The 281,141-nt window shown below is 41.9% G+C and overlaps 23 protein-coding genes and 1 non-coding gene across 29 annotated transcripts in view; 10 read left to right on the top strand and 14 right to left on the bottom strand.

Annotated features, from left to right (window-relative positions):
* Positions 1-4,856, bottom strand: part of LOC121613037 (proteasomal ubiquitin receptor ADRM1-like) — a 7,218-nt gene extending 2,362 nt beyond the window's left edge. The window contains exons 1-7 of the mRNA XM_041946286.1: positions 4,813-4,856; positions 4,034-4,261; positions 3,834-3,950; positions 2,789-2,912; positions 2,595-2,681; positions 2,356-2,452; positions 946-1,187 (exon numbers count right to left, since the gene is read on the bottom strand). Coding sequence (XP_041802220.1) covers positions 946-1,187; positions 2,356-2,452; positions 2,595-2,681; positions 2,789-2,912; positions 3,834-3,950; positions 4,034-4,243 — 877 coding nt within the window. The 5' untranslated portion in view covers positions 4,244-4,261; positions 4,813-4,856. The remainder of the gene's footprint in view (positions 1-945; positions 1,188-2,355; positions 2,453-2,594; positions 2,682-2,788; positions 2,913-3,833; positions 3,951-4,033; positions 4,262-4,812) is intronic.
* Positions 4,857-6,276: 1,420 nt separating this feature from the next.
* On the bottom strand, positions 6,277-14,065 carry LOC121612558 (oxysterol-binding protein-related protein 2-like). Its single transcript, XM_041945518.1, has 14 exons — positions 13,973-14,065; positions 13,530-13,673; positions 13,330-13,441; positions 12,897-12,972; positions 12,211-12,345; positions 11,655-11,752; positions 11,352-11,534; positions 11,128-11,235; positions 10,943-11,032; positions 10,726-10,852; positions 10,125-10,244; positions 9,050-9,173; positions 8,810-8,900; positions 6,277-8,521 (listed from the first exon to the last, which is right to left on the bottom strand). Exons 2-14 carry the CDS (start codon positions 13,564-13,566, stop codon positions 8,419-8,421), a joined length of 1,404 nt encoding a protein of 467 aa, XP_041801452.1. The 5' UTR covers positions 13,567-13,673; positions 13,973-14,065; the 3' UTR covers positions 6,277-8,418.
* Positions 14,066-15,633: 1,568 nt separating this feature from the next.
* LOC121612206 (protein SOGA1-like) lies at positions 15,634-26,893 on the top strand. Its single transcript, XM_041944916.1, has 9 exons — positions 15,634-16,255; positions 18,102-18,326; positions 19,638-19,796; positions 21,563-21,634; positions 21,747-22,928; positions 23,013-23,132; positions 24,462-24,511; positions 24,590-25,796; positions 26,450-26,893. Exons 1-9 carry the CDS (start codon positions 16,184-16,186, stop codon positions 26,600-26,602), a joined length of 3,240 nt encoding a protein of 1,079 aa, XP_041800850.1. The 5' UTR covers positions 15,634-16,183; the 3' UTR covers positions 26,603-26,893.
* A 5,411-nt stretch (positions 26,894-32,304) lies between these two features.
* dnmt3ba (DNA (cytosine-5-)-methyltransferase 3 beta, duplicate a) lies at positions 32,305-60,021 on the bottom strand. 2 transcript variants are annotated; one of them, XM_041946691.1, is made up of 27 exons: positions 59,649-60,021; positions 59,222-59,321; positions 50,187-50,321; positions 49,201-49,343; positions 47,191-47,356; positions 45,352-47,072; positions 45,105-45,258; positions 44,926-44,961; positions 44,624-44,658; positions 44,001-44,147; positions 43,139-43,207; positions 42,896-43,045; positions 42,705-42,812; positions 41,500-41,629; positions 41,166-41,282; positions 41,005-41,049; positions 40,823-40,902; positions 40,558-40,670; positions 38,188-38,371; positions 37,289-37,373; positions 36,672-36,817; positions 36,451-36,541; positions 36,132-36,280; positions 35,932-36,017; positions 35,744-35,813; positions 35,052-35,170; positions 32,305-34,501 (listed from the first exon to the last, which is right to left on the bottom strand). In XM_041946691.1, exons 1-27 carry the CDS (start codon positions 59,952-59,954, stop codon positions 34,360-34,362), a joined length of 4,827 nt encoding a protein of 1,608 aa, XP_041802625.1. In that variant the 5' UTR covers positions 59,955-60,021; the 3' UTR covers positions 32,305-34,359. The 2 variants fall into 2 exon arrangements, with proteins under 2 accessions (XP_041802625.1, XP_041802626.1); XM_041946692.1 differs by lacking the exons at positions 59,222-59,321; positions 59,649-60,021 and adding an exon at positions 52,186-52,255.
* Positions 60,022-67,616: 7,595 nt separating this feature from the next.
* On the top strand, positions 67,617-87,479 carry nol4la (nucleolar protein 4-like a). Its single transcript, XM_041946237.1, has 11 exons — positions 67,617-67,958; positions 77,083-77,238; positions 79,310-79,421; positions 81,130-81,239; positions 84,091-84,232; positions 85,038-85,330; positions 85,427-85,612; positions 86,154-86,342; positions 86,450-86,569; positions 86,714-86,903; positions 87,262-87,479. The coding sequence occupies exons 1-11, from the start codon at positions 67,617-67,619 to the stop codon at positions 87,477-87,479; spliced, it is 2,058 nt and encodes a 685-aa protein (XP_041802171.1).
* A 9,840-nt stretch (positions 87,480-97,319) lies between these two features.
* Positions 97,320-99,551, bottom strand: LOC121613096 (pancreatic progenitor cell differentiation and proliferation factor B-like). The gene is made up of 5 exons (XM_041946374.1): positions 99,417-99,551; positions 98,196-98,298; positions 98,004-98,081; positions 97,799-97,892; positions 97,320-97,691 (listed from the first exon to the last, which is right to left on the bottom strand). Exons 2-5 carry the CDS (start codon positions 98,248-98,250, stop codon positions 97,574-97,576), a joined length of 345 nt encoding a protein of 114 aa, XP_041802308.1. The 5' UTR covers positions 98,251-98,298; positions 99,417-99,551; the 3' UTR covers positions 97,320-97,573.
* Positions 99,552-100,156: 605 nt separating this feature from the next.
* trnae-cuc lies at positions 100,157-100,228 on the top strand. The gene has a single exon. It is a non-coding gene; the product is annotated as a tRNA-Glu (tRNA).
* Positions 100,229-101,071: 843 nt separating this feature from the next.
* Positions 101,072-105,682, bottom strand: LOC121613141 (tumor protein D54-like). The gene is made up of 9 exons (XM_041946427.1): positions 105,622-105,682; positions 104,786-104,901; positions 104,505-104,653; positions 104,193-104,240; positions 103,674-103,775; positions 102,344-102,370; positions 101,734-101,769; positions 101,561-101,609; positions 101,072-101,468 (listed from the first exon to the last, which is right to left on the bottom strand). The coding sequence occupies exons 1-9, from the start codon at positions 105,632-105,634 to the stop codon at positions 101,376-101,378; spliced, it is 633 nt and encodes a 210-aa protein (XP_041802361.1). The 5' UTR covers positions 105,635-105,682; the 3' UTR covers positions 101,072-101,375.
* Positions 105,683-110,828: 5,146 nt separating this feature from the next.
* On the bottom strand, positions 110,829-111,783 carry dnajc5aa (DnaJ (Hsp40) homolog, subfamily C, member 5aa). Its single transcript, XM_041946462.1, has 4 exons — positions 111,674-111,783; positions 111,356-111,569; positions 111,056-111,227; positions 110,829-110,955 (listed from the first exon to the last, which is right to left on the bottom strand). Exons 1-4 carry the CDS (start codon positions 111,781-111,783, stop codon positions 110,852-110,854), a joined length of 600 nt encoding a protein of 199 aa, XP_041802396.1. The 3' UTR covers positions 110,829-110,851.
* A 4,331-nt stretch (positions 111,784-116,114) lies between these two features.
* Positions 116,115-119,812, top strand: LOC121613012 (glucose-induced degradation protein 8-B homolog). Its single transcript, XM_041946247.1, has 5 exons — positions 116,115-116,283; positions 116,619-116,746; positions 116,874-117,070; positions 117,487-117,684; positions 118,243-119,812. Exons 2-5 carry the CDS (start codon positions 116,626-116,628, stop codon positions 118,414-118,416), a joined length of 690 nt encoding a protein of 229 aa, XP_041802181.1. The 5' UTR covers positions 116,115-116,283; positions 116,619-116,625; the 3' UTR covers positions 118,417-119,812.
* Positions 119,813-120,159: 347 nt separating this feature from the next.
* On the top strand, positions 120,160-127,529 carry LOC121612935 (solute carrier family 17 member 9-like). The gene is made up of 13 exons (XM_041946120.1): positions 120,160-120,332; positions 121,215-121,412; positions 121,535-121,674; positions 122,239-122,338; positions 122,449-122,573; positions 123,574-123,670; positions 123,776-123,872; positions 124,042-124,129; positions 124,215-124,249; positions 124,642-124,757; positions 125,912-125,967; positions 126,062-126,091; positions 126,246-127,529. Exons 1-13 carry the CDS (start codon positions 120,208-120,210, stop codon positions 126,413-126,415), a joined length of 1,377 nt encoding a protein of 458 aa, XP_041802054.1. The 5' UTR covers positions 120,160-120,207; the 3' UTR covers positions 126,416-127,529.
* A 4,937-nt stretch (positions 127,530-132,466) lies between these two features.
* Positions 132,467-139,317, bottom strand: ythdf1 (YTH N(6)-methyladenosine RNA binding protein 1). 2 transcript variants are annotated; one of them, XM_041945747.1, is made up of 6 exons: positions 138,972-139,317; positions 138,548-138,575; positions 137,887-137,981; positions 136,149-137,798; positions 134,671-134,715; positions 132,467-133,976 (listed from the first exon to the last, which is right to left on the bottom strand). In XM_041945747.1, exons 1-6 carry the CDS (start codon positions 138,999-139,001, stop codon positions 133,962-133,964), a joined length of 1,863 nt encoding a protein of 620 aa, XP_041801681.1. In that variant the 5' UTR covers positions 139,002-139,317; the 3' UTR covers positions 132,467-133,961. The 2 variants fall into 2 exon arrangements, with proteins under 2 accessions (XP_041801681.1, XP_041801682.1); XM_041945748.1 differs by having other exon boundaries at positions 136,248-137,798.
* A 515-nt stretch (positions 139,318-139,832) lies between these two features.
* On the bottom strand, positions 139,833-145,418 carry nkain5 (sodium/potassium transporting ATPase interacting 5). Its single transcript, XM_041946420.1, has 7 exons — positions 145,365-145,418; positions 144,030-144,167; positions 142,727-142,807; positions 141,818-142,015; positions 140,411-140,471; positions 140,128-140,198; positions 139,833-140,019 (listed from the first exon to the last, which is right to left on the bottom strand). Exons 1-6 carry the CDS (start codon positions 145,416-145,418, stop codon positions 140,143-140,145), a joined length of 588 nt encoding a protein of 195 aa, XP_041802354.1. The 3' UTR covers positions 139,833-140,019; positions 140,128-140,142.
* Positions 145,419-148,157: 2,739 nt separating this feature from the next.
* On the top strand, positions 148,158-163,898 carry si:dkey-70p6.1 (uncharacterized protein LOC570575 homolog). The gene is made up of 7 exons (XM_041946421.1): positions 148,158-148,393; positions 154,858-155,083; positions 156,087-156,144; positions 156,316-156,394; positions 157,458-157,921; positions 160,072-160,209; positions 161,579-163,898. The coding sequence occupies exons 2-7, from the start codon at positions 154,950-154,952 to the stop codon at positions 162,116-162,118; spliced, it is 1,413 nt and encodes a 470-aa protein (XP_041802355.1). The 5' UTR covers positions 148,158-148,393; positions 154,858-154,949; the 3' UTR covers positions 162,119-163,898.
* A 1,389-nt stretch (positions 163,899-165,287) lies between these two features.
* On the bottom strand, positions 165,288-180,417 carry uckl1a (uridine-cytidine kinase 1-like 1a). Of its 2 annotated transcripts, XM_041945367.1 has the most exons (16): positions 180,311-180,417; positions 175,832-176,019; positions 175,507-175,613; positions 173,936-174,106; positions 173,563-173,634; positions 173,228-173,417; positions 173,060-173,121; positions 171,002-171,018; positions 170,711-170,809; positions 170,543-170,636; positions 169,100-169,162; positions 168,877-168,999; positions 168,549-168,656; positions 168,151-168,307; positions 167,425-167,515; positions 165,288-167,337 (listed from the first exon to the last, which is right to left on the bottom strand). In XM_041945367.1, the coding sequence occupies exons 1-15, from the start codon at positions 180,397-180,399 to the stop codon at positions 167,436-167,438; spliced, it is 1,620 nt and encodes a 539-aa protein (XP_041801301.1). In that variant the 5' UTR covers positions 180,400-180,417; the 3' UTR covers positions 165,288-167,337; positions 167,425-167,435. The 2 variants fall into 2 exon arrangements, with proteins under 2 accessions (XP_041801301.1, XP_041801300.1); XM_041945366.1 differs by having other exon boundaries at positions 165,288-167,515.
* Positions 180,418-180,544: 127 nt separating this feature from the next.
* Positions 180,545-188,856, bottom strand: samd10a (sterile alpha motif domain containing 10a). Of its 3 annotated transcripts, XM_041946125.1 has the most exons (6): positions 188,559-188,856; positions 186,603-186,784; positions 181,833-182,001; positions 181,606-181,746; positions 181,393-181,473; positions 180,545-180,927 (listed from the first exon to the last, which is right to left on the bottom strand). In XM_041946125.1, the coding sequence occupies exons 1-6, from the start codon at positions 188,569-188,571 to the stop codon at positions 180,905-180,907; spliced, it is 609 nt and encodes a 202-aa protein (XP_041802059.1). In that variant the 5' UTR covers positions 188,572-188,856; the 3' UTR covers positions 180,545-180,904. The 3 variants fall into 3 exon arrangements, with proteins under 3 accessions (XP_041802059.1, XP_041802060.1, XP_041802061.1); XM_041946126.1 differs by lacking the exon at positions 181,393-181,473 and having other exon boundaries at positions 181,600-181,746; XM_041946127.1 differs by lacking the exon at positions 181,393-181,473.
* An 11,541-nt stretch (positions 188,857-200,397) lies between these two features.
* Positions 200,398-204,189, top strand: emilin3a (elastin microfibril interfacer 3a). Its single transcript, XM_041946670.1, has 4 exons — positions 200,398-200,549; positions 200,689-200,808; positions 200,952-201,466; positions 202,250-204,189. Exons 1-4 carry the CDS (start codon positions 200,398-200,400, stop codon positions 204,187-204,189), a joined length of 2,727 nt encoding a protein of 908 aa, XP_041802604.1.
* A 14,409-nt stretch (positions 204,190-218,598) lies between these two features.
* On the top strand, positions 218,599-220,779 carry opn7d (opsin 7, group member d). Its single transcript, XM_041946558.1, has 5 exons — positions 218,599-218,689; positions 218,814-218,976; positions 219,417-219,544; positions 219,665-219,999; positions 220,297-220,779. The coding sequence occupies exons 1-5, from the start codon at positions 218,599-218,601 to the stop codon at positions 220,777-220,779; spliced, it is 1,200 nt and encodes a 399-aa protein (XP_041802492.1).
* Positions 220,780-226,750: 5,971 nt separating this feature from the next.
* rad21l1 (RAD21 cohesin complex component like 1) lies at positions 226,751-233,436 on the top strand. Its single transcript, XM_041946651.1, has 13 exons — positions 226,751-226,897; positions 226,987-227,116; positions 228,007-228,106; positions 228,342-228,445; positions 229,420-229,527; positions 230,524-230,625; positions 230,777-230,875; positions 231,140-231,369; positions 231,490-231,568; positions 231,715-231,860; positions 231,975-232,085; positions 232,338-232,412; positions 233,260-233,436. Exons 1-13 carry the CDS (start codon positions 226,751-226,753, stop codon positions 233,434-233,436), a joined length of 1,608 nt encoding a protein of 535 aa, XP_041802585.1.
* A 1,464-nt stretch (positions 233,437-234,900) lies between these two features.
* LOC121613194 (syntaphilin) lies at positions 234,901-240,876 on the top strand. Its single transcript, XM_041946498.1, has 5 exons — positions 234,901-234,964; positions 236,878-236,993; positions 237,082-237,213; positions 237,705-237,854; positions 238,065-240,876. Exons 2-5 carry the CDS (start codon positions 236,950-236,952, stop codon positions 239,311-239,313), a joined length of 1,575 nt encoding a protein of 524 aa, XP_041802432.1. The 5' UTR covers positions 234,901-234,964; positions 236,878-236,949; the 3' UTR covers positions 239,314-240,876.
* A 1,030-nt stretch (positions 240,877-241,906) lies between these two features.
* On the bottom strand, positions 241,907-244,064 carry LOC121612531 (peptidyl-prolyl cis-trans isomerase FKBP1A-like). The gene is made up of 5 exons (XM_041945474.1): positions 243,951-244,064; positions 243,811-243,858; positions 243,139-243,251; positions 242,796-242,970; positions 241,907-242,553 (listed from the first exon to the last, which is right to left on the bottom strand). The coding sequence occupies exons 1-4, from the start codon at positions 243,985-243,987 to the stop codon at positions 242,839-242,841; spliced, it is 330 nt and encodes a 109-aa protein (XP_041801408.1). The 5' UTR covers positions 243,988-244,064; the 3' UTR covers positions 241,907-242,553; positions 242,796-242,838.
* Positions 244,065-247,030: 2,966 nt separating this feature from the next.
* mfsd2al2 (major facilitator superfamily domain containing 2a-like 2) lies at positions 247,031-255,664 on the bottom strand. Its single transcript, XM_041944915.1, has 15 exons — positions 255,635-255,664; positions 255,498-255,541; positions 254,007-254,115; positions 253,794-253,918; positions 253,556-253,688; positions 251,687-251,765; positions 251,435-251,592; positions 250,614-250,704; positions 250,346-250,467; positions 250,073-250,156; positions 249,840-249,923; positions 249,629-249,741; positions 249,244-249,387; positions 248,989-249,165; positions 247,031-247,409 (listed from the first exon to the last, which is right to left on the bottom strand). The coding sequence occupies exons 1-15, from the start codon at positions 255,662-255,664 to the stop codon at positions 247,031-247,033; spliced, it is 1,872 nt and encodes a 623-aa protein (XP_041800849.1).
* fam110a (family with sequence similarity 110 member A) lies at positions 253,975-258,739 on the bottom strand. The gene is made up of 2 exons (XM_041945473.1): positions 258,651-258,739; positions 253,975-257,420 (listed from the first exon to the last, which is right to left on the bottom strand). The coding sequence occupies exon 2, from the start codon at positions 257,229-257,231 to the stop codon at positions 255,966-255,968; it is 1,266 nt and encodes a 421-aa protein (XP_041801407.1). The 5' UTR covers positions 257,232-257,420; positions 258,651-258,739; the 3' UTR covers positions 253,975-255,965.
* Positions 258,740-259,033: 294 nt separating this feature from the next.
* On the bottom strand, positions 259,034-280,492 carry prickle3 (prickle homolog 3). Its single transcript, XM_041945711.1, has 11 exons — positions 280,323-280,492; positions 273,642-273,724; positions 266,206-266,389; positions 265,849-265,962; positions 264,915-265,052; positions 264,399-264,602; positions 263,151-263,337; positions 261,511-261,849; positions 260,992-261,303; positions 260,515-260,904; positions 259,034-260,409 (listed from the first exon to the last, which is right to left on the bottom strand). Exons 1-11 carry the CDS (start codon positions 280,362-280,364, stop codon positions 259,949-259,951), a joined length of 2,454 nt encoding a protein of 817 aa, XP_041801645.1. The 5' UTR covers positions 280,365-280,492; the 3' UTR covers positions 259,034-259,948.
* Between the last annotated feature and the right edge of the window lie 649 nt (positions 280,493-281,141).

The raw sequence follows: 281,141 nt of genomic DNA, 5'->3' as shown, positions 1-281,141 counted from the left end.
GCAAAAAGTTCACAAAAGCATGCACATCCAAACGCTATGAATACTAAACACTGGACAGAAGTACATGTAAAAAAAAAAAAAAAAAAAGGAAAAATAGAGTCTGCACACAGCAGGAAGCTCTCATGAAAATCAATTAGTATACCTTCATGTGACGCTTCGAGGAAGAGCCTTCAGACATGTCTGAAAACGTCACATGGTGGTATATTAATGTTTTCATGGGAGCAGTAACTAGTGCGTGGACTGTTTTTACACTTTACACTTTAAATGTGTTGATGTTTTTCTGTTCACTGATCACTGCCACTGATGCATTCAATTGCAGTAGGAAATGTCCAGAACAATGAACTAGTTTTAGGAATCCAGAAAACATGTATCATAATGTTGCTGTGTCCACACGCACACACACACGCACACGCACACACACACACACACTAAGCCTGAACAACTAATTATTACTTACATTATCATTATTGATCATAATCAACTTCATTCAAAGCAGCTACAAAGCACTAAACTTATTAAACTAAACTTCATTTCTCGTTTCTTTCATCCTCTGATTCTTTCTGCTCTTCCTTCTCCTCCGTCTTCTAGTTTTAATGTGAGTCTGTGTACCGGGTGATAAACCGTATCCATGAAGCAGGAAGGACAGTTGTGCCTAATGTACTGTAGCGCAGTAAAACTGAACCAAAACAGCGACAGATTGCAGTATTTGCAGGGGGTTCCTGCTTCTGCAACAAACTGAATTTATTATGTTAAAATTACACAGTATTACACTCTGCTGCTTTCACAACTCTAATTATTTCCTGCATAATTAGGTAAAAGTGTACTAATTAGGCCTAATTTTGTATCTTCCCTCTGGACCTTAGTTCAGTTTTTGTCTTATCTGAGTTTTATGGGGCGTAGCTTTCAGTCAGCCTGAAGCCACGTTCTCCTCTGTGGGATCCTCACCTCCCTGACCGCTGGCGGGCACGTTCATGGTGGCCAGGATGCTCTGCAGGTCTCGCAGCTGGATGGGCTGCGTGGGGTTGGCCGCCCCCGCCGCCAGAGAGGACACAGCAGGGGTGGAGGGGGTGGTGGCCGTGGGGGAGGCTGCTGAGGTGGCGGAGGGAGTGATGGGGGTGGTGGGCACCTGGGAGGAGCCGAGCCGACTGGCAGCAGAGGTAGAGGTGGGGGTGACGGCTGTGGACGGACTGAGAGAAGACAGATAAGGACTTTCTATCAACATGAGGTACGAATACACAACCAGTGGCGCTCAGTTACCTGTGATCTAAAGAGTACTGATTTTTTGGTAACACATCATATTAAGCTACACACCTTCTTCATTAACTAGTTGCTCATTAGCATACATATTAGTAGCATATTGGCTTTTATTAGACATTATAAAACACCTTGTGTTTTAGTTAATCAATTAATGAAAAAATAATCAGCAGATTCATCGATTGTGGAAATAATTGTTAGTTGTGTGAAGAAACTATAAACTGTATAATAACTAGATGGAGCCCCAAACCTGCATTCTTTCTCATGGCCAGCAGGGGGCAACTCAATGAGCCTACTTCTCACCTGCATCATTACCTCAGTGTCGAAATCACTAGTTTCAAGTCTTCTTCAACACAGCAAGATGCTTATTTTGTAAATGATGGTCCCATTTAGAATAAAATAGACGATAAGGCAGGGTATGTTTTAGGGCGTGGCTACCTTGTGATTGACAAGTCGCTACCACAGCGTGTCCTCTGGTACTCAGTCAGGTCCAATCAAGATAGATAGGTGTAGCAATGTGTATCCTTCCCTAGCTCCACCTTTTCATACAAATATGGTCATTTCTGGCTCCAGAAAAACAAGATGGCGACAGCCATGATGCCAAACTTAAGTCTTAAACACAGTAGTCCACAAACCAATGGGTGGCGCCACTGTGGCTCTGTCCACTACTTATTATACAGTCTATAGCAGGAACTTTCAGCTCTTGGCTGAAAGCTCCAGAAAACATGGACCTTTCGCGAATATATATATATTTTTTTGTCAACTGCTATTTTCAAAATATATAATGAATCTTGAAGCTTGGGATTTTTTCCAAAGTTGCTGTTGATCATTGGTACAAAACCCTGAGTCTATACAGACGCCTTTGATCTTTGATATATTGTACTGACACTAAAATGTTGTTCACCGCTCCTCTCTCAGACAGCTGATTCTGTTGTGCTCTTCTACTTCCTGTCTGTCATTGCTGCCCCTCATATTTCTTATCAACATCACATCAATTCTGTTTGGCAATTTACAAAAACTGCAGAAACACCCAAATAGACCAAAAATATGACCTGAAAAAGCAACAGACAGAAAGTGTTTAAAAAGGCAGATACTACTTACCTTGTGGAGGAGTTACTGGCTGCAGGAACGCTGCTGCTGCTGCTGCTGCTGCCCAGGAGGTTGGCCAATCCTGGACCAGCCAGTGCCCCAAGACCACCTGAGATTTAGAAAAAAACACATCCACCATCATCCCCCTGAAAGCATAAAACTGCATTCACAAATTCTCCTCTTTTATCTGATAATCATGTTCTCACACTGTCACATCTGCAGCTTGGGGATTTGGTTAAGAAGGTACGTACCGATCCCACCCAGCCCGGTTGGGCCAATGAGCTGCATGAGCTGGTTGTGGCTCATGTTACCCAGAAGGCTCTGCAGACCGCCTTCCCCTTTACACGGGAAAAGAACAGGTGACATCAGAATGAAATTCAGTTTCTGGCAGCACATTTCAGGTTCCTGCACAGGAAAACAAACGGAGGATGTGAGCTTCTGTTACCTCCCAGAGCAGACAGGTCATGTCCTCCACTGCCGCCACTACCGAGAGCGCCAGGCATGGGCGGGTTGTTGAGATACTCGTTCACTTTACGACAGTTCTCCTCATCCTTGTCAGTCTTTGGCTCCTGAAATCAGAAAAGCAAAACTGAGAGGTCTCATCTGGCTCATGGTTACAGACTCACTGGTGATGAGTACATGTGTGTTAAAGCAGCGATATCATTTTGTGTTAAGAATAAGTGGTCCTCTCACTGCAGTGATCATCACTCCTGTGTTGATTTGAATTCAAAGTAAACTGAAAAGATGCAGTAAGAGTTAGATGGTCAGATATTTAAAGGATAAAAATGCCATTGTTTTGTATTTTTCTTACTATCAATACATTCCTTCCTCCCAACAACTCAAACACCTTTAAAGTCTCTATGTTATTATGTTTGTTATTATGTTGTTTATTTATGGTTTTTATTATGTATGCCTTAGTTTGAATTTATGGGGGACTATTTTCAGTTGCGGATTAATACACATTTGGTGGTCTCGTGAATGTTTACAGCAGCAGGACGGTTTATGTGGGACTGAATCAAAATACATGTAATCAAGTACAACAGCGTGGCTCACTGTGATCTTTGGCACAGAGGAATAAAATCTTTGGTTCTTATTAGTACCATAAAGTCATTGCTGACTTTGGTCTTTACATGGAATTGTTGACATTAAGAAAATCATGTCTTGCCTTAGAATTTAATTTCTGATACAAAGCATGCATGTCTGCAACAATACAATTTGCTTTTTTTTTTTTTGCATCAGAATTGCTGATAACAGCCCAAAATGACTCTTCCGTATGTCTCCTAGATACCCACGAGTGGTTTTATTAATATTTTATTATAAAAAAATAAAATCTATGTTTAAATAAAAGCCTAAATGTGCTAGGAAATAATTGAATTGCAGTATATGTACCAGTGTTGTTACCTGCATAATAAAGGTTTATCTCTTGTAAATGTATGTTCATGTATGAATGGAGGCAGCCCTGTGTGGAGCAGACCAGTTTAGCTGCATACCTGCATCCAGAAGAAGAGTCTTTTGGAGCCAGCTTTAAACTTCAACACATAAACTCGTCCAGTGGTGCACTGGTTCACCCGTTTGAACTCACAGTCGTCAGGGAAGATGATCAGGTCCTGATTCAGAGCATGAGGGGGGTCAGTATTAAAAAGTCAAACACAGGTCAAGCCAGTATTAATATGCAAACTGTGTCACCTACATCATCCACGTTCCCAGTGGTCCGATCCTTCCAGCAGAAGTGGATGAGGGAGTCGTCGGTCTGCTGGATGTAGACCTGACCTTTGCGCTTGTCGGGGGTCACTGTGCTGCCCTTCATGGTCATCTTACCGGCCCGAAACTCCACCAGGTACTTGCTGGAGGAGCCACGGGACCCAGACACCATGCTGGGGAACAAAGCTCCAGAAGCCATGATGAGGAGGACAGACTGCTGCAGGGACGGAGAGGAGGGAGGCCTCAGTTATACACAGACACAGACTGTGGGGGGACAATAAAAGCAGCTTTGGTCCCAGATATTACACTGCTGGAGATACGAGGTTGTCTTCTTCCTGCTGTGTCACCTCACTCTGCTAATGACCATATTATCCAGCAGTATATAATTAATGCATATTTTAATTGGAAGTTCTGGTTTGCACATTCATTCTGTACAGGTTTCCAGCACACTATCCTAATTAATGTACGGCTATTACTTGTTATTACATTCCAGGAAGAATAAGGCTCTGCTAGACTGAGACGAAAATAACAGAGAACATGACAAAGAAGCAGATTTGACTGATCCCAGTGCTCCCATTATGAAGCGGCTACTGGAGCAGCCACAGTAGCCACAGATGACTCTGCATCCTGAGGGGAGCAGCGTGTTTTCAGCTCCGTGTGGTCACGACTGAGCTCCAGTTTCACGGTTCATACAAGTGGACTAAAAACACACCTGGTTTCTACGTTACGAATTCAAAACGTATTCAAAAATAAGATGTTTGTACTTACATTTACTCACTGAAGGATCGTTCTGCCGGAGAGCAGTCAAACACATTAAAGATGATTGTGATTGGCTGGTTGCCGCCGGTACTTCGCTATGATTGGCTGAGCCGTGTGTCAATAATGGGGGCTTTAAATTTAGTGCGCATGTTCGGTAGAGACAGCACAACAAAATAGCCTGTGTGTGGTACTGAACGTACATTTTTAGTACTTTTTTATATAAATATGGATCAGACATATTTGGTACTATTCATTGCAATTCTTAATATTATACTACAAATCAATTTTTACAAAGGCTTTAATTTAGTTTAGTAACTTATGACTTCTTTAAAGGGTAATAAATCAAGTATGTTATAGATGTTGAGGATATTATCATCATACTAAGCGTTTATTGAGAGACTACTAACATTTCCAGCATTATTAACAAATACATAACGAACCACTTCATATATAGCAATATATTACATTCCCCCTTCACATTTGTATTTGTCATTGTTGCTTTTTGTATGTATTTATACATAAAGTACACCTATTTTTCCACCTACTTGTATGTAAATAATGGTTATGCCTCTTTGTTCAGCTTTGTTGTCCATGTTTTTAGCTGTATGTCTGTAAGCCAAATACCAGTACTAATACTGATTTGCTATGTTTACGTACACATGAAAATGCCAACGTGTTAATGTGCACCAGATTATGTGTCTCACCATTTAGTTTAGTGCCCTGTGCTCATGCACTGCTGTACTTTTATTAAATGGTTGTATTTTATTGGATTTTATGCATTCTAGTTTTAACTTTATCTTATTACCAATATTCAGTGGTTCTATTTTCCGTCTTAATGTATGCATCGTCTTTATTTTCATCTTTATTCTTATTTTTACTATTATTACCAAGTAAGTTTTATTCTTCATCTTATGTCACATTAATTTTCTTACCCTGTTTTTATGTTCATTCTGCCTTTTTATGTGAGGCACTAAGCATGTGATTTATTTGGTGCAAAGTCCTATGAGCTGCATTTCTTGCTTGCAAGGTGCTTTAAAAATAGTTTACCTTTATTATTATTATAATTATTATTATTAGTGTTAGCAAGCTAACGTTCAGTAATTAGCCCTAAATACAAAAAACAGCTCAGTATCAGTAGTTTCAAAGGTATTCGTCATAGAAATAGATCTCTCAAGAATATGTGTCATGTACAACCTTGACTGCTCAGTTTTAGGCTGAATTACATTTGATTTTACAGTAATTTGATTTAGATTTCTTTTGAATAATGTTATAGACACAAACGGATAAGGGGCTACATGTTTTTACAACAAGCAAAAATTAAAAGTCAGAAAAATACATTATGTTGTGATGCAGAAACGTGTGTTGTTTTCTTTCTTATCATATAAATCCACTGGTCTAAATAACACACTGCTGTCATAAGATGCTGATACAGGCTGAAACAGATTCACTGAAAGCAAAATCTGACAGGACTGGTAGTTTCAATAGTCCATAATTTATTTCTCCAATAAGTCATGTATGCACATGGTTGTGTGTGGCTAGTATGAAGAGAAAAAAACACAATGAATGAACATACAATGTAAACATTCTCAAATAGATGCTAGACAGAATGAGAGGGTGAAGAGTATGAGATCAGGGAGAATCATCAGACCGAACCTGCACCTCTGAGTGTCTGCAGGCCTCACAAAGTGCTTTGAAATCAGAGTAAAGTCGAGAGCAGCTGGGAGAAGACATGATGGGGAGGACATTTCACTATACAATATGTGCAATGGACTGTGAGCATTCAAATGTGCAGTTTCCGCAAGGTTAGTGCTCGCAAACAAAAAATATCTCTACACGGGAACAACCGCGCTGCTGTATGTATGTAAGCGTTATATTATGAGCACACAACATTCATTAACTGCTGCCTCTGTAGTGTCTGAAGCACACATTGGCTACTAGCTAAAGAGGAGTTAAGTGTTTAATTTCTATTCTTCACATTTCAGGAGGGCAGACTGGATAGATCAGTTTGCATAGGTTTATGATGGCTACAGTGTCCTGTATTATTCGCTGCTGCTGTGTCTGAAGACAGCTTTTCCTTGAAAAATGAAAAAATGACACGGGGCATCGAAGTGGAAACTCTGAGAGCATTCAGAGTTGTGAAGAAAATGTCTATAATCAGGAGTCAGTGTGACACAGCTTTCTCTTTAAACCAGAGGTGTTCGAGCTGTGAGGTGCTGGGACAGACGTAAGCCGCCTCAAAACTCCTGCTCCATATTCAACACATACGTTTGGATTCAGTGTGACTTACACATCCTGGAAATATCTTTATCTCACAAATGAAAATCCTAAAGTCTGCTTAGAAATCATACACTAAAGACACTCTTTATAACTCCAGAGCTTGCCTGAGAAACATCACATTGTTAACTTTTCTTCGATATCAAAATAATCCAGTGATAGTTGTCTGTACATCAAAGGGATGGAAACAGGAGCCGCTAATAGCCAATTTGATATACTTTTAATGGTGCCAATTTGTCAATGTGTAAACAAAAACAGGCTAAAAAACGGGGTTCAAGTTGTAGCCCACAGCTTAATAGCTAACTGACTCCACGGCAACATTATACTTCCTGTTTACAGCCCCCAAATTATGGGATCTGTAGTTCCAAAACTTAGAGAATGATTACGCCCCAAATCAAAGTAATACAAATAATAATAGGATTATCACTGTTTTGACTAAGGCTCAGAAATCCCCATCAACATGGTTCTTATAGAGTCAGAAACCTCCTGCTTATAACATTATGCTCTGTATCCCTTTGCTTTAACGTTTCATATGAATGCATTTACACTATTATACTTAGTGCAGAAAAGGTTTTTATGGCTTTAACTTGTGTAAATAACCATCTTGGTGACCATGCATGCACCACTTATTATACACATCATCTATGTTACAGTGGACAATAATATAATGTACCAACAATGTGTTTACTGTGCCAGTAAACATGGATATAAGCAGCTTTCATCTCTACTGTAAGTCTGTATTCACAGAAAATGACCACACCGGTGACATTTTAGGGATGTTTACAGCTAACTAAAATAGATATCTAATCTGATATTCAAATAGGTTATATATAAAAGTAACAGATGTGTTTAAATAACCCCTGATATTTGAATGCAACTGGACAGAAGTGTGTGGTATGTCTACAGGTAAGATTAATAAAATTGAATATACCCTCTAGAGGTCAGAGCTTTGTGTCCTGCAGCAGCATGGTCTCACACACACACACACACACACACACACAGGTGACTGGTTTAAAACCCTCGACAGGTGAGTAACATACAGGTGGACTATTATTGTCAGAATCATGATTAGGGCATATAAAGATGAAGATGTTTGACGTCAACATTTACAGTTAAGTAAACTCTAAAATTCTCCTCATTATAACATTTCGCCTGTGGACAAGGTTCACAGTCATAATCTGATAAACCGCCTGATAACATTTTGATATCAGCTTTTCATTGATTCGCACAAAGACGCAGTACCAGTGAGCGCCTGGACGTCACAAAGACACAACTCTTAGATGCTGAGAAATAAAGTGAATCCTATCAGAGAGGAGATCTTCACACTGAGCACCTCCTGTGTCAATAAATGTTGGGACAGTCAGTGTAATTCCTGTCAAAGTATCCACCTGTGTACAGCCAATCTTCTGCTCCTGTGTGAGGGTTTGTTCCCAGCTGAAACCATCTGAGGAGACATAAAACATGCAGGGCCTGTTCTTAATTACAGGGTTAAAAGAATATTACATAACACGAGTGATAAACAGTCCTCGGAAGATGCTAACATGATGATCTGACGAAGCTTTTCTGCGTTCAGCGGGGAAAAGTGTGAGAAACAGCCGTGGCACCATGATAAGACACATTCGTTTAAAAGTGGTTCAGGTTTACTCTACCATGAGATTAACATGTTAAGATTTACATTTATGTAATGAGGTGCATGTCTGAGAGGGGCTTCATTTCAATACTTGACACACACCTGGTTGACCACTCCTCTTCATCCTTGGAGCGTTCCCTGCGTGAGGCCCTTTGTTTCTCCTCTAACCGCTCTTTCTCTGCACTTGCTGCGTCTATAAAAACACAAAAAATGAATGGAGAAGCCATTACAGACTCACATGGGGGTCCTATGAAAGCAGTCATAGGTGTCAGAGAACAGTTTTAGTTTCTTTCAGCATGTATAAAAGCCAAAACCTTCATGCTTATGTCAGGTCGCTGTTACCTGTGTCTCCATTTTCCATGGCTCTGATGTCGGGCCTCAGCCGACAGTCTGTTGGTGCCAGTAGTCTCTCCATGCCGGGCTCCAGTTCGTTTAGTGTCATGGCAAAGCTGGTGAAGTTATACATCTAGACAGGAGGAAGAGGTTAGGGAGAACAAAATAGAAAAATATTGGTTATAAAATCAAATGAGCTAATCAAATGAATCATAATCTGGTTTGCTACTCTTGTAAGATGATGCAGTCAAAACTAGAATTACAGCCGTGTGGTTGTTTGCCTCTACCAACTAGTCAAGTTGCAGTTTGCATCCATGTCTGTCCAAAACTTATATAATACATGTGGTAAGGACTTGAATGAAATTAATAAAAATGCATTAAATGTATTTTCTGGTGAAATGGAAGTTATCTCTATATTGACATGTATGATCCCAGTGAATAATGTCCAGTGAGAAATACGCTGTCTTCACTTAGAGACTATTTACAGAAGAGTACAGAGGACTGATAGAGAGCGTCATCACATGGTGCAACAACAGTCATCCTTGAGTCAAAGTGAACGTTTGTGCTGAATTAAAAGAAATTCCTTCAAAGCGTTCTTGAGATGTCATGTTCACCAGAACTGGACGAGCAGACAACCCAAAACCCGTCTGCCTCTGCCTCCACTCCGACAGAGTGAAGGAAGATTAGAAAGATTTACGTTTTAATAAATATACAACAACGCAATGTCTCTCCAGAACCCGTCTTACTCTGCTGGAAAGTGGATAAACCAGTTTTCAGAGAAACCATTTCCTTGCGAGAGAGAAGTAGTTCCAACAAAAACTGCTGACTGAGGTCTGCCAAAGGCTGAATATTAAAATGAATTCCATGTATGCTGGATGTAAAAATTTAGCTTTATGAGGAAGGAAATGCAGTTAACATTGTCAGGCCTCACGAACGTTAAACACAAACAGGAACTTTGTTCACAAGAAAAGTCTACAGGGCAGCTTCAACTGTGTAGCATATCTTCTCTGTGTGTGTGTGTGTGTGTGTGTGTGTGTGTGTGTGTGTGTGTGTGTGTGACTGCGTGCGTGTGAGCAATACTGACCTGTGCTGAGTGAGCAGGCCGCGGCGTTATCCTCCACAGTAAGGCACTTCCTGGTATCACAGTCACAGTCTCTTGAACTTCTGGCATCTCATCTGCTTCCTCACCTTCACAGCTATGTTCCTACACACACACACACACAGATAAATAAAATTATCAGACATGGACTAACCAAGCTAGAGCTTACAGTACGTACAGTACATGTGCAAACAGGTGATTCACAGAACTACAGTTGCCACAAATTCAACACGTCTCTCAAGCAACAATGCATGTCATTGCAAGACATTATGGATTAGTGCTGGCAATGATCTAATCATACACTACACTTTGAACATAACTTGAACTAGACAACAGCAGTAGCACACTACAGATATCAAATACACTTTTACCTTACCTTCTACTAATGCCACTGCATGTTATTGTGAAAGGAAAAGATACCATTTGAGAAACAAATTTAGAGCGGTGGGTAAAAATTCAGATTACTTCACGATGTTAGACAGATAAAACATGTCAGAGACAAACGTGAGAACAGCAGCATTTCATCTCAGTGGAAGATCAGATGTCTGTCGAAGCAGAATCAACAGAAAATCTGAGCATCGCTCACCGGTTTCAGCTTTTTAGAGTCTCCCGCTGTCTTCTTGTCGGACTTCTTGTTGGCTTCGTAAACCTTGGGGTCCACGCTGTACATGCACTCTGTCCACTTTCCATAAATCACTCGCCGCTTCTTCTTACTGGTTTCACAGCAAGACAACAAATTCAGTTCAGAAGAAATTAGGCACAGCCGCTGACTATGAACAGTGCCGCTCTGGTCATGCTCTTACCTTTTGTCTTGGATATGACCTTCTACTTTGTGCAGCTCTTTTCCAAACATGCCGCACGGTTTGAAGTTCAACACGCACTTATCTCCCGTGCTGATGAATTAAACACAAGATCAACATGTCAATCGATAAAAACTGCTTCAACCAGTTTATTTCTTAAAGTTAAGTAATCGTCAGTGTCACTATACCTGTGGTTGACTATCTCCACGGTTCCATATTGCTCAATCCAGAGTTTCCCCAGGATGATGTTGTGCACACAACACATTGGGTTTGTCCATGTGTACGCTTCTTTATGTCTGTAAGAAATCCACCGAATCTTAAAGGAACAGTTCAACGTTTGGGGGTATACCCACATTTGCTTTCTTACTAAGAGGCAGATGAGAAGACTGAGTTTGCCCTCACAAATACTTACTTCAGTAGCTCCAGCGTCATGGTGCCTTTGGGCTCGGCCTCCACACTTTTGCCCCAGAACTTGAGTTTTGGGTAGATGGTACCATGAAACTCGAACTCTTGCTTCAGAGACTGAGCGTGGAAGGCACTGACAGGCGGGTGGTGGCTCACCTGCTCCGAGATCAATCTGTAGCCCTCATCCTCTCTGTAAATACAGTCGAAAACTCACCACATAACTGAATAAAACCATTTTGGTCGATTTATGTCCAACACCAAGAAAAAAAATGTTTTATGCAATTTAAACTTCTATAGGCTTCTCCAATACCTTATGAGCTCATATGTCTCCCCCAGTAAAGGATTAAATGGCTTTCCAGTCCTTTCCCATTGAGATGCTACAGCCGAAACCGCAAACGCAGCAACCACCTGTCACAGAGACATGAAGCGACTCAGAGCAGAGCTGCAATGAAGTTAATCAACTGACAGATGGGGCTGTCACAGGCTTACTGGCAGAAAAATAAATTGTTTGGCAAAAATATTTACAATTCCCTTGTTCGAGCTTCTGAAATGTGATGATTTGTATATTTCCTATGTAATAATAAAAATTAATATCGTTGGGTTTTGAACTGTTTGTTGGACTTTATAGGACATTTTATGCAGCATTTTTCAATGACATTTTAAGGACGAAATGATCAACTAATTGGTAGATTCACTGATAAAGAATTGTTTGTTGCAGCTTTAAATCAGAGTACAATCTGGTACATTTATCTGTCCAGGTGTGTTTAGAACAATGCTCACATGGAAGAAATTCATTTCAAAGAGAAATAAAAATAACCCAAAAAATCTAACAAAAACATAACTTCAGAGTCCTCTGTTATCTCTACCTGCATGCGGTCTATCGAGTCAGACAAACTGCAGGCTTTGTGGATGAGGTGAGTGTGCTCCATATACTCCGAGATTCTCTGGAGGAAGCTCAGTGGCTCGTTAAACACAACTGGCATCGCTATTTTGGACAGCTCCTGTCAGAGCACATGAAAACATCAAAGAACAGTGAAGATGAATGAGCAGGAACACACAGAGGAGAACTTTACAGCAGACCAGATTCAAAGTGTGACGCTGAATACAGAACCTTACTCAAACAACTCGTTTCATAATCACCAAACCTTTATGCAACATCAATGCTCTGCCTTTATAATCTAGGAGTGACAAAACATGTGTTTTCAATTCATTATGCTGATTTTCAGTTAAACTATTTTGGTTCTTTCAGATAGCTGCAAAAAAAACAAAAAACAAACGCAATTTCCAAACCAAATATAACCGGCAGAGCAGAGAAAAGAGCGAAGAGTTCAGTCATGACTAATCTTGCAGCAGTGCGGTGAAAGCCGAAACACTGAAGTATTGGAGTATTGAAAAATAAATATATATTACACGAGACACAGAATCTGACCACAGCTCATTTGTAACAAATTTCATGTTAGATATTGAGATTAAATTTTCTTAATAGCCGCATAGAATATTAGCTTTGCATAACTTCCAGTTCTAGTTTGGTAAGGAAGCAGTTAGGACTCACCATGCCGATGCATTTCTTCAGTATACTCCAAACACTGAAATTGTTTCTCGAGATCATTTCAGCAGGCAGGGTTTTCCTGGTGCACATTTGGACCAAGTTAGATTAAAAAGAAGTGAAATAAGAAAAAACAGTGTATCTGTAACAGCTGGCTCCTATACACAGCATACCACCACAGAACACAATGTACTACATCAAAATCCAGATGTTTTCAAGTTGCAAATTGTTGGTTTTGATTAGCTACACGACCAGTGCTCCACAGAGGAGGTGCTCACTAGCTAACAGCATAAAAATGTGGTCGCACTGGTCGTCTTTGCTTCCACGCGTGCGTGCATGGCATGCGAGATGAAACGCCGAAACCCCTCACAAGACAAATGTGGTCGTGTGGTGACATGCACACCGACATGCATACATACCACACTTCTGCACGACTCACCTGCGCTCCCACACTCCATTCTCGTGTGTGGCGTTGCCATCAGTCACCTGCTTACTGTCAAACACCAGGGCATCTTTAAAACTGACCTCACAGGAATCATCTGACTCCAGCCCTGGTGGAGACAAGAGGAGGGTGAGGGAGGAAAGGGCACCAGAAGCAAACATGTTTCACTAAGTGTGACCTCCGTCAGCCTGCCTCACCTGTCTCAGCGTCGTAAAACTCTTCTTCGCTGTTCATACTGAGCACAGAAAGTAACTTTGCGTTACTCAGAAGTCATGTTTCCACCACCGGCCTGTCCCTGCAGCCCAGCCTCTCTCCAAGCATCACAGATAGCCAAACACAACCTGCAACAGCACGGACTGGTTACACCGAGCAGGGTAGCTTGCTCTGCTCGTTAAAACCAAACATTATTTAGTGCATGCCATGAATAAAAATAACAACTTTCTACTGTAGCTCGCTGTCAGTAGCTCTGTTCCCCAAAGAGCTTTTACTTAGCCGTTAGTTAGCTAGCTAGCCGGCTAACTAGCCGTTAGCATCGCTGCTGCTGTCAAAACGTCGGTTGTAGGGTGGGCAGCAGAGATTAACTACCGTTGTCAACACATACACTGATACGAAGGCTTAAACACAATTTAAATAAATATACCTGTGAATTAAGGTCAAATTAATGCTCTAGTAACGTAAACAATCGAAGAGTACACTGCCTCTGACATAGGGCGGAAGTAGGCGGCAAGGACACCGTGACGGACAGGTCCGACAGCCAATAACATGGCAACCACGAGCGGGCTAGAAATAGAAGTCAAAGAGCAGAACTTTAGCCCAGAAGCTATTTTCAGCACAATAATGAGACATTAAAAAGTCCGCATATGACTTTAATTTAAGATTAGATTGACTCGACTCCGTCAATATTATACTTTTTATACTGTACTTGACTACTATACTTACACCCCCTTAAAACTGACCAAAAAACCACAAAGATCATCCCTGAATTTTCCTGAGACATTTTTGACACCGACTTTCTAATAACCGCACTGTGTACAAATAATAGCAAATAAGTTGTAGCTAATGTTAAAATTTAATGATGAATAATCCCTTTGATTTGTGTTTTTGCATTTGGTAACTATGCAGTAATACATGATCATAACCCATCAATAGATACATGGGTTTCTTACTTCCTAATAAGGCAAACAGTGTTCAAATGTACAATGATGTTTGAATTTTGTGAAAGGGACATTTTTGTTGTCTGATTTTCTCACCCGGTGTGTGTTGTTTAGTTTTTTTCTATGATGGATATCTTGGTGGGAACACAGTGAGCGTTAACAAGTTCCTGTGTTTCCAGTGAGCAGGTGGTGACGAGAAAGAGCCTGAAATAAACAAATAATTTGTCCACAAAATTTATTGTAGCTGCAGAAAACAACGTGATTGTTTAATTAATGAATTACAGTGCTCAAGTCATCCACAAGGTGGCATCTTAGGCCTACCCGATCAGTTACCCCTAAAATTAACTTAGAGATTCACTTGAAAATTAAATTTGAAATCTAATCATCTAAAATCCAACAAGAATCCCATTGGCAGTGATAAATGTGAATATTGAACATATTGAAGTGCAGAGAGCCTACACTTGTGGACTGTTTTGATACGAGCCAAGTAGACTGTTGATATAACCAAACTGCTGGTTGTGTAAATAAATGGTTGAATCCTCAGAGGCTTAAATGGCAAGTTGGCAGATAAATTGATTGTTTGATTTCCGAAGGAGAAAGTGGAAACTGTGAGCAGCAACATGAACATAAGATCAAGTCACCCAGAGTCATGGTAAGACCGGAAACAAGGAGGATTTTTAGAATAAAAGCTTTATTGTCTACTCACCTCGATGAGATGTAATGTGAAAAAGATTGTTGCATAACATATTATAAAGGGAAGTTTTCCAACCGTGTGTTCCACTTATTGATTAAGAAGTTTCTTTATCAAAGCAAAGACGTTTTAGCTGCAGGAGAAAACGTGCGTATAAGAAGAAAATGCAACGCATTTTTGTCAAGGGCCAGTATTTTATTTTGAAATGAACACCGGAAATTACGAACGAGCTGCATTCAGTCACTCTTCGTACTGTCTGTCCTCTTTCTCTGCCTGGACATTGGCAAAGTTTCAGTCTTGAGGATGCGGAGCGGCCAGTCGGATCTCTCCTGTGAGCTGTGAGCTGCGGACTTTACGACTTTTCATTGTACTTATGTAAACGTGATTATCTTGAACGAAAAAAAAAGCTGCACAGTCTACTTATTTTTCCCCTGAAAGAGTCGGGATGAACCGAGACGGAGACAAGAGCGCAAAGACCGCGGTCCGAAGCCAGAAGCAACCAAGGACGCAGCAGCAGGTTTGTGTGCACAAGAAGAAGAAAGATCCGCAGAGTGGCTCCTTCTCTAAAGACTCACAGTCAGGTCAGTGCGACCCTGGGAAGGAGGTGAAATCGGCGGGACAGCAGGGAAAACGACCGGGGAAAGTGTCATCTGGTGCCACCGTGGAGGCTCAAAGGAGCCCCGGCGCGCAGAGGAAGCTGTCCGATGCCAGCAACGCCTCAGAGGACCTGAGCAAAGACTCCGGCTGCCTGTCTGGGAAACTCTCCTCTTCAGACAGCAGCTCGGAAATATCCGATTGCCCCTCGGAGGGCAACAAGCACGACTCTCCGAGCTGCGACAATGATTTAAGCTGGATAGACGGGGCAGCTTATGTGAGTCCAGACAGCGGGGGGGAAGGCGACGGCAAACCGTGCGTAAAGGCAGCGAGAGGGACCTGCGCTCCGCTGCCTGATGCTGCTGGAGGGGGCCTCAGCTTGTTTCACTCCTCGGGCTCGTTTCTGGATCTCATGATGGGAGAAACAACCGAAGATCTTGTCAGGGAGGTGGATGATTTGCGATCAGAGAACGAGTACTTGAAAGTGAGTTTATTTCACTTTTACTTGAATTCAGATCTAATCTAGTTTAGTTTAATTGGTGTAATTTAGTTTGCATGCTATCCGCGTGGCTTTCATTTAAATTTCCACATGTTTGCACGGCGTTTTGTGCGTTGCTTCTTCGTGAGGTCTTTAAGAAGCCCTCAGGCTCTGAACACCAGAGCCGATTTTCTGTAAATGCTCCTGTCAGTCTTCATTAGAGAGAAGTGAGAGGAAGCTCTCAGTCAAGAATCAAAAACCAAGAGCCACTACTGACATCAAGTGTCTGTGGCATCAGCAGCAGCATTTTGCATGTTTTACTGAAATAAAACTGCTAAATGAAAGCAGGTTTGAATAATGAGCACAGTACTGTTGTGAAGGTAATGCCGTCCTTTTTATTGCAATTCAAAAGTAGAAAATGACTCTAAAACTTAAAGCAGTGAGTTGAACATTTCCGTGTTTGTTGCCATTTATTTAATTTGCTATATGTACTGGGAGCCAATGGTGCCTTAAGACTTGCCTTATAAATAGGCCCTGCTATTCACTGGCATTAAAGCATTAAGTTGCATTTTTACTGAGAAGTTTAAAAAGTGCAGACTAAACCAATCAGAGGGCCCAGAGGGAGGGTTTATTCTGTTTTGTAGCATTTAAAGGGAAATCCAGCCATTTAGTGTTGCACTTTCAGAAAGTTGTGGGACTTACAAGAGAGAGATTTTTTTTAAATTCAAAACTGAAGTCATGCTTCTTTCACACGCTGCACCTCCACCATGAACAGCCTTTTTTCTTTCAAAGTTTTTCAATCTCAAACCCAAAATCAGATTACTCAGATGACATCACACTGACATCATCAGGGTGCTTATCTCAGATGCTATAAAGCGCCCTCCAGAGACGCAGAGGACCCCTTTAAGCTTTTGTTTATTTTGTCGAGACACAGTCAACAATAAAATGAAAACTAGCAAAATCCTTCACATTCACAGCAGGTTCTTAGTCAAGATTGAAATAGTAAAAAAAAAAAAGTCACATGGGGAACTCTCACCTTCCAATGTACCTAATCCATCGTTTTAACATTTATGGACAGTTTAAAAAAGGATCAAAACTTACTGCCTACATTACCCACGATGTATACAGTTTGGTTGGACATGTGGGTGTATTTTACTCATAGTGGCCAATGTGACCTCGAGCCTCCAGCAGAGGTGATGAGCGTGCTGCGCGCCGCCACAATTTTAACATTTTAACATCTTGTGGTCTTCAGACCCACTGACGCAGACTCAAGCAACTCAAACATCACTTGGTGTAATTTACCAAACTACATGCAGCTTCCTCTGGAGGCCACAAGAGGCTTTATACGTTTTCACATATGCGTTAGTCCTCACCAACATCTGTAAACAGAATCTGTAAAATCAGTGGAATTCTTCTTCTTCTCACAGGATGCTATCGCTACCTTTACATTTACCCTGTTTTCAATGCCTTTAAGTAACTGGAAGCTGTAATTGCATCCACCATGATTAGAAATGCATATTTTGATGTATCTGGTATTTGAGATCTGTCCCTAATGAACATAAAAAAAAGGAATCAAAGGGATTCTTGAGCCAAACCAGAATCGTTTTAATTAAGGGACCTTCCTATAATAGACAATCTAAGTGTAAAAGTTATGGACTTTTAATGTTACTGTAAAGTGAGCTTGAGGTGCAATAATAATTGTATTTACTTTTCTTATTACTCACAAAATAATGTTTATACCATAAATTGTCATTACATATATATAATATATATAATCAAACATATAATTTGAAGCAGATTAAAGAAATATTCTTCTTCCTGAACAGTTGTACTTCTGTGCTGTTTGTCCCAGGATGAGGTGGAGGAGCTCCGCTGCGAGATGCTGGAAATGCGTGACATGTTCCAGGAGGAGGAGGTGTACCAGCTGCAGGAGCTGCGCCTGCAGCTGGAGCAGGCAAACAAGACCTGTCGCATCCTGCAGTACCGCCTCCGCAAGGCCGAGCGCCGCAGCATCCGGGTGGCTCAGACGGGGCAGGTGGACGGGGAGCTGGTCCGGAGCTTGGAGCACGACATCAAGGTCAGGAGGTCTCTCCCTTTTCATTACACTCACTCTTCCTCCTCCCTCTGCGTGTGTGTGAGATCATGCGGTCTTGTTAAAACTCACTCGCCACCAACACACAGTAAAAGCTCCTTCTCTGGAATTTCGCCTGAATCACCGCTGTTGCAGTTGGTGACATCAAAGTAAGCGTTTTCTGTTAGTCCCGCGATGTTGTTCCTCAGCTCAGCACACTAGCAGCGTTCATGATGTTCATACACACTGAAGGATTGGAATCACATGACAGCAGCCTGAGTCAGGACTGTAAAATACTCCCTGCTGTTTAAAATGTCTTCATCATGCATCCTGTTTATATTTTTGTCATACCAAGATGTAATTATGTGGTGAGTTGTTCTCTATGAGCAGGGAACATAAAAGCACAGTAATCTTTATCAGAATCCTGGCCGCTCAATTGTTAAACGAGACTCTGTGGTGGCAGCCAGACTCTGTTTCTTTGAGCTAGGGTGTGTGTGGCGGTGTTGGATTCCCAACAGCCTCGCTTCAGCCCCTCACCCCCTCACCCGCTCTTATGGCGAATTCCTGTCACAAACATTTCCTTGTAAAATCTCTCAGCTTTACCCAAACCAACTGCTGCAGAGAACAGGCTGCGGTTACAAAATGTTTCATGAGTATAACCAGAGCCAGAAAATTTCCTTTACAGTGTTTTGCCCGATTGGAGCAACATGTAGATTACTGAACTAATGCGAACAGGGTCAGGGTCAGGGAGGCACCTGTGCAAGAGTCTCTGTTTGACGTGACTGTTAAGATTCAAAACAACCACAGAGAGATGCAGAATGACCACAGAGAGATAAAAAGTGACCACAAAGAGACGCAAACCAACCAAAGAGATGAGAAACAACCACAAAGAAACACACAACAACCGCTAAGAGAAGAAACGTGACCACAAGGAGACAAAAACAACCATAGAGAGATGCAGAACGACTACAAAGATACAGAAAGACCACAATGAGACAACTGCAACAGATGAAAAATGATCACAAATAGATGAAAAACAACCACAAATAGATGAAAAAATGACCACAAAGAGATGGGAATTGATCACAGTATACACAAAACAACCAGAAAGAGACACAGAAAGGCCACAAATCGATGCGAAATGGCCACAAAGAGACAGAGAATGACAACAAATGACACAGCCTCATTTATTTGAAGTCATTTTGTGTCTATATAGGAGGGGTGGGGGGCTTTTACATGTCTATGCTCAGGGGCCCATTGTCCCATAATCCATCCATGATTGGAGCCACAATAACCTGCTGCTTGCTCTGCTTACAGGTTGCAAAGAGCGTGTCCCTGCGGCTGTACAACGAGCTGGAGGTGGTGCAGAAGAAGAATTCCCAGTTGGAGTGGGAAAATGAGGCGCTGCGGGAGAAGACACAGGAACTGGAAGTGGCCAGGCAGGTCTTACAGGCCGAGGTGGAGAAAGCCAGAGAGGTGCGACATTAAAGGGGCACATTTTACATTAAACCCCACATTTCAGTCAACGGATTCACCATGTCAGACACAGGAGAGTATTTTTATATGTCTTAAAACATGTTGGAGGGGGTGTTTCATCAATCTTTGTATTGGGTCAAGATATTGAGCTTAAATCTTGACAGAAACATAAGACGTTCATCCCTCCTCTCCATTTCTGTGGCTACACAGCTGCACCCATCCCAGCCAGCTGTCCCCCTCATCCCTCTGTCACCCTGATGTCAGGTGACACATGGCCCTGCTGCAGATCAATGATATGGGTTGGGGGGCTTGGCCAGCAGCTGCCCGGTGCCTGGGAAGGGTGAAGCAGCCTGGTATGCTGAGGCCTGAACTCCAGGCGCAGCTGATATCCTCAGCTGAGCAGAAAAGGGAGAGAGAGATTACAAAAATAGACTCTCTCTCCCGCTTTCTCTCTTTCTGCTTCTATTAAGCTAGGCTAAATCTGGATCAGTGTGTATTATGGCATTCAAAAACTCGGGTGTTTGTGCGCTGACATACTGACCTACAACCATCGCCGCGCACGCTTTTATCACACGGTGGGTACCACACCCTGCGGTGATTGAATTTCCAGTCCACCTTTTATTCTCGCAGCCCCTCCTGCCTCAATGGCTCCCGCGATAACGATCCTGCACTTCAGTGACACGTGTTCGGTTTAATCCAGGATTCGGTGCTTTGGCATGAGCTCAGTCTGGTCCACTCATCGGAGACAGCTGCTAGTCCCTTTGATCCCAACAGGGAAATCCACTTAGATTACCTAATCTAGGAGCACAAAACACAGTCTAGATGGATGTGAAGGAGGGTGAACATTTCAGAGACTCAAACAACAACTGGACGGTCTGTGACCCTGTTTGTGCTGTCAGGTCACAAGGTACCAGCTGCACATACCCGAACAACAACGAAACACACTTTTATTCTGAAATGCAGAACAATTTCTAGCAATTTTCCAGGTAAAAAAACGGCAAAGTTCATCCCTATTATGCATATTACTTCCTTCACATTTATCACAGTAACTCTGTGGTGACCTTGAATTAAAAAGACTGTAGCCCCCTCTTTATGTTTGCCACTTCTAGCCTGTAGAAGATGACTATTATTAACACAGTGACATCCTGTCTAGTGTCAAGGAGCGAGACAATGGTCCCAGACAGAAGCTTACATTCCTCTCATGCTCAGACTTACAACTAAACCCAGTCATGAAGAGCAGGGAAGGACTCTGACCTGAGAAAAGGTTTGGATCGAATCACACTCTGGACGCTTCTGAAAGTAGCACAAGGATGTGATGGACACTTTAAATGATAGTTATGTAAAGGAGCAGTTTGCAATTTTGGGAAATACACTCATTCGCTTTCTTGCCGAAAGTTAGATGAGAAGATTGATACCACTCTCATATCTGTCGGCTAAATATGAAGCTACAGCCAGCAGCCAGTTAGCTTAGCATAAAGACTGGAAACTGAGGGAAACGTGTAGCCTGGCTCTGTCAGTCCACCTGCCATCACCTCTAAAGCTCACTAAAAAGCTCATTATTTGTTGTTTGTTTGAACCATACAAAAAAACAGTTTGTGGTCAATAAGACTCCAGGAAGTCACTCGACCCGACCAACAAATAGCCTGGCACATAACCTGGTACAACCACAAAATGATGGTTTAAACAAACAAAATGTCGCAGGCAGATTCAAATATTGTTTGTATTGCACTCGTGATGAACCTCTTTGCCATGTGTTTCTTCCTCAGAGTACTCTGAAGAAGAAGAGCATCCGATCAACATCCAGCAAGGCTGAGAAGAGGCTCTCTCAACAGATTGAGGTTTGATATGTTTGTAATTCACCTGATTTCAAATGTGGCTTCACTGTTGGTGCTGTCTACTTACTTATCATCCTAGTGAGAATGATAACCATTGTTGCTTGTTTGCCAAAAGGATGACAGTGCCGATCTCAGGTGCCAACTCCACTTTGCCAAAGAGGAATTAGCTCTCATGTGCAAGAAGCTCACCAAGTTGGTATCAGAGAGTGAGGCCATGCGCGAGGAATTGGCCAAATACCGCTCAGCCTACGGTGACTTAGACGTCACCCAATCGCCTGGAGGCAAACAAAACTCCGCCCGCGCCAGGGAGGCAGAGGTCAAAGTTCACCTGAAACTGGTGGAAGAGGAGGCCACGCTCCTGAGCCGGCGCATCGTTGAGCTGGAGGTGGAGAACCGTGGACTGCGAGCGGAAATGAGCGACCTGAGAGAGAAAATGGGAAGAGGGGGAGCGGAAGAGGAGGAGGAAGAGAATCGGGAAGTGTTGGAGGAAAATGCGTCAGCTTCCTCACCGGTGAAGGACAAAGAGGGAGGTTTGAAAAGGGGATGCAAGTACGAGCAGGTACAGGACAAGGAAGCAGAAAAAAAAAGTGAAGTTGAGGCATCTTTGCTTTGCAGCCAATCACAGACTGAGGGGTCGATTGCTGCTTGTCATATAACTCGAGAAGGCCCTGTGGGTGGCGAGTGGGACCCTTCAGACAGTCCTGAGAGTGATAACAACACAAATGCTCACAGAGGTCTCAAAGGAATGATGTCGAAGGACTATGAAACCCTTCTAGCTCTCAGAGATCACTCCTGCATTTTGAGTTCAGCCATCCAACTCCTGACGATGCCACCAAAGAACGGCCACTCCTCGTCTCCTTCGTGTGCTTTGACCTCTCCTACAGAGGTGGACTCGAATGGCAAAGCACAGAAGATAGCCCTACCAGGGCCTTTGAATGAGGCTTTGGAGCTCCTACAAGCCATGCTGCTGGCTTTCATCGGGAGGGTGGAGACGCTTCTAACAGGAGAAGATTTCGGCAAATTCTCCAGTCACAAGGACGGACACGTTTGGGATTCCAGCACTTTCTTGTTTCTCTCTGGAGATGGTGATGTGGATGCTCTAAATAAGCAGGAGTGTGTGGAAGACCTCCGCACCACAGAGGTTAAGGAGAGAGAAAAACAGATGAGAAAAGCAGCTTCCTTCCAATGCGACCTCATCCACAGCTGCAGGGACCCAAAAATGCAACTTTGCCTGCAGATTCTTCAGATCCTCCATCAGTGGTGTGAAGTGAAAGGACCTGACCTGGAGGGAAAAGAGGTAAAATTAAAGCAAATTGCATGTATTTTTTATGGCGACAGTACAATTCTTGGATTTCTAAACGATTCTGCTTTTTTTCTTCAGGGTAAAGACAAAACCATGTCTCTGCTGCGGGGGTTGTTGCAGGACCTCGGCGCAGAGCTTCGGGATGAGAGGATTGAATTCGACAGGGAAGCCAAGTCCACGCAGGGAAAGGCAGCTGAGGTAAGGACGGTGTTTACCCTTCAGGCATGTGCCCCCCCCCGCTGTGTGTGAGGCTGTGTGATACAGCGGGAAGTCCTGCCGATGATCTGTCTCCCTGGCCACACGTCCTCCTGACAGTTCAACGGGCATCATGAAAAGACTCATGCCAGAGTATTTAGGCTAATCTCTTGTAGCGGCTGCAGCCAAACGGGACAGGCATGGTGAAATCTGCTGCATGAAAACACTCGACTGTCCAAATCTGGTGCATGAGTGTAAATTCTTCAAACCTACAGCCCCTGAACTCCACCTGCCTGACCAAATGCAAAAAGGAAAGCCCTGTTTAATGCTAGTAAGTGTAATCTAACATTTGAGTTGTTGCCACTGAAATGCTGGTGTGCCCTTTGCACAGCATGACCCAAGATCTGCTTTGAAGAGCCGGATTTATTTCTTTAATGGTTGTTTTTCCTCCTTATTCCACTGACTAGACTGTAATCCCTCCTCTCCTCAGAGGCACATTTTGCTTGACATGAAAAAACAAGACTAAGAGTCTGCAGCCATGCTAGTAGCTTTGTGAGGCTGTACTAACACAGAGAGCCATGCTTTGAGCTACATGCTAACATACTCACCATGACAGTGCTAGCATACTGATGCCACATATCAGGGTTTCATCCAAATTTATTTCTGATTTTCTAGCTAGCTTTCAGGTCAACAACCAAGGTCCGATACATCCGAGCTGGCCCTTAAAAACATGGATGCGCCACATAAGCGGAAGCTTGTTGTTCAATCCGATTAAAGCCAGATTTAGTGGTTATGGTGTTTTCATATCAATGCACAGTATTTTAACGTTGACACAACTCTGTAAGTTGCACATTGCAAACATAGGAATCATCCCTATTTCTATCATCCATCCCATATGACATGAACATGCACATGCATGTTAGTTTAGGATGTTAGCATGCAAAATACAAAGTACAGCTGAGATTGATGGAAATGTCATTAGCTTAGCAGTTACTTGGTCACAAACCAAAGTGCTGGATACATTGAAAGTGTGACCTGTTAAAAAAATCTGATTATTACAACCCATCCTGAGGGGAACATGAATATCACGGTAATATATCCAATAGTTGTTGAGATATTTTACTCAAAAAAAGACAAATGTTCGACCCATGGTGGCACTATGTAAAAAGTCAGGGGATCATCAAAATATGTTAGGGTGCATTATCCATGAGTACGTGGCAGTCCATCCAATAGTTATTTCAGTCTGGACCACAGTGGATCTACAGGCCGACGCTGAAGGAACATGCAGTTCAGTAACTATTGTTTGGCTAATTGTTTTCTCTCTTTGCTCAGTGTGCCGTCAGTCGTATCTTTCATGATGAGCGACACTCTGAAGCTGACAGGTTGGTGTTTTCTGCCTTCACATCTTGTCCATCGTGTTCCTGAGGTCAAAACTCATGTGTCGCCTGCTGTTTTCACAGGATGTGCAGCTCAAGAAGGGAAAGACTTAAGCGACAGTTTCCTCCGCACGCCTGCACGAGGAAGAACTGGTGCTATCTGAGCCAGGAGGCTGCCCAGCTGGACCAAGAGGACCCCGTTAAGACGTGGGACCATCTAATCATGCCGCTTAGCTTCCCTGATCTTGACTTTGAGCAGATGTCCCTGGAGCGAAGCCACACTGCCCCGGAGAAGTCAGCCTTCCGCATCTACTACAGCCCCCCTTCGGCTCGCAGAGTCCAGCTGGCTCAGCGGAAGCAAAGCCCCGTTGCAGACAGAGAATCTATCGACACAACCTCTCCCTGGTGCACGCCGCCGACCTCCTTCTCCACGCTCTGTCTGGGCTCATCTGCTAACCTGAGCGATGACATGAAGGAGATGACAGCCGGCTGGAGGCAAACGGTTCACACCAGTTCACAGGACAGGAGAGGAAGATCACAGGGGCGGTGGGTGGATGTGGCCTGCTCGGGTACTCAGACCCACCTGAAGCCACAGATGGTGAGTGTTGGTCTGCAGACAGATGGGACACACGGGTCAGTTGGTATGAGAGGCAGTCCCTCCCGAGTCCTGAGCACCTCCCTGGTCTCCGCCCGCTCTCACCACATCTCCACCTCACTAGACAGGGTGCCAGGCAGAGTCGAGAGGTCCAGAGCCTCCACCTCCTCGCCTAAACTGTACCGAAGACACTCTACATCCGGTGCATCCTCTCTCCCTTCATCCACCAGTGTGAGCTCCTCCTCCTCCTCCTCCTCATCTGCATCCGCGTCTAGAGATCGAGCACTGTGGAACCTGAACCACCAAAGCCACACTGGCCTCTCATGGACCCGACAAACCAGCCACAGAGCAGGTGCAGGACAGACCCACAGCTCTCTGAGCAGCACCAAGCCTCCCAGCAAATCTGCAGGCGCCAACCGTTACGGCATGGTCACGGAGTTCCTGCGCAGGGTCAGCGGGCGGGCAGAGAAACCGGTACCGGGGTCGGGGCAGAAGACGAAGAGCGGACTGAAGAACCTGGAACGCGTTCCAGCGAGGCCTCCTGCCGCTCCGCTGCACAGGAACGACAGCGTGACAAGGATCGTCAACCAGAGGTTCATGAAGCAGAGAGAGGAGGCCATTCGGGCCCAGAGAGAGGAGAAGGGGGGCAGCCTGAACCACAGCGTCCGACACAGCCTGAGTCCCGTCAGCACAGAGGTGAGTGTAACCAACAACATGACGTCTACAGCATGTACACTCTGATCTTTATGAAGCTCCGACATCTGTAGAATAACCTGCTGCTGCTTAAAGAGTACGCCATTGATTTAGCATTGCACTCCTAACATCATCACACTCATGAACACTCTGAACAAAAAGGATCAAAACCGATGCAACAGACAATATCGTCTGTTTTATACAATGCATTCTTTTTCCTTCTTAAAACCTGGTGCCTACATTACCCACAATGCAACTCTGCCACAGAAAGAGCAGTGGGAGATTTGGGTGTACTACTAGCATCTATTGAAGCCTCGAGGCCTGACCGCCAAATTGAATCATTTAAAACTGAACTTGAGCACTACTGCCGCAATGACAAGCCAGTTAATGAATTGATAAATTCGTCAATCAACAAAAAATTTATTGACAACAATTTTGAGTTTTTCATGAAGCATATATACTAAATGTTTGTACATTCTGAAATGTGATTGTTTGCTGTTTTCTCTGTTTTGTATCACTGTAAATGAAATATTTTGGGGTACTGGACTGTTGATTGTACAAAACAAACTATTTGAAGACGTCACGTCATGATTTTCTGGACTAAAGAATTACTCAGTTACTCTAAAGTCCTTTATCTGTTCTCACTCTCTGACCAGGATGGAAACTACGACTGCAGCTCCAGCAGCACCTTGACCTTCTGCTTCGCCCGCTCAACTCGCTCCACCCAGAGACAAACGACAAACCAGAGCAAAGTCCAGCGACACCGAGACTCGGCTGCAGTCAACGCGGCTGCAGACTCAGAACTGTGAGCAAACGGGAGGAGAAACAGCAGCCATCCTGATACCTCTGACAGCAGAGAGCAGCCAGAGCCATAGGGAAGGATTTAACATGTAATGGGAGAACTGGGAGAACTGGTAGACTGTGTGTGGGATGTTTAGGAGAGCTTTATAACTCATTGTTTTCTTTTGGTGCAATTCAACGCTCATCTCCTTTTACAGATGATGCTCAGTCTTGATTTCATTTCTACAAACGTCACCATTGCAAATGTTTAATTCATATTTACAATAAAACTTTATGTAATAAGTGATTCTGCTCTTAAATTGTGAACTGCAAATTAATTTTATATTATCTTTATCTTGTTTTGTAGAGAATAACTTCACATTTCATTGAATAAACGTCTAAGATCTGCCCAGCTGTGTTGTGATCTCATATATTTTCATACCTGTCTTTGTTTTACAGTCCCACCCTGAAATCTGTAGATTGTTTTAAGCTGCAGAAACGTGTTTAATCTTCATGAGGGGGCTGCTGGCTGTTACGTCACATGCTCAAAAAAGAAAAAGTAATCGCTAAGTAGTTAATAAGATAAGATTTCCTCGGCTGTTAGGAGCCTGATGCCCTTCCTCTCTCTCTGATTTGTGTGGCTCTTGACTTTCACTGAAAACTGCGGCCAGCACATCAAGGTGTGCCACTCAGCTTTGTAACTTTGTGCCACACCTGGATATTAACTGTTGATTCACAGAGTGAAATGGAAGCTCAGATTTTCTTGGAGCAGGAATACTTTGTCTGCAGTCGGCGGCAGCCGGCCGGCTGTGGTCAAGGACAGAGCGACCGGAGGACTCACACAATGACACGGTGTCATGTTTCTGCTCAGCACATGTGTTCATCCTCTACTGTTACACACAACATACACAAACAATGTGGGTTACGTCCCACAGGAGTGCCTTCAATTCACCATAACCCAGTTTCACATCAGTGAATAAAGAGGCTGGTGCAGTAAAGTTACCTGACAAAGGTGACGAATAATCCCTCTTCATTCACATATCTTTGAACAACAATATCTATCTACAACAAATGGGCAACATCATGATTCCACATCAGCAAGACTTTGTCATTAAAAAAAAACCTTTTTTCTGCTGTGCACGTGTGAGAACATATAGTAAATCTGCAGTTATACTGAAAATGGGTTTGAATCAATGCTTCATTACCTTACCGGGCCCCAGACCACCGGGGCCTCAAATGTCCTGGATACATTGTCAATTGCTTTTAGGTAATTTGATTATTCCCTTTTTTTTCAAAAAAATTTCACCACTAAATACATGAATATACTTAAGGATATTTTTCTTGTTTGGAGCGCTCATTAAAGTCAAATCAGTGTCATATACAGCACATTGCATACATTAGACAGCAGATTAGTAAATACCACTAACTGAAATTCAAGCAAAATATTTCTTATCTTTTTAGTTCAAAATTTATTTTTTATCGTTTGCAGTTGATAAAACTTCATTCACGATCGACTATAGAAGCAATAATACAGTAATAGGAATAGGAATTGCGGAGTAAATATCACAATATTTGCCACTGAATTGTAGTGGAGTAGAAGTACACAGCCGCATAAAGTGGAAAACGCAAGTACTTGTAATGCGTATTTCAGTGCAGTATTTAATAAATCTAAATGTACCTACGCAGTATATGAAGAACCTTGTGAGACGTTGCAGTACTGGATCTCACCTGAGGGGGCGCTAAGCGGCAGCTCTGCTCTCTCGGTTAGCTCTGTTCCTTCTTTACCAACATTTGTTGATGCCAATAACAAACGATGCCGGAACTGCCGCCCTGCTCGCCGGTCTCTGCTCTTTGTCCGCCGGTGAAATTAACGTGAAATCAGAGTTCAGATGGAGTCTGTTTTCTCGAGGTTTGACTCTTATGACTTCGAGGCCGATCAGCGGTTTCAGGACGGACTGAAGAGTTTACACGCGAGCAGCAGCAGCAGGGACGAGACCAAACTGCTGGACGCGAAGCTGTTCTTTTACAACAGGTAAGTGGCACCTGTGCACCGGTGTCTCTCATTTATTAATAGCATATTCATCTGTGAACTGTGAGTAACTGGAAATGAACTTTACACATAGTACCCACAAGTGTTAGAAATGTCTACAAATCCCACAATGATTCCTCTTCTGTTAAATGTTTCAATGTTGTTTAAGTTAGATGTTTGATGATCTGTTAAAATGAAGCAATCTGTGACCCCTCCTCACCTGCTGATGGGAGCTGTGAGCAAGAACAAAGGAAAATTGGGGGACAAGTTAAAAATAAACATAAATTTTCAAACAATTGTGACCTGGATGAATGAGAATATTCACAGGCATCTTCAAACAATTGTCTTTCCTTTTATTCTCTCTTATGCCTTTAATCATCTTATGAGGCCCCAGATTTATCATTTGTGCTAATAGAATGACTGCAGCATACTGAAATAAATGTAGACAGCTGTAGCATGTGCACTGTACTACAAATCTTGTATACAATACAAATAAAAAGATAGGGGAGTGTTGAATTTTATGTGTGTATGCAGACATGAATATGTGCAAACACACATGAAGATTTGTGACCTTTTGCTCTAATTATAAAAGTAGAAAAAGCTTCACAGGTTGTTTTTGCTGTTGTCACAATCAGAGCTGCAACGATTAGTCGATTAACTGAATTGTCGATGAAAAGAAAAGTAATCAGCAACTATCTTCATAATCACTTAATTGTTTCAGTGATTTTCAACGTCTTAAATGAAAGGATTTGCTGTGTTTCTTTGTCATTTGTAATTGGAAATGAACCAATAGATGTCAACATTGTTGAAGTTGTGATGAGCGTTTTTCACAATTTTTTTTTTACATTTTACAGACAAATTGATGAATCATAAAAATAATCAGTAAATTAATAAAGAAAGCACATATTAGTTGCAGCCCCAGTCACAGCTGAATGTAGCTTTATGTGGCAGCGTCCCATTTTTATATATGCATATACACTGGTGGAAATAAGGTAGATTTACTCAAGTTCTGATTTTAAATACAGTTTTGAGGAAAATACTGTCCTTTCTACTCCACTGCATTTAACAGCTCAGTAGTTACTATTACTTTTGCAGATTAAGATCGTACATGCAATATATCAACCACATGATGCATTGCTGCAGATTAATCTAATAGCATATATAGCTCAGACCACGAGCTACAACATTAAAATGCTGCTTATATGTTAATGCATCAACTTTAAGTTTGTTTTGCTCTAATACGTCTGCATTTTAACTTAAGTAATATTTTGAATGAGGAAATTGTACATGAAGTATTTTTACACTCAAGTATTACTGTTTTTACTTAATTAAATGATACAAATACATGTTTAACTGCTTAGTATAAAGAAGCACATTCATGACTCTGTCTCGGTTTGTATGATAATTATGATAATTTCTCCATCATGACTTTTTTTTTTAATATTCTTTTAACCTAATGACATCACAGAAAATATATCCTTGTCTGTCTGTCCACTTAAAGCCACAACTTTATTAAAACTGCCATCATTCCTCCCGTCTGTCGTCACCAGGTTTGTGGAGCCCATAGACCGGAGCAGCTACAAACAGTGGAGCTCTGCTTCTCCTCACACGACGCAGATGGACCAGAGAACACTTTCAGATGCAGATATCAGTACCAGCCAGACAGCAGAAACCTCTACAGAGACAGAGGCCACGCAGCTCTCCTTTGCGGAGGTGATGCGACTGGTTCAGGAGGGTAAGGAGGTGCCCGGGGTGACAAAACTGGACATAAAACCGAGCAACCAAAGTCCCACTCCTCCTCAGATGGAAAGGATGCTGAAACCCTGGGAAATATCATCTGTTTCCAAGTGACCTTTCACTCTTTATAGCACTGAACTTGAAAATAATTTTTTATTAAAGAAAGATTTCAAATATGTGACATGTTGTTATATTATAACTGGGAATGAAGTTTGAAAGGCAAAGCAGGAACAAGAGCTGAAACCTGTTCAGGCAGGTTAGAAACAAAGGTCCGGTCTCTGAAATGCTCAGTATCAATATCAGCCTGCACTATTTTAGCGACGCCGTGTGGAATCACCTCGACAGATCTTCATGGAAACAACTGTTTGATATGTAGTTTTATTTTTTGCTTTTATGTACCCAGAACTCCTCTGAAAGCTGCACCGATGTTGGGTGGATTAGAGTTAGAGTACCCTTTATTTATCCTAAAGCTATTGTTCAAGCCATCCATCACTAACAGCTACAGCTGTGACAGGATGTAGGTCCAAAGGAGCCTGATGGGCTCAACATTAAGCCAGATTCTCTCCCAGCGTGTCTCAAATGATTTTAAAGAGCAATGTTGACATCTTGTGGTGGAATAGAGCTGCTTTCAGGTGTCACCGGCTCCAGGTGTGCTGTGTCATAATTTCTTATGTACATCAAGTTGGAGTAAACTATATGAACACGATTTCTTTTAAAAAGGGTCCTGGGAACTGTTTTTAATTTTTGAGTGCTTTATTAGTCATGGCAGAGCAATAAAACAAGTCAAAAGTAGAAGCTTCGGCTCAGGAAATGGCATTTTTTTAGCTAAATAAGTCAGGACCAGGACAGAGGATGAAAAAATGCCTTCTTCTTCCTCTGTGTGTCCTGACAAGCCATTTGTTGTCTTCAAATAAGAAAAAGGGCTACACATCACACTAATATTTTTCTACATAGTTTTATCTTTCCATTAAAAACAACACAGTTAACCAGTCAATACACAGCAAACACAGGCTACAAGAAAAATAAATTTTTAGCTGGTGCCAATTTAGGCCAGCAGTAAAAAAAACAAACAAAAAGCAAAGTTAGCACCATTAGCGTAGCACCACCAGTAATCAAAAGTCCCAAACAATCAGTCAATGAGGTAAAAGTGTCGATCACTTCAGGACAGTCTGACTTCACTGTACTCCTGTCCATCATGCACCACATTAAATCTAACTGATCCAAACTGAAGGCAGCACCATTATCTTAATGTCGTCTGTCTGAACAATAAAAACACAGGTGTGCATAAAATGGGGACACCTGAACAGTACTGAGGATGTTTCAAGACAAAACCATTTAGAAGAAGCACCGATGATAACAGATGTTACACTCGAGCAAACTGATCGTCGTGTCTCACTGAGATTTAAAGGACCATGTACACTATAGGCTGCATATACATGAAGGCATTACTGCTGACCATTTTTAACAAATGTTGCAAATAATGATCCCTGTCATTACTGATTAATGTGCTCATTATTTTCTTGATTAATCGATGAACTGTTTGGATCAGAAAAGAGTGAAAAATGTCCATCAGAATGTTTCTGGAGCACACGGCAATATCGTTTTGTTCAACCAATAATAAATTAATTGTTTGGTTCATGAAATGTTAAAAAAAACACTGAAAATTGCCAATCACAACCAGACCACTGCTTTCAGTTCAAGAACTTAAAGCAGGTGGTCCTGACACGCTGCTGGGCTGCTGGAAAAGTTCAAGGCTCACTGCTTTGTTTAGGTAAGAAGTTTAAAAGTGTTGATCACCGCAGCAACATGATAAGAAAATGGTGATCAGGATTTTAACTACAGTCATTAAGGTCAGGGCTTTTCATCTGCCTGATTGCTTGAGACAAACAAACCACAACAAAAAAAATCCACGTGTACAGTACATGTATGTTTTAATTAGCATCTTGTTTTTATAGTATTCACCTGTGTGTGTGTGTGTGTGTGTGTGTGTGTGTGTGTGTGTGTGTGTGTGTTTTATTGTTTGTTTTTAAAAAAGGAAAGTTAAGGCTTTTTCACACTTAAACCAAGCAGCGTGCCTCGGCTTTCCCAAGTTCCAGCTCACATATGTTGTAAATATGGTCGGCTTTTTTGTTTTATGGTGTACAAACTTTGTTATTAAGATGCGCAAAACCATTGTTGTGATCCTACGTTAGAAGACACAGCACATTATGTTTCAGTCAGACCTCTGCAGTATCGTTTTTACTGCAGTAATATTGAAAACACTCCAGTTGAAATATTAATGACACCCATGACAGTTTGTTCTTGATGAGTAGACACATCATTTTTTTGGTCTTGCATAAATAGTTTTCCTTAAAATAGATAAAATGTGCAAATCCAGTGAGGTAATTTTGGACAAAATCACTGGCGCACCACAGTGAGATGAATGTAGTTTGGATAAAAAATGTTAAAAGACTGGATCAAAAAATTGGCCAGTTGATTCACTTAAACAAATTAATCACAGCTAATGATTAACATGATCATCAGACATCAGACATAGAATTCATTGTAAGATTATGCAATAAAAAATTATAAAATCCAGATCACAAAGAAAGAATGTAAAAAAAAAAATTATACACATAAATTAAATACAGGAGAAAGAAAACTAACATCAGATGTTTAACCAATAAGTCAGTGTTGAGGTAGAGACCTGGGGCCTGCACCACGAAGCAAGTTCAACAGCTGTCTTTGGGTCACTGAGTCTAACACTGGTGAGTGCAGATATTACAATAAGGCATTTTCAACATGTTCAGTAGTCTACAATGGTGACACGCTGGTGTTTTTGTCTAATGATGAAGATTTTTGGCCACTTGGGGGCAGCAAAAACAAGGTATAAACATTGTTGGTAAACAATGCTTATTTACACAGATATGAAACACATTCAGCATTGTGTTTCTAGTCACCTGATGAATAAAAGGCCAATATTTAATTACTTTTTAGCTCTGGTTTGGTCTCTACTCCTGAGGTAAATATCTGGCTTTTAGCTGCTCTATGCTCTGCTATGTTCACCAGCTAGTCGCTAACTGTGCTGTCTGTTGTCTGGTGATAAGCAGGTAGCACACGGAGGGGTATTAGAGCCTTTCCGCTGAAAACAGCTGCCAGCTGAAGCAGAAATCGACGCTATGAGCGGTAAGAGCGAACCAAACCAACTCCAATGGAGTTGTGAGTCAACAAAACAAAACAATGAGCTGAAAGATGCTAAAACGCTCTGAACTGCGGAGTCGGGTGATGACACCACGGTCTGATCCACTGTTTATGTAAAATCATTGATTATAGCTGATTAAGGTCCACCTGACAAAATGTCCATTCACATTATACTGAGCTAATTAAAAAGAGTGTTTGCATCTAAAATCGCCATTCATTAAGATGATAGTGTGGTAACTATCTCGCTGTTAATTAAAAGTCCTGTCTTAATCTCGCAAAAATTATTCTTCTCTCCCCGACATGATTATCACGGTAGACGATTCTCCTGCTGTGTAAAAATGTATCTGTTGTAACTTTATCACAGTGTTTCCTGTCAGGATCATGCAGGAGAGACGACTCCATCCTTCCACTGAGCTGACCGGTCAGTAATAGAACTGTTCTGGATTAGGCAGGTTAGGTTACCATGGTGATTTATTAAACGTGAACCAGCTTAATGATCCTGGAAAACCTGAGTTAAGCCCAAACATAGCTGGTTAATCTGGCTTCGTGATTCAGGCCCATGTTCTGAGCAACATTATTGTTTGATCACATCGCCATCATTGATCATTGATCAAAGGGAACCTGAAAATAGAACAAACTGAAAAGTGTCTGTGCCTGCTGGTGATAGTGGATGACCGACAACTCACAGGATTCGCTTCTAAAAGTCAAAATCTTAAATACTAAATTGAGTCTGTTAGGGGCAGAAAGGGAGTTTGAACTACCTGGTAACGCAGGGCAGGATAAGGCAGTAGGTTTACCGCTGCTGCTCTGATTCGAGAACGAAGAGTCGGTTCACAGTCGTTATTCACATTCAAAATAATCCTTCAGCGGAGCGAAGAGGTGACGGATGACAGGGACACTCCAGGAGCGACCCAGGACTTTCTGCCTCTGCATACGGCCCATGTTGTTCACATCCGTGTAGTGTTTGGGAAAGCCAAAGATCCTTAAAGAGTCAACCACATGGATGAGATTTAAATAAATAAATAATGTAAATTATGTTTCAAGACCACGACCCAGAAGTGGTCTGCTTTGACCACGTATCGTGGACTCAGTTGTGTCCATAGAGTGTCAGTATCTAGCTCAACCTGTCTTTTATTTCTGGCCTTTATTAGATTGTGACAGTGTATGAAAACAGACAGTTAAGCACAGAGGAAGTGAAAGAGGGGTATGACATTCAAGAAAAGTCAAACTAAATATCTTTGATGGTGCTGGAAGAAATAACCTCAGCTTTACTATGAGCCAAAAACCACCAGCACTACTACGACTACAACTAGTTTATTTCTATCAGTTACAAAGAAGAGGTGACTGAAGTGCTCAGAAATGACCTTAACTAACTTAGTCATTACATAAACATACACAGTACATGTTTACTTTAACCTTAAAGTGCAGGATTGGCCCAACTCTGATCACCTGTTCTGTACCACTGCTACTCAGGAATAAATTTTATTTTTCAGAAGTGTTTAGAAAAATACATTATTGTTAGAAATGCTTACTGTTCTAATTCGGTGCACCACAGGTAGTCCTCCTTGCCGTTCATGTTGACAGGCAGTGGTCCCATCTTGCCCTGCCGTATAGAGTTAGACTTTGTCGTGATGGTGCGGACTTTGTCAAACTGAAGGGAGACACAGGATGTCATAATCAGGGCGATGAACCATTTTAAGAAAGATTTCTTGAACTGGGTTTCTGCAGTGTTCACAGAGTTAAACTTGAGACTTTTTAAGACCCTTTTAATATCACATACAATGCAATTTAATACCTGTTTCACAATCATACTGGCCAAAGCATGAACGTACGATGGAAAACCAGCACAGACAGACACAGATATGGCCCAGAATTACTTATTAAATATCATATAATAATAATTATTATATAAATAATAATTATAATTATTATTATTAATCAAATAATGTGTCAGACTAACTAATGTAAAATGATTCATTTAACTTCACTGAAGTATTTTCTTTTTCTAAAATTGACCTTTGCCCAGTTTATAGGTGTGCTAAGTTCTCCCAACAGCCTGTAATCAGATGTAAAAATGATTTATAACTAACATTACTGCCAACAGCAGGCAAAATAAAATATCTCAGATATTTCAGCCTCTTCTAAATGTTATTTAGACTTTTTAACACCTTCTAGACAGAGTGTCGACACTTCAGGTCACACAGAGCAAACTAAATGCTTCTACCTTTGCCATCCGTCCAACTTCCAAACAATCCTGTAGGGCCACTTTGTCATCTAGAGCTGTAGCGAGAGGTCTAAAAAGAAAAGCAGACGGGAATGTGTGCTCAACATTTTTTAAGTAATGAATTTTTATGTCTTCCACTGTGAAAATACCCGTGAATAAAGGAATATGATTGTGTATTAATAATGTACCTGTTCATGCCAGGGAGGTTTCCCCAAAAGTAGCGCGCTCTGTGAGCAGGACTGACTCTTACTGCATCGATAAGAATTGGATTACACTGGGAAAAAAAAGAAAAGAAAAGTGAGAAGACAAATAATGAGCAATAAAATGCAACGCAGGCTGTTCCACACCGTCAGGCGGTAGTCAAATACCAGTAATCACATGTCATCACCTCAAGGAATCTGCAGATATCTGACTTGTCGTTGGCACTCATGAAAACCACGTTCTCAAACAACCAGAAGAATGGACGGTCGTCACCCTCCTTCGGCTTCAGCATGGTCAATATGCGGTAGAACTCGAAAAAGAGCCTTCCAGTGCCCTCTGCAGGACAAACAGTGAGATAAAGAGACAGCGTTATCAAAGAAGAAGAGTTTATGTGTGCAGAGGATGCTGAAACATGCTGGAACATTATTTTCTCAGTGACTACTTGTTTATTGTTTAGCATGCACAGCTGCAAAAAGGCCTTCAGCAGAAGTTTGGAAGCTGTGTACCAAATAATCCTTTTCGAAGAGGGTTGACCATGGACAGGTCATTACACGGACTGCCTCCAATCAGAAGATCAAATGGGCCCCATTCAGCCAGCTGCAACACACAACGTCAGAGCTTGAGTTCAGTTTTGTTGTCACACAAACCCACAGAAATGAGAAACGACTACAGAGTTAAAGGTGATTTGTTTCACATACGAAGATAAGCGACTCCAGCTTGTACTCACATGTTTCCTTGTGATGGTGCGAACATCATTGACATATTCGATCTTTCCCTCGTGCTTGATCATCCCCACGGCGATCGAATCCTCACAAATCTCAGATGCAAGGTAGCGCTCAATCTTGAGGCCCAGGTCTTTGAGCACCAGGTATCCTGTCAAGATGCCACAGTAGTTAAAAGCAGGTTAATGATAGAGGAATACATATTTAATATGTAAGTGTACATGACGTGACATCACGTACAGTACACGTCTATTTCAGGTAAATGAAGCTTCCAAATGCTTTTTTCAGTCTTCTTCTTTTGGTTGCTTCCCCATTGGGGGTCACCACAGTGGATCATCTGCTCGCTGGCAGACTGGGTCCAACATATTTCATTTGGCATAAGCTTTTTATGCTAGATGCCCTTCCTAAAGGCTGTGGCTGGGGAGCAACTCAAGGTTCAGTGTCTTGCCTGAGGACACTTCGATACGTGAACAGGAAGAGGAGGGTGGAGATCAAACCACCAAACCTCCGATCGATAGACGACCCGCTCTACCTCCTTAACCACAGCCGCTGGCTTCTCGCATTAACAAAAGCTCACAGAGACTGAATGTGAATTTACAAGATTGTCGCATGATGAACCAACCTGTTGCAATGCCGTCAAAAAGCGAGAGCACCTTCATTGGTCTGCGCTGATCAGCAGGGATGGAGGGGTAAACTCTGTGAGGCTCCTGAGATAAAAAGGTAAAGAGATGACTTTCAGCACCAGTTATATAAGAGACAGTTGCTATGTACCTGCAAGCTGTTGAACCAGCTGTTTTGTTGTAAAAGTGTTAAGAGTTGAAGACTGGTAACTTTCACATTAAACTGTATCTTCATGTATTTGCTATGTGAACACATAAAATAAATCTCAACTAGCAGGATATATGAGGACCAAGTCACTAGATGCATCAGTGTAATGGCTGAAACGATTAGTCCATCAACATAAAATTAACTGGTGATGAGTTTGATAATTTGATAAATCATTCTCTGGTTTCAGAGAATACATATACTGCACATAGATATTTTATAAAACAACAAACCATGTTTTATATCACTGTGAACTAAATATTTCTGGATTTTGGAAACTTGGTTAGACAAAAAATGTGTTTCCACAGTTGTCTGACATATTTCAGACCAAACAATTATTCTAGAAAATAATTAGCAGATTAATCAATAATCAGTAACAAGTAATTGTTTGCAGCAGCCCCAATCATTGTCCCTTGCCTAATCTGTTTGTAGCATCACCTGAAACAAAGATGAAGATTAATTTGCAGCTTCCCTCACATACCAGCTATAACTAAACACATTAGTGGCTGGATCATGTATACTGTTAGCATAAAATCGTAGTGGAAACAGGTAGTTCACCATCAAATTAACAAACGACTTGTCACATCTTTCAATAACAATAACACAGTCCTGCAAAGTACAGCCTCCAAAATGACCACAGAGCGGCATGAGCACCTCTCAACACGCAGTGAATATGATGAGCTTGGCAGTACGTACAAACTCCATGGCGCTGTTGTTGGCAAAGAAGTCTTGAACCCTCACACTCCAGTCCGGTCTGAGTTTGAGGTTTCCGCCACACTGTGAAGGCTTGCAAATGTAGCAGCTCCAGGGATCAACATCTTTCAGCGTGTCAAAGGTTCCCGGGCCCACCAGGATATCCAGGCAGTCCTTACAAAAACACCTGGGACACACAGAGAACATACATGTGAATGAGAAAATGATGCCTGTGCAAACACAAAAAAGTGTGCGTGAGTGGTTAGCATGAGCATGAGCTTGTCATTGGCCATCGCTGCTAATTCTTGTTCACTAGTACAGACATAGCTCTCATCAAAGTTTTCAATGATCTCAGATTAAATGCTGATAGTGGAAATATATGTGTCTTCATTCTCCTTGACTGTAGTGCTGCCTTCAACACTATTGATGCCCATCTTTTTCTAATCCATCTTGGGAAATGGGCTGGCCCCTCTGGTACAGTTCTAAGATGGCTTAAATCATGTATTACTGGAAGGAAATTCATGTAAGAATTGAGGAACACATGACAGAAACAGTAAAAATTGATCACGGTGTTGCCCGAGGCAGTGTCTTAGGACCTGTGCTGTTCTCAATCTACATGCTACCACTGCGATCCATAACCTGTCAGCATAGCGTGAATTTCCACAGCTATACTGACCCACATGACCCAAATACGACTGACTGACTGACAGCCATTGATAAGAGGATGAGCGAGAATCTTCTAAAGCTAAATGGAGACTGAGATCCCCCTACTTGGCTCGAAAAAGTAAGAGAGATCCTGTTCTTGCTACACTGGGACATCTGGCCTCGCAGACATGACCACAAGTAAGAAATCTCTGTCATTTTAGATTTTGATCACAATTTTACAGCCCATTTCAACCTGTTGACCAAAACTGCCTTTTGGCATTTGCACAATTTAGAGTTGTCTTTACTACTGTAACGTTGTACATGCTGGCCTACCAAAGGCAGCCATTGCAAAACTACAAACTATTCAGAATGCTGCTGCCAGGGTTTTGACCAAAACCAAAATGAGAGTTCATAAAACAGTGTTACATGCAGCCCACACTGGCTCCCTGTTTTAAACTCTTTGTTTTTAAAGGGCTGAATGGCGTCGCCCCCTTGTTTATCACAGACTCCCAGTCATTTAATGATCCTCCATGAACCCCAAGATCCTCCACTGCTGCTCTTTCAACTATTCCCAAGCTCGCCACAGAAACCTTTGGGGATGATACTTTTAGCCACAACGCCCCCAAAATATGGAGCACTCTGCTAAATATCAGACCTGCAGAACGGTTTTAAACAACAACTCAAAATGGATCTTATTAATATAGTTTATAACTAGCAGCTGTCTGCTATTTTATAAATAGCAACACTCATTTTCTCCTTTCTGGGCTAGACTATGGACAGAAAATACACATCAGGACAACCAGGAGAATTGTTTAGGTGAGGACAACAACAAATCATCAATATCAGCTCAGTTAAGATACTTTAAAACTCCTAGTGTTCAATTACTGCTACTTGCATAAAAAATCTTACTCCTTCTCAGTCCGTAAAAATCACCAAATATAATCTGAACACATCGGCATGATGCACTGTATTTTTATATATTCCAGGTTACTTTCCGGGGTTATCATTATCTCTCATGTCTGTCATTAACAAACATCCACAAAACCACTTAGAAATCATATAAAAATTCTCCTTTTAACTGCAGAACTTGTCTTAAAAGTTTTCTTCCGCATCAAATAAATCCAGTGACAGTCACAAAATGCTCGTGGCTAATTCAGCATACTATTAATCAGAATCAGAATACTTTATTGATCCCTGAAGGGAAACTGGGTCAGTTGCTACCATTGTAGAACAAGTAAATGAAATAGAAACAGGAAATAAGAAATATATTAGAAAATATGTAAAAATATGTAAAAAGTACACTAAACTACAATATAGATCAAGCATTAAATAATGAACACAACACTACTACATTTACATATGCAAATGTAAATATATAAACTATGTGTATTATGCTACAATAAATAGGATCCATCTATATAGAAATATATCTGTTGTGCAACATTCTACATTAAGACACAAGACTAAAAGAATACTAGAATACTACTAGTGCTAATACTAATACTACAATAATAACAACAACAATAATAATACAGTAATAATAATATACAGTACTATTGTAATATCATAACAACAACAACAACAATAATAATAATAATAATAATAATAATAATAATAATAATAATAATAATAATAATAATAATAATTTGAAAATCCCAAATACGGTTACTGTAATAAACACTGATGTAGTGGCCTGCCTGTGAGATAAAACACCTGAGCAGTAGTTACCTGCAGCAGCTGGCGTTGCCACACAGAATGACCTCTTGGCCGGCACAGCACACGGTGCAATACGACTGGTAGCCATCTTCATCGTAGCGATACAGCGTCTCTGTGAAGTTCTCCTGCAAACAGTGACAAGGTCGTTTTGCGGCATTTGGGATGTTAGAGGCAGCTGCGTTTCAGATGGAGGTTAGACATTCACACACTTGGCTGGGATGGAGGAAAGCAGACCACATAAAGTAGACAGAGATAGATCATCGGGTTATTAGATTACCTTGCATTTTAGACAAAGACCACCTTCAAACAAAGGGTGCTGCACTTCGATCTCAGACGATCCACAAGACAAGCAAAAATCTGAAATAGCAGACCATTACTTCCTTAAGATTAATAATTTTATGTTCATATCAAAGAAGATTTTAAACACAAGCTTCTTCAGTACTATCACACAAAACTTACTTTCAATTGTTTTGCCTTTCCCTTTGACATTTTCTGGAATTGATTCTGTAATGAAAAACATCAAAACAAGTCACAAACAGGGAAAATAATGATGATGATGATAACATTAAGTCTAGTTTTGTTATGTTTGTGGGCTATATGTGGACAAAAATAGTACGTACGTCTGCTACAAATGATGGCTGATGCATGTGCCTTATTTTTAAAAACATATTTCCTTTTTGCCGGCGGCTGGTAGTCAGACATCGAAGAGTCAGAAGACTCGTTATGTAGAGCAGCATCTTGAGGACCAGGAAAAGATGGAAACAAGATAAATTTCATGAAAAAAAAACATGTTTTTATGAAGCATCTTTTGATAATGAAACTAGAAAAAGACGTTAAGTTTTTGATAGAGCCACACAGACACAAACTGACACTGCCTGAACTAGTTGACTCAGTGAGGCTTTGTATGGAACTAATCATTAGTAAATCAGTAAATGGTTATAAACATTCATCTACCCGGAGGGGAAAATCCTTCAGGTCCCGTAGGCAGAAATCCTTCAAAAGCCCAGTCCAGCATCAGCTTCAGCTCTTTGTCTTTATTTCCTCCCGCCTCAGCAAAAGACTTGACACATCGCTCACCTGCCAACTGCAGAGAACAAACATTTCCTAGACTGAGCACATTCTCCAAGAGTGTCTGGAGTGGTCACCTTCACATAATGATGCATGAAACATCTCTTAAATGGTCACTCAGCTGTTTGAACGGTAATCAGTGTCTGCAAACAATTTATGTGTCACAACTATATTTCTATTAATTGTGAAATACATTTTCATGGCTTGTTCACAGTTTGGTCCTAATCAGCAAACTGATTTTCATCTCGTATAAAGACAAAAACAGGCAATAACTGCTGTAGCCAAACTTTCCACAAAAAATACACTAAAAGAGAGATGAGAATGAAAAATATTACGAATGTGCATTTAAATCAGGCTGCTACAGCTCCGCTGTCGAAGGGACAGATACAGGAAATCTTTCCTGCCACATGCCATTACACTGTACAATAACAGCTGAAAATAATAATAATAATACAATACTTCTTACCACTACTGTTTAGTTTTGATATTTTATTATTATGTATATAATTTTTTACTGCTTGTTATTTCGATATTTTATTATATATAGTTTGTTCTTACAGTCACGGTACACTTTATTTTCACTGCCATTTGCTTTTGATATTCTTATTTTGATATTCATTTGCATTTGATATTTCTTTCGTGCAATACTTTTACTACTGTTTACTATTTGGCTATTTTATTATTATTGTTATGTATATAATCTTTTTACTGCTCGCTACTTTTATATTTTTATTATGTATAGTTTGTTCTTTATAGTCTTATTTTCACTTATTTCACTGTGTGTAATGCTGCTGCTGCACTGCAATTTCCCAGCTTGGGATAAATAAAGTATATCTATCTATCTATCTATCTAAATAGATGGAAACTGGTGGAATAATGGAAAAAGTGGTTGATCATATTTTAAATGTTTAAATACCCTGATGTATCATGATAGCAAACAACTGAAGGACTGAAGGAATCTGGACCTTTGTCACCACAATCATGAAGAAAAATGGTGCAGATGACGGCTACTGAGTTAGGATGTCAGTATTGAAGAGACGAGAACTGACTTGACCCTATGAGCCTCCAAATCTCTTTGTCAAATCTCTTACCTCGATGATCTGGAAGATGGCTTCCTTATAGATGGGCAAGCTGGCAAAAGAATTTTTGCAGAAGCACTTGGTGAAGGCACTAAATGGCATCAGACCCTCTGTATAAATCTGCAACAGAAACCGATGTGAAAATCCAATTCAACACATTAGGTGTGTTTCTGCTGCTCGAGCACACGTACTGCACCTCTAACCTCTGAGAACATCCCGTCGCCGAACCACTCCACCCTCCGCATACCCGGGGGAGCTGACTTGGTTTTCCAAGGGATCACCAGCCCGGGCCACCAGGAGAAGCCCTTCACTTTCCCCCACACAAGTTCTCCGGACAAAAACCCTTTCCCATCCTGCACACATCAAAAAACAAGCTCAAAACACAGAACACAGATATTTTCTGTGATGTTGGTTTTGTCCTGTAACAGCTGTAACAGTTATATTACCTGGTAGGCATGTTTCCGTCGTCCTTTTGGTGTAGATTTAGTGGGTGGTGATGTCTCTGCCTGTTCTGCCTGAAAGTCAATTTAAAACAGAGAGACGTCAAAGGTAAAAAGTAAGTTAGGAAAGCCTGTGTATTTCTTATATAAATAACTTTACTATAGTTAATGCAGCAAATTCCTCAATTTACCACCAATCACTTGCACCATCACTGTTTTTGAGATTTAATTTAAGGTGAAATGGAGGAGAGAATTTGCTAAAAGCAAGGAGCAAGCGAGCCCTTCACCATTAAAATTTGAACATTCACTTTGTTCAAAACAGCATTGTGTGCTGAAATTCAACTAATCAAACAATCCATTAACCAACAAGGAAACCTGGTTTCAAACTAAACAAATCTGAACATGGGAGCCAGCATAATGCTTGGGAGGATGTGTTATCTCACTTTTGCCTTATTTGAATTTGACTTGGTACCACGTGAACAAAGCGAATGATGTATCTGAAATGACGGTGTGTTTGAGGTAGGATTGGATCCTGATCGCTGGGTTTTCCCTTTTTTTTCCCTTTGCTATGCTCAGAGGAGTCTAAAGGACGATGTACACAGAAAGTGTTTTTGATGTCCGTCACTCAGACATCTCACAGAGCAGATGTGCTTCCATTTCATGTTAAATGTAACATGAAATGTAGCTGGTGTAACAATGACTTAATTTAGGCTAATCTAAAGGCTCCCTGTGGAGTTTTAGACATTTAGTTAGCTAGTAAGCTCCAACCCTTGTTGTAAGTAGCGTTTTTGTTCTAGCAGCATTTCAGTGGGCAGAGAGGCTTGTCGTGGCCCAGGGGCATTCTGGTAGTATACTTGAGTATACCTACCACCTCTTGGGACTCCAGACCCTTTTTGCTGTCCTTATCAAGATTTACAGGTTTGGACCAGTTGCTAGCACCAGCCTGAAACACTGTACGGGCCTGTGGCGTCTGGCGCAAGCTGCTCTCCCAGCCAAAACTTCCCCTACTGGTCCCCTGAGAGACAACACACTCCCATTATGCATTCAAACAGCATGCACATGCAATGAATATCAAAACACACACACACCGAAACTTACACTCATTTCCTGGAGAATTAACCTAACCCCAACCACTACCTGTCTAGCCCTCACACACACACACACACACACACACACACACACACACACAAACACACACAAACACACACACACACACACACACAGGTAAACTGCACCTCATCACTCCAGTGACCACCATAAAGATGAAAAGACGTAAAGGCACAAGACTGTTAGTAGTTGTAAAGTATTTTTCTGGGTTCTGCTATCAAATGTAGCTGACATTATTTACAGTCAAATAACAGACATGACAGTTGCACTTAAATTCAGCTCAACCTTATGTTATATAATAACTTTTTTTTAATCAAGTTGCTTCTGTTCCATATAGATGGAGTGGATAAATAAAACAGGACAAACACAGATGAAAGCGTTTACCTGTTGGCACAGATCAAAATTTTCACGCCTCAGCTCTATGGAACGAAGGGAAAGAGCGAGATCAGAGATAATGATAACTGCACTGTGACATGTTAGAACTGGAAATCTGGAAACCTGACGCTCATTACAAAATATTTCATTAGTAGATTAAAAAGTACTTGTATAATGTTTCACTTTTCTCAGCTAAAAAGTTGCAGACAGGTGTGCTTCATTTCATAAAATACATTTACAATAGTGTAATTACACTTTTCTTAAAATAGAATAAATTGTGCAAATAAAAAGTAAAGAATTGTTTTTCTTACGCTTTATCTTTGTAAGGCGGACTTCACACGGCTTCACTGTCAAATAAACGCCATTCAGTTGTAAATAACATGCGGGATCCAATGCATAACATGTGCATCACACAAATCATCATCCAATAAAAGGTGGTTTATTTATCATATTGTTAAGTTAAGATGCAAATTTAACTTCTTTGATTTACCAATTGGAGTATCCTTCTTTTTACATTCATTGTGAATCAGGGACTGGTTCCTGCTGGTGTTGTCAGAGAGAGCGCTGTCGGATGTGATATCTGACTCGCTTTCTGTTAAGGCTTCACTCTCGGAGAACAGAGTATCGTCATCATTCTCCAGGGCCTGAGAAAGGAAGAGCACAAAATTAATTAAACACGCGGGAACTAAACACAAACACAGACAAAATTTGTTGCCGCAGCTCCTCTCTTTACATACCTGAGTAAAAACCTGCTGAGATTCCAGTGGAGGACAGGGGAGAGACAACAGGGTCAAAACAAGCTTCCGGAAGACTGAGGTCGGCTTGGTGTCCTTCAGGACGCTGGCCCAGTGTGTCTCCAGTGAAACCACTGCTGAGTTGTCCTTCTCTCCCTCGTTGCTCTCTCCTTCCTCAACCAGCTGATACTCAAGGAACTCAGTCGTGAGCTGCTTGGCCTCCCCGGGGGAGCTGCAGATTCCCAGTTTGGTCCCAAGCTCCCCTACCGCCTTCCCTGTCACTTTCAGCCTGCTCTGGGGGTTCAGCAGTTGGGCTGCGCTCCTTAGCACTCCCTCACTTAAAGGCAGCTGCTCCATAATGCAACCTGTGAGTGCGATGTAGAAAGACAACACCTCCTCTTTTAGTAGCGGCAGTGCCTCCGCAGCCTCAGACTCATTCAGGAAGTCCTCCACGGATTTCCCACCCAGACTGAGCTCAGGGCTCAACAGGTGGAATTTCTTGTTCTTAAGAATTTGGGCATCATGCTCTTTGAGGAAGCGAACAGCAGCTTGAGGATGAAGGAAGTAGGAGGTGTAGGTGCTGAGCAGGCTACTGGCTTCTTCCAGGATGAGCAGAATATCAGCACGGGCAGCTCTCTCGTCTGTCTGCAGATGTCTTTGGAAGCTGTGCAGAGGATTCAGGGCCTGCTCCAGGAACATAAACGTCGCCCTGACTTTGGGATCCTGCAGCTGAGAGCAGATTAACTTGGCTTTTATGTCGTCCTTGTCGCAAGACTTAAAGTACGATATGAGATCCGTCCATATTTCCAGGATTTTTGTGACAGACTTAAGGCAGCTGGTGTTTAGATGAAATGATGAACTGTACACATTGACTTCTGAGCCAAAAAGAGCCTCGAGGTTGCTGTTCTTGGTGGAGCAGGAGGAGTAGTGGGCATGGATATCTACCATCAACTCTTGAGCCTGATTGGAGAGCTCCTTAACCCCTGCATTGCAAGCAGCATCAGCAATGGTGTACAGCCTTCCTAAGGCTACTATGTTCGGGTTGAGATCCCTGAGCTGCGAGCAGATCTGCTCTGAGGCCGCGTCATTACCGTTAGAATAAACAGCGACAAGATTATGTGTCGGTAACTCGAATTTCTTCAAGGTCTCCATCACTGCTGTTTGATCTCCTGCACCACCCACTGACTGAAGAGCATCCAGAAATCGGATGCAGTGCCTGGAGGCTTCAACATCAAAAAACCCAACAAGGACCACAGAGACAGTGTCATCCTTTCCCAGTGTTACCCCTCCATAAATGTAAACACAGTAAGGAGTGTGCTGGCAAACAGATGTGATATCTTTGGGGTACTGCAACCCCAGCTTACGGCGTGCAAAGCGTCTAGACACCTTATCACCTTTAGCAGAGCCGGTGTAACAGTGTTTGTAGATAAACCGAATGGCTGCGTCGCTACAGGGCAGTGGCTCGGAGAGTTGGTTTTGTAGGCTCTCGGAAATCTGACTCCTTTTCTTGTGTTTGGATGTTTCCACATGTCGCCTGAGTTCATTAAGGCCTTTATGAAATGTGCTCAGGTTCCTGTCACACGTGCGACAGTAGGTATAGTGCTCTCCAAGAGTACTACGGTCAGCCCAATCAAAAATATCCTTCCATGTTTCAGTGTAAGAGTTAGATGCTTTGGTCATTTCAGTGCCGTTCTCTTCCCTGCCTGATTCCATTTTAAAATTCCCTGACAGAGTAGAAGAGAAGAAAAAATTATTCCTGCACGATCATTGTAAATGTGACCAAATGTGAATCAAAACACTGCCAGATTTAATCATCACAGTGAAAGTGAAAGCTGTATTTACATGATTGGGGAGATGCCACAATGGGGATGATATCATGGCTGTGCCGAGCTTTCACGGGGTCGTATTCTTCACTCTTCACATTTTCCGTGTAGAAAGTTTTGAACCACTTCAGGGTCTCAAAGTTGCTTTTAAAATCCCCTTTTATGAGCTCTTCCACTGGAATGGTCTAAATCGAGACAGAGAAGACATATTGAACAAGGACACTGAATGCAAGAAAATAAATATCTACCCATCATTTTATCCATCAATTGAAAAAAATACACCTAAACTTGAGTACGGACGGCATCTGAAGTCAGTGATTCAAAGTAGACTTCCCTGTGACAGGTTTGGATTTTTTAGTGTCAATAATGTGTGTGCATGTGTTTAGCTAAGCATAAAGACTAGAAACAACTAGCCTGACTCTGTACAAAAGGTACAAAAATGGCACACAAGGAAAGAAATCACAATTTGTGGTCTTACAGGAGTTACGTGCTGGAATTTTATGTGTTGAAATTACCTTTCGGCCAGGAGCAGGAACTTATTGTCTAGTGTTAGTCGTTACTGTGTGGTTGCCAGAAAACCAGTGAGGACTCAAGTAAATCACTGCTCCTGGCACTACAATATGTCGATGATAACTAATAGACAATTTGATTTTACAAGGCAATGGAAATGTAGTGTCAATCTGAGGACTAGAAGACAAGACTGTGCCACTCTGTCCTGTGTGTACACTGCTCTGCTCTGTGCTCAGAGGCATGGGGGAGACAGGCACATGAAGAGGATCTCTGTAAATGTAATCTACTGGAGTCAACTTACTCTTAACTCTGTATACTTAAGAAATCATATCTCTGTTTGCTTAGTGAAATCTCTGTTTGCTTAGTGACTCATATGTCTGTTTATTTAGTGAGTCATTTTACTATCTCTGTTTTGAAAAAATCCCCAAAAGCAATACACCAATAGAATTAGAGTAAAGTGTAAAAAGATAAAGGAGGTGTGGCCAAACCATATGGCCAAGCCCCTTGACAATAGTGTAAAAGGTGATGTTCAGAGCAGAATTTTGGTATTGTTCAGCAGGACTTGCCTGGGCTTTTTGATCTGTAAAGAGAATAAAGCTCCCTGGACTCAACTCTTCTGGACTCTTTTTCCAGACTCTTCTGGGACTTAGACTTTCTTTATGATTAAAGTGATGCAGTTAAGACCTAAGAATTAGGCAAAGAATCATAATTTGACCCCGATCCAGTCAGAATCTGGTCCTTGGCGAGGCAGAAGAAGATCCCCGTCAAAGTTGGCGCGCCAGCCAGGAGGTTGAAGTATTAACTGCAGTCTCTACCGGAACAGATTGACCTGCATTTCACAGGCCTCCAAAACTAAGATAAGCAGAGCCTTTTTTAATATCTGCTAATTTTCGGGAGTCTGATTGCTGGTGCTATCTCACCTGGGAAGACCTGACTTCACCTCCAAAAGAACCTAGTATGTATTAAATAATAAAAAACCTAATATCACTTGTTGATATAGATAAAAAGTGATTTATACCCTGAAAGTAACAAAAAACGGAGTCCAGTCCAGTTGCATGCTGCTAATCTGTGTTATGTTTTTCATTTTTTGTCTCTTTGTTTTCGTCTAAGCTGTGTCCTTTAATGTTGCTCTCGTATCTGTCAGCTACCACGCTGGGATGTGTGAATGTAAGAAATGAGTGAGCTTCTGCTAAATGTTGCCATTGTTTGTTGGTTAACTGTGTGTGTAACATTTCTTGGCAGCCTGATTTGGCTGGCAGTGCAATAATAGTACAGCCTGTGTAGTGGCCAGATTTTTTTTATGATTAAAGTGATACTTTTAAGACTTAGGCAAAGAATCATAATTTGACCCTGATCCAGTCAGAATCTGGTCCTTGGCGAGGCAGAAGGAGATCCCCGTCAGAAAAACATTGGTATGCTCCTTGTAAGTAAGATTTTCTTCCTTCATAATGGATAGTTTGTGGAAACTAACTCATTAAAGAAATTTAACAGAGGAGTAAAAAGAAAAAACAGTACATACCCTTGTGATCCCGTTCTTGCTGAAGGCCTCATGAAGGAGACTGAAGTTGTGCTTACAGTCCTCACCTTGTGCATCAAACTTCACCTTGGTGAGGTCAACAGAGCCAGGAATAACGCAGTCCATGATCTGACAGTGGCATGCACCTGTAGGATCATACACATACAGACAGTTGAGAAAGGGCTGTTTCAGCAAAATAACACTGTTTAGCTGGTTTTCAGTGGCAGTGGGGATGAACTGAACTGTGAGAAATCACAACCATTTAAACTGTGCTGGAATGGACCAAACATGCACAACATGGCTCTTCATCTAACAGCTCACTGTGGCTGTTTCTGCTTGTACTATTCTTTCCAGCAATACCAAAGACTGGTCCCCTACTGTTGTTTTGACATTTTTTGGTTGAAGAACAACTCAGCTAATAAAGTTAAGATCATTCAGTGACAAATACGTTGCATTTCATAAGGCTGCGTCACAATAAAAGCCTATTTTGATATGAAGCAGCAGCAGGAAATTAGCAACCAACTAACTAAACACAGCATAACAATAACACTGATTCCAAAAAAGTTTGGAAGCTGTGTAAAACAAATAAAATAAAATGTGAGAATTTGCTCACCTTTTTAAATATACTCAATTTAAAACTGTACAAAGACAATATATTTAATGTTTGAGCTCATCAACTTCATTACTTTTTGTACTTATAAACATACTGTATTTGATGCAACAACATGCTTCTAACAAGTTGGGACAGGGGCAACAAACGACTGGGAAACTTGTGAAGTGCTCCAAAAACACCCGTTTAAAACACAGTGCTTTCTTTCTTGTCCCCACGAAAGCCTTATGGGGCCGTGGTGTGGGTCGGCACAGTTACACACCGCTGTGCCGTGATGAAAACATGTGGATTCAAGGCTTGTTGCTGCTCAGCATGTTTAAGCGGGCTAAATCAGGTTCATTGAAAAACTGCATTAGTTCTGCTCATACTGATGAACCACCTGAACCCATCTGCCGCACATCTTTGAAGCTTGTCTTCAGCAGGTTGTTGACCCAGGTCACCAAGTAAAAGCGGCTGGATTTATCATGGGCTGAGTCTGGAATCACAACTGCTGTACTTGCCATCTTACAGCTCTCTAAGAAAGAAAACAACAAGAATGACATTTTCAGAATATTATACACTGGACGGACGGACGGACGGACGGACGGACGGACGGACGGACAGACAGACAGACAGACAGACAGACAGACAGACAGACAGACAGACAGATATCCATGTTTGCATATATACTTAACAGAAAATCTAATTTTATAGATTTTGACTGTTGCACAGGAGGTACAGCAGGTCGCCCACTAATGCCAGTGTTGGTGATTGCTCCTGTCCACATGTCAAAGAGTCCTTGGACAAGACACTGCTCCCCAATTTGCAATAGATGGTTAGGCCAGCACCCTCTAAGGTAGGCTGCTGCCATTGGTATGTGTTTTTTTTGTTGTTGTTGTTTTGTGTATGTGTCTGAAAATTAGAGATGAATGATCAGGCTCTTTGGATAAAAAGTGCTACATCAATGTGGTCCTATTTCCTTCATTATCTAGATATGTTGCTATTGTTAAATCACAAGTCTCCAGGTTTGGGTTTTCCTTAAACCACCACACCCAACTCCCAGCTCTTCCAGCTACACCTTAATAGACCCTCCCAGAAAGTTAAAAGAACTTCACCCTTTAGGGCTTTTAGTCCCTTTACCACCCAGACATGCTTAATCAGATCTGAGGACTGCCTAAATGCAAAGATTGTGGCTGCATTTAGAGAGAAAAAGGACCTCATTTACTTTATTAGTTCAACGCTTTGTTTTTCTGCCAATGTTCTTACATAAGCATTATATTTATTAGCTGAATCTTGTGTTTAAATGTGCACCCCCATACCAGATGTTCTGTGGGCCATTGCCACCCGCATCACTGTAATTTCTTCAACTATATTATTCTTACAATTCTGTAATACATGCTTTGATCTACATCTTGGTTGAAAGCGTATTTTTTCAAAAAGGAGTGTTCACATTGCTATTCATTAGAAAAACATGGCTGTCACTATTGTCAAAGCCAGTGCTTACCCCTACCCTTTGACTGACTTGTAGGGGTGGGGGTGGTGGGTGAGACTGGGCCAGTGGGTGGGTTTTAATCCCCTATTGTCTGACTGTGGCTGATACAGGCTGAGGACTACCTGTCCAATAACCTGCACATCTGCGCTTTTTTGCTTGATTTCCTTCTCATGTGTACATTCAGACATTGTAGCTGAGCACTAACAGGCCACTTGAACCACGCTGCCGCCATGTCTCCTCCCCTTTCTCCTCAGTGTATAGAAAGCATACGTGAAATCTCGCGTTGTCCTCTTTTGCCGCGAACGTCCACAGTGCACAACTTTCACTGGCAAAGAAACTTGCACTTGAGCATAATATCCTGACACTTGCAGGAAAAACAAACACAACGCACTACAAGTGGCACATTACCCGCACGCCGACCGGCATGCTCGTTTCTATAGTAAGGGTTTGTCCAGCATTTCACGTTACGTGCATGGCGCGGCGGCTCCAGTCTGGTTTCACATGATGGCACTGATCTTTATGTTTTAACGGTACATTGAAGTAAATGTAAGTGATGCATTTCAACTACGGTTAGAGAAAATGTAATCACAGCTGATTTTACGCGCATATGCATGTCACCACAGCAACCGGCAGAAAGAAACTAATTGAAGTCAATTGCAATCATTATTAGGAAGTCAAAACTCCCCGGCTCACGACCCCATCGGCTGATTTCGCCGTGGGTTCGTATGAGCCGGTCTTTGTGTTGTGAGCCTGCAAGAGGTTTGATTTACAATAAAGAAGAACAATAAAAACTGCCACAACATGACCCTGTGCGTATCATCAGGAAGCCGCCGTTATAGGCGGAAGTGACAAAGGAGTATAAGCGGCTGGTTTTGTATAAAACGTCAGATAACACTTAATGACTTACCGCGGCGGATCCCCCTTCAGACGATCCTCCTGACTCTTCGCTCCGTCCTGAAGCACATTCTCGGATAGGCAGACCGGCCCTTGTGACGTGCGCGCTATCTGGGCGCCATTGGACGACGACCACTACTGGAGGCTGTCCCATAGTAGAATTACTAGCTATTAAACTGCTGAACAGGCTTACGAAACCCTCACCCGTCTCAAAATGGAAACAGGTCGACCATAAATTATTATAATGCTAGCGCCGCATCAGTCGCAAAATATACATGCCGCTGATTTTCTGTCGGCCGACAAGTAACGATATGGCTGCTACATCACTAACCCAGGCAACTCTTCCGTTTATTTCTGAAAAGCGAAAACTGTATGTACATCAACCATAACATCGATTAACATTTACCCACCCACTCAAAATTAGCAAAGGCTCAATGCTAGGGCTGCGTCGCAGTTAAATAACAAACATCACCCATTTTCAGTTGGTGGACAGATAAAGCTAGTTGAAGCTAGCTATATTTAACTTACTTTAGAGTTCGCACTTTCTTCCTGAAACCGTACCGACATACTCTAACCGCTGAACAGGCCGCCATAACTTTCACCATGGTGTCCAACATTTCTATCTTATGGGTTAACATTAAAAAGTACACTATAATGATTAAAAAAAGAGCCTGTCCTCGTTTGGTTTAGGACAGGAGTCGAGTGTGATCGGGGACGTTTATACTGCCACACAAACGTCAAAATGTTTTGGCCTAAACATCCCGTGAACTTCTTTTCTGTTATACTCGTTAGCTAAGTTAATTGTCAAAATTGTATCTCTTTATACAATGAAAATTAAACTTGTGATCATATGATTATCGCACACTGTAACTGTTACACGAGATACCGTGTTTATAAACGCAGTAATGGCGGCTGTGTCGCGGCAACTTAAGCCGTTTGGTTATCACGCCTGTTTCCTACAGCGTTTCCGCATTCTGCTACGTTGTAACAGTGTAATTGCCTTATGTGCGACAATGGCGCCATGACAGGCCCACAGCTGGGAGGAGTGTTAACGCATTGAACGATCCACCAGACTTTTTTATGGTGAAATTTTAAAGGTGGTTTTGGCCCCGCGACCGAAATGGATAGCGTCGTCTAACAACCCAAAGAAACGAAAAACAAGGAAGGTACCTCGCGCAGTCAAAATGGCGCCGATATTTCCTATTTTCTGAAAACATCATGTAAAGAGTAGAGAACCATTACACTACCTGCACCACTTAAAAAAATGGAGGCCCGTCTTATTTCAAATAACTCAATTTGACAATCTATGTCTATCCATGCTTCTCAAAAACAGGATAAGGGTTCTGTAGCAGTTGCTGCTTACTGACATTGAACTGTTTAGCAGCTATGTTACCAACAAACTCTGGCGGACTTCTTTAATTTACCACTACTGTTGGAGCTCTATCTGTATTCATTTTTTTGACGGCTGCTTTGTGATTTGTTAACTTTGCTTTTTTTCTACTACTTTATTGCTAACCAAGGTAGCCATTAGACAAGGTGTCTGAGGCTAATGTATTGCTAATACAACATTCTTAATAATAGTTGGTTTGTTGTTGGGCTACCTGTTATGTTAATTTAAACACAATATACTTGTGCTCAAAAAGAGGATTCATTCTCAGTGAAGAACCTTGGACCCCTTATCTGCCTCTATACATGCCAAAGAGCAGTGATTCCTAACACGTCTCTGGGGGTCATCAGGTGGATACCTCCCTTCAACAGTGTTTCGCCTTAGTCCCACTACACCTCCAGGAGGCTAGGCGGTGAACTCCGGCGTCCCAGAGTCACCCCCCCTAGTGCCAGTTCACACTGCTCCTACACAATCCAAACAGCACTGCCACGTTCAACTGACCCAGGCCTGTTAAGAAGATGCTCCAGGTAGTGGCTAGTACCGATGCTACCATTTAGCTAATGCCAATGCTAACCGCTAAGAAGAACAGAAGAAGACAATACAGTTCCGATGCTACCATTTAGCTAATGCTAAATGCTAACCGCTACCTGCTAAGAGGAACAGAAGAAGACAATAAAGCTAGATTCACCTATACTGTTAATGTTAACTATTCTATGTTTACTTTTTACATTAGTTTCCTTGTTACAGTGTTAATATTTCAAATATTTTTCTTTCTTTCTTTTTTACAGTTGCAAAATTACTTCCAGTGAATTTTTAGCTATAACAATGACAAAACCTTCCCTTTTTACTTTTTTATTATATACATGCATTATATATACATATATATTAAGAGTAAGCACTGATTAACTTCAACACTATGAATTTAATTAATGACCAACAATGATTCATTGCTTGTTGCTTCATTGCTACAGGGGTTATAGTAACACGGTGGTGTCTAGTAGAGTGAGATATTTTATTATTCAAATTAGTGCCTAAGTAAAATGTTGCTGTACAACCAGTCAAGGCCCAAGTAACACTTTGTGCCATGGACCCACCGCTTGCATGACTGACTTTAAACATGTGTTATAGAGAGAATGGTACTGGGAGTCACTGAGAAGGTCCAGTGTTTAATGTGTGTGTCTGAATTTATGTCCAAGCTTAGCTCGCAGAATAAATGTTCACAAATGGTTAGAGACCGGACCACATATGCTGAACCCTGATGGCTGTGTGTCCACTGGGAAGCTGACATCATGGACTGAGGTGTACAACCCTTAATGCGAAAATGCTCTCATGGTGTGAAATATTGCTTTAATACCAAAAACAACACATTTTCCCTGAATGTCTTTTCATGATGTCATTATGAAGATAACTCTGGGCCTTTTTGACACCATCTGTGGTGAGTGTAGATGCACTCTAGTGGTTGCCTACAGCAGGGTCGTAGGGTCAGGGTAGGCTTTGTTTGTCTCACCACCTCTCCAGCAGCCCATCCTCCCAAAGGGCAGGGTCATCAAAGTGGAGACGGAGAAAGCAAGGCATTGGATGTTCACTTTTTCTTCACGTGGGGGATGTTTACTGCTGGTTTCATGGTGGAGAATGTGTGAATATATGTGTGGCGAAACATCTCTAAAAAGCAAATGAATATTTGGATTTCTCTTTATAGTTTCATCATGTGGTGGTTTAAGAGGTCAGACAAAAGGAATCCAGGATTCTCAATTGTAACCATGCATACAAAAGGAGAAAAAAAAACACCATAAATTCCACTGGTCAAAAGCTTGAATGACTGGTCCAACAAAGTCTAATCTGCAGAGGAAGCACTCGTTTAAGAGGGGTAAATGGTGAGAACGCTTAATTTGCTAGCCTGTGCTGTTTCTGTGAATGTTGACAACATATAACCTCAGTCTCAAAACGTTATAGAGCTCTCATTTTGGTTTCATTTTTTCCATTTGATCTCATATGAACGACTGTTATGATTCACTGCTAATTTACTTTGACCATCGATGTGTAAGATGTTACTGCCGCTCCTTCCTCACGATGAAAATTGGATGGAAAACTGAAATAGCAACACAGCAACAAATCTCATGTAATATCGAGATGTATGAAGGAAAGTCACAACCACTTTCACGAGCGTCATGCGGTTAGGGCAAAGAAGTAAGAATAACACAGTCAAAACACAACAACGTCTGAGAACAAGGGAGAAAAGCCTGAAAAAGAGAAGAAAACATGAAGGTCCTTGGGAGTATTCAGGGCAAGAGGCTGCTTGGCTGAAACTTTTATGAATGAGTATCATTTTGCTCTGAGAGCTGCTGAAGCTGTGGCTTTTCAGAGCAATTTAGGTATTTCAGCCATCCATCCATATGGTCTGCAGCACATATGGTCAAAATGCAATAAAAAGACCAAAACGTATAATAACTGGTCCTACTAACAATTAATGTCTATGTATCCAGCGCACGCTTATCTTAATCCTCTGTGCCGTCTCCATTGTGATCAGTGAACCACATTGTTGCTCTGGGTGACATATTCCTTGAGTACTATGATCACTATGAACACGGGCACTGTAGTTTATTGTGAGTCAACTGCTAATGTGTATGAGGTTGCATTCAGACAGACAATAGCACAGCATGGAAAAAAATGCAGCCCCTCATTCATCTGAATGGAATCAGTGCATTGACATGGCAGGGGTGCAAACAGAGGAACCTGGAACCAGAGGAACTACCTTTATTATTCTTCCTTATTCTTTTTGTTATGTATTTTCATATTGATATTTTAAGCCTGTTCAGCACTTTGGTCATCTGTGGTTGTAAATGTTCCATACAAATAAACTTTGATTTGACTTGATAATATTATAAAGTGCAGTGTTTTGGAACTCAAACTCATGCTAACCAACATAGCCCTTTTCGACAGGAACGCTCGCTAAATCCACTGCTGAAAATAGTCCCAACTAATACAACATTGATTCTTGTTTGTGTCGTGCATTAATCTACAGTATCCAGCTGTGTTAGGAAGTTGTTTTATGAAAATTAAACTATATATTTGTTACATATTTTAAACCTGCAATAACTGAATTATGTGGCCACATGGGGGCAACAGAGGCAAGCTGTAAACACAACACTGACATATCATCTGCCTTTAAGTTGATGTGGTGAACTTGAGAGCACAGAGTTAAGTATTTACACAGCCAGCAACATTGGAGCGACATTATAGTACATTTGGAGACGTGTCTCTGGCCAACTGAATGTAAGTCTAAGTATGTAAGTCTGTTAGGGGAAAGCTCAGGGGAAACCCTGGCACAACATGAAAACTCCCACATGCCAAGAACCACCAGCAACAACGAATTTGCGGCCGTTTAAAGTTTTATTTATAATCTGTTGCACACAGAAGCGCACTTGGTGGCAGTCTGGCTGGAAGTGGCCTGCAGGAGCTGGGAGAATCAAGCCTTTTAAACTGTAAGCTTGGAGGCTGGAACCAATCAGCTCCCTGGAACAACCTACACAAACACACACATAGTCAATCATTCACTCAGTCAACAAGCCAGAAATGAAGCCCATCACACACACACACACCCACACACAGCCGAGAGAGAGATCTGCAGCACATGCACACAGGATATGATAGCACATACACATATACATGTTGTCCATGTTCCATTATTCACTCTCCTTTAGCTTCTTTTGGTTTCAACAAGTCCCAGAGAGAAATATGTGGCATTTTAGCTTCTAAGTGTGCCACTATGTTCACTATGTTTGTTTCTCTGTGGTTTATCAGAGATTTTTGAATGAAAACTGCTGCCTGCTGCAACCGAAAGCACTGAGGAAGGAACAGAAACTGAGTGGGTTTTGGTCATTAATGGGATTTGTTGATTGTAAGAAAAGTAAAGAACAACACCTGCCTTATGCTTTAACTTGTGCATTAACGAAGATAATTCAAGAGTTGGATTTAAAAGGAAAAAAAACAGAAAGAGAAGCTTAAGTTAGTGAAGTTTGACTTTTTCTGACTCCTGAAATGTTAGCAGAATGCATGAACTGTAACATCCAATTAACAATAATTACAATATAAATCGCTTAATGTCAACATATGTGAGGCTCTGAGACTAAAAAGATCTTTAACTCAACTGCTTTTGCAGGGGGGATAACATGTGGTGTGAGAACAGGGAAGAGAAGTCTGAAAAGGGGAAGAAGACAGCAACAAAGGTCAGCGTCATTTAGGGGTTAAGGCTTAGAGGACAGAGCCTGACAGGTGCAATCAGATGTGTCACGCAGCCATGGTAAAGTGGATGTCAGTTCAGCCGCAGGGGGCCACTATAAGCATGTCACAGCCAATCAGGAGAGTAGAATAAGAGCTGGAGAGTGCTAGGGCAGCAGGGAATGTTTGTGCCTCTCCTCAGTGAGCCCATTACACCTGTCGTGAACGACCAGCACCGGTGTGGTTGAGGCCACAAACACAGGTGACGCTGACAGGTCAGGACTTGATCAAGTAGCTACATGCAAATCAGCTATTTGTGAATGGACAGATGAGGTCACATTTGCTGACTGGCTGGCTGGCCATCTGACAACTTGTTTGTGACTCGACTAGCAGAATTTGTTGCCACTTAACTCGCACACACCTGGCAGTTTAATAAGCAGATGTTGTGTCAAAGATAAAGCTTTAGTTATGAGCAGTGGTTAGGTCACCGGGGTCACATATATAATCTGCCTTTGTGTAGAGGTAGCAGGCTTCCTCTGGGCCCCTCGACGCCCCTCAGACCGCAGAGGGTTGGGCTGACAGACATGCAACTTCTCTAAAGTAGTCGTGCAGGAAAATGCTGAGGTTCTTTACATGCATTAACTTTTACTTCACTCTATTTATCCCATTTAATTAAAAATTGAGATAAAATAAGATTAAGATAAAGATAATTTGCCCTTAAAATACAGCATGTTGTACCACATCCTGCTCTGTACTCATTTTAGTAGCTTGTATTTTAAAATGCAGATTTTCATCTTTCTAATGATTGACATGATTACATGTCTGTGAAACATATGGTAAAAGGACAGTTATTTATTTTTTTGTCTTTAAATCATGTCATGAGGTTTATATATATATACAGTATATATATTTTATATGATACCTTCTAAGAAGTGAGTGGCCAGTGGTTTTGGTTAATGTCAGTATGGTATAAAAAAACAACTTGCAGAGCCTTGAATTTTGCTTGAGGCACCCCAGGACATCCATCAGAGCGAGCGTTAAGTCACCTTTATCATTTGTCAGGTACTTTGTTGAGAGCTGTTTCTGTTTCTTGTTGATACATTCAAACTATGACAACTGACATGTGATAGTTGGCTGCTTGAAAGCTTTTTAACAGAAACCTGAGAGGAAGCATTAGCAAACATGGATACAGGGAAAAAGATAACTGCTGGTGCTATTCCCCTCTGAGCCCGTGGTGGCATGTTATCAACATCCGGCGTCTCTAGGCAACTACCTCTGACGTGGATGATGTCATTTCCGAAGCAGCCAGCCACAACACGGCTAACTCTGCGGCGGTCGGCTAGTTTAGCTGTAGTTTGCGACTGTTATTTCTTACAAAATGGGTGAATATTTTTCCAACTCTGAGGTGGTGGACGATGACTTTGTTTCAAATGGACGTCCTTACCATTTTGAGCCAGAGTACACGGACGAGGAGCTCGTTGAAAGGAGGATGCGGAGCCAGAGAAGTCTGGTTCAGGAAAATGTACGTCACCACTGGCACTTTCCTAAAAAATAAAATAAGTATGTTACACAGGATCATGAAAACGTTTTAATTGAATGCACTGTTGATAAGGATTCTATTTGTAGCCTACATGTAGGTACGGGTGCGTGTCTATTTTCCCATTTGAAATTGCTATTTTATGATCTACAGGTTGTTCATTTTATTCTTTGTGTTGTTGTTGTCACTACGCGTAATGCTGCTGTTGCACTGTAATTTCCAAGCTTTGGATTTAGGAAGTCTATTTATCTATTTATCTATATTACACCGATCCATGTGCACAGGTTATAGCCTAATAAAAACACTACCCAAAACTGCATTTGAAATGCATTACCTCCGTTGTGTCTGTTGTGCCTTCTGCAGCCATCGGGATAGCATTCTTCCTGAGGTTGAGACGCTGAATTTTCTGGCCTTCTATCATTGGCTTTGGAGGAAAAAAGTCATCCGGCGTGAAGTGAGCACTGCAAACCCGATGATCCGCACATCTCAATGCTTCCACTTCAGTATTCGGGTCCATTTTCAGCGCAGCTAGCCAGAGCTTCAGTAATGCCAGGTTGCGGAGAGGAAGCCTGTGGAAGCTGAGCTTCGTCCAATTGGTCATTTTGTTCGGACAATTTGGAAACACGCAATAACGAACCATAGCTGTGCCAAACTACAGCTAAACTAGCCGACCGCCGCAGAGTTAGCCGTGTTGTGGCCGGCTGCTCGCAGCGCGCGGCGTTCGGAAATGACATCATCCACGTCAGAGGTAGTTGCCTAGAGACACCGGATGTTGATAACATGCCACCACGGGTTCGGAGGGGAATAGCACCGGCATATCAAAACAAAATATTGGAAAATGAACGAGTTTCGCCGCAGAGTATGCGTTATATAGAGGCTGCGCATGGGTGCCCCGAGTACTCGCATTATACGGATATACGCGCCGCTCCAATGGGGCTAATTTCTTCAAAACGACTCCAAATGCCACCAAAGTTGTCTTGGTGACTAAATGGTCGTATTTAATGCTAGAAATAAGGTCCAGGTTGTAAAAAACGAAAGTTATCCTTTAAGTTTTCAAAGTAGCAGTCAAGGGATTATCATAATTATCACTGGCAAGCTTCATGTCTCTGCCAGTTGACTGTCAAGCTATATTGGCACAAGCTAAAATTGATGGCTGCCTAGGAGGTATAGAAATATCTATAAGTATTGATTATTTGTATTTAATAGTCTAAACATGCACAGCTAATGCTATGAACCTGCAATGACTGCTTTCGGCCACTTGGGGAAACAAGACACAAAATTGATGTATTATCCTTTTTTTTTAAAATTAATTTAAAATGAAGAACTTGTTCGCAGACAGTTCCTTATTCAATATTTACTCCCTTTTAGCTCTGTTTTTGTCTCTACCAACTCCTAAATTGGCTCATTAGCAGCTAAAAGCCCTGCTATGTTCATCAGCTGGTTGCTAACTGTCAGTCTGATGCCGAGCAGGTAGTGCACAATAGGGTTTTAGAGCTTTTTCTCTGAAAAAGATGCTGTGAGAGCAGCTCAATTGTTTAATTATACAATTAAACAGTGAACTGAAACTCACCACTGCATGTTCGAATGCCACGAATGACCCCTTTCCTCACATTATCACATTGTGGCTTGATACATTGTTATTGCCAAAATATTGATCAAGGCCACTTTAATATCAACACTCACACGCACCCTCACACACACACACACAAGAGCTCAGTTTAATGGCTGCACTCCAGGTCGTTCCTCTACTCCTGGTAGCGTGTGCTCATTTACACCCCCTCATGGATTTACAAAGAAAATGATGGTGGAAGAAGGGTGGAGGCTGCCTCTCCAGCTCACACTGCCGCTAATCCAGTGTCAATGCAGTGCACGTGTGGAGGCAATGAGCTGCTCACACTTTGGAGGAGAGGGGTCTGCCTTGAGCCAGAACTGTGGCCCTTATCTCCCTATCATTGTCCCTCCCTTCCCCTCTCTCTGCTACCCCCTCTCCTCATGATTAACCAGACTCATCGCCCTCTATGGTCCGTCGTTTCCTGTTACTTAGTTACCAGTTGCCATGATTTGCCTGGGCCGCTTGTGTTTCCATGGCGACTGTGCCCATTCTGTCGTCTCCTGGCTGCCTCTTGGCTGCGCTGTCCCGATGGCCTGTAGCCACCCTGGGCCCTGACCCACAGCTCCCTGCCTCCCTGCCTCATGGTCCCACAAGGCTGTCAGTGTGTGTTCACGTCGCACTGCAGCCCCTCACCATGCCAGACTGGTAAATGCAACTTCTGGCTGGTCTGCGTTGTGGCTGACTGAGCAGACAAAGAGAGAGACAGTTGATATAACAGACACTAAATATGCAGTCAGCATGCTCCCTGTCTCCTTTACACAGCTACATCTCATCATGCATCAAACACAACATCAGGATGAAGAGAACAAAATGCTGTACTGAACTGTAAGTTCACCCAAATCCCAGAAAAAGAACAAAACAAAAACATTTTCTTCAAATCGAAAGTCCTAAAGGGGTTTCAACTTTTCCAATAGAATCATTTAAGCTTCTTATAAATCCTATAAATAAGACTTTCTATCCCTGTTTATAAGAAAAGTGTTAAGCTTTTTTGGATTAAAAAAAATGTGATCTAAATGTGTGTTTCATCTACTATTATTCCTTATTGAAAATCTAACTTGAAATTGGAGGTCTCACTCTGCCACATGTAGCTCATGTACTTTTTTTGACCTGTTCAAACTTTCAACCCCTTGTACCTCACATCATGCAATCAAGGGTTTAGTATAAAAGATACGGACAGATTTGCTTGATAATTATTAGAATTTGATGTACTTTAATAAAAACTACAAAACATTTGTCAGAGCCAGATTGAATAATAAAAATGCCAAATTTAGAGATAAAGTCCTTCAAAATTTCCATGTGACCTGCAGAAGCAGAAGACTTGATAATCACATTTAGAAAAATATTTGTCATTTGCTAACTAAAATGTATGAATGCATTGTTACATTTACTGTGTATATGTTGGATATATTTGTGGATCTCACAGCCTTACATGAGCAGCAAATAAGTGAGAAATTCTCACTTTCTGAGCCAGAAAGAAAGTTCCATCACATTACGATGTGAATTTTATTTTTTCAATGTATTTTTATCCATTCTATTGGTTTGTATTTGTATTTATGTGTCTATATTGTGTTACTGTTTACATCTTTTACTTCCTTGTTCGCAAATTATCTCATGTATAAATACATTTTAAATGGCACTAACCTGTACGAAAGGTGGTGCGCAAATCCAGGCTGACTAAGTGAAAGATTACAATGGATGTGAATGGAAAAGAGAAACCATATCTTGGTAATGGAGCAAAATACACCGATCTTATTGTGAAAAATAATATAAAAAATTCTCCCTGAAAACTATTGAGATTTGTGTATGTAAAAAGGGCAGTGGAAGGAGAGATGTTGCTGTGTAGTCTTCAAAATGAAATTTTTCAATGCTAAAAGTACCAAAATAATATAAATAAAACATTAATAATTCCATTCACTTTCATTGTTGTGAGAATCTTATAGGCTGATATTTCAAAATCCCAGAAAATAGTGATAGTAGTGATTAGTGAAAATAATGATGTGATTTAGGTGAACTGGCCCTTTAATCCACAAACAGGCTTATTATAATATTCATATGTGTCAGAATATTTCAACTCAAAATACAAACATTACAACACACAAACAAAGCGTGCAATTCACTGGAACAAAGGTGTATTATTGATGCGCAGTCCTGTGTAGGACAGGTCCGGTTCAGGAGCTGGGGGGTGGGGGGACACACACAAAGGAGGTGCAGTTTTCAGCTCCACCATCAGGAGGCAGTAGAAAATCAAATTGTCACTCAGACTTTATCAGGAGATCAACGCGGGGCGAGCAGGGTAAACTTGTCAGCCTAACTGAGGCTGATTCACCGTCACTCCCCCTCACAGTGTGTCTGCCTCTCATACTCTTATTGAGTCTAACACTCACAGCGCTGTGTCACTGTCTGTCGCTCTGTTTACTGTCTGTGTCCCCCCTAAAGCTGTGTGGAGGTTGTTGAACCCTCCTGAAAGACAGATTTTGTTTGTTTACACTACAAGTACAAGAAAATTCTCTTTACGGCGAGATCTGCAGACATCCTCTTTGTTAGCAGCGTAAATACCCCCGAGGAAAAACTCAGCGTGTGTCTGGCTCAGTGATATCATCAAGAATTAAAGTACATTTACTCAAGTATTGTGCTTAAGTAAAGTTTTGTTGCACTTTATCCAAGTATTTACATGCTTTACGCTTCTACTCCATTGCAATTTAGGGGAAAATATTGTACTTTTTACTCTACTACACTGCAAAATATAATTCCTTATTTGCAATTTAACCAACCAAAAGTCGCAAAATGCGGTTTACATGTTAATAGATCCACATAATGCATTTTATCGTATACCATTTTATACTACAATTAGGCCATATAAACAAACAGAAACAACATTAAAATAAAAGTATAAAATAAAATCTTCTATAGTTAGTGACATATTAGTAAAAATACTTCCTACTTTGCATTCAAAATACACTGCAAATACATATATATAATAGATCTGGAGTTAATGAGAGCATCTTTGATAAAAGGATCTCCATAACAATACAGTAATTTCATATACTGTATATATAACGATTTGACACTCTCCAACAGTTGATTTTGCATAATGAGTACTTTTACTTTTAAAAGTAGATTCTTAATGCAGGACTTTTACACGTGACAATATTTTTGCAGTGTTGTATCACTGCTTCTGTTCAAAGGAGCACTGCAGCAGTTTTGTGTTATTTATATTGTATATAAGTTGTGGGACTTGCAAGAGACACTTTACAAACACAGAATGAAAATTTAAAAAAAGCAGAGGCTGAGATATGCTGACTTTAGTCCCTAAGGGTCAAAACCATGAACATTTCCTACATTTCCCACAGTGCAACTCACTAAGATCTTTCAATAGACTTCAGGTCAGGGTGTAAACAGAAGGCTGTGAAGCTGCTGTCATCAGGCCTGAGTTTTTAAGTGAGGACTTTTATTTCTGAATGTGGGTTATCTTAGTGCGAGACAGCCCTCGCCATGGGCCTCCAGGACAGCAGTCGTCCACCTCCTGGTGAAAAGAAGGCGCTCGGTGGGGGATTGTGAGCGTAATTACAGCAGTTTTGCATCATTAGGAGTGAGGAGGCGTGACCCTGCCTACAGGTCTGACAGCTGAACCACACGGATGGCAGCGCTGAGAGATGATCTCTGCTCAGAGGACGAGAGGATCCGTGAATTACAGGAGAGAAATCTGAGTCCTGTTACATGTGTGCATGTTCGTCCAGTGGCGAGGGAAGCATTCAGATCATTTACTTGAGCAAAGTGGCGATACCATGAAGTAAAAACAAGGCCTACATTCAAAATGTACACTGAAGTATTACAAGCTGAATGTAAAGCCTCAAAAGTTAAAGTATTTGGCAGAAAATAGCCCCTGTGAGTGCTGTATGATTATATAATATTACTGGATTATTATTACAGATGCATTAATGTGTAAAGAACATTTTAAAGCTGTAGCTCAGTGGTTTCCAAACCAGGGGTCTAGACCTCTTAAGGGGTTTAAGGAGAAATGTGATAGTTAACCAGATGATTGCATGAAAAAAATGAAATTTGTTAATATTTTGTTGCTTTTCTCTCATGCATACTTATTTCTTGTGAAATACTGGATACTTTCACCTCTTCAGGCCTCTAAAAGTCCTTCAAATGTGACAAAGCCAAAAGAGATAAGTCGCTGGGTTTGAGTCTTTTTAGCACTAATAGGATTCTGGGTTAACTTCACCCAGTGGTTGTGTTGACCCAGTGTTAGTTCACTCTTTATATTGAACTAAAATATGATTATTTTGATCCGGTGTTAAACACAATGAGCACAAGTTTTACCTTAACAAATTTATTCTGAATTTTATAAAATAGCGTGCATGTGAGTTTCAAACCTGCAAAGGAAACATGTCATTCGCAGTCAGTAAGTAGTGAGTTTAAAAGAGCTACAGTAGATTAGATAACGGTAAATAAGCCTACAGCAATAAAACACTGAGTCAAAACAATACATTGTTTAGGTGATTTTCTACCCATGTTTGCTGGTTACGTTATCCCAGTGTCACGTTGACCGCACTAAGTTCATGAGGGGCCTCAGTTAAACGTTGCTTCATTTTAATTTAATTTCATTTAATAATTTTCACAGGCCCAAAAGGTTGGCAGCCACTGCTGTAGGTGGTGGAGATGAGGCTAATTTGAACTGATTTAAGTGATTCTGTTGGTAGTTCAATCTATAATAACACACTACATGTGCATTTGTGAAGTAACTTGTAGTATTTCCCCCTGAAATGAGGTCGAGTACAAGTATAAAATAGCATAAAAATGGCAATATTTATGTTAAGTACAATTACTTCTGTGAGTAAATGTACTTAGTTACTTTCCACCACTGGTTTTGTCAAGTAATCCATATGGAAAGAATCATTTGCACTTACTCACTTGCAATAACAACAAATGTCTAAAACCTTTCAAAACAGTATTGAGATGTTTCCCCTGAGGGTGGATGAGGGCCCTGGAGCAGATCCGGCTTGCAGGCCAGTCCTGAGAGGAGACACAGCACGAGACCAAATGATGAAATGAAACGAAATAGCTTGCAAAGGCCTCGGCCATTCACCACACACACACACACACACAAACACACACACACACAAACACACACACACATACAAACACGCGTGCATTCAGTTTTTCTGTAACTGACGAGTGTTGAGCTGTTCGTCGGGGTGGGGCTTTTTTGTCCAGCATGCCGTTGTCTGAGTCAGGATGGAGAGATGAGGACGGGGCATCCCACTCACCCTCTGCACGGCCGGAGACACTGCTGCGCTGCTGTCATGGCAACAGCAGCAGTCACCACCGCCAGCATGGGCCTGTAATGCACAGGCCAGGAGGAGTCACACACACACACACACACACACACACACACACACACACACACACACACACACACACAAAATGAGAGCACGACACCACACAGGCAGAAAACTGCACATCGGACACAAATACAAATCCTAAATATGTACAGTTTTTCCTTCACTTGTCCTTATATATGAAACTGAGTGGAAATGAAAATGCTTTGTTTTATTAATTTTTATTTTTTATTTCTAACGGGACAAATGTGGTAATATTGAGACTTTAAATCAACTCAAGAAGTACTCCTTCTTCTTAAATCTCTGGTTTCTGAACACATGCAAACTCTTTGTTAAACTCTGCTTTGTTCACAGAGTGCAGTCTTTTTTAACAGGAGAGTCTTTTCTCACAAAAGCACCAAAATCGCAGCTGTGGGTCACAAAAGGTGGATGAAATGGCCATGTGAGGAGATTTTACCCACATTTTATTGGTCTATACATCACTGCCCCCCGTATATCTGCAAAAAAGTCCCTCCTATTTCAAGCGAAATTGTGTTATCAGTGTTTTCTAGCACGTTCTTCAGACAGTATCATATAAATTCTGCCCCCACCCTCTCTCACCTTCCACGTCTCCAAATCGGACATTTTCTCCCTGCGCCTGGGCAACATAACGCTACTTGTACACCGCAGGCGTTTGCTGCGAATTAAGCCAGTTAGCAGTGCAATGCAGATGTGAGTGTGTTTCTCACGGGATAGAAAGAGCTCACAGTGCAAGCGCGAATCGCATTCAAACAGGTGTGAGGAGCAGAGACAATCCCAGGTGGCGCATGTTGATCGGATATGTGGCCGTACAGGAGCACATCGTGAGCATCTTTGCGCTTCTGTTCAGGGTTGAGCAACCCGCATCCGAAAATAGTGTTGTCTGTTAGAAAGTAGGTCGATAGGAACTGAGAGCGACGGTTGTTTCCACGCTTTTGTCTGTGTTCTTTGTTGTTTAGCGAGGACTGTGGGTTTTTTTCCAGCCTACCCTTTAGTGAAGAGCGTTTTACGCACAGGTGGGAGATACCCGCTCAGCGTAGCTGCTGTAGGACAGCCCCCCTCTCTGCTCCTCGGCGGATGATGTGAGGAAGTGACATTTTTCACCGCTGCGGTTCGGGACAGCACTGCTCCTCTGCAAACAGGTGTGCGACTGTCCGGGCCACTTTTGCTGGGAAACCACAGGGAGGTAGCGTCCCAAAACCTGAACCAAGCCTCCTGGACACGCGGGACAGCGGGGACCAAAGGAGGAGGATCAACCCGTGCAAGTCTTTTCTTTATTAGCCTGGGCTGTTTGAACGGGTTCAGACAGAGGGAGAGAGGGAGCGCGATGGCAACGAAAAAGGCGTGCGTGGATGCGCCCAAAAGGAGCCGGAGTCCGGTCGTGTTGGAGGCGGAGATGTTCAGTGAATTTCAGGACTGGTGTCTCCGGACTTATGGAGACTCCGGTAAAACAAAGACCGTCACCCGGCGAAAATATAACAAAATCATGCAGACACTGTTGCAGAACGACGAGTCGGATGGCGTTTATATCGACAACAGCCACATCAACGCCAAATTCAAATTTTGGGTGAAGTCTAAAGGATTTCAGGTCGGGACCAACGTTTTGGGAGAGCACAACAAGAAAGGAGCCCCAGGAAAACCCGTTCTATATGTCCCGGTCAAGTCAACGGTAAAGTGTGTGTTTGTGTGTGCGTGTGTGTGTGTGCGCGCGCTAGTGTGTGTGTGTGTATATGTATGTGTACGCGTGCCAGAGAGAGAACGTGCGTGTACACGCGCACGAGATGTCCCGTTGCCGCCTATAAGTTGTCATGATTTCAGGCTGCACACATGCATCTGCCACATGAATAAAACGACTACTTGTACTGTCTCGTCGTCCCGGCTCGCCCTCGCCTTCCCTCATGAAGCTTCACTTTGTCCACATCCCAACCAGAGCAGCCCTACTCTCATCCCTTGCTGCCATAGCAACGCCGGTGCCTCCTGGCAATCGCAATTGTAAAAGGTAGGCTATCATGCATAGCCATCTCGCCAGTGAGGTTGAAGTCCTGTCAGCGGCACGCTGCCGGCCGCAAAGCACGAGATAATTGACTATTGACAACATTTAGTTTGAACCGTGCTGTTCGGGTCTCGTGTAGCCCGATGTGGTGAGGCTGTGAGCGCGCGCGCGCGAGGATGCAACGGCATGTTCGTGTGTCGGATATGTCAGGGCACTCCGGTGTGCTCCTTGCGGGAGGGGGGGTAGAGGGTATTAACGCCAACTTAGAAGATGTCACATTCACCTTCCTGCTGTGGGGTTGGCTCAGCAGGTTTGATTGTCAGCGATTCACCACAGACACGCGCACTCACTGTCCCATCTAAACCGAGCCACACGGACTGTGTCCGTGCGTCGGCAAGGCTCATCTATCTTCCTTTCACAGAGTAAATATGGGGCCCAGAAATGCTCGAATATCTGTCTTTTTAATGGAAATATGATTGTGTGGCAGCCGGGCTGAGTCTCAGTGTTTGTACCCCACTTTTCATTGTCCTGGGAAGGATGCGGATCGGCTCGCAGGCACTCGTTGCTCTGGCAACACCTGTGTAGTCCAGGATAGTCTGCCTCTGCCGCATTTTATTGTGTGCCTTCCGACATTTAGCTCCGTAGCCCCGTTTAAGAATGCCTTTGCGAGAGGAACATTTGAAAACGTATTTGTACATTTGATGGAGGGCGGCAGCTGTGCGTAATTGGTGACCACGTGAGGGGCTGTGGCGGAAACAAAAGGGTCTGCACGGGACTGATAGCGACATACGCCCACAGTTAGTGCTCAGACTTCACTTGTGCACGTCTGTGGATGATGGGCTGTGATGGAAGTCCGGTCACCACACGTCCCGCTGCACGTTACTGAGGCTGGACGTATATCAAGTCTTAAACCGCACGTTCTTCTTTTTTTTTGACGGCTTGCCAAGATAAACATGTACACGGCGAACTGTCAGCGGTTCCCCAGTGGCTCTCTTTCTGTGCGCGTGCGTAGGTGCACGCGAGCCCATGTCTCTGTATGGTGTTCGGGCCTGCTGTGCCAGCAAGGAGACAACCACCATTTTAAATGAGAGCCTTCAGGGAGTAATCCCCCCCCCCCCCCCCACCACCACCACCACCACCGCCCGCCCTGCTGGGACAGAGTCTCTCTGGACCTCAAAGAGCAGAAACACATTTTCTGTTAACAAACTAGAGGAGATATTGGCACCGATTAGAGGCTGAGTCCTTTGATTTTGGTTGAATGGCACTGATCCCTCCACAGGTGTTATACCTGTGTGAATGCACAATTTATATTTAGGCAGACTGCCTTTACAAAACTCCTCTAATCTTCACTCAATATTATGTTCCCCTCTGGGCAAGAGGGCAGGTGTGAGCTGTCGCTGCAGGTGCAGATGGTGTCTGAAATGTGTTGTTGATTAGCTTCTGTCTGTGGCTGTCGTCAGTTCTTTCTGAGACGCTTTCTGATATGTCTTCTGTGTATCAATGCAACATTCTCCAGGTCAGCCTGATTTCTCTGAGAGGCCCAACAACGGCCGGGCTGAAATAATTCTCTGAGGTTTGGTTAAGCCATCAGAGAGGCTGGAAAAGGCGAAGTCTCACTGAGGAAGTGTAGCTCGCTGTTTATTGGAGAGGAGTGCACACGCTTTGTAGCTAATATCATAAGGCATGGGGGAAACCTCCCCCTGACTCTGCTGCACTTGGGAAATTTAAACAACAAACAAAACATCATCCAACACAAGCTGCTTCTAACGATGAGTCAGAAGCCACAAATCGGCCGATTTATATGCACGTGACTATTAGAAAGCATGGTTTTTGATTCAGCGTTCGTGGGCTATATAAATAGGCTGTCGTGGGCCAGTGGAAAAGTGACACACACACGAGCAGACGTACGAGCACGCACACACAATGGTCACTGCCTCCTCGTACGGCTGCAGGGCCGGGGGCGTGTCTCTGGAGCTCGAGCATTGGAAGCCCCGCTGCAGCTGCTCCCAGGGTGTGCCAAGTTTCTGTATGGGGGCAGGCAAGGGGCTAAATGACGGGAGGCTGGGTGGGGGTAGGGATGGATGGTGGCTGATGTGCAGACAGAGGAGGTCTCTTCTATGTGTCAGCTGAAGCATACAAGGCGGCTTCAGTGTGTGACGGGACAGAAAGGCAGGGCACAGTAGCACAGACTCAGTGCAGATGCCTTCTTTTCAAGCCGGACACAGAATTATTTCCTTTCTGTGCTTTCTGGCCATCCCTGTCCTCCAGCCCGTGTCGTCTCGCCCTGTTTCTGCACAACTCAGAGCCCTCGCAGTGCTCAGCGAATCCAGCAGCCCTCAGTGTGGAGATGCAACCTCGTTTAGCTCTCATTATGTCCTGATTAGAGGACGCTACGGAGGAGGAGGGGGATAGGACCAGAAACAGACACAGAGATGCACCGCAGAATTGCACAGTGTGAGCACAAGACTTTCCTGAGACGAAGGGAGTCAGAGGGCAGCGTGTTTCAAAAGAAACGCTTAAACACCCTGTGCATTTCCTTTCGGCTGACACGAGCATTGTACTGAAAAATTTGAAGTACTGCGAGCTGTTGCTTTTTGTTGCCATGCCAACAGAAATCTGTAAATATCTCTGTTCATCTCTCACAACCAGGTTTTGGTGGACATGCTCTCATGCACACACGCACGCACACACACACACACACACACATATATATATACCTGTAACAGTCCTATCATGATGCTTTAAAGTTGAATCGTGCTGCTGCACGTGAGGCCATAATCAACATCAGCTTGTGTAACGCCTTATTTTTTAACTCATATAATATATAGTCCCAAAACCTTTATTTACAATCTGTCAGACCAAAATCCAAAAGTGGAAACAATTAACAGTTGATCCACAAAAAAAATGAAGTGGCAGGCTGCAACTAACTAATCATTTCCATGGAAATGTCCATCACACAAAGCTCAGGTTGATGTTGTTGTTTTGTCCAAAGACATTCAGTTAACACTCACAAAAGACAAAGACCAGAAAATATTCACATTTTAAGAAGCCAGAACCAGAACAGTTTAGCATTTAAGACTAAAAAAAATGACTTAAAACAATTGATCATTAATCAAAATAGGTGCAGATTATTTTCTGGCGATCAACTAATTGATAAGTCGGCTACTCGTTTCAGCACTTATTGCAACTATTTTGAAAAATAAAATCATCATTTCAGGCATTTTTTCAAGCAAAAACCTTTTCTCGTTCCAGCTTCTCAAACGAGAGGATTTGCTGCTTTTCTTTGTCTTATAGGGTAACAACCTGAATATCTTTTGGTTTTGATAAACTTAGAAATTTTAAGACGGTGAAGTTGTAATGGGCATTTTTCAGTACATTTTTGACATTTTATCAACAGAAAGATTCACAGATTCATTGAGAATAATCAAGAGATTAATCGACGATGAATATGATGGTTAGTTGCAGCCGGAAAGTGACAGGACAGGATGGAATTAAACAGCACTGCCACCGAAAAATGTTTTCAGAATACAGGGTTTAATCATGCTGTCAATTTACAAAATAAAGGTCTGTAAACCAGAAACCGCTATTCATAATCTGTGCCTTGGAAAACGGGCCCTAAATGTTTGTGCCTCACCGTCAGCCGGGAAGAGGAACATCATCATTATTATCTGATTAATTAGTCCACATTTCCCCTGAGAGCTCCTCTTTTGTGGAAGGGCCACAGAGTCAAAAGAATACTGGCCCTATTATTCAACAGCATTTGCATTAATGCCATTTTTGCATAGAGGTTCTCCACTGCTTTTGTCCGGTGTGTGTTTTTTTTGCTTCAACCCTCTCTGGCAGTGCTTATTAGAGGCAACACATGGGCTCACACTCATGGGTTCAACTGCTCGCCACCCCCCTCCAAAAAAAAGAAGCGTCTCCTTCGTCATCAGCCACAGATGGACTAGAGCAGGATTTACCTGTGCATGTGTGGCGGTGATTGACTTTTGCGTCAAGTGGCTTAAAGGTGGAGACGTGTCTGTTTGAGGCTACATCTCTTTGTTAAACGGGAGTCAAGCTGGGATTCATAAAGAAATGAATTTATGTCAATGTGTGTTCATTTCAGCCGTTACTGTGGAAGTGTGGGTGATGAAATCCATCCGTCCCTGCACGTATGTGGCAGTTCTGTGTATGTGTGCGTGTGCTCGTACAAAGAGGGGGTCGCTGATCGCATGCTCTGTGTTTCCTCCCTTCAGCACCCTCTCTGTTGCCATGGAGAGACCGTTCTTTGCTTTCCCATAGGAGGAGAAATTAACACCATTTTTAACTGGCCCGGGGGCCTCCCCCCTGTGTGGGAGATAGTCTGAGTTCTGCTCCACGCACACACGCACACACACTCGCGCACACACAGAGAGTCTGTAAGACGGCAATAATCTTCCTACCACACCGCTACTGTCATTTTTAATACCTTCGCAAGGCCAACATTTAACGAAGTGGGACAGTGTGATAATAGCCTGAAAATGGTGAAATGGACTCTGGGATGTGATGATGTATGTGCGAGTCATTTACATACCATTTTTAGTCAGCGACTGGAACGTCAACAGTGCCAGTCTGCAGGGCCGGTGGGACCGTCTGTGTCTCTGGCTCGGTGGGATATTGGGGATGTCACACACTCTATCAACTAATGTTCATCATGGGAGCAGCCGAGAAAGAAACACACACACACACACACACACACACACAGACATCGGACAGAGGTGTAGAGCTCAGAGCACCTAATGTGGATTTAATGACAAGGGTTTTATAATTGAGGCAGAGAGGAGAGAGGAGGAGGACGGTGGAAAGAAAGAGAAGGAGACGGGATTTATGAAAAAGAGATTTGTAGAGGTTAATAGTCTGTTTTATCACAGTTTTTCTGTGGTATTTACTTTTATCTTGCACTATGTTCCCCTTGGAGCACACACACACACACACACACACACACACACACACACACACACACACACACAGAGCTGTGTTTTCTACACTTTAAGGGGACATTACATAGACTCCCATTCTTTTCCTGGAGACTTGACTAAATCTTATCCTAAACGCGAGTCTTCACACTACGATTTAATGATTTACCTTATGGGTGCTTTGTCCCCGCAATGTGAGTGTGTAAACAGATTTATGTCCCCACAACATGAGTAATACACATGCACACGCACACACAGGCACACACACACACACACAAACGCAAGAAACAAGGATTGTTCCATTTACGTGTCCATTAGCCAGTTGATAGATTTACAGAGGGGAGATGGGGCTTTAAAAGATGACCTGTTGTCACATCTGCAGTGAGATAATCTGAGTCATGAGTGCTGTTGACACAGCCATCTTTACTCGCTGGGTGCACACACATACACACACACGCACGCACACACAGAGAAAGTACCTGAGCACACATCACTGCTGCCACAACTTAAGCTACTTATTGTGCAGCCGCCTTACAAAATGAAACACCACCTTCACGTGTGTGCCGCACCTTGACTTTTAAAGTTGAGTGCAAAGCTAAATTGAGATTTTCGCAAGTGTTTATGCGTTCACCCATGGAGCTAATTTCTCGTGTGGTGCATCTCCTCTATCTCTGCCGGCCTGTCTTTGTGACCCAGCTGCTTCCCGTGAACCCCCTCCACCCTCCCTCCACCCCCGCCTCCTCCTGACCTGCCTGTGTGCAGGACTGCTCCTCTCTCCCCTCAGCGACTCTCTGCTACAGTGTGTGTGTGTGTGTGTGAGACTGCCAGCGGGGGTGGGGGCAGCCGACTCAACCCCTCCAGTCTCCTAGCAACAGAGCGGTTTGGTGCGGGACAGGGAGAGCGCGCAGGGGATGGGGGCTGGTTGTACAGTGGCTGGGGGTGAGCAAAGTCCTACAGGATTAGAAGGATAGAGCGAAGGAGGAAAGGAGAAGAAGGAGGGCGAGAGTTTTGCGGTGTTGTTGGCGATTAGGGATGCTGACATGCCTCCTTTGCTCTTTAAAACGGCATGCTGCTGATGAGACCAAATATCTACAGCGCTGTTCAACAGCTGTTCTCCTCTGAGATGCTTCGGCTACAAGGTCCGCCCAGTAAACATGTACTGCACTTAAACACACATGGCATGCACTACTACGCACACTCATAGCATGTTGTGTTCAGAGGTGAATGTTTAACTCCCTGTTGACTTGTGTTTGGAAACTAAAGCGCTTATCGGTGCAGAGGAGCCCAAGAAGCCTTCAGGTAGCAGGACTGTGTGGCGGCTCGTGTCTGCAAGTTCTTACTTGAGGAGTGGAAGCACATAAAAGTAGAGCTAGATTAATTGAATCGGAAAATAATCAGCAGTTCTTTTTTTGATCAACTCAGTCGTTTTTCAAGCAAAAACGCAAAACAATCCTCGGCTCCAGCTTCTTACATGTGACGATTTGCTGTTTTTCTCTGTTTTTATATCATTGCAAACTGATTTTGGTTTTGGACTGTTTTTCGGACAAAAAGACATCACCCAGGAAATTGCGTTTGTGTCCAGTTTTCTGACATTGATCGAGAAAATAATCAATCATGAAAATAACAGTTGCAGCCCTTCACAAAAGCGTTGCAGGTACTGGTCTTAGATTGAGACTTCAGCAGTATTAGCCAAGCTCACCACTGGGTCTGACACAGGCAGGCTGCCATATTATGTATGTGTGTGTTTTTCTGCTGGGTTTCAGGTCAGAGAACACATCCCCTGCAGAATATCCGGTGTGTATGTTGGATATTTTGTTGGGGTAGAATTCAGTGGAGGATGCAGCCGCGGTGTGGGTGCACTGCACACCCCACAGTTGTATGAGATTATCTAAATCCAGCGTGAATGGACCTGACACCATTGTCCCATGAAGCAGCGGCAGCGGTGGCGGCGGCGGCGGTGATGTCACCAGGGGAATGATGATGATACCTCCAAGTGCGATAGATTACAGCTGTGATGATGAGGTGGAGGAGCACTATTATTTCATTTATTATCATTACATTTAGCCCATGCTGACAGGGGAGAGTGGCTAGAAAGAGAGAGGGAGAGAGAGAGAGGGAGAGAGGGCCGGATTAAAACAAACCCGCTCTGTGAGCTGGTTTTAGTTGCCATGGCAACGATCATTACCTCGCACTTGGGAGAGCAGGAGCAAGGAGAGAGAGGAGGGGGGGAAAGAATGAAAGGAAGAAAGAGAGGAAGACGGGACGGTGGTAGGGGATGGAACCGCGGAGGCAGGAGGGAGGACGCAGTTGAGGGAAAAGGAGAAAATGAAATGTCAGATCCCAGGAAGTGTGCAGAAATGTCAAGGAGAGGAGGGAGGGGAAAAAAGTGTGATTCCTCAATGCCAGGGGGACAACTTTTTGAACTCGGGACCCTCCTCTCACTCAAACAAGAAAAGATCACTCCCCACCCGGAACCCAATCTCCAGAAAATGTCAGAGCTTGTCTCATATCTGCGTGGAGGAGGTGGACCCATTAAAAAAAAAAAACTAATTAAGGGCAGGTACTACAGGTGAAAACAGGTGCATTGTTCAATTTTGAGACTTTGGGCAATTTTTCTTCATTAACATGTCTTGTTTCAGATTAGTGGAATGAAAACATCCAAAATACACATTTAAGTGTTTGTTTTAGTTTTATATTTCTGTTCTAGACATCTATGCAAATTACCACATATTTATAGAAAGCAAATCATTCGCATAGTTAAACATGAAATTTTAGAAAACATAATTGGCTTTAAGTAAATCGACTGAGGAAGTTTCATGGTGATATCTATTTTTACCTTGTTCACCTGTAGGGTCTGTGTGAACTTTTTTTTTACTGTAAAGGCCATTTTCTTCTTTTTTTTCTCATACTCTGAGCTGGAAATGTCCACTTCAGCAGCACTTTCATACACCAAATTGTCTTTTTTTCTTTATGGAGTGAGAAAAAGAGATATAATCATTTTTATATAGATATTTAAATGCGGCTTTATCCAATGTTTGGGTTTCTGCTCTGGAAAACGATGCAAATTAGTGCATATTTAATGCATAATGCTTTATTTGGCTATTTAAATATAAAATTTCCGAAAACCTTTCACATAAAAAAGAATTAATGTAAGTAATCAAATGAGGAAGCTTTGTGGTGATATATCTATTAGTTACTTTTTTTTTTACCCTTTTAACCATTTATTCACCATTTTTATGGTTACTTGCGCACTTTAAAGTATCAGCAGGTGCAGAAATAAAAAGATAAGATCAGAAGAGGGAATGAGAGAGTTAACTCAGAGGAAAAAATGGAGGCAGAAAGGAGAGGAAAGCCCCATGTGGTGCTGCGGATGGAGGCCGTTGTCCTGGCGATCCCACTTGCATGGCGTGTCACGTGACCCTTTGCCCAGCACACCTGCCCGGGAGAAATCAGTGGCAGTTTCTATGGCGACAGGGTCAGCAGCACGGGCGCCAGAGGTGGTGGGAGGAGGGACTGTCGGTCCTGTACAGAGTCTGTGGTGTTATTTTTAAACATGGCAAAGATGAGGCGATGGCCGGGTCGAGACTTCTCCACCTAAAAGAGAAATCTCAGGACAGAATGCTGGAGGAGAGCTGGAGAAAGAAAGGGGTGCTGTTTCAAGTTTCATTCTTGGTGTCGGTCAGGACACCTTGTGCATGACCGTCTGTAACCACATGACCCATGACTCATGTGCCTTGGATGCATGAATCTCCATTTGCAGCCATAATATCAGAGATCCTCCACTGTAGATGATGCACACATGCCATCTCTGCAAGCCTGAGGCCGGACATCAAACTAAACTCCAGTCTACATCTGTGTTTCAGTGTTCAGATGGGAGTTCGGCCCAAGACAACTCCTCCCTGAAGCGTGTGGCTGTGGTGGAAGACTTCTTTGACATCATCTATGCCATGCATGTGGAGATGGGCGCCGACCCTGGCAGGGCGCCCAAACATGCAGGCCAGAAGAAGACCTACAAAGCGGTGGGTAAATCCAGCCAGGCACCTGCAGGCTGCAGCTAACCTCGCTAGCACTTCAGTATCTCTTAATACTAATAAACATTACCCTCTTGCCTCTGCAGTTTCATACATATCTATACCTTTGGCAGGGCTGTTGCTAGTGGTGCATCACACAAAATGGGATCCAAATAAAAAGCACACATAGAAATTTAGAAGATCCAAAACCTTTTTCTTTGTCTGACTTACAAGGTCAAGAAAACGATAAACAGGCAGCACTGTATAAAAGAGTCTGCAGCCATGCTAACAGCTCCATGAGGCTGTACTTTGGGATAGCAACGCTTTGAGCTAAATGCTGATGTCAACATGCTAGCATGCTCAAAATGACAATCAGCTATCCAGCTAGCATGCTGATGTTCGCTAAGTGTAATGTTTGCAATGTTTACCACCTTAGCATGCTAACATTTGCTGATTAGCACTAAATAGCCGGCCTACAGCTAAGGCTGATGGAAATACTGTTACTTTTGGAAGTATTTACTCATAAACTAAAAACCGGACAAACAAATTTAAACTTTGATCTGACATTTCACTAAAGTTTAGTCAAAGTTATTAATATTATTTCTAGGGGGAACATGAAAGCTAGCAGCTAGCAACAAATTAGAGCTCCACCTACAATTACAAGATCACATGATATATTATCTCCAAATAAATGATCTAATCTCCCATGAACTTTTTACAGATATTCGTGACCCCCAGAGGACTGGTGATCCTCTGAATTTAGCGCCACCAGCTGGTCAAAGTTTCAAATTGCCCAGTACTTCGATATAGAGTCTGCTTTTTGCTGCGTGGGTGTTTGCCAGACAATGACCTTGCATCAGTGAAAACATTTTTTAAAACTGTTTTTTAAACCTCTCTTTTTCCTTTGTGTGATAAGTGAGTTAAGAAAATCACTGCAGGATTATTTTATTTGGAAAAAAAGCGTGGGCCCAGAGGGAGGTCAGGATTCTTTTCAATGGGCCAAGACGTCCAAGCTCCCCTGACTAAGGGCTTGCTAAACACCTAGACACCGCCGACATCCTTTTCTGTGAAAGACAATAGGCTATACTTCGTAGCTCTGACAACATAATATATCATTTTTAGCATCAGGAGTTACCAAGGGAACCACTGAGCACCTTTACCAGGAAAACAAAGTAGTCGTGGATGCCTCTGGAACAAAGGAGTTTACACTGCAAATTGAGGTGTGGTCTCGGGCCGGGTGTGGTGTCCTGACAAAACAAGGGGCTTTGTATGCAGCTTTCATGAGTGTTGGGGGGGCTTAGCAGGACTTTGGTACCCCTCCTCTCCTCCCTCCCGCCCCCCAGGATTAAAAAAAAAAAAAAATCATAGAGCCAATTCCTCCTGCCCTGTAGAGAGGTCCTGTCATGTCTCATAGAGTGTACCCTTTTGAGGAGGCAGCATCACTGGGGCAGGGCATAATATGGAACTGTCACTGTGGCCTTCTGGGAGGTGCACGCTCCTCTGGGTGGCCTTTCCCTCTCAGCTGCCTCAAGGGGCCAGAAGGGGTGGGGGCAAAGGGGATGGGGAGCTGTGGCAGTGGGGATGGTGGTGGGCCGGTAGGGGTGGGCACCCCTGCTGCCTCTCCATGGTCACGTGAAGGTCGCATTTTACAGGGAAACGCCGGAGGGGGGTGAGGAGGGGAGGCTGGCATAGCAGTGGAGACAAACAGAGGAGGAAGGCTGAGCATGAGAGAGAGGCGGAGATATGAGTCGGCTGCACCTGAGAGAGCAGGAAGAGAAAGGAAAAAGATGACAAACACCACTTGTGTTTTAGGGTATCAAAGCAGAAAAATGCAGAGGGCTGCAGCTGGAATTAGGCCATCCGACGGCAAGAGAGATCGCCCAGAGGGAGGATTCCTTCTCATGCCACATCGAGATAACACATAATCACTGACCCCAAACTTTCACACATGCACGGTACAAAAAAAAAAAAAAAAACACCTGCACACATTTTGTGCTCAGCCGCAGCCTGAGCCATATCTGCTGCCATTTTTTTTTTTTTTGCCATAACCCAGTCTCCTCTGCTCACTCCCCCGGCACAGATAGCAGAGACCTACGCCTTCTTGCCCAGAGAGGCGGTGACTCGGTTCCTAATGAGCTGTGGAGAGTGTCAGAAGAGGATGCACATCAACCCCAGCACTGCAGAGTTCAAAGGTAACGGCACACATCTGACCCGTGGATGGCTCGCTAATTCTGCAGACATCATTAACTGATATACTATTTTTGAGATCAACCTTTAAGAGTGGATAATTCTCAGATCCTTTCACAAACTGTCATGGATAAAGGTTTAATTGCTACGTAGCAATGCACGCTGAGATGGTAGAAATCAATCTCCTACTAGAGCAGCCAGACGTGATTGTTGTATGATAATTTCATCATGAGATTCATAGAAATTTGTTTTGTCACATAAGGTAGAGGTGTTCAGTTTTTGGTTGACATCTGAATGACAGACACGGTAAGTCCTCTATTGTCCTGTCAGACACTAAATACGAGCCGATATGATCTTAGGTGTTTGTACTTTGAAGAGTTTTTGAATCGAACCCTCATTAATAAAACACATTGTGTATATCCATCACCAACATGATGTAACAAAGACTCAAGAGGACCACATCTCTGGGGTTGTGTGGACCCAGTAAAAAGACCACAGAATCCCTCTAGTGGCCGGTGTGGAGAGTGCAGACTGCGCTCAGCCACATTGTTTGATTTCAGGTGTGAGATACGGCCGAGGCAATTCTGCCTCACTCAGGAATGTGTCTGTATGATTAGCTTCCAGAGCTTCTTTACAGGGGGATTCAGTAAAGAAAATTAAATATGTTGGTGCTGTATCTATATGTGCACTATCCAGTTTGATTACTAATCTTAATACTTATAGTTAGTCTTGAGCACTAGACTGTGCGCCTGCCAGTGCTCTAAAAACCAGAGAAAATATCTTATTACAGTTTGGTCTGCAATTTGCATCAAAATTGCACTCATTTTCAGAGTAATATACAGTCGAACCTGAAACCACTGACACGGTACACATATTTTTTTAATTCAGTGTGACTCACACGTTCTCTCGGAAATGATTTTATGTGATGCACTTTGTGAATAAAGGCCCATAAATCCACTTAGAAATCAGAGAAAAAAGCTGCTCCTTCTAACTTCAGAACTTGCCTGAGAAACTGAGTTTCTTCAGTACAAAGCAATTCAGTAATAGTTTGTATAAAGATGGGTACATTTTTCAGCATGCTTATAATGCAGTCAGTTAAAAGTACTGTGGTGAGGGGCAACACAGTTGTCTCGATTTTGTCTGAGGGGGCTTCAGAACTTCACAAATACAGTTATAAAATCACTGTGGAATCTGGTCTGACCCAGTGTAAATAACAATTACAGCATTATATACTTATATTATTCTAATTATTATCATTATTTAACATTGTACAGGGGCTTATTTTTTCATGCATCTTTCTACACAGTTAATTTAAGAAAATCAAATCTCTGTTTACAGAATAATTCTACAGGTGGATTTTGATCGGCTGCTCTGCAGTGGTGAAAGAAGTATTCAAATCATTTTTTAGTAAAATATCAATAAAACACTATAAAAGTGCTTCATGCTAAGTAAAAGTCATACACTTAAAATTCAACTTAAGTAAACACATTAGCTACTCAATGGCCTTAAAGTATCACAAGTGCTCATCTTGCAGAATGGCTCCTGTCAGTGTTACATTAATATTATATATTAATCTAATACTCAAGTAAAATAAAGCATCTCAAAATGTACTAAATCGCTTGAATAAACTTCATCTGCTTGCTTCATCATTCAGTGTTTGTGTTTCGGACATGTGTCTTTTGTAATCGGTGTGTTTTTTGCTTTCTTTGTCAGAAAATGACAGACCAACCTCCCTGGTCCCGGACCTCATTGACTACAACATGCCTCTTACTGCCACCTACCTGAAGCAAATGAAACTGCAGTGCATGACTGCCACAGAGAGGGTGAGTACCTCTCCCTGCAAGGGGGCTGTGAACGTTTGGGAATTGTGGGCGTAGATACAAGGTGTCCAGCTGGATTGATAGAAAGTCAGCCACTGTTAAGATCTCCTTTTCACCATAATTGTATTTGTATTGACTGCACAGATCCTCTGGTTATTTTCCTCCTCGTCTCATTGAGGCTGCTGGGAGAAAGGAAAAGCCGCCCTTCCTCTTAACTTTTAATTCGGTCTTAAAGAACCAGCACAGTCCTCGTGCTGGGAGGAGGAGCTCAGTGTGAAATGAGGAGGATTAGTAAATCTCCTGTGCAGAGTGACGTCATGTGCCAGACCCCTCCCATGTGTGGCTGTGACAGAAACACTCACAAACCACTGTCACTAAAGTGCAGGGAGCGGTACTTGATGATGATAATGTCGACCTCACTCACGCATAATTAGGATTATCCGGAACAATGACCCAGACTGTGATTTGTGGGTGAGTACAAATTAACAAATGCTCAGGCTGTTGGTCGCATCTGTGTGCAGACTGAGAATGAGCAGGCCGATAATTTAATAATTAACCATCACTGAGGGTTATTTCAGCGTTGTAGGAGACTTGTCGTGATTTGTTCCATATCTCTGCCGCGCTGGTTTAGAGAGCGGCTCAAAGCAGCAGGTTTGTTCTGTTGACAGAAGCAGAACATTTGAGGACGTGTCTGTTGTCACTTCTCAGCTGTTTGCATGGTGTTCTGCAGAACTTTCTGTTTGGTGGTAAACAAGCAAACAACGTACATTCTGCTCAAAAAAGGGAAGATTAAAACACATGCCTCAGATCTGCTTTCTATGCTTTTTACCAAACGCTCTCACTGTCACACGCCTAAGTTTGGTCATTTAGATGAGATGCAGGTCTGGTTATAAAAGCACCACTAAAACAGGACTGTGACTCGTGAATGAATAAATAATAATATAATAATAAAATATCAAAAACTACTGAAAGATTCTAACTCTTTGTGATCTCTATTGAGTGATGCACCTGGTCTCAGTTTTAAAAAGTAAACTTATTTCATCCATGCTTTCCTGAAACATAGACATTAATGATGCTACATTTCCTGCTACTTAGAAAGTGTAATTCGGGACTCTTTCCTTTTCTCTCTGTCTCTGTCTTTAATGCTCACTTGGTACCTAATGGAGCTGTCACTGAGCATTTTGGTCCCCCTCAAAAGCCCTTACAGAGGGACGGATGCATATTCCCAAGAGTTTAGGCCTATTTGTGTGCTCGTGCGGGGGGATGATGAGATGACGAGATGTATTTCTGCTCTGTTTCCACCACACAGTCGTGGTCGTTTTGCCCTCTTCTGCCAGCTGACACATGACGGCGGCAAAGAGAAGTCACCGTCATGTTAGCGTGAAGCGAACCGGCCTGTGTGGCTCTGTGAAGTTCAGCACTGGTCTGAAATGTGTTCGCGGCCGCTCGGCAGATGGTATAATTTCTGTAGTTTGAAGCCGGAGCTCAGCCTGTGAATAGTTGGTGAGATTATTCCGCCCTCCTTTGCTAATCCTTACCCCCGTGGTTTACTCATACTTCTGTTACGCTACAACAAGCATCTTTAGGGTCTCTACGTAACAGAGTTAAAAATAGCAGCGCTCCAAGAAACACATTACTTAACAGGGAGGCTCCTGTGTTTGCTATTATTTTTCTGCTGTCAGAATCCTGCATGTTTTATCACAAGTAAAATCAAGAAAATCCCATTAAAGGGTAGGTTCGCTTTTTTTTTTTCAAGTCATAAATTTTGCATTGAAAGCCTTAATGGTTGCTGTAGATGTTCCTGCTGTCCATGCTGGCTTCCTAATGCAATTTCAATGTAAGTGATAGGAGACAAAATCCTTCTTGTTTGCAATTAAAGTTCAGCTAAAGCTGCAACCCTGATGTCAAAAAAGTCGACACTCCATGTAAAATATTCATAAAAACAAAATTGAGTCATTTCAGTCTGAGCCCATGTAGTAATATCCTTTATACCAGGTATGTCCAAACTATTCCATAAAGGGCCGTGTGGTTGCAGGTTTTCGCTCAAACCAAAGAGGAGCACACCAGGCTGGACTCATTTAATGAGCTGATCTCAGCCCTCAGCTGATATTTAGGTGACCTGTGATTTTATAGAATAGTTTGAACAGGCCTGCTATACAATCATGTGTTGACAAAGTGGTGAACGTTGCTCCAGCCTTGCTTGTGAACGAGTGAGACTTTCCAGGATGCTCCTTTCATACCCAATCATATTGATCACCTGTTACCAATCAACCTGTTTACCTGTGGAATGATCCAAACAGGTGTGTTTGGAGCGTTCCACATCTTTCCCAGTCTTTAGTTGCTCCTGAACCAACTTGTATGAAACGTGTTGCTGCATCAAATTCAGAATAAGCAGATCAGGCTTGTACGATGAAGACACTGTGGAAGCACAAAGAGGGAGTTTCGTACTAAAAACAGCGGAAGCTGATTTGTCCACTCAGACTGCTGAAGCCTTATTCACTTCAACTGAATTTTAAAATGCATCACACAGAACAGACTGTTAGTTTTGTGCCTCATCACTGACAGAACTTTAATGAGGGATCCCGTTGTGGACAGCCACCACTTTCAGTGTACATAAAGACACGTCAGTATTGTTTTAAGATGAACTTAAAAAAGTGTGACCCTGAGATGCGCAGCGGCACGATGAAGGTTTCTTCTTCTTCTCCTCTCTTTTATCTTTGCGGGCTGGATGGGAAACTCAGAAGTTGCTGTTAAAAGTGTGAGGGTCTTTCTCCCGACGCTCAGCCCGCTCCCTCTGCCCATCCAGGCCTTGCCCACTCTCACAGTCTCCGTCTCTCCCGTTGCCTCCCTTTAGGATGACAGTTCGGTGAGCAGCGAGGACATGAACAGTGCTGAGCCCACATGGGTCGCAGCTGAGCAGCCCCCAGTGCCTGAGCCCAGCCCCCCGAATGGAGAGAGAGTCAGCAACCCGACAGCCACCGTTAAGGAAGAGGACGGTAAGACATCTAACAGACATCTTGTACCAGTAGATGTTATTGTTTGAAGTGGTTTTATTCATCTTTGGTCTGTTTCAGTTTGATTTACATCTGGAGACTGAAGGTAAACTCAGGAAGGGTGCAGACTGGTGTTATGCAGGAAACAGCTTGCCTCGTTCTTAGTGGACTAATCCAAATAAATCCACTCTTACAGGGGGTGGGACACCACTGCAGCCCCAATCCATTGTGCACCCCTCTCTCTCAGGGTACAGGGCTTAGAGAAGTAGGACAAAGGCCGATATTAACCTTCACAGATTAGGAACCACCATAGAAAAGACAGAAAATAGGGCACATCATTGGAGGGGAGAATTACTCTATTCCAATGAACAGACTGTAGGTGCGCACAGAGCACGTGTAGAAACCATCAGAGTGAAATCAGTACACGGCCACAAACTGGGTTAAAGAGCTGTAATGTGCACACACCAGGAAGTGAAGGCCCCCTTCCCCCACAGTCCCTCCTCATCCTCATCTCTTTCCTTCCTCACTGTTGAAACTCCTAAGATTCCCCCTCTGCCCTAACTTTTATTTATCCTGACAGTTGACCCCAATACCCACTCCCTTAACACTTTCAGAAAGCACAACATGAGGCAGGAAGTCCCCTTCCCCTGTAGTTACACACCCACTCTGTTGTTACCGAGGACAGAAATAGTTCCTATTGTAGTAAACAAACGCTCATTCACGCTAAATGATGACAAACATCTGCACCGCTCATCTCTGTGTCTGCGTCTTCGCCCCGTCCTCTTGTTCCTCCACCCCTGCACTTCAGATGACGACTCCTCGGAGAGCGGCAGCGCCAACGGGCTGCCGGCCCTGACCTCCCCGGAGGTGCTGGCTGTGGGTGGGAACCCCCCAGATGGTGGGGCCCCATACGGGGAGGCGACGGAGAACGGGCTGAGCGCTCCCCTGGACTTCAGCACCACCTCGCCCTCGTCCTCCTCAGAGGATCAGCAGCCGGTCAATCTGAGTGACAGACTGCTGCCTGCCGGGAGCTCGCCGCCAAACTCCTACCCCGCAGACCCCAACAGGAAGTACCCCATCAAAACAGAGTACGGCAACAAGGTAAAGAACTTGATTTGTCAGATTTGAAACGCAAAAACAGCTCTGTCTGTGTAACCTATAAAAACAGTGTTTTTGTGTGTTTCCCTGTGTTTCTAGTCCCCTCCTTACAGCTCAGGAAGCTATGACTCTGTGAAAACTGAACTGAGCATGAGCGCAGAGGACTTGACCTCTGGTCGGGCACAGATAATTGACGACGACGACGACGATCATGACGACCACGATGACAGCGACAAGATCAATGACGCCGAGGGTATGGACCCTGAGAGACTCAAAGCCTTCAATGTAAGTAGCCTGTCGGACTTTTTAATTAAATTCATATAAATAGAATACAATCCAGTGCTGTTCTTATCTGCGGCTCTGCAGCGGTGATGGATATCAGCCAGCACTGTTAAATTAAATTATCAGTATTGTTGTTATGCGGAGATATTGTTCTTAGAAATATTGAATATCCTAACCCAAAAGAGGAAGTACCCTACACTCCCTGTTTATTCCATGAAACCCACCATTTCTGAGGCCAACAGAAACATACAGAGTTGTAGAGCTGCAAAAATGCAAACGTGAGCGAATAAGCAAACGCTAGAAATATTGTCCTGAATATGAGCAATGATTCCGTTTCCATCGCTCCTGTTTTCATCACCTCCCCCTCCCTCGTTATCCTCTCCTCCTCCACCCTGCCTCAAACGCTCCCCCATCCCGTCTTCCCTTTCCTCTCTTTTGTTTTCCACTCTCACACCCCTCTCCCCCTCCACCCTGCACCCCCACTCCATTTTTCTGCTCTACATCCCCTCTCTCCCCTCCCCCCCTCTCTCTCCGTCTCTGTCAGATGTTTGTGCGTCTGTTCGTGGATGAGAATCTGGACCGGATGGTGCCCATCTCCAAACAGCCCAAGGAGAAGATCCAGGCCATCATCGAGTCCTGTAGCCGCCAGTTCCCAGAGTTCCAGGAGCGCTCCCGCAAGCGCATCCGCACCTACCTCAAATCCTGCCGCCGCATGAAGAAAGGCGGTTTTGAGGTAAAGAGTCCCCCCAGATAAATCCAACATGCCGTCATTTAATCTGAAAAAAGCAGCATTTCATGCTCATGATCTTTCATTAAAATCTGACTGACCCTTGTATCCAGATACGACCGACGCCTCCTCACCTCACCTCTGCCATGGCTGAGAACATCCTCGCCGCTGCTTGCGACAGTGAAACCCGAAACGCTGCCAAGAGGATGCGGCTCGATGTGTACCAAGCGACGGTAAATGTCTTGGCAGTTGGTGTTTGTGAATCTGCCCAGCAGGGGTTCGGGAATGTGCTAGGACTGCCACGCATCGTTAACGGCAAACTGCACAACATACACTGCGATGTTCTGTCCAAATTGAAAACATGTAATTGTTCGTAGGATGAGCCCGCCTCTGTTGACAAGCCCAACTCGAGGGACCCGGCCTCTGTGGCCCCGTCAGGGTTCTCCATCTCCAGCGCAGCTTTTGCCCAAGACCAGCTCTACACCAATGGAGGCCTCAACTACAGCCTGAGGGGATATGGGTCAGTCGGCAGCAACCAGCAGAACTCTGGTGCTGCACAAACCAATGGTGAGGAGCTTCTGTCGGTCCAGCTCAACCAAACAATGTGGCTTTTTATCACTGTGTATTTGGAAGAAAAGGTTATTCAAAGCACTGCTCGTGTATTGAATCTTATCCCATAAACACATTCCCATCAGCCTCAGCTATACTTGGTGTTTGGCACTTTTTAGCAAAAGTTAGAATAATGTTACCAGTAAAGCTAGCATCTAGCTCAAGGCATTGCTTTGTCTTAGTACAGCTAGATAATCATAATAGTTGGAATATATAATTTCATATGTCAACACAAAAAAGATTTGTCACACATCCTGACCCTGATGTGCCTCCCATATTGTACGTTTTTCTTTAATCACCACCGTTGTTTCTGCAGGTCCCACAGATCTGAGTATGAAGTCAGTCGGCCCAAACTCCTCCTCCTCCAGCTCCAACAGTCACGGTCAGGGCGGCGGCGGCGGCGGAGCTTCGGCTCAGCTCAGCCCTCCGGAGGTCACGGCGGTGAGGCAGCTCATCGCGGGATACCGGGAGTCCGCCGCCTTCCTGCTCCGCTCGGCAGACGAGCTGGAAAACCTGATCCTGCAGCAGAACTGAGTCCCGGCCGAGCCGCGGCGAGACCTCCTCCTGGCCTGTCCATCTCTGTCGCTCTCAGTCACACACATTTGGGCAGACTTGCATACAAAGACACAAACACACGAGTGATACTGCAGCGCACAGTGGGTCCTGTAGGTATGCTACCTTTGCTTATTCCCACATGTTTATGTATTTGGACGGGCCGGAACATATCACAGGCTGAAAAATGTTGATTTATGCATTTGGTTCACTTTGACCTTAGTGCCCTGTTATCTGTAGCCATTCATCCCATTCAGTTCATTTTACCACTTCAACCTCCATTCGTCTCAGGAAGCGATGATCTATGTGAAAAACTGCATTGGTACACGGGGGGAGCACCAGAGGTGTTAACTTTAGATTAGCTGTGACCATTCGTGCACATGTTTGGACAAATTAATGGTTAAATAGCAGTGATTTAGCGTCATTACCTTGTTTCCATCTTTCAGCAAATGTAAAATATGCTGTACAGCGATTTGATTGGGCCGTGTGAGTCGAGTCATTTCTGAGTGACGACTCTCTCCAAATTCACTACTGCGTTGCTTTCTCCATAGATGAATCGCTGCTAAATCCACAGACCTGTTAACCTCAACAGCTACTAAAGGACGTGCTGGCGTACATACACGCAAACACAAAACAAAAAAAAAGTAGAGAAGAAAAACAGTGTTTGACCGTTTTCACCTGGAAATTTGGACAGATCGAGTCGAGCGGTCAAAACTATACCTCGGTCCTGCTCTGTGGGAGTGGTTTCCAGATTTTTAGACATGTGGTAACTAAGAGACAAAGACTCATCACCCAACGTGACTTCATTTTCAGTTATTTTATCATGAATATCACGGGCAACTTCTCATTAATTAAAAAGGAAGGAGGCTTTTAAGAAGCATGGGTATGCAAATTGAGGTCACAGACACCTGTCAGGGAAAAAAGGAGATTAATATATTGTTTAGACTCTTGGTTTTATAACCAGTGTTACTGGAAAAGAGGAAAAAGGTGCAATATTGAAGATAATCAGTAATGGTGTTCTTACTGAAATGACTCTGTCAGACTTGCTGAAGCGTTTTAAGGCGAGACGGGGAGTACTTCACCACAATCTCCCCCTGCTGTAACTGTCGAGTTGTAAAAAAGAAATGATATCCCATGCAGCATTGTAGCCAATTTCAATGTTGTCGTTTGTTGTGAATACTGATCTTTATCGCTAACCTCATAACTGAGGCACTTTTCATGTATTGGGATCATCCATAGTGATAAAAGGAAATGGGACCTGGCAGCAAAATGAGACTTAAATGTTGCACGTCTTTTTTACTTTGAAGTGATTTTGGGGTCATTTTGTGAAGGAATTGTTCTGTGAGTATTTTTTACGTTAAAGCGGGCACACGCATCCATTACTGACAGCCAGATGAACGCAGCGGCGTCGCCCTCGCGCCCATGCGCCCTTTACTGGACGCGGCGTGAGCGTGTGTGTGGGCTGCTCAGACAAAAGAAACGCCGTCCGTCTGTACCACCCCCTCTGACCTCAGCCGTGTCAATCCCTCATCTCCACTCATTGATGTCACGTCTGAAAAACACACTGTTTGAAAAGAAGCAAGAGACAATCTTTGAAAAAGATGTAATCGCATCACAGTTTACTCTCCCAGCTTTCTGCTATGGTGTGTGTGTGTGTGAGTGTGAGTGTGTGTGTGTGTGTGTGTGTGTGGTCTGAGGACACACAAGAGTACTCAAAGCAGATCTAGAGCACAGTCTCACAACAGACACTTTTAATGGTGAGTCACTCAGCACAAAAAAACACTCGTGTAAGTGTGCGTATGTGGTGTGTGGTTTTTTTTATTATTTTGTTGATGTAAGTGTCGCTGTCGACAGTATGTTGATTTTCTGTTGGTGTATAAGTGGAGTGACCCAGTTTGTACAACATCAACCTGTGAAGATTTGATTCAGTCGGCTGAAACATTCCAAACAAGGACAATGACTCTTCAAGCAGCCGCAAGTGGCTCGCACCTTATTGATCTGTCAAAGTTTAGAGAGATATTTTTCTGTATTTATCACGAATCTATCAAATTTATCAGTTCTTTGTCATAAATCAGTCTATTTCAGCGTCATTCATAAACTTTTCACCACCACCAGGCCAGTTTAGAGTTGGATTTACATACTAAATGACCATTTTGCTTTTTATTGCCATGTCATGATTGGGCTGCGTTACATTTGTTACAAATTCTATTATCTATTGCAAGTTTGGAAGCACTTTATAGCTCAGGATTAAGGTAACATAACACAGTGATGAGTGTGTCTTTACCTCATTTGGAATATCAGCTTCAGTTCAAAACACATCGCGAACTGATTATAACAAAGGACAGTTTGACGCCACTCAATCAGAAGCAGCTGTCAATCTGTTTTATTGATGATTATTTTAAAAAAAAAGCAACCAGCTCCTCTTTGAAAAGCTGATTGGAGCTCAGTTTGGACACATCACTTTGCGTGGTTCATCTGAGGGGTGTTTCATAAAGGAGGCTCAGAAAGGTTACTGTGAAAAGCCCAAAAAAACAAACTGATCTAATGTGAGACGTCAAAGTCTAATTCATGACTGAAACACAGACCAAACATACAGTTTAATATGGAGAGTAAAATATTACAGCAAAAATGTGCAACCAGCGGTGTAAAAGAGAGCTTTCTGCTGCATGTTGTGGATCTTGTGGATGTGCTCCGCTTGCAGTTATGACACTGTAGCTTCAAATCCTGCATGAGTGACACAAACTATTCTGATGTTATCAAATAGGACCTGAGCCAGGTCAATTATATCAAAACTATAGGAAAATTAGCATTTTTAGAGGCTTAAAGATGCTATAATCAGTATTTCTTTTTGTATTATAAAAATGTATCAAATCACAGTGTGTAATGTGAGATGAACCTACAGAGAATCATCACCTGAATCTGCATCTCCCCTCGGCTTTATTGAGCTTTATAGTGAGTTTCAGCTTACTATTACTGTTTTGTTCATTATCGCTGCTGCATCAGGTGGCTGTTTTGGAGCTAAAAAGCTCTAAAACAGCCACACATGTTGTGTCTACTGCCCCTAAGTGGGAAAAGAAAAATAATCTTTAAATTTTTCATAATCTTTAAATACCACCAGATTGACTGTGTGTCACTTTCATCAGCTCTAATTTAACTGCAGTGCATTTAAAAGCACGTGTTGGAATGAAGAAGAGATGAGCTCAGATTTGAATTACACAATTAAGTGCATCCCATGTCAATACGTGAGCTAAATTTTACATGTAGTGCAAACAGCAGCGGTAAAGAGGAACCATCAGGGGAGGAACCTTCAAAAGAACACCATGTTTCTATGTGACGGATTGACTGTAACACTCTTTAAGACTGAGGTGAAACTGAACTTATTTAGACCTCCTTTGCTCACTTCCTGCGACGAGCCTGTTGTGACTCTCGCTTTATGAAACACCCCCGCAGGCTCAAACAGGCGTAATCATAGATGTACGTGGGACCCGAGTCCTCACACATGTCTTCCTCGTCTCCTCCAACCTGCTCGTTTGTTACGGTAGCCATAGCAGATCCTCTTCATGTCTAACTCAGTGATGCCATGTTGATCTCATTCCCACAACCAAACATTCAGCTTGCAGATCTGTGAACTGTCTTAAATCCACGCTGAGCAACATTTTGGCCGTGTGCTGGAGTTACTGTGATCAACGACAACCACGTGTTGTCATGTTGTTGTTTTTGTTTGTTTGTTTTTTGTTTTGTTTTCCTATTAATTCCCAATGGATTTTCTCTTTGTATTGACTGGACAATGTAATCTATTGGTGTTGATTGAAAATGCCCTGGTAGCTTGTGGATTGCTAAAGTGGTCAGATAAATGTACTGTATAGCTGTACAAAGAGTGATAAAAGATGTTTTAAACCTTTCTTTTTTCTGTGGGTACAGCACTGTTTAAAAAAAATCAAAGTGGTTTTAGCCCTTGCCTGTTTTAACTTATCATTTGGTGGTGGTCTGTATTACTTCTATTGTTATTTATATTATTTCAATTGTTGCCTCTCCTGCACTGATAAGAGACTGTAGCTCTGTGCAGGGGGTTGTACTGTAAACCTGTGTGAAGCTTTGTATTTTCCCCTCTGGTTTTGGACTCAGTGAAAGTGTGATGTTTACATGTACAGTTTTTCAGAATACTTTTTGTTTGTGTTTTTTTTTTTGCGTTTTATTCAAGCTATTTTGTTTTCTCCTCACCCAAACCCCGAATCTGTGTACATTTGCCCAGATATTTTCCTTTCGTTGTTTCATTGCATCAAGTGCAGACGTGACCTCTTTGACCACTCGGTCACGTGGTCGGAGTGTGCCGTGACAGCTGGTTGTGGTCTGCTCGGTGTTGTGGTGGCTTCCAGCATTTTAAAAGGTAATCTTAAGTAAAAGGGAGCTTCACAACTTCTCAAAGTGGACCAGCAAAGATTTATTAAGGATCAAGACGACTTTAATCAACTGTTTGAGAATACTATTGTGGCCTAAATGGAGACAGGTGGGGTGTAGGTACATTTATTATACTACATTAAGTGCTCAGAATCTTTTAATATCCTGACTGTATTGTCAGGGAAAACTCCTTGTCCTTAACCTGACTGGTACCCTGAAAGGTACACTTTGACCTGTTGTAATATCTCCTCGGTAACATAAAAGCCATTCCCCTCTCCTGGCCTTTTAAGGGGAACCCATAAACCTCAGGAAATACTGAATCTCCAAGTTTAGTTTTTATCCGCTGATTTCTTCTGAAATGAGATTTAATTCTCTAACGAAAACCATTAACATTTATATGAGATGTCTATTGTTTTGTACATTTATCATTGTGATTTAAAAGTGGAGCTTTTTCCAGTACCTGTGACTTAATATTTTGATTTTTTTGGAGTGTTTATAGGTATGGATATTTATTATTATATGTGAAACTACAAAAAGACAAAAGAAAAGGTTGAACCTGTTTCATTTGTATGTTTCATGCAAAACTGTCCAGGTGAGAATCTCTCTGCCTCTTACATATCACTAATGAGGGACCTGTGTTTGTTTGGAAATAGCGCTTTTTCAGTGTTGCATCAACGCTATGAAAAAAAAAACAACAAAAAAAAAAAACACCAGTGGTTTACCAACAGCAGAGTTGCAAGGCTCTCCTCTTCTCCTGAGATGTCAGTAATTGAATAAAATAGTGCGATGAGCTATCTAACTGAGACCTCCCCTGTGGTTTCCTTTTTTTCTACCTCTGCAAACATCTTAGTCTCACATCAAAAAGAAAACACACAACGCTTCAACACATATTTATTGTTTTTTGGAGTGAAGATCTTTGTCCACAAGAGGGCAGCAGAGCTACTGAAAGTAGTGACACACTGTAGGTATGAATGGATGATGAAGAGGTCATGACTGGAGACAAAGCCTGTTGGGGCTGAACAGGAGAAACTACAATACTGCCTGTATCTTCCTGTAGCTGAGGAATTATTAGGAAGCTTGTCCTTCATGATAGGAAGAAATCAAGTATCATCAGTGACAGATTAACATTAAGTCAGTGTGCAAGCAGTAATTAATCCACCAAATGTACACAGTCTGCTAATTAGCACTAAACAACAGCTGATGCTGATGTAGTTTCATGCTTACACGCTTTTTTGTAACCATTACTTTTTGATTGATTTATTGAAATAGATATACAGAGAATGTCAAAAGAGAAAATAATACTTCATCTAAGACTATGGTCATGCTAGCAGCTCTGGGAATGTGAACTTATGCACAGCAATGCTTTGTGCTAAATGCTGCTAATGTCAGCAGGCTGTAACATTCTGATGTTTAGCAGAGATTTTGGCCTCATAGTGGCGCTAGAGGAGAAGCTAAGCATCACTTAATTTAGAATCCTCTAATATCTTAAACGAATTGACAATCCAGCCAATAGTTGTGGAGGCTTTTCACCAAAAAGCATGCATGTGGCTGGGCTGGAGGCACAGTCAGGAGAGAACCAAAGCTAGAAGGACTCACAGTCTGGAAACCATGAATGTACAAAATTACATTGAAATCCAGTCAATTTTTTTGTGCAGTGGTGCACCAACCAATTGACCCCACGTCTACAATGACAACAAAGACAAACATGTTCTGACACGACTTCTCAGAATCCTGCTTTTTTCTGTTCGAGCTCATTGATTAGGTCAACACAAACCCTGAAGCTCTGATGTAAACCTGTGGTTCTGGTGCATGACCTCTAATATTTTTAGTCCGGTCATCTAGTCTCATCCAGCGTGGCCTTGTAGAGTGGTTTATGATTTCAGGCTGGAAGTGGTGTGGTTATGTATAAGATTTTGGCCCAGCTAATGTAGGCCGGGAACATTTACAGCTGGCTACACTTCTCGTGTGAAAAAGGACGCTGTGTTCTACGAGACCAAAGTAAACACGTGAAAACACAACAACAGTGACATCATTCTTCTCTCGTTCACATGCAACTAAACGTTTTCCTAACTTAAAAAACGTAGAAACGTAGAAACATGGCACCTGTGAGTATTTTTACGTAATTATATTATTATTATTGATGTATTACTGTGTTCAACATGATCAAGCTCATAATGTATACAATTTTATAAAGTGTTGGGTAGCTACATCTAAAACGATACATCATATAAATCATATCCATCAAATACAACACTGAAAGAAGATTGAAAGTCCTGTACTTGAGTTTAGAAGTAAGTCCACTAAGTACAAGCAAAGACTCTTAAAAAGATGAAACTTAAAGCGCTCATAAAGTTGAAAAACGACCCCTGAGAGAGCATATTATTGTTTATAATAACAAAGCTCATTTTTACTGATACATTAAAGTTTAAGCAGCATTTTATTGTTCTAGCCCGTTGCAGCTCATTTTAACAGATTTTTATTCTAGTGGGTATTTGGGCTTTTATATGCAGTTGATTTAATTTTCTCTTCTCTATAAAAGCTCTAGAGGGGCAACTTTAACTGAAGTCACAGCTGCACTTGAACAGGAACTGCACTTGCAGTGTTTCTGCTAATATTAGTAAAGGTACACGATTTAAGCCAACTTCCAGGTCAGATTCATTTGAAATCGCACAAAAAACTCAAATAAACAACTGTGGCCTAAGGGGGTGGTGCGACTTTTTGTGTTGACATTGAACGTCCCTCAGCGACACGTGGCCTCCAGCTCGGTGGTTCACGTTCTCTGCTCATGCTGCTGATCAAATATAGACCTAAAACTGGATGACACCTGATCCCCTGCGGAAGGTCTGAGCCCCCCTACCTGAAAAGCAAACATGTAGCATTATACAACGATGCACTGTGCCTGCCAGTACTGAGTATTAGACGTGTCTTTGCTCTCCTCTTATCTGTGCAGTTTTAACTCACATGTTTAATGGGAGTCGGGGGCTTGGACTCATTGGCAGCACTGAGTCACAGACCAGATGCCTTTGCCCCAGATTCCCCATTTATATTTGAGCCAACTAGTGCCTGCCAACACTTTCCACTCAATATAAGCAATGCCAGCGGATCACAGTTTAAAAAAAGACTCTGACCCAAGAATTGAGTTTCAGTGAGCATTGCAAAGAAATATGATTGAAGTCGAACTCAACATTATCCAGCACTTATCTTCACCTTTATTTGTGTAAGGATGAACTGACAAACTTGAACTCACATAAATGATGAAACGTTCAACCAGAGCTGCAACTAATGGTTATTTTCTCAGTTAGTTGATCTGAAATGTCAGAAAATAGTACATAATTGGCATTGGCATGATTTATGACAAAGACCAGGATGAAATCATCTCGTTTCAGAAGCTGGAACTAGAAAATGTTTGACATCTTGTTTGACATCTCAAAGCAGTGGTGTCGCTGAAATAAGGTCTGGCTGCACCTGGTTTCAGTCTGGTGCAGAGGGAAAACACTCAGGCCTGTTTGTGTTCATTTAAACCAATCACAATCGTCCTGTCCTTTCCATGTCAAAACCTGGTGCCTACATTACCCACAATGCAACATGAACACCTACAGTTCAGTCAGGGATTTGGTTGTGTTATGCTACTAGCAGCTAGCGTAGCCTCGTGCAGAGACGAGGAGCTGCAGAGGCCTGCTGAACTCACTTATTTCTAACTCCAGATTTTTCCTTTTTCATTTTCAAACTTGGTGTCTTCAGCACCAAACAACAACGACTCAAGTGACATCACTTGAGGCAGTTTCTCAGACTTTGTGCAGCTCCTTCTGGAGCCACAAAAGGTTTCATACATTTTGTGACATATGTTGAACCGCCAAGACCTGTAAACAGACTCTGACGTGTATAACCCCTTCAAGGTTTGAATCTGCCTTTAATTTATGTGTTGACCCAAATATCAAAACACCATATTTTAAATATGCTGCAACTAGTAGATTTTCGACATGAAAATGATCCATTAAAAAAGATGTTTCCTAGTATCAGTGGAATCATGAAAGTTGAATTAATTCAGCTCAATTAAAAGCTGCCAAGTCAGGGTTAGAGTAGTCAATGCTCCTGCAGTGCAGTTTTCTCCTCTGTCTCATGCTTTGTTGAACTATGTTGTTTCTGTCTGAATATTCTGGGGATTCGTCCTTCACCTCGTCCTGTAAACTGTGCACAGAGCTCATCCTCTGGAATAATAATAAAAAAAAGAGACGTGCATTATGGGAGACTCGTGCCAGCGAGGTGACACGAGAGTGTTTATACTTGGCTGGGATCACGGGACGGTTTTAGACTGGAGTGCTTCTCTGATATGGTGCCAGGAATAGAGCAGCTTTGCGGAACGAGCAGGACAGATCACACCGTTTTAAAAGGAGTTGCTCGACATTCTGAAAACATGAGTCAACATATTTGTCCCAGTATGCGACTGTAAATGCTTCACATGCATTTCTGGAAATGTTTGACTTTCCTATTTGAACAGTAAGCTGAGTGATTTCGGTCTCGACTTTGTTGCCAGGGTGCACATTGCAAAATGTCCTCTGTGAATTGATTTTACAGCAAAATCCATTCAGAGAAGCACTGCATTTATTGATCATTCTAACAGTTAACAGTATGGTATGACAGCAGAGTATTTCTAAGGTCCAAAATGACAAGAAATTATGCTAAATGATATCAAAAACTTCAGAAGAGATTTGTTTTTAATGAAGGATTTATGGCCTTGGCTTTGGAAACCTGGCATGTTCAAATAAAAACACACAAAATCTGCAGGGAAGCACAAAATACTCTCCCTTTGCAGCATTTGTTACGTGCTATAAATCCTTCATAACAATGTGCTGTGGCATTTCAGAAATGTCTTTTAGCACAATTCCAGTACAAGTGCCAGATTTAGTAGCAGCAGGTGGACTTTATTTCCATGCCGTGCAGTTATTATGGAAGGAACTCTGCAGCAGCTCTTGTACCAGTCATGTTTGAGCCAGCTGGCTGCTGTTTCCTAATTCATTTGTCTAACCAAAAGTGTGACTACAACAAAATGTGTTTGAATATAATTGTCCTGACCTTTACTTTTCCAGACGCTGCTGACACACATTCAGGCTCAGGTGGAGCATTATGTAAACTGTATTAACAAATGAATTAATCGTTGCTAATCATATCAAAGCTAAACAGATTAGTTCTGTTTGGTAAGTAGGCTGAACGTGTCCCCTCACACAGTTAAAAAACAGCTGCTCTGCTGTGTGATCACCTGAGCAGAGGTGACACCGGCACTGAAGATTTGAGGTTATTAAAATTGCAAAACAGATACGGATCAGAAATTCATTTCCTAAATATAAGATTAGGTGTCGTTTGGCAGCTGGAGTGTGAAGATTAAAATCAGCTGTATGTGAACAATAACGATGTCGGACATGAACGCAGTCTGCAAGCATTTTATTTATTGGCATTATTAACAGCGTCAAGTCACAAGAAGAACAAAATGGAAAAAACTTTTTACAAACTTGAGTTTTTTTGAACTTCTGGTCATAATAAAAAGATACTATACACAAGCAAATATGAAAAGCAAACTGCACTGACTAACGGCAACAAGCACCATCATCATCACCGCCATCATCTCCATCTCTATGTGATGGATGGCAAGCTGGGGGTGAAGGAGGTGCGAGGGGTGGGGTCTAGCTGGAAGTTGGTTCGAATTTTCCATTTTCACTGCTTTCGCTGAGTTGTCTGTTCAGAACCATTTCCCTGGCGATGCAGGTCACCTGACCGTTGGCCACTGTGTAGGTTCCATTTCTGCAACACAAAGGAACGTCAGTTTTACTCCGCAGTGACAAAAAAACTCAAAGCTAACTGCACCTGAGGAACTTCAGTGTGTTATGTTCACATTTTGTGCCACTCACTTTTGATTTTCAGATACGTTCTGCATGCCGGGCTGGACCTGTTTTGCAAAGAAAAATGAAGTCCACCAGTGCCCAGAGTCTTGCCTTGGAAGTCCTGCAAAGAACAAAATGCATGTTAGGCAGGAGCTCCGGTTGGTGCAGGGAGACTTCACTTTCATACACTTAAAAAAGTCTAAAAACAATGAAAAATAAACCTTTTTTATACCTGGGTGGTGTGGAATGACCTCTCCAATGTGTTCCGCACTGCCACAGGAGCTGTTGCTGGAGGCGGACCCGAGGCGCCCTGGAATAAAAAGACACTTTCTGTTGGTGCAAAAACTCAAAGGCAAAAACAAGCTTCCAGAGTGACATAAATACAATACAATCCAAATGCATGTATAGGCCCCGTCTGACTCACTTCTGTAGTAATCATGGGTGGCGATGAGGGAGCCACTGGATGGAATCGCTGCCATTTTCTCCGACCTTAGATGGAAAACCGCTCAGAGATGGAAGATGGTAACCTGGACAGACCGAGGAAAAAAGGTGGCACAGGTGTTATTAGGCTGGAAACTGTTAACATCTCACCATCATTTAATTTCCTTCCATTTTATCTTATTTTACTTAATGTCTCTGAATTCTGTGCATATTGTTATTCTGTTAGCACCAAATTCTCAGGATGAAGACATCGCCCAGGCTTACGGAGACACGAGGTGAGAAAGCACATCTGCACAGGCGGCACAAAAACATGTTACTCAGGACTTCTGCTTCGCGAGTTTGTGCCCTCTGTGCTACATTCCTATCCACAGGCCTCCACTGCAGAGTGATGAAACACAAGCAGCTGTTTTTTAGACTCTGGTTTCCCGTGACTCAAATAACCGGAGTGCAGGCTGGTGTGAGAGTCTACATGTCCAGCTGAACTCGGACAGCGAGGACGTAGAAATGACCTGGCAAAAGATGGTTCCAGTGTTCTTGCCAAATAGGACTGGTATTGCTGGTAGTTGTCCAAGCTACTACTTGGATGGCTCTACCCAAAGGTCTTAATGGCAATTATAAAATCATAACTAAATTTAACCTTGCTGAGAATGTATTAACAGCAACATGTGTTTAATGTTAGAAAATATGCAAGAATAAACATGTATTCATTCTCTGTGTGTTTTTATTTCACATATGTTCCAGACTCTTACAGGTGGAATATGTTTATCAGCCCAGAGCCCAGGAGCCAGTTGAAGGCTGTAAAGCTTAAGTCCAGGTGAGCAGCAGATGGCTTTGGGGATTTCGAGGAGCAGACAAATACATGTCCAGCTAAACAGAGCAGCTGAGGCATTAACACAGTACTTATACAACACCCAGATGGCAATTTTACCCAGTGACTAGTATTTACTGTACGTGCTTGAATTGAAGGCAGACTTGCATAAACAAAGTTAATCCTTTTGTTTTTTTAAATGACACCTGTGGATATAAGCATTCCAATACACTTCTGCAAAAACTATCTTTGTATTTTGTAATGGAGTCAGGTGTTGAGTCAAAACTAAGGAGAAAGACACCACTGTTGTATAAATGCTGAGGATAGTTCATATTTAAATATGTTTAAATATACAAGAGAGCAAAAGAGTATACAACTGTAGTAATTTTGACCTACCTTGAGGATGAGGATGCTGTTGCTGGCACCAGATGCGGTTGAAAGGTGCGGATGGCTTGAAGTAGAAGGGCTTCAGTTGTTACAATGGCCCATTTGTGGATGAAGTCTCTCTATTGACCCTCTCGGTCAACTCGCTGCCGCTCACACTGACTCGGCAGAGGGACGCCTGCTTTTATAGGGTCTGCCGTGTGCGCGTGCTGCTGTGGCACGGGGCGGGGACTGTGGTGGCTCGAGGACTCAGAACGTGCTGTTATTCTGTTTGTTCGGCCTGGAACTCGGTGACATCAGAGGGTTTAATTAACCCGCTGAAGGCAGAGGCTGGTAATCACACCTCAGTGTTAACTAGCTTATGGTGGATAGCTGCTTATTTTTAAGGGTGAGTCGGAGACAGACTAACCGAGACAAATGCTATTTAATCTTTAGTGACATTTAATCAAGATCATGGATTCGGGCGGGCATTTTTAAGACGTTAAACGAACATTTATGTGTGTTTAACGTTAACTTTTTTCCGTAAAGTTGTCCTTCCAGCAACATGACTAAACATTAATGCATCATTGTTTAATTTCAGTAGCGTGCTAATGTAGTCTGTATTTATTGAATTGGGAAGGGCGGAATCAAGACGTGTTAAGCTTGTTGCCAGGCCGGTCGAACGTTGTAGTGTATCAATATCTTTTTTATATCAATGTAACTTAGCTTATTGCTAAGGATATTCTCCTATCTGAGCTGTACCTTAGCATGTCTCCCTGGTGGTCTAGTGGTTAGGATTCGGCGCTCTCACCGCCGCGGCCCGGGTTCGATTCCCGGTCAGGGAACAGTTGTTTTGCATTTAACCCACTTCCTCAAGTTACCTTCGTTTTTTTTGACCGCATGAATCATACAACGAATGGAATTATTCTTCGGGATAGGATTCTCTATAAAAGTTGGGCTCCAAGTGATAGCCGATGTCATTGTGACACCGTTTATGTTCTGAAGTGATATTGCATTGTGGATGTTTTATGTACACATAAGCACATAAAGCATGTTGTGTGTGTGTAACCTTAACATAACCTTGCCCTAGCCTTAACCCAATTCTTCACCCTAAAATTTAATAAGGAAGGCAAGTCCCCACAATGTGACAGTGTCCCCACAGTATGAGTAATACATGGCCACACACAAAGAACTATTTTCCTATTTTATTCAATTCTAATTTGAATATACATTTCCTGTCTCTGTAGTGTAGAGGGGGTTTCAGCTGCAATTCTTTGTGCAATCCTGTATTGTATAATGACAATAAAACTGGATCTTGAAACTAATGGTCTTTTACTAAAGTTAGAGACCCTCATAAGCCCTGGGAGATCTTGTTGCATTTTCTTTTGGGAGTATCAGATTTTGATCCATAGTGTAAAACAAAACTGTTCATACATTTGAATCCTCTAGCACCACCCAAAGGCTCAATATAAAACAAGACCACCACTGCCACTAGCCTAGGCTTTACATTTTCTCTCAAAAATGGCAGCAAGACATTTAATTATGAACACTGATCTCAGTAAATTAAATTGACCTACGTGACCATCCGTGACAAACAACCACATAACATTCAATTGACTTTAATTGAAAAATTTTAAAGTACAAAAATACTTCATGTTAGTGATATTCTTTTTTGTAAATGTCACAATTAATGTCAATGAATGCATATTGTAATTTATTTGGGAAGATTATTTAACTGCAATCACAGGTCAAAATAAATAACTCTTCAATAAACAACACTTATCCGACATGCAGAAATATAATGTATTCACATAGTAAAAGTAGTAAAATACTATTTTTACTTTGAAGTTTAAAACATGTTTGCAGATTTAATACATTCTATTAGTCATATTGTATCAATACCAACAGTCAGAAATAAGTGGACAAATTCACATGGACGAATAACATCATTTCAGAACTTTGCATGTATGAAAAATAATTGACTGTGATATGTTAGAAGGGGCCATCTCTTGTGCTGTGGCGTGAGGATCTTCTTTCAAACCCAGAGGTGTCACCATTATTTGCCAGACTGCCAGTCACCTTGTCCTGTGTGTTCCAGACAGGAAACCGGATCAATACCCATATACACAGTTAAGAACACTTTGTGCAGTATGTCCCCACTGTTTTGATAGACTCACCTTCACATTGCCGACCATTTCCTCAAAAGACTTGAATGTAGAGGAATGTCTACAGAGAAATGTGCAGAAAAATTAAACCCGATATTTTTGACAATCTGATTTTTTTTCCCAATAGGTCATAAATACCTGAATACCTAAATACAGGAACTGCAGTGACACTCATGGTGTTTTACCTCATAGTGGGGACACTTATGGTGTGGCTGAGGGTGCTGGGGGTCATATTGAAGAGGCAAAACAAAGAAGGAAGTTTGCGCATTAAAAGTGACAAGTAACATTTACAAACAACATCATATAGAATCAGTACAAGCCTATGAAACAACCATTTAATTCGTTTAAAATTTCCTATGTCATTTGTGTAGGGCTGCAACTAAGGAATATTTTCATTATTGATTAATTCGTCACTCATTTTGCAATTAATTGATTAACTCAGAAATGTCAGTTTTTTTTGTAAAAGGTCCGTTACAATTTGCCAGAGCATAATGTGATGTTTTCCAATCATTTGGTTTACATGAAGTCCCAAAGTCCATATAACATTTTAAAGGATATAAAACTGACTGAAAGCAGAAAATTTTGAGAGGCAGTAAACAGCAAATGTTTTTATCAGTAGATACAAGATTCATGTGAACTCTATGATCATGTACACAGCTGCACAAAGATAAAAACTCACTTTAAACTCACTACTATATTCTACTTTGAATCGCACACACACATTCAACACCCTTTTCAGACCAATGAGCTTCACCGCAGTGAGCTCAGTTCAGTCTCACCACTCCCAGATCTTACCGTGGTGGGCTCGGGAGAGGCAGAGCTCTGTTGAGATAAAGACAGATACATGCATGACATCACACCAGCTTCTGTTTCCACATGAACGAGAACAACAGACTTATCAGCTACTGCTGCTGAAGTCCAGCTGTACTAGTGTGATTGGATTATGGTCGCTTACTGGCTAAACAAAAACACAAGATGGGAGGCCTTCGAGCTTAAGTTCAAGACAAGTGTCCTCTGCAGCCTTTAAAAAACGGTCTTGAATTTTGTCTTGATTTTAATGATTCTGTTTTAATAATAACCAGTTTTCATAGTGGAACAGTATCAAAAATATGCACAGAATCTTCTCAATGATCAACTATTCATCATCCTCTCTAACAAACCTTTTACAGACACTTTTCAGCTAAAAAAAAAAAAAGATGTCTGGCAATGTATGGTCAGAGATGGCTCATCTTAAGCTTACAACTGTAAAAGGCACAAATTATTTAAAAAATTTCTTGTGAAATCCCACGAAAAGACCAAAATCAATAATGCGTTCGTCCGTCTACCCATTTCCCTGCTCTGTCTCATACAAAGACAATGTTACTCCAGTCTATTTATTGTTGGTTTTTGTCTTTTCATGGGGTTTGTTGACAACGATAACCAGCTTTATCCTTTAAGGTATCTGTCTCTGAACATTTGTTAAAGATATAGTATGAAACATATAACATATATGACTGACAAATAGTTACTTAACATTTATCATCCACTATGAGTACTGTACTGCTCTTACATTGACAATGCTAATAAACTAAACCAGTGTTTTAGTTCCTGGTTTGGTGTTTAGATGACAGGGATTCAGGCAGACAGAGATTAAAAAGTAAGTAATTAACAGAACAAAAATATACGTAATTGGAAGTAAAAGTGCTTTCCAACGTTCTGGCATGGCATCTTATGAAAGCCAAACATGGTTTCATAATATTCTTTTCTTTAAGAATAATTGTGAAACATAGTGTTTGAGATGTGGAACCTGCCAACCTGTAACAGTAACCTCCGACTGCATTTTAAAGCATCGTTCTGACATGTTGTGCACTTGTGGTGACTCTCTGTTGGTCTCCTGCCTGTCCATCTGTCTGCCTGTCCATCTGTCTGTCCATATGTCAGCTTCTGCACTATCAACATGCAGAGTTTGATGGTTTTATTATCCCAATGTGTATAGGGGAGAACACCAGCTAATTTCTGTTGCTCATTTTGGTATGTTATGACTCATTACTGATCATTTAGATAAAATCAAATAAAATTGGAAAATGATTAAACTTTTATAATTTCAGAAACTAGGAAGTAGATGCCAGGCCAATCGTGAGGGTACCTCATCTCTGCCAGTCTCCTGGTGATGACCACGCCCATATTGGACAGCGCAGAAGATGTTGCCTGGCCTGCATGAGAGAGTCTCTCCCGTGTCCTCACACATCTACAGGTAGAATGAAGCAGGAGAGGTCAGAACCTGAATGGAGGAAAGTCACAACACTGCCAGTACAAATGTGACACAATCAGGAGAGCACATACAGGGTTAAACAGTTAACAAGAGGCCCATCAACAGGCCCATACATGCCAATGGCTACAGTCCATCTGGCTTTCAAACAAACGCTCCAGGGTAGTCCTGCCTTTGCCTGTTAATAATACTGCTCCTTGTGCTAAGTCAGGCTATAAGGCTATTAACAGGGCACCGATCCTATTTGACCTGGAAAATCCCATCACTTGTTTGTTAGAGGAGATCCCTCTTTAACATGTGAGCATAGGACAAAAACACTGTGAAACCCCAACGCCATGAAACGCAGCACTAATGTGTTTTATAGGACAGAATGCGAACATGACGACCAACACGTACATGTCGGAGTGGCTGATGTCCTCCAAAGTGGCAGAGGCTGTGAGATACCTGAAACAACAGCAGAACATGCACAAGCTGTTACCTCGACTTAAGACAACAACAGTCATGAGTCATTAGTGTGTTTTCCATGGTTATGTAACTATGTCACATGAAAACAATGCGTGGCAAAGTTCTGCCATTGGAGAGGTTGGGTGTCTTAAACCAGATAAGACTTAGGAGGTGCGTCGTGTAGCTTAACCATTCATCAGACCTTACTACTATAATTATTAATGTTATTATCAATGAAGCTGCCAGTCTGAACATGCAACTTACGGGGCTGAGGTCTGGACGTCTTGCCAGCCTTTGGACAGGTTCTGTTTGAGGTTACTGAGAGGACTCATACCCAGCTGCCTCCTGATGTCTGTCGCATATTTTTCTTTGACCAAAAGCACCTGTCGCAGGGTCTGAATTTCATCCTCTATCTATGCACGAGAAAAACACAAAAGCAACTGAATCAGTGGAGAGACGACACTGAACAGATTGTATTGAACATATTAACTCTTCCACCGTTGTGTATTCACCGTGGTGAATAGCAGCCACAAAAACTGCATCACCTTTGAGAGTTCAAACCGTAGATAGTCTAAGTCCTCCTCTGTTAGATCTGACGGTGAGCATCGATCTTCAGTTACCCTTGTGGAGAAGCTCACAGATGAAGAAGCCCCACCAACCCCTTCCAAAGAGCATGGGCAAATAAACATTAGTAAGTAAATAGGAACAGGTACATCACTAACACACAGGGGACCCTTAGATGACAGTGTGTGGGTGAACAAACATTGGCATGAATGTAAATATTATTTTACATTTTCATGGATTAAGTAGACCCCCGGAAAACCTTTAAAAGAGGCATTAGGAATATATTAGACAGATATAAATATCAGAGCTAGATAGCTATCTATATTTATAGACAGACACACAGATAGATAGATAGGATAAATAGTAGTAAGTGAGTAACTAGGAACAAGTATATGTGACGAACACAGGAGAATTTTCATGAATAAAGTAGTCCCCCTGAAACCTTCAAACGAGACATAGATAGATAGATAGATAGATAGATAGATAGATAGATAGATAGATAGATAAGTATGAGAACAACGTATGTAATTGTTGCATATTGTTGGCAAACGAGTAGAATAAGCTAGAAACTCCAGGAAGTTTTATATCTTATAACAGACACACAGGAGCTGTCCTCAGTGCTGAACTCCACTCGACCCGCCTGGCTAGCTGCAGCTAGCTGGCTAACGGCTAGCGCTACTTGTTGCACACGGAGCTAACGTTAGCCAGCGCCGACCGAGGCAAAAACACACTATAAACACGTTGTCCGCCGGCTAAAACCGACTGAGATACTTGTGGAAATTAATTGTACCGTAAAACCAGAGTGAGATAGTCTTACCTGGTCGGTTCATGGCTGCCACTTTCACCTCTGAGTGTTTTCACGAAGTTAGCTTGTTGCTGTCTCCCGGTCTCGTCCAATCAGCTCAGCTCAGGCGTCAGCAGGGGGCAGGATCAATGGGGCTGATTATACACGCGCGCGCGCGCACACACACACACACACATACAGTGATGGGAGAATGGAAGTACTCACGTCTTTGAATTAAGTAAAAATAGCAATAGCACAGTGTGGATACACTCTGTTACTATTAAAATTCCTGCATCCAAACTGTTGTTAAGTAAAGTTAAAGTTGCAACATTTCAGAATAGTGTACATTCTATTTTTAGATTATAATTACTAATGCATTAATGTGTGCAATCTGTGTGAGTTAAATTTAATTACTTTACACACTACTATTAATGAATACTATTAATTCTAAGGTAACTGATAGCTAGAAGTAGTGAAGTAAAAAGTTTTATATTTGCCTCTGAAATGCAGCAGAGTCGAAGTATAATGTTTTTCACCACTGCACACTAATATGATTTTATCATACTTTCCTCTTAAAGGCTTGAAAGTTGTCCTGCAAAACAACAAAACATTGGCTGTAGTCATGGCCAAGATGAGAAACGCAGGACGACACATTTTTACATATATTTTATTTATTGTGAACTGTATTCATTTATTTATATATATCTAACCCTAACCCCCTAACCCTAACCCTAAAGTGTTCAACTCCAGCGTTGCTTAATTTAGCAGTGGGTCCATATTCAAACTGTTTTTGTACTACATTTATGATTACTTCAGCCTGCTGTCACATACACAAAATACCTTGTGCAATATTACATTTTCATTCTACTTAAGTACTCAGCCTATGCATATATATTTTTTGTTCTAAGATGACACATATATATTTACTTATAGATTTTTCCTATGTGAGCATTGTATGTTAGGAGCACTTCATTGTAATAGCTGCTCAGGGTGGAATTCATTTTAACAATTGTACGAACTTTTTTTAATTTGCTTTTTTAGGTATTTTACTGTACTGTATATACTGATGGGTAGTTAAAGCTATAACAATATTGTATCTTATAAGAGGATGTTGTGGTTTGTATGTAAAATATGCATCTGAATATTACCTAGTAACTATAGCTGTCAGATAAATGTAGTGATGTAAAAGTACAATATTTGCCAAAGTAATGTGGAAATATAAAGTAGCAAAAAACGTCAAATACTCACTTGAAGTACAAGAACCCATTTTATTTTCATGAACAATACTTCATTAAATGGACTGTCACATTTTACCACTGCCGTCATTTATGTTGTCACACCTTCCTCATGAAGGTTTCACAGTAGTCCTGTCGTTACATGTACAATGAGAGAAATCTACTCATATAGATTTGTGAGTGATGTAAGTTAGGTTAGATTCACTCAACTGCAAGCCGAAGTAAAACACGTGATGATAGTTATGTAATCATGGATCATTGGCCTCCCAGACCTCAACAGCACAAATACTGCATGCACAGCACACACCATAGCACTTGACCCCAGGCACCCCCTCAACCCACACTTTGTGCTCCTCCCGTCTGGTCGCCGTCACAGGTCACTGGCGTGGAAGAAAGTGAAGCTCAGCAGGAGTTTTCTATAACAGACCTGGATAGAACATCCAGACTGTAATGTGCCTTGAGTTTGAGTGTTTGTGCATGTAAAGTTTGACAATGTGCTGGTGGTGGGCATGTGATTTTGAATTCACGTATGTATCTGTGCAGTTTGATGTATTTGTGTATTCCTGAGGCTATACGGAAGGTGGAAAACAATTTTCCTTGCAAAAGTACAAATAAATCTAAATCTAATCTCTAATTTTAACTGAAACTATAGAATCCTTAAACAGAAAAACAACTGGATTTACAGCTGAAATGGGTGAAATAAAATATTTTGATTTTTTTTTTTTTAATGTGTGTAAATTCTCATTTGTAATTAGCATCCCACAGTAAGTTGGTCAAATGAAAGACTTGTCTCCATCTGCTGGTAAAACAGGCCACCACACTGCAGAGAGACTAGCCTCCTCCAGACACTAGTGGACAAACAGCTGGCAGCTTTTAGTTTTCTTTGGTTATTAGCCAATGACACAGTAATGTTTCACTGACATTAACAACAGCAGTAAATCAAGACAGCGTGTAAATTTATTGCATTATCCTGTATTTGGTTTTCCTCCATTACAGTGGTGGAATGTAAGTAGATTTACTCGAGTACTGTACAAATTTGAGGTACTTTACTCACTTGCTTTATTTTCATGCCACTTTCTACTTCTACTCGACTACATTTCAGAGGGAAATATCGGAAATATTTACTTCACTACATTTATTTCATGGCTGTAGTTACCAGTTACTTTGATGATTAAGATTTTAGCGTACAAAACATAAAAAAGGCTTAGAAAATATGGCGTTCTGTCATAAAACAGTATAGCCAATGCACAGCCAATTGATATAAAATGAACTGCCATTTTCATGATTACACTTACATACTTGTACCTTAGTGACATTTTCAATGTAGGACATGTACTTGTAACTGGGTACTTTCACAGTGCGGTATTTACTTTTCAGATCCTTTTACTTAAGTAAAGGATATTAAATGACGAAGCATATTTGCTTATTTTGTATGTTTTTGCAGTCAGTCAGACCTGAACCTTCTCCAAACGATACAAACTGAGGGTGTTGCTATAATAGCACCGTGTTGCTATTGTCCTGAGGTGAAAGAAATTGATAGGGACACAATGTTCAGGAACATTTATTCAACAACAGCAAATCAATGATCCACTTGTTTTCTTCCAGACACACAATTACCATGCTACAACATAAACGTTAAGGTTTATACTTTATATGGGCCAAGTGTATGTACAAGCGACCTTAACCATTAAACCATTCCTTGCTAAATTTAATGGTTACATTACAACACCATACCAGTTAAAATTATAGCCAATCATCATCTGAAACATGACAAAGTATGAAATAAATAAAATTCATCATATAACCATTTCACTATAGTTACACTTTATACTATGTTGTCTTTTTATGGAGGCATTTCCCGATCATTGATCCAGTATAGTTTTTTAAACACAGTGCATTCAACTTAGAACATTTACAGTAGCATTTTTCAGTATCTCAATGAAAAAGCCATGACAGGAACATCTATGTTTCATCAAAGGGTACAGGAAACATCATACAAGGGCCACAGAGGTCAACATCCATACCGTTAATAGCAGAGGGTGGGCAACAGGAGCTCACCAATTGTAAACCATTGAAACACATTATTAGCAGTTATGAAACTGACAAAGTGGCAACGATGTTCATGGCAATTTATGGCAATCTGCAAATGTGTGGCAATATATGCAAATTCAGTAGTATGAAAAATCTATAGTCATTTTACTTGGAGCTGCCTGTTGCGCTGGCTCACAGATGATATGCCTTACGAGCTCTACATGGATGCAAAAAAGTCAACAATGATAAACGATCACAGCATTGGACAAAATGTCATCAGACTTCAGTTTAAAACACAAGGACTAAAAACATGATGAAAGTCATATTCCTCACGAACTTAAATATTCCCATGTGGACGCTCTGTAGTCAGCTTTTCCCAGCTGTGAAGGGGCGTAACATGTTTCTCACATGACATTAACTACACAACATATTCAAGACAGGCCAGAGTTAAAAACATGTCACCCTCTGAAGCAGGTGCTGCTGCTGCTAGAGATCTGTCATTTCTACCTATAAAGAGCTCTGATCAGAGCGGGCTGGATCACCTGGAGCTCCTTGGCTTCATAAAGGACAAATTCAATAAGTAAAAAAAAAATATTTGCAGTAATTAGATTAAATGAATATCTTTCAGTCTCAATAAGTTGTAATGTTGCTGAAATGAATTATTTTTGCTGCTGGTACAAACAAACAAATGAAAAAAGACTGGAGAGCAGAAATTCATCATATTATTCCAATAGCTGAATGCTTTGCTTTGAATGCAAACTTTAGACAAATTACAAAATGTAATTTCCTCCACTAATGAAAAACTACTTAATTGAAATTGTAATTATTAATGTTTTGTATGAGATTCTTTGAAAAGCTTATGCTTCTAATTTATGGGTTTAACGTCAACATTTTTGATAAATCTTCAGAAAAAGCAACAATGAAAAAAAACATTAAGCAAAAATTCAAAATGAAATTATGACACTATAGCTAACAGCCCCACCTGGGCTGAAACCTGCCACAATGGATGTCTAATGCAGGAAGTTATGAACCAACATAAACGTTACCTTGAAAATAACTGCCATGACAACCTGTTCTGTGCTGCAGAAAAGACAGAAGAGTCGTTACTATCCTGCAAGAATGTGCTGAAATAAAGCTGAGGCAGAGGAAAGAAAAGCCAATACTAATTAATATCTAAAGTAGAAATGTTATGTCAGCAGGCGTTCATGAAATATTGTCTGAAAATAAAGCTCTGTGCCTTTACAACCTCATGATTCACGATTAAAAACACTCAGGGGAGCACACTAAAGACACAGTGCCAAAGACGTACGGTAGGTCTGACAATGGCAGGTGGCATTTTCAACTAAAACAGCACTGATTGCAATTCAGAAGTAAAAACTGCACTAATATATGACAACTGTGTTGTTGAAGGTTTAATGATGGCACCGACCACCTCAGCAAACAACCATATCTCCCTAACCAGCACCTCCCTGAGCCATGGCTCTCCTTTCCATGAGCATAAAATATCACGTAAACTTCATCCCCTCCTCCTCCTCCTTGTCAACTGTATTCATTTGAACATATTGCACATACGTATGCACCTACATTATGAGTCTTGCAAAGCAAAAGTGTTGCTAAAGATAAAAGAAAATCTGGAGAACATGTTTTATCAACAGTGCATGCTACACCATGATGCAAAATGTGGGAGGGGGGAGAGTGGGGTAGGCGACCTGTGCGGTTAAAGGCCAAGAAATATAAAAGAAGAAATAAAAAGGAAACAATTTAGTTGTTTCTCTTTCTTCTTGTACTGGGGGGAATAAGTTGTGGACCAATCAGGGAGGGGTGTAAGGGATGTGACTTCAACATTAGTTCCTTTCATGGGCCATGCTTACTAGTCCCTCTCCTCCGCATTGCTGTCTTTCTGAAGTGGAAAGATGGATTGGCCCTTTCTTTCATCTCACTGAGGTGGAGCAGGGAAGCAGGCAGGACCGCAGGCCAGGATTGACGGGAAATGAGGGTTAGTTGAAGCCGGTGTCGGTGTGGTAGGAGTGGTGCCCATCCGATGTTAACTGGGTTGTCTCTGTGGCCGATGGTTGCAGCATTATAGGGTCACCCCCAGCCTCTGTTTGACAAACAGAAACATTTTCAGTGTTTGTATCGAGCCCCCTGCTGTTAATGACCGATTCAAAGTGGAAGTGGCGACACAGGTGATTCAGTCTCACCTCTCTCGTCAGACTGCAGCTGAGCCTCCAGGTCCTCGGGGGACACATAAAAATCCTGGTCCTGGCCCTCTCGAGGCCGTGGTTTACATCTTCCACAGCAGCAGTTACAGCAGCAGCACAGGCAGCAACAGAAGTAGCAGCCAGTGGCCAGGCCGCAGAATACAAACAGAGCCTGCAGACAAGCAGATTCATGGGAGGAAGTGAAGAGTCAGTGTGTGAGCAAAAAGTAAGAGAAGCACAAGCAGAAAAAAGAAATCACAAAGCAAATAGCACTTGGTCTCAGCCTTCCTTCTGTCTTACCTTTGCCCACCAGCTTGAAAGGACAAAGTAAGTGTTGACATTCTCCTCTCCAAACTGCTCAGCCACATACAGTCCCAGAGAACCATATTTGTCATAAATATTACGCTTTGTGGGGTCATTCAGAATTGCATGAGCATTGTTTATCTCCTTGAACTTATCAGCTGCCTCTGGATTGTCAGGATTCTTGTCAGGGTGGAACTTCAACGCCAGTTTCCTGCGCAGAAAGTTGGCAAAAAGACAATCACATAAAGATAATCACGGCACACGTTTCTGCGGTAAGTTACGTGAGGTTAGCTCAGTCGCAGAGGGATGCCTCACCTGTAAGATCTCTTAATATCATCCGTTGTGGCCACCTTGTCCACTCCCAACACATGGTAGAGAGACTCACCAGCGGTGGACAGAGAGCGCTGCCTCTGCTGCTCAGCCATGATGCCTCACGTCCACAAGCTGGGCACAGAAACAGAAAACTAAATGCACAGCTTGAGCTGCAGGTCATGCTTCATACACAGACAAAGGGTCAGACCTATTTGTTAAGATAATCTGTTAATTATGATAAACATCTATTTTAAAAAATAGCGGGCCTTCAACTAAAGTGAGGCCTGTGTGATTGAATCCACCTGACTGCAGGCGACAGCCGGTCTGTCTTGATTAAATACGACTGTCCTGTACAAGCTATATGTGAAAGGCCCATCTGTTTGAAATATAGGGAAGAAAACCATGTGTGCAACATACTGGGTTTATTACATTTCCCTGCACTAATTCAATTTTCACAGTTTTTCAGTGTAATTGCACCAATGGTCAATTTTCTGGTTACATCTCTACTGTACTGTAACTGTGACATCTTGGCAGGACCACTGACTGCCTCTGCTGCTGTAAGTAAATCAGTAACTGACATCCAAACAGCCAACCCCTGCTGCAAAAGAAAAAGACTAATTGAACTGATGCTGCAAGTAAAAGAGACAGAGCCATTTACTGAAAATATAACTGCTTCCAAGTGGGTGTCATCTTGACACAATTGAATAGGCACCGGTCAATTTGAAGCCCTTTATAGCTTGTTTCAACATTTTCTACCAAAAACTGTCTGTTCTGAGAAGTGGGTGTCAAATTCCCGTTTGATACGAATCGCATCCCGTAGTCAATTGTCTATAGGCAGGATTAAACTGTGTGAATACGATGCTAGGAGCATAATCTCTGTGCAAGCATCAGCAGCAGCCCTGCTATAGCGCACAGCATCCATGTTGGTTTGCTTCCTGGCCTGCTCTTGATGCAAGACAGGGATGGATCGTCAGCAGTAATTTTCAAGGGCAAGGGGCAGTGTCTCGAGGAAAAATAAATGATCGAAACGCACCTTGCAGGCTCACCTTTCAGTCGGCTCTGATGCGCTGCAACGCTAACGATCCCAGCAGGTTATAATTTTAGACAGTGTAGCGTGACTATGGCTGCATCTCGCACGTACCCGGACCCTCTCTCTGGCTCCCACTACGCAACCATGGACAGCTGCAGCAGTACGCTGGCTCCGCCCCCCCAACACCCCATGGCGACCCGACGTGCGCGTGCACAAACGGACTGGGATGATGGGGAGAGGATGCCGGTTGCAAAGGGAAGCTAATAACCGCATTGTCAAGCACGGCACACGAAGAAAGCCAAAATCTACCTGTGCACTCACAGAAACTAACATTATTTCAAGCAAGACATTGTAACTGCAGACCAGTTATCACTGATTTAACAGACTTACAGCAGAAGTGCCACATTTTGAGAAATACGTTTATTGTCTTTCTGTTGGGAGAGCTGGCAAGCTAACCGCTGGATGAGGTTATAGCTTAAAGAGTGGAAACAAGGGGAAACAGCTAGTTTGGCTTTGTCAAATGGTAACAAAATCCACCTACCAGCACAAGCTCAATGACTAAGACTAGTCTTCACACAAACTGAAGTATAAAATAAATAAAATCAGTTTGCAGTTTTACGGGGTTTATGTGTCGAACTAGTATATTTCTTGGCCCTGAGCAGTTGCCAGGCAACCAGGGGAATCCAGGAAGTGAGTATTGGCGGCCTAGAGGTAGTCCAGCAGCACGGCCGTAAAAAATGACAAATTAACGGTTTACTCAATTTTTGTTCTGATTAAACATACAAGATCAAACGTGTTAATTGCTGAGTTTTAGATGCACAGATGTTAACATTTGACAGAGCCAGGCTATGTGTTTCCCCCTGTTTTCAGCTAAGCTAAGCTAGCTCCAGCTTCATATTTACTGTACATCTCCGTCAGAAAGCTAATATGAGTATTTCCCAACGTGTTGGAACATTTATATATGTTGAGGGTCCTATCTGTTTTGGTCGATAACGATCTGCTTCTGACTATAGATAACAAATGCTGCCCATGACTGATTTGACATATGAATTCTGCATAGGGTCAGTGCTGGGTAAAGGGATGCAGTGTGTCAGGTGTCCCCAGAAGATGGCCCCCTTTGACAGGTAAGATGAGGGTGTGGTGCAAGTGGTGCATCTTCTCATGGTCCTTGAGTTTGTAGACATTGTGAGAAATAACAATTTATCATACCATGACAGCATGACTGGTATGAGTGTTAATTATAATTTGTACTTAAGTCCTGGTCTTTAGCATTTACAGTGTAGCAGCAGTAATCAGAAGACTTATGTGAATAAATTGATGGAATTTTACACCACTGACACATAAACATGCAGTATGTCACAACATATTCATTATGTACTGTATGGACCCCTTTCACTGAAAACATTTTGACATGCCACAGAAGAAAAAGCACAGATGTAGCCTATATAATGAAATTTAAGATGTCTGATTTCCAATTAGGTGCTTGGGCTTCAGGGTCCTGGTATTGTGCATGCTGGCTCACTGCCATGCTGTCATGGCTTACTGGGACATTTGAAATGTAACACTGTTACTTTTACAACTAAAACAAGTCAAAATGAGACACTGATAGTGAGGAAGGCCTATTGGACTGGGTTCAGTACTCTTCCATTATCATAATGATACTGTGAATACAGAAAATATGCCTATTATACAAGATTGAGACCAACACGAGAAGGAACAAGTTAAATGTTGGCTATCACACAGATGATGTGCTCATTTCAGGTATGGAAGGGATTGAAGCCACAGTTAATGACACTGAAAGGAAACATGGGATCTTAATTGATTTTGCTTGTGCATTGTATTTCCATAGAAACTAATCTCATGATCTTGAAGCAAAGTACAAAAAGTAATCGTCCAATGATTTGCTATATAACACTGGGCAGATGACGCAACCCTGACTTTAACCATAACCATTTGTCTGTTGTCTAATCTTTCAGCTGACATCCAACATTTGACTGACTCTTTGTAAGTGGGACAATCTACGAACTGGGGTGTCATGCCTAGATAATCCACAGAAAAAGTAGGGCAGATATCTTGGGGCCATGAACTATCCAGGGGCCCCTGAAAGTCACTGGCTTGTCTTTTATAACAGCTTTCTCTTTTTTACCAGGTTTTGTTCCTAGAAATATATAGAGGAGTATTAATATGAGATTGCTATGGTCACCGCAGCCATTGTAGCCATTAATAAATTCCACTGGCTAGCCATCAAAATGTCATAGGGCACTTAGATGTAACCCCCCACCTCTACAAGTTATAATACACAACTCACCCACATCTTAAAAACTTTCACACTACCATAACTCCCGTGCTCCCTCAAATATACACTAACTAAGGATATTAATCTTTGTTTATCCTTTTGTATTGTTTGAGCACACATTCTGCACCTAATGTCCAGTGCCATAGCAGGAAATAGTGAGCCCTTTATGCAGCGAGGCAGAGAGCAAGGATGTAGTGGATGGCTGTGTAACACTTCAAACTTTCATGCAGGAGACTAGAATTTGTGTCCCATCACAGACCTGCATAATGTTTAATTAGCTGTAGCTACAATTTTGTCCTCTAACCGTAACCATACAGCAGTTGCCATGCACAGATATTGTAGAAAATAAGAATTTTTAAATGTTGGCATTGGACTTGATTGGCACTGAACAAAACCCCAGGTGACTTTCAACCTAGGCTGCAAGTTGGGCTGATTTTCTGTGTGTTCATTACATTTGGTTGATCTGATTTGATTGAATACCTCAGCTAGGGCAATGGACCATGTGAGCACTAACAATCTGATTAAGGTATCAAAACTTGATTCTCACACAGGGCCCCTCTACAAGACAAGTTAACAGCATTAGCTAATAATGCAGGACCCACCTTGGCTGATATTGTGCTTTAGTGGAACAACTTCTCCTGCAAATTTACATGTTATCAAATCTCCCCAAACCAAGAAAGTAGCATGTAGTAAAGCCGAGGTCTCAGTGGGCCCTAGAGCTCTGGGGGCCGGAAGTTCATTAATGAAGTGTTGAAGTTGGTTAAGATCTGGTGAATGAGGGCCATAATCACACCATAGTCACCCCTATCAAACCACTCAGTGAACCCTCATGGCCTATATGGATCATTATCTTATTCATTTAACTTGTTGATAGAGAGATATGTATATATATATATATCTATATATATGCATATATACGTGTATATATCTATATATATATATCTATATATATATATATATAATATAGACATAGAGATAAGTGTATGCTATGAAATCAAACAGCACATTCTTACGGCAAATTATATTTCACTATTCGCAGCTCTAACTGTTCCTCGGCAACCGTGACGTCACCGTCCTCGCCAATCGCAGAGCTCGCAGGACAGACGTTCCTATCGCGAGGTTATCACAGTAGCTTGGTTAGTTAGCTAGCCACGAAAAGCTTGGCCGTGTATCCGCAATTTACAGTTTTATTCCTCTTAAAGTACTTTCAGGATTGCGCGTTGCTATTTAGTTATTGTCTTCTCACGCCTGCAAGAAAGGATAATCGCCGGACATTGTGTTTGCACGGTAAGTTGCGTAAACGCACACAGTCTGCTAACTAGCCGGGGCTGTTGCCCAGGAGGAAATGGGTTTGTTTTGGAAGCGTCTCAGAATTTTCAGATTATTTTTATTGGTGCTAGCAAGCGCCCTTACGCGTATTAATCGTACAAATAACGTGTCTGTTGTTTTGTTATTAATTTGGCGTGTTTGTCAGTAGCGTATGGTGCCCGTATTTACGCTCAGTCCATAATATCTGTCTCTATGGTGGTAACGTTACTGTTCATGTAGGTACAAACTGTGACCAAGCTGTGTCAGTCTTGCTCATGTTTGGCTGTATTTCCAATGGCTTTTCCCCTTTCTAGGATCCCAATGATGAGTTATGCTGAAAAGCCAGAAGACATCACAAAAGAAGAGTGGATGGATAAATTAAATAATGTTCATATACAGAGGGCGGATATGAATCGGCTCATTATGAATTACCTGGTGACAGGTGAGGCATGTAGCTTGACCACAGTGACTTTGAGCTGAATATACAGCTTGTCCAAGTCAAAAGACATCATTGATAATGTTGATAATGTCCCTCCCTCTGCCTGTATCTATTTCACATATGTTTCAAGAGGGATTCAAAGAGGCTGCTGAGAAGTTTCGGATGGAGTCTGGGATCGAGCCAAGTGTGGACCTGGACTCTTTGGATGAAAGGATAAAGATTAGAGAGATGATCCTGAAGGGACAGATACAGGAAGCTATTGCACTCATCAACAGCCTACACCCAGAGCTGCTTGACACCAATCGATACTTGTATTTTCATCTGCAGGTACATGTGCACAGAGCTTTGAAATTGCCATCAGTCGTTGTAATTTTAACATGTACCTCTTTGGCCTGGAAATTAGTTTGTCCCAAATTCTGCTGGTCATGTCATGTATGTAATGTAATGGTAGACTGAAGTTGTTAGCCTGAGATTTATGGGTTAAACTCTACAGACTTTCCAAATGAACAACAGATCTTCACTTAAGTGAGATTAAGGCACAGCAACAGTATTGCAGTGTAGTGAGAACTGCCAAAATGAGAATAAACATAAAGCCCCCTCCATTCCCTGTAGGTAAAAAACCACAACAGACTGTCATTGTACATAGTTCAGCTTCTTTCCTGTTTAAATAGGAAAATATTGTGATTCTATATAAAACTTGAACTTCAACATTCACTGCTTGTGCTTCACCCCCCCTCTTGCAGCAGCAACATTTGATTGAGTTAATCAGGCTAAGGGAGACTGAGTCAGCGTTGGAGTTCGCCCAGACACAGCTGGCCGAGCAGGGGGAGGAGAGCCGCGAGTGTTTGACAGAGATGGAGAGAACATTAGCCCTTCTGGCCTTTGACAACCCAGAAGAGTCGCCCTTTGGAGATCTGCTCAACATGATGCAGCGACAAAAGGTAGGCTGGTTTGGAGATGCGATCGACAGTTTCAGGGTGCTTTAAAACCTAATGTTCAATTTATTTGGTCAGATATAAGAAAAAAAATTAAACATTGTTGTGTTTTATCTCTGTAATATTATGGTACAAAATACTTATTTTTACTTTATTTGTATCTGAGGTCCTGTGCCTTTTAGTTTTGGCCTGCAACATTTTACAGACTGACAGGCAACCCGCTGATTCGACAGTTTTGGCAACTTATAACATGGTTTTGTGAGCAGCTCACAATCAGTAGATTGATTTAATAGTAGTTTAGCTTTTGTTGTGATGCAAAATGTCACTTCAATTGACATATTTTACACCAGACTAAACAATCTAAACCAAACAAGTTTATCTGAAATGAACCACACAGTTATAGTGTGAATGCATCCTTAGTAGAACCAGGTGACTGAATTCTTTCTTGGTGTAGTAGAGGTGTGTCAGACTGCATGTAAGTATTAAGAATACAGTGGATGCAGACAATTAAAGTGTGCAAGTTTTTTTTTTTTATTTGACTGTAACACATATCTTGATGCACAGGTGTGGAGTGAGGTGAACCAAGCTGTGCTGGACTATGAAAACAGGGAATCGACGCCCAAACTGGCTAAACTCCTGAAGTTACTGCTGTGGGCACAGAATGAGCTGGACCAGAAGAAGGTGAAATATCCCAAAATGACTGACCTTAGCACGGGCACCATCGAGGACCCCAAGTGAACATGACAGACGAGAACAACCAACTTCCACGTCCCCTTAATTTATGATCAGTCAGTGACTGTGTGACAACCAGGTAACATATGTGTATAAACAAATGCTACATTGTTTTTTCATGTTTCATTCATGAGAGGTAAGATTAAATCATTGTGCAAACTGTAAATTGCTGTATTTGCAAATTGACAGAAATTATTTAGTTTAAATACCGATCCAGGATTTTTAGATAGATCTTGGAGACAAAAAAATTCAAATAGCTGTTTTATATTTTGTCTCTCTAAAGCCTAAGCAGTACTATTATTTATTGTGACCATTTCCCCACCAAGACATTATTTTGCCAGAAAGCCAGAAAGAGAGTTGATGGTATAAATGAACAATGTTAATACTGTGGCGTGTGTGGAGCTAAAAGCTGAGCTCCTCAGGATGGAGGGAAGTATAACTAATGGTTTAAACTTTGAAACAACAGACACACAATTTCCCTTTTTTCTTTTTTTAAATGAAGATATGTTTAAATTGAGATGGCATACTGCAAGAGTCTAGATAGTTTCAAAACAGAAATATGTTTAAAATTTAAATTTCATACACAAAATGTGAGTATTTTTCAACTAAATGGAATAACACACTTTATTAATGTAATATACTTTTAATTAATATAATATTTTAGGATTTTATTTAGGATGATGTTTGACGATTTGCTATTGAATCAGCCAATTGCTTTCTACACCTTGAAATTTGACTGTACCTTTACAGTATGTCTATGGGATGACCTGCCTTGCAAAGTTATCGTTTTGCGTCTGTGTTCGAGACGGTGAAATCCGCCCTGACTGACGGGTTAAAATCAGAGATGGCTCTCTGAGTTTGGTATGCACCCCCCCAAACATGCTCCAAATGGTTATTTTTGGTTTTATGATACAAGGGGTTGAGGTTAGATAATGATTTATATGCTGCGTGAGAGAACGGGTTGCTAAGGAATGACGGGGGCCGATTACTGCAACTCTCTAGTTTGAAAACGCTGATATATAAAATCTGTTCAGGGTGTAAGAGCAAGAACATGATCAAATCAATGTCATTTTGAATCTGAACAGGCGTTTTGAAAAAGGTCACAGAACTTGCTGTCCATTTTGCCACTTTTAAAGCCGTTAGTATTTTCACTTTAACTGCATGTAAATGTATCTTTTTTTCAATGGGGAAAGACACTTGTGCGTGTTAATTTTGTTTGTTTACTTTTATAAAAAAAACAAACTTGCTGCTAGTTGTCCATCCTTAATTTCTTTTAAGGTTGTAATGTCTTTATACATATTGGCTTTGACAAATACTGAGACCCAGAGAGCTCACATCCCTTTTATTATTCAACATTTTTAAGATCAGATTTGCAATTATTAAAATAAACAAAACTTTTGTGAACCATACAAGAGCTGGTTTTCCATTTTCTGAGTTATAAATGTGTGTGTGTGTGTCTGTGCAAATTTTAAGGGAAGTTCCATTGATAGTTAGAATACCTACAGTAAGAGTGGAGTTACTCAAAAAAATTATCCAAACTCTTGAATTTCACTCAAAATGCCTGATGATAGTTTTAAAAACTGAAAGCTTGAAATAACAAATCGGGGCATGTGCACATTTTATACCTGGTAAAACCACCACTCAGACCTCTGCTGTCAGGCTTGTGAATCACAAGCAGGGGCCCAACAAGTTTTACCTGTTTGGCCTGTCTACCTGAGGATATGAGGTAAAGCCGAAGCGCACCTCTCTGTACGGGAGTGTTGCACAAACAACAGAGAAGACACCGATGTTCTCTGAATGGCTGACAAGCATACATCAGGAGACGGTAGGAATGGCTTCAATGGTTCTTTATTGGAGCCTAACGTTTACACTGTCAATGGCTGTTCCAAAGAGGAAACAGAAGAACAAAACCTGTGGCCCAGGTGAGACTGCCTAAGATTTAGATCAGATGAAGAATACCATGCTGAGATTTTGTTAATGCACTGTCCCTCTGTTCCTTTTCTGATTCTGTTGTTGTATTCTTGCATGTAAGTTTTAAGAGTGTGTGACAACAGGCTGCCTTCATGTCACTACAGTGTGAATTGCATGGTAAATTATGTCTTGAAATGCTTGCTTCACTAGAATAGAGTCACTTGTTATCAGCCATGCCGGTAGCGCGGCTCTGCATAGCGACGTCAGTCAGTCAGTCAGCTCACTGTTTTGGTCCAGACTCAAATATCTCAACAACTATTGGATGGATTGCTGTGAAATTTTGCACAAACATTCTCGATCCCCAAAGGACTGATCTTAAAGGTGGTGATCCCTTCTTTACCTGTAGTGCCACCAGCAGGCTGACTTTTTTTTTTATATTGAAATTTTGTACACATAATCATGCCCCCCAGAGGATCAGCTGTAATACCTTGTGATCCTTTAACTTTATACATTGTGCCATCACCTGGTCAAATTTGTAATTTGTCCAATATTTTGGTTTATGACCAAATATCTGAAAAACTAATGCCATTCCCTCAGCTGTACTTTGTAATTAGTTCTCATTAGCAAATATTAGCATGCTAAGATGTTAAACTAGGATGGTGAACAAGGGATGATATATCTGGTAAACATCTACATGCTAATAATACGTGTCTATGCTATCATGCTGGTGTTAGCATTTAGCTCAAGTACGTACTTAGTATCCTTTTAATAATGCTGAAATATTGTTCTGGCTTGCAAGCCTCGGGGTGTGTGTTTACCCTGTTCTTTAGTTACCATTAATCACAGTTCAATCCATGTCATTAAGTATAAATGGTTTCCCATCATTCTTGTAGACCTCTGGCTGGAAAATGGATCTTGACACTGTTTGTGGGCACCTGCCTACTCTACTGTGCCAGGATGGCCATGCCAATCTGCATAGTGTCTATGGCATCATACTTCCACTGGAGTAAGGTGGATTCTGCGCTGGTTCTAGGTGGATTCTTCTGGGGTTACTGTTTCACTCAGATCCTGGGAGGACATGCTAGTGACAAGTAAGCAATACATCTGGTAAAACAGCACAGCGTGACTTGACATGTCTCTATTTAAACAATGAGCAAATACACTTCATGTAATATAAAGCTTTAGGAGTTAACTCCATATCTTTTGTCATCAGAGTGGGGGGAGAACGTGTATTGTTAATCTCTGCAGCCTCCTGGTCTCTGATCACAGCTGGTACTCCTCTCCTGGCCCATCTGGGCTCTTACACCCTGGCGCTCATGACTGTGGCCAGGTTCCTCATGGGACTAATGCAGGGTGAGCACCGTACCGGTTACAGCATTGAAATAAGCACTTCAAGGACTAGTTCAGCATTTTGGTATATACGTGCATTTATGCAAGCTGTTTTGTCAAGAGTTAGATGAATAGATCGACACAACTCTCAGGGCTGCACACCTACAACCAGCTAAACAGTTAGCTTAGCATAAAGACCAGACACATGGGAGAACAGCTAGCATGGCTTTGTCCAATAGTTGCTGGACAAACTCCACCAACCAGCACCTCTACAGCTCACTGATTAGCCTGTTGTATGCAACATTGCACAAACTGTAAAAATGGCAGGTGTGGTTGTAGTGGGGGAGGTTACATGCTGGATTATTTCTTGACCGGGAGCAGTTGCAAGACAACCAGCATACAAAATGGGAAGTCACCTTTCCCAGCCAGGATAGCTATTCACCTCGCTTTAGTCTTTATGCTATGTTGAGATAACCAGCTGCTGGCTTTACCTCTCCTATACTGTGCAGACATGCGAATGGTATGAATTAACTGAATTATCATGAACTGTCCAAGCTCACATATTACGTATCTCATGATGTCTTATAGGTGTTTTTTTCCCGTCTTTGGCCAGCCTTTGCTCACAACGTGTACTGGAAGGAGAGAGGAGTTTTTTAATGAGCACCATGCAGAGTGGTACCCATCTTGGGTATGCTAAGCTAACACACACACACACACACACACACACACACCAATCCACATGTGAAGAGTCAGCTATTTGTGAGACCTTTTTTTTATTGTTCTTTGTTGCTCTTTCAGAACATTGTTAGCAGGTGGAATGGGGTCCCTAATGCTGGACTGGTATGGCTGGGAAAGCGTGTTCTATGCTACTGGTTTCCTGGCTGGACTGTGGGCATTCTTTGTTTGGCAGTCGTTCTTAAAAGGTACAGTAACCAAACTGGTCAGTCGTGTATTCCTCAATAACAAAGTGACCATAGGTTGTCGCTTTGCTGTCCTATATGACCTGGGCCTGGAGTATGGACAGGGCTTAATGAGCCTTCCTCAGCCCCATGCCTTTATGGCAGTCAGTCCACCAGTTTGGTCCTGACTTTGTTATCTTGACAACTACTAGATTGATTTCTATAACATTTTGTTCAGACACTCATGGTTCCCTGACAATGAATCCTGATAAGCGATAATCTGACTTTTCCTGTAGTGCTACCATGAGGTTGACATTTGTGGCTTTCACATAGACTGTATAAAATATGGGTGTAGTCTCCGTGAAGTCACCCATAGGTTTCTGAAGAGCCATTGTGAAGCTCAGTGACAGTTGCCCCAGTCATTGCCATCTTGGTGGTGCCAGAATCCACCAGACTCCTGGCTCATCCAAAAAATGGGAAAATGGTAGAGCATGGGTGGAGCTGAGGCTGGACAAATGAAGCCAGGTTGCTGAAACCTTGCAATTCAATGCAGCCATTGCCATAATTATGCCTAACTTTAAGCCTTGATATAATTCCAATGAGTGAGTTTTGTAAAAAATTGGTTATTTTAATATGGAAGTCTATGGGGACTGACTCACTTTTGGATACAGCCTCAAGTGGCCGTTTGAGGAACTGCATTTTTTTGGCACTTCCACATTGGCTTCATTTTTCAGAGTTTGCCACTTTAGCCATCAGCGCAAATTCTTAACTGTCCATCTAGTTGCATCATCAGGTCATCATTTTAATTTGGTTACCTCTTTGATTTATGCAAAACTGATTTAATTCCCATCAGCCTTAGCTGTACTTTTGTGTTTAGTGCTAATTAGCAAACGTTAGCAAGATGGCAGCTAGCATGACTGAAGACTCTCAGTCTTATTTGTACAGTGTTTTTAAATGACAAACAGTGTCACAGTAACTCTTATAGTACACAACAGTTTAACATCATGTGATTTGTGTGTTTCAGGTGAAGTTGCCCCCAAGCGGGTGGGCTTGAGAAATGACAGCCAGTGGAGTCTGTCAACAACCCTCTGGCTGAGGCTTTTAAAGATGCCACCTGTCTGGTACGGCTTATGCTCTTTAATCCATCAGTGTTTATCAGTACATGCTTGCTTGGGTTTTCAGCCTCACCCCGACTCTCTGTGTGTCTTTGTCATCGACTCTCTAAGGGCCATGGTGTTTGCTCACATGTGCATGAGCAGCACTTCCTACACTTTATTGTCATGGTTGCCAACATACTTCAAAGAATCATTTCCACATGAAAAGGTATTTGTTTCCTCCACCATATGATCTTAATAAGCCTTTAAACTGGCTGAACTTGTATACTTATTTGTTCCATGCTGACACCCCAGGCTTTAGACAGCCACCAGTCAACTACATTGTTTAAATACCATAAGAAAACAGGTTGATGTTTGTCCCCACCTCTCTTTTGCAGGGATGGGTGTATAACGTAATTCCCTGGCTAGCTGCAATCCCATCAGCACTTGGTGGAGGATATGTTGCAGATTTTCTAATAAACCAAGGTATTAAACATCTAGGTTTTTAGCTCAGTTTCTGTAGCTTTTATAAAAACAAAACCATGTTGACATCTTGTGTTTCCTTCTGTAGGATATGGCGTATTACCTGTGAGAAAGATGATGCAGGTAAGCGTGGAAAGGCTGTACATCAATTCAGCGCACCACAGTTGTGTTGTCAGGCGATAAAAAGGGTTTGTCCAGACTAGCTGCGTAGGTGTTGACGTTGGAATTTTTTGTGAGTGATTCAAACATGTAATCACAAGCCTTAAAGCTTCCCCATGGCAAAAGATTCAGAGCAATTGTGAATCACTGATACATTCTGTGCCACGTAAGTGTATAAAGAGAAAGGAAGTAAGGGTTCTGGCCATGTATGTACTGTATAACTGAAAAGCTTCACTTACAGAGTAATGGTGTATGCAAACTGAAGCAGACATTTGGATTAACTTTTCATCCCTTATGAATCTTAATCAAAATCAAAGTGATGTAACTTCTCATCCTGCATGTCTCTCCACCCTCAGTTCTTCGGCATGGGCGTATCGAGTGTGTTTATTATGCTTCTGTCTGGAGCCACCACATTTCCCTCCGCTGTGACTCTGGTCTCTGCTGCTATAGGGCTATCCACCCTCTCAAGCGGGTATGTTAGAACAACCTTAAGTAATTTTTAAAACAAAGATTTGTCTGTGACATTCATATTTAAAGAATGCTGCAGGCGTTATTCTATATTTCTGTAATTGTTAACAAATTCCTATAAAAAAGACCAAAACAAACTAACTTAGTGTCTCTCAAAGCCTTCTGCCTGCCATACCCTCATCTCCACTCAATTCAACTTTATTTATAAAACTTTACACACAACATGGTTGATTCTCAGCACAAAGAGAGAGAGAGCAAAAAGAGAGGCGACAGGCATAAGAAAAACAAACATAAAAAATAGAAAACTAATAATACGGGTGAAATGACATGCTTGGACAAATTAGTAGGCTGTTGGCATAACAATGAAAAGAGTTTGTTGGATAACATGAAGTCTGCGAGCAAGTTCAGGCATCTCCATGCAACATGTAGCCTTTTAATCATGCTGCTGCTTCCCCCAACAGTTAGCTGGGGGAAGTTAGTATTGTGGCTCCTCCACACGTGCTGTGCTGAAGTCTGTGACGCCTTGGGGGAATAATGAGACCACAGCCCAGACGCCAAACATCAATCGCGACGTTGTGCAAATATTTGTTTTTCCATTTAGCACCTCGACAGTTTCTTACGAATGCTTTTGCTATGATTACATTACCATCTGAATGACTTTGAAGCTGTTATTTTAAGGTAAAATAGTTACGTAATGTTTCTTTAATGCTTGACATTATTATACATACTGACCACGGCATCATCTGACTGGTTCCTACTGCAGGTCACAAATTTATAGTTTAATCTTTCTTAGTATTTTATGTTTATCATTACTTAAGCATTTGTTGAGGACTATTTCCAGCAGTGGATTAATACACATTTGGTGCTCTAGTCGACCTCAGTGTAATATTGTGGCTCATTAGTGTGTTCTTAACAGTTTTTTGGCAACAATAGAGTCGATATATCAGGTTTTGGATACACAGATTATACTCATTAGTAGGATTGATTCATTGTTGGTTTTGGTCTTTTCACAGGATTTGTTGACAAGAATAAAAATATAGTCTATCACCAAACTTATCCTTTAACCCAGTCACGTTTTTTGAGTGTTGCACATCAGTGTTCTTTGTTCAGTACGCTGCAGATTTAGCTGTTTCTGTAATGAGTTTTATTGTGTTTCAGTGGCGTGGCTGTGAATGTGCAGGACCTCACTCCATCATGTGCTGGTGCCCTCTATGGTGAGTCTCTCACTCTCGATTTCAGCTTCATGAAACTGTGCTGATCGTAGTTTTTGGTGATAGACATTGACTCAATGTTCCTTTTCTGCAACAGGTTTTATGAATATGTTGGGTGCTTTTATGGGTATGTATCCAGGATGTCCATTCATTTTTTGCAGTGTATAGGAGATGTTTGTATTTTCTAACTGCTGAATCTGGAATATGAAAATGTAAATTCACTGTCGTTACTACTGGCACTGATCTTAAATGCCTCCTTTTCTTTGGTGTGTGTTGCACAGGGCTGGTGTTGGTCTCCCTGTCAGGTTACCTGATTGAGGTCACGCTATCGTGGGCTAACGTGTTCTCCCTCATCACTTTAGTAAATGCCATAGGCCTCGGGGTTTTCCTCATCTTTGGAGATGCTCAGCGCGTCGACGTGAAAGATTACAGCCAGATTACTGTGATTTGACCAACTTTTCTTTCTCTGTGTCTGATTTGTGAGAAATTACATTTAAATCTCACAGTAAATCCCACTTTGTCAAAATTGGAGTTAATTTTGACTTTGAGCGATGCAGAAAGAGTCTGAACAGTGTTAAACAGAAAGAACTGCTGTTCTGGATGGATGAATTCAGGAATCATAAAAGCGTAAATACAGCACACTTCCTGCCTCGAAAATGAAGGAACTTGAATATCTCTCATGTTTAGCATGTCTGCTAAATGTGACCGCATTGTACAAATGTTTATGAGTGTATCAATATTTAAGGTAGAAAGTTCAATTTCATCTCAGAAATGTTTACATTAATGGCTACATATAAAATGTAAGCTGCTGGTGACTGTTGCATCACAAAACAGACGAGAGTTGTTGACATGAGACTTTACTGACTTGAGACCTGATTGCCTGAAGGCCTGACTTGAGCCCTGAGTCAGGTTTGACATGCAAAGGACAAAAGAAGCTGAACACACAGGTATATTTTGCTTAAACGTTGTTGGAAACGAGTGCACAATTCAACAAAATACACAACATAGGTCTAGTTGTTTTTAGAGAATTTAAGGTGGAAATGTTATGTATTTTACCTTTAAAGGATGAGGCAAGGAATGAAAAGACTACAACCACCAATGCATTAGTGTCTTTCAGTACTTTCCGACTTCCCTAACCTGTGTGTGCTTCTCAGCCCCAAACACAAATATTTATGGGTCACAATTATATACTCTGATTTTGAAAAAGCCGGGTGCGGGAGATTTTAGTAAATAGGAATATTGCAACAATTTGGAGTCCATGTCTACTCTTACGATTCTACACTTGTGACAAAAAAAATCTTATTTTATGTAAGTCAAGTTGTTGTTGTTGGTTCGTTATTAGTTCAGATCCACTAGAACTAATGCGCTGCCAATTAATGAGCAAGAAAACAAAGACTTGTGTCCGGACGTGCAGTTTGCTTTAAAGAACTTCACACTTCACTTCACCGAAATTATTTGAAAACATTTCTGGTTCATGTGTTCATAATGACATTATTATAAATAATTATTTACTGAACAGCTTTTTTTCTTTTTAAATAAAGTGTTTAAATTTTTGTGGAATTGTACAGTTTGGCTCTGGTGTTTGTAAACTGTCACATCTTCGTACATGTATTGATGTTTGTGATTTACATATGGTATAGAAATACATCACTCAATAAAACACAAACAAAATAATAAGGAGCAATATATACTGGCAGCATGTACATATTAAACAGATCATATTTACTGGAAAAGGAGATGCAGAAAAAACAGCAAAATATGTCAGTACTCCATGACATAATGACTGAGCCTGAGTAAGTAAGTACATCACCAAATACAGGTTAAAAAAAACACTTAACAGTAGCTCACTGCCCTCTTTTTATGCTCTAAGATCATTTATACTGTCATGTAACCGTGTTGTCTTTGAGTTTGAGGATCCGGTCACACACAAGTAGATACTGTATGCGATGACATTTGAATCTTATTATTTTAACAACAGCAACTCAGCTTCTGCTGGTGAGTTCTGCACAACAACAGATGGTGAAAAAAAAAATCTACTTTTCCCTCACTGGCTTTTAGGGATCTGTGTGTTTTCACATTTTCTGAGAGGGAACTTGTAAGCACATGTTTTGATTATGAAAAACAAGCATGCAGATAAACGTAATTTTCTTAAGAAATGAATGTGTGTTGGACTTTTGGCATCACGTGTTTGGATCTTTTATGCCTTACATGTGGTGTTTGAAGTCTATCTTAATATTGCCTTTTCACAGAGAGTCAAATATTTAAAAAACATTATTTTGTGAGATTTGCGTGCAGTTCACACCTGGGACAAGATGCCACCTTGTGGTTTGTTGCAATGAGTGCATCTTCCCTCACTCATTTTTTTTTTTTTACATTGTCTGATTTTTTTTGATGTGTAGAAATAAAAAAAGACACAAACAACATCTCTGAAAAAAGACATCATGTTCCCATGAAAGTCTGATTTTACAGAAAAATCTAATTGCGAACTACCATTTAGCATGAGGAAATCAAAGATCTATGAAGAATAAACCATAATTTGGACTTCTCAAGCAAAACCTCATAAAAACTAAACTAATTAACAATAATAAGATTTTATTTCACTCTGCAAATGAGAGGTAAAGGTATCCCCTTCAGCTAATTATTTTTAGATTTGCTGTAACAACTACATTACTCTACCCCCCCATACCCAAAAATGGGCTGGTTTATGCACTGCACGTACTGAAATTGCATTCAAACACAGTGAATTCAAATTCATTTAACAGGCAATGCTCTTAAGAGTCGTAAATTGTGATTCAGCATTACGCTCCTGTAACACTGTTGCCTCAAGATGGACAGTTTTTAAAAGGTAAAAAAGATTTTTTTGAAAAGACTTTTTTTCCCACACATTCTTAATTCATGTCTAAACCTACCGCATACATTACTCAAAATGCACCTCTCCAGGTGATAGCTCCTAAGGCAGCCTCCGGGCCTGAAAAATGAAGCAATGTGGAAGTGCCAAAAACTACAGTTCCTCGAATGGCCACTTGAGGCTGGCTCCAGAAGCCAGTCAATCCCCATAGACCCCCATATTACAATGATGAACTTCACAGTAAAAATAAACATGTTCACTCTGGTACAAAAAACAGTTTTGGTCTCTAAAGCTAATTTTCCTCTTCATGACAACTGTACGAGGGCAACTCACATGTCTGAATTATATTAAGGCTTAAAGTTGTGCATAATTAAGAGAACAGCGACGGTAAGTGACAGCTAGCAGCTATGTTTCAGCAACCAGGCTTCATTGTGCCACCCTCAACTCCACCCATGCTCCACCTCTTTGTCCTTTTTTTGGATTAGCTGATAGTTTGGTGGGGTCAGGCCCTGCCAAGATGGTGACAGCTGCGCCCACTGTCACTGAGCTTCACAGTGGCTCTCCAGAAACCTCGACGCCTCGGAGACTACATCCATGTTTCATACAGTCTGTGAGTTCCTCGATGATTGGTTATGCTAATAGCGGCTAATGTAGCCTCGAGCTGCTACCCTCAAGCAGAGATGAGGAGTGGGCTACAGAGGTCTGGTAAGCTCAGGATTCCCTACTGCCCCATGTCAGAGATTCAATTTTTCATTGTCAAACTTGTGGCCTTCAGTCTCAGCTGACTTTGACTCAAGTGACATCACTTGAGGCTGTTAATCAGACTCCAGCAGTCCCTGGATACAAAAGATCTCATACAGCTATTTTTTCACCTGTGCAGAACTGCCCAGACCCATTTGAAGAAGGCATCTTCCACTGTATTCTATAGCAGTATTGCAGAAACCAAATGGACAGAGGCAGGCTGGTGAAGGCTCCTGTGCGGTGGAAAGAGGTCGGAGCGTTCGGTTTCAGCACCCCGGTCAGCGCATCTCGCAGCCCGCACAGGTGGAGGAACTGAAACACAGATCCATGAGACCACGACCAGCCTGGTCTGCTGTGAACGGCGGCGGCATCCAGTGTTTCACAGCGACGACCGCATCCACGTCATGACGTTACTGCCCGAGCCTATGAGGACCGAGGCATGACAGCCGCACGCAAATCAGGACGGAGAGGCTTTTGAAGTGGAGAAATGTCTAATATTAAAAAATATATAACCGTCTGTTCGGTGTTTTAAGCTGAAGGTGTGATGGGACTGAAGCGCGCCTTCACCTCCGCTGACTGGACTCCATCAGCCGGCCTGTCTGCCTGCCTCAGCCGACCCCCGCGCTGTGGACGGCATTGTTTGGCCTGCTTCACCTCCATGTTCATCTCTTTAAATCACGCAAACGCAGGGATGTTTGCACCGAGGAGAGCCAGCTGGAGACCCGAATACCAGCTGCCGTGTGGCGGACTGAATGCGCGCTGCAGCTGCGCACACCGGAGCTGGACCCACGGATCTGGACAGCTGAGTATGGCGATCACCAACAAGGACAAGAAGAAGCAAAAACAAGAAGCGTTGTGTTTGATGATGCTGTTTAAAGATGTGACATTTGTGTTGCAGTGTTATTGGTACAAAATGCAAATCACATATGAGGACATGTTGGAGAGCTTTGCGTTGCGTCGATGGCGCTCAGGCCTGTCGAGTCATTCATGTTCTGTGTGTGTTTCATTCCGTCAAACGCTCATCGGGCTCCAACTTTCCTCTGTGAGGGACCAGGATTGCCGCTCCTCGTGTTCACGGCGGACCTTGATTTATTAGCCATACAATTAAGGCACGCGGTGAATGCCAAGAGAGGGATCACACTGTCCGCGTCCTGCATCATTCATGACGATGGAGAGATTTAAAACATCTGCATAGAGAGAGAGAGAGAGAGAGAGAGAGAGAGAGAGACCTGCCTGTGCTCACACTAACAAAGAGCGCCTGTTTTCTCTCTGATCATGAGCAACATTTAACCAAACTGTTCTGCTTTTCTCCCGCATTCTGTCATGTTTCCATTGGCTGTCACAGTGCGCAGTGGCTCCTGCGCAGAGGCACTTCTGTGCTGTCAGAAGATGGATCGTTCAGTAGCTCAGCTAATAGTACAAAAATTGAATTCAGATTTTGGCAACAACATATATTAGAGATGCAACCAGCTATTACAGTAACTGGCCAATTTGTTCATAATTTGGCCTATTTAAAGGCAGAAAATTGTGAAATCCTGGTTCACAGGAGGTGACCAGAGCCGAAACATTCCTCCAATAATTAATTAGTTCATGGCACTAAAATAACCAGCAACTATTTTAGCCATTAGTTTAAGTACGAAATGCCAAACATTTCCAGATTCAGGCTTCTTGAATGAGAGGATTTGCTGCTTCTTTCTCATATCTCACAGTAAATTGGATTTCTTTGAGTTTTTGTCAGATGAAATAAGCATTTTGAAGATGTCACTTCAGGTTCTGGGAATGTTAATGTTCACTTTGTAATTTCTTTTTGACATTAAGACTAAATGATAAATGAAATTAAAATATCAGCAGATTAATTGGTAACTGAACACCACCTGCTGCTGCTCAGAGCAAGAAAGTCCAAATAAATGTCTGGTGGTGGAAGAAATACTCAGATTTTCTACTTTAATTAACTAATTTCAAATGCAATAATGTGTACACCATGTTAATGTTGCAGCTGCTACAGGTGGAGCTAACTTTAATTACTTTACACACTGTTGGATAGCTTTTTTCTCCCTGTGGATCAATAAAATCTCATTTTAACATATACAAATACATCATCTATTTGTTGATCATATTTTTAATCTGAATCTGCAAAATAACGAGTAACCAAGATTATATAAATGTAGTGGACTAAAACAGTATAAAGTAGTTGAAAATGAAAATACTCAAGTTTTTGGGCTGAGTTCCACAGACAGGGTAGCAGAAATATAGAATAACAGTCTTATACTTTGACTCTGCATATGATTAGTTTTATAATATGTAATAAATGACAATTTAATTTAAATGGTGCTTGAAAGCTGAAGATGTTGTGAAGTGTGATGTTGAGATAGAAAATATGCCTAGTTTGATCTACAGCAATGCTTCACATTCTACTAGACCAAATGTTTGTAGCACGGCTGTGAGAACCACGTATCTCTAGACAGTTTTCACAGCCTGTTTTCGGGTTTGTGACAATGCATTTTCCAGCTGATATAAGAGGCTTTTAAATAGTTTATGTTTAGAAGAAGGAGAATTTTCTCAACCCAAGAAGGAGCACTTCATCCCTCAGTTGACCAGAAAATTTTAAAATCACCAAATGTGGAGATACATGTAATCTGAAAAGTAACTAGTAACTAAAGCTGTCAGACAAATATAGAAGTAGAAAGTTGCACAAAATGGAAACACTCCAGCAAAGTACAAGTACTTCTCATGTATGCTGAAGTACTTTCCTTGAGTTACTTTGCACCTTATCTGTCTTTATCCGAATTGAGGGCGCCTTTAATTATAAAAACTAAAAATCCCTTCATAGTGAATTTTATGATTACAGACTAGTAAAATTGCACACATGCACACAAAACCATGATTCACGATCACAAAGAAAATGCTCCAGAATACAGATAAGTATATCTTTAATAATGAACATGATCAAATCTAAGAATGTGATAGTGACCTCTGATACAATGGATATTTAATTCAGGGATGACTTAAAACTTTTTTTTTTTTTTGCATAAATTTTCTATATTCCAATAATATAACTCTGACTGCTCCACAATCATACTCCCTCTCTTTTCTTTCACTCCTGCATACACACAATACAGCAAGCAATTAAAAAAAAAAGTCACAAACATATACCATATAGGCTAGTCTCTGGGTTTTCATACACTTGACAATAAATCAGTTAAGTATAATGCTACAGTTAAACATTTTGAGGCGACCTCAGTTAGAAATGCCAGTACATTAAAGCTTACATTTTCTGAGGATGATGTGGACAGGTTATAGCAATGAAAATGAGCAGAATGCCAAGATTATAATTATGTTAAGAGAGAACATGAAATAAAAAGTAACAGGCCTGGCTTGAGTTTTAAAAGCAGAACATGCTACATTTCCTCCAGATTTTCAGAAACAGAGACCTCTGTTGGAACAGAGGGAACTAAAAGTCACTGTAACAGGGAAACAAAGCAAACTTTGTGTCGATAGAAACCTGAACTCATACAGTAAATTTGTATTTCCATCATTTAAATAAGAAAGAGAGGGACCACCTTTAAGAGCGTTTGATCTCTGGACGTCTTTTCCCTGAATCTCTAGCTGAAAAATTTGAGGTACAATTCTGGAAAAAAAATTACAAATTTTATTTCTACTAGACTAGTGCTGAAAAGAAATGTTAAGGCTCCACTCTGGAGAGACAAAATCCCACATTTCCTCCACTTTAATGCTAATTAAAATCAGTTGTAAGCCAGGTGATTCAAAATATTTTTCTAACATTTATGCTTTCTAACGTCACAACCTTGCACGATTAAGTCTATGCATACAGAAACTTTCAGTGTACACATTCCTCCACCAAAGTAAGACACCCCTCACACTGGAAAAAAAAAAAAAGGGGGGGGGGGGCATTATAGAAGTTTTTTTTTCTCCTGGTAATATAAAATACAACTGGCCACACACAGATAGCAGACATTTGTCAATAAAGTGTCACTCGTTAAGATTAACCAATACAAGCACTTAACATTTCTCCAACACACAAACCACAAAGTGAACAGTCACTGAATATCAGCAGCATGTTGTCAAGAGATTTTCAAAAACAGACGTGCAGATATTTGTTACTTATATTTAGTTAAGAATGCAAGTTCCGGGCTAGCGATAGAGTTTTATAAGGCTAAAAAATACAGAAAAAACAAGAAAATATATATTATTGAAGCGATTCAACTGGTGGAACTAGCTTCATCCCTGCACGCATCTTAAAGACTGGGAACCAGGAGCAGTGTGGGTCAAAAGTTTGACATGGGCCGAAGTCAACAAAATTAAATAGAAAAAAATATTAGTTTTCAATTTCTTTATGTCCTTGTGTTTTTCTGCTCAAATCTAAATTTCGTCGGCAACAGTCTTCTGTTCACTTCTGACGATCCTGGGAAAAAAGAAGAAGAAATTGTTAGAAAGTTTCATCAAAATCACATCAGTCAAACATGCAACACTTTATATTAAGGTTCATATATTCACCATTAACTAGTTGCTCATTAGCTTTCATATTAATAGCATACTGGCTCTTTATTAGCCATTATAAATAACTTATTAATAGCTTATTCTGCATGACCATATTCTACAACTACTAGGCCCTTAACTAATAGTTTTCCCTCAATAACCTCCAAATTAAAGCTTATTAAGAGTTAATAAGGACGTTATTGTGCATGAATGATGAGCTTACTAACCCCAACCCTTAATAACTCTAACCCCCAGAATAAGGCATTATTAAGTGCTTTATAATGACTAATAAAGAGCCAATATGCTACTAAAAGACATGCTAATGAGCAATTACCATAAACTTTCGGTGGAACTATGTCGGGATAATTTGACCATATTATTGTCATTATTGATGATTCTGAGCAAATCTGAATTAAAGACAAACAAAATGAGACACTGAAGTGCACATGTGAAGAGTTTTGTCTGGTGTGATGCAGAGCAGTGGGGGCAGTTAACTGCATTAAAGATCAACTTCATGGCTTCATATGCGTGATTCAGCACATGCATTGTCATACAGTGATATGTACTCTATCAATATCAGCCATAACCCACAGAGAGAGAGAGAATTAAGATGACTTTACCTGATCGATTCGGGATCGGCTCTGTATTGAGGCAGGCTCATAGCTCTGTTAAAAAACATGCAAAGTGACCTTAGAACATCACATCACATTTAATAATATAAAATACTGCAATCATTTCAAATCAATGGATTCAAAAAAGAAGAAACGATGAAAACAAGTTTACACATTAGGGACTGTACAAATATCATTAAAATGGGTGGGGTGGGGGTGGGGGTGGTCAGAAAAGTAGGAGTACTGTCATTTTCATTGTTGTTGAATGGAGGGTAATCTGATTACATCAACATGACAGGTTTAAAGTCTGCCACGGGTCATAAGGGTGCATTTTGCTGTATGCAGAAGACAGAAATAGTCTCTCTGTCTCAGGGCTTTATTTTCATAATCACAGTCAGACAGGAAGCTGAGACACACCTGGTTAAGGTGCTTTGGAATGTGACTCAGAATTATGTAAGTGGTGTAATTATGACAGCCAGAGAGCGACAGCTAATCGCATACACAACACAGTATCACGGCAGTCTGTGAACTAGTCACGAAATTTAATCTGAAGGATGTCTGTGCATGGACGTGAATTTTCCATTTTTCTTTCTGTGACACGTTTCTTTAAGCAAATGAAACGCTACCGGGTGGAAATGCAGGACTGTGACACCTGAATCCAGGGCTCACCTCCTGTCTGTGGTTAAGTTTAGGAAGCAAAAGCACTTTGGTTAACGTTAAATGTTAATAAAAAAAAAAATCAGTTCATAATAGTCACAGAATTTTATCTGCATGGACGGAAGAAATCTGTATTCATGCCACAAAAAAAAATCGTGTCCATATACATAAATCCAATAGATTAAATTCTCTGACGATTTCACAAACGGCTGTGAAACTGAGTTGGCACATTCAGCCACATCACCTAAAATCGTTTTCTTATTATTTATACAGAATCCAGGGTCAGCTGAATATATCATGCTGCTCAAGCCACTTGATAGCCTCATTTATTATAAATGTTAAGCATAAATTAATATTACTTTCAACGTACACATTGATAGTGGACACTGAAAATTAATTATTTATTAAGATACTGAACGTTTACATTGGGGATCTTTTTAGGGGGATTATGAAGTTGAATTTACCACATAAGCAAGGAAGGACTGTACTACATCATGCTGGGCTATATAATCTTGAATTAGATGATGGTATACCACTTTAATTTTTTTTCTGGGCTTTCTGCCTTTCATTGAAAAGCAGGAGCTGAGGTGAGACAGGAAAGGGGAGAGAGGGGGAAGACATGCAGCAAAGGGCTATAATCAAACCCAGGTCTCAGCCTTAATATATGATACACGCTCTATCAGGTGAGCTACCGCAGCCTGAGCCAATGAAAATATTAATAACTCCTGGAAGGGCCTTACATTTTTACCAATAACGTTCATACAGTCCCTAAATATTATTACTTCTTTAATTTAAAAGTGTCATGTGGTGAGGCTAGAGGAAATTACTACCTTTTTCACCACCTCCTCCTCCTCCTGCTTCTTCTCATAGTGGGAAAAGTCATCAAAGATAGAGGTGGTGTGTTTGTACTGGGCGATAATCTTGAGCACCTGCTTTGCCTTTTCCAGAGGAACCTCTTGAGTGTCACGCGAGTTGGTGACTGGCTTGTTGTCATTGTTCTCCAGGCGGATGTGGCGCAGCTGACTATTTGGCACGTCCTTAACAAACAACCAGTTCACGTCAAACTTGCCCTTCCACTTGTCCTGTGCCCAAACGCCAGCGCTGGTGCCGTAGTCCACAGGTGAGCGCATTTCGGCCACGCCACAGAAATGGCCGCTGCCGTTGACACTGAACAACAGGTAGACAGGACCTTTAGCGTTCATAGCTCTGAAGGCTGAGTCCAAACGTTTGTTGCCATGCTCCGTGCTGCACCAGATGGAGTACTTGATGGAGCGGTGGATGTCGTCCTCGGAGTAGCTCTTGATGATGAACACGCGGCCGTTTTTCAGGTTCCAGTCAAACTCCTTGGGGTTGTAGCTGTGGGCCGCTCGCAGCTTCTCCAGCACAGGGTGGGACTCTGATCCTGGCTCTGGAGGCACACCTCCGCCCCCTCCACCGTTACCAATACCGCCGCCATTAGAGGAGCCGCTGCTGTCCAAGCTTCCACCCCCGTAACACAAGTTGCGGTTGCGTGGGGCTACCCAGCGGGTCTGAGGTGTTGGAGCGGAGTTGTGGTTCTGATAAGACTGTGGAGGGGGAGGTGGAGGACCCTGCATGGTCATCTGCTGCACGAGGGACTGGGCAGACTGCAGGGACTGCTGAAGTGGGGGCAGGAGACTGGGAGCATGGGAGTGAAGCTGGGGCTGTTGGTGATGGTGGTGGTGGTGGTGGTGGTGATGGTGGGGAGGTAAAGGAGGGGCCATCTTGGTAATAGTCCCTTTGTTATCCCATGTATCAATGTCCATGTTGTGTTTGATGGGGGGTGGAGGCAGAACTCCTCCAGCTACGGGTGTGCCAGGTTTGTTCTTGGTCTTTTGTTGCTGCAGCTTGGCAGGTTTACTAGCGATAGCAGCCCACGACGTAGGTTTCGGAGGGGGCATTCCAATTGGTGTGCCACCGTTGCCCGTGGCAACAGCTGCAGCTATACTGCCACCGCCGCCGATCACAGAGCCTGCACTCTTCACACCGGAGCCACTTCCTGTCACGTCCCCTCCTATTTTTAGGCCCAGCATGCCCTGCTCTAGGCTGTTCATACCTGGAGCCTTGCTCAGGGTGTCACTATGGAAACCAGTCTGGCCATCAGGGACTAAGGTGCCTCCTAGAGAGCTGGGCGGGTAGCTGTAACTCCCCCCATAGGCTGAGCTCTGAGTCTGCTGGCCCTGAGAACCACTGGTGCCCCAGGCTGAGAAGGCCGGGTTCTCTGGGAAAAAGTTAAACCTGTGAGGATAGATGCTGCTGCTGAGCCCTCCCGGCTGCCCAAACACTGTGTCGTGCATGAAGTGATGGTCTCCATTGCTGAGGGGGGCATAGGGTGTCAGGTAGGGAATTGGCGGGTCACCTCCTGTAGACCATGGAGCCTCACTAAGAGGGTAAGGAAACCCAATGGAGGGAGCATAGTAGCTGGACAGGTAAGGGTCTGTCATGGATTGATAGCTGTTATTCTACAAACAGAAACAGAATTAAGTTTGTTAAGGGAACAAGATGCTGCAATAATTAAGTAAAAACAAAATGATTTGAGTGTCACAGTACCTGATTAGACTGGCTGGTGAGATAAGGCTCAAAGTCATTGTCATGGACTGTGTCCTTCTGGTGGAGGGAGCCATTCTGCACTGAAACTGGAAAGGCTGCAAGAAAAGCAAACCGATGTCAGAGCTGGAACATGTGAGTTTACAGCTACTTCAAAACACCGTAATGATGGCAAGTCTACTGTGAAGCCTGAAATATCTGCATCGTGGCAATAGGGCAGCGAGCACCTGGTTGTAGCCGGACCAAAGTTCCAGTCAAAGGATTAAAAAAGGATGAATATGAATGATGTTTGGTGTTGCACAGTGATTTAAAATAGATTGTCCTGTCTGCTGTAGAGTGGTGGTCTGCTGGATAAATGCAACCTTTGCAGGAGTTGCCCTTTGAAGTGTGCAAGGTGTTTTGCATTGATAAGCTGTTCGCCCTCACAATGATGAATGTCCATTAGCGCACACAGCTAAGAAGCAAACATGTGGATCAAAATACGTAACAATTCAGACATTATTTAATGCTATGTAGACACTGCTGGAGTCTCTGTGTTGACATAAGGTCTCGGATACATGCGACGTGAGGTATCGAGTGACAGGTATGTACTACATAGGGCGCTGAACAGGTTTAACATCTCTACAGGAACATCTGGAAGATCAGGAGACGTTTTCCCTCTTACCTTTGCTCGCATCTTGTCCTTTCGATGTCTTGGTGTTCACGGTAAAAGGAGGAATGCATGTGAAAGGAGACATAAAGAAAGCTTGCATGGGTCTCCAGTTTAATTCAAAGCATCACACATTATCCTAGCTGCACACTGACATGTTCAGACGTCTCTGAAAAGCTGAGATGATGTAAAAAAAAAAAAAAAAGCGCTCGGCGGTGTGTTGTGCCAGCGTTTGCCAGTAAGATACAAACTGGAAGCTGTGGTCCGGGCCTTTGGTTACCAACAGTGGACCAGTTTTCTAGCTAACCCCCCTCTCTGTTGGCTAACTGGCTGACTAGCTGGCAAACGGTGGCATCGTCTTCAGAGTGGGACGCGCACACCGCACATCTCGCCTCTCTGTTGAAATAAAAACCTGGAAGTGTTCCTTCTCGCTGCTTACCTGAGGGTCAATACTAGCGGCAGACATCATTCATCCACCAGGTGTTGTGTTAGAGTGAAGCCCTGACCAGACGTGCAGTGTATAAGCTGCACAAACTCCGCTGTGTGGAGAGGCTAATAGCTGGAGGAGCTGTTAGTTTGCTAACAGTTGCACACAGTTAGCAGCAGCTGTTAGCCGGTGGCTCTGCTCGGCGCGGACAGTTTGCTCGTCGTAGCCCTGCTGGCACTCCGCACCGTCCTGTCGACATTAATCCAGCGGGGCTTCAATCTGCCTCGACCCCCTCACCGTGAAATCAAAATCCAACCAGCCTTGGTGGCCCTGCTCACTTGCCCCTATGGCAGCTTCATCCGGGGTCTGCGGGGCGGAAATGACGTCGGTGTCGTATACAACGCGTTCGCGGCTACCTAGCAGCAGTAGCAGATTTGTCCCATTGTGTCCGTGTTTACATCACATTTATAGATGAAAAAGCACATTTTTGCCATTATTTAAGCATTAATTAAGCTCATAATGTCATAAAACGTTGACAAAGCAATGTTTTTGCCTCTGAGAAAGACATGATCATAAGTAATATAAAGGAGCAGAAAAAAACAGCATTTCTTCGTATTATAAATGTTTAATAATAAATAAATGTGCGCAACACCTAAATAAAAGGTAATTGTAGACGTGGTTTATTTCATCATACACTACACAGGTTTGTCACCTTTTCTCACTGAAATGACACATAATAATAATTTATACAATTTACAAATTTCGTACTCGAGTGCTTAACATCTAGTGGACTCACACACACGCACGCACGCAGGCACACACACACACACACACACACACACACACACACACACAGAGGTAGATTAACATCTAGTTTTACAGCATTTGAGGTCTGAGTGAAAACACATCATATTCTGTGATGTACTGGTTCCCCTGGGGACAGCGTGCACAGTTTGTGAGCAGTGAGGTTCAGCATCCATGGCAGATGGTTTTATGGTCAAACAGGCCGAGTCCTTCTCATCTTTTCCTCAACCGCGTTATGTTTGTTGTCATTTATAATCTGCTCAAAAATACAGAAAAATACACTGTTATTAGATGTTGGCTACATAAGATGGAAAATGATGCAGATGTAATGGGTGCAAATATAAGGTAATGCAACTAAACCTACCCACAGGTCTTTACACTAGAAGAACAACTGAGAGGGTTTGGATGGATGAGGAAATTCGCCAATGAAATTAACTAAAATAAGAAAGAACAACATAAATTAATGATAGAAAGCAAATCAACCTCAGTGTAAACAAACAAAAAAACACATTTTGGACATTTTTGAAGAAAGCATTCTTTCATAATTTAAGGGGATAAAATGCTTTAAAATGTCTTGATGGATAATGTGTGTATCTCTGTGTTGTGTTGAGTTGCATCTGTCACTGATCAGGAGCGTATATACTCACAGCTGTCTTCTTCATCTGAGAAAGTGCTGACAGTGTAGCAGGCATAAACAAATCCCAGGAGCTATGGAAATGTACACAAAAATGTATAAAAGTGAATCAAATGTATTAAAATACATATTTTTTAATTGTCTTTCTTTGATGTTTTAAAAGCACATTATTCACCACAAAGCATACTTTAGAAACATTTTCTTCACAGTGATCTTAACGTTTTAACAGAGTTTTGACCTGCTACAGTAGGAAAAGCACAGGTGTAAACAATAAAATTATGGATTAGATTATATTCGATAAAACTTTATTAATCTCACAATGGAGAAATTCACTCTTACAGAAGCTCTTCAGAACACACAAGGGAGGGATGCAAACAGCAAAGGAGGTGCAAATAAGAACAATAGGAACAATAAGGGTGCAAATAAGAACAAACGGAGCGATAAATTACAACTGTGATAAATTACAACTGATTTAAATGTGGCTGCTTTGTTAATATTGTTAGTAATACCTGTGCTTTTTTCTACTATGACAAGAATTTTAGATTTTCTAGATTGTTATTTAGATATTAACTTATTTGATCTAAAATGTATTTCTTATCATTTATCATTATCATTTATTATTATTTATTATTAACATGTTTACTACCAATCTCACATACAAGATTAGAGGTGGTGATTATAGCTTTTGAATGTTTTTAGTTTTGTGAGTAACTGTACTTTCTGAAAGTATCTACAGTGTGTGTACTGTTTTTGTTGATCTGGATGTGTTCCTCCTACAGACATAAATAAAGTTGTATTAAATTCAACTGAATTGAGAAACCGCTGACCACACAAACAGTACAGAAAGTAACAGCAACCAGAGGCCGGGTTGAGAAGCTCAGTAACACACTATTAGAGATCACTGTGATAATCTGGTGCCTCTTTCCCAATTTACAGTCACTGTTGCCAGGCAACAGTTCATTCCCGTGTACGCAGATGCATATTTATTGATACTAAAACAATATTGGAGCAATTTAAGTTTTAAAAGCAACATCAAGTAATTTTGTTCTTTTCACTTAAACAGCTAACTGATGTGAGGATTCATCTCTATTTGCACTAGTTATCATTATAGTTTTTGTTCTTGATCTGTGCCTTGTTATTGTTGAATATGCTGAAAACAAGCCTAACATTGCTACCAGCTGTAGTGTGGTTTGGTTACAAAACATCAGAAATACAACAAACCACAGTAATATTTAAGAAGTGCAAGAAGACTGTAGCAACAAAAGGGGGCAATGCAACAATTTATTTCACTTTCTCAAGCAGAGGCTTCCTACTGGCATGACTTTATCACATCACAAAAATATCCTGACATATGTGATGTTATTTTAGGGCCACGTCTCCCACTTACTGAGGTCCTTAGTGATGTGTGGCAGGGACTCACCGAAAGCAGGAGCTGGACGATGCAGTGCAGGATTTCTATGTACTGGTATTCCAGCCAGCAGCCCAGCACTGTGGTCAACTCCGGGTTTGGCCGGTCCTGCCACCCAGCGGAGGGAAGGCCGCCACTGTCACACCCCGGCCCGTTGTCCTTCCACCACGAGCGGTGTGACGACACTCCCAGGCAGAGTATGTCACTGTCCTGCAGGGACAAGCAGGCAGAGGAGGCAACGCTAAAACAGGTGGGAGAGACCTGACCTGCAGCAGGATCAGCTGATCCCTGTGATATGGTTTAGTATGTCTTCCTGCCTGGGGCCATGAATTATTTTCATTAACCATCAGTTTCTCCCATTTTCTTTACTTCTATTTTGGTTTGTTTTAGTGGGAAAAACCTCAGTGAAGAACATTACCAGATGATTCGTCTGATTCAGCTTTTAAACTGAGCCACAAAATGAGGACAAACAGCAATAAAACAGCGTAAAGACAAGAGAATGAAACTAACAATGAATACTTTGAACTGTATTACTCTATTTTCTATATAATCAGTAAATTATTTTTATTCCTCAAGTTTGTTTCTGCTAAAACAACACTACCATCAGTTTTGTACTATTGCCACCACTTTGACTACTATTCAGTATTAATACTAACACTAATCATTAGTGCCACCATCATCAATCAGGACCAAAAAAATGCCAGTTCAACATGTTGTCTGCAGCAGAAAAGAGACATAAATTAGCTTCATGAAACTAAATATGTTGTGACTGAGAACAGAAACATACTGTAAACACACTGTGTAATCATGTGACTGTTCCTGCAGGCAGGTCCCGAGACGTGGAGAGCTGAACACTGTATTTAGGAGCTGGAGCTGCGTGAGTCTCTAATTATCTGACACTTATGTGACCATTAGCCTCACCTTTGAAAGCCCTCCCAAATCCAAGTAGAGACAGCTAACAAAGACATTCCAGCCGACCCACAACAGCGTCCACAGCAGGTACTGAGGACACAAAAACATGACCGAGAAAATGAATGAAACTCACAGTTCTTCAGCGTGGTCACAGCACGGGGCTCCTCTTTTTCAGACAAATGTCCTAATTCAGACACGACAGAAGCAAAGCACTGCTTCTCAAGATAAATATGAGGCATCACAAGATGATTTAAGAGAGATTGATTGAGATGATTTTCTTCTGAAATACTCGATACTGTCACCGCTTCCAGCCTCCAAAAATCCTTTAAATGAATGATAAGAGTGGTGAAAGAGATGGTAGAACAACCCTGATTCTTAAAAATATGGGTAAAATATCAATAAAACACAATGTGATAACTTGCAAATCCTTTCTGACATATATTCAATTGAAAACAGCACAAACACAATATATTTAATGTTTCACCTCATCAGTTTCACTGATTTTTGTAAATATCTGCTTATTCTGAATTTGATGCAGCAACACCTTTCAAACAAGTTGTTGCAGGAGCAACAAAACACTGTGAAAGTTGTGGAACGCTCCAAAAAGGTAAACAGGTTGATTGGTAACAGGTGATATTGTCATGATTGGGTATGAAAGGAGCATCCTGGAAAGGCTCAGTCGCTCACAAGCGAGGATGGAGCGAGGTTCACCACTTTGTGAACACATGATTGGATAAAGGAGATTAATACATGGACTCAGAAACGCTTCATCAAACTGTTGTCAGTAAAAACAGTTTATTATTTCATATTTCTTTGCATTGTCAGGGTTAAAGCCCCAAAAGGACAGAATCTTATTGTGTCTGTGCAGGTTTATTATTGTTATTTTTCTACTGCAGTGGCTCAAATTACCGTGAGCTGGAATGAGCTAGAAACATGAAACTCTACCCAATAACTGGAAATGATGTGCAAGTGCTTCCCAAGAAATATGAGTCCAATCGGCCAGATGGTGGCGCTGTAATTAAAGCTGAACAGTTACATTTTGTAAAGGCCACGCTCAATGCTGCTCTCAGATTTAATTTCCTCCTGTTTTCTGATCATATGCATTCACGTCTTACGTAAGTAATGAAAGGTTTTAGTTAAACTAGCCAGCTGCTGGTTTCATATTTAATGTGCACATGACTCAAATAAGTGTATTTCCCAAACTGTCAAACTAATCCAAAAAGCCAGTAAAGTTTGGGAACCACCATGTAGTATTTAGTGCTTTAACACAAACTTTTTAAAAGCTCAGGAGAAAATCAGGCCGTTCCCTCACCATGATAACATAGCACGACCTGTACTGGATGACGCCAAACAGGCCCAGGATGACCACGATGATGTGGAAGAAGTTGATCATGATGGGAGCCCACTGGTAGCCGAGGAAGTCAAACACCTGCCTCTCCAGCGCGGTTATCTGGAGGGGTCAACAGGAGCAGAAACAGAGATCAGAGACCCTGATGACTTATAAAACAGACTCACTTTGTCCCCTGGTCTGTCTCAGGTGAGGCCTTGTTGCTCTGGCTTGTTAGACGCCGATCTCTTGCTTGTGCATCCGTCAAGGTTGTATTTTTCATTCTTATAAGTTGTCAAGGCAACTGAGCCATGAGGGACAAAGCATGCTGGGAGAAGACAGACCAGGCTGTTATGTCCTCTGAGGTCGGTGCCCCAGTCAGTCATGAAGGGGGGCAGGGTGGGAAACACAGAGGAGGAGGACAAAGTGGGTGCAGCCCCTCATTGTGGTGGCTGTAGTGGTGGGCGGTCACTGCTTTTAATAGGCCCTTCCAATATACAATAAGCTCACCATCAACACGTTCACAAAAATGATCAGTTTAATGAGGCTGCAGCTGGAAATTATTTTCAGTGTTGATTAATCTGCATATTGTTTCATCTATAAAATGTCAGAAAGTTGTTAAAAATGCCTGTATTAATTCATCAGAGCCAAAGGTGATGTCTTCAAATTGTTTGATTTGTTTGTTCAACAGTCCACAACACAAAGATCAGTTTACTTTGACTGAACACCAAGAAAAAATGCAAACATTCACATTTAAAAAGCTGGAAGCTTTGTTTTTTTTTTTTTGTTGTTTTTTTTTTTCATTTTTGCTTAAAAAAATACTTAAACAATTAATTAAAATTAATACATTATTGGTGAGTATTTTTTTGTCTAGATGATCAACTAATCAATAAATAGACTAATCAGCTGTAATTTCTGACTTTCTTTCATCTTAGTTTGGAGTTAATGTAGAAATCTGAATTAATGATGACAATGTGAATGGAAGGTCATCAAACACTTCAGGAAATAATGTGTTTACCAGAGATTAAAGTTAGTTTTGGTGATTGTTTAATATCGTAGATTTGTAGTTTCAATGTAAGATTGTCAGAATCAATTAAAAAAGTGAGGCTTCAACGCATCAACACATCAACTTTCCTTTATAATAAACACGTCTTTGGAGAAATTTAAATGAAAATGTAGCTTTGATTTGCAGTTTTTGCAGGTTTTGATGTAAGTTGCTGGCCAAGCATCAGCAGAGCTAAAAGGACAGACAGCTGCCCTGAGGTGTAAGCAGATGTGTTTATGTCGAAGCATCATATGTAGGAGAGGAAAACATCTCACCAACTGCAGGCAGCACAGGAGGATCAGCATGCATCTCGCAGAACAGCACCCCATCCTCGTCTCCTCTCCGCTCCCGCTGGGTCCGATGATGAAGATGAGGGTAACAACAGCGAAGACTGGATTTTAAAATTGCTCAAACACCAGCGACAAACCTGCGAAGCTTTAAGTCCACAGCAAGCAGGGAGCACTTCATCTCCTGAGGAAAACAGGCAGGCTGTCCCTGCGTGGAAACTACGGAGAAGGGGGATGGTAGCTGTATGAGAGGCGCTTAATGCCACAACCAGCAGGAGAGGGGAAACCCTGAAGGACGAACTCAGCCTCAGGATGCTCTGAGGCGTTTTTTAATGGACATCCAAATGTGAAAATACCTCCTGTGATTTACAGTGTTAATGTGTTGTATGAAAGCCATTTATGTTCCAGGGGAAGAGAGCAAAACTATGGAGAACAAGTGAGTAACAACTGGACCAGATAATTAGCACCACCAACTGTTCTCAATACAGTCAACTCATAATAACAGCAGTGGATAAACATGGCCATTCATTTACATTTTCTTCTTTTTCTGGATATTTGTTCAATATTTGCGTGACAGTTTATCATACAAGCCTCGATTCACAGCAAAACATCACTGTAGTGCTACTGTGTTTCTGAATCTGTGCTTTATTGTGGAAGATAATACAATTACAGGAAACAAGGTGGTAAATGTTGGGCATTTCTCTCCAGCTGTACCTCAGCACTGGTAGCCAGTCTGGGAAAATAATAGATGTATTTTATATGTTCTTTAATTAGAGCTTTAAAGAACTTTCCAAAAGCCTCTTTCCTTAACTTTCTGAACCTCTGCTGTTCTGTTGCATTTCATAACTGTGAAACATTACACTGTAGTTACTTTATGTGTAGTATATTAGTGTTGTTTGACACCGTTTTCACCAAATTTTATTTTTTTCCCCAGTACTGATTTCTTCTTTCCTCTAAAATGCCATTAAACCATTACAGAAGAAGAGAGCACAACAAAGAGCACAAATCAAACTTCAAACAGTGGAACATGACGCAAATATATGATTTTAATCTGAAGAGCATCGCAGGCTCCTCATCGCCGTTTGATTTTTCTTCAGTGACAAATAAGTCACATGACTCATGTGGCCTACATCAAGTTTCACATTTTGATTTTCATTGATGCGCGAACTTTTCCACCTCAGCCAAATGCAACACGTCCTCTCGCCTACAACAGATGCACCTTCATCATGACGTGGTTAATATTTTGTCTGTGTTGTGGGTTAAAACAAACACATTGCTGTTATGTAAGTGAGAGAGCTTAGGTACATTATAAATTGAAATAAGCCAGTATTGGCTTTGTTTTTCACATGGGACATGAACAGCGGTCTCCTGGGTGAAAATCCTGTGTGTGTTTGACCCAAACCTCCACCCCACCTCCTTCATATGTGGACTTTTTTTTGCTCTTCATACCATGTCACCTGACTTCCTCCTTTGCTCCTGTCATAACTACTGCAGCCACTAGAGGTCGCCGCCTAACAACGGAAACACACTAACTGAGTGTTTGAATATGTTTTCCACTTTCCCTCAACCTGTTAAGTTTGCTATCTAGGTGGTTTTGCATAGCTCATGACTCACTGATTGAAAATGAATGTGTTTGTTTCAGAGGCAGCGCTGCACAGATAAAGACCGAGCCTCAATGATCGATCAGTCCTTTCAGTCCAAATACTCTCTTGTTCCAGCTTCTCAAATATGAGGATTTCCTGCTTTTCTCTCCTGTATGTCATTGTAGGATGGTCAGGCTCAGAAACAGGAACCTCTCCTGCACCTGAAAAAAATTCCCTTCAGAAGACCTCTCTCATATGATTCCTCTGTGCTTCTCCCCCACTATGGCATGAATTGACCCTCATACAGCAACACCGTCTCCTGCACCCTGATAGGCGGTTGCTCCCCCACAATGCTCGCAATTCGCCAGTAGGTGGTGGTAGAGCGGTGGAGGTGTAAGCTTCAAAGGTGTGTGAGTGGCAAGGTTAAACCAAGCTAAAGAATGAGACATTACTGCCCTACTTTCACATGTTTACAACATCGACACCTTGTCGTGCATAAACAAGACTACGTGTCAGAAGGGATCTGCTCCAACTTTCATTAAGGAGGAACATGTAAGGGGCCATTGGGTTATTAGTTGCTTGGGCTCTTGCAGGGGTCATGTTCTTGTTGTGAAGCTTTTATTGATCCACCGCAATTTCATAGAAATAAGTGGTCCAATAAAGACTCCAGCACAGCAGCAGTTTCACCTGCTGTTCTGTTGCTTTCCTTGAACTCTTTGCAGCTTTTAAGGGCTCAGCCAGACTTGAAGTCAGTATATCAAACGTACATATTCATCTAAAACACATTATTTCAACAGGTCACGCTCACTTTATATTTCCTTTGCAAAACAAGGACCCCACACTGTAATTTAGACCCTGAGTGTCCAAGCTGCAGCATTCAAATGGTCCTTATGTGCTACTGAAATGAACCAGAGCCTCATGCACCTCCAACAGGGACTGAGAAATCCTCCTGAACCGGACTCAGCCCGTTCCACACCCGCACTCCCCCGTCCGTCCGAGTGATGGCGCTGGAATCAAAAGGCAAACTCAAAATTGGGGGGTCTCCAGCTCTGCCCGTGTCACATGGAAGCACAGTAGCTGAGCCGAGGGGATGCGAGTACAGATGGAGGGGGCTTGAGGGACTGTGGAGGAGAAGCCTGGCACTCGGAGATAATATTGGAGATACAGCGGCGGCGGCGGCAGAAAGGCAGGTCAGACGCTTCCCAGCCTCGCTTTCCGGCTGGGGGAGCAGAGGAGCGCGGACAGGGCGCACAAGGGGGTCAGCGGGCGCACGGAGGATGTCACATGCAATATGCTGCATTCGTGTTTTCTGAAGCCCAAGAAAGCCAAGTTATCGCCTTTGATCGATTATGCTCGCGGGGAGCGCCCGGTCCGTGCGGAAGCAGAAGGAAGCGACCAGGGTTGACGCTGCGCCTCCCAAAATCTCCGAGCCGAGTGAGTACGGGGATGCTATAGCGCAATGCTCTGTGCCTGTGGCTATGTGACAGGCTGGAGGGAGGGAGGGGAGGCGGTGGTGAGGGAGGGGGGCTCATTCATATATGCCTATAGATTGAGCTCGATAAGCCGCACACGCAGCCATGAACACAGCATCCTTTTTTCGCCCAGGGAAACGCAGCCCGCCGCGGTGCCTGTTTTTCTTTGTGCTGGCCCTGCCTTCGCTTCATTTGCACTGGTCATGCATTTAACACACAGACACGTGTGCACCCACCTCGGCGTTACTGCATTGCCTTTTGTGATTTAAGCCCCCAAATGAGCGGATTGATCAGAGAACTTCACTGTGATTTGACGCGAGGAAGGCGCAGGGAGCCTCCGACCGCGCGTTTTTTTCCGCGTAGCATCCCTGCCGACTGTGAAGCATAAAGATAATTAACGGTAGACCCTCCGTTAACATTCGCACCCCCTCCTTCCCTCCCCTCACTCACAAACAGAGGAGGGGGGGCTGGCTGGCTTTGTCGCGTAAGTTGCCAGCTGACCTCAGGGACGCAACATCCTTTACCATCCTCACTTTGATCTGGAAACGGATCGGAAACGCTTTGATGATTAGAGAAGAAAAGGAGGAGGAAAGAAAAAAATCTGTGGCGCTACAGGCTTAATGAAACAAACTGCATCCGCCTGAAATTCTCCATCATCTGTGACCACCTATACCTCCACCTGCACGGGCATTTTTTTTAACCCTCAAACGCGAGTTCACACCCTGCACGCTCAACGGCATCGTTTGAGTCCCGGTCTGTAACCTGTTGTCAGCATCACTGCAGTTTGAGGTGTCGGAGCCCAGAGGCGCGCCGAGCCGAACCGTCACCCAGTGTGTGATTGATGCCTGCTGAGTGGGTGCCATCATGAGCCACATGCATCCAGCCTGACTGACACACACACACACACACACGCAAACACACACACACACACACACACACACACACACACACACACACCAGCCCTTCATGGAGGATTCTGCTAAACAGATCCACAGTGGAAAAACATGATGGCTTCAACTTTAAGCGCCTCTCTTGTTCAGCCTGTTTCAAGGTCCCTCGCTCTGTCACAGCTGCTTTAAAGGATGTGAGCAATGTGATCACAAGGCGTCATAATTATTCTTTAATTTGCTCTGAATAATGTCAGGCGGTGTTTGTATCAGAGGCAGCGCTGCACAGATAAAGACCGAGCCTCAGCTTTCTTCCTCACAGGGGCATGGTTAATCGTTGTTGCAAGCAAACATTTGACCTAATTCACATTCTCACACAATAGCAGCCTCCTCTCTCCCTCTCTCTCTCCCCCATCTCTCTCCCTCATACACACACACACACACACTCATTGCTGTTATTTGTGTCACACAGAGGGTGAGGTTTTTGCTCCATATGAACTCCCAGGTGGTTTATCAAAACCTGAGCAGATTCGGCAGAGAGGCCGCTGCCGGCTGGCTGGCAGGGCTTGTCGAGAGGAGCTCCAGGATTATTAATAATGAACACACATGTAAATGCACTGCATGTTCCTAGAAAATTAAAAGCCTACTGGTATTTATTGCAACACTGTAGGGCTAAATGTGTCCCTAAAAGAGGCGTTTTTAGGAGGATTACACCGTAATTCCCTGTTTGACTCGTCAGGTGCCGTAAGCGGAGACCATTTTTCTATTGTTTGAAGCAGAGTTTGAGCTTTGTTTTGTTCAGAAAATGTTTTTTTTTTATTACTTAATTTTGATCTGATGATGTGATTGGCCAAATGTGACACCCAGCATGTGTCACGCTTCCTCTAAAGATGGTTAATGGTTGAGATTTGATCCAAGTCAACAGGTGACATGTTTTTTTCATTCATTCAGTCATCTGCGACTGCAAGAAACCATCGTTTTCTTGATCAATGGATGAATCTTTGGGTGTTTAAATCACCAGAAAAATCTCCCAAGCTCATGATGTGTTCAAATGTCTTGCATAGTTTAAAATCCAAGGAGTGTCAAATTAATGCAAGATGAAGAAAAGCAGCAAGTTCTCACATTTGAGGATATTGAATCATCAGATTTCAGAGCTGAAACAATTAGTCGATGAATCGATTAGTTGATCGAAAGACTAATTGGCTGTTTTGTTGCTCAATTTAGCATTTTCCAAACAAAAACATCATCCATCCTCTGGCTCTGGTGAATGTGTGGACTATCTGCTTTTCTGTCTTGATGTCATGATTGTGAGCTGAATATCTTTGGGGGTTTGAACTGTTGATCAGAAAAAATAAAGCAATAAGAAGATGCCACAGGGGAAACTTGTGACAGACATTTTACACTATGGTCTGATGTAACAGAATTGATGAATCGATTAATAGAGAAAAAAAGAGACTAATCAGTCACGGAAATGGCGAAATGACGATTAGCTAGAAAAATGACTTAAAAATGAATCATCAGAACAGTTGTAGATTCATTTTCTAAGCAGTTAATTGACTAATCGTCATTCACATAGCCTCTGATGCAAACAAAACCTTCATCCACTCATTCATTCACCGGTTTTGTCTCCTGTAGCCACAACAATCAGCTGACGAGTCGATAAGTCGAGTGACGGTAAAATAATCGGCACCTATTTGACAGTCGATTACTTGTTCAAGCCATTTTTAAAGTAAAAACACCAAAACTTCCTCAGTTCCAGCTCGTCACTGGTGACGTTCTGCTACTATTCGTTGTCTTATGTGATAATAAATTCAGTATCTTTTATATTTTGGACTGTTGCTCGAACAAAGCAGCACATTTGAACGCGTCCTTTTTCACTGTTCTCTAGAAGACAACAGACAGATTAATCAATAACAGAAACAATCTATAGCAGCTTCCTGTGTGTCCACTGAAGAAAGAAGACAAGAAATATACAAGGATTAAAGGGAAATCTGTCTTTTTTTATGCGCAGCAAAGCTCAAACATCCACTTATTAGCTTCTAGAGCTTTCAGACTCATCGTACAGTCGTCATTGCTGATGTGTTGTCAGATTAACGGTTTCCAAAGATGAAGAATGAACTTTTGTTTCTATTTTACTTTGTCTGGATTGGCTGAATGCTGCACGTGATCCACTAAAGAAAGCAGATATTAATGATCGATGATGCTCTAGTTTCCTCGCCACATATGGCTCCTTGTCAGCGTAAGCAGCCTTCTGGTCAGCGATGCCCGGCCGGGGCAACACCTGGCAAATCTGCACCTGCAGGTATTCGCTGGTAGTTTGTAATGAGCACACTGAGCGCTACAGGCGGTGTGTGTGTGTGTGTGTGTGTGTGTGGGGGGGGGGGGGGGCTCCGTGGCTGAGGGAGAGGGGGGCTTTGTTAAGCAGAACAGCAGCCGGGGGAGGGCCGTTTCTTGCTCTTGCTCTGAGCGCTACGTCCAATTGGTTGGCTCTGACGAGGCAGCTCTAGGGCCAGAGATTACACTGCAGTGCTGAGGCGTCACTCTGGCTGAACACCGCAGGCGGAGGCAGGGGGATAGAGGCAGAGAAGAATGGGTGGGGAGGTGTGGACACACTCATTGAGACAGGGGAAGGGAAAAAGGAAGGAGAGGGAGGCCGGGAAACCTCGTTGGGAAATGTGACAGGCTCGGCTCATCATCTGCTTTCAGCGTCTTCAAACACCTGCCACAGGACTCCCACGCATGTCTTCCTCCCCTCCTCGCTCTCCTTTCTTTTCCTCCACACCTAAACCTTTCCCCTTTCTTCTCCCTCATTACCCTCTCCATCTTCGCTCCTCGGCTCTGTTGTCACATCAGCACAGATATAATTACACTGACACTGTTGCAGCTGTAATTTAAATGATGGTTGAATCATAGGTGCGTGTGCTTCTTTAAATCCAGCGTAATATTTCAGACTGCTCACTCAGGTGTATGTCGGCGGAGCTGAAGCCCTGCTGGATAAATTAGTGACATTAAAAGCAGGTCACAGTGAAATCTTTGGCATGTTTGCTGGCTGCTGTTAAAATACACCAAACCGTTTTGACAGACATGCTGGGAAAACATGTTCACTGCTGCAGTCACTTTGTTAAGACATGCTCAAAAAAGTATGCAATTATGTTGGATATCCCGTGTTTGCAAACATGACTTTTTGATTGGTTATATTAATAGTAATTAACATGGGGTTCACTTGAATGAGGAAACAAAGGAGTTCTTCTCTGGTCAGGACGCCATGAACTCACAAAGAAAACTACAAGCAGTGAGCAAATATCTACCAAGACGTCCTCGTGTGAAATTTGGTGCAAATTGGATTTCATGCTGAGAACAGTTGGGTTCAAAGCTGGATCTACGAAAATAAATGCAAATCAGCCAAAGTCTGCAAAACTTCTAGCATGCAGAGCCTGATAAACACCTGTCTGGTCTCTGCTCTGTTTTAATAGAAAAGCAGATACATGAAATAAAAAAAGTCAGTCAAAGAATGTTGTCCGATCACTTCAAAAGAAAAGAAGAAACAGACCAAACAAACATTCACCAGAGAAAAGTGTAACGATAACATCAGCTTGCGGGCTCGATAGCTAATTATCTGCTCAGCTGTAGCACATTTAACAGCATGCAAACATACCTGGAAATGCCATTTTTTTCAGGTAAACTGTGGCACTCCTTCCTCTCCAATGCCACTAAAGCTGTCTGCCCACAAACTTAAATTGATGGGACTCCAGAGATAATGCATGCCACATCTGGAGGAGATTAATGTTGCAGGAGAATATTAGAAAGAGGCTGTTTTGATAAATAAAACATACAGGAAAGTAGTGTTGCATCTGGTCAGATGTGTGCTAAATCTAGCACGGTAAATAGCATGGTAGCTGGGTTGTCCAGAGTGCACGTGCAGCCTGTCTCTGTGAATACATTGGCAACACAGACAGAAGGAAAGGATAGGAAAGTAGGTTTCGCGTAAATCCAGCAAAATCAATCGCGATGGGGAGAGGCGTGGCCTAAATCACCAGACCAGGCTGGAATGTGGATACGTGTGCTGCAATCTGATTAAAGTTTGTGTAATTTTAGTGGGTGAGATCTCTCTGGGATTTGTTACTGAAGCATAATGAGCCCCAGTTTAAGTTTTGTTGAAATACAAGGTCATGAGGTGATGATTTTAGTGAAGAGGAGGCAAGAACGAAGAAGAGCTAACTAGCACTTCATGCTTGGGTGGTCTGAATCCTCATTAGGCCTAGCGAACTTTCCAGCTCACTGCTGCACTGATCAACTACTTGAGCTGCTTGTGATTGACGTCTCGGCCTCAGAAACTCCCACTGATGCGATGGCTTCTCCTAAAACAGCAGCGACGGTCTTGAGGTGTCCGTGCTTTGGCGAACCCTCAGAGAAGATCCACGTTGTTCTCCAGACTACAGACAAATTGTTAAAGTGATTTGGACGGTGCAGATTGAATTCTGTCTGGAAGGAAAGGACCTATGTGGAATCCAATACTAAAGCACGCTGTTCAAAGTGTCAGATTTGATCATTAGCGAGGAGGAGTGAGGAAGACATTGTCTAAATCTGTACTTAGAAACTGGATAAATACGAGAGAGGCATTTGGATCAGACATGTGCAGACGGCTGAATCAAAAACTACAGTTCAACAAGACTTTGGACAAACCCGGACGGTTTGTTTTCCCACAGTCTGCCGGACGGACAAAGCGACTCTCACATAAACACACATGAAAACACGCCATCACAGCAGACAGATGGCGTGATTTGACAGAGATTAGAACGCGCGTGTTGTTTGGTCTTTTTGCTCTCGCTGTGTTTTTACTGTTTATTTGAAACATATTACGCTGCCAAATGTTAAATTGTCTGGCAAGCGGCACGGAGTCGAGAAGAAGCGAGGAAGACGTTTCTGTCTGCTCGCTCTGCTTTCATACTCGTCTCCTTCACTGTGCCGGGCCACTGTGGCTGCTGGCATGTTCAGCCTCTCTGTGACTCACCGTACCGTCTCAATATGTATGTTTGTTCCTGTTTGAATGGTCGAAACCGAAGGAAATTTGGATTTATTCCGATGAATCGTCGATGAAGCCACCTGACAAACGGATCAGCACCAGATTCCCTGTGTTCAGATTTATGTTGTCTTGTTTATCCAGTTATAAAGCTGCTGTTAAACGTATAACTGTTGGATTCCGTTCAGTACTCGCTCACTTGTACGCTGCGTAGACCTAGATACCTGAATACCTTTGTTGGTGAGCAGGTATGCTGTTGATGTCGATGTAAGTGTGACACACAAAGCTCAGTAATCCTTCAAACAGAAGCAGAAGCACATGCCGGAGGCATAATGTCTGTTCACTTCACCGCTTCGGTGCTGGATGGGAATTCTCACTTTTCCTCTTTCCAAAGTGCCGCTTCCCTTCTGCTTCTTGCACCCTGAATAGTTCACATCTGGTTCTACTGGTTTGTTGACCTACTTAATGTTTTGTAAAGGTTAGATCATTTTGTAATCAAGCACCACTCTGTGCCCGCAGATCCCAGTGAGACCGTGGCACTTCCCTGCGTGCATGAGTTGTAAGGGTGTGAGTGAGAGTGTGTGAGAGCAAGTGAGCGCCAGCGCTCCCACATGGCCTCCATGCAGGACGGGCTGAACTTCACGGCTCCTCCCTACGGCAAGGTCCTGCTGCTGGGTGCTATCGCTGCTGCCTCAGCCTTTGTTGTCACGATCCTCATCGTGGTGCTCTGCGTGGGCTGCCAGAGGTGAGAGCAGAGCCGTGCACGCACACACACACACGGATACACACATATGCTCATTTGCATTTGCAGGACACTTTGAATATTTACACATGCACACACTGGAAAAAGTAGTTTAGTAAAAATACCAATAACAAAAACAACAATGTAAAAATATTTAAATTTTTTTTAAGTAAAAGTACAGTATTATCAGCACAATGTACTAAAAGTAACTAAAGTAAAGGTACTGCAGTAAAATGTCCCCTGTGACTGACACTATTATTAGTTTGTTGATACTGATGCATCCGTGTAGCAGTATTTCACTGTTGTAGCTCTTTGAGGTGAAGCTAGTTTTAATTACTTTATATAATTAGTAGTTCAGTGGTTCCCAACTGAGGGGTCGTGCCCCTCTGAAGGGACACAAAATAAATCTGTGGGGTCATGAGATGATTAATGTTGGAGGAAAGAAGACAAAACAAAGTCATCTATATTTCACCTCCTCTGACGTTTAAGCATCTGAAGTTCAGATTAGAAATCACTCGTTCACAACAACTCACAGACGTCTGAACTTAGACAAGGGAGCCCGACTACACGCTGATTTCTCATAAGAGCTCACAAGCCAAAAAAAGGTTTAACTCTTAACAATTAATTGTATTTTATAAGCTTATCGTGTGATGTTTAATGGAAAATATTAATCTGAAAAGTATCTAGTAACTTCAGCTGTAATGGAGTAGAGGTGTAAAGTAGCAAAAAATAGAAATACTCAAGGAAAGTACAAGTACCACAAAATTGTACTTGAGTGAATGTACTTAGTGACTCTCCACCACAGGCACGCAGATATGCAAATACACTCCTTATTTCCCTCCCTCTGTCACACACACACACATACACAAACACACACACACACAGTCATAAGATGACTCAGACACACATGGACAATGAGTCAAACTCTGCACACGCACAAGCACACGCGAGTGCATCACTGTCGTAAGTGTCAACCTGTGTGACAGAGCGGTTGTGTTTACCACAGGAAGGGGAAGACACACAATGTTCCCGGCGAGGGTGGAAAACACCGTCTCATGGACATGGTAGGTATCACACTCCTCCGTGTTTTGTTTGTGTTGCAGCAGAGGTAGCTGAAGCAACTCAATTCACCAGGGAACAATATCATTCAGAGGACACCTCTTCGGTCTTAATTACTGTTTAACTGGCCCTGTGTGTGTGTTTGTGTGTGTGTGTGTGTGTTTTTGTGTTGTCAGGGTATACTCAGGCAGTCGAAGCTGCGGTCCATCAGTAAATCAGACACTGAGATGAACAAGATGAACTGCAATGGCAAAAGTGAGTGCATCTTTCACATGCAAATACTGACCCGTGTGCTCTGAACTGTACCTCACCGGAGAAAACCTTGTATCTCCTATATGGGACTAAACAGGCTTTTCTTATTTTAGCTGCATGACAAAGCACTTGGAAAGCATTTTGGGGGAATTTTGAGCTTGAAAGCATGAAAATCACAAACAATGGAGATGCAAGGTTTTTTTACCCTACGGAATCAGTGTAATCCGTGACATGGCAGAAATGGAAAATCGATTGGAAAATTTAGCGGCAGATCAATAGCATGGCAAGTAAATGCATGAATGCGAGACAAATAAATTGAACTGTAGCGTGCCCTGATTTGGCCTCATCCTCGTTCATTAACACCAGGCCTGGAGTCCAAAAAACAGCAGAATGACCCCTAATGACAAACGTTTAGGTGGATGTTTACGACGGCGTCGACCTCACGCTTTTCTCCACGTGTGCCGTATCTAATCCGGCCCCGAATTCATGCCAAACCTTCCTGTACGAAGAATTAAGGATGCTTTAGGGGAGAAGTCTACCCTAAAACAGAATTCACATCCCATTTCCAGCTCAGCCTGATTCCACTGGACTGTTCAGTCTTGATTTGTGAACATGCCTCCTTCTCTCTCTCAAAGACCGAAATCAGAGAGCCAAGACGAGTCCTGGAGCTCCATCGTGACAGTCGACAGGGAACTGTGTTTGTGGGCACTGTGACAGTAGCCTGAGACGGTTTGAAGAAATATAAGCATATGTCCTGCTTCATACTTGTCCCGCTTCCACTGCAGTGGAATGAAGTCCATTTGGACGCATTTTCTCAAACAGAAACGTCAGCTCCCAGTTTACTGTCCGCTCTGGATTTTCTCTTATTAGTGAGATGTTTAGTCATGTTCACAAATGTTTGCTCAAGTGTCCAGTGCGAGAGGAGGAAGTGAGTTCTGTTTTATGGTGGGCATCTTGTATGTGGCCTGTATGTGCCCTGAAGAGGCACCTAAAAAGAAGCGTCCGGCCTGCACGGACCTTCTGCGGCTGCTCAGCTGCCGGTCTAACTCTGACCTCCGTTCTCAAGGCAGGCAGCTTCCCCAGATCCCGTCTGGGACTGGAGAGGACGGAGAGCACACTTACTCAGAAGTGGGCCGACGCTCCTCCACCACACGTACTGACGATGCCCTCTACGCCATGGTAGGCAGGGCCGGGCAGACGGACACTCCGGCCCCTCCGGCCGTCCCTGCCAACACCCCGGCTCCCCCGGACCCAGATGGGGATGTGGAAGGAGGGCTGCCCGAACCAGAGGCCCAGGTCATGAGCCCCCCTCACCCTCCGGAGACGGCCGAGTACGCCTGTGTCAGGAAGCTGAGGAAGGCCGACAAGGCGCCCCAAAAGAGGGACAGCGGGACGGATATGGGGGAGCCTCCGGCGCCGCCTCCACGACACGCCCCGCCGTCGCACCCCGCCCCTCCTCCACCACACCCTCACAGCACAAAGTTGCCCCGTAGAAACGTGGATGCCTTCAACGTCCCATCATTCCCAAAGGTTGGTTTTTTAAAAACTGTCTACAAAAAGCTCTTGAACATTGAAGTCTGTACATTGTTGCAGTAGTTACACAAGGATAAGGTACACTTCCTAATAGGCTACTCCAGAGCTTTCAACTGCATCTCATCTCCATGACAACTGGGTGTATGAGATGCAACTGAAAGCTCTGGAAAAAGCTAGTAAGTGGACCTTAAGTTCAGACAACATAAAGTTGTTGTCTGGGTTGAATTTGGTTGAAACATTGTGCTGTTTTTATATCTGTAAGTAACTTTTAACCTTTAGAACAGATAATTTCAGGTCATTGACAGATAATTGTTTCAGGGGGTGAGGATTAGATCAGGTCTTGAGATTAGTGGGTCACCAGAGGTCTGACCGGAGCAGTAGATGAGATCATACAAAGCAGATTAAGGTTAATGCCTGGTCCACGCATGCATGGGTGTTTTCAAAATGTAGCTTTTCTATATGTTCTGGCTTTTCATACGAATGCAGTTTAAGGGCACTAAACATTTTTTTGCTTGTGACAGCAGAGCGTGCGCCGCTATCCTCTTTGTTTACTGTAGGATTGGACCTCTAGTTGCAGGTAGCCTACCAGTAAAGGCTTCTGATTGGCCGTCATATATTGCTGTATTGCTGTTGGCTCTTCTGCTCAGTTGTGTTTTTGCATTTTCATGTGGATGGGGATTTTTTTGAGAATGAAGGAGATAAAACTAAAAAAAATAGCTGTGTTTGTGTGGTCAATGCCTCATGCTCTGACTCTCCTCACAGTGTGGCTCTATGGTTGACGATGTTGGCCTGTCATTCAGTCCGTCAGCCACTTTGGTCCAGACTGACCACCATGAGGCTGACTTTTGTGGTTTTTCGTGAAACATCTTAGCCACCAAAAGCAATAGATTGACATTAAATCCGGTACAGACCTTCATGCTCTCCCTCTGGGTGAACTGATATAACTTTGCAGAATTCTCTGACTTTTCAACAAGCGCCATCATCAGGTCACAATTTTGATTTGTCAAGCAAATGTTAGCATGTTAGCACGCCAAATTGAGATGGTGAACAGGGTGAAAGCATTACCTTTTGAACGTGTTAGCGCTGTCACTGTGAATATTAGCATTTAGCTCAAAGCACTGCTGTGCCCACAGTCTCACAGGGCTGCTAGCATGATTGTAGATCATTAGCAGGCGTTCAGACTAAAAACAGTGGGGCAGTAAAAATATAGCATATTCATTACATATATGAATGCAGTGCCTTGCTAAATGACTGTGTTGTGCCGGGTTAAACCTTCTTGCTGGATGACGTTGCGGTTTTCCTCCTCTGGGTCAATGGACTGGCCTCAAGCAGGCTGCTTTTTCATGCCTGGCTAGAGTCTGTCTGCAGGCGGCCTCGTTTGTGGTGTTGTATGACATTAATATGCAGTTTGTAGTCCAGGTACAGTGGAGAGCATTTCCTGTCAGATCAGATGCTGCAGAGGATCTACACGGTTGTAATTGTGCCAGTGTTGCAGTTTTCTCTGCACTCGGCTACATCATGCGTGGCGCTGTGATACGTTTGCACTTGTGTACACATTGCTGTGAAGTCTGGGCAGCGAACTGTGTTTATTTGTCGAAGAGTTTTCGGCGATATTTCTGCTCTCAGCAGTGTCACCTCCTCCATATGTTCGCAGCAGCAGGAGCGGAGGCAGCCTCTATGCTTTCACTGTGGCTATAAGGCTTTGTGCTCCCCTCCAGGTGACAGTGGGAGGCCATTTGCTGCCCTGTGTGAGGTCAGCCAGGTCGTGCTCTCTGCTGTGACCTGAGTTCAGTAACACACACAGTTCACAGGCTTACATGTGTACGCAGGCTGCTCACAGGGCTGCTCACCGCTGATTTTCCTGTGGATGACGCAACATGTTGAAATTGAGTCATCCAGAATATAAGCACATGGTTCCTCACGTTAGAAGCTCCACCTTCCAGGGAAAATCTTTTCAATTCTGTATGAAATCCATGCAGCACGTTTCTAATGCCAGCTCTGTGCTGCTACACTTCTCTTTAATTTGTCCTTTATGAACCCCACTGGGCCTGAGTATAAAATGCCGTTTTTATATCCGCAAATACTCAAAGAAGACATGCATGAACATGAGCTCTGCCCCTGAATGTAATTTCTTGTTCTGTTGACAGGAAGTGATGTTTATGGGCAATGGGGAGCAGTACATCTGGAAGCCTCCTGAGGATGAGGAGATGCTCATGCACCAAAATAAAGCCCCAGGACCGTTGGGTGCTCACACAGTGGAGAACATACAGCCGCCTGCTGCTGTGGTGAGCGAGGATTCCTCAGTCTGTGCATCAGCCTGCATCCGCCCTTTGGTTTATTTGATTACTGTGTTGAAGCTCCCTAATCCTACTGTTCCCCTTTAATTTAATATTAGGTATCTTTATTATGAGACAAAACATCTTTGCACATTGTTTTACAGCATTCATATTCTGCATCTGCTTGCGCACCACTTCAAATATTATCACTCTTTAACTGATTTAATCCAGATTGTGCGGCTCAGTGCATTTGAGTCACAGAGCTAAGCACCCATTTTTGTGAAAAAACACGTAATAGTGATATCCTGCGATCTTTTAAAAACCCATAACGTCGTTTAACAAATGTACAGCTGTCCTGGAGGCATTTCAAGACTCCTCAAAGACTATTCTAACCCTCCGAATGAAAAGAAATATTCATTCTGCTGCACAATAAAAAAGATGATTAACTCGATTTCATAATTCAGACAAAGACGGTAGCTGCGAGGATGTGTCCTTGTTCAGTTTGGACATGATATCATCTGTCACAGGCCTATATTGATATTATTTTCTATGATTTCTTATTGTCTTGTAAAATAATGCTTTTCTCATGTTGGAAAAATGAGGAAGGAATACTTTCCTTTTATGGATCCCTGGATAGGAAATTTTCAGGGGTGGTGGGTGCAAGAGGGATGAACCCAAATGCAGACAAAAGCAGGCAGTCAGGATCAGGTCAGCAGTTTAATGAGAAGTAACCCTGCAGTGTCACAAGGCAAACTAGGGTCAAAACCAGGAAGCAAACAAATCTAAAACGGAGCAGCAGGAAAGGAAACAGCCAAAACACAGAAGTCAGGCAGTTAAAAACAGGCACCAGATACAGATAACAAGGTGTTGACTCTTCAGTTCAGAGGCTAAAGAGTCAAAATGTAGAACACAAGGTTCTGACTTAACAATCTGGCAAGGAGCCAAGGAAGCAGACCTGCAAATGTGGTGAGAGGCTTATGATGCAGGTGAGAAGGAGGGCGGGAAGTCCAGGGAAGTGAGAACAGGTGTGTGTGGTTGGGTGGGGCAGTCAGGTGATGGGGAAAGGAGAGGAAGTCGGAGGGCATCTGGTGGATAAGTGGAGAACAGCACCAAAGCATCTGGGAGAACAGAGATGTGGCTGGAAATAAGAGTTGCAGCCTTTTTATTGTGCAGCAGACAATGTTTAAAAAATAATAAAAATGTTTTGGGAAAGATGCTTATTATTAACCTGGCTAACAGTTTCCCCTTGTTTCCAGTCTTTATGCTAAGCTACGCTAATCAGCTGCTGACTGCAGCTTCATATTTAATGAACACACACACACAGAGTGGTGGGTTTCTTTACTGCCTTTAGTCTCAGTCATGTGTTGTTCCGCTGCAGGTGGCCGAGATGTACTCGAAGGTGTGTAAACCTGCAAAGAAGAAGAGAGCTGTGCCTGGGTCTCCTCCAGCCAATCCTGGATTCCGGACCTTGGGTCGTGGTGACCGGGACCGAGATCGGGATGGGGGGTTTAGCGTAGTGGTCAAACCCCAGACGTGGGCCCTTCAGGAGGGCAAAGCAGTTGGAGGGCCCCTTGACGACCACTGCTATGAGTCCATCGGGACGGAGGAGTGCGATCTGGCCTATGAGAACCTGGAAGGTGGAGGCGCCTGGAAGCGAGAGAGGCCCCCCAACACGTGTGCCACCCTGCGGCCGAGGAGGAAGAAAGCCCAGCAGCCCTTGCAGCAGCAGCAGCCCCCTCCGCCGCCGCCCACGCAGCAGACCCCCAAGTTACAGCACCTGCCCGCCAAAGCCCTGCTGCTGCCGGGGGAGAACCTGTACGAGAGCATCGGCGACCTGAAGCAGGGCTCCGCCACCTCCAGCACCACCACCATCTTCACTTTCAACGACGGCATGGAGATGTATGTAACAGGGCTCTGAGGCGGCGGCTGCACTGTGACCCCTATCCTTCCAACACAAGGAGCTGAGCTAACACCACAAGGAGTGACGGCTGAGCCCCTGTCATGCTCACCCACACATACTGTTTACATTCAAGTCATAACATCATGCCTTTCACAGGTCCGGAGGCCTTGGGGCAATAATGTTGACCTGTTATGACCTGGGCTGAATGCAAAGTCCAATCTATAAACCTTATAAGGAATCCAAAGGTAGTGAATAATAAATGAGCACAAGACCGTTGCAGAGCAATCTGTAGGTAACAGTAGCACTTCTATTTTACTGATACATATGTGCAAAGCACAATAAAGTAAGAAGCCTAAATTCTTCCTCAATTCTCGCGGGTTTACCTGGTCCTAGCAGGACTTGTATTTGGGGAACAGGCACAGCATTGTGTGAAATCTTTTGGTAGCACTTAGTCTGTCATGAACAGGCCTTCCCTGTAGTTGGTCAAGATGTGATTCAGGACAGAATTGAAATGATAGAAAGGAATTACTAATCAAAATACTTGAAAGCTCAGGGACCAAGAGAATCAATTATGAGAGTATTATAACAAAAATTGCACACATTTTGCATTCCTCCTAAAAGCTTCGACTAATTTAGAGCATTCTCATATTTAAAAACCGACCGGATACTTCCCTCCGTCATGTTTTGTTTCATCTTACATGGACTGAACACTGTCTCCACTGCCGTCTGTAAATGAAGTGTTTTACTTTGTTGATCCTGTTTCTGCACTTTGCCTGCTACAAGTTGCATGCTAAAAAAAGTGAAAAAAAAAGACAAAAAATCAAGCACTGTCATGTGGTACCTCTATATGAATGTTTTCTTTTCTATTGTCGTTGGTTGTTTATTTATTTTTAGTGTGTTGCTTTATTTCTCTGTAGAGCACAAAGCCAGATAGATTGAGGATGTCTTTGGCTCAGTGGGACTCTGTGCAGCAGAGGGGAGAGTTAATTTCTCTCATCCTCGGCCTGCCACACACACAGTACAGATGAATCAACGCTGAAGAGAACTGCTCGAGTCCTGAAGGTGGAGACAGTCCACTCAACCCCACCCTCCCCCCCACGCCCCCCTCTGTGCTCAGTCCTCACTCATATCTGTGGAGCGTTCATCTACAATAGTCCCTGCCTTGTGGTCATATGAATCTGCTTGGGTTTCACCATAGTGCAGCTTGGAAAGCTACAGTAGAACTGATGTGTATTAGCAAACGTCATGTCTCATCGTCACTCCATCGATGAACACTCTCTCTGTTATCAGTGTTAAAAATATTGCAGAAATGACAAAAATGTGAAGCAAACGGTTCGCTACGCAGCAGAGCATCACCCTGAGGGTAACACACTCAAAATTGCATCTGAATCCCGGACAGTAACGATGATTTCATTTGACCAAATATCCCCAGCAAACAATGTGATTATACTGTATGTTGATGCAATGTGTATGTACATTACAAAAGAGAAAGAATAATAAATATATCATCAGTGTCAAGAAATCTATCTTTTTCTATTATGTTTAATTGTGTTTTGGAATGACTTATCTTGTGACACAAACTGCAAAACAGCTGCAATGTAAATTTCAGTGTATTCTGTTTGTTGTTTTTGAAGCCATGAAGCTACGGTGTGTTCTTGGAAAGCCCAGCTAAGTTAAATGTGGCAGCTAATGTTGTGTGTTTGCTATTCAGACTACAGGGTCTTGTACTCAGAAGCGTGTAATTAAGTGCTAAGTGCAAAAGATTGTAATGTTTTATATCAAGATTACTATTCATGAAATGTCAGTCAAGTTTATACTTTTGTAATAAAGTGGCACTTTAAAAAAAAAGATGTTTTATCTCATAGTGTCAGTTATTAAAATTGAGAGGAAGCAGAATTCGCTGAGTGACGCTGATGACGACCTTCTGTCAGGCCTAAATATCACCACTTTGCCATCTACCAGGCGGATCAAAGACTCTTTCTTTAATGCAAACCTTTTTCTCTGATCTCTAAAGCTGCCTGTAGATTTGTGTCTTCAGTCCAATCAAAGCAAAGAAAAATCTTAACATACCTACAATCTTAGGGTCAAATTAATTGATTAATATTTTTTTAAAATGGGCAATATTTTCATATTTTATATCTAAGGCGTGCTTCTATTGTCCCTTGCTTCTTTTGTGTACAACCTTACAACCTCATTTCACAAGGAGCATGAGTGTGTATGTGCATGTGTGTGTTGTGTGTGTGAGTAGCCTTCCCATGTTTTTTTTATCTGTATGAATGTCTGTGTGCACGTGCACAGAGTAGCAGGGTCTGCGTCTGAGTAGCTGTGGATTGGGGGGGGGGGGGGAGAGAGGAAAAAAAAATAGGTCACCCCTTAAAACAAAAAGCTTGCAGTCAACATCGCAACCGTCTGCTGAATTTTCATTGGCGGGCTTGTCTCCATGGTAACAGGTTAACCTTGAGGCAGTAGTCACATGGGCGAGCGAGTCTTCTGCTGTCTTGGAGAATACAGCGTGCGTCGTATGACATCCGTGATCACAGTGTCACCCGCTCGGTGAGGAGCTATCATACGAAAACAAAACAAAACACAAACCCCCCCGCCCGAAACAAACGTGCAGGAGCGGGAGATGCTGTAGGTGTGGAGGCGATCCAACATTCACAGCTTACGTGATGTGTTAATCTCACTGTGAGGAGCATGAATGACTGAATAAATGCATGAATGAAGGCTGCCAGATTCGCAGAAGGTGCGCGGCAGTGAGAAGACACAGGATCAGAGAGCGAGGAGCGATCAGCACAAACCGGCTGGAGAATCATTGAATGGCCGAGCAGGAGCACGAGGTGTGTTTGTGTTTGGAGGAAACAGTGTGAACACGACAGGGAGGGAAAACTAGGAGGCTCGAGGTTTTTATTGCTCATTTTGTAACCCTGAAATCACATTTATACGATGATCTTACACGTTGTTAGCTGAGCATTAACAGCCTACATTCTGCACCAGATCAGGCAGAGTAATGAAGCACGAGGGTGTTTCCCTACCTGCAAAACCGCCATTCATGATATCACATCTCAGTGTGTTTTAACCTGTGTGACGGAGGCGATTCAGGTGAGTGTGCGTGCATTCTTCTGTACTGTAAAGAGAGACTGGGTTCTCAAAGGGACACACTATAAATCACACTGAGAGAAGCTAAATGTGAGCTATACTGACCCCTTCAGGTCTGAAAGTGAATCACAGGGGGAGCCAGGCGGCCTGTATCTGAACCCTGAGAGTCACAGGAGTGGAAAAAGTGAGCATGTGACCGGCCATGACCTCGCACTGACGGTCTGATCCACACCTGGTTGATCAGTCCACACACACACAATAAAAACATGTCAGTTTCCAGGTGAAGTAGAGGGAGGCAGTGAGAACTGAAATATGAATTAAATCTCCAGGGTGTTGTCTTATACCCTGAATTTAAGATTTATTAAATACTTACACCTAGATGTAGATTATCTTGCAAATAACAATAATTTCCGTCTGTGATATTTAATATAAAAAATTCTAAAGTACTCTACTCTAGACGTGAGTTTATCACATAACATATGAAAAATGTCTTATTACAGCGGCACAAAGTATGTATTTATATCAGAGCATATTATTGCACCAGCTGTTCATAAACTCAGACTTAGCCTCATTATAATTAGCCCCAGTTTGGGCCTCTCATGAATTAGCATTACATTTGAGCCACAGAGATATGAGTCAGATTTTTCTGTCCTGAAGGAATTTCCAGAAAATTCAAAGATTCTTCTTGAGTTCTGTCTCTTTTTCCAAAAAATAAAATACAATAAAATAAATACGGTACCCAGAAATTATATATATTCTTGCTCAGCACATGAACCTAAATTTTTACCGAGCCTAGATCCTACCTGGAGAGTAAAAACAATCACAACTTTAGAAACGGGTTAAAAAGCGTTTTGATAGCAACAGCAGACAGACGTTAAAGTCTTTGGTTCTGGAAATACCTCCAGAAGATTATGCTATTAAGCCCTGTGACTCGACTGTAAGGCTAATAAATAAGACTGGGACTATGTTATAATGTGTTTACTAAAGATATTAGAGATTTATGAGTAACTAAAATAAAATGGGCTGCACCATACAAACTAGTTAATAAGTAGAGATTAATTACAACATATTTACACAGACTAACTGCCAGGTGTTACTGTAGCACAGCTAGCTAAACTGATGTTAGCTTGCCAGCAAACAGTTAACCGAGGATCAAAAGAGTTCATGGGTTTGGGTCGACACATCTGACCTGACACTTCATCACAATGCTGTTTGTTTACTCTGAAACACATATTTATCCAAATGATGTAGATATAAATAAAACAAAGCCATACCTACACGTACAAAGGATTGGCAGTCAAGTTTAATACAATTGCCTCCATAAAACTGCTATTTTTTAGCTAGTAGCACGACAGATGACATTGTCGGTCAGCCGTTCCACCACTTTGCTCCAGACTAAAATATCTCAATAATTGTTTGGATTGCCATGAACATTTGTACAGATATTTATGGTGCCCAGAGGTTGAATTATAATGACTTTGGGGATCTTCTGACTGTCCCTGTGGCTCACTTTCTTCTTTTAATGGATTGATGTTACAAATGTTCATGTGCCCCTGAATTTGACTAATTTTAGCAACTTTGATCATGATCTTGAACCTCAGCTGTATTTAGAAAATGGTAGCTTGCTAACATGCTAAACTAAGAATCAACATACTAACAAATTACCTGCTTAATATCAGCTTGTTAGCATCATCGTGAGCATGTTAGCATGTTGACATTAGCATTTAGCTCAAAGCACTCAGAGAGCCTCACGGAGCAGCTAGCTTGGAAGTTGTATATTGGAAGCTGTGATGCTACAGTGGCTCGTGGCGGTGTTACAGATGTTTGCTAGCAACCAAATTACACCTGAGTAACGTAATCAATTAGTTAAGTTTTAATGGTGCAACCCATTTTAGTAAATGAGTTTGAAACGTAGTTACTAAGGATGGGAATTTAGAATATAATAATATTGTTATTGCATTATTGTACCTCAAGGGTAATGGCACTGTTTCACCTCAGTGACCCTTCTGTATGAAAATATTAGTTATGAACACTCAGTTGTAAGTAGAACAAAACATCCCTCATGCATACAACTCGAGAGTACAAAAATTCATGTACAGTACACGAAAACAATGTTGTTGGGTTTTTTTGCTGGTTTATGCCTGAAATAGAAGATGCACAATAACTAGAGTTTTCAAGTAGTGTTTTCTTTGTATTTGTACTCTGTATTTTCTTTTACAGAAGCTCACAGAAGTTTGTGTCAGTATGACGGCTGCTCCTGGTCCTCATCACTCCAGCTGTCGGTCCCGTCTGTCCCAAAGTACCGGTCCCCAAAGTCACCTGAAAACACAAGAGTGGAGCTTCTGTGTATCAGTGGGTGAGGGGTTGAAGGAAATAATGAAATAATACAGCATGAGTACACAGTCAAACTAAACCAGTGGAAGTGGAAGATTTGGAAATAAGAGCTCAGTGATGGTTTTTCTGCAAACTGGTCTAACATAATACATTTAACACTCATCTTAATGTTTGCCTGTAATGTTAAATTACATGGAATATTTATGTTCACAGACAATCTACTGGTCTATCTGATATGCATATTGTGTAGTTTAGCTACAGTGGTGATCAAGAGCAGTGCCGGCTTCAAATCTGCATTGACACAAGCATTAAATTAGAATCTGCTGGGACATGAAATGAAATCTGTCAACTTGAAATAGAAATGTTTATTAACTTTTATCATCTGCAAAGACCATGGTCATTTTTATTTCCTGCATAAAACTAAAATCATGCACCCAAAGTCAAGCACACTGAAGATGGAGTGGTGCGCTCAAAACATTTTATAGTTTTTGTACGTCATCTTTTATTCAGACAAGTTCTTCAAAAGTTCAGAGGATCAAAACAGGCAAATAAATTCTACTTTGGACAAAATGCCTTCTGATTTGACAGCAGAGTAACAGAAATAGTGCGCATGTGCTTACCGATACCAGGAATTACATGTAAAAAATCGTCCAGACTTTTGTCCACGGCAGTGGTGATGATTTTGACCTTCGGGAAGGCGTAGGCCACAGAGTGCACCCCGAGCTCTGCCATCAACAGCGACACCAACACGATCTTATCCTCCTGCACCTCGTGATCCTGCTCAGCAACACACATCACAGCAACCACTGTCAATGCCTGCCTGCTACTCATCAGAGGGATGATTAATAACGGGAAAGCAAGGGAGGGAAATAATTGACATTTCTCTTCGCAGAAATAAAGCTAATCTAACCTCACCAGGACAAAAAAAAGTCCAATCAATAGTCACGTGTGAGTGACCAAGAGGAGAGGGGTCCTATTGTTGTCTTACTGAAGAATAATGATGTTAACCTCCACCCACCAATAGGACTCGCACTGCCATCATGGCAGCAGCGCCAGTGGAGACTGTGCTGTCCATTAGGATGACATGATCTTCACTGATGTCTTTGGGGAGACGCAGGTAATGCAGCTGGCGGGGCCGGAGAGGAGGAGACAGGTTACCATGGTTACAAAAGCAGGAAGGGTAGTTACCACGGAGACACACATCATGTGGAAGAAAGGGGAAAAAAAGAAACAATCAAAACATTTTTATCTTTTGTTTGATGCAAATTTTGAGAAACTGTCCAACATTGTGGAAAGTGTCCAATCATGTAGCAAAATTAAGCAACGACACGACTCATTTTATCCACCTCTGGTTCGCCTGAGTCAAGGTTGGTCTGGATGAGGATCTTGCCGATGCGGACGTCCTTGCACACAGCCCTCAGGGCGGGTTCCATGGTCTCTCCTGCCCGCAGCACCGACACACCGGTGATCTGTGGAGACGAGGCAGCACAGCAAGTGTGATGACAGAAACCCAGAGGACACGCTCGACCGGAAGTTAACAAGACCTTGTAAAACCAGAACAACACTCACCCCCTTCCCGTTGTAACTGCGGCCCTCGTACTCATGACCCTGTGGAGTCTGAACTACGCACGTCTGTTAGAAAATACAGAAGTTGGGTTTTAGAAAAATATGATACTACTACACAAACACACCAGTCCCATAGATGCAGTACTAGAAAAGTGCCAACATACCGATGTGGATATGCATGTTTGTGTGTGTATATATAGAATTTGTCTCTGTTTTGTGAATGTGTGGAGCATTTTTGTAGTATATAGATTTTTGCTCCAGCCCATTCACCACAGACAACATACACTTACCTCTAATAGCAACAATTTTCCACAGATATTTTTATGATACCCTCTAGGAATCCAGTGATGTCAGTACGGTATGAAAATAAACTTGCAGAGACTTGAACTCAGCTTGATACACCACAGGCAATCCATCACAGCGAGCGTTGGGTCACCTTTATTTTTGTGCAGTGTCGAGATGATACTGCTTTGAATACTCTGTCTTGTTGGTACATTCAGACAACGACAGCTGACATGTGAGAGCTGGCTGCTTCAGAGCTTTGTTTTTAGAAACACTTAGATAGAGGAAAAAAGATAACCTGAAGATGTAGTGAGGCTGTTTGGCCGTTGGCACCTGAATGCACCAAAAGTCACATTTTCAAAATAGTCTCTAGCCTCTGATTTGTTTTCAGCTTCATTACAATGCAAAACCATAATTACATTAACAGTTGAGGTGCTATTATTGTAATTATCTCAATCAAGCTTCGTCTTTGCGACTTGATGTTCAAACTTCCTTGGCACAGATAGCTGCCTAGAAAGTAGTATATAGAAAATGCAAAAGTATATGGTTGACATATACAGCAGGTAATGTATAGATTTTGTATTTAATGATCTAAAACATGCAGAACTGCTGCTATGAAACATTAACCCTGCAATAAATGTTTTTTTTGGCCACTTGGGGGCAGCAGAAACAAGTTGTGAACAAGACATTGATAAATCACCACTTTTTTAAGTTGATATGATGAACTTGTTAGCAAAGCAGTTGCTTATTTAAACATCCAGCAGTTATAGAGCAACATTATCACACATTTGGAGTCGTGCCTCTGTCCACCTGATGAATGGGAGTCCAATATTAACTCTTTTTTAGCTCTGGTTTTGGTCTCTACCAGCTCCTGAAGGAAATATCTTGCTACTTAGCTGCTAAATGTTCCATAATGTTCACAAGCTAGTCGCTAACTGTGTATGTTGGCTGCTTGGTGCTGAGCAGATTGTGGATGATGGGCTTTTTTGTTCAATACCGGTGAGAGTGAATAAGCAAAACAACTAGCTAAAAGATCCACAGACCTGAGGGGAACTGCAGAGTCAGGGGATAGTTCTTTGTGGGTTTTCCCAACTTTTAACATGATTCATTGTTCATACAAAAATAGTCATTATAGCCACTTTAATATTCGCTAAGGCTACCCACCTGAGATGGCAGAAATGTTAGCGCGTGTTCTATGAGAAGCCGCATTAATCTCTTTGAGTAGAAGATGAACTCATCTCGACTGGTTTCTTTATTCCTGCACAGAAAAAGCAAAGGTTTTAAAAGCTCATACTGCGTGCACAGATACAAGGACTCGTGTTTGGGCGGTACCTGATAATGGTGTGCAGGCCTCTGACCTGCGGCGTGCTCTCCAACACGCTGAGCGTCTGAGGCAGCGGCTGGGTCTGCTGAGCGGAGGCCAGGAGCGCCCTGAGACCGAGGAAAGATGTTCAGATCAAAAGGTTTCACTGTGTTATTCTGCTACGCTGAGGAGAAACGAAGCTTCAGAGTTATCATTCAGACCAAGTCACCAAAAGCAAAAAGACACAGCACTGACACAAAATCTCCAATAACAGTAAGCGGACCAAAGCTGGAGAAGGTAAAGTCAGAATATCTGCATACCTGACACTGAGCTCACGCTGCATGAAGAGAGGATAGGAGAAACAATAAACTCAGGTAAAACACACAGATAGTGAGAAGACTTCAGTCTGTCTGAGCCAATCAGCCTCAAGCCCCTTCAATGCTGCTGGAGACGGCTAACAACAATACAGCTTCATATTTCTGAATATCTCCTTCAGTTTTCATAATGGGGTCAAACATTCGATACACTCGTATGACACACGCTGCTTCCCTGACATCATCATGAGCAGCGACCGATTCAATGTACGCAAACAGACTGTTAACAGCTCAGAACAGTAAAGAGGACAAACCACAAGGCGATAAAGGAAGAACTATCGGCTACCTGTCAGATGGAGGACGCCAATTCCCCGTGTAACTGTTGAAAGGGCTCGGCTCTCTATTATGAAAAACGCTTTGAACTTTGGGTGTCAGGCATAATGTCACGTTAGATAATACATGACAAGCAGCTCAGAACAATCAAGGCACAGTCGAACAAAAAGATTGTAAAAACAGGAAGAAAAATAGGTCAAAATAAATAAAAACTGTCTGGATGATAAGGACACAGACTACTCCGTTTACCTGAAGTAGAGCCTGTTTCAATAACAAATAAATAACTGCCTGGGATTTGGCATTTATCAGCACCCTGAATGTCTCGCAAAAACTTGTATGTTCTTCCAAGTTGGCTGAATGTTAGAGATCATACGTGTTACATTTATTACATATAGTTTCAGCTGGGTGCTGTAGTTTCTCTCAAGCAAGAGTAAACAGTGCATTTGTTGGGGACTATTTTCAGCTGCAGATGGAGTATGTAGACCGACTCAAAATAAACCACAGTCTGTGTGTTCATGGTAACAGGACGGGGTCTGTGGGGACGGGTTTCTGTAGGCTGGTTCCTTTTAGGATCTGGTTCTGAGTAGGTAAAGGTAAATTACCAAATTTGTTAAACTGAGCTGCTGAGAAATCTTTTGTTCAATCTTTCCTTCATGATTTCTCTCTCTGAAACGATTAATTAATTAGTTGTCAACTATTAAATTCGTCACCAACTATTTTGATAATTGGTTATAATAGAATATTGTCAGAAGAAAAAGTAAAAAATTGTTGGCAAAACTGATTCCAGCTTTCTAAATGTGAATTTTTTCTGGTTTCTTTACTCCTTTGACAGTAAACTGAATATCTTTGGGTTGTTGGACGAATCAAGACATCTGAGGACGTCATCCTGAGCTTTGGGAAACACTGATTTTATAGACGACACAAATAATTGATTAATTGAGAAAACAACTAAAAGATTAATCTATAATGAAAATAATGGTTAGTTGCAGCCCTACTGCAAAGGTAAAAGAAACCTGGTGCTAACAGCGATTGAACAGACTGACTGAACATGCTGGTAAAACTTCACCAGAGTCAACAAAACAACTATGAAATGCAATATTAGTCCCTGTTTGAATATTTATCCTCAGCCCATCATGTTGAAGTAAGAACGTCTGATAAGTTGAGAAGGGCGAGTGCTCAGCCTCAGCCTGCCGCCGGTGTTATAATGAATTCTGTGACCCGTCAGATTCTGTGACCTGTGCCAGTGCAACAAGTTCACCTTCAGGTAGCGCTGAGTGCATTGTGCATGCCGGAAAACCTCTGATTTATTTAGCTGATATTTACTAAATGACAAAGCAGACTGAATATTATTTCCACTGTGTTGCTTTTACTGAAGGTTTTACTGCAGCCGTAGCTTAGCGGCAACACAGTGAGAAGCAAACACAGTCATGAACGCCAGAGCAGGGAGAAAGCATGTGGTGAAAGCCCCACACTGTTTTAGCACAGTGATTCAAGATTCAGCATTTCAGCACACAAGATTCAGATTTGATGAAGCGCTATCGAATCCCTTCTCAAGTGTTTTTGAATTTGAGAATTGTCGACAAAGCAAAGAAATAAAAGTTCTGACTGAATTTAAGCTTGCAGCAGTTTATTGTACCAGAGCTGCGAGTCCCTCCTCCGTCTGTATGTTACAACTTTCAGACACATGGTGGCGCCACCCTCTTATGTACAGCCAGTGTTCTGGCTACTCACCTCCTCCAGCTGGCTGTGAACGTGCTGGACTATCAGATCAATGGCCACCATGTTCCCGCCACCTTGGAAGAAAAAATAAGAAGTTTTTGGAGGTGTTGTTGTTGTGTTTTCTGCAGCACAGTCAGAAATATGTCAAAATGTTCTTGTTTAGCAGCGATGAAGCTTCACCTCTCGGCACAACAATATCAGCCAGCCTCATGGTTGGCTCAATGTACTGCTCGAAAGCCGGCTTCACAAACTTGTTGTACTGCTTGATGACGCCTTCGATGTCCCGTCCGCGCTCTGTGATGTCCCTGCGGAGCCGGCGAACCAGCCGAATGTCTGAGTCTGTGTCCACAAAGATTTTCATATCCAGGAGCTGCAGGTGGGACGAGCAAACAGCCCCGAACCGTTCAGTAATATTCACTTCAGCAAAGCAGCTGCCCAAACAACCTGCTGATGATTGCTTTACTTCACTCAATAATTCTTCAAAAAGGTAGAAAAAAGAAAAAATATTGCCTCACCTGAAGGAGCTCTTTGTCCGCAAAAGACATAATTCCTTCAAATATGATTACACTGGCACCATACACATTTTTCTGCACAGAGGAGGAAAAACCAAGAGTCTTCAAAGCATGAAGCAGCTTCAGAAACAGTCAGCTTTTATAGGATTAAAGCTGCAGAATGTCACTTTGAGAAACAACTTTTTAAATGACAATGTTTAAAGTTCATATTTTTTAGCTTTGAAAAATCAACGCACAGGGAACACTGAATGCTTCATGACTGTGTTCTACTTCCTGCTTTCCAAAATGACAGGATGCACATTTAATCTTTAAACGGTCTCCATCACCGGGGAGTTTTCTGCAGAAACTCGCCTGCGATGGAGCGCCAGCGACTCACCCAGTCTTTCTGTCGTCTGTGTGTGGTGAAATCGTACACCGGGATCTTCACACTCTTGCCCTGCTTCAGCTTTCGCAGGGTGGCGCCCAGCAGCTCGAAGTCAAATGCCCCCGGATGGTCAAAGTTGTAGTCGTTACTCGCTGCCAAGGTCTGCTCCTCTGGAGATAAAACCTGGAAAACACAGCAGGTTCACAGGATGAAGCAGGTCTGATTGCAAAGGATTCATGAAAGTCTGTACGGTAAGTATGAAGCTACAGCTGGACGTTTAGCTTAGCTTAGCATACAGACTGGAAACAGCTAGCCTCTGTCCAAAGGTACGACCACTGTTTCCTGCTGGAACTACTTCTTCCACTGGTTTCCTGGACTGGTATCGATCTTCTCACCAAACTGTCAGCAAGAAAGCGAACATGTTTCCGGAAATGTCAAACAATTTCCCCTGAAAAATCCTTAGAGATGATGTTTACGGTCTGTCTTAATATGTGGATGAATTTGTATGCGTATGAATTTGTGTGTGTGTGTGTGGTGGGGGGAAGCTTGGCGAGGATTAGCTTTTCAAGTCAGACTGACGGTTCCTGATCCTCATGATTACTGAGGGATTCTGTTTTGGCTCATCTAGATCTCAGGGTTCAAAAGAGTTCAGATGAAAACTCACTAACAATGATTTATATTATAGCCTGCAAATGATAGCATAATTATTTAATGTACTGTACCTGTATGAATAAAGTACTGACTGGGTATCTGTACTGGAACGAATGTGTGTCACATTGAGATCGTGTTTTAATTATGGCTGACTGAGCAGGAGGACAGTGGCTGGATGGACTCTAGGTTCAATATGTTATCGCATTCTTTATGTGACTTCATGTAGAAAGTTTTAACATTTGTTTATAACTTGTTTATCATGTTTTATGTATTTATTGTGTGTTATGTTCAAGTCGGTGTTCTGCGTTTTATGTTGAACCGTGTTTTATGTATTTCAAGTCAAACTGAGGCTTTTATGTCCTGTCATGTCACCAGATCATAAAGAATTATGGAGCCAGATTCTTTAACTCATAAACCAGCCTCACTGGTTTATTGGAGCTGATACAGTACAAAGAACAGTGCCACAACTCTTCCTCTTTTGAGGTTGGTGCTCAATGAGAGCAAGTTTATCATAATTAATATTAGAGTTTATAATTGATTTTTTGATCTTATTAAGGGAAAATATCACATGCAGTTTGTTTCCTCTTCATAACAAAGCTATTGTGATTGAAAAAGCGCTACAGTGTGATTTGTTGCTCGTACCCATAAACCTGTAGGAACATAGAAAGTTCTTCATCAGTATTGTGTGTACAAAATATCAAGACTGTAATTTGTGGGCAGCAATCAAAAGCGTTCATTAACTTGGGACTGTGACAGCAGTGTAATGACTGTTTTGAGGCGACTGAATGTGAATTTCAAATCATCTAAGATAATAAAACATTTCATCCCAAAGATGATTATTTCGTCCCACAATGAACCGACAGATAATTGGTAACAACCATAAAAAAATAAGACACACACAAAAAAAAGACTGAAACGCATGACTCTCTCACCTTGTAGAAAGAATCCATAGACAACAGCACAACCCACGGCACATCCAAAGCCTCGATGATCTTATTGGCCACGGTGGTCTTCCCTGAGGCGCTGCCCCCACACAACCCTGCAGATCCACACAGCATTTCAATGGCCCATTATGTGTGTTTTTCAGAGTGTGTCTAATGTTGTCTGGCGGCATGCATGTGCGATGGCAGTCAAATGTTTATGGGTATAATAAGACAGAATGGTAATAAAAGGACAGGTTCTGCAGCTCAAAGCCACAATTTGGCACGAAGGAGGTGAAAGAAGAAAAGAGTCAGGAGGACTAAATCATCATCGTACCGATGACAAAGGCCTCTTTTGACTGCGCTCCGTGCTCGTCATACCAGGGAGGTCGGCCAGCGGTGTAGATGGTGCGTGTGCCTGTGCGGAGCAGGGGAGGCTCCGTTTTGCTCAGTGAGGTAGTGCTCTTCCTGCGAGGGGCCCCGGCGGGGGGCAGGAGCCGGTCCAGCGAGTCCTCCCCACTCCCGCTGCAAAACAGCACACAACAGGGCAGGTTACAGCCTGAACACTGAGACGAGTCTGACAGGCAGGTGTGTTATGTCTTCCCCACAGTCTGCAGTATTAGAGGGCTGCCCCACCCCCCATTTTACAGCACAACCTCATTATAACATGTAAGAATCAGCAATTATAAGTAGGTTCTCCAACACGCTTGGAAAGGGAGGGTGAGGCGAGGGGGTATTCAGTTCAGCTCAGTCCAATCTGCAACCTCACCTCCAGATGCCACTAAATCCTACAAGATGGGCCTCTGATCGATAATGAAGACAATCCTGTATAACACGGCAATACAAAACAATAAAGGACAAAAAAAGAATCCAAATGAGTAAATACTGAATATGGGTGCAGAAAAATGTATGGGAAGTAGAGGATGATGGGTAGGTGGAGCAGGGGCCTGACAGGAATCAAGCATCTAGAAACGAGATGCAAAGTCTTTGTCAAACCTGGACTGCTGTATGGAGTCTGCATGACATGTGTGAACAGACAGGAAACACATTTAAGCACAGACGTGCATTTAAAATGCAGAAATGTAGCGAATTTCTGTCCGACAGAGTGACGTCGACATAGCAAAACGGAGCTGCTAAACAAGCTGACGCAATTTCAAATATGCCAAAAGCCAGTGGAGCAAGAGGAAAACATTTACACAAACATGCTGTTGTGTGTGTTGTGTAAACCTGTGTATTTACTGTGCACATAAGTATTTCCATTTCATGGTGCTTCATACTTCCACTCCACTACATTTCAGAGGGAAATTCCATGGTTTCACATTCTCAGATGTGATGATTTGCAGCTTTTCCTCATCCTAAATGACGGTAAACTGAATCACTTTGAGGTTTGGGCTGTTGGTTGGACTAAACCAAGGCATGTGAAGGTGTCACTTTGAGCTCTGGGTAATTGTGACTTGTGGCTTGTCTCACTAGTATCTTATGGTTTACAAATTTAACAATAATGCACTGATCAAAAAATGAGCAACAGATTAATCCATAATGAAAATGATCATCAGTTGCAGCCCCATATAGAAATTAAAAATCACAACCACAACCAACAACCAGGAGTAAAATGCTGCTTAAATACAAATAATGCATGAGTAAAAAACATATAGCAGCAAATTAGATCATTAGATACTGCAGCTATTTCTCTGCACTACTTCTACTTTTGTTACTCCAAGTACAGTCATATAGTACTTTTACACGTAATGGGGTATTTTTACACATGTGCGGTAAAAGATCTGTTCACTGCTCCATCGTATCAATGCTGCTGTCTGATACTCTGATCAAGACATCACGTCTTAGATCACTGTAATTAAGATTAGGCTCTCACACTAAGGAACAAATAAAAGTCATCTCAGCTCGTGCGTCACGCTCTCTGATGCTACATTTAGGGCCTCCTGCATTCCCACTGGCAGTAATTAGAAATCAAATTAGTAACTCTGTTTCTTATGTGATACTCAACTGTGCGGACACAAACTGTAAATGGAAGCCAGGACTAATGAATGTTTTGCATACTCAACTGTTGCAGTTTCAAAAGCTTGTTCAGTAATGACACACTACAGGCAACCCTCTGTGGCTGAGAACAAAACACCCAAATCCCTGCAAACTAACCCAGATCCTGCACTTCCTCTGACCTCTCGACGACCCCTGTTTAGAGACTATTTATAGCTCACATCCACGGTGTGTTTGAGAGCTTTGTGAGGAGGAAAACTGGCTTCCTGCCTGAACCGAGACACAAACACTCACAGCTTACCTGCGGTCAGACCTCAGGGACCAGCAGCCTGAGATTCTGGCTCCCGTGCAGTCCAGCAGAGTCATATCTGCTTCAGACGACAACCTGCGACCCTCCAGCTTGCCTGTCACTGTGGCAACCACCCCAAAACAACAGGCCCTCAACGCTGGCACAGTGAGGTCAATTACAGGTCTGTTTCTAGCGAACCTTTACACCGTCCATTCACACATCTGTATCTGAACGATCATCTGAGAAGTCTGACTTCTGCTCATCCCTTCACGCTCTGTCCATGTGTCCTCCTTTCAGTCTCCGTCCACCTGCTTCTGTGTCTGTGACACGCTAAGAGGATCACTGTGACACTGGCAGCAATGAGCTGCTTGGCTGGTATTAATAGAGGCACCTGTAAGCAAAAGCAGGACGGGACGGACGCCTTCTGCTGATCCTTCCTCTTAGAGAACTGAGCTGATCCACTACAACACCAGAGGGACACTGAAACAAAACTTGTAACTTACTTTTTACTTTTTCTTATCTTTTGCTCCTAGTTACTCAAGTTAATGCATTTATCACAAATGTTTTCTGTCCTTAGACCCTTGGTTCAGTTAAGGAAAAACTCCCCCAAAAAACACTTAAATAGAAACAAGAAACCTCAGGACGAGAACAGATACAACAGTCGTACAAAAGTCATTTGTACAAATTAGAAAGGAGTAACAAGAGTAAAATGAAGAAAAAAAAAATATTATATTACAATACATGTAAAAGTCAGGCATTTAAATTTTTTATCTATTTTTATAAATGATTAATCCATCGTTTAAGTCATTTTTCACATCGATCTGATATTTTATAGAACGAATAATTAATCTGATATAAAAACAATCATCAGCTGCAGCCCCAGTTTAACCCATAATAATCTTGTGTGTAATCTGAAAAGTAACTCGTCGCTTTAGCTGTGAAATAAATGTCATGCAAAGTACAATATTTCTGGCCAGTGGACTGGAGGTATGAAGTGGTATAAAATGGAATTGTTATGTACAAATATCCCAAAGTTGTTTTTCAGTAGTGTTTGAACACTAAGTGAATCCATTTACTCAAATACAGTTACTACATGTTTTCTTAAATAGTTCCAGTTTATGATACTTTATACTTCTACTATACTGCAATTTAAGAGGAAAATATTGTGCTTTTACTTCACTACATTTATCTGACAAGTACTATTCTGTATAGACTAATTACTGCAGATTAAGCTTTTATACACAATGAAGAATTATTATGGATTTACCTATCCAACAGTTTATAGATGAGTTACAATGAGCTCCAACTCGAGCAAAAACAATATTAAAGTGTTGCTTACATGTTAATACATCAATCATAGTGATCCAGTAATATAATATCACCACACGGACAGTGGCCAGGGTGCTGGATAATAAATATCCTTAATGCTACGCTGATTCCAAAAAAGTTGGGTTGCTCTGTATCACATAGTTTGTGTCACAAACAAGTTGGGACAGGAGCAACAAAAGACTGGGGGAGTTGTGGAATGTTCCAAACACACCTGTTTGGAACATTCCACAGGTGAGCAGGTTCACTGGTAACAGGTGACAGTATCTTGGTTTGGGCGTCCTGGAAAAGTCTTCATTCACCGCTTTGTGAACACATGATTGTATAAAGGATGTTACTACATGGGCTCAGGAAAACTTCATAAAACTGTTGTCAGTAAACTGTTTGAAAATGACTGCATTTTGTTTTTGTTTTACACCGCATCCCAACTTTATTGGAATCTGGGATGCATTTTACATGCATTTTGTTGCTAATACTCACATTCTTTCCCTGATGTAAAGCTGTACTTGTAATGTACTGTTATTGTGCACTATTGCTTCTTTTACTTTAGCAAATATTCTTAACGTATTTCATGCTACCACTGCCTTTTGGCAGCTACACACAGACTGGACAAAAAAACCCAGCAGTTTAACAGCAGGTTGAAATGGTGAAATTCTGCTTAAAGTTAGGGATTTTTGTCTTCTTTTTACACAGAATGGCCCTTTAATATATTTTTGAAGGTTAATCTATAATAAAGAAAATAATATTGAAATCGACACAGGTGTCATAGTGACCGTGAACACAACACTGGATGCCACACACTAGACACTAAATATAAATAAAGGTTTATTCTAAGTATATTTAGATATTCTAGCGGTGTCTCATTGGAGAGTCTGTGACGCACCACTGTGTCAACATGCAGCCGCTCACCTGCTCCTGAAGAGCTCCGCGTTTCCAGCGCATTTGGTGAAACTGCAGCAAACTACAGTCACTACATGGCTCGATTCATTCATACATACCAACAGAGAGGGCTTTTAATGTATAATTATACTGACAAAAGAGACGAAACAGGTCAGATATTTTTGCTGTTTGGGGGAGGAGGAGCTGGGGAGTCAGTGTGGTTAGCGTTACGTTACAGGATCAGGACGCTGCTGCGTATTAAATAAAAATAAAAAAATCACATTTCAGAGTTCAAACACAGGTAAAATTACTCAGAGCATCATGTACCTGTCCGAGCGGGACGACAGTATTTTCCCGCACTCCGTTTCCATGGGGATCTTGCGACCTCGGAGCCGGCATCGGCTGGTTAAAGCCATGGATGGATTCCTTCTTAACCGCGCTGTGGGATTATGGGTAATGTAGTTTACCATCACGTGCTTTCTCACAACTGCTCTGTCAAGGTTAAGGACACCAATCCCTACCTTTATGAAGGCATTTGAAAAAAAAAAAAAAAAAGCAGTGATGTTTTGATATTTTTATTTATTTGTTCTATTTTCTGACATTAAAAAAAGTTTAATAGAGAGAAAGAGAGAGAAAGAGGTAGAGACAGCGAGAGAGAAACAGTTAATAATTAATCACAGAATAGAGTAATAAATTGACAGATTGTCATGAAGCTTCTTCATCACAGTTCAGAGTCCGTAGGGATTATGTCTGTTCGTCGTGCAGTGAGGGAACCAAAAGCTGCCAACTTCCACTTCACAACGTTATTCTGTATATTGCTGCTGGCTGGATGCAATTATCCCACAGATCTGATTCACATTTGAGTGTATTTGAGCAATTATCCCATGATTCCACAGCATCCAACTTCTTCCAGCAAACTGGCTATGATATCTTTCCAAAGGAACCTGCGAAATACAGAGAAAAAGATTCATGCTTTTCTGATTTTTCATTTATCTATTATTATTTTATAATTTAAAGAAAAAGTTCCACAATTTGGGAAATATGCTTATTTGCTTTCTGGCGGAGTGTTACATGAGAACACGCTTGTCTGTACATTTAATATGAAGCTACTGCCAATTAACATCGACACTTACTTGTTAAATTTGTATAAAAACCAAAGTGTAAAAATATCGATTAGCTGTTTGACAGGGGATTATGTGTCCAAGAATTGTTGGCTCTGAGCAGCTACCAGACAACCAGTGCAAACTCCAGGAAGTTACTGGTCCCAGCCAGGAAATAGTCAGACACATAAGTCCCTGTAAAGCAGCAAATTGTCATTTTTACCGTTCAGTTTTTCTGTGGATTAAACAAGTGAGTTATAACATGTTAATCAGTGAGTTTTAGAAGTGCCAGTAGACAGGTTTCATTACCTTCGGACAGAGCCAGGCTAGCTGTTTCCTTCCATTTCCAGTCTGTAAGTCGAAGCTGCGATAACTGTCTGATGGCAGTCGCTTCATGTTAACCGTACAAACGTGAGAGTGGTTTCTATCTTCACATCTAACTCAAAATGTCACACTATTCCTTAAAAGTTAAGGTTTTAGAATGGAGTAGCAAAAAAAAAAAAAAACCTCACACACCCTCACCTCTGCTGAGCAGCTGCAGGTTGCGTCCCTCCTCCTGCACCTGAAGCTGCAGCACCTGCTGCAGCAACTCTTGCCGAAGCGTTTCCTGCACGAGTCCCATCCTCTCCAGCTTCTCCCCATTGAGACGCAACAATGCACGGCCTGGAAGGTGAAAGTAGAGAGCTAAAGAAAAAAAGTTTTGCTTTCATTTTGTAATTCATGTGTCTTGATTATCTTAGCAGTCTGACCTGTGATGGCGTGGTGGGAGAACGCCTCTACGTAGGTTAGGTAGTTGTGTGGACAGTGCTTCTTCAGCCATTTACAAACATCTTGTTGTGACCAGAGCACGACCGGGCGGATCAGACTGGGCTGCGTTGGGCTTGTGTGATATATCCCATAATTGTCACTGGAACGATACTGCAGCCAGAAAGACAGGAAGACATGCAGAGAAATACAGAGAAGATGGACACAGATTAGAAGAATAGTCCAACATTTTGGGAAATAGTTATTATACTTATTATAGAGGAACAGTTAAATATGATCTCATGTTAAGTAAATATGACGCTACACCTTGCAGCTAGTTAGCTTATCTTAGCATAAAGAGTGGAAACAGGGGGAAACTGCTAGCCTGCTCATTAATGAACACATTATATCTCACTTGTTTAAGATGACAAATTGTGGCTTTATGAGGAGTGGTGCGTGGGACTGTTTCGTAGCCTAGCATATTGACTTCCTGGAGTCTGTGCTGGTTGCCTGGTAACCTCATAGAGATGACAAGACTCCAGCAAATTGCAGGGCAGAGTCAGGCTAGCTGTTTTCTCCTGTTTCCAGTCTTTGTGCTAAGCTAAGATAAAGGGACAAGGGTTGCAGATTCATACTCATCATACTGCCATGACAGTGGTGTCAATTTTCTCAGCTATCTCTGTCAAGACAATGTCATGTGATGTAACTGAGCTCAGCTTCCAGTTTCAGTGTTCACGACACTGAAACTGGAAGCTGAGCGGCCCCTTGATGCTGCAGTGTGTTTGTTGGGTGGAGGAATGATGGATGGGAGGCCTGCATCTTCCCCATTTGATGTTTGTTCCACTCACACCACAATCGTCTGTGTGACACTAGACCTGACCTTGACTCCCACTGGAACATCAAGGATCCCACATCAGATCCACAAACACACAGGTTGTTCTTCACTGTGCATGATGCGTGATCTCTTGTGAGCTTGTGAGCTTTCAGACAGGCAAACGTTCTGAGGTACATATGCACATAGATGGGCCTGTACATGAGGAACTGACAAGATCCGCCCTCTGTAAGAGGAAGAGCAGGTTTCAAACTCATTAAAGAGCACAGGGAGGACTGTGACCATACATCCATGCAGATCAAACACTCTGTGTAGATGTGAACTTCTAAGTTGTCTGGAAGATCAACGAACATGCAGCAGCAACAGCACAGACAGGAGAGCATAGAGGCCAGTGTGATCATGAGATCCAGCTCTTTAATCCTAAAGATGTACAGGATGTAAAAACTGTGGAGGACTAATCAAACCGGGCCTTTGATCAGTCAATCGGGTTTAAAAATTCAGCAGGTTCAGCGTTTCTCCAACTCAAGATTTTCTCAGATGCAAGGAAAAAAAAGAAAAAAGAAAGGCTGGCTTATATTTAAGACTCAGCGGGGTAAAATGTGTGCTTGAGGTGTGTGACACTGTGTCAGAGTGATGACTCCATCTGAATAAACTTAAAATTTTTATAAATAAAGAGAATGTCCCAGCTAAAAAACAGTACATACATTACATTTTTAATGTTATGTCATGATAGCATTCATCTTCTGACGCTAATGGTTCAGAACTGTGCATTTTACATTTTAATATGTTGTTTTTGTGTACATTGTGTTCAGAACATGTTGAATATCTTTACGTCTACAATTCAGTAACCATTGTATGATCTAATGAAACATATATATATATATATAAATATATATAAATATATGCTCCTGTGGCTTCAAATCCAACATACTGAGACACTCTTCAGAACAAAAAACCTGTCAATGCACTCTTTCAAGTTAAACAAAAATCCGTCTGATTTTCATGTCCAACAGCTGATTCAAACATTAGTCTCGTCCCATTTGATAACTGTTGGTAATAAGGTCCAACACACCAAAACATAATGTAAATAGCTCAAATGTAGCAGAGAACAAAGGAGCATATATAGTATTTCAATGCCCATACAGAGAAACAATAATAATCTTTTGTTGTGTTTAAGTGTGAAAAAAAAACAACATACGTTACTTCCTATAAATTTTATCCAAAATGTCATCAGAACTAAAACTGCATTCAACCTGTTGTTCTTCACGTCATTATTTTACTAGACAACCTGTACGAAGGTTATTTCTTATTGCCACATGTAGAACTAGTTCAGTACAAAGAACAGTGAATTATCAAGAAATGATGGTACTAAAGAATTCTTTCCTGGACTTAGGGAGTAGTAAAATATGTTTTAATTAATTATTAAGATTATTTTTATTTACACAATAAAATGAGTAGCTGAATATAGAACTTGTTTTCATCCTATCTGCATCTAGCTCTATCTATGCAGCTTTATCTGTGGCCTGAGGATGAAAGCTGCTTCCCTATGAAGTGGTGATATTATACAGAGCCATTTACTGCACTACATTTTTCAGCTGTTGTGATGTTTTGTGTCAGTGTTTGTAGTTACTATTGTTGAGTCTTTCTGTGAGTAGGGATGTAAGAAATTCTGTGTATCATTTTCATTTAAGTACTATAAATACATGTGGACCCCAGGAAGAGAGGCTACCGTTGTTGTCACAGTACATGTAGGTAATGGGGGAGTATTTTTCTGCCTCCTGACTGACTTCTAATCCACCATGGGCCTACAGTTTTTTTGTAGGTTTTTGCTTTTGCTTTTATCTTCATACATCCTGCTCTACACATAAAGAGCACCGGATTTTCTTTTTTCATTTTACTTTCAACCTGTCAGCTCTGTGCAGCACTCCCATTTTTCATTGTGAGCATAGTATTTCTCACTTCACATCCTTATTTTGTACCACTTAGTGTCAGCTGGACTACAGATAGGTGCTGCTCAAAATCCTGCACTGCTGCCTGAATTATCACACAAAGGACTGGTGCTTCTCATACTGTGTAGCAGTAAATTCAAGAGTCACTTGAATGTCATTTTAATGTTTCTAACATATTTAAAATGAAGCAAACATTTTCCTCACTTCAACAAAAATTACTGACAGACAGCGTCATGAATGCAATATTATACCCAAAATCACATGTCACAATTTCTACTCGGGCTGCATGTAATGTGTTTCATTACTAACTAATCTCTTAATTATTTTGTTAATCAAGTGATTAATTGTTTGGCCAATAAAATGTAAAAAAAAATGTCCATCTCAATCTTCTAAAGCTGAAGCTAATAAGCAAATAGCTTGTTTTGTCTGACCAGCCGTCCAAAATCCCAACAAATATTCACTTTAGAAGCTGGAATGAAAGAATATTTGGCATTCTTGTTTGACAAATGACGTTAACGATTAACCGATCATCAAAATAGCTGCAAATCATTTTCCTTCAACAGTTACTGAACATGTGTTTATGTTATGTTAAACATACAAGATGCAGGCAGTCAGATGGCAGAGAGACTATAATGAACTATAACACAGGATCATACTCAAATCAACATGTACAGTCCTCTACTGAGGAGTCTGTGGTTGCAGACTGGAGAAGAGCACAACATGCAGAAAAAGATTTAATAAAACTAAGAGCAGGATGAAGAGCTGAACTGTGGGAGAAATGATACTGTTCATATGTTCCAGTGCAGCACATCTTCCAAACACACAACAGTGGTTAAGTTTCTGTCCCTCAAAATAAAACTAAACCGACCACTACATTATGTGCATCCAAGAGGATTCAAACAAACAAACAACACATTGTATACAGCTCTGTTATCAACCCGGCCCAGTTCTGTGTTTGCAGCTTTAGCTTCAGCTCATTACCGCTTTTTAAAGAGCCTTCCATGGGGTGAAGACAAAGGCATGAGCTTTCTGACTTGTTACTATGGGCTTTAAACGAGGCCAGTTTTCAGCAAAAATAGATTGTCTCTGTTGACAGCAGCAACTGTGAGCAGACCGTGTTGAATCAGATAACAAAATGAATATCAACAAAACAGTTAATTGAAACTGGGACAGAATGGCCACTGGAAGTGGATCTGAAGACGTTTCACAAAAAGAGATCAATAAAAAAGGGCTTTACGTAGCGTTTATTACCCTGCCACAACAATCAGAGACTGTATACCATCAAGCATTCGCTATCAAACTGAACTCTGTTTATTCCCGCTTTCAGTCAACAGACACAGTGTTGCTGCAGCACAGAGCAAGTGTTGCAGGATCTGTGCTATTTACAGCCAGGCTAAAAGGCTGTTAGAGCCCACCAACCCGCTGGGGAGAGAGCAACTTCCATTCTCTGCGAACAAAGTGCCCATTTCCAACAATGGATGGCAACCGACTGCATTTGCCAGACTATGATTTTTCTCTTTCAGACTTTTCTGTATAGAAATGTAAGAGCAGAGCAGGTTTGCTGATGTTAGTAGCCAGACTATTAAAACTCAGCAACAGCAAATGATTTTTCATGATTTCAACATGACGTGGAATAACGTATGGTGTGCTCATATCACAGATAGCTCTAAGACAGAGCTAACAACATTTGCCACCCAACTGCTGAACTGCCAGTGTGCTATATTACAAACTATTGTTAGTGCAGGACAACACAAGATATTGCACCAATCATATGATCAGTACCAACACTGTCACTCAGTAATTGCAATTTCAACCAAGGATATATGCATGTGCAGTGATTTCTTAGCAAAAATCACTTCAGTTTGGTGTTGAGTTCTATTCAAAGCAATATTAAGCAGAAATAAACATCTCCATGACCATGGAGAATGAAGAAAGACTGGGGGGTATCACCCGTGTGCTGTTCGACATGTTGAGGTCATGTAAATGTTCAGTACCTGCAGGGCCTCCGTGCCCGGCTGCTGCAGCAGCTTCACTGTCCTGCCTCCTGCGGTTTTCTGTCCACGCCCGTCATGCCAGGTTAGGTTCCCACCTGTCCGTCGACTCAGCTGGTGCTTGAAGTCCTCGGGCAGGGCCCTGTACTCCACAGCTGGCCTGCAGAAACTGAAACTTGATGCCGCTGGAAAGATGAAAGCGGGAGGTATAATGATTAGACAGCCGGATCTGCCTGTAACCGCTCACAATGTAAAAACAGCATGAGACATACTCTGCAAGAAACTGCTTCATTCTGCGTGACTTGAAAACAAAAGCCAGAGCTGAATCCACCTGGACACCCTGTCACTCAGGGATGATCTCATTACCAAGTACCTGCTCGTACATGCTCTACTGGTACTGAGAAGGCATGAGGCCATGTTTAAAGTTATCTGAGCCTGGACAAGCTCGTCTGTAATTCACGTAAGTCAGCGTTTCGGCACCACTGTTACTTTGTGCAGAGCTTGTAGGTGAATGTCAGAACTGTGAGACGAGCCACTTTCTCATCATTATGAGGAGGCCTGCAGGCAAACATCCAAACCCACTCAACAGCAGGTGGCTTCCCAACATCCAGTAATTAAAGAAAGTGTGGAACTACAGTAAACATGCTGTTACTGGCACAGATCCTGGCAGAAAGCCACCGGTCATTACTGATTCATGTGCCAGATTGGAAGAATTTTCTTAGCGTGTTTGAAGCTATGTGTGCAGCTGTGTTTGCGTGTGCGCTACCATGCATTTTCAATAGGCCTATCTTAAACTGACTAAGAGAATTTGAAAGGAGGACAGAATGAGAGAGACTGCCGGGGGAGACGAGGGTTTGAGGAGATGAAAGAGTGTCTTTCGGTTTTCTAGCTTTGTGCCTCTCCTTTCTGTCATTCAACATCTCCCGCTGAGAGCGCAGCAAAGCCGAGTCCTGCAATCATCAAGGCAAACCAGCAGCATCAGATTATTATGAATAAAACTCTGGATGCGATTTTCTGTATCTTTGAGGTGTAACTCCAAGGCTCTGCACGCACAAACTCTCCTTCATGGTGTTATTACTCCTTCAGCCTGCTGCTGAAAACACAAATGTACCCCCTTTCCCAGATTAAATACAGATAATTAAGACCACTTGTCAGACTGAGTTTTTTCTTCCTTCAGCTTTGCCCGTTTATAGGAGGAAAAAAGTCCTAATTAACTAACACTCATATAAATTGCCGGCACCGGATAGGAAAGCTCTTTCATGAACAAAAATCTCACCGAGCAGACTGTGCGAAGTGTCTTCGCCTGCATGCAATACGTTTCACTTGGTGCTCTGGTTGAAAATATACTTAACATTAAAGGCCTTATTTGTAAGCTTTGAACATTTCTGACTTGGGCACAGAAAGCAACACATAAGCTACATCAATTTTCAGCCGGGTGCACAATTTTATTTCCACATACAATCACTAATACATTCAAATCAAAATAAGACATCCAGTTCTACACATCGGGGCTTTAAATGGCAGCTGTCCAATTAAGAGTATCTCAAACTGAGTCTATGCAAAAACTGACCAGAGCAGGACACCATGAGACTTGCTGGTCGCTTCTGGTGCGCTGTCCGTTTCAGCACCAAGCTACTGACCACCCTGCATCCTCTTATTGTTTCTCCATAATGTCCCCACATACAGCACTGAGTTTATATGATGTAACTGCTGGACTTTTAAGATGCTAATATAATGTTTTGTCCTCACACTGTATGCGCGTTGTCACACTAAAGTGAGATTACAGCAGGCATTTTGTTACCACATGCAACCAGTAACATACCTGGCAAACCGGTCTCGCAACTATTGAGCTAAACAAATGAACTCATGGCTGTGAGTTGAAGCTTCCGTTGAATGAAAGCTATTTTCAGGACAATTTCGACGGATATGTGGAAATGTAAGCAGCAGAAAGAGGCCTACCGTCCACAGCCATGGTGTTTCCGTGCCGTAGTAGATCTAGTGAAAGTCTCCCATCGTCTCCGGTGACCGACACACAGGCTGCGGGTCCCGCTCCCACCTCTCCTCCTCACCGCGCTGTTTACCGACAAAAGTTTCAGTGAGGTCTGGCGGGAGGAAGGACGCTCCACATCCCCTCGAGTCTTACTGGTCTGACTGGGAGAAATGCCTCAAAGCCAGCTCACGTCGTCCAGCGGCGACACTCGCCGCCGGTGTCTGCCGGCTGAAGTTGCTGAAGACACGACAGGAATGTCCACGCGCAGCTGACTGACTGGCTCCGCTGGCTCAGGCGGGCGCGAGCGTGTGCGCGTGCGTCGTGCAGCCTGTTTATGTGTGTGTTTTTTTTTTTTATGTGTCGTGAGAATCAGACGCGCGGCTTTTTCTCAAGAGCCTGCATGAGCGCAGTGAGCTCAAAGTGCAGCCCCGGGCCCTGTAATTAACGCAGCCAGCGGAGGCTCTGAAAAACAGCCGGATGAAAAGGCTTCTCATCACTGCAGCATCCAACTTAAGGAATTCCCCTTTGCCTCTGCTGGAAGAAAGGGAGCTCTGTGCGCGCCTGTGGGCAGTGGGCCCTCTGTGCTGGACCCTCTATGTGGGGTTTGTCCAGAAGAGCTGCAGGACATCAAGCCAGATATCAGCGAGCACCGATCCTGCTCCCACCTGCCCAGTTACTTCACTGGTCACATATCTTACAGAAAAAGGACGGTTGTGGATTCGGTGACCTCTGACCTCCAGTTTATGAACATCACAGCAACGAAACATAACCACAAACCACCTCAGTGGTTTATCACAACATCAAAGAGACTGATTACCTGGCAGAAATCCACTGTCTGTTCCACAGGAATTATTCATTGTAGGAATAAGGAATAATCATTCAAAAAGCACTGAAATATGTAATTTTTTTCTTTCTTTTTTTTTGCAAAGTACAATTGATTTTTTTTTCAAAATAAAACAAAAAAAGGAAATAAAAAGTCCAGAGAAAAACTCATAAGATGTAGTGTTGAGGGGAGACTGCATGAGTAAAATACAAGGCTATTAGTCCAAAAATTATTTTCAGTATTCATCATTACATAAAAAGTTGGAGTGAAAGAAAAAGGGAGCAAAAAAGGAGGCATTTCAGGAAAAAAAAAGTAGTACTCTATTAACTCCCATTAATAAATAAGTATAATAATCCTGACCTCTTTTTAACTGACCTCTATTTAAATAAAACATTTTCAAATGCTGGCATCCAACCAAGCATCATCAACAGTGAGGGCAAAGATAAGTTTTCCATATATTGGTAGTAAGTTTTATGCTCCATCATCAATACTCTCTGGATCCACTGAGCATCAGCAGGAGGAATGAGGAACCTCCCAGAGCAAATAAGGCATTCATGAATTTATATATATATATATATATATACACACACACACACACACACACACACACACAAAAGGAGGGCAAGCTGAATTTTGTTTATCCACTGCTACAAATCTTACTAGAGCTTCGGGGTGGAGCTGAGGGATTGCCCGTGAAGGGTCTGGACTAAAATACATTTTGTGGTTTGCGTCTGTATATTCATAAATATCTCATAATTTTACATCAGGCTGCTCTTGTTTTGAAATGTGGTTGAAATCTACAAAACAGCAAACAGAAGTCTGACACTGCAGCTGTTTGTGTTATTGAGCTGGAACCAGCAGAAGAAAAACAGATTTTCTGACTGACTAAAACATGATCGTCCTCCTGAGGCAGATTTTGGCAATGGGCCATCGTGGTGAAAAGTGTGATGATGAAAGCAGATCAGAGAAATAGAAGTAGCACATAAAACCCAAAATGTTAAACAGGGTTGTGTATGGCAACTGATTAGTGAAAGAAGTGAATATGTCCAGGTGTTCTGCTTTGCACTGATGGACAGACACAGGTGTTTGTCGCGGGGTATCTGCGTACTGCCTCAGTACAAGTTTAATGACCTTGTAGACTTCTGAATACAATAAAATAATGTTGTCACAAGCATTGCAACATACTCAAGTTGAACAACAAAAACACAATATTTCCATTATTCCGAGTTAAAATGCAGATCACAGCAAAAAAAGGTGTACCGCCCCCTAGTGGAGGTTAGACTCTCTTACAAATAAAGCAGTGGAAATTGTCACTGTTGTGAGACATCAAATAAAACACAATTCAAAGACTGAACAAATATACAACATGCTATTGTTGGATCTGCTTCAGATTTACTTCAACACCTCCTTTCTCAGCGTTCAAAGGGATGGTTTGACATTTTGGGAAACACACTGATTCGCTGTCTTACAGAGAGATGGCAAAGTCAATACAACCAGCTGTGGAGGAAGTATTTACTAAGCTGAAAGTAAATAATATTACAGTGTTGAAATACACTGCTACAAGTTAAAGCCCTGCATCCAAAATATGTCTTAAGTAAATTTACTTATTATCAATAAAATGTGCTTAAGTCGTGGGATCTGAAGACAGTTTCCCCACCACCCAGGAGAGAGTTCACCAAAGACTATTCTTCCTAAGACGGCTGAGGAAATTTTGCAGTGTTAAGAGTTGCAATGCCACAGTTACACAGTGTGGTAATGCTATGGATGCTACAGCCCACAAGAAAAAACTGCAGGACAGAGTCATACACACAGCTCAAATATAACTCCAACTGACATCCAAATTCAGTGGAAAGGTTGTAAAATTCAAAAGGACTCCTCTCACCTGGCCAACCCTCCATTCAGTTATCTCTCTTCATGTAAAAGTCTCTATCTCATCTACCCTGACTACCATCTGTATGCTGGTACTATAAAGAAGCACATGCACATTAACTTGTTCACTCAAAGCGCCAAAACATTCAATGAAAAAAAACACAACTCAACAGTAATGTATTTTTCCAGAAATCATGACCCAATTGTTCAATTATAATCAACAAATATCATTGTGAGCAGTTTCACATAGGAACTATTTTCTTTCTATCAAACTACACCCGCCAACCGTATCACTGCACAGAAGGTAGCATGCAAATGAATTTTTTGGCATTTTGAGCAACACAAGACGAGTGCCATCTTGTTCCGTTAATATCGACAGAAGGCAGACATCTCAACAGTCAATATCTCACACCAAAACAATCCAGACGGATAAATAGCACAACAGATGAATAGGAAAAAAATGGATTTTTGATTTCTGGGGTGACCTGTGCCTTTAAGGGGATGGGCCATATGGTTGCATTTATTGTAGTTACTGTAACTGTAACAGTATGTCTCCACGGACACTTCCTGTATGTACTATGTACTGTGTGGTTATATGTTTACAATTGTTGAACATGCTGAAACAAATTCCAAATTAACTGTAATGTAGTTGATGTGGCAATAAATGATTTAGCCTAGAAAAGTAAAAGCAGTCATTATTCAGAGTGGACCCTGTCAGTGTTTTTAATTGTCATCATTATTATGATATATACATTTTTTACTACTAATGAATCAGTATATAAGCAGCACTTTAATGTTGCAGCTGGTCTAAGTAGAGCAAGTTATAGCTGCTTATCATTATGTCTGGTAGTTTAAACAATAACAATGCATCATATTGTATTAGGGGTGGGAATCCTTGGCCATCTCACAGTTCAATTTCAATTCTTGGAGTCACAATTCAATTCAGATTGATTCTCAATTCAAAACCATTCTCCACTGTGTAAAAAGAAAGAGGGGGACTATATTTTGGCACTGACTCCAGCGTGCTGTGTGCCAAACCATTGACTCCTGCCATTTGCCTGCTGAGCTGCAAATGAAGCTCAATGGTCTTGGTGAGGGTCATTGTCTGACTACCACAAAAACGCAGAGAACATTTTTTAAGTTAACTGCATTCACTTGGAAGCATCTTACAGTACAGTTTTCTTCCTGTATAAAATAATTAAAGAGGAATTTACTGACTAATACCACTGATTAAATGCTTTTAATAAAATCAGAATTTTGTGTGTGTGTTCTGGAATAAAGAGAGGAAAGGAAACAAGAGAAAAGTGATCATATATTTTGCGTATAAAATCTTGCATGGCCCATGCATCTATCTCTACTGTGTTGGTTTGTGTGGTTTCATCGTGGGACAACTTCCCCCTTTATCATTCTTAGCTCTGTCATTAGTGCATACATTATGTGATTAAATCTACCTGCAACCCCTTCAAACCATCCATACGATGCCAAAGTGCAATTATAATAAGTTGCAGCTTCACTTTGTGAGACCCCGGCTAGCAGCATCCCCCTGTTTCAAGTCATTATCCTAAACAAAGCTAACTGGCTGCTGGCTCTAGCTTCATATTTAAAGCACCTTACATCTTCTCATCTAACTCTTAGCAAAAGAGGGAATAAGTGTATTTCCCAAAATGTCAAACTTGTCCTTTAAGGCATTTTAAATGTGACATAGCATTCACAGCACACGCGGGCTGCAAACAAATAAAATATACCAATGTAAATATATGAAATATATTTCAAGAATGTTCTAATTCTTGGGAATTTCAGAGACTCTGATATATTGCAATGCTGCACTACAACATATTCAGACCCTGAGTTTCAAAACGTAAAAATGTAAACATTTAAATTTTCTCACAGGTCTGCATCATCTCTGCATTGTGTACAGGTAACAGGTAGTTTGAGGAGGAGGGGAAAGTGTAGGGGGTCCAGAACGCCCATAAGGTCCAATCTTCCTAGTTAGAGCCCTGCTCACAATATCAATAGTATCAATACAGTATGTGATGGTGCGTCATTCGTATGCTGTGAATGTCCTGATTTAACACTCCCTCTCTGGGTTTATAAAAATCTAAAGATGCCAAGAGTGGATGCAAGATGAAACTCCCTGCTGTTTTTGATATTGCATCATGTGATTGATGTTTATTTAAATGTCTCCACACTAGATTAACAACATCTGCCAGACATTCCCCAACATCCTCCCACAATCAATGCTCAAAATACTCGCAGTGATCCTCTCATTCATTGGTGATCAACGCCACATTGGCTCTAGCCTGATTTTTCAAAACAGTGGTAGTAGTTTATATACATAGTTTATCCCAGTTACATCACAATCTGCACATGGGATTGTAAACCCAGGTGACTAGTTTCAGTTCAGCTGGCAGGATGGGGGTATGAGTAGTTTCTGCACATGTATCTGAGGAAACAGCCACTGGAGCATTTGGGCTGCTCTTAAACTTTAAGCATGGACACATTTGGCTTGGTTAGAGCACTAAAAGATGAAAGGAATTGCTTGAATTAATAGTTTCCACAGGAGAGGACATCAAAGAGCCTCAAATATTAATAGTATACATTTGAGGTTTACACTCGGCTACTGCCTTTTGTTTTAATGTTAACAAAGGAATTCTTTTTCATCTATTATTTTTATGGTCATTGCAGAGTGATCCAGAAAATCCTACCCCCATCATTTTCGGTCCAAACATTAAACAACTTGTACTGGCACTGGCACCATGGGCACAGGCAGAGTTAATGGTTTCTTATTTAGCAATGACTTCACTCATTTGTGTAAGCTGCTGGTAAGAACAAAGTCAGAGCCTTTGAAGGAGAGGGAGGGCAAAGAGGTGCTGGTTTCTCCTCTTAAAATCTAAACCAGTCATCAACACAGGGGGGCAGTCTCATTCTGTGCACAGAGACACATTGTACTCAATGTTGGCACTGAGCAATATTTGACCATTGTTCATTATCATAATTACAAAGCCAAAATTACTCAACACATTCCATACTAAAGTCCTTCAAAGCAACTCAACATTGGCACTCTAAATTATGTAAAAACACACCGTTAAAAATGTACTAATTTGACAGTTGACCTTATGCCATTATAACAATCTCAGAGTGTGCAAAGATGTTGTTTACAATAATAACGATGTGTCAATCTTGATTTTTTAATACATGATTACAATCAATAATGGCATCTCTTGTGTATCTTGTTCACTGTGATACTGTTTGTTTCATGCCTTGAAACAGATGGAAGAAGAGAATGATGCCTCTTCTCTTCACAGCATTTCCTACAGTCTATATTACAGGGACAGATCAGAAAAGCCACAATATGCTACGGAATCAGCACTGTGGCACAAAAATGATCAATTTATCCATCCATCTATAAAACTATCTGTATACAGCTATCTGCCTATTTATATGCTGCAGACATTATGGAAGGAATTTCAATGCATTCAGATCTCTACATAGTATTTTCTACTCTTTGCCCAGGTATCCGGGAGGGGCATCTTATCTGAGGTGAAAGTGCTAAATATTCAGCCACTTTAACTTCCTTTTGTTCTTTATTCATATTCTCATTAGCTGCCACAAAGTGGTTGTTTGTCTGCTTGGGGGTCCATCATTTAGATGGTGCTGAATTATTAAATAAATCGGTCAATACAGTATCCGGTTAATACTGATACTGATGAGTTTTGCTACATTTGGTCGACAAATATAAAAAGGCTTCATAAAACTACATGGGCTTCAAATGATGCTTTACTCTTGGTTTAATTTAGTGAGAAAAGAATTCATTTCTGACTGCATTGTGCCAAAGCTATAAATATGATCCAGTTTAGACTTCTGTCCATTTTTCATTATAGATGTGTGTAAGCAATTAAAGTAAAAAAAAAAAAAATCATGAAAATCAAACTGCGTTAATGATCACGGCACAAAGAATTGAAAGCTCAAAAGCTGATTCTGTGTGTGTGTGTGTGTTGGCCGTCTCCAGATGTGTACACACTGCCATGAGCGTCTGGCAACAGCAAACGAAACCAAACTTCTTGGCTAACATGTGAAGTGTGACCTCTGGCCACCAAATTAGGTTTGTTCAGGCCAACATTTGTCTTATCTAATGACTAAATTCTTAAGATGGTGACACCTCAGAATGAATTCTTCTTTAAGTACCAAAAGAAAGAATATTCACTCAACTCAACTAGATTAACCTACAACAGAACAACTGCATCCAGTGGTTAAAAAAAGCCTGTCACTGTAGGTGCACCGGCTCAGGATACAAGCTTCAGGTTTGTGAAGTGTTGTGACCAGTTACCCTTGTTTGTTCTTTTACATGGCTGTGAAGACACACAGCGGATATAGGCCACTTTAAAACAAACACATGACTCTGCAAATTACATAGAACTTTTTCTAACCCTGCATTTTCATCATTTCTTCTTACTCTGATGAATAAAAGCTTCATGGTCTTTTCTTTAATGTTCATGCACGAATGCATAACATATTTGTCCGTCAGGTTGCAGTCATTGATAAATTAACATGTAGGATTAAGATCTGTGCCACAGTAAGGTTTTATCAGGCTCATAGCATTGGTTAGGTAGACTTCAGTGCAGGACAAAAACTTTAAAATGCTCTAACTCATCGGTTAGCCCATCCTAGTTACAACAAATGCTGGAAAAAATACAAATACAAATACTGTTTGAGCCAGTACTGTTGGGTAAGCAAAGCCACACTGTCCCGTAACGCACCGACTAAAGACACACATAAAGAGATTTACAGGCCAGCACAGAATTTGGACCACTGGTGTTAAATCTAAATAGACACAAAGAAACAGGAAAGGAATATGTAACTACCCATATGTTGCACAGACATCCATAGACTCATGTGTGGGTTTTTTTTGCAGGCAAATTTGGCCTCACCCTGTTCATGAACAGCTAAAGTCTGACGTATGCGTTATGACGGGCAGGTGAGTAGAAGCTAAAACAGCTGTGACTGTGTGATGCCATTCAAGGAAAACTCTGGGTGGAGCCGCCGCTGGCCTGCAGGATAAAGCTGCGCTTGTTTCACAGCACCGGAAAGTCCGAGTCCGGATGCTTGTGTGCTCTGCAACATGTTTCACATGATACAATGAGAGCTTGTTTGCAAATCAAGAGGGCAAAAGAGCTCACGGAGAATATGTAACACAAACACACACACACACACTGTTGTGTATCTGCACTAAACAGGGTGTTTCCAGGTAGAAGAGGTGGGACCCTGTTTCAAACAGGATACAGGAAATGGGCCTGCATCTAAAAAGGGTCAATCAGAAGACCCCTCCAAAATAATGGACACAATGTTGCTGTTGTTCAAAACGGAGTCATGTTACAATGGTCACAGCAAAAAACATTCTTCAAGAATGTCTGGCATAAGTGGTGGTCTGCACATATACATGCTCAGCAGTAGAGGAAGGACCCTCCACTGCAAGTAAAAGTCTTTCATTCAAATCCTACTTCATGTACTTAAAGTATCTCAAAAGTCCTCGTTCTACAGATAAATGGCCTTGTGAGTGATGTATTAGGTGACATTTTTAGATTGTTGATACTGATGCATTAATGTGTAAACAGTATTTTACTGCTCTGGCTGATAAAGGTATTTGAATGAATTTATATACAATTAGTTAGTATAGTCCAGTGGTTCCAAGTCTAGGGTTCAGGCCCCTCCAAAGGGTCACACTTAGGGGTCATGAGATGAGTAATGAGAGAGTACAAAATCTTATCTTTGCGTCTTCCCCAAATACCAGGCCTCTTAAGGCCACAAATAATTAGTTAAAATATCTGAAAGGTTTAGAAAGGAAATGTCTCTTATAGACATCTGAAACATCACAATGGGCTGCAACTAGACACAGATTTTCTTGAAAGGGGTAACAATTCCAAATGGTTGAGAAACACTTCAATAATATACTGTATTTTAATTCCCAACATACAGACGCTGTCAGTGGCCTTACACTTCAAACTATGACGCTCTGAGTACTCCTCTAGCATCAGTTTTGCACATGCAGGCCTCCATGGTCAAGTGAGCAATAATAAATATGCAACATCTGGTTCGAAACATTTGGTTAGACTTTCAATAAAACATTGCAAAACGGTCGCATTTTATTTCTGTAGGTTTAGACAACAAAACCACTAGGTAAGGTTTTGGAAAAGATCACAGTCTGGATTAAAATAAGTACATTAATTACATACATTAAGTATATTACAAAAAAAAATCAACATTCACTTTTCCTTTCATGCATGACAGGAACCCAAGTCTCCTGAATGTCTTGTGCTAGATCCATCTAAGCACCCCAACCTCCTCCACGTGTGGACTTTCCTCACTCTTTATACTATATCATTTGACTCATTGTGGGTGAGAACAGGCTGCGTGTAGAAGTCTATCAGATCCTCCTGCGCATTGAAAAATGAGCCCAAAGGGGTACGCAGTGCCTTAAAAAGTGAGGCCAAGGGGTCCTGACCAAGCGTCCGTATGGGATAAGCGGGAAATGACAACGGGTTGACTAATTACTTTCCACCACCACACATGGCAAAAAAAATTCCGCCCAAATGTCAGACACACAGAAGAGACACAGACCTTCAAACTGTTGTTAAGGTGGTAAAAGGAAACTGGTATTTTGTCTGCTCCATCCTCATCCACCTGCCTCTGGACTGTCTGCATAGTCACAGACAGCTTTTTGAATCATATATTAATAATGAGGTAGATTTTACCTTGGAAAAGAATGACATACTCATTCTAGTGCTGCCCTGCATTCTCTAATGTAATGGACAGACTGAAGGGACAGACTGAAAAGAAAAGTGAAATGTAATCAACAGTTTTAGAGGCCAAAAGGAAAAACTCAAAGCTTTCAAAAACTTAACCTTTGTACAGGGTCATTTATGGCCTTTGATTTTATTTACAAAAGTGTTCAGTTTGTCCTCCAAAAGCTGATAATATAAATTCCATACTTTATTGGAAACACAGTTACAATGTGGCTCCATCTAACTGGCCTTTACCTGTAAAGTGTTTTAGCTGTGGTACAGTGGAGTGACTTCTTTCTATACCCGGGGTGGTGAACCTATTCCACTGTACAAAGACTTGTGTTGTGAATGACTGTTCAGGCATGTGAGGCAAGGCACTCAGGCATGGGTGTGTGCTGTCACAGCCTTCGGCTCGGGGTATTTATTTTTATTTGTTCCCGTTCCTGGAGGTTTGCTGTTAGGTCGGGCTTTAAACTGTGTCAATGTGCATGTGTGAAGTAAGAGAGCTCAAGATGTTTCACAGATTTCACTTTAGGGACTGCCAAGCCATCACATAACCTCAACAATATCATCACAGTTCATGTATGAAAAATGCATGTGGCCTCCCATACAGACTTCATAAAATATTCTATATTTTGTATATGGTGGCACACATACATAACGTACTTGATAATTTTGATCAACTAATCGTTTAAGTCCTTGATTAAAGCCAAGAACCAAGATTCTCCTGTTCCAGTTTCATAAATGTGAAGATTTGTTGCTTTCCTCCGTTTTCTATCATAAATTAAATATAATTTGGTTTTGGAATGTTGATTGGACATAACACGACATTTGAAGACATCACCTCGGCAGTGGTGGAATGTAACTACTGTATAGTAGAATAATTTGATGCGATTACTTGTGTACTTTTTGGTAGTACTTTAGTAGTATTCCTGTAACAGAGTATTTTTCCCACTGTGGTACTGCTACTTTTACTTAAATAAAGTAGAAGATCTAAATACTCCTTCCATCACTGCACCTTGAGTTTTGGACAGTGTGATGGACATATATCTTCTTTTATAGGTTACACGATTAATCCAAAAAAATTGTTGACAGATTAATGGATAACAAAAATCATTAGTTGCAGTCCTACAATTTGATGCAGAACATCAGCAATGAATGACATATTTTCTTCTGTGTGTCATTCTAAGGATGATAGAAGGACTTCAAGGGCAACTAGAGAGAATGTAAGATGGAAAAAGCAACAGAGGATGATATCACACAGCTGTTTTTTATGGAGCCATTTTTTCTCAGGTGTTTTTCACAGGGACATTTTGATTGAGGAAAAGCACAGGTTTTTACTAACAACATTAAAGATGGCGCTGTTCTATTCAAGTATCCCAGTTAGGTATGACAGTGTGACAGTGAGCCAGCATGGACCACACCTACACCCTGAAACTGAAGCAGCTAAAGGAAATTCAGCCATCATTAATTTTATTTGTCACTGTTGTGTGACATGTCAAAATGTCCTCTGTGAAAAAGATGTATACTTGAGGATCATACACTACGCAGGATAAGTCTTCATACTCTAAAGGAATAAATAAATAATTTTTGGCTGTATTCACTGGACATCTCGGATTATTACTTATTTCCACTATTACCCTAAAATGTAAAAAAAAAATAAAATAAAAAAAAAATCCCTATTTGTGGGACAAGGCCTGGTTATACACTCTGCATGTAATGGGCTATTTTCCCTCTGGTTTGCCGTGATGTCACCATTGGAAAAAAGCTCATAGGTCTCTGCCCTGACTGGTAGAGACAACCTTCAAACTAGATGACTAATAAAAACTTGATTTTCTGTATAGTTGAGTACTACAGAAAACCACAGGAATAACACAAACTGCGAAGGTCAGGACTCTCTTCTCTCCTCCACTGTCACTTTGGTGCTACTTTGAGGAGGTTGAGTGGGAGGAGATATGCAGATGGTGCCAGTAGAGCCCTATTAGTGGCGTCTGTAGTCCACCAAACTCACAGTGGACTGTTGTCACTCCAACACAGTCCACCACACCCACAGCCAGAGTTAGGGTCAACACTCACAAGGTGGCATTCTGCTTTATAGCACAGCCAAAAAGGTTTTACTGCAGGTACTGAAGTCTCTTTTTTTAGCCTTTTTTTGTGTGTTTTGAGATATCTTTTGAGAGGCCTGGCAATTTAATAATTTCCATATCAAGTGAATGGAGTGGAATATTTAAGTTATTATTTGCCCTTGATGGAGGAATACTTTTTTCTTTTGTGAAATCACCTTTACCTCAGTTTAAAGACTCCAGCTTTTGACCTTTAACGCTTGGATATTCAAGGATGCATTTTTTGAGGGCTGTGAGTCCTTTTGTGGTCATGACTGTATTTCTGTCACTGGCTGAAACCAAGTTCTACAGACCATTCCAGTTTAACCAGTATAAAGCTGGGCTTAGTCAACACCATGACCAAGGAAAACCCACCAGCAGGCACAAGTAAGTTCTGTCTCCATTACTTAAGATTTTAATTTACATTTTAATTTGAATGACAACATGTTGTGTTTTCAAAGCAAACTAGAAATCATAATAATGTGTCCCACCTTTATTCTGTCATCTTTCATCTCCTCGCTGAAAGGAACCACTGTGCCTATGTAACTGAAAAGACGGTGTCCTTCACCATGCAGGATGGGGCAGCCCCATATGTAAAAGCTGAGTACAACAAATGTTCCTGGGGTCAGAAATGTCCAACTCTCCTGTAAGTAAACAATACCTCTTTTGTCATGTTGATATTTAGGTCTTGATCTGCCTTAACATAAAAGAACATTCACATCACTTCAAGGTACAAAAATACTCCAGTCAAGTGTATGTGCCTGAATAATGGTTGGTTGTTCCCCTCAGGTATCGTCTGCTGTACAAACCACTCTACAAGGTGGCACATAAAACTGTGACAGAGCTGGAGTGGCGCTGTTGTCCGGGGTACTCTGGTTATGGCTGTATGGAGGGACATCCAGTTTATCAACACCCCATGAAAATGATGCCACCTTTCAAGGGCCCGCCAATGAAAGGTCCACAGTTTAAGGGCCCACAGTACAAAGGTCCCATGTTCAAGGGTCCCATGTTCAAGGGCCCACCCATAAACAATGTCAAGGCCAATCCATGGAGTCAATCCAAAGGTCCTCCCACTAGCAATTTTAACTCTTACCCAATACGCCACTTTGGGCCACCAAGGTCATCCTCCTATCCAGACACCTCCTTCGAGCCATTTCCGTCTGAGCCAGAGCCACTGCCAGAGCACCAGGAACCACATTCCACAGAGCATGACCAAGAACATGAGCATGAACATGAGCATGGCCAAGGACCTGAAGAACATGAGGAAATTCCTCTGCCTCCCTCTGCTGGTGAACAGCCTGAGGGTGAGACCATAGGTGAGTTCTTACTCCAAACTACATGCTTGTTTTCTGGAAACTGGGTTTGATAATGTAGTGTGTTCATACTGGATTGGTAACAAAAATGAGCATGCAGTTTTTTCCTCACAAAGCACAACCCCAAATCCAACAATTTGGGACACTGCGTGAAACATAAATAAAACAGAACATGATCACTTGATAATCATTTTTGACAAATACTTAATTGAAAACAGCACAAAGACAATATATTTAATGTTTTACCTCTTCAACGTAAATATATATGCTTATTCTGAATTTGATACCAGCAACACATTTCATTAAAGCTGAGACAGGAGCAGCAACAGACTGGGAAAATTGTGAAATGCTCCAAAAACACCAGTTTGAAACATTCACAGGTAAACAGGTTCATTGGTAACAGGTGATAGTATCATGATTGGGTATGAAAGGAGCATCCTGGAAAGGCTCGGTCGTTCACAAGCAAGGATGGAGCGAGGTTCATCACTTTGTGAAGCACATCATTGTAAAAACAATATTACTACTTGGGCTCAGGAACACTTAGTAAACCGCTGTTGATGAACATAGTTCATTCACAAATTATTTTATTCTGTTTTTATTTGTGTTTTACACAGTGTTGCAACAGTCAATTACGGCTCTTAAAAGATTAATCATTTTGTTTTGAAGCAGATTAAAACTGTACAGTACACAAGGCCATTTTTCTGCAAATCACAACAAAGTACAAAAGTGTACTATTTTTCTCCCAGTGTTAACAACTTTTCTTTCTCTCTTCAGGCCAGGTTCTAGACAGTGAGACAGAGGAACGAATATATAGAATGGAAGAGGATGTACAACGTCTAAACCAGGGTCTGGAGACCCTGAGGGGAACTGTAAATGGACTAGAAGATAGTCTACGAGCCTCACTGAGAGAGGATGCCAATAGGATGCTGTCAGCTCTGCTCTCTGCTGCCCCCGGTCCAGTTCCAGCTCCCGCTGTAGCCTCCAGTCCATCCACTGTAGGGTTTGTAGAGATTCCTGGGGGAGATCCTGAGACAGACAGGCTAGATGGCAAACATGTGTTTCCAGGCATTACAGAACTAAATGGAAGGGTAGAGGAGCTCAGGACAGAGCTGCAAACCAAGACAGCAGAGCTGCAGGAACTTAAAGCTACAGTGATGGGACATGATGGAGCACTGAAGAAGATGTCAAATAGAGCGGGAGTGGTATCATTCTCCACTGGCAATCTTGAGGGAAATACCCAGAGAGATATGGAGAAATTAATGGATGACAAGCTGAGTGTAGCCAGAACAGAAATTCTTGATGGGTTTGAGAAGCGTGTGGAGAGTGCAGAGGATCGATGCCAGGAGAAAGCTGGGGATGTGCGTCGTCAGTGCCAGAGGGAGCAAGGTAAGGCGCAAGAGCAGATGGAAGACACTCTGGAGGAAAGTACCACAGACTTGAGAACAGAGCTGAGAAACCTTCATGCACAGATACATGGTTTAAAAGCTACCGAAAGCTGCTGTGGTAGAGTGAGTGGATTGGTTGAAAGGGTGCAGCTGCTGGAAGCATCAGTGGCAGGCCTCAACCAGTCCCAGGGGCACCTGAGAGTGGAGCTGGGTGGACACAAGGACCACATTGAGGGAATGTTGGAGGGGCGTCTGGGGTATGTAGAGGCCAAGCTCAACCTGACTGGACTGATTAAAAGTGACGAGTCTGGAAGGAGGACTGGTATCCCAGACAAAGCTGAGACAGGACAGGGTCTGGAGGCCAGAATGGAAGGTAAGCTGAGGGCTCTCGAAGGCCGTTTACTGACAGCTTTGGAGGAGCTGGGTAATGCCACTGCACCCACACTGCTGGAGGGTCATGCTGTTCCCACTCTGGAGACAGAGCTGGAGTCCCTCCGAGGGAGACTAGAGGTGGATGTGAACAGAGTGCAGACGCACCTGAACAGCCTTGAGATTCTCTGCTCCTCTTCCTGTTCTTCGCCTCAAAACCCATCTGCCATCCAGGGAGACTCCGCTGCTAACCTGGCAGAGGAGCAGAATGTGAAGGAGGTACTAGACATGCAAGATGACCGTTTAAATAGCCTCAATGTGACACTGCAACACATCCTGAGACATCTGACCCCCAGGGACCAGCAGGAAGATTATCCAATCCAGGGAGAGCTCACAATACTCAAATTTAATGTCCGTTCAGTAAACCACACCCTGAGAGGCCTCCAGGATTCCCTGGGTACAGTGGCCCACCAGATGGGTCAAGCCAACAGCTCCTGGCATGAGAGAGAGGCTCGTTTGGCCCAACAGATAAAAGGTGTGGTCCAACTGGTTGGACATCAGGCTTCCATGCTTGGGGCAGGCGAGCGCAGATTGACCCGACTTAAGGGTGAACTGCAGGAGATGAAGAGGCGGTTAGCTCAAGAGGTCCAGGGCTGCCGGAGCACAGCTATGGGCGTCCAGAAACAGGTAACAGAGGTTGGAGGGCGTGTTGCCAGTGTGGAGGGCCAGTGCAAGGGCCTAAATTACTTGGCAGAAGACCTGGAGAGAATCAGGGAGGAGTTGGAGGGACAATCAAATGGGCTTCTCCTGCAAGTCAATGGGACTCTTTCCAGCCATGCTCAGCAGCTGTCTGAGCTGAGAGGCGAGCTCAGGAATTGCACCTCCAAGGTAGAGCCAACTCAACAGAGTTTAGAGCTGGAAGCAGAGCTGAGACGAGGGGACACCTTCACTTTGAATTAGGTCAGTTTATACGGACAATAGATTTTAAAAATGAATGAAAAAAGGATAAATATTCTACAGGTGTTGTGGGGGTTCACTAAAACCCCATCTTATTATCTGAATTGTAAAATACAAAGGTTTTGAACCTGCACTGAAATAAAGATGGTTGTAGTCAGCTTACAGTATAAAATGAAAATGGCAGCTAATTCTGACTCATGAATCATGATGGTGCTAAGATGAATTGTTTGTTGTAATGAACATTTATTTAGACCCCCAGTATTTGAAGAAGAGAGCAAAACTGCACCTGTTTTACTGTAACTGTTTCTGGAAAGCTTACAAGAAATTCTCAAATGAACAATTTAACAATGTTTACATGTTTAACTTTTTGTATTGATTTTTCTTATGTCTAGACTAGGCGTATACAAGATATGTTTTTATATTGTTTTGTTTCTTGAACATTAGTTTCTATTCTAATTGTAATAATGCATAAAATGTTACCATTTTGAGCTCTATATAGTATAATTTCAAGGTTTTTCAGAACTGTCAATCCAATAAACTGTCACTGTTACTGTTTATGCTTTCTTGGTTAAAAGACGTTTCACACAAGAGGTTTCATATACATAACATATATATATAACATATACACATATAGAAAAAATAGACTATTCTGGTGTTTGAATTGGGTTTCATAAACACCAACCCTACATTTCAGAAACAAGCCAGCTTTCACTTCACAAGTGTTGATGCAGAGAGGTGGAGAAACCACAAGAGAGCAATAGAGAAGCATTAATACTGTTGACTGCTGGGGAGGCAGGCTTGACTTGACTTGACTGTTCGTCTCCCTTCCAAATATCAAGTTCACTGTGAAAGCTCTTACTTGCCAGAAGAAAATTGCAAATTGGCGTTATCACCAAGGTGATACAGAAAGACAAGGAGCATTTCGGTACAATAGCCATCTTTTTCTCTCTGGAGGGAATAGGCCAGCTGTCTGAGCACAGTTCTCATTGGATGTTACAATAGGGCGATGGGTGACCTTGCTAATAACCCTCCCCTGTTAGTTCCTGTTCCCCTATCAGACAAACAACCATTAAAATGACAGCAATGTGGGAGATGAGCCCACTGCTGTGTGAAAGCGTTTTAGCCTGAGACATGTGGTGAATAATAACTATGGAAATGCCAGGGAGGAATGGAGGGCAGACAGAAAAGATAGACACCAAATTTATGTTGGAAGAGCTGAGTGATGAAGCAATTTCGAGACACAAATATAAAGCTCAGTAATGATGCATGTTCATATGCGCACTCACACACACACACACACACACACGCGCGCACACACACGGAAAGTGAGAGGAAGACAGAGATATTCCACTGCTTCCAAAAGCGACTGTTCACTTATATCCAACAAACTACCACTCTTTCATTACTTAAAGTGTAAAGATAACAATAGTTGCCATGAAAGATAAAAAAAAAATGTATACCAGAATACCGTCTATAAACTCTTACACCAAATAATATACTACTCTCGCTCTGCTACACCACATTAGTTCCACATCACTTCAGGTCTCTGTTACATCTCTGTCATTACTTGGATTTTCTTATCTATTTTCTGCATTCCTCCCATGACTCCTGAAAGTTCACACCTCTCACAAGGCCAAACAACAACACATTCATCTTGTTTGTTTCCGAGTAGACACTGGGACAGAAAGGGCAGTCGCGGGCTCTGGTGAATTTGTCTCCTCTGACTCAAAGCCTCTTCACTGCTCACTCATGGATCCGATTCTGAGTTATGCTCCCTGCACAGCTCGCAGACTGCCACTGGTCAAGGCATGCACACACATCGTAAAAGGCAAAGCTGGCACGAAGACAGAGGACAAAGGATATTTGAGTAAGCAGAAGGCTGCTGTCGTCTAAAATGTGAATCATCCTATATAACGTCCTCTGGAGAAGCGTGAGGTGAAAGACGAGTTTTTGTCTTGATGGTCAGAGAACGGACAGTGTTGATTATAGTTGGCTCACACATGAGAGGAGAGGAGAGGGTCCCCTTAAATCAAGGGCTGAGCTTCCTAGTAATAAGCTCCAGGATTTGACATTTTTGAAGAAGCAGTAATGTGTAAAGCTGTACTGGGGCTTTTGTCCTCTATACTGAACAAGGTATTGAAAACCCACATTTATAAAACACTGTGAAATTTAGCATCATGAATGTTTTAAATGATTGATAAATTATAGCAGGTGTAGGGATACTCTAGTGGAAATACTGCACCCATTTCCCTGATTTTGTTGAGTCAAGAAGACGAAATATTGACTCCTTATCTAAACATTTCTGTATATCTTGGCTGCAACACTCACAAAAGGTGGATTCTTGCCAAATTGCTAGACTACAATTTGGCTCAGTCGGCAAATTGGTGGGTAGATTATTAAGACAAACAAAGATAGCAGAAGGGAAATTAATTCATGCCTATGGAGCAAATGATCTTCCATAATTTCTGTCTATTAGAGCGCGTACAAAAGTCTAAGAACTTTTTATCTTATGTACATCAGATGGGTGTCAGGAGCATGAACAGTACAATTGTGGCATGCAGATATACTGATTACAAACAAGCACCTGTTTGCTCTCACAGCCTTTTATATTTTAAACCCACCATGAATCAAAGTTCTTATTTTTTCTATCAGTATTACTCACATAATAGTAACTAACATTATTTTAGTTATTGCAACATAAAAAGTAGAATTCCAAGCTAATGATTGCTTACCATGTTACTTTTAATGTTGCAAATGTTTTGGGGTTCATTATAAAAACTTATAAAGCTCTTTCACGTAAAGCAGCCTAGGTTTTAGCTTCACCGGGCAATGTTTAGCAGCTAGTGTATCAAAATCGGGTCTAAAATGGTATGCAAGACCGAAACAGAAGACATTTTAAACTTAAAGGAATAGGTTTACAGTTTAAGATGTATACATACAGGCTTTTTGATGTGATAAGAAGATCAGTACCTCTCTCATGCCTGCACACTAAACATGAAGATAGAATGAGGAGTTGCTTGGCTAAGCCCAGCAAAATGACCAAAGGCAGGGGCAAAAGCCTGGTTCTGTCCAAAGCACCTAGCTTCCAGTCAAAATACAACTAGTCGTTTTTACATGTTTGTTTATGTATGAATTAAACAAGATATAATTTGTTAATTACTGATCTATAGTAGCCTTGGTTGGTAAATAAGTAGGGTTTTGATGCTGAGCTGAGAAAATCGACTCTGGGTCTCTCTCCATCATCTAATATACAGACACGAGAGTGGCATCAATCTTCTTTCCGAACCCACAGCTAGAAAGCCAAAAGCCAAAGCCATTACTTGCAGCTCTCTCTGCAACCATACTGGGCCAAATTGCGTGACTCAACCTTTGCTACTTTCATCGGCCTCAATTTTGTTCTCAGTCCAGTTCAGTTTCAGTCCCCTTCAGATTAGAAGAAACAAAACCATTAAAACAACGACATTCATGTAATTGAAACCTTGATCAGGTCCTGGTTTGTGTCAACAGAGACTGTTGGTATACTAAAAAGATGTTCATATGCTGGCTTTGTCCATCAGTACTGTGCTTTGTGAGTAATTTTTTTTAACTGTGAGGCCGGTAATGATGTCAACCTAGAACACAGGCAACCTTGCATTAGGTTAATTAGTTGTGCTGCTTCCTAAAGTGATTAAAAAGCAGAATTAACAGATCCATTAACAGTATGTGCAACCAATGAATTTTTATTTATTTGCTCTAAATCAAGTGTCCCTCTCTGTTCTTTCTCCTATGAAACTCATGAAACCAAGTCACTCTCTTTCAAAAACAGAGAAACAAAGACAATGACTGGTATGAAAAGTATTTTCACAGCTGGAGGACGAACTGAACAGTTGGTCCATGGGGTGGACACGCTAAGCTGAATGATGTACCATGAGAACACATAACATGGATGATTGTATATTATACAATCATCCATGTTCTTATTAGATTGTTTGTCTATGCACACCTCTCATTTTGCTTTATATCATGTTGTGTCAGAGAGAAACATTTGATGCCTCCACCAGCAACAAGAAAACCACTTTTAAGGGTTAAACCAGAAGTCTACAATCCTTTCAGGTTACAAGATCTGAATAAAATCAATTTTTTAACTTACTTAATAGATAGCTATGGCATAAGTTTACATTCATCTGTGTTGTTCAGTCACTTCAATTAAAATAAGTAACAATAAACCAGTTTTATTCTGGTGACGATTACACAAGGTTTAGAATGACACTGCACCTTTAAAGTCCCCTTCTGACTCCAGCTGCTGTGACCAGGACATTGTGGTCTTTCTCTCTTTCCACTCAGGCAGGAATGACTCTAAAATGATCATTTTACCCTCATAATACAACAGACACATGACTCTAAATCAATGTGAGCACCATCTTATGCTAATGACATAGTTAATATTGCAATAGGGTGCAAAATGACTATGAATAGGTATGAAAGTTCCTATTTCTTTATACGCAATGTCGTGACTTGTAAGAAAGGAAAAGTGGTTCTCTAAATGTACTATTTTAACAGTTATGTTTGAAAAAAATAGCTGAAATAGCTGATGATGTAATGGATCCAAGCTGAGGATTTCCAATATGAAATGGACTAAATTTGATTTCACCAACGCCTCAAATGTGCTCTCCTCATTTTCTTTTTCCTTCTCGTCTTTGGGCAGAATGTACTATTCACTAATTAGAGTGACAGTTGCTACTTAAAAAAACAGAAAAAAATGGGATCATCTGTAAAAGGCGCTCATTATCCTACATTCACATTCAAATTATTCACTGGCAAGAGTCAGACCAGAATTTCCAGCAGCGCCAATTAGTCACATTGCAGTGGCTCATCGGATTAATACTACAGCCCAAAGGTTTGTAATCCAGCCTCTCAAAAGGTTGAGGGATGGCCTCTGCTCTCAGTCCAGTGCCACTGGACCTCATAGGAGGCTGGATGACAATTTGAGATCACTATCCAGTCAGAATATGTGTCATAAATAGCTGACTGTGTTTAAGGTAAAAGTAATGTAAAAGTAATTTACAGTTTTACAATTTTCAGCATAAAATCAGGTTCAGGGCCATGTCTACTAAGGATGCATCGACCCACATTTTTTCAGATAGCTGTCACTCAAAGCGGCCAAGCCCCTAATTATGCAGAACTTTAAGCTTTAATATACTTCAAAACAGTGAGTAATATAATGATTCATATGGAACTGCACTTATGCATTTGATTCATTTTTCTTTCCCGGAGTTTGCCGCTTGCCTCATGATCCAAAAGAGTATGCGCCATATCTTATCGCACAAGCACAATGAATGGTGCTAAATGTGGAATGTGGCTCTAGACAGCACAAAATGTGGCCATCTCAAGCACACCTGCTATTTTGGTTCATGTATGAGTCTTCACACAGCCCTTCTGCAAAGTATATAAGGCTGAGAGAAGGTGAATACAGACAGGAAAGTGAGGTGATTAATAAATACGCTCTCATCGCATTCCTGGTCTCATCGCTCTAAAATCAGAGTGGCGCATGATGGCAACAGCTCAACAAATGACGAATCTGCTTCTCCAGGGAATCGTATTGTTGTCTGGATGGTGCAGAGCGGCACTATGTGACCACAAAGCACCACCAATCTGATGCAGATGCAGAGCTAATTGACAAAGATGATAGAAATAAATAATAAAAAAAAAACATTTGGTGAAGCAGTTTATGTGATTGCGTCATTCCGATGTTATTTAAGTCATAATTGAACTGTATTTCATGTTGCAAATGGTTACATCATATCTTAAAAAGTGATCCAGCAGTGTTTGCTTCATAATGCATTTCTAGAATTAAACATGAACCGTTGAAATCCTTTTTCAAGTTGGAAATAAGGCTGCAACACACAGGATTCATGAGCTCCAGTAATCCGATGTCTCCCATATAAACAGGCACAACAGTCATGTTCAGTTATAGTCATGTGTGTCGAGGTGTGTGTGGTCATTCTGTAGCAGCCTACTGTCATTTGTATGTAATTGAATCAAGTTAAACAGAGTGGACAGCCATACATATTATTTCCATTCAGAGGTTGCAGACTTCATCAATCAATGAACCTGTCCTGCTGCCTTTAGATGGCGGCACGGATATAAAGAACTGAAGGAGGTTTTCATACACTACAAAACAACTGTGGACAACACGCACTGTAAAAATCACTCACATTAGATAAATGCAAACTACTTTACCATGTTCCTGCTTTGACCACATTAAATGTTATTTTTTGATGCAGACTTAAAAGCATCCACTGGCAAGTGAGTGTTTCATTAAAATATCTTGTTAATGTTTTGCGCATTGTTGTATTGTTGTGAAGTTAAAAACAAAAGACTCAGAATAGCAAAACTAACCCGTTCAAAAAGGAAGCTTTAAGGTTCCAAATGAAAACAACAGAGAAGCAACAGAGGTGGATTGTCACTACGAACTGTCTCTAACGCTCTCACGTCATGTGAAAACATGCTCAGCAGACCTGCTGCACAAGTCTCATGACCTTGCGAGGCAGCTGGATTGCTACACCACCCTTCCCGTCCTGGACATATAGCAGAGACACCAAAGCCGTTTTCTCAAATGAACTCTGGACAATGTCCACAAGATCATGTCTGGACTAAAACAGACAAAATTGGCCTTTCACATGTAGCACATCTGTCCATGTCAGTCGCATTCTTACTTACTGAAAATACTCAGTTTGTTTAGGCAAGTGGTGGCGCCTGGGTAGAGCGTGCAGGAGGAGGAGGATTCATTCATAATGATGACTGGTTTTGTGTTGATATCAACAAATATCAGACGTAGCCGCAATGTTAACAAAAGAGTGGAAAGCTATACATGGCATGCAGAAAAGAGTACATAGCAGCAACATTTAGGCCGCCGAGCCCTATTTCACAGGTTGGTGGAAACTGACTTGCTGGTGGTATTGGAGGGAAAGTCCAGGGACCACCAAAGTCATTAGGATTCATCCTCTGGAGGACATGAATATCTGTACCAAATTTTGTGGCAATCCATCAAACAGCTGTTAAGATATTTCAGTCTGGACCAATCTGGTGGACAGGCCGACATTGATATATCATTATGATCTGATGGAAAGTGACTGCATTCATGTTGAACATGGTCTCTCATAATTCCCACTCGTTCTGATCATTTCCTGCCCACTGTCATCTTCAATAAGTCATGAAGGGACTTTAGACTACAGCAGACCACTGGCTGTCACACTAAGTTCATCTAAACGTGACAGAGCGAGCAGCCTGAGAAGGACCAGGACCCTGCGCAGAACTATTAATATGACAGCGCTGCTCTTTACGGCTTTCTGACAGCCCTGCAGCCTCGGCACAGCTCAGCGAGTGAGCCCACGCTCCCTTAAGCAGCTTTCCATGACTGTCAGCCTGGGAGCAGTGTTGCTCCGAGCAAACTGCATGGGTGGATGTGATAAAGTAGGGTGACACAGCGCTTCAGGTGCAGTTCAAATGCTCCCTAACAGGACTGAATTTACTGTGTGACCAAGGATGACACTTTGTTTTAATAAGTGGTTATCACATTCATTTTGCACCCTTGAAATAAGTACAATCACCTAAGAAATCTCATTCCAGTCGCACATTATGCACCAAACATTTAGTAATTGTCAATGGACACTAAAGTAGTCATTTATTACCAGTAGTGACTTTTCTTTTTTTAACATTTTATAACAACCTTATAAAAGATGATCAAAAGCTCTTCAATATCCTACAAAAGGGGGAATTCCATCATAATTCTTTTCACTCTGGCTTTTAGCTTAAATTACCATTTCACAGACACATCCTGCAATATTAATATTCTCTTCATTCAAATGTTAATTAGGATCAAAATTCACCTTGACACTGATGCATTCACCCATATGAATTTATAGTAAACAGCCTGCTTTCTCTCCTACAGGTTCACAGTGTGCACACAGACTTCACACACACACACACACACATACTGTTGCTCATAGGTGCAGAAATGAGCAGCTGTGTGTGAGTAAAGTGTGGAGAGTGACGTGGGAAAAGCCACCTTAGATGCACTATTCAAATACATGATTAATGTGTGTAGAAGAAGAAGGTGAATAATCTCCAGTGTAGAAACAAATCAAAGTGTCTGGGATAAGTATAGCGGTAAAGTAGCGCGTTAGGACTCATAGAGGAAATGGGGTGGGGAGTGGTAGTTTGACTCATCAGACACCCAGAGCTTGTCAGTATTATGTTGATCTCTCTCTCTCTCTCTCCCCTTCTCCCTCTCTCCCTCCCCCTCTCTCTCTCCCTCTCTCTCTCCCCCTCTCAGGCTGACCTGCCGTCACTGTGGGCTTTTCGTTCTACATCAGTGGGGCTCAATGCATCTCCACAATGATGATGAGTGCATATGCTGTATGAGAGAGTGAGTGTGTGTCCACCTGGCTGGAAGTGTCTGTCATTGAAGAGGAGGCGAATACCTTAACCGGACTCTTCAGTGTGAGCCTGAAACAGATCCAGGTCGACTCCTCTCTCTCTCTGTCTGTCTCTGTCTCCGTTTGTCTGTCTGTCCCTCTTGTCTATCTCCCTGTCGGTGGCTGGCCAAGCTCCTCTCCTCTGTGTCCTGCTCTCCACCTGGCCTCCATGAGTTTAACTGAGGACAAGCCATTCCTCCCTGGAAGGTAAGCAGCACAGCGTTGGTGTTTCTGTTTCCAGTGCAATATAAAGAGATTGGACAATAACAAAAAGCAGTATCATTGATGATGATGCACTTGCTTGATCTTCCAAATTTTGCTGATGATGTTCTCAATGTATGCAAGCAATTAATCAATTAATACTGAGATACAGAAGCTGAAAAATATTTCTTCTGTTATTTCTTTCTTTTCTGTGCAGTGGGTCTGGTGGTTTATTCTGACTAAGAGTGGCTGTTATCTCACAACTCTCCCTCTAAAATGATAACATCTGGTTGCGTTAAAAGGGCATTTACTGAAGGACATTTAGTTAAGTTTCCAATACTATCTCAAGGAAGTGAAAACGGATTGTGCTGGCTGTAATGCTGCTGATATGAAGGCACAGGCATCACAGCCAATTTGTGGGATCTCCGGCAGGATTATTGATGAGATCACCGATCAACCCCGGCGTTAAAAAAACAACCGCTTTTCTTTATCAAAGTCGTAGCTGTCATTAAATTGACCATTTTCGAGACAGCCTGTCGTCTTGAGCTCAGGCTGCTTGCCACACGTTATTTTTCTCAACGTGTGTGCCTGCATGCATGAACTGCCCATTCTTGTTTACTGCACAGACTTGTGCGAGTGACAATTCATTTGTTTGTGAGTTCTCACTCTAGCCTCACAACAGAGAATCGATATGTGTTGACAATGACCGATTATGATGCCACAGTATGATGTCTTCCTGTTGGCTACAGCATGATATAACAAAGTGAATGACCTTCAGCTGAGGATCAGAGTCAAAGGCAAATAACAAATTAAACCAGCTGTCTCAGGCAAGACATTAACCCATAGCTGAGAAATGTTTACTTTCACATACTAGTCAGACTGCGGTTATGTAATATGTTTGTGTCATGAAGGGGAAGCAGTTGTGATGGAGTGATGATGACTTCACCAGGGTGGCAGAATTGTACTTAATTATTTATATTGCATTCTTTATGTTCCTTCCTGTTGGCATTTAACTCACAGATTCAGAGTTTAAAAGCCTGATAAACATCTGAGACACTTTATAGTATCTTATATAAGGAATTCTGATTGTTTATTGTGTACCTCTGCTAGACAAGCAATCCTGTTAGTCTTAAAGAAATGTCAAATGGCCAGTGTTTGTGTTGTTTGCTTCAGACCTTTCATGACAAATTGTCTCTGCGCCGGTGGGACGATAAGAGTCTCCATTCTCTGAAACCAAATCTGTGTCACCACTGCCCTAAGATCAAATCCTCCTCTATCTGCTCATCTTCATTTTACTTGCTGCTATCTCACTGGCTAAAAAGAACGAGAAGACAAACAGAGAAAAAAAGAACCAGAAATAGCAAATAGTATTTAATCCCCCTCTCTACATCAACGTGTTTATTTGTGAACAAATCTTTGACTGTTCAGATCCCAAAGCCACATGTTAACAAACACTACGCAAGATATAGAGTATGTGTGAGAGAGCTTTTAGTAGGCTAGAATAGTTCAGTATTTCACTGCCCAAAGTCATTAGGAGTCATTGTCTGGGCACCATCTGTACCAAAATGTGTGCCAATCTATCCACCAGATGTTAGGATGTTTTACTGGTTAAATGAAAACTCTGACCTGATAGTGGCACTAGAGGAAAAGCCAGGGGATCACCAAAAGTCATTAGCATTTATTCTCCAGGGACCATCAATATATGTACAATGTTATATGGCAATCCATCCCATAATTGTTGAGTATGTCAGTCCGGATCAAACTGACTGATGGATGTTTGTGTATGATAAACACCTAAACACCTGCACATTCATCAGGTAACAACTGATTCATGGTAAGATTACTGTACTGCAATGCTTCCTAAACACATTATGTTAGGTGCACATTGTACTGTGTGATCTTTCACCACAGTCATTACATAAGATATGTCACAGCGTGCCCTGCAATGTCTGAAAGAGCTGCCTCCAACCACTCTCTGTCATGCCGCTAAAACACAGTGTAAATATTGTACTGTGATGGCATTCACTTGTCACTGTCAGTCACTCACAGATGAGGAGGCAGTTAACACACAGTGAGGGTGAATACAGTCCACTTCAATCTCACAAAAGGTCTCACAAAGCCCTCAGGGGATGTGCCGTACAGCACACTGTGTGTCATATGTGTTGAAATGAAGGTTTGTATTTAAATACTGCACAGTGCAGTGAATCATCAGCTTAATAAAATACTAATAGTGGAAATATTTTGCACACAAAAAAGTGGACTACAGCTGCAAGGAATAGTCTATCAAAAGAAAATAAATAAACTATCTTGTTAACTGTTTCATTTTGGAGCAAAAATGCCACATGTTTTCTTGTTTCATCTAAAAATAAAGAGTTCCTGGTTTTCTTTGTCATTATGACAGTAAATGAAATGAAAGGTTTTGGACTTTCGGTTGGACAAAACAAGAAGTCTGATGATGTTACTTTGGGTTCTGGGAAATTGGAATGAGAGCTTTTTTTTATTTTGTGACATTTTAGAGACTAAATGAGTAATCAATTAATAGAAAAAATAAGAGGCAGATTAAATGAAAACAAAAGTTAGCTGCAGCCCTAATGTGGACATTTGTATGTAACTGTGCTCTACACTGAGAATATTTTAGAGGATGGCCAAAAATGCTGCATGTTACAAACAAACACAGAGCTAAGTAAAATAATCAAACAATATTGATGGTAATAGGTAATAGCAATGGTAATAGCAACATGATGTTTCACATACAGTAAAATTAGTAGTTTGCCAGTTTTCCATGCATATGCACAATGAAAACAGTGCATATGCACAAGGAACAGGGCAGGTTAATTAGCTCAAGCGTACAGGATACAAAGTGATACTTTACATTGACATGCACACACATGAATTTAACACAATTTTCATGACATGCAGCAGTGAAGCTTGTCACAAACTTAGAGATTATTTCTCACGCTGACAGCAGCAGTAAATCGCAGACAGATAAATTCAATCTTTCATAGTCAAAATGTCTGTACAGAGACAGCAATCTTGGACAAATAGGGGAGGGCACTAGAGTGGTTGAGGTGCAAATGTGAATCAAAAACAGGGGATAATGGTCAGATGGCAATATATGGTTTAGCCCCTACATCATCATCTGGAGGTCAATGTCCCTGTCCCTGTCTCAAAGGCGTCCAATTAATCACAGCTGAACAGAAGAGTTATTCAGCCTGGCTCAGAGACATGATAACAGTAGTGTCACAGCTCAGCCAGTCTCAAAATACTCAATCTGTCACAGCGGACCAAAGGCACAGTTCAGCTGGTTAAGCTCTCCCCAGCTCTTTCTGTCTACCTCCCCCCTCTTGCTGTCACACTCATGTGACTAAGGGTTGTCTTGGTTTTGTTCCTCTGGTTACATAAACATGTTCAGATATAGAGTTTAGCTTCAGAGATATATTTGATAGTAATGTCACATAAACGTGCTTGTTACCGTTAATGAGATGCACTTTAAGGCATTCATGTGTCAAATTTAACGATACAGATTTAACTCAATGCTGCCTGAAAAAGCAACACTGCTCTCTAAATTATACAGTAGGGGATTTGTTAAAAAGAAAGTCAAGGGAAACACTGCTCACTCAGGCTTGGTGGAGGTGCTGGAGCTTAAAGGCCAGCACACTTGAGAGAGAAGCAACCACACACTCAGATCTGTGCAAAAGTTGTTGTGAGTAATGCAAGCTTAAATCCTCCAGACGTGACAGTTTCTATCCAAGAGCTTGCATGAGATAAAGCATGTTTTGCTCAGATCTGAGTGTGCAGAGATTTTTCTCTCAAGCCTACCTGTACAGTTATCACCCAGGAAACATGCACCCACAAAAAGTCTTATGAAACTGTCTTTTGCATCGTTTAGTTATGTTGTTGTTGTGGCAGAAAAAAAACAGGACTGATCATATCTGATTTCATAAAATCTGAGAGAGGAAGGTACTCGCTTTGTTGTTGAGTCCAATCAATCACTACTGACATTGAAGAATACAAAATATGCTATGGCTATGCACTCAGTTGCCAGTTTATCAGATACACCTAGCTAAAACTACCCTGCAGTGCAGTCTAGTTATTTTTAGTTTTTGCTGAAACTGTTTTAGAGAGCTGCTGAATAAACTGTACGATCATTTGGGGAGGCTGCAGTTTGTGGTGCTGTTGAGTTGTAATGCATTGTACATACATTGTTATGCTGTGAATGGGGTTAACAAAACAATAGGAACACCTGTCGGTATGATGCCATACAATTCCATATCTCTCTATAACAGTTTCAATAAAAATGGAAAATACAGCCTTCATGATGGAAGGGTATATTCCAGAACTGTTGTATTAGGCTTACTTTACACACCTTGCTTACTTTTAGCAAGGTGAGTATAGTATATGGTATACATTATGGGCATACATACTGTATATATAGTCTGCAAACCATAGCAATCTAGCTTCTCCTTCTCCTTCTGCCAACATTGCTGATAAATTCAGCCCTCCGTTGAGCTCTAGCAAATCCATCTGTTAGCAAATATGTTTTATTGAGAATGGAGTCCTTTACTGTGCTGACATTACGATGGAGTTCTTGGATTTGAGTGCTAATAAAACTGGCCATAACTACTTACTCCGACGAGTCTCCCCCACTCAGACTGACTGGACATTTCGTCATTGACTGGCGTGCTGACTTGCATAGTAATGAATTCCCATTCTTTATCCTGTGTGATTGCCTAAGTCCTTGAGAGTCAATGCTGCCTCTGTATCATCTCTGATAGCACTCCAAGTATTGCTCCAGAATCGTCTCCTGCACGGTGCTTTCCTCCCCGATTTCCATTTCATTTTTCATTCTTCTATCAAGCAAAGTGACGCACTGAATAGCAATCATCATCTTGTTTGCAGATACATTGTATGTGGGCCAGAAGATACTGATTGCCTAGATTAAGTGTCTGGCTCATGACAAAGAGCATGAGTGCCTCTGACGTGCTTCGACTGATGCTGAGAAGCCAGTATTAAGATCCTTCTAACAATCTATTAGGTTGATTTATTAGCTCTGAGCATCTGCTGTGGCAGGATGAACACCCCCTTACCGCTGCTCATTATTTAACTATTCTATCACTTCATGTGATTTGCCTTTGCCTGTGTGCATGATTGCATCATGTGTAAACATGTGTCGGCTGGGGACAACACTGCAATTGAATTCTTTTTTCTGGCAAATTTGAGCTCATGTTATCTTAATCATGACTGTTTTGTTCTCTAGCTCTCAATCTCTCATCTCGTGCGCCTGCCGTAAATCCTGAAAGGCACAATCCTTCTAATTCTTTCCATCTGTCAATCCTGCTTTGTATATTTCTATTCAATACAAATTGTCCTTGTCTTTTGCACAGGATTATTTTTTATGAAAAAAAAAGCTTTTTTTTTATCCATTTCTACATCTGGTCCTGCAGGCTGGAAGGATTGTGCAACAAAGACAATAAGAAAGTACAGCTTGCACTACAGGCAATAGATAGCATTTTTGATGCATTAGAAACAAAACTGCAGAAATGTTTATATGATTTCAAATACTGAAACCCAGCAGTGAGGAAATGGCTTTTACTGCGGTTATTGGACACTCTTTCAACAAGACATTTGCTCCCTTTTAAGTGTGTTCAGCGAAGCCTAGAAGAACATCAGTGGAGTGCCGAGTTTGAGTAAATTCTTGAATTATTGCATTATTCACAATTAACTTGTGTGTGTGCTAATGTTAACAACATTTTAGATGGGAAATGCTTCAGACACATCTGCTGTGTTTGCCTCCACCATCCCCAAGGAGCACGACATCCTCATGGGTTCACTCTACAGCGCATTCTGTAAGTCCACACATCAAGCATATCTCTGTTGTGCTGATCGTTCGCTGACTTCATGCATCCTTGACAAATCCCCACAGCTGCACAATCTCTAGCTCGGCTCAATCTCTTTTCTTTTTCCTCACAGGTTTACTGTCCCTCATGGGCAACTGCATTTTGCTACTTGTTGCATATCACAAGCGGTCGACCTTGAAGCCAGCAGAGTTCTTCATCATCAATCTCGCTATCAGTGACCTTGGGATGACGCTGTCTTTATTCCCATTGGCAATACCATCATCTTTTTCACACAGGTTTATCTCATATTCCCCTCATCTTTCTATTCTCTTTCACCCATCTTGAGAAACATCAAATTAAATTTTGTGTGAAAAATCAATTGACTGTTAACAGCAACTGCTGGCAACCATCTTGATAATTAATAAAAGTTTTAGTCATCTTTTTAATCAAAAAAGCCATTCCCTGGTTCCAGATCTGAGAATTTTCTGCGTTTCTGATTTTTGTCATTACAAACTGAATATCTTTGGGTTTTGGACTGCTGGTCGGACAAAACAAGCAATCTGAAGAGGTCATCTTGAGCTTTAGGGAAATGTGACAGGCATTTTTCACTATTTCCTGACATTAACCAAACAATGAGTCAAGACAATAATCAGCAGAATAATTGATAATGACAATTATAATTAGTTGCAGCCCCAGTCTGACCACATTTCCATTTTCTCCTGGTCTGTGTATACAGGTGGCTGTTTGGAGAAACCACCTGTCAGCTCTATGCTATGTGTGGAGTGCTGTTTGGTCTATGCAGCTTGACCAACCTCACAGCCCTCTCCTTAGTATGCTGCCTTAAGGTCTGCTTCCCTAACTATGGTGAGGGCATAAAAACTATGTAGAGCATGATTTCATCACAAAGCAGAGCAGCCTGATGTTCGGGGGAAACAATGACCACAATAATTACAAAGCATCTTTTTCTGTCTCCTTTCTGAACAGGTAACAAGTTCTCCTCGTCACACGCCCGCCTCTTGGTGGTTGGAGTGTGGTGTTATGCATCTGTGTTTGCTGTCGGGCCGTTGGCTCAGTGGGGACATTACAGTCCTGAACCTTACGGCACAGCCTGCTGCATTGACTGGCATGCACCCAACCACGAGCTTTCAGCTTTGTCTTACATCATCTGCCTTTTTGTCTTTTGCTATGCACTGCCCTGCACCATCATCTTCCTCTCCTACACTTTCATTTTGCTGACTGTGCGGGGGTCACGTCAGGCCGTCCAGCAGCATGTGTCACCACAGACCAAGACCACCAATGCGCACGCTCTAATTGTCAAGGTCAGAGGATCTGAGTGTTGCTTCAGCATAACTGACTTCAGGATTTGCAGTTGACAGAATTTGAAAAGAATATGAGAAAGTAAATTATTCAAAGGTTATAAAAATGCTCTGCTGATATCTTTAGCTTTGTAGAATCTTCTCAGGCGTATGTTGCTATCTGTATGTGTGTAGTGACATGATTTGGGTTTGATACTTTGCCATTGATATGACACTAATCTTGTGCATGCCATCTTTTGTGATGTGTGTATCCACGTATGAGTGGCTGCATGTGTATGTGTGAATATTTGTTCTCCACAGCTGTCAGTAGCTGTATGTATAGGCTTCCTGGGTGCCTGGAGCCCGTATGCTGTTGTGGCCATGTGGGCTGCTTTCGGAGACGCCACCCAGGTTCCTCCTGATGCATTCGCCCTTGCTGCTGTGCTTGCCAAGTCATCCACCATCTACAACCCTATGGTCTACCTGCTGTGTAAGCCAAACTTTCGTGAGTGTCTCTACAGAGACACGTCAGTGTTACGACAGAGGTTCTACAGGGGAAGTCCACAGTCAGATCCGAAAGAACGCTTCGGATCCACCTCGCAGCGCAACAAGGACGTGAGCATCTCCACGCGGTTCTCAAACGGACAGCAGGAGAGCTATGGGGCGTGTCTGCACTGCACTGAGAATGCAGAGCTGTGTCACGTGACCACTCCCCAAAGGACGGCCTGCATCCTGACTGGATCCACCTACAGAGAGGTGACAGTCAGCCGGCTCCCAGCCAAACCACAGGCTGAATTACTCTAGTAATACAACCTCCTCATTTTGTGAGCCAAACAAGACAGGACAGGTGCTCAAAAAGACAGATTACTGAGCATGGACAGCAAAACAACAAAGGACCTGCAGTGTGGTTGACCAAGACTTTATGGTATGACAACACCACAGAAAGTCATTCATAAGTGGCCCCTTTCATTCTGAAAATTTTCAAAAGAAAAATTCACACAGTGCTTGCTTCATTTGAGATTTGCCACAGAAATGTATACTTGCGATGTCTTGATGCCTTCTATCGTATCAGCTTGTTTCCTGTTCCATTTTAATTTGCAGTAACCTATCTGGATTCTGAGGGAGCAGAAAATGAGACAGGAAAACCTCAGCTGGCTTCAAGGTTAATTAGGCAAATGTGTGACATTTAAAGCAGCTCATCATCTTTTGCAGCAGGAACATGTAATGTGAGGATAAACTGTTTATTATAAAGAGATATATACAGATATATAGAATTATTGTAAAGGACTTTAAAGGACATGAACAAATTGTTTATGGTCCTTCCTATGATAGCAAGACTAACAGGCTAATGTATAATCAAAGGACATATATGACCATTGTATGAATGCTGACTCCCTGGAGGTGAAGATGTTACTCAACCCAAAATGATCAAGTATTCACCCCCTGTAGACTTGAATGTTTCTGCCGACATTTCCTCCTTGTCACCATTGAAATCTATAGTAACAGAGACATAAACTCAAACTGACAGCTCCTGTTTTCCGTAGGGAATCAAACAACCAAGTTTTAGCAGCCGCTTCAAGCCTACAGGGAGGTGTGAGTATCTGATACTAAAAAGACATTTAGCCTCATACTTGATGAGGCTATACTCTGCCATTTTGCCTGCAAGTCATTTTCCTACTGTAGACTGTTTGATAAACTAGCGAAACTCAGTTTGCACACTGTAGACCTTAAGACAGTTTCTGGGAGGATACAAGTCTTATTTGAACACTGACAATAGGACTAGAACAATAGGACTAGAGGTGAATCTCACCTCTTGTTTAGACATTCATTTTAACAAAACTTTTTTTGTGAAAATCACGCCAAGTGTCTTTCTGTTAGAGGATTCCTTAACTCTGGTGGACCCCTCTCCTCTCCAGACCACCTCAGTTCCAATTTTGATTTCAGCTTGATTAGGTTACATTAATACTACAGGGGATCTGCTCTGTAAAGAAAACACAGTACTCACTAACATGAGTCACACCTGTAATTTAAGACCATTTTCAAAGTTTAAGAAACAAGTTAAATACATTTTTATACACATTTATTATATTTATATATTCATTGAAGCGTCCAAGTGAAAAACAGTGGAAATGTAATTTTCAATGTAGCCTATTGCGGTGAAAATATTTGAAGCACCTTGGTCACAGATAATGATTTTCCTAATTGATCTTTTAAATATTTTTTGAATAGATTCACACATATAGAAGCTCTTATGTTTGTCTTCTAGTGCTTATTTTCTTATCTTCATTTATGAACATTTATTGTGAAAACAATTATAATTATTTCCTTTTTGGCTTTTAATCAGTGATGATAACAACATCGTCTCATCCTACACATATGTATCAAAAGACTGACTGCCAGTGTGTTTACCCCAAAAACACAAGAACACAAATGGCCCTTTGCTACATTTAATTCTGCTTTCCCTTTTTAATGTGGTACTGTGTTGTGTGGCTTCATGTATGCATATAAAGAAAAGCATACTGTATGTGTTGATATTCATTATCAAAGCCAATTCTTGTGCAGCTTTATTTACAAAATTAAAAATAAAAACACAGAATGATCGTTGTGGTCTGATTTTTCTGGACAAGCAGGAACGTGCATCGTGTCCCAGAAAATCACAGCTCCAATTGTTGAAAATTCTTTCATTTAATCTTTTCAGAAAGAATCTGAATGAATGACCTTTGACGGATTTTTTATTTTCAACAATTTTTCTGTTAAAAAAATGAAGAAAATACACCTATGTGACTTGGTTGTTATTTTTTTCTAATCAACAGTGCAAAAGCGTTGCTTTGGAAATATTAACATTATTCATTAACTTAAGAGCACATCGGGTTCAAATTCACTGGCAATCTAATTTTCCATAAAGGAGTGAACTGGCATTTATTAGCAGCATATCGCTGTGGTCTCTGTTTAAAATTCTTGGGTTGGTGTTCAACACTTCCAAAGGCTGAAACAAATCTCCCCTTAGACAAAAGCATTAGTGTTTAACAAGACACTGCAACTGAAAAAGAAAGACAAGGCTGCTTGTACTGCTTTTACTAATACTAATACTTATGTTACTTCACTTTGAGTAATTAGCTTAGATGGCTGCAAAAATTGTCTTAATTAAAAAAAAAAACAATCTGGAGATCCATTTAATTATTTCTCTGCATAAACTGACAAATCAGTTTGCTGGGAGGTACAACAGTATCATTCACTAAAAGAAAAATCATCTTAACAATTCATGAGATATTTAAAAAGACTGGACAAGTTTAATGTGGGAAAGCACTCTCTAAGGGAGCTGAACAGCTACTACATTTAATGGACTGCAATACCCCAATTTATTGCAGCTTTGTCGTATCTTTGTTTGCCACTGAGGCAGCCTTTTGCAGAGGAGTAGTTTTGAGCACACTGACCAAAATCATGATGACAGCGAGGCTACAGCTGGGGGGTTTCCAACCCTTTGAAGATAATATACATGTGCATCCAAAAGCACATATAAGAAAGAACACTGGGGTTCAAATCTTAGGAATGCAAAACAAAGATGAGTGTATCAATGTAGTGTATCTGCTGAAGTGATCTACTTCTATCAGAGCTGAATTGAAGCAGAATAAAATGAAAACCACCATGCCAGCAGGGAGCCCAAGCTAATATGCATGAAGTTTCGACTTAGATGCAAAGTAATTTATTTTCCCTCAGTGTTAAAAAAAAAAAAAAAAGAAGAAGTCTGGAGGATAAGCTTTTCACTTGCAACCAATACAGGCGAGCACTGAGATGTAGCCAGAGGAGGAATTAAAAGAAAAAGAACTGATATGGCACATTATATTTAGAAAAACTGGAAGATTAATGCTACATGGGCACACACACACAGTAGTTGGATATTTTTCAAAGCCATAAACTAAATAAAAAATAATAGTTTACCTCGCCCAGTTTTGGATTACTGCAACTGTCACGTGCAAGATTGTTGATTTTAGACTGCCTAAGCTTCTTTTCCAGAGACACATGGAAACTTAACAGTTAACACGATTATAAAGATTACCCAATACATTGTTTTACCATTACAGATGGAGTGAGAATCAACCCAGGACAGCATCCAAAAGCTGTAAAAAAAGAGCTTCAATTAGGAGTTAAGACCCAAAACATTGTATTGCACATCTTTATACTCATCTGATTACTCATCCTCTTAAAGGTCCCATTTTGACTCTCCTCAGTTTCCCTCAAACTCTGTCTCTTTCTGTTGGAATCCAGACCATGACTTGTCATACCAGCTGTTCCTGTGCAGCAGCACTACCCCAGGCACACAGTTAACGCAAAACACAAACTTATTTTGGCATGTTTAATTCTTGGCCTGACATTGCTGCCTCTGTGGTGACTCGAGGGCAATATTTGTTCTTAAATATGTTAAATGTGTTTGAAAGAAAGAAAAAAGGATTAAGGGATCTTCGCTGTGTTTAGTTTCCTTCATCCTACCTTTTGGCTGAGAAGTCCACAGTCGTGTGTCACAGGTTCATCTTGACATCAGACTTAGACCCTCCTGTATTAATCAAAATGTAGCTGGTTATTATGATTAGTGCACTGATGTAAATAATCCAACAAAAGAAGAACTAATACCTTTAACCACTGCCACACTAGTGGTTTGGTATACTGCATGTGTATTGGCGTTCTAATGATTAGAAATGATAAGACAATTTATTAATCAGTCAGTTGACAGAAAATATATTTAAATATTAAATTAGCTCCAGTTTCAGCTTCTCAATATCTTTGGGTTTTGAAATTTTGGTTGGACAATAAAAAGTACTTTGTAGAGACCAACCTAAACTTTTAGAAAAATGTGATGGGGATTTTTCACTAATTCCTGAAGAAACATTTAATCAATGAATCGATCAAGAAAGTAATCTGCCAATGAATCAATAATGAAAAGAATCTCTACAATAATGGTGAAGCAATATTTTGGAAACAGATGAAGAACTGTCCAATTGTACAAAAAATGCATAACCACTGGTACGGTGCCTTAAATTACTAACATCTAATTTAGATCAACAGTCTCATAGTGTTTGTTTCCTACAGTACAGTTTCTATATATACACAAGAATTTGTGTTTGTTGAGAACCAATTACGCCTGACTAAATGTTTATACTGTATATATTTGGCCACTATGAATAAAATCTTTATATTTGGCCATATTGTGTGATTAAATGTACCATTTATCAGTGTGATACAATGCAATGACAACAATGCACAGGTTGTTTCTTTCATTTGTTGCAAGGTCTGCATATCTGCAGGTCAGTGTGTTCGGGTGGCCTCACTGTATTCAGCGCACAGTCAGTAGCTCAGTGACTGACTATGTGCTTATGCCCTGATGCCCTCTAGTGCATACAAATAGAAAAACATGACTAACAACTATCAGTCACACTGCTGGATAACCTATTTAATCCTAGAACATATATAATATCATATAAAGATATTTTTTATGAAAAGGCTAAGTTTTTAAAAATATTTTGAAGAAATCTACAACTTCTAACAGCCCAAAGTTACATACTAAAAGTCTCTGTTTTGTCTGACCTTCAATCCACAGCACAAATACATTCAGTTTTACAATCATATATGACATAAATATGTGACCGCTTAACATGTGTTTATTGACTGTTTCAGGTGAACATTTGCACCTGACAGCACAATTTATACTGGTTAACAACAAATTGTCAGACTATGTAGTGGCAGTCACACAGCATTATGAACATTTCAACCAATCTTTCTTTAATTGTATCTGGCAAAGTGTAAGAGAAATGCATACATTTATACATGTTTGTTGTAAATAAATTAGTTACAGCATCTTCTCCGATCATCGGAGATAAAGAGTTAATTAGACGATGTGGTTAAACCGCGTTAAACCACTGAAAAAACCTTTGATGGTGACCAAATAACATTAAGTCCCTGAGAAACACTTAACTACTTCGTTAATAAACATAACCTCCCTTCATTTCGTTAACTAACAACTGGTTCAGCTGTAAAGGTTAGCTTAAACAGCTCCACTGACCTCTAGCAGTAGCTTGAGCGCTCTTTCTCGTACTTTGTGGAGACCACGAACAGCATAAAAATTAAAACATGACATTTTTTTAGCCTATAACAGGTGAGACAATTTTCTTGCTGCGTCTTACGGACTAACTATAAACATTTAACCGGGCAGTTCTTAACAAGATGCAAACATTATGGTTCAGCGCTAACGTTCCCCTCGAGGGACATACTTCTTGGTATTTATTGCGTTTCTACGTGTTTTTTTTTTTTTTTTTTGCCCGGAAGTCGCTGCTTGGTTACCGCTCGCGACGCTCCAAATGTCAAAAAGCGGCACTTTCAAAGTTGAGGTAGGATGTTCTCGTCAAGTCTGGCCAGCTAGGTGCATGTGTATAATTAATTAAATTAGCAGTTTTATGTTTCTACCTTATTTGTGAACTGTATTAAAAGACATGCTGCCGTGATGTTTAGCCACTTACATATGAAAACCTAGTATGCTGTCGCCATGTAGCCAGCCAGCCTCCTAGCAAACGCAGCTAGCTAACTTTGAGCCTTGAAGTTTGCTACGTTCAAGCTCAGTTAGCATTGCACTGATTAGACAGATCCAACAAAGAACAGTAACTCATTGTACTACTCTAATGTCAGATAGTACAGATTAAAATTACTGCATTTAGCAGACACATGTTAAGCAGTTTAAACAACTGTTGTGTTTGTCATAGGTTACAGCTACCTTCAGTATTCCAACATGACGTTCTATTCTCAACTCTTCACGTCCAAGCGGGGGCCTCTTGCCAAAATTTGGTTGGCAGCACACTGGGAGAGGAAACTCTCAAAGGCCCATGTATTTGAATGCAATTTAGAAACAACCATCAGAGACATAATTTCCCCAAAGGTAAAAACACATCCTCAAAACCCCATATAGTGTAATAACTTGCACCTAAGGTATAAAAGTTGTCTGAGATGCGTTTGTTATCTTTGTAGATGAAAATTGGTTTACGGACATCTGGTCATCTGCTCATTGGTGTGGTCAGGATCTATTCCAGAAAAGCAAAGTATCTCCATGCAGACTGCAGTGATGCCCTGGTTAAAATTAAAACTGCATTCAGACCAGGTAATACATCCTGTTTGCTCTGTCACTGTCATCGGTCATTATTAATTTTGTTGTGACAAATAAAAGCACCACAGAGTTTGACAGGGAGGTGGTGTAATATTGAACTGGCTGAAGTATTAATAATTTCTCAGAAAAGGTAGGGAATGATAGCTGTGGCCAGATGGATGCATTTGAAGGGAAAAAGACAAGAAATGTGTAATAATAACCAGCAATAATAAATGCAACAACTCATCCTGAATAAATTAGGCCAAAACCTGTACTCTGAAAAAGCTGACTGCAGTTAAACACTACATGAACTTGGCTTCATCTACAATCTAATTGCAAGTATATGAAGTTGAATCAGCATCTCTCTAAAACTGTTTCAACAAAAACAAAGCATTACAACCTTAATAAAGGTAGGATTTATTCCATCACTGTTGCATTATACTGCAATAGTTTTAGCCAGATGTACCTAAAGAAAATTGGCAGTGGAGTGTAAATACTGGTAAATTCTGTCCCAACTGAAGACACACCACCAGAGGGTGACATAGTCTTATTCTGGGAAGGGAAGTGCTCAATGCAAGATTGTTGTATGCATTTATGATTTGTTTTATGTACAGTACTGCAATACTAAATGGTCTGACAGGACAGAGACTGAAGGGGGTGCTTAAGGCCCCCACGGTCTCTGGTAGGGGATGGGAGGTGTCAGTTGTTGACGCCAGCTCAGCTGGCATCTTCCACTCACCCACCTCCTCTGTGGAATCCAGAGGGTTGTCCAGGACAGAACTAGTCCTCTTAACCAGGTTTTTACATATTCAGCTAAATTATTGGGTGCTGTCCATACTTCTTCTGGTTCTAAATGCAGTACATATTAGTATTATTTGCCCTGCGTCTCTTTCTCAACACCACAGGTCAGATAGATATGCCTGTGGAGGGACTTGAGGCTACAATAAAGGCAATTACCCTGATAGAAGATTTCACTTCCTTTGATGCCCAGCTGCCAGACCAAAGGTACAGACCACTTTTTGAGATATTCAAAGATGCTAAACATTAACAAATAACTAATTAAGTTTTCAAGTTAGGACTATAGTTACACCGATGGTATAAATTAGAATTCTGAGATTTATATTCTGGAAGCAGGACTAACCCTTTAATTTACATTTGGATCACCCGTTGTTTCTTTTCTCCTAATGAGTAAGTATTCTGTCTGTGTCTGCACCATGTTCTCTTCATACTGGGGCACCAGTAACATAGATGTCGTGGACCACTTTTCACTGAACCAGAGTCGATCAGAGGAAATCACTTTGAAAGAGGATTTTGGAAATGGCTTTCTGAACTTGGTAGATTTTGGTAAGAACCAGTTTGTTTTTATGTTATGGTACTTTCTGATTTGATGCAACATATTGTCATTTGCCTTGTTAGTGTAGAGCCTTTTGGCTTATTCATCATGAATTTATTCCTACATTAAACTTCTCTACTTTAATTAGACTTAAAGATAAATCTGGCCATATTTTGTTTTCACTTATTGTCAAGAACTTCCATGAAAAGACCAAAACCAACAATGAATTCTTTCTTCTTCCAAGTGTTTTCTGTGTAGCCAAAGCCTGATACCTATTCCTCTGTTCCATAGAGCTCCATCATGATTGATGAACTAAGGTATTGCTGCAGTAAATACTAGCCAGCACACCAAATCCACTGCTGAAAATAGTCTCTAGCAAATACACTATTTACACCTGATTGAATAACATCAAGACCCTGTTTACACCTGGCATTAACATGTATCTTAGATGATCTGATGACAAGTAGACAGTGCTAAAGACTGTAAAGTGTAAATAACAACCAAGACATATTGTGATCCCATCATTCTTTTGTAGTGGAAATGCTAATGCTTCCTGATACATTCCCAGCCTAACAGGAACATACCTCAACAATGCAGGACTCAGTTTGTTGTTTGTTTGGGTGACAGCACGCAGTGATTGGAAAAATCAAGAGGTCAGCTGGACACCATGGAGACACATGACAGACACAGGACTGAACAGAAGTCTTGGCTGTTGTGATCAGATCACACATGTTAATGCCAGATGTAAACAGGTTCTAAGTGTCCTCAGTTTTTTTAGAAGCATGCAGGCTGGGGAAGTTTGCACGTAGTGAGAGACACACTGGGGCGTTGTGGTTTTTGGTCTCTTTTCATGAGATTTGTTGACAAGAACAAAAATAGACGACATCATCAACCTTCTCATTAAAAGCATGTTTTTCAGTGTAGAGCTGACATCTCATACTGACTTTACAATTTTTTCCTTCCTTTTGTGTGCTCTGATGGGTAGGAGATGAGTCCCAGAGCCACAGGTTTGGGCTACTGGATGTGAGCTTCCAGAGCCTGACTCAACATGCTGACGCCTTTGGGGATGAGGACAAAGGGTTGGACCTACTCGGTAGTGATTGGGAATTGATCAAGATAATTTTTTGCCATATTTTGGCCTAAACAACAACCTGCGAAAAAAAACAGTTCTTGTGATTTTGACTTGCTTTACTGTTATCAATAGTGGGTTTGACCTTTTTCCAAACTAGGCAAGTACCATGTCTGACTATTATGCATTTGACAGCATTAAACATTTTAATCAGGATATAATTTTGACACATTTGAACAAGAGAAACTAGACAAGTTTTTCGATGTAGGGTAAACCCAATGCAATGTCCCAGATCAGGGCCTGGATCCCCGGAAGGCAGCCTTTGTAGACCAATTATGTCATAACACACTAAAAAGGAATTTTCCCCTGTTTGTTCTTGTTAGGAGTCTAGATATGTTACGGATCACAGGCATTAAGAGAAAATGAAAGTTAGCCTGGTACAATTTTCCATTCGTCTACTATGTGTTTCAGTGAAACTCATACTGTAAACTCATATGAAGGTATCCTGGAACTTGCCCCAGTTCCTCAGTGGTGCAATTAATTGGCAGTTTAAGAGCAATGTCCTGTTCAAAAACTGCGAAATGTTTGACTTCACAAGTTGACTAAGATTGCATAAGTGCACCATTGGGGTTGGTGTCTGTGAGACTAGGCTGTCTCATTTGGAGAGGGATCACAAATACAACCTGGCCCTCATGTCCCCTGAAGGACCAGTGTTCATGGACTGTGCCTTTGAAGGATTCAGCCTCTGAATTGAGAGACAGAATAAATAGTATCTGAGCCTGACTGCTCAGTAGTTTTTGATAACCAGTGAATGAGTAAAAAGAAAAAGATTCTCTCTGCACTCATTCATCAGTCTTACAGCTTTTATAGCAAGAAAATTCCACTTCTGCCACAAGTTACATTGAAATGCTATACTACTCTAAATCTTTGCCCTTCTTATCTCAGTGGTGATTATTTTGTTTATTTTTTTATCAAAAATAAGATAAGATTGATTATTCCACATTTTTAATGACCCTGTAGACTTTCTGACAGACTTCAGTGATCACACTGAGTCTACCGAGTTCATCCCAGAAGTGCCTCAAAAGGAAAATCCAGAGATGTCTGCACTCAATTATCAACAAGGTGATAATTCAAACAACAAACAAATGTTTACATTACATTATTAGTGCTATGCCAGTGTTTTGTATTTTCCACTGGGATTGTTTGTGTAGATGTGTACATGTTTTGTTCATAAAGAGATTGCATTTGCATTCAGACTCCATGTGTTTTCCAGATGCTGACAGAATGGAGGTTGAGACCCCTACACTGAATGAGACCACCCTGCTTGCTAATGAGGAGAAGGCCTTTGCCCTTGAACCTGTGGCCATCACTCGTAGGCACAACCAAACAACTCTCAATCTGTGTTCCTTCAACTCACAAATGTCCTGTATATTATGCAAACATTTATTGAGATGCTGTCATAACAGCTGGCGTCACCCCCCTGAAATCCACCACTATTATAATCTGAACATTGCTGTGTAAAGAGAGCCAAACTAAAAACGTCAAACAGCTGACATGGCATTCATTCCTTGTCACACAAAAGCTCTTGATACAGCAAAAGAAGCTTTCATATGACCTTCCTGTTGTTTCTTTTCAGCAAACTCAGAGAAGAAGAAAGTGAAGAGAAAACGCAAGTTGGTTGTGGACCAGACTAAAGAGCTGAGCAATGAATTCATCAGAGAGCAGCTTTCTGACTATTCAGATCTGATCGGCCCCTTTGATATGGCCCCGCCAACCCTGCAGCTCATGCAGTGGAGGGAGAGCGGAGGTGCAGACAAACTCTTTGCACAGCCGTGTTCCACTGTAGTAGCTCCACAGATAATGGAGGTAAAAAGATGAAGAAATCTCAGCAATATGGGCCTTTATCATAAAACAATGAATCTATCAACAGTAAGCATTAAATTGAAACTACTTCTGCTACAGCTAAATAGCATTTTGCCTTTGCAGCTGTTTGCCAAGAGTGTTTTCCAGGTGAAATATGATGTGTGTGAGGAGGTTGAAATGATGCGCCAAGATAGACAGGAAGGTAGGAACTAGGAACATATGCAAGTAGAATCTGAATATGAAGTATAATCTCATTATTTTAAATGCATCACTGGTGTTGTCCTCTGTTCTGTGTCTCCTGTTATGCTTTTTTTTTACATGAAATATCCATTACTGTGTCTCGTGTAGTTCAGAGGGACATGAGCACCCTCACCACAAGCAACATCAGTGTCCCATATTCATCAGTAGATCCTGAGAGAACACACAACACCGAGCTGACGATCCTTGATCACATGAATGACAGTCAACATGATGATTACTCCGAGCTCACACAAGTAAGCATTAGCATGTCAGGTGAAGAGAATTACTTTATGCACCTTTTTAAGGATTCAGTTCTCTTTCAGGATTCTCTGTCTCTGTCTTTATAACCTGTTCTGTGTGTCTGTCAGGATGAGAATAGGTCAGAGTTCACTCATCCAGAACTTCCATCTGAAGATTCCATGTTTGTCCATCCATCTTTCAAGCAGCAGGAGGCTCGGATAACTTCCCTCCACACTCAGGTGCTTGTGAACACACACGCACAGTTACAAATTGGAACAGCGCAGAGAATTATACTCTGCTGCACTCCTAATTTCACTTGCCTTATCTTTGGAATGAAAGTGAACTAATAATTGATGGTTAGCTGCAAAAATGACTGGTACAGTGGACAAGCTACAATCTAACAGCGTTTACCAGATGGCTGGTGCTAATTTCCCATGCTGCCTTGGAGATGTGCCCATCATCACTGACTGAAATCCTTTTCCAACTTGCAGTCTATGCTGGACAGCCAGGACTTTGAGAACAGGAAGATAACCGAGCTTGCACAGAAGCTTCTGAACACCATGAAAGTAAGAACCTAAAAATAAATGTTCAGATAACAGATTCATAGGATGCTACATCATCCATTTATGGCTACTCATATGTATATGTAAGACGGTAATGGGATGTCTGAGCCCTTGAGTGAAATCCTAATCTGGACAATTTGATGTCAAAAAATGTAACAGCCACCTCACTAATGGTTTAAACTATGAACCAGCACAGAAATGACAATTACCAGCATAAATAACATTTTTATAAACAGCCACATTGCAAACACTTAAAAATAAGCAACATATGTATTGTGGCACATAATTATGTAGGAAATGTAGGCCGTCACTGTAGCTCCTGCTTTTCCAGTGCAGATAGAGAACAGAGATGCAGGATGTCACATCCTTGGAATAGAGACAGCAAACAGGTTTGTAATTAAGGATTTAAAATTCACTTGTCACTCTTGCTGATTAACAGGGCTCAGCGGGTGGACATGTCGCTCTACCAGAAACGTCTCTAAATGCGCAGCAGGGTGTAGGTTCTTCATAACATCTTAGTTCTGATAGTCAGTTAGTCTTAATATTGGTGTTGGAAACAGTCATCGATTATCCCTTCAAATGTTAATATACGATCCGAGCCAAACACCAACTGCACCATCTTACATGCATCTGTTTTATGGTGTTTTTGTAAAGTCTGCATGTTCATGACACAGGACTGTTGTTTCCATGAGAGACAGTGTCCCTGCTGTAGTCAACACTGAATGACAGATCTACAGTGGACAGGGATTTAAAGATGAAAGGGCCAGGGCAGGATTAAGGATGATGCTGGGAAATTTAATTCTCTCTTGTGTGTGCTTGTTTTTGTGTGTGTTTGTGTGTGTGTGTGTAGAGCAACAATGGCACCACATTCAGCCTGGAGGCACTATGTGAAGGAGGGACTCGCTCGCAGGCTGCAACCACTTTCTTCTGCCTCCTGGTCCTGAAAAATCAAAAAGCCCTTGACTTGCACCAGAGCGCACCCTATGAGGACATCTTTGCCACACCTGGGCCCAACTTCGGTGATTAGCAAAACAGAAAGCAGTTTCAGAAATGAGTTGCCGTCTCGTTCTACTCAATCAGCGTTATGCACAAGAAGAACATGTTTGTGTTACTTAGTCAGTTTCCCAGAGTAAAATTAAATTTACTCACTTTGGTTTCTGGGCTAAATAGTAAAAACTTACAAAACCTTTATTATGTGTCACACTCATTAGTGTGTGTGTGTTTGTGTGTGTCTAAAAAACTTGTACCCGTTTTGCTTGTTCTTAGCACTTTTAATTTGTGAGAAATTGGGACGGTATCATTGAAGAAACATTTTGTCTAAAACTCTTTGTCAGACTGTTTTTATTAGGCCTCCAACAGTATCTGACACCAGATATGGCTTTCACGACCCTCAATATTTTAGGTGATCTGTGATTTTATTTGTTTATTTTTTATTGTTATTTAATATCTGCGACTTCATATATTAAGCGGTTATTCTTGGGGTCTTTCGGGACTGAAATTTCCTGCCAGTTTTACACCAAACCTGTTAGTTGTCACATGAATCCCTGTTGTGTTTTATAAGAAAGAGAAAAGCTTATAAAAGTTATTGATTTAAACATACAGGTATTGTTTAATTTAATTCTCTTTTTCAGTGGGCTATAAACATTTAGCATCTATATGAAACATAGATATGAGACAAAGATTTTATGTTACTGATGTTTGGTATAGGGCACTAAATTCATACACTCACCTGTCATTCTTGTGATCTAGATATTAGGTTCAATACAGTATACAGTGTTAATCGACTCAAATTAAGTTCTATTTATTTATTAGCTTCCAACTTGCCAGGATTTGTATGTCATCGCTTTTAATCTGAGCTCAGTGCAGGCCTGACATCACACATTTTAGGACAGCTAACTACCAGTACAGACAGTATGCCTGGGTGACATAACAATGACTTAACAAAACTGGATTTCAGTGACAGTCCCACTTCCCACTCGTTCTTTGAGTTTGTTATGTAAGCCATTTAAACGTGTGTATGTCTGAAATTCTACATGTCTGTTATGGCTTATGTGAATTGTATTAAAATACATGAATACATGGATGTGGTTTAATGTTTTTTTTTCTGTTTTAAATGAATAAGCTTTGTTGTAACTGCCTGCATTAGTCAGTGAATAGTACTCTGAACATTCATCCCTCATCTGAGGAGTTGTACATGATGTACCAGAACCCGCTGGACCCTCGTCAGCCTCCCGCCACTGCTGGACTAAATGTGGATTTCAAAACTACGATTCACCTGGCCGCCAATTATCACCCCAGCCCCTCAAACGCTGTTAACAAACAGTAATGTGCAGTTAGGACCTGCCGGATGAAGCATCATTATCCACTACTGTCACTTTAAGAAGCACCGATGCAGCAGACGCAGTTGCCTCATTTCATCTCCGGGCTTCATGGCTGCAGGATGGACTCTCATCAGCAGCATCTTTTCTTCCTGTTGCCTCCAGGGACTGAACGACCATCAAGTCTGGCGGGAACCGAGGCTTTTCCACCATGCACGGCTTCCACCTGCTGAGATGGTAGAGTTTCTCATATGACAGTAAACATAGGCTGTTTTTGCTCTTTTGCGTGTCTGCAGTAATAGAAACGTTAGTTTTTGGACCCGGACAGTCGGTAACATCCCTGTTAAGTAACCTATATATGTAGGACACAGCTGGGAGTAAATGTGTTAGTCAGCTGTTTCTATCAGAAAGGACCAGGATGCGTTTTCTTTTGTGCAAAGTACCTGCTGGGCTGTTAGAGGTCCTGTTTAAGGACCCCTCTGTAGTCAGCTGGCTATGCAAACCAGTGATGACACTTTTTTCTCTGGTGCTGTAATCATGATGACAGCAGACCTCCCTGCTTATCTAACACTGCTTTATTATAGGCGACAGATGTGGAAAAACCCATAATGAAGATTCAAGGACGAAGCGCACCATCCTTTCGTATTTACCCTGAAACATTCCGCTGACTGTCTCATTTCCACGTCTCAGCGCTGCTTTAAGTACAGTTTCATCCACCTACCGTGTGATGCTCGCCTCCTCAGTCAACACTGATACTCACACTTACGTAACATGATTGCGTATTTCTCACCAATAACGTGCCTGCCACTTGTTGCGCAGACAGAAGACGAGAGGGAGGTGAGATTTCCTGTCTCGTTGTCCTAGAATTTAAATATAGGACAGAATGAACGCGCGTCTGTTTCGTTTAGGCTGTTTTCAGTGAAGCGTGATCGGCAGGGAGGAGGGAGATGTGTTGTGTCTGTAGCCACCACAAAGGTTTATCCAGCAGCAGGTGTGTTTCAGGCCTGGACATGTTTCCTCAGGTTCACAGAGCTGAAGCAGGGACTTTTAGAGGAAGAGGAGAACATTTTGTCCTCATGTTTTTTGCTGTCAGCTTCTTTATAAACTTACACTTGGATATTTTACAGGCTTATTCCATTATTAGTAATAAATTTGACAGCTTTTATGTCAGCAAAATAGAAACAAATGAAGGACTAGGGCTGGTATTGAAATCAGTGCCAATAGGATAACAAACTTTGGGGAATATAAGCATGTTTTTGACCCTTTTTTTTCACTGGACAATATATATCAAACTGCTTAGTGCGTCAGAATTTAACAAAATAAAAATATTTACTTAAATAAAATATAATAATTTTAAGCTAGAAAAAATGGGTAAGGAAATATCTGATCAAAGAGTAAGCAAAGAAGTCTAAAACTCTGACCATGTATTCAGTACCATCTTTCACTTATTCCTTCATGCTGGAAAAACAAAGATATTATAATTCAACAATTAACTGATTAAATATTGAAAATCTCCAGGTAATTAGAGGTGTTTTGGACTCATGGCTTCAGTATTTCTATTAGATTAAAAAAAATTCCGGCTACAGCCCTGCTTGCTTTTAGGGAGCAAGATGTGGGACCCCTTAGACTCCTCTAGTGATGTTATGACTCCACTACAGGATCCAAAACCCAATCAGCCCAAATCACACGTGAATCCATATTTACAGTAACAACAAATTCTTAATTCACATTCATATGACCCCATTAACCATCTCGCCCGCCAGCCACCAAATGTCAGATTTTCCGTGTCCTTTCTCTTTGCCACCAGTTAATGTGAAGGTTAATCATGTTTGTGTGCAGCTCTGCAGACAGGGAGGACGCAGCTCAGAGAGAGGCAGCTGCACCGACTGTGAACTCACTGTGTCTCTTTTGTCTCAGCATAGAAAGGAGGCTTTATGTGCTGCCTAGACTATTTTTTATGAGGGTTAGGGTTGGACTTTGGTCACTGACTCCCAGTGAAGAAGCACATATTGACCAGTATGCTGTAAATTGGAAGAAAACATTTTTTCTATGCGCTGGGATTAATTTTCCTTCATTTCATTAATGATTTAAATTACCATTTGCTGATGTGCAGGTTTTGCCTCTAATCTGTTTATGTAACGTTATTACAGTCCAGCTGTGAGGGCTCCTAGCATCCCTCTCTAGAGACAACGGCAGAGAGGTCGGAGGTCCCTTACACATCAATGTCTCTCACTCCGAGTCGAAAACCCTCCTCAGGTCAGCGCAGGTACTGTTGCCGCCATCTCACACCTTTAGTTTCGGAATGATTAAAACATATCTGTTAAATGAATGTAATGTCGATCTCTGCCTTCAAGGCGCTCAGTGGGCACGAGTGGCGGCAGCGGGCGATATTCCCACAGTGACACATCCAGCACCCACACCTACCCGGGTCGGGTTAGGGCAGCAGAGAGCAGCCCCACGGCCCGGACGTATCCGAGTACACCCAGGTAGCACAGTAATCATAAAAGGCTGTGAATTGCCCATGCAGGTGTGAATGTGATGGACTGGTGACATCTTAGAAGCACAGTTTAGTGTGATGACATACATTTAATTAAACAACACCATAAACTACAGACTCCACTATAAAGTTGAATTAAGAAATGCCTGACATAATGTCGACATAAACCGACCATTAGAGGCTTCATAATGGTTTCTTGCAGGGCCATCCGCCTGGATTGCACGAGATTGCACTGGTGAACCCAATAAAATGTTAATTAAGTGGAATATTTGATTAATTTCAGCTGTTTTAAAAACTACCTCTGAATACTGTAGCCATGTTCAGCAGCACTTTGATTTACACAAGGTTAATTTGCTTCTAGCGTGCAGACGTCTATAAATGCAGGTTTTGCACAATAACAACCAGGTTTCTTGTCTTTCTCACATGCCAAGCTGTGCTATCTTATGTAAATGACCTCCTCATACCTGTGTGTTGATTCAGGCGTCAGGCAAAGCACACGGCCTGCAGCGACAACCATGGGATCAGGCCTCCGACCCCGGAGCAGTACCTCACACCTCTGCAGCAGAAGGAGGTGTGTATACGACATCTGCGAGCCAGACTGAGGGACAATGTGGAAAGACTACAACACAGGTGAGTCTTTTTCACCTTCAGCACAATGTTTAGCCGGTTGTTATGTCAACCTTTGTGATAACCAGGAAGTAATGTTTCCAATTTCAAGTACCTTTTGGTTGTACCTAAAGTTTCAGAGTTTCATCGTCCTGTTTGCTAAAGGTTTGCCAAGCTTTGCTTCTATGAAAGAGAAATAACTCTGTTATTCACTTATCTTTTATACTTTATCAGAGACTGTGAAATAGATGAGTTGAGGGCCCAGCTGTACAGGATGCAGGAAGACTGGATAGAAGAGGAATGTCACCGTGTGGAGGCCCAGTTAGCCCTGAAAGAGGCCCGGAAAGAGATCCAGCACCTTCAGGAGGTGGTTGAGTCAGTGAGGTCCAACCTGAGTGTCCGGGAACAAGACCCCCACGACCACAAGCCATACTCAGGGTTGAAGGGAGCTCAACCAGGGGGGAAGTCTCGCTCCTGTGGCTGCTCCCCAGCCAGCACTTTGAGCCGCGGCACCACCTACACCCGACTGAGCAGCGAGGCCCTGCAGCTGGAGCGCAGCTCAAATGCTCCCGAGTCCAGCAGGGTGTCTCGCCCAGCAGGACAAACCCACCTGCTCCTGGAGGCGGCCCTCCTGTCAGAGCCACTGGCACCGCAGGGCCACATGAGAGGCCCCCCGACTGTGCCGCGTTCTTCCACCTACGAAAGGCTGTGCAGCGGGGGGGCAGTGCTGCCAATCTCACACTCCTGCCACACTCTCAGTAGCACCTGCAAGTGTAGTGGCCACACCTACCTCCCCCATCATCACCTGTTCCTGCACTTACCTCAGGAGGAGGCCCCGGTATCAACGGCAGCTGCTGCCGTCCCTGCTTCTGATCCCATCCCCACTCCCACTCCTGCAGCGGAGAAGAAGCCAGAGGTACGCTCCCAGGCCTGCAGCCCGACCATGACCTGGCTGTGTGAGGAAAGTTGTCCCGAAGAGCTGAGCGTCATTTCTTTAGCCGCAGTAGACATCACCCCCTCAGAACCACATCTGTTTCCATCTTCCTTACCTCCTTTGTCCCCTCTCGAGCATTCATACAGTTCAGACCCACTGCCACCCGACAAACCAGAGGTAAGCACGCCAGCAGAGCCTCAAACCAGCCAGCCCCACCCTGCAGCTCCACTTCCAGTGAGGCAGGAAGCTACAGTACTGGAGATAGAAGAGGACAATGTGGATGAGACTGAGGGTACAAATGATGACGGGTATCCCCCTCAGCTCTGCCACTGGAGCCGCTACTTCCTTGTAGATCTGTTGGCTTTGGCAATGCCAGTGGTCCCGACCATGGCGTGGCTGTGTCGAGGGGCGCCGCACGAAGCCATGCCGGTGTATCACATCGGGTCCCTGCTGAGAGGTTGCTGTGCTGTGGCCCTCCACTCACTTCGGCGCAGAGGTGCAGGCAGGGGACGCAGGCCTGCCAGCATGAATGGAACAACACCAATCTGAGACTTTCTGCTCCCTTTGCCATTAAGAATACAACTTCCAACCTCTGCAGGCACAGCCACAGCAATGCTAACTTTGCTTCATCCATGTGTTGGATATCTCCTCTTATAAGATTTTTAGATTTAAATAATGCCCTTGTGATTTTGTGGTCATGCCTTGCCTTAGAGAACAAAGGATTAGTTGTACATTACGTTCGATACTCAAGTATACTTACTTCTGCCTGCAGTTTAAGTGGTTTTCTCTTAATTGGAATTTGCATGTAACCCTGAGTTAGGTTGGGTTCTCTTGCTTGAATTAAAAAGCCCCTGCCTGGATTTAGATGAGCATCTTGTGGGCAAAGATGTTCAGTTTGTTTAATGAAAAGACTCAAAAGGAAAAAAAAATGTCTGAAGTTGAATGCTCCTGTATCATCACATTAAAAAAATTGTTAATAGGAAATTAATTTCTTTGGCATCAGTGACATCCCACAAAATCAGAAAAATACACTACAGTCAGTACTTATCTGAGTAGTTCAGAAACTGTTGATAGACTTATAGAGCACAGTGAGTGGAAGGCATCCATTTTTATACTTCAGTTACTTCCACACAGGAAAATATTGAATAAGGTTTAAAGCTGTCGGGGACTTTTATTTTCTAAAAGGCAAAGCATCGGATCAAGAACTCAGGTGCAGAACAGACAGATCACTGATCTTTTGCCAATAAAGAAAACAGGAGGGTTTCAAACTGTGCAGACTCTATTTCTTTGATCCTGTTGGAACATTTATCCTAAATAACACAATTTTTCTTGCTAAAATCAAAGAGCATCAGTTACCTGAAAATAAAGGAAAATTGTCACTTCTTACCATAAATGGAATAATGGAGATGTCAAACTGTAAATCATGCTGAAATAAAAAAACAAGGCACTGGACAGCCTATACTGGACTATAGCGGTTTGGATCTAAAAATAAAGTCTTCAGGTGGGTGTGTGAGCAGGGCATTAATATGCACCTGACTTCCACGGCTCCAGTCCTGAAACGTGCACCGCCTGGTTGTGTATCTACAGTTAACATATTTCTATACAAGGAGACAAGGAGATCGTACAGTAGATTGTGATCTGCACGGCTGAATGAATGACGGACTTGGATGAGCAGTTTTGTTTACTGAATTTGTGAAGAGATTTTGATACAGTGATCTATTTTTTAATTTTACAAGAAACATAAGGTCTTTGCACAGCTGCAGGTAAAGATTAACACTTGGAAAGTTATTCTTTGCATCAGTGTGGGTTGCTTTCTAGTAATGATGTACAGTATGTGCTGTATAATAGCTGTGAATAATTCATCTTTAAAGTGGCCCTCTTGTGTGTCTGCTGAAATGGTTCAATTCTGTCTACAAGAAACAATGATGTACAGTATGCATTGTTACCGATTTCAGCCTTATTATGCAAAAAAAAACAAACAATGTTTTAGCTTTCAGGGAACTTTCAAATAAGGTTTCACTAGTTGTTTAATCAGTGATTCAGCTTAAGGTAGAAGAAAAGCTTAATACAAATTCAAACTTCTATGGAAAATAAAGTGTAATGCATCTGTGGTTGGAGCGGTGCATATTGTAGTGTTTGAGCTTCTATTTTCTGATTTCCAGTTTGGTTCCAAAGCAACTACATTCCCTTCATGTTCAAAACTGCTCGATATTTCACGTATCCTCCTCCACTGTACCTGTTATTGCATAGCCTGGAGTCAAATACATTAGAGTAGAACTTCCATCAGCCTGTACTGTACATGCAAAAGCAATGAAATAGTGATTAAATGTACTACAATTGCACAAGAAACAACAGAATGTTGCAAAAATCCCCTGGATGTTTCCTCCTCCTGGAAAATAAAAGATGCTTCTGTTTTCCTTTTATTGTAGCGTGCCGCAATACCATCAAGTCTCAATTTATAAACAGTGAGGATGATATTGGCTATTTTAGGGGAATACTTGGGTTTAACAGTAGTGCTGCAACAATTAATCAGTTAATCACCAACTATTTTGATAATAGATTTTTTTTCTTCTTCTTCTTCTTTCTTCTTTTCTTATTCCACATTCTTAAATTTGGATTCTTTTCTGGTTTCTTTACTCGTTTATGGCAGCAAACTGAGCATCTTTGGGTTGTGGACAAAGCAAGACTTTTGACGTCACCATCTTGAGCTATAGGATAAGCTGATTTTTCACTATTTTCTGACATTTTATGCACCAAACAACTAATCGATCAATCAAGAAAATATGTGAGATTAATCTACAATGAGAAAAAACATTAGTTGCAGCCCTAATAAACAGTGACATACATTCAGAAAGGGAGGAAAAATAGCATAGTGTTAAAATTACTCTTTTAATGTGTGTAGAGTAAGGAACAGACCTTTTACAACATCCACAGCTTGTTACACACAACTCCTTCAATAAACATAATCACAAGCCCCAAGATGTGCCTACAACTGTGGGGGAACTTACCATGCACGTTTAGAAACCTTTGATCAGACGCCAAATATTTTTCCCACAAGACTTATCTTTTTGCAAAAAAAAAAAAACAAAAACAAAAGTTTCCCCAAATGTTTAACAGAGTCAAAAAGACAAATGATGCCCAGTTGTGAATGTTTCAGCAATAGCTGTTTTACTCTTATAAATTAAGAATTGATGCTGCAGTATCGACAAAGAAAATCCTCCATCTGCAGAGACCTGTAGGCTGTTCATGGCAATAATGTGCTTGATTCATAAATCCCTGGTTACAGTGTGCTCCATACATTTTTCTAATTTAACCCAATAACAAGTATCACAGAGGTAATTCATAGAAATATCATTGTGTCAGCAATTTATTCAAGACAATTCATTACCCGCAATCAATACAATTTTAGTGTAAAGGCCACGGAGCCACAGGAATGAGACTGATTAAATATTCATGACACTTACCTAAAACCTGGTCCTGATGGCAGACACATTTTGCAAATTTTAAGTCAAATTTAAAAAAACAAAACAAAAAAAAACATCACCATAAAAATACATAGCAGAATATGACAAAATACATGGGATGGGATGGCCTATGACTTATTACTGTATGGAATCTAAAGTATAGTATGAGGGATAAAGTTTTAAAGCAAGTGACATAACACAATTTGTATCTAAATGGAAAGGAGAGTGAACTAGTGAAGCTATAGACATAGGTCCTATGCAGGGATCAAGAGCAGGAATCATCTGTGAACGTTTTTTCCTCCATGTTCCCACGATAGGAGTCAACCTGCAGTGAAAGGGAAAGAGTCTTAGTGTTGTCATTAAGGAGGGGAAGCAAGAGGGGATTACAGGATGTGGAGGCGAAAGCTTGTTATGCACATACCATTTAATCTCTGAACAGAAGTGTGTGAATTACAGAGGCTAAATGTATTGTTAAGAGTCATTCATCGCTTCCACTTTGAGATGCTTTGAAAGCTGCAAACATTGCATAATGCACACAACTGTATAAATTATTTAAATCATCCTCACCCTGAAAATTTGAGTGGAATTTAACAAAGTGAGTGCACAAGTTTCAGGCTTCCAGACTGATCAGCTCCACGTCAAAGGTGAGAGTGGCGTTTGGTGGGATGATCCCTGGGTGCCCTTTGCTGCCGTAGGCGAAGTCCGGTGAGCAAATCAGCTTTGCCCGCTGACCTACACTCATCTGTGGAGGAGATGGAGAAGGCACTTATGTTGCTGCGGATGCTGAATGAAGCAGTATACATACAGCAGTTATCATACATATAATAACTGGATGATAAATCCAATATAACGTCCACTGTTATGAGCTACTTGGAGTTAGCATTTCCAGTGTTCAAAACAAGCTCCGCACCTGGGCTACTCCTTCTTCCCAACCACGAATAACCTCCTGGTGTCCGATCTTGAATTTGAACGGCTTCCCCCTGGACCTCGAAGAGTCAAACACTTTCCCATCTGCCAATGTGCCTGTAAAAAACCACAAGAAGGGGAGGCTTGTTAGCGATCAGCTTGAGCTGTTCACGAATCCCACTCCTCTATGTTAAGCTGCACTCTAACGGTAACTGAGCTAGCAAACGTTAGCATCATGGGGCCGGTTAGCTTCCATTAGGGGACTGACAGGGGCTAGGGTCCCGTTAGCCCCATCGCTGCTCCGTACTGTTAAATGTCTCGAACACTGATAGCACGGGCCCACTTACTTACTGGTGAAATTATATATAAAAAAGCGAGAAAATGTCCAGCTTTGGCAGCACCTAAGATAGCGTTAGCAGAGGAGACGCAACAAGCAATTTGATTAACAGGGCATTGCTAACGCTAGCTGCAATGCTAGTCAACATAAGCAGCAATAGACAACCATCCGCTGTTAGCTGATGGAAATTGTTCCTACTTCGTTCCCCGTTTAACTCAAATGCCAGTCTTTCACGAATGTAGCGCTCAACGTCAGCTAGAAACAAGAGGCGTCGCATCCAGTCTCTCAGCTCCATTCAGTAATGTTAGCCGCAGCCGCTACTCCTGTCTCCCTACTCACCGACATAGTGCACCACGACGCGCTGCCCCTTCTTCGGGAATGTCTGCCCTGCAAACGGGAGAAAATAGGGAAAGCTTGTATAATAGTGAATCAAAAACTGTGTGGATATGATAGAGAATTGCGCTTCTTAACATTCCCACCATCGCCCGGAGTTATGGTCTCAATTTCTACTCCCATTTTCGCTCTTCAGTAACCTTCCTCTCCACCACCCTACAATGCGAGCGGAAGCAGGAGGCAGGGGCGGCCTGTTGCCGAGCGGGTGGGCATGCATGTGGAAGAAAACGCACCAATTGACCATCGATGCATAATTCTGATCATGAAAAATGTGCCATTTTATTTGAAAACGAAACTTCATCGCCCCCAAAATCAAACACACTAATAACATTGTGAAAGTCTTTATACAAACATCTGATTTTTATTTGCTGAACAACATGAGGGGCTCCTGGGGGTCATAGCTGCAGGAAACACATCACAATTAGGCTACTCATCCTATGTGGTGGTGGGGGTAAAATCAATATGAAATCAATGATGGAGCAGTATTTTAGTCTCAACACGTTCAGCCTACGCAGATTTCAATTTAAATTATAATTATAGTATTAAAATGCTTCAACACTATTTGATATTAAAACAAAAAGGTACAATGCTGTCTCTATGATCCTGGAAGCATTACTGAACTGGGTGTCTCGTAGGAGGGGAATCTTGCATTGTCTTCCAGGATCCGTCCATGTCGGTTAGTCAGTCAACATTCTTACTTCTTTGACATTTTGACATCACACAGCAGGAAAGGATCAGGTGTAGTGAAATAACATTCCACCTCCAGGGCGCTGTGTTGTGCATGCTGGCTCACACAACAGTGCACATAACTGAAGCACAGCAGTAATTATTATTAGTTTATGACAAGGCCTTCCTGTGAAAGGAGGATGACGACTCCCTCTGCTCAGATACTTAAAAGATCATTTTGGTTATTGTAGTTTTGGTCGTTATTTATTTCAGGTGTGATAGTATTTTACTCGCCAAATTAATTGTGGAGATCTGGGAGCATGGCAGCTTTATTACAAGGGGGTTTGATGGGGCGAGTCACACGAGCAGTCAGGACTTCAGACAGCTGGTAAACAAGCCGACGGTTTATGTGATCCACTTTATCTGGATGTAAGACTGAAAAGTGAGCATGCCTGAAATGTTGACAATAGTCCCTAATTTCACAGAAATCCATGTGCCCACTGTACTACAGCTAGTATAGGCGGTCAAACTTAAACCGGGAAGCAAGTCTGTAAATTGTAATGTTTACAACAGAAGGTATGGATAATGATTTTGCTGTTTGCTTTTGTTTTCCCTTCTAAAGTCTTCTGCCTGAAGGACGACATTGTTTCAAAGCCTGAATAACTGTCTGACTACTCGTGCTCCTTCTCCCGCCTGACTACTTTGAAGTGATGTGGTGATGTGATAACACTGTTGCAGATATATACATGTAGGTGGTTTCTGAGCCACTGCTCATATAAACAGTGCTTACTGTATGTAGAGCTTGTTTTGTAATGACACAAAACATTGAAACCATGCAACCAAATGAACCTGCTTTGAATCCAAGGCCTAAATGTGGGTAGGATTTAGTGCCATCTAGTGGTGAGGTTGCAGATTACAACCAAATGAATACCCCTCCCTCACCCTCCACTACGGTGGCTGTGAAAGGCCCTTTCTAGAGCCAGTGTTGGGTTTGTCTGTCCTGGACTACTGTAGAAAGATGGCAGTGCAACGTGGTGGACTATGTGGAAGAGGACTCGCTCCCTCTGTAAATATAAAGAGCTCATTCTAAGGTTAAAAAAAAACAGCAATGTTCATTTTCAGGTGATTATACACTCATGAAAACATATTTTTGAAAATAGTATTTAATTTCTGCCACATTCTACCAATAGATCCCCCTAATCGTCCACACTGGACCTTTAATCGGAGGCAGAAACAGGCACAGCACCATAACATAATGCCATTAGGAATGGGAATGTTGCTTACTGATGCGTATTTTTTCTGTGATGCAATACACCTAAATCCAAAAATAACTGTTTTGGCCATTTGGGGCAAGCAGAAACAAGTTGTGAACAAGCATTGACATATCACCACCTTTTAATTTGATACAGTTAACTTGTTTTCCACCAGGTCCAATATTCACTCTCTTTTAGCTCTATTTTTGGTCTCCACCAACTCCTAAGGAAAACATCTGACTATGTAGCTGCTAAATGCTATTCTATGACCAGCTAGTGGCTAACAGTATCTGTCTGCTGTTTGGCGCTGAGCAGGCAGCATGCAGAGGGTTTTTAGAGCTGAAGCTGAAAATGACGTAATGAAAGGGGTGAGAATGGCTGACCCACTGGCAGGCTGCTGAGTGAATTTACTGTTGCGCCTCTCAGATGACCTTCATGGCTTAATCATCTCACAATGCTTTTCCACTATGAAAATGACGCAGGAACCAGCTGTGTGATCCCATAAAGTAAGTGGCATCCCATAAAGAAGCTGCTGTCATAAGGTAATGAGAGCATTTATATTGTATCAGGCACTTGTATTGGGACACCGCCTACTATGCCAGTGACACATACATCAAGCTGCGAGTATTTTTTAACTGTCGCTTCATGCTTGACGACTGATGAAAATGCACTAATGAATGACAGTTTATTTGAGCAAGCACGGGTGCAGGAATTTTGCAGGGTGTGAACATGAGCATAGAAAATTTACAAGCGTGTTGTTAAAAATAGAGCTTTTCATGCAGCTTTCAAGCATGTGGGGCAAACATCGTCAACAGGAGTACGCTACTTACAATTTAGCAGCTACTATAACTAAAGAAAAAGTAAAGGTCCAATCAGCAAATTTTTTTCATCCTTCACTTACATTTTGTGTTTTCAACCAATTATTATTAAAAAATACAATCCTTGGCAGAAAGTTTATAAAATGTCGAACAGAGGAAGAAAGACTGTTTCATTACAGTCTGTTAGAAAGAAATAATCATCAACAAAGAAATCCTTGTACACCCAGAGATTTGTTTTCTTGGTCTTATTCCAGAAGCATCAGCCCTGAGATCTCATAAAAGTAAGTTGCCATATGCACTACTGTCTCGTAGGAGGGTTAGCTAAGCTAACTTGCTGCTGGCTGTAGCTTCATATTTAACATGAGAACTCTCAGCAAGAAGGTAAAAAAAAAGCATATCTCCCAAAATGTCAAATTGTGAGGTACATGACTACACCCATGACACTTTGGATTTCACATTTGAGCTGCTAGAGGAAGACTCAGGAATATTCTGGGGAAACTTCCTGCCCTGGTTATCGTCTCCTGAGTGCTGGTACGGGCTGAGTCTCCGCTTGTGACGCTTTAGATTTACATTTGAAGGAACAGCTGATTCAGGTCTGCTGTATGCTCCAGAGGGGCTCTTAGATACATTTGTATGGACAGACTGGACTGAGCATTTGTTTTCATGACTGTAACAACCTGGTGAGGAATCTGACTTGTACAACTTGTTGGTCTTTGTGTTATAATGTGAAGCTGATGTCACACCATCGCAGGGCTGAGGCCTCTCTGAGTTTTCTCCTTGGTTTGATGAGGATGATGTAGCTCCTGGGCTAGATGAAGAATAAAAAAAAATATGAATTATTAGAACTGTCATAGAATCAAAACATGTATACACGTGTTACTATTAGTTTGTTTTAGCCGACATATACAGAAATCTGATGAATTCGGTACTGATATACATAGTTGTTATTTCAAAGAAGATGTGTTGCGAAAAGTTTGCAGAGAAAACAAAATTTTAATGTCCCTAGAGACCTAATTATGAAAGAACAGTCTTTGCATGTATGCCAAATCAAAAACAGCTTGTTACTTAATTAGACTAGGCTGTTAACATTCTGCAGCCATTACAGTACATTTATTTAAAAGCTATGACCCACATTCAGAGCCAGGCTAGCTGTTTCCCCCACTCTCTAGTTTTTATGCTGAGCTAAGCTAACCAGCTCCTGGTTTTAGCTTTAGTTAGCATACAAGCATCAGAGTGTTATAGATCAATCAATTCTCATCAAACTCTTGGCAAGTAAGCGAATTTCCCGACATGTCAAGCACTGACTTGCAGAGCAGTAGCAGTGCTGACTCATGCAAACAAAAGAGTGATTGAAAACTGTGGTGAATCGCAGCTTTTTTAGCAGACTGCTTCTTCATATCCAAACCTATAACTGTTTTGGCCACTTGGGGGCAGCAGAAAGGAGGTATGAACACAACACTGACATATCATCACCTTAAATTTATACAACAAGCTTGTTAGCCGTTGCTTATTTTATTATTATGGAGCAAAATTATCATTAGCTTTGGAGCCATGTGTCTGTCCCCCTGATGAATAAAGACCAATATTCACTCTCTTTTAGCTCTGTTTTTAATCTCCACCCACTCCTGAGGGAAATATGTAGCTCTTAACGGCTAAATACACCACTATGTTCACCAGCTAGTTGTTAAATGTGTCTGCTGTTTGGTGCTGACCAGGTACAAGATGAACTATCTTAAATCAAGGTAATGTGTGTTTGTTTTTGGTCTGTCAAGAGCTAATTTCTCACCAGGCAGTTTCTATGTTAAACCATTTCTCTTGTTTCAAGCTTTTTCACCCTTAATGATGATGATGAATAAGATATTATAACTTCTCACTGAGTAACTTAATGCTTGAAACTAGAATTTCCAGAAATATAAAGCTGTTTGATCGACACTGATGAGTACAAAACTGCTTTGTTGAAGTCAGATTTTTTTTGTATCTGGACTAATGTGCTTGTTTTGTGAAATTTTCCGCTACTGCTGGCAGATAATTGTGTTTATTTTTAGTAACACTTCCCTCATTTTACTGTTTTTTTCCCTTCTTTTTGAGAGCTGGGTGTTTGCAATGTAGCGTCCAGTGGGTTTTTCTCTGAAAGCAGCTGACTGCTGCAGCCGGAAACGACAAAAATCAGCTGAATAATGAGCTGAATCTTTTCATAAATCTTGATCAATCAGAGGAGAGCTGCAGATTCAGGCGAAAATTCTCTGTAGGTTCCAATTTTCAACTGCTTTCACATTGTTTTCACATTGTCATTTGACAGAGTGTTAAAAAAATCTCCATCCTGAAATGTCAGGAACCATCAGCGGCTTCATCTCTTGGGAGGATAATTCACCCAAAAAGCCACTTACTGAACTGTGGTCAGCTGCTCCTGGAGCTGCACAGATTGCCTCTCGTTGATTGGGTAGGAGCGAAAAAAGGCCATCCCTATCAGCAAAAGTGCGATGGGAACTGGCGAGAACAGCACGATCAGAGCCGTCACCACTCCGTCACCATGGTTACATGCACCCGCTCTGTAGCCCACAAACCTGCGAAAAACAAAATGTGACGGACCAACAGATGTACACACATAACGCATAAAGTGAGTGGATGGAAGACTGACTCACTGTAGCGCCATGGTTGAGATCCCAACTGACAGGCCTCCTGCCAGCTTACTGCAGAAGGCGTAGCAGGAGAAAAACAGAGGCTCCAGGTCTTTGCAGGACGGATGTCTCCTGGCAAAGTCGTCCACCACATCTGGGAGCATAGACCTGCAGCAGATACACGACAAGCTGACGTATCACACATGAAATCCAGGTGTCAGTTTAGTTGAGGAGAGCTGACCGGTCACAAAAACAGATCATTGCTTGAATATTAATCACTGGCCAGTGTCAGGTGGAGGCTGTGATGTGAATGATTCATGCGCACCGCACTCGGTTCTGAGACTGATTGGATCTGACAGGGGCCTTCAGAGGACGGAGAACTTTGTGTCCTAGCTGGGAACTGACTCACCAGGGTAGCAAGAATATGGTCGCCCCGCTGAAGCCCATCAAAATGCACATAGTCATGAAGACTGGCAGGTTACTGGGAACACAGGCGACTATAATCACTGCTGGGATGTAGAGCTGAGAGAGACATAAACAGGCCTCACAGGTAAGAAGGCGGTGTGGAACATGACTCCTGTCGTTCAGATTATTGCACAGGGGTATGTGTGATTTCTTACTGAAAGCCCGATGAAAACTGTGGCCTTTTTTCCGACTCTCAGAAGAACTGTTTGCCACAGAGGAACTGCTACTGAGGCTGAACCCTGTGGAAATATTGCGACAGCTCCATTTGAAATTCAAAACGCGTCTTGTGTTTTAATCATGCACTGTGCAAAATCCTTCGGAAGCTGTTGAAACGTTGCATTTATAAATATCTCAGTGAACAGAGTGTGTGATTCTGGTTGCATCGTACCAGTAGAGCCAGCAGGAGGTGCTGGAACTGGGCTCCCAGCCCAGCTGCATGACTGCAAAAGAGTGCAAAATTACCCAAGGACATCTGAGGTAAAACAGATACAAAAAGTAAACATATATTACACTTTAATAGCCATTAAATACATGCATAACTTTTAAAAGCACTGAACTCAATTGAATAAATGGAAAACCAAGTATTGATATGCAAAGGTGATTATGCAAGGCTTCTGTTTTTAGAGGAATGCAACACAGCCACTATGAGGTCAAACTGTACCTGAAATGCAAGTATGCTGAACACAAAGCCAAGCACCAGGCGTTGGTAAGGAATGTGGCACATCAGCATCCTCAAAGAGGTCAGGTAAGACGGTCGCACCTTGTCATCAGAGCAGAGAGGAGCTGCAAATAAAACCAAAAGGAGATGTCGAGAAACAGGAGTGAAATATTTGTAAGAATAAATTACAGGCTTTTACTCCAAGCAGCTAAACATACTGTTTATTCATAGTACGTGAGCATTAAGCTTTGGCCACTCGTGAATGACTCACCCCGCTGCTCCGTCACCCCGAGGAAGAGAACCAGGCTGCAGAGGAAAAACACGGCACCCATGACCAGAGCTGAGGTCAGGAAAGCCTTTTGCTGGGGGGCAGAAACACACACATTAAACATTCATAGATAAATAAAGCATAATTATGCTGCCAACAAAAACGCGCCCAGAGCCAAACAAACACAACCACACCGGCCTCTCTGCCTCCACTGACTCCAATCGTCACACCTTTGGGATTACTTCGCCTTAAGATCATGTTCTTCAAGTTATTCCGTGTCAGGGATTCTTTCATGATTATTAACAATCATCGGAGATGATGTGTTATTTAGTGAGCTTTAGAGGTGCTGATGCGCCAGACAGAGGGTGTTATGCTAAGATAGGCTAACTGTCTGCTTATATCCAATGTGCATAAACAAGAGTGGCATCAGTCTAAATCCTGGAAAGAAAATTAATGTTGCATAAAATGTGGAACTCCTCCTTTAGTCTGCCATAATCTCCCTCCTTTACTTACCCAGTTTAAATGAACTGTAATGGTTTGTTTTTACCAACATGCACTTATCTGGGCCTATTTCCTTCAATCTAATCTGTTTCTCCTCAATGCTGCTGTTGCATAGTAAGAACAAAATCCTGAGACACACACACACACACAGACCAACACACAACAATGCCTATGTTGAGCTAAGAACAGTAAATTGCAGGGTAACAAGATATCCCTGGGACTGTGTGAGCACAATGCCAAAGCAACGCTGCGAGGCCGCCGAGGAAACATGAGCGTTATCTCAGCTCCTGTGACCACTGTGCTTAACGCTTTAAGCGCGCTACCGTTTCCTGAAGGGACGCGTTCTGTGGTGAAGATGTGCTCTGAGGTGTTTCGTGGTCCACGTGCTGACAGGCCTCCTCCTTTTCTGTGTTGTACACAGCTACAACTTGACCCTGAATTACAGAAGCCAGCAGCATCGCCACCATCTCCACGCTCATTCCTGCCGAAGGAGGACAGAGCCGGAGTGAGGGGGCAAATCCTGGTCTACATTTGTCTGGCCTGGTTGAGGATCAGATGAGTCTGGGTGCTCTTACTGTAGGCTGTGGCAGAGTCTCTGTCTCTGTGATCTCCCCCCAGGAACATGTTGAGGGAGAGGTAGGGAACGTTGTAGCACTGTTTAATGGATGACAGGGGGAAACATGACGCCAGCTGACAGCACAGGAGCAGTGTGAAACACAGTAGTCATGGCGACACAGCTTGGAGCAAAATGGCAGCAACGGCAACATGAGAATAATATGAAATTCTGTCACCATGGTGACACGAAGAGTGATGAAGAAAACTGTAGAGAGGGCAAAAGTGGGATTGAGGCTCAAGATGGTGGATAGATTAAAAAAAAAGAGCACCAGCAGTGGTGGAAGCAGTACAAAAACCTTTACTGAAGTAAAAGTACCAATACAACAATGTACAAATACTAAAACTCCTGAATTCAAAAGTATACTCAGGCTACGTTAAACTGCACATTATTGACCGTATAAGCAGCAAAGTGTACTTAAAGCCACCACTACTTCATATATGATCCTATCTGACACTGTTCGATTGTTAATACTGATGCATCAATGTGTAAGCAGCACTTCACTGTTGCAGCTGGTCCACTGACTCTCAACCCCAGGGGCCGGGCCCTCCGCAGGGCCACAACATCAATCTGAGAGGTCGTCAGATGATTGATGGGAGAGGAAAGAAGAAAAAACATTCTGATACACAATTCTGTACGCGGCAAAAACCTAAAACATATGATTGTTTTTTGTCTGCAAGATTATATTAATATGTAATATATATTTAATTTGAGAGTGCTTCACTTGTTTCAAGCATTTTTGTCCTTAATAAGACATTCCAACTTCTCACTGAGGTTTTATTACTGGTTCTGAGTAACTTCACGCTCGAAACTATAATTTCTAGAATTACAAAGATGTGAAGTCAGAATTTCTTTGTATCTTGATAAATGTGCAACCCTGTTTCCAAAAAAGTAGTGTACAATGCAAATAGAAACAAAAAGTGATTATTTGCAAAACACTGAAACCCCATATTTAATTGAAAATAGCACAAAGACGACATATCAAATGTTGAAACTGAGACATTTCATTGTTGGGATACGTGATTTGGTCCCTTGTGTACAGAGATTTCTTCAGATTCTCTGAATCTTTTAATGACATTTTGTACTGTCGACAATGAAACCCCCAAATTCTTTGGAGTTTTACATCAAGAAATCATACTCTTAAATTGTTGCACTATTTGGTAGCACAGTGTGTCACAGAGCGGTGAACCCCTCCCCATCTTTACTTCAGACACACGCAGCCTTTCTGGAGGCTCTTTTTATACCCAATCATGTTGCTCACCTGTTATCAGTTAACCTGATTAACTGTGAGATGTTCCACCAGCTGTTTTCTTTCAGCATTTCACAACTTCTCCAGTCTTTTGTTGCCACCAAAAACATGTTGCTTCATCAAAGTCTAAATGAGGATATAATTTTCAAAAAGCAATGAAATGTCTCAGTTTCAACATTTGATTTGTTGTCTTTGTGCTTTTTTCAGTTAAATATGACGATAATATTTTGCATCATTTTACCTCTTTAGCTTGCAAACAGTTATTGAAATGAAACCATCAGAGAGGTTTAGAGGAGAAATCATTCTTTGATGGAACAGCTAACAATTCATAGACACCTGAAACCTGTGATGAGGGATCCCAAGTGGACACTGATTTTTAGCAGCCTCTTTCATGAGAAAACCTTAATTTGAAAAGTAGCAAAAACTACAGCTGTCAAATAAATGGAGTGGAGTTTTAGAAAGTACATGTACCTCACAACTGTACCTAAATATAGTACTCTAGTAAATGCTCTTACTTTCCTCCACTGGGCACCAGACAGGGTAAAGGAGCGAGAAGAGCCTGCAGCACTAACAGTGACTTACACTCATGAGGGTCTCGAACAGGCAGGTTGCTGTGAGGAACCACAGCACGCTGCCAGCCGCAGACATCGAGCCCCTCGGCACAAACCACAGCAGCAGATAGGACAGGACGCCAAACGGAGTGGAAAGCACCAGCCTGTGAGACAAACAGCGTCGGCTCTGAGTTCAGCACGGCGCCGGAGGTCTCATCCTACATTAATTCGAGATGAAGTGTGTTCAGCGTGTGGCGCCACCAACCAACCATGGAGTGAGTTTGCCGATGGGTGTCCAGTTACTGCGGCCCACCAGATATCCAACCAGAGGGTCCGTCACAGCATCCCAAGCCCGACTCACAAATAAAATCATGGACACATAGGAGGCCTCCATCTGTGAAATACTGGGATGCTTTATTTTGAGGTTCAGATAAGCACAAAGGATGATGCACTAAGAAGAAACTGACGAGTGGTAACGTTACCTGCACAACATCCAGAAGAAAAATCTGCAGGGAAACACCCATAGCTACTGTGGTAATCTGATATGGGACCCCACCCACAGCATAGCACATCTTCCTGGCCAGAGGAATCCCCCCCGACCCCTGTGAACGAAGGTGGAGGCAAATATTTCCCACATTTGTTCAGTGCACCTCTGCCATCCAGCTTTTAATGATTTCTGCTTCTGTTCACACAGTTTTCTTCACACAGCGGAAGCAGGTTGGAGAACGTTTGAAGTTCTCTCGTGTCGCCTCATTTGCTGCAGAACATTACAACAGATCCATTGAATTACTGCAGGTTTGAACTGATCTGATGCTCCGTGTTGAACAAGAAGGTTGTTTTTCATTCCGCTCCCTTGAGCTAGGAGCATTTTGTGCTTCAGTCATCAGTAATATTTTCAAATGGAAACACAATTTGGGATTTTCTGCACCAAAACAACCCCAAAAACTGCAGGACAGCTGTTATAAATCTGAGAGAGAAATGCATGAAAAAACAGTTTTGCTGGAGAAATATGAACGACTACAATCCACAATCTACGCTGCAAAGATTAATATTTTCCTGCTTTGTTTGCACGAATGCAAAAGCAGATGGATTTCATTTGGAAACTTACCCTCCGCTGACCTCCGCTGCATGAGCTTCTGTCCTCGGTCTGATTAAATAACCGATTCTTTAACGTCTGTGCTTGATTTGTAAAATCCTTAAGACAACTCATCATTTGAAAGCATAAAACCACATGTGGAGCTACAATCGTCCACTGCCTGTGTTAGACAACAGTAAGTCTCCACGGACACACTCGAGTCCCATTCATCTGATGCTGGAATCTGGTTTTACCGCTCCTTGTCTTTGAAAGTGAGGTGCTCTTATCCAGCCCCCCTGCTCACATTTACAGTGAGAATGAATAAAGTTGCTCAACAGCAGTTCTATAATGGAGGTGATGTGTTCCTTGACACACGATCTGTTAATGAGTAGTAATCAGAGTTTTTACTGAGAGCCCTTTCAAACTTCAGATTGATTTCTGGGTAAAATGACAGATTTGAACTGGAAATTAGTTTAGATAGACAGATGGTTGCCATTTATTCTAGCATAATTCACATAGTTTACATATTATCATGTATGGTTGACTTTATATTGAAGTATAGTGTACATATTTTTACACATTCTTTAATATATTTCTCATTTCCTATCTCTATTTTATTCACTTACTCATTACTTTACAATGGGAGCAACTGCAACTGAACTGGGATCAGTTCTCTGGGCTCAATAAAGTATTTTGATTCTGATTCCATTGGCTAAACATGAAGCAATCTGCACTCCTGCACTGATTAAATTCTTACGTTTAGTCTGTTTTTAGTGAGAAAATCAGAAGATGAAGTAAGAGAAGTAAGAAATCAGATGTTCCAGTACTGATACAGAACAAAGTGTGTCAGTATGGACCGCTCTGACCTCTTGTGGAACAGCAGTGAAACTTTCCTCCATCAACTGAAAGCTGCTGATCCCGTCGATCCTGTTCTTCACCTCCCTGACAGTCTCATCATCAGCAATATCACGGTTGGCAACAGGAAGAATAGTTTCAAAGGAACTTCACACATTCCATACATGCATTAAAATGGACCTGCAGTTTGACCTCATGCTCAGATCCCATTGAAACTCAAAACAAATCACTGAGTAACAAGATGCGTGCATCATTCAAGCTTTAATACCGTCGACACCTCGACATCCTCACTGTGAGACACAAAAACTTTCCATCAATTTATAATTTTGTAAACTGAACTAAGGAACTAAATACAAGTGAATTACTTGGCGGTCATCTTAGCACCCATCAGTGTATCATCACATCAGTTTTCTACCCGTTTAATGACAGGATCCCATCACTTCCTGCATTTTGCCATTTTTTAAATCTTTGTTTTGTTTTTAAGCTTGTTCCAGACCATCATCACACCAGCCTATAAATTGGTGGTGCTGTTGCTTGCATTGTCCTTGGCATGCCGGAGTCCATACAACCATTTGATGACTCGAGCATTTCTCTCGATGACGGAAACACCGTAGGGAACACGGCTTGCGGCATTTCCAGTATCCTCCTCCTCATCATCTTCATCCTCTTTGACGGTGCCTGCACACTCGGACCCGGGAGCGCTCACACTGCGGAAACGGGCCATGGACACGATGTCAGAACTAGATCCGGTCCACTCCTGCAGGTCTGCTGGGTCCAAACCACACAGGTTGAAGAAGCGCTCCAGCTCCGTCCCGGCTCGGGAACACCGGTCACTCATGTCTGACTTGGACCGGGTCAGCGACGGGCGTTTCCTGGAGCTGGAGGAGGACAATCGCGTAATCGCTGGAGAGGAGGGAGGGAAAAGAGGGAGGTTGTGGGGAGGTGGAGGAGAGATGGGGGTTCCAGATGGAGAGGAGGGGTGGTTGTCAGGTTTCAATGGAGCAACAACAGGTTTCAGAGGACCTGTTGTTGTTCTAGTGTGGAACAGATGGAGGTGTGAAGCTGCCGGGCGGAGTGGAAACTGGGAGTGTAAAGCTACGGGCTGAAGGGGCTGCCGGATGTACAGGGGTGGTCTGCACTGCGGGCTGGCCTGAGGCATGACGTCCACTCTGCGAACAGTCCCTGCAGCCGGAGACCCAGGAGAGCCGGGACTCTCCACCTTGGCAGGTCCGGAGGCTTTTAACCTCACCTTTGCTGGACTGGACCAGTCAGGACGGGGCGGTGGACACGGCCTCTCCTTTTTCTGTTCTGCCCCCGCAGGTGTGGAGCAAGGAGAGCTGCGTGAAGTGGTGGCACAATCAGGAGCTTTACTGTCCCCTGAGTCTATCGTAGCACTGGACTGGGGTCCATCATTCACACCGCTGATCAGGTTACTCAGGTGCTCCAAGTTGAGCTGGACTCCCTCTTTCTTTGTTTTTGTTGGGGTGGGTGTCCTCCTGGTGGGCCGCAGCGCAGTGGTGGGGTTCAGCAGAGGCTTCTGCACGTCAGGAGGCCTGACTGGCTGCTGTTTGGAAAGAGCCACCTGACTCTTGACATATTTGGCCTTGTCTGCTTCCAGCCTCTCCACCGCACTCTGCTTTGGTCTGCCTGATGCTGTCGGGAACTGCCGGTAGAAGTCTGGCCCCACTGGCCCTTTGGGCCGCAGGCGTGGTGGTGTAGCAGCTATAGCAGTACTCGCTGGTTGCCTCACTGGCCGTTGGAGAGTCTCCAGAGGCATTTTGTAAAACTAGCAGTAGGCCTACCTGTCTTTGTGCAGGCGTCTTGAAATAAATATCCTCGGTTCTGCAGAAATTGCAAAGTTATCCTGTACCTGAGCCTCTCAATGGCCTTCTGGTGATAAGCTCCACTCCATTTTTCAAGAGATGTAACCTCAGCATCTCAGTTGAACTCTTGATTTTTGGACATCCTGTGGAAAAGAGACACGCCAGTCAGGAGAGTGTGTGAAGGACCGACAGCTCACATGAGTCAATAAAAACAGGCAAGCATCTCTTTTTCAGACACTTTTTAGCCTTTTAACACAGACAGGACAGAGCCGACCCATAAACCCTCCCATTTCTTTAAGACTGCAGCCAATCAGCCCCTGGAATCCTTCCCCATCGCACAAGTTCATTGGCTGCCGGCGCCAAAGGATTAGAACAATTACTCGCAGTCATCCATCTTTCCGCAGACAAATAGAATAAAAGTGACACTTCATTTTCGGTCAGTAGAAGGCCTGTGAAAAGAGTGGCAGAAGTGTATGTGTGTGTGTGTGTGTGTGTGTGTGAGAGGGGTGATGGGGAGGTGCATCAGGACAGCTGTCAACAAGCCATTGTCTGGAGGCAATTCAGAGCAGCTCTCACACACACACTCACCAACAGCTGCTACTATGGGAACAATGGCGCCATCTTTAAATAAAGCAGCCAGTTGCCAGGGTTTGCATCGGGCTTCCCCCTGAACTACAAGCCTGTGTAGGTTAAATAAAGTCATAACAAAGAGGTTCAACTTTGCATCTGTTCACCCATCCCTCTCTGTGTACACGTACACGCCTCTAACTGTGGTTAAGGTCACAATAATGAACTTGATCAAATACAGGCACTCTGTTTACTTAAGGTACCTTGTGTGTGTGTGTGTTTGAAATATGCCGCTTGAACCATCTGCATCTGCCAGTCACATTCTCCACATATTTGCCATTCCAGTCTGAGCCAGGCCAAACTCCTGCTGATACAGCTGACAGAAACTTTCTGTACCTCCATTCTTACCTGCCTCCAAGTTTACGGATCTGCCCAGTTCACAAAAACAGCGTTGTTATCCCCCTTAAAGACAGCCAGTGCCGTGATGTGTATCATTAAGGTAGCAGGCCGGTGTTATTACAAACCGAAGAGGAATGTCAAGAGGTGGGTCAGACAAACAAAAATAGAGCCACTAATTTAGTGGTTCTGAGTCAAGTGCTGGCATGCTACTGAGAGTAAATGACACAGAGAGCAAAGCAGGAAGCCAAAGAGGAAAGAAACAAACACAAAAAGGCAGGTCAACAACAACACAAATGCCCCACATATGCTCAAGGCCTACACACTAGTCCTGCCTGCCCTGACAAGCTCAGGTCTGCCTCTGTTAAGGTGTAGGTTGTTAGTTTTTTTGTTTTCCACACAAAACTCACCTTGACGGTCCCCGCTGGTCTCCTGAGCTTCTCCTGGGTTTCTGGTCTTAGCCCGGTGAACACACTATGCTGTCCTGCTGAGGAGACTGTGTTTGAAAGCAACTCAAGACAAACCTGTTTGACAACTCATGTGTGCTCCTCCTGAGCCCGCCCCCTCGTGCCGATTGGCCCAATCGCACTCCTACAAGGATATGAGCTGGCTTCTTTGGTCACGTGACGCAGCCATTGTTTTATGTCGCAAGCTGGATGATAAGCACTTTGTTTTTGCTGCTATCATAATTCATCTGCACCACATGCCAGCACAGCTCCTGCTGTTCAAAGGTCTGCGCAGAGTGTGTGTGAAGTTTCTAAAGTGTGTAAGAAAGTACGCAATAAGACAAATTTTAGACAAATTTAATATCACCGTTAAACAATCAAAGAAACAGAAACTATCTCTTCCTTTTGCCCGAAATAGAAGAAGAAAGAACAGCGACCAACACCAACACAAGTATATAAAAATAAATGACCTTAAAGTGTTTTTTTGATTAAAGACATAACTGTATACAAACTTTGCAGTCTTTCATTTGGAGCATACAACACACACATCAAACTTCACCTCCAAGGAGTGATACCTTGACACTCCTTTTGATTTTCAAAGCACAGAACTACCACACTCGTAACACTCCATCCCATAATATTTGTCCATTCAGTATTCATCAACTGTAATATATTACAGCCATATAACAATTGCACATAGGAGCACAGGACAATGGTTACAGTAGAGTTAAAAATTACATATCTAACATTCCTTTTCCAAACCAGTGATGGAGGCGTGAGCAGTCTGTTCCTGGTCTACTGTAAGTCTGCATATGCAAATGAAGGTGATGTTAAAAAGCAGTAAAATTTCACTTCAGGTTCACGTCCGTTCATGTTCAAACAAACTGTAGCACAGGTGTGAATCCTCCCTTGGATGTTAAAGTATAATCTAAACATAAATGATACTAATAATCACTCCACATTCATCACTACTCACATGATTCATACATACATTTTCTACACTGTAACATCTCAAAGTCCAACAATTCAGAAGTCAAAGGCATGAAGCTGAAGTGGTGACTTCTCTGAGGTTTTTCTGCTTCCCTTTGCTAAGCAGTGTGTCTGGAACAATGGCTGGGGTTCACCTTTGGAGAAGTCTGCAGGTGTAACATCACCATCATAAAACAGCTTGAACAGCGGAGTAATAAAGGACCATCTGTTCTTCTTGTGCACCATAATTTAGAAAACAACATGCTGTTTGCTGATGTTGTTAGCGATTGGCGTTACGAGATAGCACAGTTTTTATCTTTGTCCTTTGCACTGAGACTGTGAGCTCTCCTCCGCCGTATGCTGCCTCTCAGTCCTCTGTCCCTCTGCACCTCCCTGTCGTCCTCCCCCTCTTGTTCTTTGCCCTCCTCATGTTGCTGCCTTCGCAGCTGCGGGGGCAGAGGTATGGGCTGTCCCAGGAAGTAGCCCTCTTCCTCTGAGTCTGAGGATGACGAGCATGTAGAACAGGAGTCTTCGTGTTTGTACTGGCCTGGCTGGAGGGTCAGCGAGGAGGCTTTGGCGGGGCCCCGCTTGTCCCGCTCTTTCTCGGCTCTCCAGTCCAGAGTGTCCAGCCGAGGCCGGTCGGCCCGCGAGCGCCTGGAGCGCCTCTCTGCTCCCGGGTGGAGGGCAGGGTCGGAGGGGATGCGGCAATGGCTCCACCCTCGCCGCAAACTCCGCTGGTGGTAAGAGGATCCATCTGGTTGGAAGTAGAAATCATGACAAAATTAACTTGATTCCTACATTTCATGTGAGTTCATTCTAACTAATATAATATAATATTCAACTCTCTTCTTCGTCTTACCCAGCAGATCCATCTGTGGTGGGATGCCTTTTTGTAGATGCAACCTGCTTCCAAAACCTCCCTCCACCTCATCCTCGTCCTGCTCGTTTTCCTCGCCCTCTTGCAGCTCCTCCTCATTCTCGTCTTCATCCTCGTCCTCATCAACAGAGTAGCTGCTGCTGATTGGCTCTCTGAAGCTGACCCTGGCTGTGCCACTGCGAGAGATCGGGGGCGGAGAATCAGAGGGCCCGTCCTCCGGCTGGGGGTGGTTCGGTGGGGGCGACTCCTGGGGCGTCAGGTCACGGGATTTCACGGGCAGAGGAGGTGGGAGGATGGACGGGTTGTCGGGCAGGAGGGGAGGCGAGTCGGGAGAAATGAGGTGGTTCACATGGGAGTTTTTCTGAGGAAACACTGCGGAGAGAATCAGGCGGGTTCACTGTAGTTTACACAGACTGAGGTTAGATTATGTAATTTGTATTAAGCACATATTTCTGATACCTTGCATAACTTCATTGGTCCTTTCCACCCAGTTCCTACAGTCTTTAGCAGCAGAGGAACCTTTAGTGCTTGAATTAAGACCAGTTAGTCCAGTATTTCCATTGAGTTCTCCCTTGAACTGAAGACCACCTACAGGGGCTTTGATACCACAATCCCCTGGCAGTAAACTGTAATGTGGAAGGTCGCTGGGCCAAGATGGACCTAAGCCATTTCCTAGATGAATGTGAGGAAGAGGTGAGTAGGATCCTCTTGGATGAGGATGACCGCTGGGTGAAGGAACTCCGTTTTGAACTGGAGCAGTGCAGTGGACACCTGAGAGAAGCAGAGCAAATAAATATGTCAGAATAGTCTCTGCAAAATGTTTTAAATGCACAGTGTGTAATTTCTGTTGCCAAGCGTCTTAGCGGTGTTACATATTTTAATGCTTATGTTAAATATCGTGCATTTAACGCACAGGGTCATTTACTGGCAATGTGACCTACATTACATCTGAGTGTAACAACAGTGTAGCATGATCACCTCTGTTCTCCACTGCAGTATGAATGCAGTCTTTTGCAGGACTTATAGGGGGTCTGATGCCCTCTGGTGGCTGCAGCGGGGAACCGCAGAGTGGCTGCTGGTGTTTCTCTGCTGTCCCGCAGCGTCTATGCTGAGGCGTTCTGCTCTGCAGCGCCGAGTCGCAGGAGTCAGAGTTGTTGGGGTCTTCGCCCAGCGAGCAGGGCCTGGAGCAGAAGATGAGCCCGCCTCGAGGGAGGAAGGGGCGGCCCAGCAGAGGTAGCTGACAGCGGGCGCAGCAGAAACACGACTCCACGGCGTGCCAGTGCTGACCCTCATATGTCATCTGGCCCTGGTCGATACCTGACAGGAAATTATGCCATGATTACACATGAACACGCAATCTATCTTTATTATCTCAGTGTGTGTATGCAGTACATATACATGTCAGTAGTTCTGCAGTTTTAACTAGCTGTATAACACAAAACTGTGACTACATTTTATTAAATGGAGCATCATGCAGCTTGAAACAACATTTTTAACTACCTTTAGGAACTTTATTGCTGGGAGAAAATAAAACATTTAGAGACACTTAAACTCTTTAGACGTGGAACACTCAACGCTGCTGGTTTCTCACAGTGAATCAACTAATAAATCTTTTCACCATTTACAAGAAGATTCCTCTGCCTGTAAGGCAATGCATTGTGACAGGCTGTATGTAAGGAGTTTTTTTTTGGGATATTCATAATTTCATCCATGCAGCTCGCATAAAAGACACTTTCAAATACAAGGAGGGAGACAGCTGGTCCAAATATTATTGTGGTTGTATGCAGGCTTTTTTAAAACCTCTTTTTCCCAGAACCACAAGGGGAAAATAGTCATTTTCATGGACTGATCTGACATGAATCAACTTAAAATGAGCTCATTCTGTGCTCTCAGGTTATTAAACTGCTTTTATTTTATCTGTGCAAAAGAGAAGATAATTAAGATCTATTCAGTGTTAATAAGGGAACAAGACATTTAATCTCTCGGTGCATGTTTTACCTTGTGCTGCTGCAGCCTTTATTCTGCCAGCATGCATGTCAGGAAGTTTTACAGAAATCTTACTAAGTCAAACATAGTCAGATTATTGCCGTGGCTTTAATGTAAAAGTGACAGTAATCAGACATTAGACCAACATGTTAAACTACTATCACATTTACATAATGAGCTGCAAATCTCAAAGGGGCTTTATTCACTTTTATGACTAAAATGAAATATTTCTTAATCAATTACTTTCTTACAAACAAATGGACACTTTACTGTAACCCCTCCCCCACTTAGCATTTCTAAACATTACATAAACACTTAAAAAAGAGTTTAAAACACACTAAAATGTAGTTGCAAGCAGATGTTAAGTGTTAATGTATTTGCAACTATAACTCCTTTTGTGAGAGCCCCAGTGGACAATGGTGTATAAACAGATTATGAAAAATATAGAAAAACAAAGTTATAACATTATAAAATGTGTCTTCATACGTGAAGTTATATATGCAAACACTGTATATTTAAACACACTTAAAAATGTTCTTACAACTACTTATAGTGTGTTATAAACCATTTATATAAATGTTTTGTACACTGCTCAAGCCACGAAATGAGTTTCTGTGGGTTTAACTCAGTACCTATGTGTTCTCCGCAGGTATCGCAGTACTCTGCGTACAGGGACTCGTAGCAGGAGCAGCAGTACGGTCGACTCTCTCTCATGATGTAACGCTGGCCGCCCAGCGCAGCCTCACACTCAAAACAGCAGAAGTGCTTCATGTGCCAGTATCTTCCCTCTGCCTCTGTGCACTCATCTGCTAGAATAATCTGGGATTGAGAGACAACAGTAAAAGAGAGGGACAGAGATAGGTCACTCAGCAAGCAGTGGTGATTTCATGGGTACAGAAGTAAACAAATCATGGTTGTAAAAATGAGTTCTGAGGATTTGGGTTAACAAGATCGGGAAAAAAAGATGCTATCGCCGCCCTGTTGCAGGCTTTGCCATCCGCTAAAGACTCTCTTGTATGTCAGTCGTGCCAGATCCATTAGTCAACTAGGTCAACTAATCTCTTAAATCACACTGAGAAGCCATTCAGAAAGAGAAGAGACGGACAGAAAAACCTGCAAACACCCCACTGAAGAAGACATCTGCACTGATAAGGGAAATGATAAAACAGAGCAGTAATAACACACCTGACAGGGCCTGATGTCTCATTAAAGGATCTTTCTACAGATGTTACCTTCGAGCAAAAAGCTTCATGTCTTACACAACTCACTCACAACCAGGGACTGGAATCAAGAGAATCGGTTCCAAATTGGCCGATCCATCAGAATCATACGCCTCCGAGCTATCAATTCCTTTTATCAGTGTTTTTCTGACAGTTGTACATTGCAAACCAATCACGTCAAACATCTACACCTGCAACAAGAAGGAGTCGTGGGAAGAAATGGTCCATTTCACAAAAAAAAGATGACAACAATGCTAGTTGCAATGGATGGAAATTTCAAGGTGGAAACACCAGCAATACGCTGAAACATCTTTCTACAAAACACGGGATTCAACTACAGGAAAAGTCTTGCATGTATTTGTATTCTACACACAACTGCTTCCCAACCGAGCAGCACACCAGCACATCTACTGATGGTAAATATTGTTATAACACTGCTGCCACACAGGCGGGCAGATTGTTTCTTTGAAGAAAACCTAAATATGAATATAATCAATAAATCTTTGCCGTCCCATCTCACAAAAGGCTTGTTTCCCTTCAGTGGACAGTTCGCCGTAGAGAGAACAGGGTACAGACCAGTTGCTTTTAGAAACCTTCTGCAAAACACTGCTGCTGATGGGAGTTTATTTGACAGGTTGGGGATCTCGGTGAGACAGTCACCTCGTCGCAGGCCTGACAGCGGGGCTTGAGCCTCTCGGCGTGGTGCCGGCCGCAGTAGATCTGTCCGTCCTGGTAGAAGTAGATCAGATCGACCAGCAGCTCGCTGCAGGAGGCACACTGGAAACACTGAGGGTGCCAACAGCTGCCGTGTCCCGCCCGACTGGCAAACACCGCTATGTCTCCTCCGCAGATCTGTCTGCCACACTGGAAAAATAAATTAGGTTGGGGTGGGGGTGTGGTGCAGAGGGAAGGAAGTTAGATGGTATATCTTTTAACAAATGATAAACACTGCAGGTTGCGCTGCTTATACGGCCCTGTAATCATTAAATCCCAGAGTGCTGTGGCCCCTGAGCGATGCCTGCACCTACTTGCACCTCATCTGGCTCCAGTCTTATAAAAAGAAATTCTTCTTCTATATGGCTATGATGTGTTTTAAAAGGCTTTCACAGGTTGTTTTTGAGCTTCATATTGGCCCGTCTCATCAGGGAATCTGCTAAAATAAAAATGCTGCTCTACCTGCTGGCAGATGGCACCAGTCATAGTTACTGGGAAGAGTCTGGCGACGCCTCTGCCCAGGTTCTCTCTTTTCCTCTGCTGGCTGAACAAACGCAGCTCCTTCTTCTCCTCCTCGTCCAGAGCGTTACAGTACTGAGGCTGAAAGAAACACATACATATTGTTTAAACCTCATTTACATCCCAGGTTAGGCGTGGTCCTGCAAATCACGTTATAACTACCACCTACAACAAGCTGTTTATAGACTACGGCTCCTGAGATGCATCAGCTCACTTTCAAGAGGTTTGCGACAAGTCATTATATTTGACCAACTGCTGGGTGGTGCATTAAAAATATACACAGAAACACAGAGAGAACTCCCCCACAAAAAATAACATAACAGAATCATAATCATAAAGGTCAGGATCAGAGGAAAAAGCAACTGGATTTTAAGTGCAGCTGTGAAAAATCCAAAAGATGTTATGATCTTATGTGTAACGGCACATTATTCCAACTAAGCTGAGCCTTAAAGAGAACGACATATCCCTTTTTCTCTAAAAGCAGGGAACAGAGAGCCAAAACTGATCCAAGTGTTTTAATAAATACACTGAGGTATATGGCTACTCAAAATGCAATTAAAAGAAATGCATTTAGAAATGAATATGAAGCAATTACATTTTACAGAGATGGGTACAATGCAGTCTAAATAAATCCCTATAAACATCAGATGAACAAAAACAAAGGCAAAAGACCTGACACTGAAAGAAATGTAAAGAATATCCAGACCTTTTTTAAAAGGTCTTTTTAACATGTTTATGTGAGTGAAGGTGAAGAAAATAACAGCTATTATTGTTTTGTGATTTAGAAAAATACTAGACTGAGGGATTGTGCATTTGTCAGCACACTGTTACGATACAGGAGTGAAGCCAAAGACTTCAACAGTCACTGGGACGTTACCTCGCTGTCGTGGGCTGGAAGCTGGTGCAGCAGTTGTTTGATTCGGTACCTCTCCCCTGGACTGTTCACATAAGGCACCCTGTCCTCTGGCAGGCAGCTAAAATACTGGTATACCTGTGTGAGGAGACAAGTGCGCTCACATAAACGCCCAAATGACAGAAGACAGAGAGCACTCTATTCAATTACAGAGCAATTTATTCAACTGCAGTCATAAATCAAAAACACTGAATGTTTTTTTCCCATGGTTATAGAGTCGTTTGAGTATGTATGAACATGTCCAAGAGGAAGTGCGCTTCATGCCTGCGTAGCATAAACTTTTGTCTCCACTCTGCATCTGCTCTGCACCCTGACTGTTACCTGTTCGGGCTTGAGCCCAGGTGGGACCCATGCGTACTCCTCGGAGGCGCAGCCCGAGTCGTCGTCGGAGATGGAGTGCCTCTGGAAGTCAGATACCAGCTTCGTCATCATCTTTTCCAGCTGACCCGGCACAGCGCGCACGGCATGCTCCTCTCGCACACACTTACAATGCACGCAGATCTTCCTGTGGAGACAATGACAGCTTTGGGCTTCATTTTTTTTTACGGATTTATAACACAAGCAAAAGCAGATCAAATGTCAAATACTTCAAGAAATATCACACGTGGGTCCTCCTGGTGCTTTAGCTACTAAGGTGCAAACCACAGTGTTAAAAGTCAGATGTACATTAGTCTCTGTTTCCTGACAAAGCTAAGATACGAAGAGAATATGCTAAACATTTTTGAACCCTACAATTAAGCCAGAAGAAAATCTGACTCTTAAGCTAAGGTGGTAAGACCAGCTTCTAAAACCATCCCAAACAGCTTTTAAAGTAGTAACTCTCTTTCACACCACATTCATACACGCAGTGCCACAGTTTGTAATCATATTAATTATGAACACACTGTGCGTTGGAGACATTATGTCACAAACCAGCCCACACACATTCTTGAGGTTGACTCAACTATACTCCCTGAAGCCAAAAATTACTAATACAACAGTTGTCACAGCAGGAGACAAAAACAACCTCCAGATCATTTACAACAAACTCGAAACTTCGCAGAAAATTCAGAACTAAGAAACAGTCTGTGTTTAGCGTTAATGCATTCACACAACTGGAGTAAACTCAATCTCAACACAGATGCTATTGAGGATCAGACAATCCAGTTAATGCCCACATCACACCAACATCTCCCCGGATCTGCATCAGGACCAGCACGTCCCAAAGGAGCTACTATCAAACAAGCAGGAAATGAGGTCACTGACATAAGCCTGGCTGTCAATCCCGGGGCAGTTAAGATAGGGAGGTGAAGATGGGAGCAATAATCTCTCTCAGCTTTGTATCACACCCCATCTTGTCTTCAGAACCCTCACCACATTCAATCTGGCGGTGGGTGTGCCTGTGTGTGTGGAGGCTGGTGGAGTCAGACTGAAAGCGCCCTGGGGTGAAAGTGAGGTGTGGGTGTCATGTGTGTGCGCTGATGTGACAATGTGGCCATACGCAGCATGTATTGCATGTGTGCATCTCTGTTACCATTGCATAACAGACTGCCAGCTGGCACTTGTGGCTCAAGTTCACAAGGCACAAAGCTGCTTTATCCCTGCACCCAACCCCCCACACAAACCAAAAAGCTCGCACTCAAACACACACAACCGCCTGCGAACTGCATGAGAGCTCCTCGACTGATCAATCGGCTCATGACAAGTCTCCCTTCTGTGAAAAGTTAGCAGCGGCCGGTAACTGCTGCATGTCTGCGTGGATGTGGATGTGAACCGCTTTCTTTACCCAACACAAGTCAGTTGTTAAAGAGTTGACAAAACAGAGATGCCACTATGGGATCCCAGCATCTTTTCTCAGGCCCAGGCCAGTATCTGCTTGTAATATGCAGCTGGCACCTTACATGGCCATGTTCGCCAAGCAGTTAGAATCAATATAAATAATAGTAAACACAGCAAGTCAGCTTAGGCTAAGCCATGTTGGCATGAATCTGACCCCAGCTGTGTGTGTGTCTTTGAATGTGTGTCTGCATTAGCTAAAGGGGGAAAGGGGGGGGACACATGCTCATGCCTGTGTAAGTGGGAAGGAGGACCTGGCATGATAGGAAAGATGGCAGATGCACCACATCTCAACCGGGTCTCACCCCACCAGTACCCCACCACCCTTCCCTCCCAGCTCCACCAGCCTCCACATGATGAAAGCATTTGGAGCAGGGATATAATCACCAGCGGGTGCCAACCCTCACATGCAACCTGCAGTAATTGGGAGATGACAGAGTGCCGGTTTGAATGAGTTTGGGGTTTGAAAGTATGCAGGAGAGTCTCAAATCAACCCTCTTTGTGCAGGTTGCTCTCCACATATCTAGCTATTAGGGCAGAGTTTGACCAAAGGCTGATTTGTACACATGCCAGAGCATTTAAATATAATTCTCCTGTAAAAAAGAAAAACCCTAAATCATGGGGATTTACTACATATACACTAGACAAACTGCTGAGCCCACAAATGAGCAAATCAGCAGCGCCAAAGTATAGTGGAACCTATTTTATGTCTCTTTTACTTAGCAGGTGGTTGTTTAATCATGACTTCAGTAAACTTAAAAACAGCACAGTTTCAGCACTGCAATTTAGCCACCCCTGCTGTGTGGAGCCATGTCCTGGTCAATTATTTGAGTCACAAGCCTCCCACATCCCCTATGGCTATGAACTATATTTGTAACTGATAGATTCAAAAAACAAATTGATAGGAAAGTTAAAGATGAGAAAAATAGAATCAAATATACTATATACTTTATATATATAAAGAGCAAGAGCAGCTATGGCCACAACTAGCTGCCACTTTGGGTTTCCGCCTTGCAGATCGTAAAATATCTCATTCACCAAACTGCTGACAAAACAAGAGCTGATTGATGGGCAGAAATCTGCAACTTTATTTATAATAGTATAAACTTTTAAAGTCATTTAAAAAGCATGAATGTCAGACATTTGCTCACTCCACCTCCTCAAATGTGATCATTTGTTGCTTCTTTTTTTGCTGTTTTGCGTCATTGCAAATTGAGTATCTGTTAGTCAGACATAACAGGCAGTATGAAAACATCACCTTGAGCTGGAGGTATTTCATAGACAAAGGGATTATTTTGAGAAATGTAATTAATAAGGAATACTCTAACTTCTGTGCATTACTGTGCTGCCTAAAATAAAGCAAAACTAAGGGAACTGCACTAAACCGAATCTACAACCAGCCATGTGTTTTAGCAACCGGGAGATACAGCAGATGCTGCTTTGGACAGGAATCAACAATCTGCCTCTAGATTTGCTTTGCTGGACCAAAATGTTGCTACTGAGACTGCTGGTACAGCTGGTGCAGTTATTGTTTTTAATGTTGTATCTTTTGTTCCGCCTAGAGATAATCTACTCATCGATAATAAACCAAATAATTAGAACTTAATTATAATGAAAAAAACTCTAAATAACAGATGCCAGGTGCTTTATTAGCTGCCAACAAGAGTACAGCTCTGTCATGCTGATGGAGTATCAGATAGAAAAGTAAATAGAAACTAAGTATTGACACTATATGGAGATGAAATAGACTCTTGGAAGCCTTAATTAGCTCTGGCTGAGGGGATTTTAAATCATTTTAATTTCAAATGTGTTTTTTCAACCTCCTTAAATAAAATGATAACTCCATGAAAATACTATCTATAGTAGTCTTCTTGTTCAGATACACAAAAGGCAGCCAAACTTTGTACAGGGGGGATGAGTGACAACACTAACTGTACTTGATGTCATGTTCTGCATCTAAAGTCCCCACAGGTATGTGTACAAAACAACATTAAGTCAGGCTATGAAACAGAAGAAGAATCATCTTTTAAACACACACAAAACCTTCAGTCTAGCCACGTCTCCCAACTTAATGACTGTTTGAGTTTCTAGTCCCTCTGATCCTGCTAGATGGTAAAATATGGTTTCTTCAGTACCTGCTGTAATCATGACAAATTAGTCCTGGTTGGCTTGTTGACGCTGTCCCATCCAGACTTGCGTTCCACTGAAACTGTGAAGCTTTGCATCCGATAGGCGCCGACTACTGCCTGCCTGTCAGCGTGTCTGTCAGTAAGAGCAGGATATTCTGTGGCAGCTCCTTTCCATGTGATAATTTCTCTGTCGGCTCGGCTCTTTTCAATGTCCCCGCCACCCCCGACTCCCACCCTCCTCCGTGCTGATGGTGGGCTCAAACAAAAGGCTTCAACACAACCATACACTGCACAGCTATCAAGATGCACACATGCTCATGTGATTTTTTAAAATTTACTTAAAAAGATAAGATAAAGTACGCATGCAGCAGGCTTTCAAATAAGACCAACCATTTACTCACGCAAGTGACAAACACAGAGAGTAAACTCACTGTGTCTTTTCTCCTCTGACCAGACTGCTGCTGCTGATTCATAACAGATGGACGATTGTTGCTTTGATGCAGTTATTAATCATAGAAATAAGTGGAGCAGATTTTAGGCCTATGAGCAATGCTGTGCAGCATTTGTCATATTATGCGATCAAGATGGGCATGCATGACAACAAAGTGTCTCTGGTGGAATATCAAGCCGGCAGCATGACGTTCAGTCTCAGTGAAGTCACGACACATTTCTGAATTCAAACCAGCTCATCTGACTTTGGTCAGTCGTGTCTGCGAGAGAACACCCAGTATTATTCACTTCTCTTTCTTTTATCAGCATTCTGTTGTTTTCATGTTGGTTTATGTCCAAAAACTGTTTAAAGTAACAATTCAACAACTTCCAACATCAGAGTCAGCAACGTTGCAACAGATACCAGCTACATTCATTCATTAGTCAACTGAAAAAAATATTTTGACACAGTTTCTGACTTTTCAAGCAAAGCTGCAAAACATTCTTTGGTTTTAGCTTTTAAGTTGTGCAGCTTTTCCACCTTTCTTTGTTTTGTTAGATTGTAAACTGAATATCTTTTCATTTTGGGCTGTCAGTCAGATAAGACAAGTCCTCTTGCATGTTCTACTCTTTCTTTCACATTTCACCGGCAAAATGATTAACCAATAATGAAATTAATTGTTAGTTAACTTGCAGCTCTAACATAATGATGGTTTTTAGAAAGATAGCTTCCAAACAACCAATGTAGACCACTGCATTTTAGGTATACAGATATCCTGTAGGTCAGTATACTTTTTAAAACTGGTGGGGAATCCAGTGAAGCAGCCATAAAATAATCCTCTGCTCTAAATGTGTGCTGCTGGTGTGATAATCTATAACTCAGACATACTGCAGTGGGGTATAGTGGGGTATACTCCTTAGATCTGATTTTAAGAAACAGATGGGCCTTGTCCTATAACTCTCTGCCACTAATTAGTGATGGACTAATTGCCGCATGGCCACCCAGACTAATAGCAAGGGTGACTTTGAACACTTTTGAAGCGTGGCGGGGACCTGTGGGTCAAAAGTAACTCAATTCACTCGCTGCTGGGCAGCGGAAGCACCATCTGCCCCCCACCTCAGTTTAAGCTCTGTCTGAGAAAGCTTGGGATGAAGATGGATCACTTCCCTCTCAGCAAGCATCAGCAGCTAAGCCTGTGGCCACTTGGATGATCTTCTCCATCAGCGAAGGTGTGACTTTAAATTGGTTATTGAGGAAGATGCAATTAGCGACAGACTCTGGGGGCTTCAAAACTGACCCCCATAAATCTCAATCATTGAATCACTTTCATGTTCCTCATTCTCCTGGAACAGCTTGAAAAGTCCAAACAAGACATCTCCCTTTGTAACCTCGACCAAAAAGTCATTTCAGATCTGTCCTCCAGCTAAACGCATGACTGAACATCTTCCATAAACCATGGCATTGTGTTAAAGCTACACAGATTAAACATATTGTAAACAGATCGATGAGCACAGGGGCTAGACTTACACCAGAGTGTGGCCGGAGGTAGAGAGCAGCACACGTGTTTTAGATTACATCCTAACTTCTAAGCTTTTGTCTTGACCTGAATAGAGGGAACAGGACTGAAAAAGCTGAAAGATACAATTACAGTCTTTTGGTTGCATGAAGTGCGCATTCCTGTGCCTTTTGTTTTATTCTCTTCATTGCCGAGCCGCAGCCATGGAGCGGCCATCCGGGATTGCGAATGCAGACTTTGTAACCAGAAATAAATCTTTTTTTAAATTCATCTAGCTGTGTGTCAAACTTCATGATTGTACTCCACAGTTAAGAGTCTGGAACCACTAAACACAACACAATGTACTTGGAAAAATGAAATCCATAATCTGGATCATACAGCTTCCCTCCAAGCGATTAACTCTTTGCTTCTTCTACATTTGTATAAAGAAATTGTTAATTTATATATAAAACGCTAAATGAGATACAAATGTCAACTCTGAGAAGGGAAAGCAGCAGTGAAATGGAGAAAGGGGAGACAGAGGGAGGTATGAAGTGGTCGAGAGGGTTGCTATCACAGCAGTAAGGCCTAATCTTATTAGTGTGATTGACAGGATTAGACTAACCAAGAGACCCGACCAGCTGGATATTCACTGAAGGACTAAAGGAGAGAGAGAGAAAACAAAAGGGGGCTCAAACGAAAGCACGCAAGAACCTGCTTAACAGAATAAAATAAATTGTTGTTCATGAGGGCTTTCGGCAGCAGTGAGCAACTCCTGAACAAATAGGTGTAAGAGTACGTAGGCTGACATCTCAAGTGGCTCGTGTCTGGGTTTAAAAATTACAAGAATTGGAGGCTGTTTTAGCTACGGTTGCAAAAACTCTCCGAACACTCAAAAAACACAATATGGACTTCCTACGATACACTCATCCATCTGCTGAGTCGAGTTCGCCTCGTGTCCATGAGAACTCGTTCCAGATGAACACTCTCAGATCTGCGCGAAAGAAAATGATCTGTAGTATCAAGCAACGCAATGCTTTTCACCTTAAAAGCCTCCTAGTGAGCAAATCCACCATATGGCCCTATTTTCAGCACAAATACGACAATGACATAGGAACAGGTCTTATGTTTAAATTGCTGGAAGTCAGATATAGAGCACATGTTGCGGTAATCGGTAATCCTGCTGCTCTGTAGTGCTTCTGTCTTCACATAAAGATGAAGTCAACTCAAACTAAATGCAGCTGCTCGTGCTGCAGATGTCAGGGCTTAATGGCACTGAGCCTATAGTCCTGATTCTTTACGGCCGCGGAGTCAGGAAGGCTGATCGGCTCTGTGAATATCATGTGGTGCCCCGGGTCATGTTTGTTGTCTTTTAATGTATATCTGCACTCATCGTGTACACAGATCACGGTTAAGCTGATTCCCATTGGTAGCAATGTTTCTGTTCTTCCTGAGACACGTGCAAATACACCAACAAACAGACAAGCACACAGTTTGACTCCTGAACTCATTACACTTTTACACACCCACACATCAGAAAAAATGTCTTTACGTCTAGTGGATAAACCAGAAACAGTAAAATTTGGCCCCTTGCTGATACCTGCACACTAGAACTTCAACGGTGTCATGTTATCAGAAATGCCCATAATATATAATAGCTGGTGTGAAAAAGAATATCGAAACAATAAACGGTTAGGCTTTTGATTACGGCTTCAAAAAAAAGTTGCTGTTAGACCTTGTTTTTATGCACAGTAGCTGGTTATAATTTTAAGATGCACACGATGCAAAAAGCAGTAGGAGAGAGTGTAAAATATTAAGTATGAGACAAACATTTCCTGCTAAGTTAACAGGCAGCGCCTGCAAGGTTTAAGAGCCCAACAGTTCATACCTCCAGCCATGGACGCGGAAGCCGGGGCACTGGTCCCCACAGCGCATACACGGCTGCCCCCTGTCTGGGTCCTCTTCCTCCTGCTGAAAACAAAACACAAACTCACTTCAGCTCACATCATTTCCTCACGGAGCACCGTTCATACCTTACAAGCCAGTTAGGTTAAAACAACAAAGTTAGCACATACGGTGTTCGCTAGGCACGGCCGCATGAGCAGCAACATCATATTGAGTGAGTTTCCACTTAAGCCAGGAGCAGAATGCACTTAGTCAGTCACTTCAGCCTTTAAATCAGCAGCGTTTGGGGTGGAGTGTGGGCTGTCTATAGAGCCTCATGTACTTACTAAATGACGTAGATTTTTGAAAAGCACGTGTGCTTGATCTGGTAGAGATATTAACCATCAGAATGGTAGCACAGTGCTGTAACAGGCATGTGTAGCATCTGTGTAGATAAGTTGCATTTGACGCAGCCTGAGACTGACAGCGTATAGAATCAAAGCACCGGTGGTCAGTCTGAATGCACCTCCATGCTCAAATGTGTCTTCATGCTTGAACATAACTTGATTTTCTTACAGCTGAAAGTACAGTACGGTGGTCCCTCCTGAGCTCTGGTCTCACAGCAAACCCTGCAGCTCCTGATAAGTGTGGACAATCACTAGTCAACGAGGACTAAATCTCACAGTGGGTGATGGGATGCACAGTTCAGTATAATGAGGGGAGTAAAATCTCAAAAATGCCTTTCGCTAAAAGTGCTGAGCAGTGCATCTGACTTTGCCAACAGCAACTGAACAGCTTAGCACTAAACCGACTACCTCATATCTCACTTCTGATTCAATTCCTGCAGCCTAGCGTGTGTGTGTGTGTGTGTGTGTGCAGACTATAGACTGCAGACACAGGCCTCTTTTTAGAGATGAGAGGAAGGAAGCAGACACAGGATGAGAGCTGCACCCTTTCCCTCTCCATGTAGTCACTTTGTCTCCACTTTCTTTTTCCCTGACGCCTTCATTCTGGGGCACCTCTCCTCTCTTGTGTGATAGGAACTTACTGTTGACAGAGAAAATCTGTCTGTGTTATTTGCTCTTTAATACCTATTTTTTCGCCCTCCGGAGGGATTCTGTGATGGTATTGATTTCAACCATTAAGAGAAGGGCAAAGCATGTGCCTCAAAACAGCAACGTAAACAATATTTGCTCTGCTTGAAACAAACAAATTGCACATAAAAATGCAAAATACTCGCATGCACAGAGACACTAATGAAGTTTAACAAGAAAGGCAATAAAATGCAGACATGTGATGCAGCAAAGGTACCTGTGCATACCTGCTCGGCTGTGTTTTGATCTTTCTCTTTCCAACCACACACACCTCATAAGATTCAACAGAGGCTCTAACCACCAAACCATCAGTATTCATGCCAAGCCTGTTTTCCCATGCATAGGTTCTTTCTGAGGAAACTACAACGCATTACTTTGATTAACACCGTTTGCTTAGCTTATCTCACTGATATCTGAGGGTTGTAAGGGTAATTGTTGTACCTGCTTCACTAATGCACTGAGAAACCACAGATGCATGAGCTGGGAGCAGTTAGCAGCTTGCCATGTTGCACTTTTAAACATTTTTTTTTTTATAATTAGAAATCTGACTCATTTTGTACATGGCTCCAGAGTGGAGCTATTAGGCTCTTGGTGCTAGGCACTGATGACTGTTTCCGTTTGTGAAGGAACATGAACTAGTTAGTCCAGAATAGTCCTGCATGACAGTAAACTATAATTTACATGTTGTTTTTAAATGCCTCACTGCATGTCGAGGCACTGGGATCTGTCTTGCTCCATGCTGCCTTGTTATCTGCCACTTTGATTGTTGTTAACAGAGGCAGGTATGAAAGGTGAAAAGACGGGTTAAATGAAGCATACAAATGATTTCTGGCTGACTGGACCTTTCAGTTGTTATTTCCTTAGGAAGGAGTTCCTGAGCTGTCACAGTCACATGGCGTCTGGCGCACAGAGGCACACACTACGAAATGTTTGTATATTAACACTCCTACTAAATATTACATTTATTAAGGTTACAGAAAATGAAAGTAAACATCTGCAAAAGACAAACACTTTGGAAACTGTAGCCAACCCAGCGTGGTGACACTGCAGGGTGTTACTGACTCTCCATTCATGTGTGAATGACTGAGTGAAGCAATGAAACGACACTTTATATGTTCCTGTTTTCAGTGTCATTTTTCTCCACTCAGGCACTCTTTGACCTGCATTTTTAAGTGAAGCCTAACATTATTACATTGTTTGCACAGTTAAACGTACAGTATAAAAGTTCTGCCAGTCGGAGTGTCTCAGTCAAAACAATGAAAACAGAAGACGTGGTTTGATGGCGCTGGGAGGTAGCGTGGGATCATGGCAGTTGTCGTTTCCATTCCACAACCACAATTGTCGATGAAAACCTATCTCACATAACTCAGGCAGAAATCATCTTCACGGATGAGGTCACTGATTACGTTTTTACTCAAGTTAGCCGACTTCTTCCTCACTCTCTGATGCATTTGGTGTTTCCCATGCTGCCATTGACAGACGACCAAATGAAGCAGCATTACATTAGTAAAATGATGTTTTTCTCTGGGTTTGAATATTGATGGAATTGACGGGAACAGTTGGGACAATGTAGGTACAGAACTAAATGCGGAAATGTTAGATATTGTGCATTTAATCTTCTCGTTTTGGGGAAGTGGGATTTGTACGAACCTCTTAACATCATTTATTAACAGAAAACAGATGCAGAAATTATGATTTCATCTCCTTCTTGTGGTAACGCATTTGGTAAGAGATACCGAGCAAGGCTTGTTGCCTCTGAACTTGTCCAGTTGTGCTCTTGGAAAGATGGTCAGCCACAACAGAAGGGGCATGAGTTATAGGTATGAAGAGTTTCAGGTATTAGGTTAGGACTTAATCATTTCTATCATTTCTCCTGAATTCAGGGAGGCTGATGAGATGGATGTCTGAGATTACATGCTGCATAATGACTTGGACTAATTCTGAAAAGGTTTGATATAAAAGCTACAAGGACAGATAGCAATTAACATTTAAGCACGGGTATTATTATGACGTAATGAATAATGACGGATTAAGAATCCTGAGAAAAGCCTTAAATTTACTTGAAATATTTAGTCCCACTAAGTGCTAACAGACATTAAATACAAATTTGACAAGGTCACACTCAAACCAATTAGGTTAATTAAAAAATAAATAAATAAATATCCACAAGTTGATTTATCGGTAAACTTATCCAAAGACACATAAAAATGAATTTGGTTGTAATTAAGACAAAAATCAAAGTAGATCATGAGAACAAAAAACATCAACGTCTTGGGTCGTCCCAACTGTTTGTTAAAAACAGGTTAATTTGAATAGGCAGGAACCTTTTATTTACTATTTAATGACTGTGTTTTGATGAAAACAGAAAAGACAACCTTGAACATTAGACACTGCCAGCTAGCTTTACATTTCCTTATCATGATGACAGTGTCCTGCATGTCAAGGCTACACAGAGACTTGCAGATTTCATGCACGTTTCCTTTCAGTTTTCCAGAAAAGATAATGTGTCAAATTTGTGTCCAAACAATGAGGTTCTGCCTGTTGTGCTGTGAATGAAGGATGTGATGGGAGTGGTGAGAGGAAGTTTCTTCTAAACTAAGTGTAGGCAAAGTAAATAATACATTCACAAGTTCACGTCAGCTCACATGCACACACTCAGACCGGCGTCAGACTTTTCATGTCAGCTCCTTTGTTTTCACTAAGTAGGTATAATGTTTAATCACATGGCGCTGCCTTGGTTTGCTTGAGCTCCTTCTTGCTACCAAGTAACCGTGTAACCAGGTAATGGACAAACTGAAAACCTGCCAGCTTTCTTATCTGACATCAGAGGGCAACTGAATGGGTCCAGCCAGCGATTACTGACAACAATATAAGAAAATTGATAATTAATACATGTAAATGATGTCATTAGGCCCATGCTATATGAGTGGAGCTCTTCAAGCAGGAGGAAAGCACTTTAACCTCAAGACTGTATTAACCTGAGTGTGAGAAATGAGACAGTGATTATCATCTAAGTTTTGCTCCTCTCCTCAATGTTGTGGTGTAGGAGGGGTTGAACATTAAAAGATGGGGTCAGAGGTCGGGGCCTTTGCTGCCTCGGCATGCTGAGTAGATGCACCTCTCCTCAGCCGGTGGCACAGCACTTCTTGTTGCTCTTACGGTTTATGCATCGCTGCTTCCTGCTGCCGAGTTCAGCTCAAACAACAATGTTCAACAACTGGATGGGTTTAACAAAGTGTCTTTTCGAGGGTCAAACAGAAATGTTATCTGCGACAGCGCTGTCGTGAGGGAAATGCTGAGAAATGTTTTAATAGCCCTTTTTCACAGCAGACATTTTGACTTGTTATTGCAGGAAAAGCACGAGCGGTACTAATAACATTAACAATGGCTCCATTCTATGATAGCATGACAGTGAGCCAGCATGCACAATAACAGGACCCTGAAAGCAAAGCAGCTAAATGAAATGTAGTCATCATCAAATTTAGTATTTAAACCTGTGATTTTCCAACTGTGACATGTCAGAGTTTCCGCTGTGGAAAAGGCCAAGTCACTATTTAAAGGTGTTTATTTCCAGAAAACATATTCCAAAGTTAATACTCCCCCAGACACGGGTCAGACCACCAGCTACTGACTTACACACACATCGCATGTCAAGTGCACACTGTCACACTACAGCTTCAAGGGTAAAACACTATCACAAAAAGAGACAGATATACTGTAACACCAGTTTTCTGCTAGCAGATACGACAGTACATCTTATATTAATGTTATAAACTGCTGAGCATTTCAACATCTTGAATCACAAGTCACATATTTTCTGCACTTCATTGTTGCTCTGGGCTCAGCCTCTGAATTAATTACTGTACACAGTCAAATCCTGCAATATAATTCAATTTATAAAGGAGCCTGAACCAAAATGCTGCTGTGGAAATATCTGTTACTAGTATCTTCTGGTGGAGCAAGGCTATATGGAGCATTTGTTATTTAGTGTTGATTAAGTCATATTTATAATCTGACTTGTCATCTTTAGTCTATTGAAACTGAATAATAGGTAAAAAATGGTAGTAGGTGATACTGATAAAAAAAACATTTCATTTGGGTATAATTATCGGAGGGTTGCAACTAACGATTATTGTCATTGTTGATTCAGCTGTCGATTATTTTGTCAATCAACTGATTAGTTGTTTGGCCTCCAAAACATCAGAAAATGATTGATAAGTGTTTCCCTAAATCCAAGATGATGTCCTCAGATGTCTTGTTTAGTCCACAACTCAACTTCTCTAAAATAATATTTAAACTGAACTAGGGACGGGTAACATTTGCTGAGATAAAAATCTTTGTATTGACAGTACTGTACAGACTGTTCATTTCAGCTGGCCACAACAATCACACAATGACATTACTTGCAGTGCTGCTGTTAGAAAATCTCAGATAGCTAATCACATAACATCATAACATAGACCTTAAATCGATCCATTCCCACTCTTGATAATCTACAAATAATTTTAAATTAGTTTAAAGAAGGAACTGCAGATAATATCCATGAAGCTTAGAGAAGTCTTAAGGATGCACTCTGGACTTGTAAACATGTGTATTGTAACATGACTCAAACTCACTTTTCTTGTGCTGATGTAATAGAGTGTTAACGCATAAAATATTGATGACATTCATGAATATTAGAGTGCAGTTATTGTATGTGTCAGGTGGGAACAGGTGTCCCGAGAGTTTAAATAGTGTTAAAGCAGGCACACAAAAAATATGCTGCATGCAAACTGCAAGATTGAATATTAATAGATAACACAAATATTATATAAAAACACGTATTAACACGGGGTTAAGGTAAGTTCAGAAAGAGGTATTATGGTCTGGTTTGCTGTTAGTCTACTTTGAATGCGGTGTGATTGCAGCTGGATTCACAGTCTGGATGTTTTCCAAGTGTGCTGCTGAGCCAGATGTTTCATGGCCACCCAGCTGTTAGTCTGGTCCGTAAAACAAGCTTCATTTGTCCAGGAGTCTGACCATGTAGGCTGCGTTTTGGGCAAAAGTCCAACAAGAGCACAATTTATCAGAGCATTAACTGTTGTTGGTTTTTTTATAAAAACCCGACAAAGGCAATAAACACGTTCAGGTTACAGCCACCACATCCCAACCTGCTCAGGTAAAAAAAAAACAAAAAAAACTATGACGTAGTCTGACCCCTCCTGACTGTACCTGGGGCGCCCGAAATGACTCAAGAAACAAAGAATGTTAAACTTTTTCGTACACAGTATAATACGTTAACATAGGACTAGTTATTATACTTGTAGGAAAAAGGGTGGGACATTTTAACCTGAAACTATGTCCCGACACAAAGCCAGGTGAAGGCTAGCTAGGTGGGACGAAGTTCCGCTCGGGCTGTTTTCTGTGTCGGACTTCGAATAGCTCAAGTTAGAAGTTCATCTCAAGTGTACCGCTACAGAGAGGCAGAGAAGGGTTTCAACACCTTACAAATAATCCTGAAGTGTGTTTTGTGTTAAAAGAAGATTAGAAAAAAAAGTGTTTACTGAGTTGTGAAAGTCATTAAGAAATAAATGTAAAAAATAGACACTCACCGAGCGGTTCGACCGTCGCTTTTTAGAGCCGCGCAGGAACATGATGGCGGTTGGACGTTTAAAAACACAAATGAGTTTCCGAGTGAACAAACGGGGGGGAGAAGCACCGAGGTGTAAGTGTTTTAAGTCACAGAGTCTGTGTTAAACTACATGATGTTCGCCTCAGACTGCCACAGACTCCTCCTTCCGCCTGAGCTAACGCTTTCGGCCACTGAGCCAACAAGCTAACCTAACTGAAAAATATGACTTCCGGCCGAGCTTTCAAAGTAAAACGCTTATTAACACCCATGTTTTACTTTTCTTGAGCACAGGCAGAATAAAAATACAACTAAGAACTACGTTTTAAGTAAAGACACACTAAACTACTTTATTAGTGGAGAAATGTGATGACAAACTATTTTAATTCCAACTGATAATATCGCTGCTTTTATCTTGATGGTGCGAGCGCTTCAACGCCATCCGGACAGTACCTAGGTAACTTGATGAATTTCAAACCTTACCTCTCCTGGCCATGGACGTGATCACAGGTAGGCAGTTGTTCCAGAGTTTGGCCCGTGGGCTACCCTGACCAGGCTACATGCAAATGTAATCTGGCAACTCCTATCTTTTTTGATTCTACCATATTAAGTCTTTATTTATCCATCTGCAGAGTCTGGTTCAACATTCAGAGAGTACTTAACTTCTGCATAAATATTCCTAAATAAATATTTTGACGAGGAAATATGAACACAGATGTGGTTGGGAGACAGTTATTATTACATTCGGGCTGCCACAGCCGCAGCAACATGGGGGAATTAGTTTGATAACATTCAGTATGAC

This window comes from Chelmon rostratus, chromosome 10, assembly GCF_017976325.1.
Source record: "Chelmon rostratus isolate fCheRos1 chromosome 10, fCheRos1.pri, whole genome shotgun sequence".
Lineage (NCBI taxonomy): Eukaryota > Metazoa > Chordata > Actinopteri > Chaetodontiformes > Chaetodontidae > Chelmon > Chelmon rostratus.
This window is presented reverse-complemented; position numbering and strand designations above follow the sequence as displayed.

What these genes read in the sequence shown, in the direction of transcription:
- LOC121612558 (XM_041945518.1), bottom strand. Translation starts at nt 13,566, where the DNA reads ATGAACAGCGAAGAAGAGTTTTACGACGCTGAGACAG. An exon ending in GTGGAGATAGTCAACCACAG is followed by an intron (nt 11,033 to 11,127) that starts GTATAGTGACAC and finishes TTAATTCATCAG; the next exon opens with CACGGGAGATAAGTGCGTGT. An exon ending in GAAGAGGAGTGGTCAACCAG is followed by an intron (nt 8,522 to 8,809) that starts GTGTGTGTCAAG and finishes ATGTCTCCTCAG; the next exon opens with ATGGTTTCAGCTGGGAACAA.
- LOC121612206 (XM_041944916.1), top strand. Translation starts at nt 16,184, where the DNA reads ATGATGGGAGAAACAACCGAAGATCTTGTCAGGGAGGTGGATGATTTG. An exon ending in CGACACTCTGAAGCTGACAG is followed by an intron (nt 24,512 to 24,589) that starts GTTGGTGTTTTC and finishes CTGTTTTCACAG; the next exon opens with GATGTGCAGCTCAAGAAGGG. An exon ending in TGAGTCCCGTCAGCACAGAG is followed by an intron (nt 25,797 to 26,449) that starts GTGAGTGTAACC and finishes CTCTCTGACCAG; the next exon opens with GATGGAAACTACGACTGCAG.
- dnmt3ba (XM_041946691.1), bottom strand. Translation starts at nt 59,954, where the DNA reads ATGGTTCGTTATTGCGTGTTTCCAAATTGTCCGAACAAAATGACCAAT. An exon ending in CTCAGCAGGTTTTTACTCAG is followed by an intron (nt 45,259 to 45,351) that starts GTATGTAAAGAG and finishes TTCCTTTCTCAG; the next exon opens with GCCCTGGAGAATGATGACGA. An exon ending in CCATCTTCCAGATCATCGAG is followed by an intron (nt 41,630 to 42,704) that starts GTAAGAGATTTG and finishes TGTTCTCTGCAG; the next exon opens with TTGGCAGGTGAGCGATGTGT.
- nol4la (XM_041946237.1), top strand. Translation starts at nt 67,617, where the DNA reads ATGGCAACGAAAAAGGCGTGCGTGGATGCGCCCAAAAGGAGCCGGAGT. An exon ending in ATGTCCCGGTCAAGTCAACG is followed by an intron (nt 67,959 to 77,082) that starts GTAAAGTGTGTG and finishes TCTGTGTTTCAG; the next exon opens with TGTTCAGATGGGAGTTCGGC. An exon ending in CAGCACTGCAGAGTTCAAAG is followed by an intron (nt 79,422 to 81,129) that starts GTAACGGCACAC and finishes TTTCTTTGTCAG; the next exon opens with AAAATGACAGACCAACCTCC.
- LOC121613096 (XM_041946374.1), bottom strand. Translation starts at nt 98,250, where the DNA reads ATGGCAGCGATTCCATCCAGTGGCTCCCTCATCGCCACCCATGATTAC. An exon ending in GGTCATTCCACACCACCCAG is followed by an intron (nt 97,893 to 98,003) that starts GTATAAAAAAGG and finishes TGTTCTTTGCAG; the next exon opens with GACTTCCAAGGCAAGACTCT. An exon ending in AACGTATCTGAAAATCAAAA is followed by an intron (nt 97,692 to 97,798) that starts GTGAGTGGCACA and finishes TTTGTGTTGCAG; the next exon opens with AAATGGAACCTACACAGTGG.
- LOC121613141 (XM_041946427.1), bottom strand. An exon ending in GACATCAGCCACTCCGACAT is followed by an intron (nt 103,776 to 104,192) that starts GTACGTGTTGGT and finishes TTCTACCTGTAG; the next exon opens with ATGTGTGAGGACACGGGAGA. An exon ending in AGGAGACTGGCAGAGATGAG is followed by an intron (nt 102,371 to 103,673) that starts GTACCCTCACGA and finishes TTATCTCAACAG; the next exon opens with AGCTCTGCCTCTCCCGAGCC.
- dnajc5aa (XM_041946462.1), bottom strand. Translation starts at nt 111,783, where the DNA reads ATGGCTGAGCAGCAGAGGCAGCGCTCTCTGTCCACCGCTGGTGAGTCT. An exon ending in GATATTAAGAGATCTTACAG is followed by an intron (nt 111,570 to 111,673) that starts GTGAGGCATCCC and finishes CTTTCTGCGCAG; the next exon opens with GAAACTGGCGTTGAAGTTCC. An exon ending in GCTGCAGTCTGACGAGAGAG is followed by an intron (nt 110,956 to 111,055) that starts GTGAGACTGAAT and finishes TTTGTCAAACAG; the next exon opens with AGGCTGGGGGTGACCCTATA.
- LOC121613012 (XM_041946247.1), top strand. Translation starts at nt 116,626, where the DNA reads ATGATGAGTTATGCTGAAAAGCCAGAAGACATCACAAAAGAAGAGTGG. An exon ending in TATGAATTACCTGGTGACAG is followed by an intron (nt 116,747 to 116,873) that starts GTGAGGCATGTA and finishes ATATGTTTCAAG; the next exon opens with AGGGATTCAAAGAGGCTGCT. An exon ending in ACTTGTATTTTCATCTGCAG is followed by an intron (nt 117,071 to 117,486) that starts GTACATGTGCAC and finishes CCCCTCTTGCAG; the next exon opens with CAGCAACATTTGATTGAGTT.
- LOC121612935 (XM_041946120.1), top strand. Translation starts at nt 120,208, where the DNA reads ATGGCTGACAAGCATACATCAGGAGACGGTAGGAATGGCTTCAATGGT. An exon ending in CTGTGAGAAAGATGATGCAG is followed by an intron (nt 124,250 to 124,641) that starts GTAAGCGTGGAA and finishes CTCCACCCTCAG; the next exon opens with TTCTTCGGCATGGGCGTATC. An exon ending in ATGTGCTGGTGCCCTCTATG is followed by an intron (nt 125,968 to 126,061) that starts GTGAGTCTCTCA and finishes TTTCTGCAACAG; the next exon opens with GTTTTATGAATATGTTGGGT.
- ythdf1 (XM_041945747.1), bottom strand. Translation starts at nt 139,001, where the DNA reads ATGATGTCTGCCGCTAGTATTGACCCTCAG. An exon ending in TCACCAGCCAGTCTAATCAG is followed by an intron (nt 137,799 to 137,886) that starts GTACTGTGACAC and finishes TTCTGTTTGTAG; the next exon opens with AATAACAGCTATCAATCCAT. An exon ending in AGGAGGAGGTGGTGAAAAAG is followed by an intron (nt 134,716 to 136,148) that starts GTAGTAATTTCC and finishes GTTTTTTAACAG; the next exon opens with AGCTATGAGCCTGCCTCAAT.
- nkain5 (XM_041946420.1), bottom strand. Translation starts at nt 145,418, where the DNA reads ATGGGGTGCTGTTCTGCGAGATGCATGCTGATCCTCCTGTGCTGCCTG. An exon ending in GGTCGTGCTATGTTATCATG is followed by an intron (nt 142,808 to 144,029) that starts GTGAGGGAACGG and finishes TTGTGTCCTCAG; the next exon opens with TACCTGCTGTGGACGCTGTT. An exon ending in ATTTGGGAGGGCTTTCAAAG is followed by an intron (nt 142,016 to 142,726) that starts GTGAGGCTAATG and finishes TTGTCCCTGCAG; the next exon opens with GACAGTGACATACTCTGCCT.
- si:dkey-70p6.1 (XM_041946421.1), top strand. Translation starts at nt 154,950, where the DNA reads ATGGCCTCCATGCAGGACGGGCTGAACTTCACGGCTCCTCCCTACGGC. An exon ending in CTCTGCGTGGGCTGCCAGAG is followed by an intron (nt 155,084 to 156,086) that starts GTGAGAGCAGAG and finishes TGTTTACCACAG; the next exon opens with GAAGGGGAAGACACACAATG. An exon ending in TACAGCCGCCTGCTGCTGTG is followed by an intron (nt 160,210 to 161,578) that starts GTGAGCGAGGAT and finishes GTTCCGCTGCAG; the next exon opens with GTGGCCGAGATGTACTCGAA.
- uckl1a (XM_041945366.1), bottom strand. Translation starts at nt 180,399, where the DNA reads ATGGCTTTAACCAGCCGATGCCGGCTCCGAGGTCGCAAGATCCCCATG. An exon ending in CTATGGATTCTTTCTACAAG is followed by an intron (nt 174,107 to 175,506) that starts GTGAGAGAGTCA and finishes TGTGTTTTCCAG; the next exon opens with GTTTTATCTCCAGAGGAGCA. An exon ending in TGATATTGTTGTGCCGAGAG is followed by an intron (nt 173,122 to 173,227) that starts GTGAAGCTTCAT and finishes TTTTCTTCCAAG; the next exon opens with GTGGCGGGAACATGGTGGCC.
- samd10a (XM_041946125.1), bottom strand. An exon ending in CCTGCAGCTGCTCAGCAGAG is followed by an intron (nt 181,474 to 181,605) that starts GTGAGGGTGTGT and finishes GTTAACATGAAG; the next exon opens with CGACTGCCATCAGACAGTTA. An exon ending in TAGCCTGGCTCTGTCCGAAG is followed by an intron (nt 180,928 to 181,392) that starts GTAATGAAACCT and finishes TGTATTTCGCAG; the next exon opens with GTTCCTTTGGAAAGATATCA.
- emilin3a (XM_041946670.1), top strand. Translation starts at nt 200,398, where the DNA reads ATGCATTTTTTGAGGGCTGTGAGTCCTTTTGTGGTCATGACTGTATTT. An exon ending in AAACCCACCAGCAGGCACAA is followed by an intron (nt 200,550 to 200,688) that starts GTAAGTTCTGTC and finishes CCTCGCTGAAAG; the next exon opens with GAACCACTGTGCCTATGTAA. An exon ending in TGCTGGTGAACAGCCTGAGG is followed by an intron (nt 201,467 to 202,249) that starts GTGAGACCATAG and finishes TTCTCTCTTCAG; the next exon opens with GCCAGGTTCTAGACAGTGAG.
- opn7d (XM_041946558.1), top strand. Translation starts at nt 218,599, where the DNA reads ATGGGAAATGCTTCAGACACATCTGCTGTGTTTGCCTCCACCATCCCC. An exon ending in TTCACTCTACAGCGCATTCT is followed by an intron (nt 218,690 to 218,813) that starts GTAAGTCCACAC and finishes TTTTCCTCACAG; the next exon opens with GTTTACTGTCCCTCATGGGC. An exon ending in CCATCATCTTTTTCACACAG is followed by an intron (nt 218,977 to 219,416) that starts GTTTATCTCATA and finishes CTGTGTATACAG; the next exon opens with GTGGCTGTTTGGAGAAACCA.
- rad21l1 (XM_041946651.1), top strand. Translation starts at nt 226,751, where the DNA reads ATGACGTTCTATTCTCAACTCTTCACGTCCAAGCGGGGGCCTCTTGCC. An exon ending in TCTGAACTTGGTAGATTTTG is followed by an intron (nt 228,446 to 229,419) that starts GTAAGAACCAGT and finishes TCTGATGGGTAG; the next exon opens with GAGATGAGTCCCAGAGCCAC. An exon ending in TGCACTCAATTATCAACAAG is followed by an intron (nt 230,626 to 230,776) that starts GTGATAATTCAA and finishes TGTGTTTTCCAG; the next exon opens with ATGCTGACAGAATGGAGGTT.
- LOC121613194 (XM_041946498.1), top strand. Translation starts at nt 236,950, where the DNA reads ATGTCTCTCACTCCGAGTCGAAAACCCTCCTCAGGTCAGCGCAG. An exon ending in CCCTCCTCAGGTCAGCGCAG is followed by an intron (nt 236,994 to 237,081) that starts GTACTGTTGCCG and finishes TCTGCCTTCAAG; the next exon opens with GCGCTCAGTGGGCACGAGTG. An exon ending in ACGTATCCGAGTACACCCAG is followed by an intron (nt 237,214 to 237,704) that starts GTAGCACAGTAA and finishes GTGTTGATTCAG; the next exon opens with GCGTCAGGCAAAGCACACGG.
- LOC121612531 (XM_041945474.1), bottom strand. Translation starts at nt 243,987, where the DNA reads ATGGGAGTAGAAATTGAGACCATAACTCCGGGCGATG. An exon ending in GACCATAACTCCGGGCGATG is followed by an intron (nt 243,859 to 243,950) that starts GTGGGAATGTTA and finishes TCCCGTTTGCAG; the next exon opens with GGCAGACATTCCCGAAGAAG. An exon ending in GGGAAGAAGGAGTAGCCCAG is followed by an intron (nt 242,971 to 243,138) that starts GTGCGGAGCTTG and finishes TCTCCTCCACAG; the next exon opens with ATGAGTGTAGGTCAGCGGGC.
- mfsd2al2 (XM_041944915.1), bottom strand. Translation starts at nt 255,664, where the DNA reads ATGGGATCTGAGCATGAGGTCAAACTGCAG. An exon ending in TCAGCATACTTGCATTTCAG is followed by an intron (nt 250,157 to 250,345) that starts GTACAGTTTGAC and finishes GTTTTACCTCAG; the next exon opens with ATGTCCTTGGGTAATTTTGC. An exon ending in ATCTCAACCATGGCGCTACA is followed by an intron (nt 249,166 to 249,243) that starts GTGAGTCAGTCT and finishes TGTTTTTCGCAG; the next exon opens with GTTTGTGGGCTACAGAGCGG.
- fam110a (XM_041945473.1), bottom strand. Translation starts at nt 257,231, where the DNA reads ATGCCTCTGGAGACTCTCCAACGGCCAGTGAGGCAACCAGCGAGTACT.
- prickle3 (XM_041945711.1), bottom strand. Translation starts at nt 280,364, where the DNA reads ATGTTCCTGCGCGGCTCTAAAAAGCGACGGTCGAACCGCTCG. An exon ending in TACCTGCGGAGAACACATAG is followed by an intron (nt 261,850 to 263,150) that starts GTACTGAGTTAA and finishes ATTTCCTGTCAG; the next exon opens with GTATCGACCAGGGCCAGATG. An exon ending in GACCAATGAAGTTATGCAAG is followed by an intron (nt 260,905 to 260,991) that starts GTATCAGAAATA and finishes TTCTCTCCGCAG; the next exon opens with TGTTTCCTCAGAAAAACTCC.